The sequence below is a fragment of the Leopardus geoffroyi genome, chromosome E1, assembly GCF_018350155.1.
Source record: "Leopardus geoffroyi isolate Oge1 chromosome E1, O.geoffroyi_Oge1_pat1.0, whole genome shotgun sequence".
Taxonomy (NCBI): domain Eukaryota; kingdom Metazoa; phylum Chordata; class Mammalia; order Carnivora; family Felidae; genus Leopardus; species Leopardus geoffroyi.
The window spans coordinates 1474364-1732606 of NC_059330.1; the positions used below are offsets into that span (position 1 = coordinate 1474364).

The window sequence follows — 258243 nt, forward strand, 5'->3', positions numbered from 1 at the left end:
TTTTTTCCTTTTTTGCTTCCCCTTGCGCTGACTCTGAGAAGGGTCTCCAGGTCTCCTTGGAAATTTCAGCCCTGGGCTTCAAGGCTGCTCTGTGCCACCTAACAAAGCATAACCTCAAGTCTCAAGAAAAACTGTTTCCAAGTAAGTTCCCTGCATCCCAGTGCAAAGCTCAAAAATATTTAAAGGAATTTAGGGGCACCTGGGTGCCTGAAAGCCTCCGATTTCAGCTCAGCTCATGATCTTGAAGTTCGTGAGTTCAAGCTCCATGTCAGGCTCTGTGCTGACAGCTCAGAGCCTGGAGCCTGCTTCAGATTCTGTGTCTCCCTCTCCTTCTGACCCTCCCCTACTCGCACTCTGTCTCTCTCTCTCTCTCTCTCAAAAATAAATAAACGTTAAAATAAATAAAGGAATTAAAAAAAACAACAACACCCAACAACATAAAATTTACAATGTGTGGGGCACAATACAAAATTAAAGGCATACAAAGAAACAGGAAAGTATGACCCATAGTGATGGAAAAATCATCAATAGAAACATCCAGAAATGGTGCAGATGATACTATTAAACAGGACACTAAAAACAGTGTGCTCCATATGCCCCAAAAGGGAAAGGAAAACATGAGCCTGTACAGAGACACAGAAGACATTAGAAAGATGTAAATTGGGGGCGCCCGGCTGGCTCGGTGGAGCGTGCAACTCTTGATCTCAGGGTCATGAGTTCAAGTCTCACGTGTGGTGTAGAACTTACTGAAAAAAAAAAAAAAGATGTAAACTGAATTATAGAATTTATAATGTCTGAGATTAAAATATGCTGGATAGAAACTACCAAAATGAAACAGATAAAAACACTTAAAAAAAAAAAAAAAAAAAGATGAGCACATCTGTGAGCTGTGGGACTTCAAACAACCAAACCTGTGTGCTGTTAGAGCCCTGGGGAAAAAGAGGAAAGCAGAAGACTACTTGAAGCAGTTGGGGCTGAGAGTTTTCTAGAACTGATGGCAACTCTACATCCACGGATGCACGAAGCATAGACCAACATCAAGCAGAAGACACACAAAGAAAACTACACCAAGGCACAATCAAAATCAGATCGTTTGAAACCAGAAATAAATACGCAGACGGCATAATTGGCCAAGACGTGGAATTTCATTTTAGACACAAGGACTAAAGTTTTTAAGTAGAAAAAAGTATGGACTCTTTGGGGAAAATAACGATTCAGCACTTGGGGCGGCTGGGTGGCTCAGTTGGTTAAGCAGCTGACTTCGGCTGAGGTCATGATCTCATGCGTGGTTTGTGAATTCAAGCCCCACAGTTGAGTCCCGTGTTGGGCTCTGTGCTGACAGCTCTGAGCCTGGAGCCCGCTTGAGATTCTGTGTGTATCTCTCTCTGCCCCTCCCCAACTCGCGCTCTCTCCCAAAAATGAATAAACATTAAAAAAAATAAAGACTTAGCACTTGACAATGGATCCCAATTTGTAAGGGAAGAAGCCTTCCATGATAGACCTTCAAACACATTGCATTCCACAACTTCAATGTAAATCCACTGGTTAGACTTGACAAGGAAATGGTGTGCTAACAGCAGTTAGACCCCATGTCGACTCACAAGGGCTACTTAGCAGCTTCAAGGTGGATGGAATAATGTACATTTAAGATGAAACACAGCAAATAAAAATTAGTAGAGTGCAGAGGTTAAGGTGTAATTTGTATTCTCTTTGAACTCCAATGCCTGTGACAGAGCATCCTGGGGGGGGGGGGATCCAAAGACAAGGAAAATGGGTAAAGGAGAAGAAGAAACTGCATTTATTTGGCTCCTACAAGATACCACGCAATGGGTTTCCAGACATACGGTTATATATTCTCCTCCCACAACCTTACGAAGCAGATACTTTTCCCACTTTATGGATGAGGACACTGAAAATCAAGGGATAACAAGACAACCCAGCCCACGGGGAATTCTGAAGAGGCTGCCACGCGTGGTCAGGGTCTTCACAGACTGGCGGCATCGGCCATGGTGGCACTGAGGACAGATGGCTACTTTCTCGCCCACTCATTTGCACATCCTGTGGTGCTACACCCCGTCTTTGCCTGACTGGAGTTTATTTCTAGCTCACAAGTGGGTCCATGTGACAGAGAAAAAAGGACGAAAGACCTCCTGAGGAGCCTGAGCTAACATTGTAGGAAAAAGAGGGACAGAGAGCGGGAGCTGGAGCAAATGCCTGTATTCAAAGGACGGACGGGTACCGCTCTTGTCAGCGAGGCTCCCGGCACACGGTTTGTCTTCCGGTAGATTCTAGTCCTTTGAAGAACAAGCCATTTTGGAGCTCCTTTTCAGAACCGTCCCGAGCATGTGAATACATCTGAGGACAGCACAGGCCTGTGATGAGGATGGGTCCTGAGTCGCGGCAGATACACGTGAGAGAGCTCACAGGAAGGAATGATGGGTCCGAGGAGGTGGAAATGATGCGTAAGAAGACAAGAATGAGGTAAACACAGGCCATGATTAAAGACGCTGAGGATCGCACAGGTGGGATATCTGATTTGCTCTTTTTCCCCCAGTGTGAAAGGGCAGGGAAGAGGGGCATTTCAGGCAACCAATGACCGCCTTGCACTTGAGTAAACCGTAGAGTGGGTCAGTTCCGTCAGCCAAGGAGAGCTTTTGCTTCACATGCTTGACCTTTTACCTGTCCCCCTGTCACATAAAGAGACATGATGGGTGGAGCACCGGGGTGGCTCAGTTGGTTAAGCATCCGACTTCAGCTCTGGTCGTGATCTCACAGTCTGTGAGTTCCAGCCCTGCGTCAGGCTCTGTGCGGACGGCTCAGAGCCTGGAGCCTGCTTCGGATTCTGCGTCTCCCTCTCTCTCTGCCCCTCCCCTGCCCATGCTCTGTCTCTCTCTGTCTCAAAAATAAATAAAAATATTAAAAAAAAAAAAGACATGATGGGTGACATGGACCTTTAACGCCATCATCATCATTTGCGGGGGGTTTGGGGGGAAGGGTTTGCACAGAAAAATGAAGGGCAGCAAAGGCATCGTGACGCTGCCATCAGTTAACTGAAGTTGAGTGTCGAATTCATCTTCGCGGCCTCCTATTTGTGGAAACCATTCATTTATTAACTTCTGGGTGGAAGCCCTGGACTGAATGCCATACACTCTTCTACAAGCGTCAGCCCTGTCCGCAGGGAGCAAGACACAGGTAGCTGGCACAAAGGCTGTTTCGGTCTGCTGGCCCCGGCGAGGAAGAGCAAAGAGGCCCAGATGGCCGCCTACTGTGGCTGCTGCGATGTGGCGGGCAGTGGGGGCTCCAAGTGGAGGTTTCTCCACGCTCATATTCAAAGGGCCTCCCCAGGGTGCAGCTTCTGATGAGCTACGACGGGGGAGTCCCATGATAAGGTGAGATCCGTCCCATTAGTAGGGTTGTGGCCCACTGTGGACTTCTCTGATTGCACAGAATCTTCGAGCTCCAGTGGAGACCTCCCAGCTCTCTCTCATCCACTGTACCCCTGGGGCTCCCCGACTCGGGAGTGGGGGGAACTTGGATTACAGTCCCACTGCCTAAAGCCCCTTCCTGTGCAGCCCACAGTCCAGTTTAAAGAATGCCCAACACGGGACACCTGGGTGGCTCAGTCGGTTATGCATCTGACTCTTGGTTTCGGCTCAGGTCATGATCTCGTGGTTGTGAGATCGAGCCCCAAGTAGGGCTCTGCACGGAGCATGGAGCCTGCTTAAGATTCTCTCTCTCTGCCCCTCCCACATGCGTGCGTGCACATGTGTGCACTTTCTCTCTCCCTCTCAAAATAAATAAACATTAAATAAAAGAGAATGCCCCACGAAACCAGATCAGGGGCATAGAAGCATTTTGCTCCCTTCTTGGTGATTTTTGGGGCCATCTGCCAGGAGCTGTCCCAGCCCCTACCCACCCGGATGCATAGCCAACCTCCTTCTTAGCATAAGGCCTCACCTGGTCAGCTCCCCAGGCCTGGCCTCCACACCTCCACACTGGTCTCCCCACCCCGGCGGCAGCCTCAGAGGAGTGTCCTCTCTCTAAAGCCAACCCTGCCTTCCTGACCTGGGTCTATCCATTCCCACTGCAACTAAATTAAAATTTAATAATTATTAAACAACTATGTCAATGGGCCTGGATGTTGGTGGGAAAGAACTTGGGCCACGGCACGGCCTCCATAAATACCTGGGATGCGACAGAGACCCGAGTCTCTGGACAGGAGCCGACCAGTTTGCCTGGCACCCGACCCCACCGCTCCCCGGCAACAGGGCTCCCCCAGAGGTCCAGGTCTCCCCCAGGGGTCCGGGGCCTTGCTCGGTGGGGCTCCTACCTCATGGTCCTGGAGTCGAGGTGGCAGCTGAGCAAAGAAGGTGGCTTTTTGGAGACGTGGGGGTGCCGGCAAGTTGGGTCCACCCAGTTAAAACACTGCCTGCAAGGCGTGTTACAAACAAGGAAACATGTTCCCTTCCTCGGTGGCACAGGGGAAGCTAGAGTTGTGGCTAGGTCCTTGTGCTAAGCCCCAGGCTGGGGACAAGGACGCAGCTGGGGCAGCCAGGGCAGGAAGGGGGAGAGCCCACTCCGGGGTTCATGGAGGGCTTCGCCTGCCCATCAGCCATCGCCCTCAGCCCCTCGGAGCTCTGGTGCCAGCGCGCTGACCACCCCCAGATTGCTCCAGTCCCCACCAGTCGCCTAGCCCTTAACCCCTGCCCGGGATCCCCCCACTCTGGGGCAGTGCACAAGTCGCGGGCACTCAGCAAGAGGTGGGTGACTGTGCAACCACCAGCTTTGCTGCGGCTCCTTCCTGGGTTCCAGCTCCCTCTGCACTCGGCTGCCCTCAGGCTGCTCATTTAGACAATTTCACCCCAAAAGCGGAGGCCTGTGATGAGGGAGAGGTTATTGTGGGTTGCTGGGTTCACTTTTCCCTAAGGGGAGTCTACTTTCAGGGGGGAGGTGAAGTGCTACCGGGGTCCAAGGACGGGTTTCGGTGGGCCACGAACTCCCCGATGTCGCACGCACGTTTTCCGGAGTCTCAAAGTTCCCTGGCCTAACAACCTTAGGGCCCTGCCTTCGCTCTGGGGTCGCTCAGGAGAACACGCACAACATGAGGCTTAGACGATAGTAACAATCACAAACGCTAGCCTTGAAATCTCAGCAACAAGGTGATTTAAAAGAAAAAAAAAAAAAATGGACCATCCAGATGATCCAGAGTATTACATTAAGTTGTTAACCATGAAACACACACACGCACTTCATAAAGGACATATGAACAAAACCGGTACCGCCTGCCTGGTTATGAAAGTATAAAGGATCTCACTGAGCAAAGCAGAAGGTCAAGGACAGAGTGAAGTTTACACGAAACCACAAGCTAACGGAGCAGGGTGCCTGTGGCACTGGGGTAAAGACTGCCAGTTACAGGACGGGCTTGAAACAGGCACACAAGATCCTATGAGGACACAATGAGACCACGTACTCTGGGACCATAAACACTAGAAAGGTAGGGAGTAGAATTATAAAGAAACTGTTTACTTCCGCACCGTGCGAGCACGCCAGTGCGGCTGTTTAATTAGGGAAGGACGAAAGTCCACGGCCAGAACGGCAAACCTTCTGGAGGGTATTTCTGGGTATTCAGGTAGGGCTCCCAGACCATGAGGCCTGGTTTTAATTAGGTCTAGAAGAAAACCCGTGCCCTTTCTTCTCCTTGGTGGAGATCTGCTGGCACAGAAGTAGGAGTACCACTCACAAGTACGGTCAGACTGTGGCTCTCACGTACGGAGAGGGAGGGAGGCAGGCAAACAGAAGGAAAAGCCCCAAATGTCCCTGAGACGCCTGGGTGAGAGGTGGCCGAGGGCAGGCGATGACATCACGGGAGGCGTGGGGCGTGTGCATCAAGGTGGAGAAAATTTCATTCCCCAGAATTCTTGGGAAAGGTGGACTCCTCTTGGAATGAGGGATCTCCCCGATTCAGGACGACACTTGAGTACGACGCCGGTCACCGCGCTACCTTCTAATGTTCCGGGCGCTGGGCTCCCAGCGGAAGGGCCCTTTTTTCTGAGCAGTGGGTTTCAGAAACTACTGAGCTGGGGCCACAGCTCGGGTGGGGCTGGCAGGCAGGGACCGGTCGTCTGGCAAGGACAATGTTGTCAAGGTGGCCGAGCCCAGGGAGGGCAGGGGGAGTAGGCAGAGGAGGAGAAAGCAGCAGTGGTTGGCCAACAAGGGCCTTCTGAGAACACAAGGTCTAAGGATGTACAACATGAAGCCCCTTCTCCACCTGACACAGCTTTCAGCACAACCCCTGTCGCTCGTGGACGCGTCTGGGGGGAGTGGACTCCTGGTGGGGGGTTGGGGGGGTGGGCGGTTGACCAGATGCAGAGTTCATCGGCACCGGCAAGGGGCGGATGTGGAAATCACATACGCGAACACACAAATCAGAGTGAAAGGAGTGGGTGTGGGTGGCACCCAGGTTTCCTGTGAGAAAGGTGGAGTGTGGGTAGAGTTCACTTTGAACTTGAACAACAAATGAAGGAGAGCACACCGTGCTCGTGACCTCCGTAAGGAAAGGGGAAGAGTCCCTCCTGTGAAGGGGCAGATTGCCAGACAGAGGAGGGATGGGAGGATGTGGGAACCCGTCCTCAAGTGAAGGGGCTGACCCTGGGGGGCACGCCGGGGTACAGAACAGACCCACTCACGGGTTCTGGGTGGGAGCAGTTATATTTCCAAGGACAGGATTTAAATCTATTATGTCCAAGTTCACGTAGTAATAATAAAAAACGGGCCAAGGGTTTCGCATGGGGCGGGCAGGGCGGTCAGGAGCCCACACCAGCACTTACCGGCTGTGATCACAGGCAAGTCATTCGACGTCCCCCTGCCCCTACTCACCTTTTTTATTTTTATTTTTTTTTTTAAGTTTATTTATTTTGAGACAGAGGGAGAAAGCGCACACAAGCGGGGTCGCGGGGGGGGGGGGGAACGGCAGAGGGAGGGAGAGAGACAATCGCAAGCAGGCTCCGCACCGTCAGCGCAGAGTCTGACTCGGGGCTTGAACCCACGAACCATGAGATCTTGACCTAAGGCAAAATCAAGAGCTGGACACTCAGCCAACTGAGCCACCCAGGTGTCCCTTTCCTCAAGATGTTTTCAAGTGCGGCAGGAGTACCCACGCCGACCTCGCCAGCCGAGGGAGGGGCAACTCCGTAAACTAGAGATCACTGCACCAGACACTGAAACAGGTGGGTTTTACGGGGTGTAAATGGTGCTCCACTCGAGCAGCCGTGGAAATCAGCACGCCAGCCGTCCGGCACTGTGCCCGCACGCAGTAAACACTCGGTAAACACTAGTGATTAGTAATCGTGTAATAAAGGGATTAAAGAACAGAACGCTGCAGACGTGTAAAGTCAGATTTTTAAACCAGTCAAGAATTAAGGGGCTGGGTGAACCCTCGGCGTCACTTGGCTCATGTCCCCTCCTGTCACAGATAAGGCAAGTTAGGGGCCGGCGGGCCGAGTGGCTCATTCAAGGTCTGCCTCTCGAGACCAGCCCTGGGGCCTGCTGGACGCCCACGGGCGGGCTTCCCATCGCCACCCAGCCAGCGCCTGGCACACTGGGACGTGTGGAAAATGGACGGCGTGCATCTCTCAGGGAAGAAACGATAGGCAGGAGAGCATAGAAAAGTCATGGGGAGACTACCAAGGAGCTCCAGGGCTGGGGGCAAACTGTGGGGAGGCTCCCCCCCACCCCCACCCCCACCCCCACCCCGCGAGGCCCCCCGCACAGGGATCCAGGCCGTGAGGGCCTAGGCACCGGGCAAGGCGAGTTCCCGGTCAGTCAGGCCCGGCGGCACATCACCGAGGCCGGGGCCCAAGTGCACAGTCCCGTCTACTGCCGCCTGATCTGGGACGGCCCGGTGGCAGGAGCTGGGCCCACAGGGAACACGGCAGGGCTCCCGGGAGCAGTCTGTCCGAGAAGCCCCGGCGGGGGGTGTACAGCTGCGGAGCAGCCTGGCCTCGCGGTTCGGCTGGCCCCTGGCCTTCCACGCAGCTCCTCCGGACTCCGAGGGCCTTCCCTCACAGTCCTGTAACCGGCTGGGCCGGGCCGACTCCTCCGCAGACCAACGACGGGTTCCCGCTCTCCAGCAACGCTGCCATCTTCCCGGGAAACTTCATGGCACACGCGGAAGGGTCTGAAGCTAAGAGACGCTGGCTGCATTATGGCAGCGCTAAGCAGCGGGTGCCAGAACGGGTGCCCGCGGCGTCTTTCTGACGCTGCCGGGGGAACCTTCCGTACGGCCGCTGGGCCGCGTGGGGGCGGTGGCGGCACCGCGGGCCTCCGTCTTCCCTGGCAGGTAACACTCTGGACTCGATGGCCAGTCCGCACCTGAACGTCGTGGGATCTGCTGGGGGGCGCGGCGGGGAGGGCCAGAGGACACGGAAGGGCTGAACCGGCTCCGGCGGTCCCGGCCGGCGCTCCGCAGCTCCCCCGCGAACAGCCCGCAGAAGCGCGCCCTCCTCTCCAGCCGGCTCCGCAGCAGGGGCCGCGGGGGCGCGCCGGCCGGCGCGGGCTCACTGCGCGCAGTGCACGCTCTGGTGCCGCAGCAGGTGCGAGCTCCTGCTGAAGGTCCGGGAGCACTGCTGGCACTCGTACGGCCTCTCGCCCGTGTGCGTCCGCTGGTGGAGCGCCAGCTGCGACAGCTGGCCGAACGGCTTCCCGCAGCGGTCGCACTCGTACGGCTTCTCGCCGGTGTGCACCTTCCGGTGGAGCAGCAGCTCCGAGCCGTCCCAGAAGGTGCGCGCGCACTCGGCGCACTGGTGCGGCTTGTCGCCGCGGTGGATGCGCCGGTGCACCGTGAGGTGCGAGGTCCGCCGGAAGGCCTTCCCGCACTCGGGGCACTCGAACGGCTTCTCGCCCGTGTGGATGCGCTCGTGGCGCAGCAGCTCCGAGTTGCCGCGGAAGGCCTTCCCGCACTCGCCGCACACGTACGGCTTCTCGCCCGTGTGGATCCTCACGTGCCGGATGATCTCCGAGTTCTGGCCGAAGGTCTTCCCGCACTCGCTGCACTCGTACGGCTTGTCGCCCGTGTGGATGCGCTGGTGCCGGATGAGCTCGGAGCTCTGGCCGAAGCCCTTGCCGCACTCGCCGCACAGGTAGGGCTTCTCGCCGGTGTGGATCTTCTGGTGGCGGATGAGGCCCGAGCTGTGCTTGAAGGCCTTGCCGCACTCGCCGCACTCGTGGTAGCGCTCCTCCGTGTGGATGCGCTGGTGCTGGATGAGCTGCGAGCTCACGCGGAACGCCTTGCCGCACTCGTTGCACGCGTACGGCTTCTCGCCGGTGTGGATGCGCTGGTGCAGCAGCAGGGCCGAGTTCTGGCTGAACGCCTTGCCGCACTCGCCGCAGCGGTAGGGCCGCTCCCCGGTGTGGATGCGGTGATGGTGCACCAGGTGCGAGCTCTGGATGAACGCCTTGCCGCACTCGGTGCACGCGAACGGCTTCTCGCCCGCGTGGATGCGCAGGTGCCGCCGGAGGCTGGAGTTGGTCCCGAACGGCTTCCCGCACTCGCCGCACTGGAAGGGCTTCTCGCCGCTGTGCACGCGCAGGTGCTGCGTCAGGTGCGAGTTCTGGTTGAAGGCCTTCCCGCACTCCCGGCACGTGTGGGGCTTCTCCCGCACGGGGCTCCTCTGCGGCGCGGGGGCCCCCGGGCCGGGGCCGCGGCCGCCCTCGCTCGCCGGGTCCTCCTGCAGCCTCTCGCTGGACGGGGACCTCTTGACGGTCATCAGCCCCGACGCGACGCCACCGCCCCGGGAAGACCCGGGCGCCACGCTCGCGTCCACGGACTCTCCCAGGGGCCGCGCCCGCGCGTCCGCTCCGAACTGCCGGCCCTCGTCGGCCGCCCCGGGGGGCTCGGGCTCTTCGCAAACTTCCTCCTTGGGAATGACCTCCGTGTGCTCAGTCCCCATGTCACGATCTGAAATGACAGAGGGCAGGCACGTGAGGTGGCCGAAGCTGGTGCGGCCGGGAGCTCCAGCCCGAGGGTCTGGCGAGAGGACAGGGCGCCCCGACCCCGAAGACAGGGACTTGGGAGGCAGGTGGCCGCACTGAACGCACGCAGACACTGGCCGAACCGTCAGAGGAGGAGAGGGGAGGGCAGAAATCGGGTGTGGCCAGTAAAGGGATGCTTCAGGACAGCCGCCTGCAGAGGCTGCGGAGGTTGGGAAGAAAGGTACACGGGGAAGGCGGCCGCGTTTCTAGACGGGTCTATGGAAAAGGCTGGGGCAAGGGGCGGAAAGGACCAAGTGACACAAGTGAAGTGTGGGGTTGAGAAAGGAGCCCTCCTTAGTGCGGCGCGGCGGCCCTCACCAGGTCTACGCTACGGGGCACTGGAAACCGGGGCTGACCATCCAAAAGGGGACAGTGGCCGGGCCAGCCCCAGAAGCAAAGGAAGTCCTCCTGGCTCGCTTACATCGGGTGGAGTTGTGTCCAGCTTAATCCTCTCCAGACGGTCAGCGCGTTGCGTCCAGGCCGACCGTTCTCTTCCCTACTGATGCGAGATGCTGCCATGCCACAGCCCAGAGGTCGATGTTGGGGTCAACGTCTAGACGCCATATAGTTCCAGGACCTGCCTACTCCTTCCCTGGCACCAGAGCCTCTACCTACTGTAGATTTCTTTACTGGACTCTTCACTATGTTGGACAAAGTTCTGTCTCCGTCTTCTTTTCCAGATGCTTCCTGTCCATGCTCCTACTTCTCCAGATCAATTTTAGTACAATTCTGTAAAATTCCCAAACGTATCCTGACGTTTTTGTTTTTATATCCATCACATCTCTGTTGTACGTCTTCCCTCTTCGTGAGTTTTCTTACATTTCCTAACTGGTTGTTGTCTTTATATATAGCAACGTTCTTTGTTTTTACAGATTGGTTTATAAATGGCCTCTCTATAGGAGTTTCCTAATGCTTTTTTAGATCTTAAGGCCTATACTTTTTAAACTGCTAAAAGCCTGTCGCAAAAGTTTTAGTTATTACCCGGTATCTATTCTTACCCACCTCATCAGCAACATTTAGCATAGCAAGGAATCTAACTGAAGAAATACATTCTTCAGCTTTCTTTGCGGCTGGGTGTGGGCACGTGACCAAATTCTGGCAGGTGTGACAGTAAAATGCAGACAAAAGTACACGGGGCTCTGGGAAGTCTCCTTAGGGGTGAGGGATGCATTTCTTCGCGTTTCCATGCTGTGCGTGGGGCAGAGCGCCCTCTGGGACGCGAGCACACCAGCTTACCCTACGGCCAGACCAGAGCCAGAAGGATCTGGGTCCCTGCCGACTCCTCGGAGCTGACATGCCAGCCGTGGAATGCCTGCCTCTGGACTTATTTATCTAACAGGGAAACAAGCGTTCCCCTCCCTTAAGCCATTATGGCTTTTTGTTTTGGTTTTACGAAGCCAAACCTATCTCTGCCTAGTACAAAGGCCCTGGGGATTTAGCTGTCCCTGTCACAGGACTGAGCTCCAAACGCTAGGAGAACGGCCGAGCCTCCTTCCAGGTGTTCACCAGAGCTGATGCTGCACTGGTCCTTGGTCCAGGGCACCGAGCTAAGCCCCACAGCCAACCTGAGGAGCGCAGGCCTCCGTCAGTAAACGTGTTCACTGCGGAGGGTGATTCCCCAGGGGGAACGTGCAGCTATGGGACTTTCGCCTAAAGACAAGGCAGGGTCGTGGAACGGTTTCTAAGCCGAGCAGTGACACGGCCCGTGGTCAGATGAGCATCTCAGGCAGAGGCACGCTAACGGCCAATTAGTGGACCGACTAGAAGGCAGCGGGCCTGGGCACGGGGAGAGCAGGGAGAAGGTGGAGGCCGTCACCAAGGCGAGGGGCACGCGACCTCACCAGGGCAGCAACAGTAGAGGGAGTGAAGCGGAGGCCAGCTGGACAAGTGGTTTGGAGGTCCGATCCCGTAAGAGGTGACTGGAGTGGATACAGGTGGAGGGAAGAGGGAGGAGTCCAAGGTGACGCCCAGGTCTCCCTTTATATCAGAAACGGTGCCTCCGAGGCTGGGGAGACTGAAGGAGCAGCTAGTTTAGGAGAGAGGGGGACGGAGGAACTCTGTTTTGCACAAGAGAAGTTTCAAGACTCCCATACAGAGTATCATCCAGGAATCCGTTAAAAGGTCCTGGGCTAAAGCCTGGTCAACGCAGAGCCCTGGAGCTGACAGTGCCCGGCGCAGGGGGCGTGAGGAGGGTGCGAGCGGCCGCAGACGCACAGAAACCTGGCGAGCCCGGGCTGACTCTGAAGACCACCCGGTTATCTCGTCTTTCCCTCCAGAGCTTCCCCCCCGCCTCCACCCCACGAGGCTAAGCTCTGCGGCAAACGTCAGGGGGCCCCCTGCTTCCGGCTGTGCTCCGCCGATGGGGAGCCCCCACGGGAGACCAGAGCGGGGAGGAGTAAGGTCGGGGTGTCTGTTCCCCTGATCCCGCCCCATGAGGCCACCTGGGGCCAGCGTCCCTCAACCAGACGGCAGCGCTTCTCTGCCACCCAATCGTCTCACGGCCCAGGTTCAATGCCCTCTCCCGCCTCCGGTCTCCTGAGGCCTGGGCAGCGACCCCTCCGGGGCTGCCATCCCCAGGCTCCTTGACACCCTGCCCACACCTCCACCGTGTCATTAACCTCTTTGCAAGTAACCTTCCTCACTTATCCCAATCCGAGTGAGTGGCTTCCTGCCTGGACCCTAACGATAAAGGGGTGAGTAGAGGAAAGAGGGGCCCACCGACAAGAGAAAGAATGGTTAGTGAAGGAGGAAAGAACTGGAACCATGTCCTAGAAGTCAGCACAACATTGGCAGAGAGAATTAGAAAGGGCCGCCTGGAAAGTGTCTCCTGGGACAATTAGGTGGTCGCAGGTGACCCGTGACAACAGACTGTGGTAGGAGAAGCCACCAGGTGGTGAGCTGATCAATGAATCTGCTGCTTCTTTCAAAAAAAAAAAAAAAAAAAGTCTTAGGGGCGCCTGGGTGGCTCAGTCGGTTAAGCACCCGACTTCGGCTCAGGTCACGATCTCGTGGTCCGTGAGTTCGAGCCCCGCGTCAGGCTCTGGGCTGACGGCTCGGAGCCTGGAGCCTGTTTCCGATTCTGTGTCTCCCTCTCTCTCTGCCCCTCCCTCGTTCATGCTCTGTCTCTCTCTGTCTCAAAAATAAATAAACGTTAAAAAAGACAAAAACAAAAAAAAAACAACTCTCTCTCCAATACTCGGCCGAGAGCAAGTGCCACAAGCAGGTACTTGAGTCCCTGTCTACCCGCAGCCCCTCTCCGGTCTCCCCTTGTCACCCTCCTCTCTCCTACAGCCACCATCGCCCAACTCCTCGCAGTGTCAGAATCCACAGAACCCACAACTGTACCGCCCCACGTGGACAATCACTTGTTCAACTGTTCAAATGTACGATGAAATATTTTGGAAGCCGACTTACAAATAGATGGGGAACGCAAAGCTTTTCAAGTTATTTAAAGGAGCATTTGAGCAAAGAGGTTGACATTGCCCCCCAACACACACACACACACTCTGCAGATCTGACCTCAGCGAGGGGCTCCAGGACTGAGCCCCCACTGAGTTAACCCAGTCAAAGCAATAGCATCTCCCCTGCCAGTGACTGCTCACAACGGCAGGGACTGGTTCAGGAACGTCCATATGCCTTCATCTGGGTCAACGATATGCGGAGGAAGTTTGCTGGGGGCTCCTGGGAACAGTTCCGACCGTCGCGACACAGCCACAGAGAGACTTCTATACGTGGCCGCCTGGAGCTGCTGCTGTCATTTCCCTATCAGCTCCTGGATGAAGGCAGGGAGAGCTAAGGAAACTGAGGGCCAGTGGAGCGAGGGCCACTAGACTACCTCAATCCTGCAAGCGTCTTACTTCTCGACTTCCGATTATGAGAATTTGTGCACCCGCGTATTTTTAAGCCACTTTGGGTCGTTACTACAGACAAAAACATCTTAACGGACACACTTTCCCCCTAGAACTTCTGAAAGGCCAGGTCCTCGCAAGCATTCGTTATCTATCAACTAACTGCAAGGACCAACTCCTCCCCTCAGTCTTCACTAACACTTTCTGGAAGGAAGGTTCTCCCTTGGACCTCCGAATTGCGTTTCAGTCACCTCTTTCTCCGCACTCTAATTACCATGTGGCTTCCTGCTCACTGTTCCCCCATGACCTATATAATTAAAACTTCCCAACGTGGCCCCCAGGCCCGGCCCCTTCCCATTTCCTGGCCCACGCTCTCCAGTGACCCCTGGAAGCTGTAGTCCTGCCCAGGGCCCTGCAGCTCAAACACTTCCCATTCTTTAAGGCTTCTCTGCACTTGGAAAGTTATTCCCACTTCCTGGAATACAGCACAGACAGCCCATTTCCTTCCCTGCCCCTAAGCCTCCTTCATCTTGGAGCAGTGACCTCAGTTCGTTGTTTCTCTCGCCCCTGAGCAAGGCCGCTGTTCCATGCATCCTGGGACTCCCAGCGCCCAGCACGTTTCGGGGAGCTGGGAAACACCTCTGTTACACCAATTTGGACAGACGTTTCATCTACACAACGAACCTGTGACACCCTTGAGGACTAACCGGAGACTTCATTCATTTTTGTACCCCAAGAGCCTAGAACGGTGCCGACACACAGCCGACGCCCATCACTATTTGTAAATCCACGCCCCTTCTCCCGGTCCGGAGGATTTGGGATTTAAAGCACAGTCTCCCTACTCTCCCCGGTCCCCACCAACCCCCGGACGCCAGGGCCCGGTGAGCCGAGCCGGGGCGCAGGCGGCCGCGGGGCCCTTCGGGGTGACCTGCCGGCCCTCGCGTCCCCGCCGCTCACTCGGGGGGGGGGGGGGGGAGGGGGAGAGGGTGGGGGCGGCGGCCCCACCCGCGCCCGACTGGAACGCGACCCGCACGGGGACGGTCCTCCCTGAACAGGCGGGGAAATTCGTGGGGGGGGGGGGGGGGGAGGGCGGGGGAAGCAGACAGCCCAAGGTCACGCGTCCAGCTGGGATCGGGACCGGGCCTCGGTGTGGCGCGTGCGCTCGGCCCGCGGGCCGCAGTCCAGGGACCGGCCCCCCGCCCCGCCCCACCCCGCGCCGCCCCGTGCCGCCGTGGGGGGGGGGGGGGGTTAGGTGTCTCACCGCGGCCGCTCCCGCCCCGCCGCGCTCCGCTCGCCCCGCTCTCGCCGGGCTCCGAGCTCCCCGCCGCCGCGATCTCGGTCGGTCTCACGGGCGACCGCGGCGGCCGCCTCCACTTCCGGCGTGCTCGGCCAATCGGCGCGCGCCGCCCTCGGCGGAGGAACAGGTGGTCGGCCCGCCCGCCCCCCTCCCCGCCCCGGCTGCGCCTGCCCTGCCCTCCACCCGCGCGCGCGCCCCGCCCCGCCTCCCCGCCGCCGCCGGCTCGGCTGCCCGAAGACGTCCGGCGCGCGACGGCGCTCCCGTCTGGCGCGGGGTCACTGACGAGCCGGGTCCTCCGGCCGTCCTAGAGCGGCCCCCGGGACGCACTTCCGCCGCGGGGCCGGCCGCTCTGCGCGCCGCCGTCGCTCCCCCCGCGTGCACCTGCGCCCCGAGCGGGTGGCTGCGCCTCCCGCGCCCCTCGGCCCGCCGCCCTCTTCCCTGAGCGCCGGGGGCCCGGGAGCGGGCAGGCCGTCCGCCCGGCGGTCCGGGGGGCTTGCTCGCGGTAGGGACCCCGGGGGAGAGTGCGGGGCGAGCGGCTCGGGCCGCGGCTCCGCATCCGCCGCCGGCCTTCTCCCGTCCCGATCGAGGGTGCCCGGCTCGCCCCAGCCCTTGTGCTCACTGCCGGTTACTTCCCGTGCCCGCCCTTTGGGTTTCAGGTCTCGGTTCACAGGTGACGTCGCCGAGGGGCTCCGTCCTACCCAGGGTAGCCTCACACTGCCGCTCTCCTCCCAAACACCAGTTCGCAGGGCAGGGCTGTGATTGGGTCTGGCGCTCACATCGTGGAGTGGTAGGAGCAGCCGAGTCAGGGTCCCCGGTCCGCCCCAGCCGTGGGGGCCCCGCTTCTTTGTCCGCCCCACCGCCATCCTGCAGAATAAGGACGGGAGCGTCTGCCCTCAGAAAGGGATATTGTGTGTGTATCCAGCGCACACCCCATCACAAAGGAAAACTCTCTTGTGGTCACGGAATTCGGCCCAGCACTGCAGCCGTCCACGCCAATATCCTGAACTCCTCTGCCCTACCCACTTGCACCTGCCCGAGAAGGTTGTCAACCCTGGATCGGCAGAAATGTCCTTGGCTAGGCTGCCAACAGCTAGCGGGAAAAGTGTTTTTTGAGAAGAGCCCCAAGATAAATGTATCGTTTCTCCCTCCCGGAGGCCTTTCAACCGCTGCCCAGAAATGTTCTATTTCTCCCGTAGGCTTGTCTACCATTTTCCAAGAGTTCTACTTCAACCTTCTTCATTTTGCCCAAGCTTTTATCCAACCCATGATCCACCATCACAGTCCTTTCAGGCAATATTCCTCTCAAGGAAAGATGCCCAGACTGCAGACGCATCCTGCCTCAGCATGGAAGGTGGGAGGCATTTGGTTCCACTGATTTGGATCTAGGTTACCTGCATTCATGGGCATCTGCCTTGGGGTGCCTGGGTGGCTCAGTCGGTTCAGCGTCCACCTTCGGCTCAGGTCATGATCTCACGGGTTGTGAGTTCTGAGCTGACAGCTCAGAGCCTGGAGCCTGCTTGGGCTTCTCTCTCTCTCTCTCTCTCTCTCTCTCTCTCTGCCCCACCCCTACTTGTGCTGTCTTGCTCTGTCTCTCAAAAATGAATAAACGTTCATTTATCAAAAAATATCAAAAAATTTTTAATAAAATAAAATATATTTTGATTTCGAAAATCCAAAACTAAATCAAAAATATTTATCAAAAAATAAAACCTTTTTTTAATTTAAAAAACTGGGCATCTGCCTCAAGAACTGCCTCTGAGCCCCCTCATCACAAGGTGCTTTCCCATATGAGTAGAAGTTATTTGCCATCCCCAGGGCCCAGGCAGTCCTACATGGATATTTCTGAGGCTCGCTCTCTCTTTTTTTAAGTTTATTTTGAGAAAGAACACAAGCGGGGGACGGGCAGAGGGAAAGAGAATCCCGAGCAGGCTCCCAACAATCAGCACACAGCCCAAAGCGGGGCTCGAACCCACCAACCGTGAGATCATGACCCGAGCTGAGATCAAGACTTGGACGCTCAACCGACTGAGCCCCTCTGAGGCGGCTTTTTGAGAAAACAGCATGAGAGGGAAAATTCAGTCCCAGGATCTACCCGCGTTACAGGGTCATGTGAGTTCCCGACATGACCAGAGAAGCTTACACCTGCCACAGTGACGCCTAATTCTACCTTCATGGTGTCGTTCTCCCAGCTCAAGACGTGGCCCACCAGAAAAATCTTGGATGAACTATCCATTCCTCCGGAAACATCCCTTCTCTGTGATGCCACCTTCCTCCCGAGGCTAACGCAGCCCGTTTGCCAACGCGCATGCTGTTCACTCGCTCTTCATGCTGTGTCCTCCCTGACACCATACGCCTTACCACAATACCGTCCTCGTCCCCACCGCCACTGAAATCTGCTGTGATGACCCCTCAGGGTCCCTCTCAGACAAAAGGGTCCCTTTGTTTCTGAGGCTTGCTTTTGCTGCCGAGCCCTCAGATTCTCTTTCTAGACTCATCCCGGGCTCATTGCCTTCCCCTCTTGCTGAAACCCACTGAACCCAGCAGCGTGAGTCCCTCGCGTGATCCCTGACCTCACTGCTACACTGAAGCCACATAAGAAATCACGATGTGTTGGGGAGCCTGGATGGCTCGGGTGGTTAAGCGACTAACTCTTGATTTCTGTTCAGGTCATGATTCCACGGTTTGTGGGTTTGAGCCTCGCGTCGGGCTCTTCACTGACAGCAAGGAGCCTGCTTGGGATTCTCTTTCTCTCTCTGCCCTTCCCCCTCCCCTCAAAATAAATAAATAAAAACTTAAAAAAAGAAATCCCAATGTGTCGATCATATCCAAGTGGGCAAAATGCTTGGCTTTGAGGCTTGGTTTATTTTATTTTCATTTTTTTAATGTTTATTTATTTTTGAGAGAGTGAAACAGTGCAAGCAGGGGAGGGGCAGAAAGAGGGGGAGGCACAGAATCGGAAGCAGGCTCCAGGCTCCGAGCTGTCAGCACAGAGCCTGACGCGGGGCTCAAACTCACAAGCCATGAGATCATGACCTGAGCTGAAGTCAGACGCTTAACCAAATGAGCCACCAGGCGCCCCTTTTGAGGGTTGGTTTAAAAGAACCAAGGGGTTGGGGCGCCCGGGTGGCGCAGTCGGTTAAGCGTCCGACTTCAGCCAGGTCACGATCTCGCGGTCCGTGAGTTCGAGCCCCACATCAGGCTCTCGGCTGATGGCTCAGAGCCTGGAGCCTGCTTCCAGTTCTGTGTCTCCCTCTCTCTCTGCCCCTCCCCCGTTCATGCTCTGTCTCTCTCTGTCCCAAAAATAAATAAACGTTGAAAAAAAAATTTTTTTAAAGAACCAAGGGGCGGTGCGCCTGGGTGGCTCAGTCAGTTAAGACTCAGGTCATGATCTCCCTATTCCGGAGTTTGAGCCCCGCGTCAGGCTCTGTGCTGACAGCTCAGAGCCTGGAACATGCTTCATATTCTGTGTCTCCCTCTCTCTCTGCCCCTCCCCAGCCTGGCTTCTGTGTGCTCTCTCTCTCTCTCTCTCTCTTTCTCTCTCTCATAATAAATTAATAAACTTTGGGGCACCTGGGTGGCTCAGTTGGTTAAGCGTCCGATTTCGGCTCAGGTCATGATCTCACAGTTCGTGGGTTCCAGCCCCGCGTCCGACTTTGTGCTGACAGCGCAGAGCCAGAAGCCTGCTTTGGATTCTGTGTCTCCCTCTCTCTCTCTGCCCCTCCCCTGCTCATGCTCTGTCTCTGTCTCCTTCAAAAATAACTAAACATTAAAAAAATTTTTTTAGATAAATAAATGAATAAACTTTATTAAAAAAAAAAAAAAAACCAGGAGGGGGCCCAAAGGACTCGGTGACTTGTCCAGGTGTGATCAGATCAGAAGCAGGGAGACCAGGGTCAGCACCCACACCTTCAGACTCCTCTCCAGGTCCCTCTCACTCCAACCCGACTGCCCTCCTGAAGTCCCACTCAGGACACAATCAGCCTCCACCCCTTTAAGGGGCCCCGAAGCATGACCCGGGCCGGCTGTGCACCAGTCCTTTGACCATTAGCTCCAGAGAGGACACATCCAATCTGTCACTTACAAAATCCACATTTACCTTAACTGTGCAAAGCGTCTCCCATCCACCAAGATAAAACGCCAAAGGTGCAGGCGGGGCTGTTGACCCGGCTCCCCTCCTGTAACACCTGATTCAAGATAATCGCACGTGCAAAGCCCTCTCTGCTCCTTCCCTTCCCTTCTCGCTCTGACACTCACCCGCCGACCTTCCTGACCCTTGGCGCCTGGGCTCCCCTGACCTGTCGCGGCTTGTGTTCTCTCGTAAGACCATTTGCCACCTCCCCACCCGTAAGACCATTTGCCACCTCCCCACCCGGTGACGGGAGCCTGACCTGCCCTCTGTGACTGTGCCTGTAACACAGCCCTGACCGCAGACGCTCTGTGCGTGCTGAGACACGCTCGTGGGAAAGTCCTCCCTGGTTAACTTGAATTTCAACAACAGCCTTCAAGGAATAGTGCTTGAGTGACTATTAGTCGCTTGAGTGACTGACTTCAGCTCGGGTGATGACCTCGCGGTCTGTGAGTTCGAGCCCCATGTCAGGCTCTGTGCCTGCTTCAGATTCTGTGGCTCCCTCTCTCTGCCTCTCCCCCACTCGCACTCTGTCTCTCTTGCTCTCACAAATAAAAAAAAAATTTTTTTTTTAATTTTTTTAATAAAGAACTCCTCAGAGCCTGTCCATCCCATCAGATCAATAGTTATCACGCGGCTGAGAACTTTTTCATAGGCTTGGATGAGGAATGTTGGCTGACACCAGAATCCACAATTTCTATGTGACACCTAGGGGGTCAGTGAACCAAAATATAACCACCAAATGGCCGGCTGAGGAGACTGGCTGATCCTGGTGACTGGGGAAACTGGGAAAGCTCAGAAAGGGAAGGATTCTCGCGTGGAATTGGGATGAAGAATGTGAGCAACCAGCGTAAGTGGCTGGAGTTTGCAGACACTTCAAATACATCTTGGTTTTTGTTCCTCTTTTTTTTTTTTTTTTTTTTAAGCCCCAACGTGGGGCTTGAACTCACGACCCCGAGATCAAGAGTTGCAGGCTCCACCGACCGGGCCGGCCAGGCGCTCTCCTCCCTTCTTTTTTCTCGTCTCCCTGGACACACGTTTTACGCTCCACCCAGTATTTCTTCACCTTCGGACAGGGCCACCCCCAGACGCGCCGTAATCAATTCTGTAGGTCATACGTTCTAGACGGTGAAAACCAGACCCTTCCCTACTCACGACCGAGCGTGGGGTTTGACCTGTTGTGCTGGACCCAGGGGATGACACGCTGATCTAATCGGTGTCGTAGGTCAGACGTCTTACCAAGACGTTAGAAGGGTCTGGGGCCATTTCCAGCAGTCGTGCGTAATTGTTGACAGCCCCCAGGGCACCCCCCCCAAAAGCAAAACAGCATCACAGGAAACGGAGAAACGTCTTCAAATTGCACATGTAGGTCACAGCTCCCATCATCCTAACAAATACTGCTTAATATGAGACGTGGGTTGTTAGGGGGAGGGGAGATGGGCACTGAACCTGGAGGTGACCGGGCATCACGGAGAGGGATATAAATGATTATCAGGCTTGTCAAAACCAGGGGGACTCTCTTCTCTTAAGTGAAGCCCTAAGTGTTAAATGATGCAACACAGGGGCGCCTGGGGTGGCTCAGTCGGTTGAGCATCCGACTTGTGATTTTGGCTCAGGTCACGGTCTTGAGGTTCATCGGTTCAGACCCCAGATAGGGCTCTGGGCTAGCAGTGCAGAGCCTGCTGGGGGTTCTCTCTGTCTCTTCCCCTCCTTTTTAAAATTTTCTCTTGACGTTTATTCATTTTTGAAAGACAGAGAGACAGAGCACGAGTGGGGGAGGGGCAGAGAGAGAGGGAGACACAGAATCCGAAGCAGACTCCAGGCTCTGAGCTGTCAGCACAGAGCCCGACACGGGACTCGAACCCACAACCCGTGAGATCATGACCTGAGCCGAAGTCGGACGCTTAACCGACTGAGCCACCCAGGCGCCCCTGTAGGTAGGCAATCTTGAGGGGTACAGGAGCAGTAGACGCCTGTATGTGTCCCCGTGTCCTCTCCCTGCGCGGGGCTGAAGACACAGTGTCCTCAATGGGTGTCTGGTGGAGCCACGAGCCACGAACCAGAGTCCAGCTGTGGCCGGAAAGCAGAGGAGAAGAAAGGAGGACGTTGCGTGTCAGAGTGCTTCTCAACCTGGCACGGCCACCACTTTGTGTCATGGGGTGTCTTAAATCAGCTGTCCACACGTCCGTGAGCCCGTAAGAGTCCACGTACAGACCAATCCCCCTCGTCTAGATGCTTCCTGATTACTTCTGTATCCAGGGACGTGTTGACACATGCACACTGTATGTTATAGCGGTAAGAGTATTGCTTAGAATTTAAAATGTCATAACCGGGGCGCCTGCCACCTCCCGCCATTAAAGGAACCTGGTCTCTCCCGCCAGCCCGGTTGAAATTAGTCACGACAGCAGTGACTAGTGGGGCTTACTCAGGGTCATAATTTCCTGAGATGACAGTGTAACGAGGGGAGGGGAGTTGTAAGGTAGTGATTACTCCATACGTCATTGTGGACTCACCGTTGACGGGCACCTTTTCCGAGCAATGGTTCTCTTTCATATGTCCTCAGACTTCCTGGCGTGATAGGAAGTTTTAAATAATACGGTGTCCTTAGCACTGGCCTTTCCTTCCAGGACAAGGGATACTTTGAGAGTTAAGACCAGAGGCCCAGCAAATGGGAAAGAGAGACGGCTTCCTCCGGGACAGCCAACCACAGCCGGGCCCTTTGCCTTGTCTCTCGTCCAGAGACCGCGGTTCACATAAGCAACGTACGGACCAAGGAGGTGAGGACAAGGGGCAGTGAGCAGCTGCGCATCGCACGATAAATACGCGGGTACCTTCGAATCGCTTGACTTTTTTGTCATCTCTTTTTCCACAAGATGCAAGAGTCCGGCGGAAGGGATTTTCACTTCCGGTACACGCGTGGCAGTCTTCCCTGAAATACATTCTTTGACGCTGTAGAACTCGACTTAGGCCAGAGAGCGCCTTCACATTGATTGCTTGCAAGCAGTCTGTCTCTTGTATGAATCCTCCGGGGTCAGTTAAGGTGCGAGCGATGATCGAAGGCCTTCGGACACGACATTCACAGGCCTCCTCTGCAGAATGAATGCTTTGATGTTGGGTAAGACTCAGCTCTGATGGAAGGTTTCACCACCCTCAATAAATTACAGGGTGTCTCTCAGGAGTAGACTCAGCGATGTAGAGGTCGTGGCCTCCGAGGCAAGGCTTTCCCGCAGTCGTTACGTCCCAATCGGTTCTCTTGGAACGGGAAGCCTTTTCCTACATTTCTTGAATTCTTCAGTTTTCTCCCCCCACGATGAGTTCAATAATATCTAATGAGCACTAGCCTCCCTTTGAATTTTTTTTTTTTCAACGTTTATTTATTTTTGGGACAGAGAGAGACAGAGCATGAACGGGGGAGGGGCAGAGAGAGAGAGGGAGACACAGAATCGGAAACAGGCTCCAGATTCTGAGCCATCAGCCCAGAGCCTGACGCGGGGCTCGAACTCACGGACCGCGAGATCGTGACCTGGCTGAAGTCGGACGCTTAACCGACTGCACCACCCAGGTGCCCCAAGCCTCCCTTTGAAAACCGTCTGGCATTCATTATGTTTCCATGACTGTTCTCCAGTATGAATTATCCACAATGGAGTACGGTGTGAATTTTTTTGGTCACACATGGCATTTTTACCTACTTCACTGGTAAAGATTGTTTTTAATTTTTGATAAAACTCACTCACTCAGTCAGTGAAGCCTCCAGGTCTTGATTTCAGTTCAGTTTCAAGTCATGATCTCACAGTTCGTGTCGGGCTCTGTCCTGACAGCCCAGAGCCTGGAAACTGCTTCGGATTGTGTGTCTCCCCCTCTCTCTGCCCCTCCCCCACTCACACTCTGTCTCTCTCTCAAAAATACACGTTAAAAATTTTTTTCTTTAATAAAAAAAACAACAAAAAAAGAGTCGCACACTCTACCAATTACAGCAGCCAGCACCCCCCCCCCCTCCCCGGCCACCATCTCTCCAACCCAAAGTCCGTATTGCTGTGATCTCGACAGCACCCCTCATGGGGACCCCTATGAAACATGTGGTCCCCGAGAACCCCGCACGTCTTAGTCAGCTCAGGCTGCTCTCACAAAACTCTACACGCTGACTGGCTTCACAATTCGTGTTTGCTGCTCACAGTCTGGAGGCTGGGAAGTCCAAGAACAAGGTGCCGGCAGACTGGTTCCTGGTGAGGGTCTCTCCCATCACCTTCCCCAGAGCAGCTCTTTCTGCCCACACGTCCTGTCCCCGTGCTTTAATCAAATCACCTTCTTTCGCCAGTCACCTTCTCTCTGTGTCCCCACGGAACAGGGACAGAGCTCTGGTCCCCCTTTGTCTCCTCACAGGGGCACTAACCCCATCGTGAGGACTCCAGTCTCACGACTTCATCTAAACCTAATTCCCTCCCAAAGGCCCCACCTCCAAATGCCATCCCCTTGAGGGTCAGGGCTTTAACACGGGAACTGGGGGAGGCATGGGGGTGCGGGGGACAATTCAGTCCATGGTACCAGGGGAGCCAACAGGGAACACAGCCTGTGCCCTCGACAAGCTCAGAAACTCGTGTCGGGGGAAAGGCACCAGGTTTACGAGAGCAAGGCCGGGGGAGGACGGGAGGACTGGACACAGGACCAAGCGTGGACAGTCATCATGGACAGAGAGGCCGGTGCAGGCAGCACTGGGTGCTTCTGAGGGCCGCTGCTCTCCGGGTCACACGCACTCGCCGTTCCCCTTCGGCCATTTCTTCTCCCCTTGAGTCTCTTGTCGTCCCTCCACTCATCCCTCTTTCCCTTCCAACCTTTCCTCCTTCCCAGAGCTCTTGGGGTTCCCTAAAAAACAAAGGGATTACTGGCCTCCACTAGACAAGTTGTAACCTTAAACTAAGTCAAATCCACCTAGAAGAGCCTAATAAAATCCATCGAACATAGTTTAGAATCTCCGTTCATTTTTTTTTTATTTTTAATGTTTATTTGATAGAGAGACAGAGTGTGAGCAGGGGAGGGGCAGAGAGAGAGGGAGACACAGAACCCGAAGCAGGCTCCAGGCTCCGAGCCATCAGCACAGAGCCTGATGCAGGGCTCGAACTCATGAGCCGTGAGATCATGACCTGAGCCAAAGTGGGGCGCTGAACCGACTGAGCCACCCAGGCGCCCCAGATCTCTGTTTGTTTATTGAGCACACTGGAGTCACAAAGACTGACAGTGATGGGGAGGCAGATGGTGAAAACCAAACTTATCCCCAATAAAGGATCTCACATAGGGCTTGCAAGCCCGGTCAATGTTAGCTATTGATACAATTTCACATGCCCACATACGAAAGATAATTCTTTGGTATCTCGTGAGTGCTTTTTTTGTGGCTATTATGAATGGAAGTGCTTTTCCTATTTATTATCTGGTTCTGGTTTGTCATTGGAAAATATTCATTATCATGTCCACCTTTTTTGGTTGTTGTTCATTTTATTTCCATGCAGTTTTGAGGTAAAACTTAGCGCATATACAAAGGATAATTTTGTCTCCCTGTTGATAGTTATGACATTTTTTTAAGGTAGGTGTAATTAGGGTTTAAATTTTTTTTTTAATGTTTATTTATTTTGAGAGAGCATGCATGAGAAGGGGAGGGGCAGAGAGAGGGAGAGAGAGAGAATCCCAAGCAGGCTTCTTGCTGTCAGTGCCGAGCCAGACACGGGGCTCGATCCCACAAACCACGAGATCGTGACTTGAGCCGAAATCAAGAGTCGGACGCTTCCCCGAGCCACCTGGGCACCCCAACAGTTATGCAGGTTTTTGTTTCCAATATTTTTTGTTGTTCCCCACCCCCGCTTTATTGAGATAGAGTTGAAATATAACACTTAAGGTATACCACGTGTTAATTCACACACTTGTATATTATAACATGATCACCACATACCTCCAGCACGTCACGTAATTACCATTTCCTTTTTGTGGTGAGAATATTCAAGATTTACTGCTTGGCCGTTTTCAAGTACCTAACACACCATTATTAGCTATTATCACTATGCTGTACGTTAGCTCCCAGAAACTTAACCTCATAACTGGAAGTTTATACCCTGTAACCCCATTCCCCGCCCCCCCCCCCCCACCAGCCCTGGTAACCACCACTCTGTTTCTATATACGTCTTTTTTGTTTTATTTATTTATTTTTTCAACGTTTTTTTTTTTAATTTATTTTTGGGACAGAGAGAGACAGAGCATGAACGGGGGAGGGGCAGAGAGAGAGGGAGACACAGAATCCGAAACAGGCTCCAGGCTCTGAGCCATCAGCCCAGAGCCCGACGCGGGGCTCGAACTCACGGACCGCGAAATCGTGACCTGGCTGAAGTCGGATGCTTAATCGACTGCGCCACCCAGGCGCCCCTTATTTATTTATTTTGAGAGAGACTAAGACAGTGCAAGTGGGGGAGAGCGAGGAAGACAGAGAATCCCAAGCAACCTCCACACTGTTCGCAGCCTGACTCGGGGCTCGAACCCATGAAATCGTGAGATCACAACCTGAGCCGAAACCAAGAGTCAGATGCTTCATCGACTGAGCCAGTCAGGTGCCCCTCTACTCTCTGTTTCTATGAGTTCAGCATGTTCGTTTCCAATTTTTTTTTTTTTAAGTAGTCTCCATGCCCCACATCAGGCTTGAACTCATGACCCCGAGATCCAGAGTCATGTGCCCTACTGACTGAGCCAGCCAGGCGCCCTGTGAGTTCAACATGTTTAGATTTCACATATAAATGAGAGCACACAGCCTTTGTCTTTCTCCGTGTGACCTACTTCACTCAGCAGTGTCCTCCACGTCACAAAGGGCAGGATTTCTGTCCTTCTCACGGCTGGATAAGATTGTACAGGGGCGCCTCGGTGGCTCGGTGGGTTGCGCATCCGGCTTTCGGCTCAGGTCACGATCTCGCGGTTTGTGAGTTCAAGCCCCGCGTCAGGCTCTGCGCTGACCGCTCGGAGCCTGGAGCCTGCTTTGGAGTCTGTGTCTCCCTCTCTCTCTCTCTGCCCTTGCCCCGCTCGTGCTCTGTCTCTCTCTCTCTCAAAAATAAATAAACATTAAAAATTAAAAAAAAAAATTCTGCTGTATGTATAATACATGTCTTCATCCGTGCGTCCACTGATGGACCCTTGGGTTGTTTCCGTATCTTGGCTATTGCGAATCACGCTGCAATGACCACGGGTGTGCAGGTATCTCTTCCAGATGCTGTGACTCTGGAGTCACAAAGACTTACAGCGATGGGGAGGCAGATGGTGAAAACTCTGGATCTCCGTTTCCAGTCTTAATGCATTGGCCAGAACTTCAGAAAATTGGATTAAACGGCGATAGGACAGTGAGCCTATAGAGAGGCCGAGAGAAAGCCTAAACAAATACAAACCACCACGGGAATAACAGTGTCAAGTCAAATGGTGCCTTTCAAAGTGGGGGGTGGGGAGAAAATCGCCGAGGAGGAGCTACAAGGCATCGCTGCCCCGCAGAGCCCCACGCGGTGGGACGGGAGCTCTGTCCCCCCTGCCCCCCCCCCCGTGCACAAAGAGGCTCCCCCTCTTCAGTCGCCCCTTGGAGGCAGGGTGCAGGCACGCTGGGACACCCAGGACAGAGATGGGTCCCTTGTAGGTTTCTGCCTGGAAGAGGAGCTGGAAGAGCCTTGCGAGGCCTCTTAACCCCCAGAGGAGAGAGTCAGGCTGCGCGGGGTGGGATAATGGCCGCCCAGTGTAAGCCCATCCCGTGGGGTGGTGTTCTGGAGGCCTTAACCTCACTCATTCATTCTTTCACACGCAGCGAAGTTTCAGCCCCGTGGTCTCCTTGGGGCTCCCGGATGGTGCCAGACACACGCCCGGCTCAGGACATTTGCACATCCTCCGGCCTCTTCCTGGCGTGCTCCCCCTCCAGGGGTCTGATGACTAACTCTCTCACCCCCTTGTGTTTCACTCAAAGGTCTGGACGCCTCATCTAGGGCTTGCCCATCGCGCCTCCCTCCGCTTACACACGTTATGCCCCCCTCTCCTGCTCTTTTTCCCAACAGGTGCAATTATTCCACACGCGGTGTATCCTGTTTACTGGTCCTAATTATCGTTTTGTCCCTCCGCTGGGATATAAGAGCTTCATAAAGGTAGGAATTATCACCTGCTTTTCTCACTGCTGTGTCCCCAGAAGCGTCCCATCTAGGCACAGACAGACGTGGCCACAGGGCTGCAAGGTGGGCGGTGGGGAGACACCACACAGGTGTGAGTGACGAGCCAGAGGTACGGGCGCGGCCAAGGCGACCACACTCGGAGGCACACCCATGAAGCGAACGGCGCAGCCAAGGGCCGAGCTGGGTGCATCGAAGACCAGTGTGGGCTGAGTACATGGCAACTTAGTTTCTGCTGGATGAACACGCTCTCCCCGCTTGCTGGCTGCAGCCAGGACCAGAGAAAAGCAGCCAGGTGTGAAAAAGGCCACTCAAGTGGGGCGCCCGGGGTGGCTCAGTGGGTTAAGCATCCGGACTTCGGCTGAGGTCACGATCTCAAGGTCCGTGGGTTCAAGCCCTGTATCGAGCTCTGTGCTGACAGCTCGGAGCCTGGAGCCTGTTTTGGATTCTGTGTCTCCCTCTCTCTCTGCCCCTCGCCAGCTCACACTCTGTCTCTCTCTCTCTCTAAGATAAATAAACATTAAAAAAGGGACCTGCTACAGCCAGTCCAGACTGCTCTATGGCAGTGACTCCTCCTCGCGCTCCCCTGGCACAGGACATAACCCTTCTCCAGGGGTGTCTGTGAGTTTCAAGTTCCTCCATCACCTGTTTCCTGTGCTTTCATGTCTCACATTTTTAGGTGGTCTGGGTGTGTTTTTGCTTTTAAAAATTCATTCAACTTGTTATTATGGAAATTTTCCAACACACACCGAGGTGGAGACATTAACACCAGGAACCACCAAGTACTCACGACCTCCATCCAAACACCATCCCATCGACCGGCAGCTAATCTTGTTTCACTGGCACCCGAACCGCAGGGGGGGTGGCTTCCTCCACCGCAATGGCGCGAGTTGGAATCTGCTTCTCTCGGGGGATGGCAGGAGAGTTTAAAACCACTTCATTGAGATATAATTCACATATCATAAATTTCACCAGGGGGGCCTGGCTGGCTCAGCTGGAAGAGCCTGTGACTCTTAATCTCAAGGTCGTGAGTTTGAGCCCCATGTTGGGGGTGGATATTACTAAACGTAAATAAATAAAAACCTAAATAAATAAAAACTTTATTTATTTATTTACTTACTTATGGGATTTTCTAAATGAAATCCCCAGGTTGTTGTTTTTTGTGTTTTTTTTTTTTTTTTTAACGTTTATTTATTTTTGAGACGGAGAGAGACAGAGCATGAAGGGGGGAGGGGCAGAGAGAGAGGGAGACACAGAATCGGAAGCAGGCTCCAGGCTCCGAGCCATCAGCCCAGAGCCTGACGCGGGGCTCGAACTCACGGACCGCAAGATCATGACCTGAGCTGAAGTCGGACGCTTAACTGACTGCGCCACCCAGGCGCCCCTGTTTTGTTTTGTTTTTTTAATGTTTATTTAGTTTTTGAGTCGGGGAGGTGGGGTGCGGACAGAGGATCCAAAGTGGGCTCTGTGCAGACAGCAGTGAGCCCAATGTGAGGCTTGAACTCAGGAACCAGGAGATCATGACCTGAGCCGAAGTTGGGACGCCCAGCCAACTGAGCCACCCAGGCGCCCCAATAAAAACTTTAAAAAATATATACGCTGAGGGGCGCCTGGGTGTCTCAGTCGGTTGAGCCTCCCGCTCCTTCTTTCGGCTCACGTTGGGTTCCCAGGATCCTGGGATCGAGCCCTGAGTCCGGCTCTGTGCTGAGCACAGAGCCTGCTTGGGAGTTTCTCTCTCTTGCACCCCTCCCCACAGCTCCCGTACTCGCATGCACTTTCTCTAAAACACACACACACAAGGTACAATTCAGTGGCTTTACCACCATCCAAGTTTAGAACATTTTCCTCATTCCCAGAAACATTGTAGCCATGCGCCAAGTCACACACCCCCAGGCGCTGCAGCCCCAGGCAAGACACTCAACCACCTCGCGTCCCGCTCTGAACATTTCCTACAACCGTACGATATGTTGCCTTTGCTTCTTGAAGTCTTTCAAAAGCTCAGTGACGCCAGGATTTACTCCAAGGTCAAAAGCTCAAGCACAGTCTAACCTCGGCACCTCCTCCCGCTGGCCGTGTTCACACCCGGACTGAGCATCCCAAGAGTGGTCTCTGCTGGCTCCTCCGCTGCGGGTGTCCCCTGACTCCCGGTTCCCCCTGCCTCCCGGTTCCTCCGACTGTCCAGGCCTCCGCGGAAAACCTTATTGTTTGTCAAAACAGAAACAAAAGCAATGCCCTTAAAAGGAGACAAGCCGCGGCAGGGGGAGGCCCAGGAGGACGAGGCCTCCCAGGCAGCCTCCTCCTCCCCGGTCTGCACAGAACCCAGCACAAACTGGGAAGACTCCCAAGCCGGGGTGTCTGTGGTCTGTCCCCTCCTCGAAAGAAAGCAGGGCTGGGGAGACCGCGTTCCCTGCACGCCGCCCTCCGGCCCCGCGTGAGCTCCTCTGTTGACTACACCTCGCAGCTGGGGCCTCGCATTAGGAAAGCTTCTAAAAGAGAAACCATCTGCGAGGCGAGGCCAGTGGCATCCTGCTCCGCCAGGGTTAACCGCAGGAACCCGCATCAGGGGAGCCGCACCCCCATCCTCCACCGCTGACCTTCTGGTCCCCTTTCATGGGAATCCTTCTCAGCCAGCGGAAGGAAACACGTCTGCCGCAGGTGGAGGTGCCTGGGGAATGCGAAGCCGCGGGCTCCCCATGAGCCTGTGCTTTTCGGAGGGATGAGAAATGAGGCGAAGAAACTTACATACTGGAGGCGATAGGATAAAACTGAAATCTCTACTTACTCTGTATCTTGCGCTGTGAAAACTGGGTTTCTGTTGGTTTCTGTTTTCTGAAAGTGTCCGGGACCTCTTCATTAACATTGGAAGAGTTGTTTTCATAATTGTAAGACTTTTTTTTTTTTTAAGTCATCTCTAGGAGGGGTGCCTGGGTGGCTCAGTCGTTGAGCGTCCGACTTCGGCTCAGGTCATGATCTCACAGTTGCACAGTTCCTGAGTTCGAGCCCCACGTGGGGCTCTGTGCGGACCCCTCAGAGCCTGGAGCCTGCTTCGGATTCTGTGTCTCCCTCTCTCTCTCAAACATTAGAAGAAAAAAAACTCTTAAAAAAATTGTATTACGTTCCCTTCCTTCCCCTAACACGTAGGGTAACTTCGCCCATACGTTGTGGCAGCCGATTCACAGGTGGCAGCAAGGGCAGCTGCCCCTGGCCTGGGGGTGAAGGGGGACCCTAATCCAGCGCACAGACCATCACCACGGCCCCAGCGTCCTGGTCCCTCCACTGAGGAGCGCGGGCCACTCACTGGAGCTCGAGGCGCCTCCCTTCCTTCCGCTGCACGTCTCCGTGGGGATGTTAGGATTAAATTTCTGTACTTGATCAGCTTCACACAAAGCAATCCCTAGTGTGGGGGCACCGGTCCCCCTGAGGTCCGTCCGCTCCCCTTGCACAGACCCCTGTAGCTGAAGATGCCCCAGCAATGTCCCTTCTGTCCCCTTTGGGACTCAAGAGCGTCCTTGATGGGGAAGAAATGCCAGCTCCGAAGGGGGTCAGGTCGTCCCTTCTGCAAATCGAGGAGGCAAACGGGTCTGGCAGGAAGAAGAGGTCCCGCGGCCTCTCGCATCGGACCTGCGGAGCCCGAGCCTCAAACCACCAGCCCCGTCCACGCGAAAAGCGCCGCCTTCTGCGCCTGCGCGCCCCGCCCCTGGGGACCTCGTGGGCGCGCACGACCGCGGGGGCGCGCACGACCGCGCTCCCGAGGCTCTGTGAACGCGCAAGCGAGCGCGGCCCCAAAGGGAACCTGCGCCTTATCTCCCCCTGGCGGGAGGCAGCGGAACAACAAGGCTGGAGGGAGACGTTCTGAGGGGCGGGGGTGCCCGCCCTGCGGAGGGCTGAGCTGGAGAAGAGCTTTGACCTCACGCCAGACCTGACCTCGCTGTGCTTCCCAAGGCTTCATTTCCAGTTCAGAACAAGGGAAAAGGGAAGTCACCAACCTTGGGCTCCTCATAGGTGCCAGGCCGTTTGCATGCATGCAGTATCTCATTAAATGTTCCCAACAGCGCCATTGGGTTGTTAGTCCCGGGTCCAGAGAAGAAACTGAGGCCCCATGCAGCTAATTAGTGAGGTGGCCGTAATGCAGGTCTGGGCGCTCCCTGGGCGGAGGGCAGCCCCCCCAGCCCCCCCCCCCCCCCGTGGGGATCCAGACCTGCACTTGCAGAAGGCAGAGCTTCTTCTTCCAGCTGAGAAAACTCTGCAAACATGCGAACACTTTCCACGGTCATTTCTAAAGAAGCTTCGCTTGCTAAGCAGGAGAGCTCTCCAGGTTAGTCCATGTGCCTGGGGCATCGACTTGGAGCTATCGGAGCTCAGGGCAACACCTTCCCAGGTATGTGGAAACATGTTCCTTCTCCAGGGATTGGGGCGGGGGGGGGGTGGGGGGGGGAGGCGGGGCGGGGTAGACGAGGTGGAAACGCTCACGGATAAAGCTGTCAGGGATACAGTAGGTTAATGGGCCGCTCCCACCACTGCGCAATTGTTTAAAGCTGAGAGGAGCAGTTTCTACAGCACCCATCTGGTGGCCAGACCTTTAGAGAAGACATTGTCTCCACATGATGCCACAGTCTGCTGGTCTTTGACCTCGGCAGGGGGGCGGGGGGGGGCAGCTACTAAAGCCAACCTTAGCAGGCAGCTGGATGTGTTAAGGAAGCAGCACAGAGTGGTGGGGCTATGGGGAGAGACCGAGACCCGGGTGAGGTTAGGGGGGGATACTGAAAGCCAGCCTGCCTTGGGTAGGCAGCGTCCCCCCAAATTCTACTGGTACAGGACGCAGGAGCCCAGTGGCCCCCAGGGTTTCAGAGAGTTCACATGAAGGGATACATTGGCGGTGCGGGCAGAGTCAGTGGTTGGGCAGGAAAGGAGGGTCTCTCTGGATGGCGAGTGGAAGGTATTCAAGGTCTACCTGCACCGAAATGTCATCAAGTCCCCGCTGACCTTACATCTTCGAGCCAAATTAGAAGCTGGGAATATATAGAAAGGTATGAAGAAGGCTATCTTTTGAAGAAAGTTTTGGGATCTCCAAATGTATTTATTCAAGATCCCGAAACTCCAGGTGAAAAAGCAAAAAGTCCAAATGAGTACCTAACAAAAGGAAAAAGCCTCCCCCCCAGAAAGAAATGAAAAAAAGCGAATGAAGTTTCCAAGGAAACCAAGGGTGAAATTGAAGAAATGTCCAAGCTGAGCAGGCAAGAAAACTGGCAGTTTCTGCCCATGATTCCTGGGGGGGGGGGGGGGGGGGGGGGGGGGGATAGTGGCTCTCAGGTCTTCAGGGGCAAGAAACTGGAGGCAGACGCAGGAAATACTCGAGAATACCTAAGGCGAGAAGGGATGCTGGCTTCTAGAAGGAAAGCTGGGGGTGTGAGACACAGTATGGGGTCTGGGCTTCAGTCAAATCGCCTGGGTGGGAATCCTAACGTTTTCTCTTAGGAAGCGTATGACCTTGGGCAGCTCCCTAATCGTATTCAAACCTGTCTTCCCATCTGAAAAATGGAGACAAAACAGATCGACGTTACAGGGCCGTCTGGCATGGTTATGGAATGTTAGCACGTGTAGCAAATAAGATTGGTGGGCACTTCTCGAAGTAAAATATAAAGTTCATTTTAAAAGACTGATTTGGAAGGACGAGGTGGATACAGACAGTAGATAATACACATTTATATAAGGCAGCTTTAGGGAAAAATAACCCAACTGCATTTTATTATTTTTTTTTAATTAATGTCTATTTACTTTGAGAAAGAGAAAGCGAGAATATGGGTGGGGTAGAGGCAGCGAGACAGAGAGAGACAGAGAGAGACAGAGAGAGAGAGAGAGAGAGAGAATCCCAAGCAGGCTCTGGCCATCAGCACAGAGCCTGATGTTGGGGCTTGATCTCAGGAGCTGTGGGATCATGACCTGAGCCGAAATCAAGAGTTGGACGCTCGGGGCGCCTGGGTGGCGCAGTTGGTTAAGCGTCCGACTTCAGCCAGGTCACGATCTCGCGGTCCGTGAGTTCGAGCCCCGCGTCAGGCTCTGGGCTGACGGCTCAGAGCCTGGAGCCTGTTTCCGATTCTGTGTCTCCCTCTCTCTCTGCCCCTCCCCCGTTCATGCTCTGTCTCTCTCTGTCCCAAAAATAAACAAACGTTGAAAAAAAAAAAATTAAAAAAAAAAAGAGTTGGACGCTTACCCGACTGAGCCACCCAGGCAAACCGACCCAACCGCGTGTTCAAACAGTGAGCTGTCTCTCCCATCTCAGCCCCCACATGACTTGTCCCAACTGCTCAGCTTGCTCTGACCTGCGGGGAACTTTGTATTCTATCATTTTCTTGCTCACATTTAATCTCCTTGCCCAGATTATAAACTGCTCAAGTAAACACTGCCGCCAAGCTATCCATTACGTTCTGGATCTTGGGTCACTGTCAACAGGTCCCTGAAGACCTGGCAGTCAAAGCTGCCAACATGAAGGTAGCCAGCACCAGGGCGTGGAAACCCAGAGTAAACACAATCGTACCCTTGCCCAGGGCCGTGGTTTTGGCTGCAGTTGGGGATCGTGTCTATGGTTTTGGCCGCTAGTGCCTGGAGGCTGACATCAGGAAGCTGTGGGCAAACAGCTCACAGTTTCAAACGGGGGAGGTGTTTTCCTGAGAACAGGAAGATTCCGGAGTTTGGCAAGGTGCAGGCAGGGCAGGGATACGATTGAACCTCGTTCCTCCAGGCCAGGACGCGAGAGCGAGCAAACAGCATCCTCCTGCTACAGTCTCAAGACACAAGGCTTCTTGGGATGCGGGACGCGCCCTGCCCCAAGGCAGGGATCACAGACGGGAAGGAAATAATCAGGTGGGTGCAGTGGGCTTGATCAACCTTCCAAAGTCCAAGAGAACAGAACCCGGGGGGGAATTCTCCCTCTGCGGAAGACCCTTCAAATGGCGAGGGGCTGGGTGGAGCTGAACCCCGCCTTGCCCCCAAATCCTTCAAGTCCTGTTAGGAACGGACAGGTGGGTCTCCCTCTCCCTGCCCTCATCCCTCCCGCTCTCCTCTGTCGGTGACCACGCGCCCCGCGGGGGGCAGAAAGGGAGGCGCCAGGTGAACCAAAACGGAGGGAGGGAAGTCAGGACTGGGTTCGGCACCCTGAAAGGAGAGTCATGGGGCGGAACGTTCAAGAAACCAAGACGACCGCTCTTGTATCTTGATCTGGGTGATGATTCCCAGGATGCTCACCTAGGTAAAACTCCGCCGAGCCGCACGCTTAGGATCTGTGCATTTTCCCTGGATCATCTATCTACCCCTCTGTTTAAAGCCAGACCAAACCAGCACGGGCTCTGTTTGCTATCCTTTATTGAAGGGTCCCACATCCTCGTGGGACCCCAGCCAAACCAGAATCCAGACAGGGCCCCCAAATATAGCAGGAGGCCCGGAAGGGGAGGGGAATGACTTCCGGTCGGCCACACCTCACCTCCCTGGAAACAGAAGCCCACCACAGACAGACAGACAGACAGACAGACAGACAGTCGGGGCAGGGAAGAGAACTCGCCTCACCCTGGGTCCTCCCCTCCCCTCCCCCCCCCCCCCCCCGTGTCCCCACTTGAAAAGAAAGTCAAACACTGGCTACGCGGCACCCCTACCCCCCACCCCACCCCTAGCAGCATTTGTGGGACCCCCCCCCTCTGCAAGGGGCGCCCCGAGGCAGCCCCCACCCTCTCTTCCTTCACTTTGGTTTGCTCCTGGCAACTCCGTGCGCGCTTCCTTCCTGCGGCCTCCGGCCCAGCCTCTGCCACGCCGTCCATCACCTACTCGGACCTTCTCGCCCACCTGTCGCCTCCCTGCCCAGGGCTCCCGGGAAAGCGGCGGCTCCGGCATCTGCTCTGCTCCGGCCCCGGCCGTCGGGGCGCTCACACGGCCGCCCCGCTCTCCTTGAGGTCGGGGGCTGAGCGCTGCCGCCTCATCCGCGGGGGAGTGGTGTACGGGGGGTAGCGGGGCCCCGGGGGCCGCTGCGCGGGGTACGGCTGGGGCTGCTGGGGGTAATAGTTGTGCTTCTTAGGCTGGAAGTGCTGGGGTTCGGGCTGCGCGGAGCCCCCTCCCCGGGAGCGGCCGCCTCCGTCCAGGGAGTTCCTGCGGGGCCGGTGGGACCTCCGGGGACTGGGGGGCCGGCGCGCGGGGGCGGCCGGAGGGGGCGCCACCTCCTCGGGAGCTTGGGGTGCGGGGGGGGCCTCCCCGGCCCCCGGCCAGGACTCCCGGTGCTGCGGGTTGCTCTTGAAAGGGAAGCGCAGCTTGCAGTCGTGAGGGGGCACGAAGCGGGCGGGGGGCCTGCGCAGCCCCCCGCCCCGGCCGCCCGCGCCCTGCAGTCCCTGCAGCCGCAACTGCTCCTGCTTGAGCCAGCGAAGGCGGCCGCGGCGGAAGGCGGGGTCCTCCTCCATGAGCCGCGACACCCGCTCCCAGCTGGACAGGGGCGGCGAGGGGGGCCGCGCTGGGGCCGCGCGCTCGCTGGGGGCCTCCTCCTCCACCGCCTCTGACCCCGGCGGCGGCGCGGCCCAGGCGGCCTCCCCGGCCTCTTCGTTCTCATCCTCGTGGTCCTGGGAGGAAGAGAGGGGCAGAGGGTAAAAGGGCGGTGAGCACAGACTTCCGGAGGGCCCCAGAGGAGCGTGGAGACAAGGGGGCTGGGACAGTGGTTTAAGGGCACAGGCCTGTGTGGGGGTGGGGGGCGAGCGACCTAAGACCCTTCCTGGCCTGCCACTTCTGTCCCTGCCTCCGCACCCAGGCCCCTCCTGTGCAAGAGCCCTTCAGTAACGGCACCCACCGCGGGGGCGGCTGTAAGAGTTCAGTGAGTCCACCGCGGGGTGAATAGAGCCATGCCCCGCACCCGGTGGGCACTGGGTAAGTCCTGCCGATACCTTGTGTGCCCTGGGAATACAGGGTCAGTGATACCTGCCATCATCTAAGGGAGAGAGACAGCTGATCCATCCACGAGAAAAACCGTGGAATGGTACATAGATTATGCTTCAATAAGAAGTCAAATATAAGAGCATGTTTAGGGGCGCCTGGATGGCTCAGCTGAACATCTGACTCTTGATTTCCACTCAGGTCATGATCCCAGGGTTGTGGGCTCGAGCCCAGGTTCCACCACTGAGCACGGAACCTGCTTAGGCTTCTCTCTTCTCGCCCTATGCCCCTCCCCCGCTTGCTCGTGCTCTCTCCCTCAAGTTAACTTTTTAAAAGTAGAATATTTATATTGATATACATCGGGTGCATTACGTAAAAGCATATGTGATGTATTCAATGACGTGCTTTATCAAAACACATATACCGGGATAAAGAGCAGAGCCAGGCAGGGGATGGGGCCAGGGTGAAGGTGGCCACGCAGGGACCCATCCACCGGGAGGCTATGGCCGAAGTAAACGCCTGAAGGAGGTGAGCGGAAGGCGCTCCAGGCGCAACGGCCTCCAGACGGTAGGTGCACAGCAAGGTCAAGGAGCAGCTGCTGGGGCTGAAGTGCAGGGTGGGTGGGGGCGGTAAGCCGCCAACAACCCCCCGCCGGCCGAGGGCTGCCTGCCCGTCCTGCGCCCCCAGAGAGCAAGCAGGAAGACCACAGCGTGTCTGCGGCCAGTAACCCGGGTGCCCAGCGCGAAGGCTGGCCCACGGAAGACACAGATTAACTCGTTGGGCAAAAGCCAGCAGAAACGGGCTCGGTGATCCCACCGCCACTGGCGGGGCTGCGGTCAGGACCGAATGGGGGAGGGGGGTGCGGGGTGCTGCTGAAACATCCGGGGACTCATTACAAATGCGGAGTCACCCGCAAAGACAGGCTCTGGGGGGGGGGGGCAGGAATCTGCATTTTCCGTTAGCCTGGAATGTGCCAGGAGGGGCAGGAAGGGGGGCCCTCTAGTGGGGGGCTGGGGCTGCTGGGGCGAGGGGTGTTGGGAGGCCCCGAGCGGCCTCCCCTCCGCACCTGCGCCAGGGGAATGACCCTCTCCATGCGCAGCATGCGGTCCCTCAGGGCCTGCAGCTCCCGGTCTTTGCTGCTGTTCTGCAATTTCACCTCCTGCAGGATCCCCGTCAGCTTGTCGATGTGGGCGCGGAGGTCCTCCACCTCCGCCCCGCGGGCCCCCTCCTCGCCGCCGCCACCGCCGCCGCCTTCCTCCTCGCCCACCGTGTCCCAGACGTCGCGGGCCACGGCCCTCCAGGCGTCCCCGGGGCCCTCGGGCTTGCCGTACGTGCGGCACAGCTCCCGCATCTTCAGGGCGGCCAGGGCCTCGATCTCGGCGCGGCCGTGGCGGAAGTCGGCCAGGGCCACCTCGTAGCAGATCTCCTTCACCGCCTGCATCTTCAGATCGGCCATGGTGGCCCAGCGTGGGTCCTTGCCCTGCAGCCGCCGCCGCTGGGGGATCTGGTACACCCTCCGCGGGGCCCGGCGCTTGCCGCTGCTGGGCAGGCCGCAGCGCCTCACGATGGTCTGCACGGTGGTCGGGGGCAGCTGCTCTCGCAGGGACGAGATGAGCCGCCAGCTCTCCTCGCACGAGCGCTTGTCCGAGTCGTCCCCGCTGTCCGAGTCCGCGTACTGGGGCCACACACACAGAACGGGGAGGGGGCTCAGGACACCCCAGGGCCCGCCGGTCCCCGCGACCCCAGAGACGCCCCGTCTGGACCGCTGGCCCTAGCGTCTCCCTGCAAATCCGCGCGCCCACGGAACACTGACTGGCAGAGAGCCCCGCGAGCGGAGCTGCGGCGGTGCCGAGTGCGGGTGGTCCGCACACGGGGCCGCGCTAAGGGCAGGTCCGCTGAAAGAACAGTCTCAGAGCACAAACAGTACTTGGATGCGTGAAAATCACAAAGGTCGAGTCTAGGAAGCCCTGCTCACGTGGGAGGGACGCTAATTCCCTGCACCCAGCTTGCTCCCCGAGTCACATTTCGGTCCCATCTCCTCCTAAATGCCACAGCCACGCGCCGACCCCACGCCCACTGCCCACTCTGGCTCACACAGCATGAACCAAAGGCAGAGTTGGGTTGTTGCATCGCCAGTCCGTCTCCTGCCTCTGCACCCCAATGCACCCCACTGGCCCCCATTGCACACTCTGTACGCACACATGCTCCCTCCCCCCACCCCCGCGTGCCCCTCTGCATGCACCCTGCATGCCCCTCCACACACCTCACCACCTCCCTGCCCCCCCCCCCGTGCCCCTCTGTGCGTGCGCCCCCCATGCCTGGCCGGCCCTCACCACCTCTCTGCCCCCCATGCCCTGGCCAGCCCTCACCAGTCGCTGCTGCTCGAGCAGAAGGTCAGCCTCCTCCTTCTCTTTCCGGTACTGATTCTCCAGGTCCTGCAGCCTGGGGTTGGGGGGCGGGGGGGGAAGAGCATGAGGCTCTGAAGCCGCCGCAGTGGGGTCCCCGACAACGGGAGGGGGGCGGTCCAGAGAGCACTCCTCCCCGCACCTCTTCTCCATCTCCAGCTTGATGTCGATGCCCTGCTGCTCCAACAGCTCCTTCTGGGCGAAGTTCCAGTCGACGGGCTCGGAGGGCGGCCCGGGGGGCGGGGGCACCCCTCGCTCCCGCTCCAGCCGTGCCTGCTCCGGGTGATTGAAGCGGAACACGTGGTTCTTGCCCATCACAATCCTATTCCCTGGAGACGGGAGCAGAGAAGGGTGGGCTCGCTCCCCACGGCGGCGAACCCATCCCCGCGCCCACGGGGAGCCGGGCCTTGCCCACAAGCCCAGGAGCCCTGCCACCAGGTCTCCGGCCACCCAAGCCCGAGGGCAGTCTGAGCCCCTGCCCACCGGTCCCTGCCAGCCAGAGGGAGCCCGGGAGCACGCACGCTCTTCCCGTTTCCCCAGGGCCATGGGAGAAACCAAGGGCAGGGTCCCTTTTCTTCACTTCCCAGTCCCTTCCTCTTTCCGGGTGCTGCCCCGGCAACCTCTGCCCAGGACCCTCTTGGCCCAGCCTGCCCGGAGCGCTCGCAGCACACGGTCTCCTCTACCTGACTTCAGCACCAGGGGCTCGGTCACCAGCCTCCCGTTGACGTAGGTCTCGGCTCCTTCACAAGGCTCCAGGGTGACCACCACTGAGCAGAGGGAGAGAGGGGGGGGGGGCATTAGGCCCTTGGGGGAGGGGGTGATGCTCACAGACTCCCATCTTGCAGTCCCCCCAAAAGACATGCACGCGCCCCCAGGCCCGCCCTCCAGTACCTGTCAGGGGTGCCACGGCCCCTCTGGTGGCAGGCAGCACAGGAAAGGAAGAGCAGAAGGAGGGTTAGAGCCCCAGCTACAATTCCAGAAGCCTCTGTAGAAGCTCCCTAGTGCCCCCCCTCCAACCTCCCCGGCAGCGGCTCAGCAAGACAGTAATTCTCAGAGTGCTTTGTCCCTCGCGTCCAGGCAGGCTGTCACTTCTGCCTTCCCGATGCCCACTCCTTCCTTTCCAACGAACGCTATCCCGCGCCAAGCCTGGACCCCTCCCGCAGGCCCCCAGCCTGCTGCTGTCTGATGCGCTTCGCGAACTGCCGCCTGACTACTCTTCTCGGGCCACAGCCCGCAGAGCACGGTGTCCACATGACAAGACAGAGCCGGCTGGACTCCAACATGTGTCAGGGTGCTCCTCGGTCCTCTGTACAAGCCACGGAGCCCGCTGCTCGCTGGGACACCGAGCACGAGGCAGCTTCCCGCCCTCGAGGACTGGCGCCTTGCTGGCACCGAGGGACCCTGGTGTCCCAAAGGCTCTGCAACGCCTTCGCTGAGGGATACTGAGCAGATCGCCTGACTTCTGCGGCTTCCATAAACTGGGATGATCAAGTCCTCCCTTACGGAATGGTTGAGGGACAGAAAAACAAAGTGCTACATGGAGCTGAGTTCTCACACTAACAGTGACAAGGGAAGCAGAGCGAACAGTGACGTAAGGCAGAGGGGGCTCCCGACGCCGCGGGAGAAGAAAGCAGGCAGGGAACTCAGCTCCGGGGCGGCGGAGGTAGTGACAGCGGGAAAGAGAAGGATGTGGCAGAGAGGGTGGGGTGGCTGTAATGGGGACCAGTCTCTCCCTACCCTTTCCCACCATGCCCCAAATTCATTCATTCGTTCGTTTGTTCGTTCCGTGAGTGCTTTGCACCCCCACTATATGCCCGGCGCTATTTTAGGTCTTAGAAATACACTGGAGATAAAAACCCAAATCCCTAGGCGCCTGGTGGTTCAATCAGCTGAGCATCCAACCACTGATCTCGGCTCAGGTCATGATCTCGCGGTCTGTGAGACCAAACTCCGCTCAGCCTGCTTGGGATTATTCTCTCTCTCCCTCGCTCTGACCCTCATGAGCATGCGCGGTCTCTCTCAAAATAAGTAAATGAACCACCACGTCCCCGCTCTCCCAGAGCTCACTTCCAGCTGGTAAGTCAGACAAGTCAACGAGCAGATAATCTGAAGTTGGAGAGACGGGCACTGTGGAGGGAAGTGGGGCCGGGCGAGCAGACGACTTTGCTCCAGCCTTCTCCCGGACCCACAGCCACCCGTACCCAGGCGGAGCTCAGAGCACAGCCCTGGAGCCCGCCAAGCAGTGTTCCAATCCAGCTCCGCCAGCTTCTAGCTGCGTGGTCTTGGGCAAGTCCCCTGACCCCCGAGAGCCTCAGGTCCCTCATTTGTGAGCTGCGTGAGACAACGCAACAGCACAAGCTGGATGGTCAGTAATAAACGCTCTTCCACGCCCACGGCTCTGGCTGGGCTGCCCACCGCCCCTCCGCCTGTCTGCTCAAGTCTCAAATCCGCCATAAGAACAGAGACCGGATCGGACTGAACCTTCACAGACCCCACTCTTTGGGGCACAGGATCATCGGCTGCTTTCACTGCTATGTACCCAACCGTCCCCTGCCTGCCCGTCACCTTCCCAAACGTGCTCTGAGCTCCCAAGGCTGGGCTCGCTCCGCAGGCCTTGTACGGTTTGGTCGTGACCTAGCACGTGGCTTGAGGCGACCACAGAACAGGAACTCGGCCGTAAGTCACCGGGCTGAACTGATTCGACAGCTTGCGGCCCGCCAACGCCGGAAACACCTGCTGCCACTGAGGACTTGAATGAGACCAGAACCGCTGCATTAACCTGCAGACCCTGAACCAGAGTGCAGCCCGCCAGGCAGGTGTCCAGCCTGAGCTGTAAGCCACAGGGCAGCGTCTCTTCTTATTTAAAAAGCGTGCGCGCCCCAACTCCCTGCCCCTCCTTCAGAGCCCTGAGGCACAGCGCACCGCTCCAGGCTCCAGGCTCCGCGAGTGCTTGGGTGGACGGCACCCTGCCTCCTACCCTACCCGAGTCCCAGGGCCCGACTTCACTCAGGCCCACATAAACCCAAACTACTCCTTTTAAAAACATGACTGGACCAGAGACGGGGTGGTCCTGCCTAGGTGGCTCCGTCAGTTGAGCGTCCGACTTTGGCTCAGGTCATGATTTTGCGGTTCGTGGGTTCGAGCCCCGCGTCGGGCTCTGTGCTGACAGCTCAGAGCCTGGAGCCTGCTTCGGATTCTGTGTGTGTGTGTGTGTGTGTGTGTGTCTCTCTCTCTCTGCCCCTCCCTGCTCGTGCCCTGTCTCTCTCAAAAAATAATATAAAACATTAAAAAAAAATAAAGACTGGACCAGAACAAAATGGTGACCTCAAAACACACCCAGAAACGCACAAGTACCGTTCTGTTGCAATATCAGACAGACTGCTACCTTCACCCTCAGCTTTTGTGAGTCCTCAAAGCTTTTACTGCTACGGCTGAATCAGAGCTAAAAGTCTGGAAGTTTTGGAACCAGAGGGGCACGTGGGCCAGTGAACTCCCAGAAACCTCTACCGTCACAGCTGGGCAGAAGCAGGACATAAACTCAGAGACCCCACCGAGACCGACACAGCTTTCCGTAAGAAACAACCAGGGTGCTCTCTGAGGCTACAAGACCCAGGACGAGGGCAAGATGTCATCTTCAGCAGAACCTCACTGCCCCCACCCCCGGCACGCTTCAGTGTCAGGTGTCTGCCGTGGGGACCCCGCCGCTCCCGCCTGCTGCAGCAGACCTCGTTCCCAGGGCGGGTGCACACGGCCGGGCCCCGGACGCTCTCCCAGTGCTTAACCTGAGCTTGAAGCCGCTCTGAGGACGGACACGTCCCCTCTTACACGGCCACAGTCCCAGCATGGGGACCCGACCCAGGCCACTGAGCTCTCGCCCCTCAGCCGTTACCTTCTCCATCTGGCTGTGGGATGCTCCGGAACACACAGTGCTGCTCCCGGATGAACTGCCCGGTCAGCTTGATGTCCACGTCCACCTGGCCCACCCTGGGGAGGCAACGGCCAACGTCTTGTGAGCGCGTGCCAGACGTCCGCCACATCCCCTCCGAACACAAGCTCGCCCATCTCAGTGAGCCAAGCGGTCATTCCCGGTTCACGAAGAAGGAGGCCGAGGCTCAGAAAGATAAAGCCACCTGCCCAAGGTCACACAGCCTGCCCGGGGGGACGCAGGGATCGAGAAGGGACCTGCCTGATTCCAAAGCCTGGGTCCTACCCATGGGTCACGTGGCAAGGGGGAAGGGAGCCGGAAGTGTGGCGGGTACCCTCAGCACGGGCCTCCCACCCGTCCCCGGGGCTGGTCGCCCGAGGGCTCACTTCTTACCCACGATCATCAGCCGTAATGCTTATGTTGGGGGAGGGGACATCCTCACCCCTCTGACTGACTGCAGGAGGTGACCTCCGAGGCCCCGAGCCCCAGGGCTTGGTCGAGCCACCCGCGAACCCCCTGCCGCGTGGGCACTCTCGGCAACGTGAAGCCATGCTTCCCGTCTCCCCTTGCGAGGCAGGGTGCACCAGGGGAGGCCAAGGCAACAAACACCACCAGGGGCTGAGAAGGTGGCAATCGGAGCTTTCCGCCCCCCTTGTGCCCCAGTAAATCGGGATCTATCCCCACAAACGAGGCCCGTCCCCGTCCAGAAGTGGTGGGTGCAGGGCACGGCCGCTGAGCAACCAGGCTCACGCCTTCTCGGGAAGCCTGGAGGGCGACCTGGGCCGTGCAGGTAGCTGTCCTGAGACCTGGGGTGTCTCCAGGAAGGTCACCAGGGAAGGGAGTCATCAGCGTGGCCATCTGTCTGCAGCCACACCCCAAAAGGAGAGGCAGCCCCGGAGACTATGGGGCGAACGCTACCTGGTGATGCCGTCCTTGATGTGGTACAGCAGACATTCGGACATTAGAGGGTCTTCGTTCAGGTTCACCAGGTGGGGGGTCTGAGGGAGAAGGGGAGCGGTCAGGGGAGCGGGAGGGAGCTTCGGCAATGTCCCCCCAGGTTCCAGCACCGCAGGCCGCTCCCCCACTCGGGGAGCTCCCCCAGCCGCCCGACCCCCAGGTACAGGTCACCGCAGGACACCGCGAGCCACCTCTCCACACACACAAGGGGCCCAGGTGCCCACGCATGTACCCCTCCCACCTCCCACGGCCCACCCAACCGTCCCCCCCGGCAGAAACCTGGGGAATCACCTGCCCCGCCTCTGCCTTCCCTGCACGCCCCGTCCCCGCCTCATTTCTTCCTTCAAAACGTATCCTGCCCCTTCCGGAGAGCACAAGCGGGCACGGGGTGAGGGGTCGGGCTCCCCATGTGCCTTCCAGCTCGCGTGTCTTAGGAACACGGGCGACTCTTACAACCAAAGAACGGAAAGCGTCAGCTCGATTCAAAAGCGGGTGAAACCAACACAGCCGCTTCTCAGACAGACCCCCGCTTCACTGGGGCCGGGGTCCCCGCGGCAGGTGCCAGCCGGGGCCTCCCTCCCCGAAGTCCATCCCTCCGGCCCGGCTGGCTGCTTCTTACGCTGCTCTGCACGGAAAACCCAGGCCGGTCCCTTCCCCAGAAACACTTTTTCTGGGTGGCGTTTCTTTGCCGACACCGCCGCCCTCCCCAGGCTGTAACTGGGCAGCCAGGAGAGCCGGCCTGGGTCCCCCCACACCCCCTCATGGCCCTGTCCACCAGGCCTGGGTCCCCCCACACCCCCTCACGGCCCTGCCCCACACCCCCAGGGACGGCTCTCATCTGCTGCCCTCCTTTGGCCCTCCCTGCCCCAGGCCTGCCTTCTGCACAGGTCTCCAGCTTCCTGCCTTCACCACACAACTCAGGCCACTCTGGTGGGCAGCCCACGGCCACCTGACTTTATGCTGGTCCCCTGGCTCTCCTCATCAGTGCCCCAGCCTATTTATCCAAACACCCTTCCAGAAGCAGGTCCCCTGCACCTCTGGCCACCCTCCTGGGCCACTCCCAGGTCTCTTTGCCTGGAACAGCCTTGCTCCCGACCCCACCCCTACCTGTCAAAGTCATTCACTTCCTGCCCCTCAAGATCGGTCTCAAATTCCACTTCCTCCACGAAGCTTCCTTAAGCCTTCTGCCCCAACACAAGATGCTCTGCCCGAGTTCTACAAGGATCTACTGCGAGCTTTCTATGTGCAAGACCCTGGCAGAGTGCTGGGGACTCAGGGACAAGTCCCCACCAGCCGCTGCTATCATTAGTAGGGCCATCAGAGTCACTGGCAAGAAAACACCACAAGTGGGAAACAGATGTCCTACAGTGGTCTCTGACCTTTCCACGTCCTCCCTCAGGTCACTCATTCATTGGTCCCTCTGTCCCCAGGGAGCTGAGTGCCACCACCTCAGGGAGGGGCTCGCAAGAAGGGCCAAGGAAGAACTACAAGGATAGCACGGCAGCTCGTCCCTGAGCACGAGGAGGACGTGGACAGCGGAAGGAAGAGAGTTCCAGGTGAAAGCAGGGGTCAGGACAAAAGCCCTGAGTCAAGAAAGTGCAGGGTGGGGGTAACCGGCCATGGTTCTCCGGGAGCCCCCTGAACGGAGCGCCCCTGCGATGTCCACGGTGGGTACGTGTGTCCACGTGTGTGCCCCAACCTGGGCACCCAACCATCACAGCTGCAACCCTCCTCTGGTCCCCAGGGACGCTCTCGCCCTCCCTCGATGCAGCCTCAGCCCTGCTCCAGGAATGGCAAACGCCAATGGGCTCTGGAAGCAGAAAGCGATCCATCCCTCGGGAGAGCAGACACGATTTAGGGCAGTGCTTTTCAATCTTTGTTCAGCCCTGGAACCCTTTGTTCAAACGAAACCGTACCTGAAAGCCTAACACGTCCAGCAGATAAGCAGGGAGACGCTGGGGCCGAGGCTGGGGCGGAGGGCCCAGAGTCTGGTCCTGCCCACCCCCTCAGCCCCCGTGACGGAAGCTCCCAGCCAGGTTTGAAAATCACTGATGGCAGAGGTCCCCGGGCCTGACGATGGGAGCCCAGAAAAAGGGGGCCTTCCCTCAGGCTCTAAGCCCTCTTGGAGACAAACCAGCTTCTCCCGCAGGACCCGATCCGCACGGGGCACTCCCAGGTTGGAGCTGCCCCACCAAACCCGTTTTCCCCAGATCCAGCCACCCTTCCTGCTGAAATACGCACGCCCGTTCACATGAGGACTCTCCACTCAAAGCAAGTGCAACAGAAATGTACCCTAAGACACCTTTGTCTCCACTGAGACCAGCAAAGACCAAAAGCTGAAAAGGGTGAGGGGACTCGGCTCTCTTGCACTGCCCTGGGGAGTACAAAGTGACCCGGCTATAATCTTCGGAAGGCCACTCCAGAGAAACATGTGGAAATCCTACACAGCTACCATCTGACTCCAGATCTGCACTCCAAGAACTTGTTCTGGAAATGATAAACCTTTCCCGTAAGGCCACACACCGAAACACCGCTTGTGGTGTCGAAGAACAGGAAACAGCTTCAACGCCCACCAGCAGGAAGCTGGTTAAATAAATGACTCCGCGTCCACGCGAACATTTTGGCACCACGAGAAGGAACAGACAGAGCGCGCACACGCTATAACACGAGAAGCATCGGGCGTGGAACCACAGCTGTTCCAGAGACAGGCTGTGTGTGTGCACAGCACAAAACTGTGCCACACGCCTGTACGTGCACGGACCACTTCTGGATGACACGGAAGGAACGGAGGACGGGGCGGGCCTTGCGTGCGTGGTCCCCTTACGAGAACTGAAAACAAGACCCCGTCCGCTGGTCCCCGGACCTTAGTAGAAGGCATATCCACGCAGCCGGAAGCCCTCTAAGAAAGAAACGTGCACCCCTCTATCTTTCTAACGCTGCACCCGCAGTGGAAGAGTCCCAGGCCCCCAGCACCCCCGTGTGGCTGTAGACCACACAGAGAGCCACATGTGGTCCTGTGTCCCAGAGACAGGCTACAGAGGGACCCCTGAGTGCCCAGTCCCAGACAGGCCCCACGGCTCTCTCGCTCCCCAGCTGTGCCCCAGGCCGGGCAAACCCCTCCCCTCTTGTTGCACCTCTGCCTCCTTCCAGACTCCATCTCCCGGACGGCCGTGACCTCATCGATCGGGAGGAGCCTCCTTCCGATAACCCAGAACCGCTTCCAGGCAGCTCTGAGCACAGCACACCTGACCGGGGCCTGCGACGCCCTTCACCGTGCACTCCAGCACAGGCGTCCTGGCGGCCTCCAGCCTGCACCCGCCCTGACTGGCGGGCCCTGGGCCGTGCTGGCCGGAGACGACTGAAGGCCTCTCCTCCCTCCCTCCTCTCGAGCACCCGCCACACGGCAGGCATGCAACAGACACCAGCTGTGCCGCTCGGCCTGATGCTAGCCTGGCCCCTCGGCCACCCCCAACCTGCGGGTCCGCCTGCCAGACTGCCTTCCCCGGGACACCGCCTCCACATGTCTCCCGCTGCACCGATGCGTCCTTAAGCCTCCTGCCACGTTCGCAACCCCAGTCCTACGGTTCGTTGCCTGTTCCTGGCTCTTCCCCACAGGCTCGTCTTCCAGCGACCCTCTCGCGGTGCGTCTCTCAGTGCCTCTCTAAGCAGTAACATGCACGGGGCACAAAATTCGGCCGTGCAGAAGAATACGTAACGAGTACATCGCGACCCCAACCAGCCCCCAACCTCCCACCTCCTCCCCTGTTCCCGGGGTAACTACTGAGACCAATTTGCGAATCCAGAAACAAGCTCTGCGTGAACTCACGTACCAGTGCGCGTTTACGTTTGTTAACACGCAGGTTCCAAACAGCCCTTGAAAACTCCCCGGAGGGGCAGGGACCCTAGTATCCTCTAGGGACCCTGGAGCCCCGGCCACAGGCACCTAACAAGGGACCTCACCCCAGGCTGTCACACGGAGGCCTGACAACACACAGGAGGTGGCAGGTGTGGGGACAGAGACGACGCAGGGACATGCTCAGGGATCCGAGTTGGGGCTCGCCTCGTACCCCCCAAACCCCATGAGCTTCCACGGCCAGCAGAGCCTCCTCCGCAGACCCCTCGCTCACCTTCTTGGGAGAGAAGACACCCACAGTTCCGCCGTCCTCCCGGACGGCCACCCCCATCTCGGCCAGCAATGCTTCTCTGGAGGCAAAGAGACACGTGACCGTGACCGTGCACCCCTTCCCTGCAGGGCCTGACCTTCCCTCCCACCCCCAGCCCCCCGGGGCCCCGGCTGCCAGCCCGCCACTCGCACCTCTCCATCCTCAGAGCTTCTGTCTTACGTAGCTTCTCCTCCCAGGTCTCGTTCAGCTCAGCTATGATCTTCTCTGTCTCCTGGGGGCACGGGACAGGCACGGGTTGGGGAGGTCTGGGACGTGGACCCACCATGGGGCCACACTACTCCTGGGACTCCCTCTTCCTCAACTCCGGCTTTGGAGAACTAGACCCCCAGCAGCTGCTGCCCCTACCCCCCACCCCCGCCAACCTGGCCAGCTCCAGTTTCCCACCTGCAGCCTCTCCATGGCCTCCTCGGGCCCAATCTGGGGCTCAGCACTGGGGGAGAATGACGGTTCCAGTTCCCCATTGTGTGCCGGGGGGTGTGAGGCTGACACTGGGGCAGGGGGGGACGATACAGCTGGCAGAGCACCCCCGGAACTCCCCTCGTCCACCTTTAGACCTGGGAAGGAGACAGAGATCAAAGGAGGCTAAGAAAAGACAGATCAGAGACTCAGAGAAGGCCTCGCAGAGGACCAGCCCATAAGGATCGCAAGGGTCATCTGGTCAACCTTCGCCAAGCAGGGAGCTCTCCTACAGCAGCTGTGACAAATGGGTACTCAGTCCCTACTTGTGGCCCTCCAGGGGCACTACTGAACAAGGCAGCCAATTCCTCCCACCGCTGGGTGAGTTGCACCATCAGAAGGTCAGCCATGGCTGCGACCCGCCTCACGTCACGTGCGCCCTTGTGTCTAGGTCTGCCTTCCGGGAGAAGAGAGCCTGTGTAGCTCTTGCTTCTGCAACGCGACCATTCAGATGTGGGAAAGAAACATCATGTCTACCGGACTCTTGTCTTCCCAAGAACGGACACCCCGCTCTCCTCACTCTGCCCCCAGCCCCCTGCTGTCTGCAGCAGGAGAGCCCCGGGACTGGACGTGGAGCACAGATCACACAGCCTCCAACAAGGACACATCAGGTAATAGTACGGCTGAGCGTTACGCCGTAGAACCTGGGCCACGGCTCACGGCCAGCCGAGCCCCACGTTCTGTAAGGTTGATCAGGGCTGGTGCCCCCATGGCCCATCCTAACCGCTTTACCGCTTGAACCACAGACGCAGGCCTGGCCCTTTGCTCCTGCTCCCTCGCTTTAGCGGTCCCAGTGGCCTCTCCAGGCCCCTGCACATCCTGACGCCCCTGGGGAATCAGTCCCTCCCTGAAACGCCTGAAGGCACGTGACGTCCCCCTTCACATCTATATCCGTGCCACTGCGCGTGCAGAGAGCTTCGTGGCCAGTGGCCCCCCCCCCCCCGGCCTCGGGCCTGGGCGAAGGCCACCAAGAGATTTAGCGGGCCAAGGGGCGACCGTGAGCCACCCTCCTCTGGAGCCCTACCTCCCAGGGCGGAGGCGGACAGCCCCTGAGCCAGGAGCAGCTCCCGCAGCCGGGCCACCTCCTCCTGCAGCTCACGGATCAGCCGGGCATTGGGGTCCTCGTTGATGACGGCGTTGCAGCGGATCTGCTTGGTGCGGTCAGCGTACCTGCGGGGAGGGGAGCGGGGAGGGCTGGGTGCAGCCCAGACGGGGACGCCCCCCAGCCTGCTTCCCTCCCTCTCCCTGACCGTTAAATCCTGGTCAGCCTGTCTGGCGGGCAGGGTCCTAACCACCGGCCTGAGCTCCCTCGGAGCCCCACCTGAGGGTGCTGAGGGTCTCCTCGTAATTGATGTCTGCAGGGCTCAGGGCTGCGATCATGGCCGTGCGGGAGTTCCCACCTGCAAAGGGACAGGGCAGAGCTGTCGTTGGCCTAGGCCCTAAGAGAAGTCAGACCGGGTCTCGGGGTCAGGGCGGCCTCAGTGCCCTCAGGGGTCTGGCGGGGTCACTGTCCCAGGCAGGGTGAAGCTACGAGTTATAGACTAGCTGTGGTGGCGGTCAGAGATGGGTGGGAGGAGGATCGAGCCAGCGGACAGCAGGCAGTCAGGGAGGGGTCTCGGGGAGCCCCGCGGTGAGGCCCCCCTGGCTTGTGGGTCCTCAGCATCAGGAAACCTACCGAGGATGTTCCCCGGGCAGGGGGGATGGTCAGGGGACAACGGGGTGGGGGGGGATGTGAGATTCTAGGGGTGGCAAGGAGACTCGTCAGACGTGTCAAAGAGGTTGATGGGAGGGGCAGAGTCAGTGGAGAGAGAGAGGCGGCCTCACCCAAGTTCTCCTTGAGCAGCCAGGTGAGCACAGAGTCCCTGTAAGGGATAAAATCCGACTTCCGCTTCTTGGACTGCTGGAGGACGGAGGGGGAGGGGTCAGGATGGGCACCCCTGTCCCGCGTCCCAGACCCGCTTCTCTCCCAGCCCCAGCTCTTACCAGATCCGCCAGGGCCGAGATCACCTTCCCCAGCGTGGTCAGGGACTTATTGATGTTGGCCCCTTCCTGGAAAGGGACGAGGAGCGTGGGAATGAGGCCCTCGTCCCCAACACCATCCACATCCCCCTGCCCCTCCCCTGCCAGAGACCACCACCCGCAGCCCCCAGCACTGACCCCAACCTTCCCTCCTAAGCCCCCTCACCTTCAGGCGCATGCCCCGGGCCCCCGAGGAGTCGGCCCGCTCACTGCCGGCAAGGTCCACCAAACTGATCTTACTGACCTGGGGTCAGAGGAAAGGGCCGGAGGTAAGGGGGTCAGGGGGCCGAGGGGGCTGGGGGTGGGCAGATCTGGGTGCCGCCCGGCGAGGGAACGGGGCGGGCAGGAGCGAGGGAGGCAGGAAGCCCACCTTCTCGGAGTCTAGCCCGGTGAGCTGGTCGTGGCAGCGCTGCGTGAAGACGATGGTGAAGACAGCGTGCGAGCGGCTGCTGGTCTCATTCATGTTGGTGGCGGCCACGGTCCTGGGTGGGGAAGGGAGCGGTCACCGCATGCGGCCTCTCGCCTGCCTGACGCTGGCTCCCCCTCCCCGCGCTCGTCAGCCTGCCTCACCGAGCCTTATTTCCACAGTCCATGAGGTCGGCGATGTCCGCGTAGGAGGTCACGGCCAACTTAGACAGGTCCTGCACGTAGGGGCCCAGGATGGGGTGCTCCCGGACCCGCAGAGAGCCCCGACTCTTGGGGTTCAGGAGGTCTCGTACCCGCTCACAGTAGATCTCCATGTAGCTCACCTGAGCGACAGAAACACACAGGAGGTGAGAAAGGTAGCGAAAATACCGATAACAAGACACCCTTCGCTCCCCTGGACGTGACACGGGCGACTGCGGCTGGAGGACCCCGAGGGTTCGTGATGCCCAGACTCGGCGCTAAGCGCTCCGCACACGCGGGCTCACCGATCCAGCAGCCCTCGGAGGGGCCGGCCGGTCTTTATCACCGCAGGAGCGAACACACTCAGGGGCCGGGACACGAAATCACTTGCCCGAAGCCACTGCTAACGGCGGGGAGAGCCGAGAGTGGACCCTAGGCGGCCTGACTCCGGAGACGGCCCTTGATCTTATCCCAGCCCAGGGCCGCCGTGCCCTCCCCATGCCCCGCCGAGACCCAGGCTTACCTCCACAGAATAGGACAGCTGAGCACTCTGGTTCTTATTAACACGAGAGAAGAGGTCCTCGCAGAGCTGGAAGCGGACACAGAGAAGCTGCTGTTCACGGCGCGCCCCCCAGGCCCTGTCCCAAGCAGCTCTAACCCTCACCATAGCCCTGAGGGAGGGGGTGTCCCCATTTCACAGACAGGAAAACAACCTCAGAGAGGTTCATGCTTGCCCGGGGTCACAAAGTAGTATTCAGGGAGCCAGGAAGCCAACGCAGGTGTCCTAACGCCACACCCCCGAACAAGGCCCCCGTGCTGCACGGTCAGGAAGGATTACGGTCCGTTTCCAGTTACCCACAACCGGCTGTCTCTAAGGTCGACCCTTGGCCTACAGTCCGCACGTCTGCAGGGCAACTATGCTTGTAAGTGACGGCGAGACAAGATGAATTTGGAACCAGGGTTCAAACCCAGGCTTCTCTGACACCAAAGCTCGGCTCTTGTCACTAAGCTTTCTTGCTTCTGGTGGGGGCAAAGACCCCTCCTTAAAGGGCCCCAAAGTCTATGTAGCAGCCAACCGCTATCCCTGTCACGTTCCCTAACAGCCTCAGAGAGCCAGGTCTCTGCTCCCTAATCTTCAGGCCCCTGTCCTTCCTCCCCGCCTGGGGCAGCTGGAGACGCTCCCGGCCTGGCTGCCCTCCTGCCCCGTGCGCACCTGGGGCACGATGCCCTCCGTCCCCTCTGCCCCGCTGGGTCCCGTGCACACCTGGGGCACGATGCCCTGCTGGCCCGGTTCCTGCCGCCCCATCATGGTGTAGGACTTGCCGGCCCCGGTCTGCCCATAGGCAAAGATGCACACGTTGTAGCCCTCGAAGGCGTGAAGCAGCATCTCCTCACCGATGTCCCGATACACCTGTTGCTGAGACGCAAACTGGGGGTCCTCAGCCTAGGTGGAGCGGGGGCAGGAAAGACAGCAGGAGCTCTAAATGATTTTGTCTGTAGCGTCCGGGTCCCAAGAGTCTTGCTCCTATCTGATGACGGCCCACAGGCCCTATGTACCCCCGGCAAACCCCATCCGTGGGCCTAATCACCTCTGACAGGATCCCATGCAGGCTCCTACCTGACCCAGTTATCCCGAGAGACTCTCCCTCCCCCATCCAGGTCCCGGTCACAGCCTACGGGCCCTACGCGTCCCCACCCGGGATCCTGGTTCTCCCAATCCAGTCCCGACCCATGTCATGGAGGCCCTGTTTCCCAGCAGTGCCCCCTCCCCAGGACCTAAATCCCCTTCCCTCTTTGCTTAGCTCTTCCCCCACCCTGACAGCCTCACCGAAGTGTGTGACCAGTAGGAGTAGTCAAAAGTGAAGCTTTTGGGGGCATCCTTGCCCTGTTTGGGATTGATGATGGCTGAGGCGGCAGAAGGAAAGAGCGGAAGGCCAAGGTCAGGGACTCCCAACTTCTGCCCACTCCCCACCTCTGTCCTGCTTCATCTCTCCCCTTTAATACTCCCCACCCCCTCCAGCCACCAAGGCTAATTTTGGCTTCCCAGGACCCGCCCCCCACCGGCAGGCTCCCGATTGGGCAATGGAGGGCTCCAGGCCAACATTCCCCCTCCCAGGGACTGGGAGCATGGAAAGGCCAGCCTGCCCCCACCCTTTCGCCTAGCACCTGCTCCCCTGGTTGGGCCCAGCAGGACAGGCCCGCGTGGTGGGCCCGCCTGCCCTGCCTGTGCCCAGCCAGGCCCCGGGGGACGCACTCACAGGTGGTGTTGCCCTGCATGCTGACCACACACTTGGCATCCTGGCTGGTCTCACGGGCGTTGAAGGGCCGAACCCTCACTGCCACTTTCACCGAGGCGCCAGCCATGGCTCCAGATACTCTCACCCTCCTCAGCTGGAGGACAGAGAAGGAAAAGGTGGTCAGAGCCGCTGGGGGGGGGACCCAGGCATCTGTGACCCGTCTTCTCCTAGGAACCAGTCTCTCCACCCACTTCCCCAGCTCCCCAGCACCCCCGAGGACCTAGTTCCTAGTCTCTGGCTCTCCTCCCCAATGTCACTCTCCTCAGGGACTCCCGAAGGTGTTCCTGCCTCTCTCCCCTGCCATATCCCAGCTCGCAAGGACCTGGGCCGTTATCCAAGAGTTACCTGGTGTCCCGGCCCCAGACCAGGGGGGCTGTATCAGCTCTGGCTCCCACCGGCCCTCGTAGGGGAAGCCCCATCCTATACTTGGGGCCTGGCCACACCAGCTGGGGCTGTGGGGGAAACCCTGGTTGTGGGGGAAGAGTGGTTAGGAGCTATGTCTGTGGCTCCGGAGGTGTGTCAGGGGCTCCACGGCCGGAGGTCAGGGGCAGGGGGTCACGTTAGGAAAGGTAAGGACGATGTCCCGCCGCAGTGGCTGAATGCAATGTGAATCCAAGGGCAGGGACCGTGATATTTTTATTCCTCGTCAGTCACAAGTGTACTGAACGTCCAGACAGAGGAGAGAGAGAGAGAGAGAGGGGCTGGACAGAGGGTGGTTCAGAGAGAGGGACACATAGGCAGAGACACCGAAGGCGGCAGGAAGAGGGGCAGAGAAATGGCACAAAGTCACAGACACCAAGAAAAGGAGAGATAGGAGAGAGGAAACCAGATCCAGGTCATGCTACGAAAAAAATAATGGAAGGGGCCACAGAAGAAACACAGAAATGTGAGACAGGGAGGGGAGGTCTGGGGCAAAAGCACAAAGTGGGAGCCCAGAAGAGACAAGAAGGAAAACCCCAAATATAAAAGCTGCCCTAAAATTCCCCCGCAGGGTCAGCCAAGAAGTAGAAGCCAGCTCCCACCTAGAGCCCACAAGCTCCACATAGGCAGGAATTGCCACTGGGCAAAGTCCAAGGGCTGGGGGTAGAGCCCAGGACTGGGATCCACAGGACCAGCCAGGGGGCCCCAAACCCCTCGCCCAGCCCCCCAGCACTTCCTCCTCAGGATCCAGGACAATGGGCAGGGGAGGGTGGGGTCATCCTGTATCCATCACACTAACGCCCCGGGGCTCTTCTGTTGGGGGACCCCGGGGAAATACCTGCGTGTTTATTGGGGGAGGAAGAAGGGCTGGGGTCTCCCCCAAGAGGAAACAGGTATGTCCGGGCCCCAGCCTGGGGCTAGCGCTATGGCGTCCACCGCCCTGGGGAAGGTGCCAGGCTGGAGCCCAGGAATGTGGGTGACCTAGTGCTCACACCCTGGGAGGAGAGGCTGAGCAGCCCACGCCCACGGACAGGAGGGTGGAGGGTTGTGTAGCCGGGCCGGGATGCTGGGGCCCCGAACCCCTGTCCTGCTGGGCCTCACCTCCCGCAGCCCTTCCTGGGCAGGGCATGGGAAAGGGGGAGAGGGCCTGTCTGCCCCAGGACAGGAAGGGAGTAGCTCAAATCACAGAGGCTGTCTCAGGAAGCGCAACCCTGACCCCCTAGACCCTGAGCCGGGCAGGGAAGGGGCGACGACAGGGAACCGCCACGGCCGCGCCGTCGCGGCGGATGGGGCAAGGCTGCGGGTGGGCGCGGGCTCGGGGCCCCGCCGGGGCACCTGCGCCTCGCCCCGCCCGGCCATCCCCTCGCAGGGCCCCGTCCCGGCCTGTCGGCGCGGCCACGCGGACCCGGCGCTCCCGGCCCGCCGCCCGACGGCCGCCCCGGGCCTGGCACCTCTCTGCGCCTCCGCGGGACAAACAGCACATGACCGCGGCTCTCGCGGCCGGCCGGGGACCCCGGCTCCCCGCCCCCAGGCCGGCACATTCCACGGCGGGCGTCCCCTCCCTCCCTGCCCGCCCCCCCCTCCCCCCGGCTCTCACCTCGTCGCCGCGGGGCTCCCGGAGCGGCTCGGCGGGGAGCACGGGGGCGACCTTCCCGGGACGCGAGAGGCGGCGGCGGGCAGGTCCGGAGCGGGCTCCGGGCGGCCCCCGCCCCTCGCCGGGGGCCCGGGCGGCGGGCGACGGACTCGCGCCCCGGGGGCGGCGGCAGCAGGAGCGGCAGCGGCGGCGCCAGCGGCCGGCGCCCGCCCGGGCAGCGCGAGCTGGGGCGGGAGCGAGGGGCGGAGGACCGGCGGGCGCGCGCACGCGAGCGGGCGCGCGCGCCGTCCCGACACCGGCCCGGGAGCGCCCTGGACTGCGGTTAAAGGGGCGATGCCCTCCGGACTGTGGGGCCCACCGGGCGCGGACAGGGAACCGAGCTGCGGACGCAGAGAGGCACGCAGGACACCGGCCCTCGGGAGGGTTACGGCGCCGGAGGAGCCGGGCCGGGGACAGGAGGGGGGGTGGGGGCGGGTCCTGGAGGGGACCCAGGCCCCGGACCCGCGCACGTCGCCGCCGTCGGAGGCGCGCCCAGGGGCGGGGCCGTCCGTCGCGCCCCGCCCAGGGGTGGTCCCCGCCAAGGCTCCGCCCCCGGCCGCGCGCGGCGCGCAGGCTCCGCCCCTGACTCCAGTCAGCGACACCGTCTCTCTCTGCAGCGCGCCCTCCCCGGCGTTCTAGAAAGCCGCCGCGCCGCCGCCACCTCAGGTGCCGGGACCGAGCGCGGGGGCGGCGCTGTCCTGTCCCTGCCCGGCCGACCGCCGCCTCAGTCTGGGTGCCGTCTCGGGCCCGGCCCCCCGCCCCCAGGCCTCGGACTGCCCCCCAGGCCGGGCCTCCGCCTCACGCGGTGATGCCCTCAGGCCGGCGGCGCCTCCCCCGCTCCCCGAGCCCGGCGCTACCCCTCGGCCCACCTGCCAGGGTTCCCCCCACCCCCCAACGAGCCCGCCCCCTTCCGCCCTCTAAGGCCTGGGTGGCCCCCTGCGACCCGGCCCACCTGCCAGGGGACCCCGCCCGGGGGCCAGACCAGCCCCCTTACCCCCACCCCCCACCCCCGGGCTCCCCCTCGGCCCGCTGTTGAGTACCGTGTGGCTTCCTTGAGCTGCACCCCGCCCGGGAGAGCGATGGCCCCGCTTAGACCCCCCTGAGCGCGCCCCACCCCGTGTTGGCCCCGGACGCCCCGTTCGGACCCCTGCCGGCTCTCCTGCCTCATCACGCAGCCTTGCTCGCTCTGTCTGCGCGGCCCGAGCGGCCGGCAGGTCATCGGCGGCTGCCCCTGATCCTCGGCTCGCCTTCCTTCCCCGTGGACACCCCCAGCTGCGCCAAGCGACCGCTCCGTCCCCACGTGGCGTCCATGAACCCCCTCGTACCCGATTTCCCTGCCCGCCCCCGCCCAGACCCCCAGACGCCTGTGCCCCATCCGTGGTCTCCCCCTGCCCGCCCTCGTTCCACGTTGCCGTGTGTCCGTCCCACTTAGTCTGCACAGAAGGAATCTCCCCGGTCTTCGGCCGTGCCCGCCTTCCCCGCGCTCACCGCCTTTAGCCCGTACGCGCGTGCGTTCAGCTGCTAGAAACGTCTGGCTCTTAGGAAAAACCCCCGAAGCGCGCTCTCTCTTTCCTTTTCCCGGACCCACGCGGCCCCTTTGCGATCTCTGCATCTTCGGCTGGTCTCGTCCCTGTTGCATGAGTGAGTGATTCATCCTCCTTTTTCCTCCCAGCGCCAATGAGGAGACTCGGTCCAGCCGCCCAGCCCAGGCCAGTGGTGCAGGGAGAGGACGGTGCAGACGACCTCATCCCTTTCGCTAAGTGAGTCCTCCCCACCCGGCGGGGATGGGGTGGAGACGCCTGGCTTCTTCCCGGAGAGTCGATCGCAAAGGAGGAATGGGAGGCTCAATGGCCGGTCTCGGGGGATCAAGGATTTGTGAACTTGTTCCACAAACGGTTTTTTGTTTTTGTTTTTTGATTTTTAAATGTTTATTTTTCAGAGCAAGGGAGAGACAGACAGACAGACATCGTGAGTGGGGGAGGGGCAGAGAGAGGGAGACCCAGAATCCGAAGCAGGCTCCAGGCTCTGAGCTGTCAGCACAGAGCCCGACGCGGGGCTTGAACTCAGGAACCCTTGAGATCATGACCTGAGCCAAAGTCGGACACTTAACCGACTGAGCCACCCAGGCGCACCCCCCCCCTTTTTTTTTTTAATTTTTTAAGTTTTTTTTTTTTTCCTCTCTTTAAACTCAGCACTGTATTAAGCACCAGGGATTCAGCAGCTAGAAAGATCAGGGGTTTTGATCTGAGGTTCCCTAGCAAGGAGACAGAACGTCTGAACATGAACATAATTTCAATTAGCGATAAGTATCATAAAAAAAATAAAATAGGAAGAGGACATAACAGGAAATAGAGTGTCTTGGAGACACGAGTTTAGATAGGGTGATTGTGGGAAGGTGAGTTTGAATTGAAATCTGAAAAATGAGAAGCAACCAGTCTGATAATAGCCCGGGGGTGGGGGGACAGGGAGAAGAAGGAATAGTAGGGGTGAGGGGTTGGGGGGGAAGCCGCAAGAAAGAAAGAAGTTTGGTATCATCTGCAACCAGGAAGCAGGCCAGTGTCACGGAAACTTAGTGATCAAGGGAAGAGTAGACAGCCAAGTCAGACGGTCAGGCAGAGGCCAGCTCATATAGGACCTCATAGGCCATTGAAAAAGAGGCCTGAGGACAGTAGAAATCACTGGAAGGTTTTAAGCAGGGAAATGACAAGTAGACTTTTTCTAAGTTTATTTTTTATTTAAAATGTTTAATGTTTATTTTTGAGACAGAGTGTGAGCAGGGGAGGGGCAGAGAGAGAGGGAGACGCAGAATCCCACGCAGGCTCCAGACTCTGAGCTGTCAGCACAGAGCCCGACGTGGGGCTTGAACCTACAAACCATGAAATCATGACCTGAGCTGAAGTCGGATGCCCAACTGACTGAGCCACCCAGGCGCCCCTATTTATTTATTTCTGAGAGAGAAGAGAATGTGGGGAAGGGTCAGAGAGAGAGAGAGGGAGAGAGAGCATCCCGAGCAGACACCTGCTGTCAGCCCAGAGCCCAATGCGGGACTCAATCCCATGACCATGAGATCATGACCTCAGCAGAGATCAAGACTTGGATGCTTAACCAACTGAGCCACCCAGGCACCCCGTCCAACTTTTTAAAAATCCATTTACGTAAGCTCTACACCTAACATGGGGCTTGAACTCATGGCCCTGAGACCAAGAATCGCATGCTCCCCCACCTGAGCCAGCCAGGTGCCCCTCTTCGACTTTTTTATCATGGAAATTTTCAAATAAATACAGAGGTTACAAAAAACAATCATCATGAGGCCAGTGTACCCTTTTCAGTCTGGTCAGTAATTATAATTACATTGAATATAATTTTATCTATATAACCATCCAGCCTCCTCCTCCTCAGATTATTTTGAAGTAGATCTCAAAGTGTATATTATTTCAGAGGACCACTTTTAAAAGATTACTCACACTGCTCTGGGCAGAATAGATTACTAGGGGATTAGAATGGGGAAGCAGGGAGAGGAGGAGGAGTCCATTGAATAGGCCAGGCGGGGAAAGAGTGCTGGAATATGGTGGTGGAGGTGGAAATGGTGAGGAGTGGTCAAATAGGGTATATTAGATTTTTTATTTTTTCTAATTTAAGTGAAACTTTAAAAATTAAAAAGCAATTTTAATGTTATATCATTCATTTTTTGCAAGAGAGAGAGGGAGACACAGAATCTGAAGCTGGCTCCAGGCTCCGAGCTGTCAGCACACAGCCCGACTCAGGGGCTCGAACTCACAGATCGTGAGATCATGACCTGAGCCGAAGCCGGGCACCCAATCCACTGAGCCACCCTGGCGCCCCTAAATTTTTTTTAATATTTATTTTGAGAGAGAGAGAGAGAGAGAGAGAGAGCTTATGAGTGGGGTAAGGGCAGAGAGAGAGAAAGAGAGAGAATCCCAAGCAGGCTCCATGCTGTCAGCACAGAACCTGACATGGGGCTTGAACTCACAAACTGCAAGATGGTGAGCTGAGCTGAAATCAGGAGTCGACGCTTAACCAACTGAAGCACCCAGGCACCCTTTAAATTGTTTAGTTTTAAGTAAGTTCCACTACCAACCTGGGACTTGAACTCAGGACCCTGAGATCAAGAGCTCTACTGACTGAGACAGTTTTTATTTATTTATTTACTTATTTATTTATTTACTTACTTATTTATTTTGAGAGAGAGAGAGTGAGTGAACACAGTGGAGGAGCAGAGAGAAAGAATCCCAAGCAGGGCTCGAACTCACAAACCATGAGATCATGATCTGAGCTGAAATTGAGTCAGATGCTTAACCGATTGTTAAGTGATCTCTGCACCCAACGTGGGGCTCAAACTCACAACCCCAAGATCAAGAGTCACGTGCTCTTCCGACTGAGCCTGCCAGGCGCCCCAAATCTGGGTGTATTTGTGATGTAGAACTGACACGAATTCCTGATGGACTGGACATGAAAATTGAGGGAAACAGAGGCATACCAGCTTTTGGGCCTTAGCAACTGGGCATTGGGGGTGCCTTTCCGTGAGGTGGGGGGGGGGCTCTGGAGGAGAGGTTGAGGGGGTGGTTGACTTGCAAGTCTGGAGTCCAGGGGAAAAGCCGGGGCTGCAGATACGGATTTGGGAGTCTTTAGCACATTGGTGGTATTTACAGGCATGGGCTGGGCTGAGGTCAGGTAAGGAGGCATGGAGATGAGGAGATAAGGGCCCAGGCCAAGCCCCAGGACACTGAGAGGAGTCAGCATCCAGTCTGGGGACTCTGGAAGTGCTGAGCACTGGTCACCACCAGCTCTGCACACCCCTGCTTCCTAGAAGATTAGTCTCTCTGAGATACAGGGACACAAAGCAGGAATGAACGGAGGTTCAGCTCTGCTGGGTCCTTGTGGTGACCAAAGGGAACCTGGCTGTCACATCCCCTGAGTAGCTGGGGCCCTCCTCTTTAACAGCCCAGTGATGGGTTCTCTGGTCGTTTGAGATCTGGGGCTCAAGCAATTGGCAGTCTCTACCCTCGCCCCAGCTCCAGTCTCAAAGCCCTCACCATCTCTGCAGCTAAAATGGGTAAGAGAGCACATGGCCCGAGGGGGCCGGACAGCCGTGTGGTCTCATGGAAAGACGGGACCACTGAGTCCCAGGAGTGAGCAGGTGCTGTGAGGGATGAGCCAGACCTGAGCCTATCTTGTCCTCAGGTGCTCCAGGGTGGTCAGCCGACCTGCACCACCCCGCCTGCCTTCCCAGAGCCTCACGCTGATGCCCCAGCGGTATGGAGACCTCTTCTGGGAGAGCCTTAGCCAAAGGCCCAGGTGGGTAGAAACAGAGCAAAGGAGCAGGGAAGGGAAGGCCGGACAATTTTAAACTAAGCCCTGTGGCAGTGAGCCCTAGTCTGGGGACAGCTGGCCCACTGGCTGACGGACGCTGGGGCAACTACTGCCAGATAGACAGGTGGTTGGGACGGGCCGTCAGAGAAACAATACGGATGGGGGTGTCCTCTCTGCACATAGCTCCCCGTTTGTGCTTTACAGCCCCACCTGGACGGAAGAATGGCACATCCCTCCCTCGCCGGTAGGACAAACTCTGCCCTTTTAAGGCACTTTTGGGTTAAGATCGCACCCACCACCGTCTTATCCTCAGCCCTCCTTGTCACCTCTTCCCTGCTGCCCCCCAACCAGTGCACTGACCACGCACCCTCCTTTCTATGCATCTGTCACCATGTTTTCCAGATCACACCTGTGTTGTCACGATCTGGGCTCCCCAAGACCTCTGACTCCCTACTTCAGTCCAAGTTCTCCTGAGAGACCCAGTTCTGCCCTCTAGCCCCTGCCCCCACCCCATTCTCTGGCACAGAGAGCCACTGGTTGCTCCCAGCCTGGCCTGTACCCCCTTGAGAGGCTCCCACCCCCTGAGGTGCTTTGCAGAAGAAAGAGAAGGAGGCCACATTTGGCGGGAATGCAGCAGGGACCTGGGGGCATCCCAGCCCAGGTGAGGGCTGTCACTTATCACCTGGAGGATCTAAGGAGGCGACAGAGAATCATCAATGAGTAAGGAGGGACATCTGGGCAGAGTCTGGGGACAGGAGGGTCTGAACTAAGGAAGGGGGTGGGGGCTTTGAAGGAAGTGGTGGCTGTATGGGAAGAAGGCCCGGACTTGGTGCAGAATGTCCCCCCCCCCCCCCCCCCCCCCCCCCGTGTGGAGGGGAGGAGGGAGCTGAGCAGGCAGGCTGAGCCTCAGGAGCTGGACAAGGTGGAAACTGGGTCACCGAGGCAGGAAAGCAGTCCACAGAGCTGGAGGACAGTGGGCAGCCAGAGGCCACCTCTGAGTCCCTGGACTGAGGGTGCTTCCGCCCAGGGCAGCAGGGACTGGGGGTAGGGGGGGCGGTGCAGAGGGTTGCGAGCGAAGCCGTAACACCACTGGGTCCCAGCAGGAAGTATTTCGGGGCAGAAAGGTGAAGCCTGGAGGGGCAGAAAGCTTGGCCTTCAGGCGCCGCGTTCCTAAGCCTCTGGTCCCCACAGACTGAAGAAGGCTCAGTGGGACGTCTCGGGAGCCGCACCTGAGCCCCTGGCACCTGCCACTGCCGGCTACGGAGTCCCCAGCTCCACCGAGTACCCGGGTCTGGAAGAGGCGAGGGCTACCTATCCACAGGAGGAGGGCCACCCTGTCACCACTGGCAGGACCCAGGTCTGGCCGGAGGAGCTAGGCGGAGTGCTGGAGGGTGACGGGGATGGACGCCCAGGGCCCGTTTGGGTGGCTGGATTGGAGACGCACAAACGCGGGCAGGGAGAGGCGAAGGGAGCGGGGGGAGGGGGGGGCTAGAACACCTGGAGAGACCTCCTTTCCCGTTCTTCCGTTCCTTTCCTAACTTCCCTCATCCTTACAGCTGCTCTGGTCCCCCTGGAGCCCCCTGGGCCTGGGGGGGGTCTGGTGTCCCCAGACGACTGGGCTCTCTGGCTTCCTACAGCGCTGTCCCAGCGGGCAGGAACCGCCTCCGCTCCCCCTGGGACATGGAGGTGCAGTCTGCGGAGTAAGGAGGAACCCCCAGGCCCTAGGTGTCCGCGCGCTGCCTGGTGGGGGGAGGGGGCGGGCAGGCTCGCCGGCAGACCTGGAGCCTCCCCCTTGTGACGCCGAGGCCTTTCCCTTCCGCAGCCTCTCCCAGCGACCTCCCCGCGCTCGGCACTGGGCGCTAACAGCCCCCTTGGCCGCTAACAGCCCCCTTGGCCGCCCGTGTCAAGCCACCCCGCAGGGCTCCGCACGGCCTATCGCCCCCCCCCTCCAACCGCCCGCCCTCGCTGGCTGGCACTGTGTTCTTCGCTCTGCTCGAGTATTAAAAAGCAAGCGCGTTGAGCCCGAAGTGTCTTTCTGCTCGTGGAGCAGTGATGGCGAGGCTGGCGCGCACGGAGGGCTGCGTCACTTCGAGGACCCGGCTAAGATGAAGTCGGGCTGGACCCCCCGAACTCGAAGAGTCCCGCCGAGCCCCGCTCTTCCAGCCCCGGGGCGGCCCGCGCCCCGCTCTCTCGGCCCGGGCTCGGACCGCACTTCCGCCCCCCGGGGCCCCCGAAGTCTGCCCCCCAAGTCCGGCCGCCGGACCCCCGCCCCGCTCCCCGCGCTGCCAGGGCTTCCCCGCCTCCCCCCCCCCCCCCCCCGCCCACGTCCCCTTAACTGCGAGGCCCCGCCCCGTGCGCAGTGACGTCGGACGCCGCTGTCAGCGGGCGCCGGGGGGGGGTCGGTGTGGGGGAGAATGGCCGCTGCCGCCGTCACCCGCGGGACCCCGGGAGGTAAGAGCCGGGGCCTCGCGCCCGCCTCTCCGCCCCCGCGCCAGGGGGCGCCGCTCCCGGGCCCGCACGCCGCTCCGCCCGGCTCGCCCCCATGCCGGCCCCCGTCCTCCTCCCCGCGCCAGGGGGCGCCGCTCCGCGCAGGGCCCCGCGGCGGACCCCGCGCCCCGGCCCCCGCCCCGGCCCCCGCCGCCCCGCGCCCGCCGGGCTCTGTCCCGCGGCGTCCCCGGGGCACCCCTGCGTGAGGGCGGGAGGCGGACCCTCCCACGTCGGGGCTTCTCCAGGGACCCCCGTCCGGGGCCGCTCCGCACCCTGGCAGGCTGCCTGGCCCGGACTGCGCACCTGCGCCCTGGGGCGGAGTCCTTACCCAGACCCGGCTGCCCGGAGCTCTGCCGGCGCGGACCGACCTCCTCCCCTCTCCGCCCCGGACACCTGGCGGAGCCCGCAGCCCCGAGCCCGCGCTGAGAGCATCCTCCCGCTTCCATCTGTGCCCTCGGGAGGGTGGGGGCTCAGGCTGGAGCCCGAGTGGTAGATGGGGTACGGTGGGCCTGGAGGCCGGGGGCAGGCAGAGGCGTTTGGGGAGAGAGCTGGTGGGGGAGGGGTGGGGAGGGCCGTCGGCCTCAGAGTGGAGGATGGGTCCTCCCGAGGGAGGGAAGCTGGGGTCTGGGTATCTGGCCCGGATGGATCCTCCCAGGCCCTGACCAACCTGGAGGAGAGGGCGTATGTTAGGATCAGTCGTCAGATATGCCCTTCCCCTTGCAAATATCAAATCGAGAAGGAACTCAGGGTGTGTCTTGTAAGGCCTAGCTCTCCAGCGGACTTAGATCTCCCGCCCTGCCCCCAGCGTCCAGGCTCTTGTCTGCCAAACCATCCTCCAAGGACCAGGTGCCCGGAGTCCCACCCCCAGGCCCTGACCCCACTGTAGCCCCAGCCTCCACAAGACCCCCCCCTCACACACACACACACACACACACACACACACACACACACACACTCTGGGGCCTCTGAAGCGCCACCCCTCCAGCCTTCTCCCCTCCCCCACCCCATTTGTCTCTTCCTGATGATTCTGTCCGAGAGGGGGTGTCTCCCCACTCCTGCTGGTTCCTCGCACGAGGTCTGGAGTCTCCCTCTGCTCGGTTCCGCTCTACTCTCCCATCTCAGTCTAGCCCTTTCCCTTCGCCTCTTCATCTTTCCCGGGTACCGCGACCCAGCTCCGCAGCCCTCTCCCGCCTTATTCTCCTCATCCTGGGTCAATGTGGGCCTTCTGCCGTGACCTTGTTCTCTGCCTTCCCAGCACAGACTCCCCCTCCCCCCGGCCTCTCAGGCCGGGGGTGACCTTGCCCCCTGGAGCCCTCAACATGAATACCAAGGACACCACCGAGGTTGCTGGTGAGTACACAGTCTGTGGTGACCCTTGGTTCTTGGATCCCTGCTCTCCTTGTCCTGGTTCCAGATGCTCCCAGGGCTTTGGATCCGGCCCTTTTGCCCTGGGCTGTCACAGAGGTGTCAGAGGCCGCCCTGACAGAAGCCCTCTCTTCTGCTTCCCTCTAGAGAACAGCCACCACCTGAAGATCTTTCTCCCCAAGAAGCTGCTGGAGTGTCTTCCTCGCTGTCCGCTGCTGCCTCCAGAGCGGCTTCGCTGGAATACAAATGAGGTTCTCCAGGGAGCTTGGGGGGAGGAGGACCTCGCAAGGCCTGGTGGGTTGGAGGAAGGCCAGTGGGGGTCTTCCTGTGTCCATGCTCCTCATTGCACAGTATTGCTCTAAGCCCTTGGCGGGTCACGGAGGAGGTGTAAAGACCTGTATCTCGTAGGAGCTTGCTTCTGGGCACATCCACCTGGGTAAAAATAACAGTTACCACCTACAAAATTTTCCTTACAAACCTAGTACCGTGCTGACCTGTGTTATCTCATCCAGTCCTTGAATGACCCTGTGGGGCCGACACTGTCATCCCTGTGCTGTAGACGAGGAAACTGGTCTACCTTGTGGGGTCTATTTGACCATAGAGCCTCTGCTGTTAATGAAACCACCACCGGTCTTGGCTCTTTCTGGAGGCACGGCCCTCGTGTTACACCCCTTCTGTACTCCGCACACACAATACGTTGTGCTGTTTGATCATCACTGGCTTAATTCATTAAACAAGGATCATCGGCAAAAACGTACGTGGGTGGTGATGTTAAAAGTGTGGGGGGCGGGAGCCTGGGTGGCGCAGTCGGTTAAGCATCCGACTTCAGCCAGGTCACGATCTCGCGGTCCGTGAGTTCGAGCCCCGCGTCAGGCTCTGGGCTGATGGCTCGGAGCCTGGAGCCTGTTTCCGATTCTGTGTCTCCCTCTCTCTCTGCCCCTCCCCCGTCCATGCTCTGTCTCTCTCTGTCCCAAAAATAAATAAACGTTGGAAAAAAAAAAAAAAAAAGTGTGGGGAAGCTAAGGGCAGCGAGCAGGGCTTTTCGGAGAGGTGGGAAGGGATTTGGCCTATGGGGTGGCTAGGAGATCTAGGCACGTCCGGCCTATAGGATACTGACACGCGCGAGCTGACTGCTCAGGGCATGTTCAGAGGAGAGTCGATGGACCGGCCTGGTAGGAGTGGTAGATGGAATATAGGTAAACAGGGAGAGCAATGACTTGGTTCCTGGTCTGAGAGAACCTTGGAGCCGGGCTGAGGAATCCAGAATTCCTGGCCGTGTCGAGCCATTTAGGTTTCTTGAGCCAGGAGAAGACACGAAGATGGGTTTTAGAAAGAGCGAAGAGGGGCGCCTGGGTGGCGCAGTCGGTTAAGCGTCCGACTTCAGCCAGGTCACGATCTCGCAGTCCGTGAGCTCGAGCCCCGCGTCAGGCTCTGGGCTGATGGCTCAGAGCCTGGAGCCTGTTTCCGATTCTGTGTCTCCCTCTCTCTCTGCCCCTCCCCCGCTCATGCTCTGTCTCTCTCTGTCCCAAAAAAAAAAATAAATAAATGTTGAAAAAAAAAAAAATTTAAAATAGAAAGAGCGAAGTAACAGGGCAGCATGAAGAGTTGATGATGAAGAGATCAGACTTGACCCCAAGGTCAAGGCCCCCATCGAGAGGAGGGAAGGAGAGGTTAGATTCTCGTCTGAGATGAAGCCCGGGGTTCTCGGGAGGTGGTGGTCCTGGCTGGGAGCAGACGTGGGCGCCAGCCCGCCCTGGCCGCCGGAACTCAGGAGAGAGTGGGGCCGAGGTCCAGGAGTGGGAGGCCAGGCTGAGACTCTGCGAAGGGGACACCCACCTGAGCGCCCCCTGTCCTACAGGAGATTGCGTCCTATCTGATCACCTTTGAGAAGCATGACGAGTGGCTGTCCTGTGCCCCAAAGACAAGGTGAGGTTTGTGAGGTGGGGAGTGGCAGGGGGTCCCAGATCCTGTTTCCAGAACACAGGGCCAACCCTTCCCTTCCCAGGCCTCAGAACGGCTCCATTATCCTCTACAACCGCAAGAAGGTGAAGTACCGGAAGGATGGTTACCTCTGGAAGAAGCGCAAGGACGGGAAGACCACCCGCGAGGACCACATGAAGCTGAAAGTCCAGGGCATGGAGGTGAGCCGGGTGCCAGCCATCCGTCCTCGGCCCGGTCCCAGCCGTGCTGGGGCCCGGTGACCTGGGTCCCCCTCCCTCCTGCCGCCCGTCCCTTCTCACTCACGTGCCATGGCCCCCTCCCCGACCAGCTCTCTGGGATTAGGCTCCTGGGAGGGCATCAGCGCCCACGCCCCTCGCTTCTCCTGGATTCCGTCAGGGGCCTGTGTCCGGAAGCCCTGAGCACAAGTCACGGCGGCTCCTCTGCTGGGCTGTGCTCTCCCCCTGCCTCCCCGTCTCCAGACAGCCCCTCCCCCACCTCCAGTCTGGGCCTTGTCTGGGTGCTAGGACTGGGAAGGCGCATGGGGAGCCCCCCCCCCGCCCCGGGGCAGGGGGCGGTGGTGGGCTGGGGAAAGAGGAGCTGCTGGAAAGGTTGGGATTCCTGCAAAGGGACTGAACAGAGGAAGAGTCGGGGAGCAGACTAGCCCTCCCCCCACCCCAGCCTGTCTCCTGGCAGTGTCTCTATGGCTGCTACGTTCACTCTTCCATCGTCCCCACATTCCATCGGCGCTGTTACTGGCTGCTCCAGGTGAGGCCGTGGGGCTCAGGGAGCTGGGGGCTGGGAAGAAGGGGGGTAGGGGGTGGAGAAAGTCACACGTAGGGGGGCGGGCGGTGAGGCCGGGGGCACGCGGGAAGAAGGCCAGGACGAGGAAGCCGAGCCCCCCATGGACCCCATGGCGCTGTGTGTCTGCCTTGGGCTCCCAGAACCCTGACATCGTGCTTGTGCACTACCTGAACGTCCCAGCCCTGGAGGACTGCGGAAAGGGCTGCAGCCCCATGTTTTGCTCCATCAGCGGCGACCGTCGCGAGTGGCTGAAGTGGCCCCGGGAGGAGCTGCTGGGGCAGCTGAAGCCCATGTGTAAGGCCCGCGGGGGGCTAGGGCGGCACTGCTGGGGGCTGCTGGGGGCGTGCGGACGAGGGCCTCTACACCCAGAAGCCCCGGGAGCCCAGGAGGGTGCTTTTCCGAGGGGCCACCAGGACTCCTGCCGTGTCCTGAGGTCCGGGAACGCGGAGAGAGGGGGCTGAGGGACATTTGGGAGCTGCGCGTCCGAGCTGCTTTGAGGCAGCTGGCCAGAAGCCTCGGAGCGGGTCAGGTGCTTGGAGAAGCCGGCAGGGCGCTGTGGGGACGGTGTGCGAGCCCCATGGCACCCCCTCCCCGCGCCCCACCCCCACCCCCACAGTTCACGGCATCAAGTGGAGCTGTGGGAACGGCACGGAGGAGTTCTCCGTAGAGCAGCTGGTGCAGCAGATCCTGGACAGCCACCCGACCAAGCCCGCGCCCCGAACCCACGCCTGCCTCTGCAGTGGAGGCCTCGGTTAGTGACCCCTGGCCCCGGAGCTCCCCCCCACCAACCCGGCCATGCCGCGCCTCCTCTGGCTGAGGGCTCCCCCGGCCTGCCAGGATTTGCATGCGGATTTGCATGTCTTTTGCACGTCCCAGAAAGCTGGGCCGGAGGAGCAGAGGCCTTCCCGGCTGGCTGCACACGGGCTCCTTTCCCCAGAGTTCCAGCAGCCCTGGCTCCTTCTCTGTCTCCTACTCTTAGCAACTCTGGGCCACCCCAGCCCGGCGGTTGACACCTAGACGGTACCGCCTCGGTTCTGTTCTCTTGTCCTGTTTCTGTGCCTTTATGAGTCTCTCTCAGCTACTCTTCTGCGGGCTTCTGCAGTCCTGTTAATCTGGGGAGAAGGGGCACCGCTTCTGCCTCCCAGTGGCCACAGTCGGCATTACATCTCGTACACCCGCAAAGGGCCAGGAAACGCCTGGAGGCTGCCGGTAAGGGAAGGTGGAGAATGAAGTGTCCTTTCCCTTTTCTCCTCCCACCCTTTTCCGCTGCAGGTTCCGGGAGCCTCACCCACAAATGCAGCAGCACGAAACACCGCATCATCTCTCCCAAAGTGGAGCCCCGAGCTTTAACCCTGACCTCTGTCTCCCACCCCCACCCCCCTGAGCCTCCTCCGCTGATCGCCCCTCTTCCCCCAGAGCTCCCCAAGGCACATACTTCCCCTTCTTCTTCCTCCTCCTCTTCCTCCTCTTCCTCAGGCTTTGCGGAACCCCTAGAGATCAGACCTAGCCCACCCACCTCTCGAGGGGCGTCATCCAGAGGAGGCACGGCAATCCTCCTCCTGACGGGACTGGAGCAGCGCACTGGGGGCCTGACGCCCACCAGGCACTTGGCCCCCCAGGCTGACCCCAGGCCTTCCGTGAGCTTGGCTGTGGTTGTAGGATCCGAGCCCCCTGCCCCACCAGCTCCTCCCAGCCCTGCTTTCGACCCCGATCGTTTTCTCAACAGCCCCCAGAGGGGCCAGACATACGGAGGGGGCCAGGGGGTGAGCCCGGACTTCCCCGAGGCAGAGGCCGCCCACACCCCCTGCCCTGCCCTAGAACCCGCTGCTGCCCTGGAGCCCCAGGCGGCTGCTCGGGGTCCCCCTCCACCGCCAGGAGCAGGTGGGAGAAGAGGAAACCGTTTCTTTATTCAAGATGACGGTAGCGGGGAGGAGCTCAAGGCCCAGGGGGCTGCCCCACCCGCACCTTCACCCCCTCCTTCGCCCCCACCTTCACCTGCCCCCTTGGAGCCAGCAGGCAGGGGAGGCAGAGGGGAGGCCTTGTTCGGAGGAGCTGCTGGGGCCAGCGAACTGGAGCCCTTCGGTCTCTCGTCATTCCCTGACCTCATGGGAGAGCTCATCAGCGACGAGGCTCCAGGCGCCCCTGCCCCAGCCGCCCCGCTCTCTCCTGCTCTTAGCAGCATCACGGACTTCTCCCCAGAGTGGTCCTACCCGGAGGTGAGCCTCAGGCCTCGCTCCCCTATTTTTCCTACCCACGCCGCCACTTGGTTTCCCTTGGTTTGTGTGACCTCTCACTTGTCCCACCCTATTTTCGCTGTCTCCCTAGTTAGCCCTCCCTCCTGCCTTCCCCCCTCTGCGGGCCAGGTGGCGTGGTGTGGGTCCCCCAGGTGCCTGGGGAACTTTGTCCTCTCGGTGACTGTGTCACAGGCAGGGCACTAGGGCGGCCTAGCCTGGAGAGAACATGACGGGGTGTGATGGCAGAGTCTGCCTTCCGCAGTGGAGAAGTCCCGCTCGCTCTCAGCTGCCCCACAGAGGGGAAGGACCGTGGGAGCCTCAGGCAAGGGAAGCAGTGGGTCCCCCGATCTGGGCAAGAGCGTCGGGAGGAGGGACAGGCTAGCTGACCTCGCCCCGCTGCAGCCCGCCCAGTCCGTGTACCCGGAATCTAGCACAGGGCCCCGCCCTGCAGCACTAGTGCCCTCGATGAATGGGTGCACGAGTGAGCACCCCACAGGGTTCCGGTCACACGGTGCCCGGCCTTCTCTCTGCAGGGTGGGGTCAAGGTGCTCATCACAGGTCCCTGGACTGAGGCCGCCGAGCATTACTCCTGTGTCTTTGATCACATCGCGGTGCCAGGCTCACTCGTCCAGCCTGGCGTCTTGCGCTGCTACTGTCCTGGTATGGGGACCAGGGATGGCACGGGGACTGGGGACAGCAGGATAGCACCTGGGCGGTTAGCTTCCAGGAAGTGCTGGGAACGACCCTGTCGGATCTTGAGCCTGAGTCCTGTGTCCCCGCAACGGGCAGATGTTCCCCAGGCTTATGTGTCAGAAGGTCTAGGCTCTGGTCTGAGGAATCTAGTCCTCGGCTCACTGGTGGCCTCTGACAGGTCCGCTCCTTTCTTGGGTCCGTGGCCGCCCCTCCTTTGGGGGCAGGCATTTGCCCTGACGGGTCTCCAGTGTCCATCCAGGCCCTCTGGCTTGGTTAGAGTCAGTCTCTGGTTCCAATCCAGGGAGCATGAGAAGGGAGACGCGTTGGTCTCCTCCAACCTGTCCTGGACCGAAGGACATTGCCTTCTAGATCTGGGCTGTCCGGTATGGTAGCCATCAGCCACATGTGCCTGAGATTAATTAAAATGAAATAAAATATAAAATTCGGCTCCTGCCTCTCGCGAACCACATTTTGAGTGTTCAGTAGCCACACGTGGCTTAGCGCTCCCCCACTGGGCGGTGCAGACACAGAACCTCTCCACCGAGGTGGTCCGTCTGCCACCACCTTGCCTCCTTACCGTGCACCCAACAGTCAGCGTTACTGGGACCTCAAGGGCCACCAGAGTGACAGGATGACAGGTTTGCCGTCTGTGAGTGTGTTCCCCCACCCCGCAACAGCCTGGTTCAGCGTTGCATGGAAGGAAAAGAGAGATCAGAGAAGCTGGGATCAGGGATGGTTTTGGCCTCTAGTCTTGGGACCCCGGCCTGGTGGTGTCGTTCTCGAGGCCACAGATGCGGAGAGCCTGGGACACAGCTCTCACTAGACACTGCTGGTGAGCAGTTACATCTTTTCCGCCAGCCTCATCATGGGCTCACGACCTCTGGACTCTGACCTTGGGGGATCAAACTTCTTTGTAAGCGTAGGTGTCTCCTGACCCTCAGCTTCCAGGCCTTGGTGCTGAATAAGAAGCATCTTCACTGCAGAATCTGCAGTCCCAGGTGTCTCTGGCCCATAGGAGGTTTTAAGTTCCTGAATGAACGGAGTGGAGTCCCTTCCCCATCAGGACCAAGGCCACTTAAGCAAGGGTGGAGGGGAGCCGGCTATGAAATGATCATGTGTGGCCTTCACGTGGGGGCCAGAGAAGGAACCAGGGAGAGAGCCCATCTTGCTGATCCTGCCCTCCCCAGCCCATGAGGTGGGGCTGGTGTCTTTGCAGGTGGCGGGGCGGGAGGGGCCCCTTTCCGCCTCTGTGCTCTTTGAGTATCGAGCCCGCCGATTCCTGTCACTGCCTAGTACTCAGCTTGACTGGTTGTCTCTGGACGGTGAGTACTTAGCCCTCCGACCCCTTGGCAGGCCCCACAGCCTTTGAGGACATGCTCCAAACCCCTCAGGACTCCGGTGGCCACCGCCCAGCCCCCAGTTTACCCCCCTTTTCCCAACCCCTGCTTCATTGGTCATCTCTAAATGCAGCAGCCATTGCCCCTCCCCCCCCCCCCCCCCCCACATCTCCTCTTCTCCGGAAACCTCGGAGCCGTCTCTGTCCCAGCTCTTGGCCTGTCCTCTGTCCCAAAGATGGGCTCTAGGCAGGCGAGGCCAAGAGGCAGGAGCAGGGACAGGGTGTGGGGCAGTGCATGTGGGGTGTCCACAAACGTATGTATGTACCTATATGTGTATTTAATTTCCTTCCTTAATTTTCTCTCTAGTTATGAAGATAGGTGGTTGCTGTAAGAAAGTTAGGAATAACAGAAAAGCATGCGGTAGAAAATGAAAATTGCTTGTAATGCTACCACTTGGTGACGTTCGCCTTTAATGTACTTTCTTGCACGGACAGAGGCGCACATGCTCACGCATATGCGTATCAAGTCTAGACCCACGTGTGTTCCTTATGGGTTATCCCTCCTGTGGCTTCCAGCTGTTTCCCTGTGGCACCTGCTTCTCCTGGTCCTGCAGGTGCCCCTCCCCCCCCCACCCGGACTCCCTTCCCTCAGCGCCCTTGCCCCCCAACCCCCGTCTGCCTCACTCTTGGGGGCGGCCCCCCCACAGCCCGGCCTGCTCATGAGTTCCGCCGTGGCTGCTCCAGGCCTATGTGTTCCTGGCTCTCCTGTGGGGCTCCACCCTCCCCCTGCTCCTTGGACTAGTGTCCTGACTTGCCCCTCTTCTTCCCTTCCTCTTGCTTGCTCGGTGCACCCCTCCGCTCTCCCGCCCTTCCTCTCCTCTCCTTCACCCGGTTTACCCTCCTGCCCCCTCCCTTGTCTTTCTGTTCATTCTCCACTCCCCACCCCCGTCACCTCTTCCTTAGTCCCCCTTCTGTCCTGGCATCTCAAGTGGGACCTCCTCAACCTCCACCCTGTCTCTGTGCATGTTTTCCCACGGCCCCAATCCCCTCCCGCCTCCCCTCCTTGTCCTTGTGTGATCTCAGGAGGGGACAGATATAGCTTGGGGTGCGCGCGCGCGCGTGTGTGTGCTTTGTGCACCGGGTGGGGGAGGAAGAGGAGGAATGGACGTGGCCGTCCGTCTCTGTCACCTTCCAGCCCTGCCACCCTCTTTGTGGACAGCTGCCGGGGGACTGGGAGGAGGGGGTGGTGCTTTTTAAATCACAGCCCTTGAGCTCTCTGGGCAGTGGATAAGAGAGAAGAGGGGCCCGGTGTCCTTCAGCCCCACATGGGGGACAGAGGTAGCATCTGGGGCAAGGAGAGCTGACGGAATAGTGCGTCTAGAAAGCTGGGGGTGTGTGTGAGTGAGATCTGGGCCAGCTTGGGGCCACGGGCTGTTTGGGAGTTCCCACCATGTCTGTGTCTCAAAGGACACAGTTCTGGTCCCCGGTCAGTGGGTAGCGTTAAAAGCCCCAGTTTAAGGCCTGCGTCCTGACGGACCGTATTTGGGGCGGGGAGGGTGGGGCGGAGGGGCCGTTGTTCTGGGGGAGAGGAAAGAACGGGCGTCTGCCTCTTCACCCCCAGGGCCCGGGACAGGCCCAGCTGTGTTCGGGGCGTGACCCGGACCCTACCCACCGCTCAGCCTCCTCCCGTACCCCTTGCCCCTCAGACAACCAGTTCCGGATGTCCATCCTGGAGCGGCTGGAGCAGATGGAGAAACGGATGGCCGACCTGGCAGCAGCCGGGCAGGCTCCCTGCCGCAGTCCTGCCGCGCCTCCGATTCAGGTACCTGTGTGAGGAGGGAGCTCGGGAGGGTCTTCCCGGAGGAGATGGCTCTCGTGTGTGGCTCTCCCGTCCCCGGCTTCCTCCTCCCTGACGTCACCCCACTCCGGCTCCACCGCGGGGCGGGAGTGGCTATTCTGGGCACCCTCTTGGCACGACGGGCCTGAGACTATTTCTGATCCGAAGAGGGTGGGGGGAGGGGGCCAGGAGAGCAGGGGCCCAAGTCTCCGAGGAAGCAGACGGGGAGAGGACTCTGGGCTCCGAGAGGGAAAAAAGCCGTCTGCGGGGGAGGAAGCTAACTGGGGGTGGGGGACACCCGGGACCCCAAACCAGGGACACGGATGGCCCAGAGAGCTCTGGGTGGCAGGAAAGCTGGTGCGGGAGGTGTGGGGAGGGCAGGACAGGAAGCGGAGAGGACGGGTGGGGTGGCCAGGGCCATGCTGAGCCAGGGGACCAGACGCTTGGGTCCCTGCACAAGGGTATCTGTACTGCAGGACGAAAGCCAGGGACCCGGGTTCGAGGCCCGTGTGGTGGTCTTGGTAGAGAGCATGATCCCTCGCTCCACCTGGAGGGGTCCTGAACGTCTGGCCCACGGAAGCCCCTTCCGGGGCATGAGCCTCCTGCACCTGGCTGCCGCCCAGGGCTACGCCCGCCTCATCGAGACCCTGAGCCAGTGGCGGTGAGCAGGGCAGCGGGCAGGGGGACTGGGGCAGAAGTACCAGGGGACGGAGGAGGGACCAGAGGACCCGGAGCCCCACCAAGAGGGAAGGATCTGCACTCGTGACAGACTCTCAGCCCCTCACATTATGCGTCTCTGACCGTCTTGCTGCACCGACCTCGGTGCTTCTGGACAGCCTGCCCTCCTCCCCCGTTCCTTTGATCCTGATGCGCCTGCTTTGCCCGCTTTTACCGACTGGGCTCGTGTCCCTGTCCCAAACCCTCCAGGAGCGTGGGGACAGGGAGCCTGGACTTAGAGCAAGAGGCTGACCCGCTCAACGTGGACCACTTCTCTTGCACCCCTCTGGTGAGCGTGTGTGGGGCGGCGTGGGCCAGGCGCGCGGCCGTGGGAAAGTGTTGAGGGACGCAGGGAAGGAGCCGGTGGAGCTGGGAACTGAAGACCCGGCCTGGGGAGGAAGGGCCCCGGGCCTCACGTCCACGCTCTCCACCCTCAGATGTGGGCCTGTGCCCTGGGACACCTGGAAGCCGCCGTGCTCCTCTTCCGCTGGAACAGACAGGCGCTGAGCATTCCCGACTCACTGGGCCGGCTGCCCCTGTCCGTGGCACAGTCCCGGGGCCACGTGCGCCTCGCCCGCTGCCTGGAAGAGCTGCAGAGACAGGAAGCTTCGCTGGAGCCCCCACTTGCCCTGTCGCCCCCCTCCTCCAGCCCAGACACTGGTGAGGGTCGCCCCCGATCTAAGAGGCTGTGGGTGGGAGAGCGAGAGGAGGAGCAGGGAAGAGGAGAGGGGGTGGGAAGAACAATCTGGGAGGGGTCATGGAGCCCCTGCTGCCCTTGCCTCTCCCCTGTCCTTGCAGGGCTGAGCGGGGTCTCGTCGCCCTCGGAGCTGTCGGATGGCACATTCTCTGTCACATCAGCTTATTCGAGCGCCCCGGATGGTAGTCCTCCCCCCGCTCCTCTGCCGGCCTCAGAGATTCCGATGGAAGAGACTGTCCCAGGCCAACTCTCCGCTGGGGCCCCTGAGGCCCCCCTATTCCTCATGGACTGTGAAACCACCAACTCCCAGAGGCCAGCACCCTCACCGCCTCCTCTCCCACCAACCACCGAAGGGGGGACTGCTCCTGAGGAAGCAGACGGCCCACTGGCCGTGGACGTGATCCCGGTATACTGCTCGTGCTCGTGCTCACGGACGGTAAAGGCTAGAAATGGCACGGGGTGGGGGGTGGGGGGGGCGGCAAGACTGAGCAGACGCTGATCATCCCATGAAGCAGAACCTGAGTCTGGCTTCAGTTTGGGAGGAAAGGGCGTTTACCTTTATTTTGGGACGGGCAAGGCAACCCTTTGCTTAACTCCCGTCAGACCTTGTGACTCAGAAGTCATGAGGTGTCAGAGATCAAAAATTCTAGAGAACAGCCTCAGCTGGAGCTGGGCTGAGAGGTTACCTGCTGGTCCGTGCAGAGATAAGGTTTTGGGGGAAGCAGCCTGACGGAGGGAAGCGGGTGCTGTGTGGAGCAGAGGCTGACAAGCTGGCGGGTCTGGCAGAGATCTGGGGTGGGGACGAGGCTTGCACGGGACAAAAGTGAAGCAAGTCTTGAGACGGGAGTGAACAGAGGAATGAATCTTCGAACCTAGCAGCGCACTTCTCTGCTAAGACCTGGGGAGGTACCCATCTTGGAGAGGCCAACGGACCAACTGGGTGCCTAGTACTAGAAGCACAAAATGCTTAAAGTCGGCAGTGCACCGGCTTCACAGCTAGAGCCATCTGGCAGGGTGTCCGGTAGGTGGCAGGCACCGAGCTCAAGGGGCTGGGGGTTGCAGGCACGGCCGAGCCTGTGGGGAGCACATGTTGGTCAGCTGGCATGAGGCAGGGGGGCCAGCGGGCAGTTGGCCTGGAAGGGCAGGTCCTTCATTTGTTCCACTCCTGCAACCCTGTTCGGAGGAGGTCCATCCCGTCCCGTTTTCCACGCCGTCTCAACACAGGGCCATAAACTTAAGTGGGAGCCTGGCAGGCATACGTAAATAGTGGCCGAGAAGGACTGGGGAGCAGGGACAGCCATCCCCGAGGCCTGTCTGGTGGTGAGGGGAATGACAAGACAGCAAGTGGACGATGGTGACGGCCTTGGCGGGGCAGGAATGTCTGGCGGCTGGGACTGCTCCCGACTCACCCTCTCCTCTCCTCTGTGCAGGTGGACATGATCTCACTGGCCAAGCAGATCATTGAAGCCACACCAGAGCGGATTAAACGCGAGGACTTCACGGGGCTGCCCGAGGCTGGAGCGCCCATGAGGGAGCGGACAGGGGCCCTGGGGCTCAGCGAGACCATGTCCTGGCTGGCCAGCTACCTGGAGAACGTGGACCATTTCCCCAGCTCAGCCCCGCCCAGGTGACCAGCTCAGGACAGCAGGTCCAGATTCGTCAGGGCAAGCAGGGAGCGGGGAGGTCCTTCCCTGGAGCCAGTGCTCCGTTCTGGCCCGGGGCCCCAGCCCCTGAGGAAGAGACTGGTACCGGCTGAGGGGCTCTCAAGTCCCCCTCCGGGCTCTGTGGCTGGACACGCTTCACGGTGGGCCCCAGGACACCCCCTCTCCCTGTCCCTGCAGCGAACTGCCCTTCGAGCGTGGTCGCCTGGCCGTCCCTCCCGCCCCTTCCTGGGCAGAGTTTCTGTCCGCTTCTGCCAGCGGCAAGATGGAGAGCGACTTCGCCCTGCTAACGCTGTCAGATCACGAGCAGCGGGAGCTGTACGAGGCGGCTCGAGTCATCCAGACGGCCTTCCGGAAGTACAAGGTCAGAGGCCGGGGGTCCCGCGAGACGAATCACAGCAGCCCGAGGTCAGGGGACGCGGTGGGCTCCAGGCTGGAAGTCTGAGGCTTGGTTCTCGCAGGGCCGGAGGCTGAAGGAGCAGCAGGAGGTGGCGGCTGCAGTGATCCAGCGCTGCTACCGGAAGTACAAGCAGGTGAGCCCTTTCTCCCCTGAAAGCACGCCCCACCCCTGAGCGCCCAGAGCGCTGCGGGAGCCCTAACCCCCTTCTCTCTCCACAAGCTGACCTGGATCGCGCTCAAGGTATTAGGCATGAGGTCTGGGTGTGCGCTTGTCCCTGACGAGCCGGCCTCTCCACCAGCGTGTGGATTAGAGACCGGCACCCGCCGAACTTGGGGGCGAACCTCAGGGTGCTGGGGCTCTGTCCCTGCATTTCACCCCCTGTCCCCGCTCCCCATCCCTGCAGTTTGCGCTGTACAAGAAGATGACCCAGGCGGCCATCCTGATCCAGAGCAAGTTCCGGAGCTACTATGAGCAGAAGCGGTTTCAGCAGAGCCGCCGGGCGGCCGTGCTCATCCAGCAGCACTACCGCTCCTACCGCCGCCGGCCCGCAGGCAGCCTGCCCGCCCGCACCAGGTACGGCCCGCGGACCCCCTCCCCGCCTTCCCCTGCCTCCCCTGCCAGGGTCCAGGGGCTGGGGGCGGGGGCGCCCGCGGGCCACGTCTGCTCATCGCTCCTTTCTTCCAGCAGGGGCTCCTTTCTCACCAAGAAGCAGGACCAGGCAGCCCGGAAGATCATGAGATTCCTGCGGCGCTGCCGGCACAGGTACCCGCGTCCCGGGCCGCTCCCCGCGGCCACCTCCACCGCCCCCCCCCCCCCGCCCCGTTCCCATCGGCCGGCGTCCTGACCCACTCCCCATCTCCCCGCAGGATGAGGGAACTGAAGCAGAACCAGGAGCTGGAAGGGCTCCCCCAGCCCGGACTGGCCACCTGACCGCCGCGCCGCCTTCCTCACCGCCCCGGGGGCCGCTTCTGGCAGTCTTAACCGAGGCCGGGCCCTCGGCGGGAGGGGAGCCCCCGTCGGCCGCTGTCCCGCTAAGCGGCGGCCGGAACCCTCCCGGGGCCCCCGCCCCGCCCCGCTGGGGCGCGCCCCGTCTCTCGGCATCGCCCCCTCCCCCCCACCCCCGGGCCCGCGCCCCACCTCCCCGCATCTTCAGCCGCGACCTCCGGAGCCCCGCCTGCCCCTGCTCCACGTTTCCCCGCTGCCTGCACCCGCCCCGGCCCCCTCCCGACTTGCCTTATTTATTTGTTGGACGCGTCTCTGAATGTATCCGCCTCGGTCCCGCCCCCGCCGCGCGCCCCCGCCCGACTCCGCATGCCGGCGCGCGTCCCCGTCCCGGGCCGCCCCGCCCCCGAGGGGAGGGGCCTGTACATACTGTAACATACAGAGCAGAGTGAAGAGTCTATTTACGGCGCCGCGGGGAGGGCGGCGCGGCGGGGGCCCCCGGCCGGCTCCACGAGCACTTTCTACTTGTGCATGGGCTTGGTTTCTACGAGTTACCATTAAACATCGCTGCACCAGCCAGCCTCCCGCCTCTGTCTGCGCCGCGCGGGCGGGCGGGCGGAGCCTCGGCGGCGGGGGACAGCGGGCGGGGCGCGGCCGGCGCGGGGCTCTTCGCCTCCGACGTGTTTCCGGCCTTAAAGGCATTTCGCCCTTCCCTTTAAGACGCACCGCCCCTTCTCAGTCACTCCCAAGATGGCGGACCTACTGGGCTCCATCCTGAGCTCCATGGAGAAGCCACCCAGCCTCGGGGACCAGGAGTCTCGGCGCAAGGCCCGAGGTGAGGACCCCAAATCCGCAACCGCCTTTCTTCGCCCGGTTTTCAGGACCACACTCTCCCCCCTTCGGACGCTGCCGCCGCCTCAACCTTGAAAGACCCCCTCACAGGCCCCTACGGAGACCCCCAGAGTCCCTAAAAGGGCTGCCGGCCCGCCCGCTCTTGTTAGCGGGCGGTGATTGGCTACCTCAAGCCCAGCGCCGCCTCCCGCCTCTTCCCTACTGGCCTTCCGCAGTCCTTGTTTCCAATTCGCCGGCGAGCCCGCCCGTCCGCCGCTGTCGTGCTCTGATTGGCTGGCTGCCTCCAGCCCCTGGGCGTTCCTCGCCCGCCCGCCCGCCTCGCCCCGCCCGCGGTTCGGGGGGGGGGTGGGGGGGGTGGGGGCGTGTCCGGCCCGCGAGTCCTGGCAACCCCCAGCCGCATTCCGATTGGGTCCAGGGCACGCCCGTCCGCCACCCCTTCGCCTCTATTGGCCAGCTGCACTTAGAGCTCTGCCCACGAAGTCTTGTCCCACCTTCCTCGGGCCCACCCCGCCCCCAGCGCCTCCGATTGGCGGCCGGGTCCTTCGGGTGCCCTGCGCCCCCTCCCTGAGCACCTGCCCTGCCGCGTCCCCGCCGCCCCTCCCTCGAGGTCAGCCTCCCAGCCCCCGGCTGCCGGCGGATCGCGCTAGTGACTGGAGGGACTGGGACGCTCCTGCCCCCGAGCGGCTCCCTGCGGGCGGGCTCCTCCGCGCGGGGGCCGGGACCCTGGGGTACCGTCGCGGATCCCGCAGCCCCGAGCGCGCAGGAAATGATCACCCCGCAGTTTGGTAGCCACCTTGCAAAATAATTGTCACGAGGGCAATGACCCAGGGGCCCTGACCCGGTGAGCGGACAGAGCTCGGAGGAGATCGGGGACGTGTGCGAACTGGACACTGGAATTCGTGCTCTCCCTGACTGCCTAGGCGAGGCTCACCAGCGGCAGTTGGTGGACCAGGAAGCTGAAGTGCATAGTGTTAGGTACTCGCTTGAGGTCACAGGGTTACTAAGTGGTAGGGCTTTAAACCTGGCTTTAAACTGGAGTTAAACCTACTCGATTTTTTTTTTTTTGCCAACATTTTTTTGTTTTTTAACGTTTATTTTTGAGAGAGAGAGCATGAGCGGCAGAGGGGCAGAGAGAGAGGGAGACAGAATCTGAAGTAGGCTCCAGGCTCTGAGCTGTCAGCACAGAACCCAACTCAAGGCTCGAACCCACGAACCTTGAGATCATGACCTGAGCCGAAGTCGGGCACCTAACCGACTGACCCCTCAGGCGCCCCTTGGCCAACATTCTTAACCTTAATCTTACGCCACTTCCTCAGATGCAGAGGGACCCGTTAGAGAGCTGTCAGTGGTCAAGATAAGATGCACTGATGGCAAAGCCCCTGGGATGAGAGAAAGAACGCCTAGCCTGAGCTATCAGGCCCTGGGGCCACGGAGACAAACGGCAGGGGAGGTGAGCAGGGCGCCTGCCCTCCAGCAGCCCAGAGTCTGGCCCGGGAGACAAATACAAAGTTACATTATGTGGGTTCTCAGCACCTGCTCTAGTGGCTGTCTGAACCAAATGTGCTTTGGGCCCAGAGGAAGCGGCAACTGTGACTCATGGTGGGTCTCGGTGTGCAAGAGGAGGAGAAGCACTCCAAGCAGAAGGAGCCACAGGTGCAAAGGCCTGGGGTGGCCAGGCAAGCGGGAGGCGGCTCGGGACAGCTGCCGGGATTTGGTCCAAGGAAGTGGAATCAAGGGTGTGAGGGATTTGAGGTGGCCAGAAAGGGGCGGGGGCGCTGAGACCTGAGCTGGGGGAGCTCCTTCGCAGCTCACCTTGGACTTGGATGCCTGCGCTCCCAGAGGAGGAGGGGGCCTGTCCCTCCAGCGTCATCCTGTCCGTAGAAGTGAGAAGTGGGGGTGTCACAAAATATAGGAAGTTAAATAATTTCCCCTTTCTTGCGTAGACGCTGCGACAGGAAGCTCTTGAAGGCCAGGCCCAAATCCGCTCTCCTGACCTCCCCAGCTGTCTCCCGATTCCTCGTGTGTCGTGGGCATGAAATAAATGTTAATCGGATTCCCCAGCGGGGTTGGGAAACGGGACCTTGCTGTTCCCGCTGCACGGCGGGCTCTTGCAGGGCAAAGCTTGGTCTGTGTCTGTGCCACGGGACCTAGCACAGCGCCACGTACGGAAAACGTACGAACCGACGCTTGGCAGCAGTCCCCCCGCTCTCCCAGCGGGCCCGGGTCCCCTTGGCAGCCTGACGGACCCTCCCCGCCCGTGCCTCCGCCCCTGGCCTCACGCTGCCCTTTCTGCCCCCAGAGCAGGCTGCCCGCCTGAAGAAGCTTCAGGAACAAGAAAAACAACAGAAAGTGGAGTTTCGGAAAAGGGTGAGGACAGCGGGAGATGTCACAGGCAGCTTCAGGGAGGACCTTGGATAAGTTAGAGTTGGAAGGTGGAGGACTCGGGTTTCCCCAGATGTCTCCGGGGAGGAGCCTGGAAGCCAGTGGCGTGGAAGCTGGGAAAGGCGTGGGGAGGCGATGGCCCGATGGCCCGGCTAGGGCGAGGGATGCTGGGACAGAGCGGTCCTCCCATGCCATCCTTCTCCTTCTCCCAAGATGGAGAAAGAGGTGTCTGATTTCATCCAAGACAGCCGGCAGATCAAGAAAAAGTTTCAGCCGATGAACAAGATCGAGAGGAGCATCCTGTGAGTGTCCCCGGCCTGGGCGGCTGGGCAGGGAAGGGCCAGCAGGGACTCGTGAGAAGGGGGTGCCGCCCCTCCCCCCCCCCCAACCACCACCACGGTGCCGCACACTCTCCCCTCCGCCCTCCCTTCCCAGACACGATGTGGTGGAGGTGGCTGGCCTGACGTCCTTCTCCTTCGGGGAAGATGATGAGTGTCGCTACGTCATGATCTTCAAGAAGGTGAAAGGCCCGAGCTCTGCGCTCCCCTGTCTCGTCTTCGGCCTGTGCCCACCCCCCCCCTCCGGGGGAGAGGCCTGGGGTGCCTGTGGACCCTTGACCCCGGCATTCCCCTGTCCCCAGGAGTTCGCGCCCTCAGATGAAGAGCTGGAGTCCTACCGTCGCGGCGAGGAGTGGGACCCCCAGAAAGCCGAGGAGAAGCGCAAGCTGAAGGTGAGCCGCGAGGGGCAGGCCCTGGAGCCTGCGGCCCAGCACCCCGACTCAGGCCCCCTGAGCGCGGGCCTCCCTCTGCACCCCCAGGAGCTGGCCCAGCGGCAGGAGGAGGAGGCAGCCCAGCAGGGCCCCGTGGTGGTGAGCCCCGCCAGCGACTACAAAGACAAGTACAGCCACCTCATCGGCAAGGGGGCGGCCAAGGACGCGGCCCACATGCTACAGGCCAACAAGACCTATGGCTGTGGTGAGGCCCGGCGGGGCTGGGGAGGGCAGAAGGGAGGGGGGGAGCGCCGGACGGCAGGCAGGGGAGAGGCTGTGTTAACGGGGCTCCCACCCTCCTCGCCCCCCAGTGCCCGTGGCCAACAAGAGGGACACGCGCTCCATCGAAGAGGCCATGAACGAGATCCGGGCCAAGAAGCGGCTGCGGCAGAGCGGGGAAGAGCTGCCACCGACGTCCTAGGCGCCCCAGCAACCGGGGCGGGCCGGGGACAGGGGGACAGGCTGCTGCTATTAGGACCCATCCTGGAGCCCCACCTCCGCACCGCCTCCCGTCCGCGGGCACCGGGCCGGGGAGGCGGGTATGTGACTTGTCACTGTCCGAGCTCGGACCCTCGAGTGGTGTGTGTGCGCTTGCGCGTGAGTGTGCGAGTGTGAATGCACAGGTGGGTATTTAACGTGTATTATTCTCCTTTCTCCTCGGAATTTTCTTCCCCACGGGGGCTGGGATTACTTTACACTCAGTAAACACTGTTTGACCCAATGTCTTGGTTTGTCTGAACAGGGAAAGGGGGGTCCTGGGGAGGAAGGGAATTTTAGGTTGATTAGTGTGACTGCTGTTTGTGTAGACCAAGGATGGCCAGATACTGGCGCTCTCAGGGCAGGGGGGGATGGGGGAGGGGGTCCCGAAGAGGTACGATCTGTGGGGCTCGCTCCATGGAGAGTTTTCACACTCACTCCCACGCAGCTGCCCCTCGGGTGGGTCACACTCTCGGCCCCGCCCCCCCTCCCTTCCCGGAGCCGGTTCCACCCGCCTTCAGTGCCCCTCTGGCTGCGTCGGCGGCGCCCCCTTCCCCAGCCTCCTTCCAAAGTGTGACCCCACCCCCCTCTCCTGCCCTCTGGTCCCTGCGGGTGATGCGTCTTTCCTTCCCTTCCCGCCCCGCCTGTCCGCTCAGAGACCCGCACCTGCTCACTCGCCACAAGGACCACACCGTGTCTATGTTGGCACCGGCGTTTATTTCCCAGGGAGGGGCTTGTGGGCCCAGGTCTGTCCCATGGTGTCTTGTGGGGTCTCAGAGCCTCCAGCTTCTCACTTGGCCTTCGGGTTACGGAACTTGCGTCCGGCAAAGACGGCCTTGTTCCCAAGGGCCTCCTCGATCCTAGAAGGCAGGTGAAGTCAGGGCTGTGCCTTCCTACCCAACGGCCCTCGGCTCCCCCCGTCCAGGCCCCCTGCGCCCACTGCACCCCCATACCTCATGAGCTGGTTGTACTTGGCCAGGCGCTCTGAGCGGCAGGGGGCACCAGTCTTGATCTGAGGAAGAAAAGGGAATTTGGAGGACTGTGTGAGGCTAGAGAAGCCAGATCCGGCCTGGCCCGGAGGGAGCTTCCCATGGTGGCGGTCCAACCCAGGGATGGGAACCCAGGGCCCCCAGGAAACTTGGGTCAGACGTTTGGGAGTCGTGAGTACCTGTCCCGTGCAGAGCCCCACCACGAGGTCAGCGATGAACGTGTCCTCGGTCTCCCCGGAGCGGTGGCTCACCATCACCCCCCAGCCGTTGGACTGGGCCAGTTTGCAGCTGGGCAGAGAGCATGCTCGATAAGGCCAACTGACCGGGGCCCCAGAGGGAAAGCCAAGGGCCGGTGGGGCTTCTCCCTTCCATTTGGGGGAGGAGGCCCTTCGCAGGCAGGGGAATGACTAAGTTCTTGGGGAAGGAGCAGAGAAGGGGCGACTCTAGATTCTGAGTCTGGGCCCTGGACGTGCTGGTGGGAAGGAAGGCAGGATCTAGGAGGGAGGAGTGGCGGCAGGACACGGCGGGGTCACCTGGGCAACGCTCCGGGGTCAGGAGGGTGGGGACGGGGCGGGAACCAGGGAAGGCGGACGTGGCTGGCCAAGCAGAGCTGGGGCGGAGGAAGGCCGCGGCCCCCCCGGGGCCAGGAGGCACTCACGCCTGGATGGACTCAGTCACGGAGCCAATCTGGTTGACCTTCAGCAGCAGGCAGTTGCAGGCCTTCTTCTCAACAGCCTGGGCGATCCTCTTGGGGTTGGTGACCGTGAGGTCATCCCCCACGATCTGGATGTTAACCCCCGAGAGGAATGAGGTCCAGGTGGCCCAGTCATCCTGGTCAAAGGGGTCCTCAATGGAGACCACTGGAAGGGGATGGGAGAAGAACCGGGGTGAAGGTCAGAAGAGTTGGGATGGGGATTTCGACGGGGCTCAGGACAGCCAGGGGCTTGGGCAGGAGCCACAGGACGCGTGGGGGTCTCACCAGGATAGTTCTTGATGAAATTCTTGTACAGCTCCCCCAGCTTCTCCCCAGTGATGTGCCGCGCGGGATCATCGGGAGACTTGAAGTCGAGATCGTACTTCCCGTTGCGGTAGAACTCAGACGCCGCCACGTCCATGCCGATCACCACCTTGTCTGGGTAGCCAGCCGCCTGGATGGCCGTCTTCAGCAGCTCCAGGGCTGGGGGAGGGGCAAGAGGGCGCCTGAGGCTCCAGGGCGCCCTGTCTCTGCGGCCCCCTCCACTGTGGGGACGCGGGGTCCTGCCCCTCAGAGCTCACACTGACCTTCATTATTCTCCAGGATGTTGGGCGCGAAGCCGCCCTCGTCGCCCACGTTGGTGGCGTCCTTCCCGTACTTGGCCTTGATGACCCCCTTGAGGTGATGGTAGACCTCGGCGCCGATGCGCATGGCCTCCTTGAAGGAGCTGGCTCCCACGGGCAGGATCATGAACTCCTGCATGGCCAACTTGTTCCCGGCGTGGGAGCCCCCGTTGATCACATTGAAGGCCTGTGAGGGGGAGGGGGAGCTCAGACCCGGGCCAGGGGCTGGGAGGGATCTAGAAGGAATGGGGAGGGTCCGGGTGGAATCCTGGCTCTCCTGATCACCAGCTGAGTGCTCTAGGGGGGAGTGCTTTCGCTCCTCAAGGTCTCTTTCCTTGTCGCGGTAAGACAGGGATACCACCTGCTTACCTGCAGGACCTCGCACTGAAAATTACGGAAGCGGAACGCAGCGTTCTCAGCGTGCGGCCGCTTCGGGCCGGGTAGTGACGCCGACGTGGTGCTTACCACAGCCGGTGCTCCCCGTGTTCTGTGAGCTCAGTTCATGCTCACAGCAGCCCTATCAACTAGGCACTGTGATCATCCCCATTTCACAGACGGGGAGACCGAGGCAGAGAGCGGTGACACACTCTTGCCTGAGACCACACAGCTGGTGAACAGGCAGGAACCTAGCGGCTCGTCTCCAGAGCTGCCCCGTTAATTAACGATAAGTGGCAACGTTATTAGCGAGATAAAATTCAAAGGGTTGCCAGCAACAGGAAATTGGGTTTAATAAGGATCAGGGGAGACAGAAAGAAATGCCGAGATCCTCGCCACGAAGAAGCACTTGATCTGCTCCGGGGGCCTGGGCTGGGACTAGACGCTGGAGCTCTCACTGAGTCTGGCAGTGGAATGCGAAGGCACAGGGTTGTGCCAAGGGAAGGCAGCAGAGGCTTAAGGGAAGGCTTGGATTGTGGGAAAGAGGGAGGGGCTGGGCCGCGGCTGGAGACGTTCCACCGCAGGAAACCGTTTCTTTGGAGCTGGGTCTGGAAGGTAGCCTTTCCAGGGGCAGCTGGTGCCCCGCTCCCTGGGCGGGGCGGCTCAGCCACTGTGGCATCCGGCGAGGGCAGCTGCACTCACAGGCACGGGGAGGACCAAGTCCGGGTTGCCCGCGAGGTCTGCGATGTGCCGGTAGAGCGGGACCCCCTTCTCGGCCGCGCCGGCCTTGCACACAGCCAGCGATATGCCCAGGATGGCATTGGCCCCAAACTTGGCTAGAGGAGGCACGCACAAAGAGACAGTGAGAGCTTCTCCCCCAGCGTCTGGCGTCACCCCAGGAAGAATCCGGAACCCCACACCGCTGGGCATCAAGAGCTCGTTAACAGATCTCTCCCCAGCCGCCCAAGGTGCTCTGGGAGCCCCCACCCCAGGGCAATGTGTCAGCCTCGCAGCCGTGTCCACGGCCCGCCAGGCCCGGCAGAGGGCAGGCGTCAGGAAATGCCTGTGCGGTGAATAAAGATCCATCCAGCCACGATGTGCCCCGAAATGTGGGACACAGAGATCACCTAACCGGACCTCAGTTCTGGGGTCTCTCCCATCCCCCCACATCCCTTCCCTCCCCCTGGAGCTTGACTCACACTTATTTTCAGTCCCATCCAGCTCGATCATAAATTTGTCAACTTTTTCTTGATCCACAACGCTTAGTTTCTGGAAGGAGAGGTCAGAGAGGGGAGAACACAGGTCACATGCGGGAGGCAGTGCGGGCATTTAGGGTGGACAGGACAGGACGGCTGGCCAAGCAGGGCCCCTCACACCTCCCAAGCAGGGGTGGCTTAGGGAGAGGCAGCTGGGGGGGGGGGCTGCGGTGGGAAGCAGGCGCCCTCTTGCCTTTTCCAGCAGAGCGGGGCCTAGGGTCTTGTTGATGTGTTCCACGGCCTTCAGGACCCCTAGACAGGCCGGAGGAGGGGTTTCAGATCTCCGATACCAGCAGGCCTCTTCCTGAGGGTTCCAGTGCCCTAGCCCCCTCACCCCCACCCCCACCCCAAGGGCCTTGGGCGCCCAGTCCTGAAACCACCGCCCACAACAGGCGCCTCCAGCGATGGGCCGCCCTCACCTTTCCCCAGGTAGCGGGATTTGTCTCCGTCTCTCAGTTCCAGGGCTTCATAGATGCCCGTAGAAGCTCCGCTGGGCACAGCTGCTCGGAATCGACCTGGGCGGGTTGAATGGGAAGGTCACGCAGGGTCCCGGCCGCACCCAAGGGGCCGAGGCGTCCTCTCTGAGCCCAGGGGCAGGGGGCAGTGCAGGGGGAGGTTCCCGCTTCTCTGGGAGACAAGGCCTGGGAAGAAGTCCTGGGGGAGGGGATCCCACAGAAAGGAGAGGATGTGGAGCGGGACGGGGGAGGGGTGGGCCTGTGTTACCCTTGGCTGTGTGCAGGTCCACCTCTACGGTGGGGTTGCCCCTGGAGTCCAGGATTTCCCGGGCAAAGATTTTCTGCATGGCCATGGCTGCAGGACAGGAGGTGTAACTTAGTGTGGACAGTTGATCTCCCTTAAGGAGCCCGAAATCCCTTGCCCTTTAAGAGTCTTCCCCACCCCAAGAAGGCAGGTGCTGGAGCTAAAAATACCCCACAAAAAGGTCACAGAGAAAGAGGCTGGCAGCAGCCCCCTCCCCCACTCAGGGCAGCTCCTATTCCACCCCCAACCTGGGAATCCAGGGGCCCCTCCTAGAACTGCTTGCATTGTGGGCAGCCTGGACCCCCGTCCCGGAAAAGCTGCACTGAGGTCTGCTCCCTCAGCCTTCCGCTCGAGCACTGCCCTCTCCCTGGCCCCGCTGGCCCTCAGACCCTCTTCTGCTGTTCTGGTTCGCATCTTCCCGCACCTCCAAAATCCGCGGGGACCCCAAATTCCCCACCTGGCCCCAACTCCCCCTCCCCTTTGCAATCCACCTCCACCTGCCTCTCTTCACAGCCTTCAGGGTGTGGTCAGTCCCTGGTCCTGGGCACCCCCAACCTGCGTGCTCCAACCCTTCCAATCAAAGCTTTCTCCAGCGGGGGGGGGGGGGGTCCCAGGAGGAAGACACGCCTGACACAGCCCCCCCTTTCTCAAACCAGCACCCCCCTCCCCCTTCACTACCCCCCATCGTCTGGGACTGCAAGATTCGCCAGACCTGAGATGTCTCCGCTGGGGGTCTGGGGTGAGCTCCGAGTCTGGATGGCAGCTGGGACAGTGTCAGCTCACCCCCTCTCGGGCCGGGCATTTATCCCCGAGCCACCCTGTGCCCCGGCCAGCCCCGCCCCTCTCTCCCTCTTCGTCCCCCCCCCCCCCCCTCCGCACTGGGCTGCCAGCCAAGTGCCCACTACAGCCTAAATCAGAAGCCTTTGGCCCTGGGCACCTGCCCCCTTCCCAAAGGTCAATGACGACCCCTCCTTCCTCTGTATCCCTCAACACAAACCCCTACTTTTAATTCCAGCCCCGGGGAGGGGCTTGGGAGGGCCTTCAGATCGGGGGTCTCCCCCTCCCCGGGATTACCGTACCATTTTGCAAAGGTTAAAGAGGAACCAGTGCCCTTTAGCAAAGGCCAAGGGTAACCTGAGCCCTGCAGGGCTGGGGAGGGGGCCTGGAAGAGGGGCTGCAGGATTGACATCCACACATGCTCAGCTCACTTGGCAGGCGTCTGGTCGCCTCTGCCGTCGGTCGGAGAAGGGGCCGGGGGCGTGGGCAAGCTTTGAGGTGTAAACCCCCCCCACTCGGAAGGCGAGAGAGTCTCACCTCTCAGGGTCCTCATTGCGGCCTCTCTCGGCCGCACCCCACCCTCCCCGCTCCGGGCGGGCGAGGGGGGTGGGGGAGGGGGCGGGGAGACGAATTTAGACGGGCCCCCAAGAGTTGGCGCGGCTTCCCACTGATAGCGCTGGGACAGCACTTGTCGCCCAGCGTGGCGACTGGCAGACGGGGAGCCTCTCTCCCGGCCGACCTCGGGCGATTCGGGGCGCGGCCTCCGCCCGCCAGTGAATGATGTTAACCGGGAGTGCACAAAATGAATGGCGGGAGGACGGGTGGCCCCTGCGGGGAGGTGGGTGTCTGCCGGGGCGCGCACCCGCCCCTCCCCCCACCCCCGGCCGCGCCCTCCCGGGATTTTTCCGGCCCGGGGTCGGGGGTGCGGCGGGGCAGAGGTCGGGAGCCGGCGGGCGGGGAGCGCCGCCACGTGCCCGAGCGCCGGCCCCGCCCGAGCGTCCCGGTGACTCAGCCGCGCGGCTGTCGAGGAACGGGCTCGGGGGGCGTCGGTGCCGGGAGCTCGGGGCGGCCGCGCGGGGTCGCGCGCCCCAGGCCTGGGAGGACCAGCGGGACGCCCCTCCCCCAGCACCGGAAGCGGCCCAGCCCCTCGGCGCCCGGCGCGCGCGGGGCCGCCCCACCTGAGCCGCCGCGGGGCCCTGCCCACCGCTCCGCGCCGGGCGCCGGGTGCGCTCGCCGCGCTCAAGTTCTCAGCCGAAGTTTTACCGAAAAGAAGGAAAAAACCCAAGGGGCCCAAACGGGAAGGGACTTTCCCCTGACTGAAAAAGTTGCAAAGCGTGAGGCCTCTTGGTATTCTTCCGCTCTGAAAAGTAGTCCCGCCCCTCCGTCCCGCGCGCGATGACCTCGGCGGCGCCGGGTCGAGGGGCGCGGCCGGGGGCGCGAAGTGCTCGGCCGGGGGGGGAGGGGCGGGGAGCCCGGGGAGTGCGGGTGAGGCCTGGGACCGGAGCTGACCCTGCGGAGGGTCATCCCCGGGAGGTCGGCTTGTGCCACTCGGGCTGATGCTAGAGACACGGATGTCCCCGCGGGGATGCCTTGAGCTCCGAAGACGGCCTGGGTATTTGTCTCATCCCTCTTGGCTCCCGCGCGCCTTAGCTGCCTATGGCCGAGCGGAGCAGCGGCGCCGCCGCCCCCTCCGGTCGGCGGGAGACACGTCCCCGGCCCGCCCGCCCGCCTCCGCGGGGGGTCCCGCCGCCCGCTTCCCCGCGCGCCCGCGCAGCCGGCCGCTGGCTCCAACCGCCCCGCGCCCTCCCGCCCGGCCCGGCCCAGCCCCGCGCAGGCGCGGGCGCACGCGCCGCCGCCGCCGCTCCTGCCCTCCGGCGGAGGTGGGGGAAGGGGGAGCCGTTCCGTTTAACCCTGAACACCCCGCACCCTCTTCGTTGCGCCCAATTCGCAGCTCGCCAATTCCTCCTTTCACTTTCCTTCCTCCCTCGGGCTCACTCCCTTCCCCGACACCAAAGTCCGATTTATATTCCAGGCGAAGTGGAGCGAGCCCGGACCCTAACCTTCCCCTGCCACCGCCCACCCCCCCCCCCCCCCCCGCATCCTTTTACATAGCTTTCCACCCAACTCTGCAAATTTTGCAATAGGGGGAGGGATTTTTAAAATTGCATTTGCAAAGTTCGGTCTCTGGGCAGGCGAGGGGGGGAGGGAGGGAACGGGGAGCAGGCCCCGCCCCTGCCGCCCTTTGCAAATAAAAATCTGGGGGGGGGGGGGGGGAGGAGCAGGAAGTGGCGGTGCGAGGGCTGCTGCACAGCTAGCAGAGCCGCGGTCCGGACGGCAGCGCGTGCCCCGAGCTCTCCACCTCCCCCCGCCCGCCAGCCCGAGGCCCCCGAGCCCAGCCCGCGGCCCCAGCAGCAGCGCCCAGAGCAGCCCCAGCAGCAGCGCCATGGCCGGGTGGAACGCCTACATCGACAACCTCATGGCGGACGGGACCTGTCAGGACGCGGCCATCGTGGGCTACAAGGACTCGCCCTCCGTCTGGGCCGCCGTCCCCGGGAAAACCTTCGTCAACATCACGGTAGTGCGACGCCCGCGCGCCCCGGGGCACCGGCCGGCCCGGACCCGGAGGGAGGGACTGGGGTGGGGGCGGGCGCGGTCCGGGGAGGACGGCGCAGGGCCGGCACCGGGTCCTGGCCCCGGACACGGCGCGGATGGCGGTTGCACGTGAGCGGGCCCTCCGCTGCCCCCCGAGCCCTACGCCCCGGGGCGGCGGCGCCCGTGCCTCCCGCCGCCCCGCTCCCCGCGACGGGGCGTTACATCCGGGGCACAGGGCGGGGAGGGGCGCGCCGCCCGGTGCCGAGGCCCACTTCCGCCTCGTCTAGGGCGGGGCGGGCTCCGCCGGGGCCGGGGACCGGCCAGGCGCCTGGGGACCCCCGGCCCCGCTTCCGGCGGCCGGCTCTCGCCCCGCCACCTTTGTTCCTCCCGCCGCGGGAGGGAGCCCCGGGCGCGTGGCCTGGGTCGCACGCCGGTCCCCGGGGCTCCCCGCCCTCCCGGCTCCGTTAGAGAGGGCGAGGCCGCCACACGCCCCCCCCCCCCCACGGGTCGGCACGCTGTGCCCCGCATTCCTGGGAGGCCCGTCCCGGAAGTCCCCTCGCCCTCCCTTCCCGCCATCCGGCGGGGCCCGGAGCGGGGGAACTTTGTGGGAAGTTGTAGGGCAGCGTGAGCTGAGGAATGAGGGATGACTCCTGCTGTCCCCATCACCACCTCCCCTGTCCACACTGCCCGGAAGTGGGGAGGGGGAGCGGAAGTTCGGGAGGGGGGGAAGGGGATTTCCGGGCGGGAGGGGACCGGATGTGGGGGTTTGGGGGGTTAGGGGGAGGGGGGAGAAAGGTTCCCTGGGGTAGTGGACCCGAGGGCTGGGTTTGCGGGTGTACCCCTGGGCCCCCTTCAGAAGTTTTCCAACTTTCCCGGAAGGCCCCCAGGGCTCTGCTTCCTCATCTTGGGGCACAGATACCTGGACCTACCCTAAGTCACTTGGAGACCCAGGCGTCCGGGCCCCTAACAACTCCTGCAGAACCTTTGACCAAATAAGGGCAAAGTTGCTTCTCCTGCTTCGCCCGCCCCCTCCCTTCCCCTCTGAGCTTCTGCTTTTCCTGAAGGAGAGTTCTGTGCATCCAAAGGCTCCCCATTCCATTCCACTCCACTCCTTTCCCTGGATTTTGGCCCCCTTTATTTCCTGGATTTGCTTTCCCTATTAAATGAGATCGAAATTTCCAGAGGAATATGTAGTCCCTTCCTAGGACCATTTTCTGGGTTTGAGGACCATGATCTTTTTGTGCACGAACTTTCAACAGCCCTTTTAAGGGTTTTTCAAATTTCTTAGATGTGCACAAAGCAGGTAACCTGTCCTCCTCGCTCGGGGGTGGGGGAGGGGTTCTAGCTTCCCCCTAGAAGTCGGGGGCAGGTGGGTCCTTGGAGAAGAGGGTGGGAACCTCGGTGTACTAACTTTGATGGGCGCTTCGTTCCCCTTCCAGCCAGCTGAGGTTGGTGTCCTGGTTGGCAAAGACCGGTCAAGTTTTTTCGTGAACGGGCTGACACTTGGGGGCCAGAAATGCTCTGTTATCCGGGACTCGCTGCTGCAGGACGGGGAATTTACCATGGATCTCCGTACCAAGAGCACCGGCGGAGCTCCCACCTTCAACATCACTGTCACCATGACTGCCAAGAGTGAGTTTCTCTTAATCTCAGCTGCTCCAAGATCCCCAGTGTACCTCCTGGTAGTCTTTTGGGTTCTTTTTCTGTGTGGTTCCCCCCAGTACAAAGGGATCCTAACAGCCTGCTGGATGCTGGGACGCCGGATAGTTCCTCCGGTTGTGTCTCAGTTCCTCATCTTGTAATATAAAGAGTTGAACTGTGTTACCTCTTCAGTTCCTTCCTGCCCTGAGACTTTCAGAGGAAAAACTCCGTTTTCTTGGAAGAGGTAGACTGGTGGTCAGAATTTGGCACTTAAACTGGGTCTTTTGAATTCTTTTGTTAAAACCTGGAGGTGGCAGGCCCAACCCTGGTTATTTGTAGCCTGAACCAGAGTCCGCGGTATGCAGGCTTCTGGCCCCTAAATTTTAGCTTGTTCCTCTCCAGCTTTGAGCTTGATTTCCCCCTCCTGAAAAGCCCTATTGTTTCAGGGTGACTGACAGCCTGCCTGTGTGTGTGGGGGGGGGGGTGGGAAAGAGGAGGTTGGGTTACAGCCCCCAGGGCTGGACAGCTGCTGAACAGCTGGCCGGGGGTGGAATCGGGACACCTGGGTCCTAGCCTCCTTTCTCTTTCCTCCAGCGCTAGTCCTGCTGATGGGCAAAGAAGGTGTCCACGGCGGGATGATCAACAAGAAATGTTATGAAATGGCCTCCCACCTGCGGCGTTCCCAGTACTGACCTCGTCCACCCCTCCCCCCCACCACCCCACTGCTTTTGCACCCCTCTCCTTCCCATACACACACGTACACCATTTTTATTTTTTGGGCCATTACCCCACACCCCTTGTTGCTGCCAAAACCACATGGGCTGGGGGCTGGGGCTGGATGGACAGACACCTCCCCCTCCCTGTACCCCTCCTGTGTGTGGTTGGAAAACTTTTTTGTTTTTTGGGTTTTTTTTTTTTTCTGAATAAAAAAGATTCTACTAACAAGGTGCTGTGTGGTTTGGCCTGGGTGTCAGGATGGACTGTCCCCATGACCTGCCTCCTTTATTTTGGCTTTGGGTTAGAAGGGGGTTGAGGGCATTACAACCCCCTTTATCTTGGCTTTGGGTTAGAAGGGGGTTGAGTCTAGAAATTTGAGCTTCCTTGCGCCTGGGCCAGGCCTAAGCACCTGCCTCTAGCCTACCTGGTCAGGTGGCCCAGCCCTTCCACAGTGGCACTTCCTAGCTGAATTGGGAGATAATGGAAAAGAGCCAGTCCGTCCCAGAGAATGGGTCCAGGCCTGCGGGCAAGGCAGGGCCAGTTGAGTCATCCTAGTGTGGGTGGGGCTCCCCCTCTCTGAGTCACAGTAAATGCCTGCTGGGGCTGTCCCCATGGCTACAGGTTATTCTCCAGGCACTCCCCTGCCCCTTTATGGCAAAAAAAAAAAGGAGGGGGGCAATTACCCCCAAGGATAAGGAGTTCACCTATGTGAGAATGAGCTCACTCTTCCTCAGTTCACAAAAACTGTTTTATTAACCCCGAAAATGAAGACCCAGTCCCTCTACACCCTCAACCCCTTCAAAAGGATGGGGTTGGGCAAGGGAGAAACCTGGGGTGGAAATGTCCCCTGTCCCTCAATCCAGGAAACCGGAGGGAGGAAAAGGGGCTGTGCAAATAGGTCTGTGGGGGGGTGTGGGGGGGGGCCAAGGGGATTATTAGACCAGCTCGGCAGCTGAAGAGGAGGGAGCGGGCGGGGGATCTGCTGGAGATCCAGGGAAGGCCAGAGGGGTTGGAGCCAGGGAGCCGAAGGAGGTGGGAGGTGTGGGGCTGGAGCCCAGAAGCGGGGTCCGTTCTGAGACAAGTTGGTCCCCTGGCTCCCCTTCTTCATCACCCTCTGGCCCCTGAGTTTCGTCCTCCTGTTCCTCGTCCCCAGGACCCCGATGGACAGGCTGCTTGCAGATGGGGCAGGTCTTCCGGGTCTGGGTGAGCCAGGGGTCCACACAGCGGCTGTGGTAGGCTGCAAGAGGCATGGGGTGGGGTGGTGGGGGGAAGGGGTGAGGCACCGGCGCCTGCGGGGAGGCCTGGGGGCCCGGGCACAGGGAGTGGAGGCCTTACCATGAGCACAGGGGAGCACCCTCAGCCTGTCCCCGTCCTCATACTCGTCCAGGCAGATGGCACAGACGTCATACTGGTCTCCTGCGGGGAGGAAGGGAGTCCTCCCGCTGAGCCACCCTGAGCCCGAAGAAGAGCTGAGAAAGGGCAGGGTGAGGCCACAGGAGGGCACGAGGAATCAGGGGTTCGAAGGGAGGAGCAAAGAGAAGCAGAGGTAAGAAGGGAAGTGGGTTTCTTAGGGGGAGGAGCCGAGGGGGGGCAGGGCTCTGGCTACAACCTTATATGGGCACTGGAGGCTCCAGGACCCAGAGACCCAGCCCCCCTCACCTGTGTCTTCCTCCCCACTCCTGCCACGTCTCTGCTCTCTCCACCTCCCCTACAGGCAAGGTCAGTCCTCCATTCGTCCCCCAACTCTTCCGTTTGATCACCCGTGCTTTCCACCGCCTGCCCCATTCCCGTCCTGTCCTCACCGGCCGTGTGGGTAGAGCGAAGGAGGGGTCGCATCTCTGCCCCTGGTCTCCTGAGCTCAAACTCCTTTGGAACCATCTGGGAGAAAGGCCCCGTCTCCCCCTTGTGCCCCTCACCCTTCTGATAGTCATGCGTGGGAATCTGTTTCAGCTGCTCTTTGGTCAGTCGATTCCGCTGGAGCCGTTTCCGGTGCTGGACACAACGGACTATCTGGGGAGGCGGGGGGGGGGGGGGGGGGAGCGGACGGATCCACTTTAGGGAGCAAGACTGGGCCAACCCAGCACAAACCACCGCCACCTCCCGACCTAGATCCCGTCTGGCTTTAGAGGCCTCCAGCCCTCCCACCGCACTCCCCAGGCTACTCACCATCACTGCTCCCATGGCCAAAACCAGCAGCCCCACGATCCCTGTAAAAGGGATGAGGTAGTAGCCCAAAGGGAAGCTGTTGTCTGGGACCAGCAGCACCCGAGCCCTGAGAAAGGAAGACCCGTATCAGAGGAGCGGGAAAGACAAGGAAGAGGCACAGGGTGGTGCTGGGTGAGGCCCACAGACGGGGAAGGCGTGAGAAGAAAGTCCAGAGGCAGTGTATGAAGGGCCCCGGAGCCCGGCCTCCAGGGTGGCGTGGAAAGACGGGGGCAGCGGGAAGCAGGGCATGTCCTACCCCTTCTCGTAGACAAAGAGGGTGCGCAGGTACTCGGAGCTCCTCTCCCCGATAAACACAGACGGAATCCAGATCTGCTGCTGGATTTCCTCTGCAGGGATCAGTGCGTCACCCCGGGGACCCGGTCCTCCCCTCGCATCCCCGGCTAACACTGCTGACGCGGTGGCTCTTTCGCTCCATCCCGCCCGCCCAAAGGACTGACTCGTTTTCTCCAAGCTCTCAGCGCCCCCACCATCTCAGCCTCAGCCCGCCCATCCACACCCCCGACCTCACCGCTGTTCCACACCATGTTCAGAAGCTCGTTGGAGTTCACGTTGTGTACCACAGCTGCACCGTACCCAGCCTTCTGAGCATTGAGGACCTAGGGCGACGAGGCACGGGATGGGGTGTAAGGGACCGTCGCGGCCCTCGCCTCCCTCCACTCCCGGCGCCTTCTGTCACCCTCCGCTTCCCAGCCCCCCACTCCACATTCAGCAACCTTGAGGTCAAAGTTGCAGTCGAATCTTCGAAGCAGTGCAATAAAGACTGACCCGTTGACCGGGGCTGGGGGCGGTGGGGCAATGGGGCTGCAGGCATTGGCCGGGTGAGCCTCCACAAGGAAGCCCTGGGGAAGGGAAGCAAACAGCAGTTGGATTTCACCTGCTTGGGGTCCGCTCCCCACAAGGGCCGACCAAGCACACTGGCTCCCTCGTGCTGCACATACTCTGCCCCTCACTTTTCGTTTGTGGGGTGGGGGTGCCCCGCCCGAGTCAGGTACATCAAACAGCATCTCGTGACCAGACCTCCCACCACCTCTCTCCCTGCACCGGATGGGCTTACGCCCCACACTCTGCGCTGATTCAAACCCTGCCACCTTCCAGGCTCCCACATCATAAACCAATTCTCCACTCATCCACGTCCCTTTCTCTCAAGCTCCACTTCACATCTCCTTCTGCAGCACAAACTCCTACAGAACATACTCCCCTCTGTTAAAAAAAAAAAAAAAAAATCCCCAAATCGAATCACTTGTGCTAGGCCCCACATCGCCAAACTTGACACCTGACTGAATTACAATTTCAAGCCTCCCCACGAGAATGGAATCTTAACCGGTCGATCTGGAATCACTTGGTCAGGACGGCTGAGGTCCTCTGTGGGATGGACCCCTGCCCTCCCTTTAAGAAAAGTATCCTGCCACAATCACCTTTACTGCTAGCCGAACTTACTTGTTCCGCCTCTTCTTGCCTATAAAAAAGCCTTTTGTTTTTCTACACCTCTTCTAAGTCCCGTCTGCTAGGTAGGATGCCGTCCAATTTAGCCAAACTGTTATCTAAAGCAGTCAGACCCTTTAAAAGTCCCACACTTAGACTTTGTTTTCCTGCCTTCAATTATTCAACTACCCATCTTACAAACGACTGGCCCAAAGAAATTCTTGCCGAACGGCAGCCTTCGTGAAATACCCCAAAACTCCTTATCTAACTTCATTCTCACAATAACCCTGGGAAAACGTCTCTTACCCCATTTTACAGGGAAACAAACCAAAGGTGCAGAGACATACAACGACTTTGCCCAACCTCATAAAACCTACGAGTGGCTCCGAAGACGCTACTGATAAGCACCACTTCGCCCCGCCTCTTATCTATCTCCGTGTCCATCACAGGGCTCAGAGTTCCAGGAGCCGACTTGGTCTTCTCCCTCCAGATTCTGAATTCCACGCTACATGTGCTCCTGCACTGAGCTCCTAACCTGCCTCCTCTCCCACCTCCAGCTTCACGCAAGGGCAAGGCTCCTCCACCCCCACCCAGAAGAGAGGATGCAGGGAAACAGACAAAAGGGAAGGAAGTCACCTGAAGTCCCTCTTGGCTCAGGGCAGCCCCAAAGAGCGCTGGCAGGTCTGCAAAGTCCATGCTGGCATTGTGGTCCGAGGTCTGCGCACGAGAGAGTCCATGTTGCCCCTGAGCCTGCAGCCCCGCCCCCCCGTACCCTTCCCCCGCCAGCCCCCGGACTCACCGCTCGAATGAGCCCGCGGGTGGGGGTCGCTCCCCAGAGCACGGCAGCCACAACCACAGGAAGCGGGAAGGCCGCGGGGTGCATGGCAGCGGGAGGGGAGCGGCAGGAGAGGCCGCGTCCCGGTAGCAGGAGCAGCAGCGGAGGTGCGCGCGCTCTCCGCCTCTCCTTCAGGATCCCAGGGGTCCAACCGCCCCCAGGCCCCGCTTCCCAGCTACATGGGGGCGCGGGGAAGGAACCCCGGGTTCGGGAGTGGGGCAGCCAACCCGTTCGGTGAGGGCGGGGAAGGAGGCACTAAACGTATCCTACTCGGGTACAGGGACAAGCTCGGGAAGGGAGACCAAGGCAAACATAGGTGACAGAAAAACTTCTGGGTGGGGGCGCTCGAGGAGGCGGGACTTCCGGACAGGTGGGCTGTCTTCCCAGCTGCTGGAGCAGGGCTTCCGGGAAAGAAAGTCAGGCCGCCTCCAGCCCTGGGTGCCCGGGAGGAAGGACTTCCGGTCCTAAAAGGCCGTCGAAAGAAAGGTTAGAGGTAGAGGGAGTGCCTCTGCAGATGCAGGGAGCGTCGAAACCCCAGAAAACCTAATCGCTTCCCCTTCAATGCCCGGGATTTTGGAGCTGCCCGCTTTACAAACCTCTCCACTCCGGCCGCCGCGGCGGCTGCGGTGCCTTCAGGTCTCGCGAGAGTCCTCACCACACCTTCCCTTCCACGAGCTGTGTGCTTGCCGTGTCTATCGCGAGAGACACTTCCTCCCTCCCCCCCTCCCCCAAATCTGGCTTCCCGAGGTCACTTCGTCTCGCGAGATCTCCTGACTTTTCCCGCGAGTCCAATTCGGTGAAAACTGCGTCTAAGCGATGGCTTCCTAAACCAGCCACACCCCTTCCCGCACCCAGCCTCGAAGCCCCGCCTTCGGCCCCGCCCTCCTCCCGGTCTCCTTTGCGCCGCGCGCCTGCGCCTGCGCCGGCTTCCAGCTGGAGCTGGACCCGAGAGCCGGAGGGGCGTGCGCGCGCGCCCTCGGCCCTGTTGCGCGCGCGGTGTCACCTTGGGCGCGAGTGGGGCCGCGCGCGCGCAGGACCCGGCGCTGGGGGCCATTGAGTGGCGATGGCGGCGACGGCGAGTCCCGGGGCCGGCGGGATGGACGGAAAGCCCCGCACCTCCCCCAAGTCCGTCAAGTTCCTGTTTGGGGGCCTGGCCGGGTAAGCTCTGGCCCCAGGGATGGGACGGGAGGAGGAAGGGACGGGTGCAAGGAACCGGGCCCGGTTCATCTTTGGGTCTGTTGCGGCGAACGGAGCCGGCTCGGGGTCAGCGCGGCCCCCGGCGTATTGTGAGGTCCTTGATGGGCCGTCAGGACCTCTTCACCCACTGCAGGACCCCTGCTGGTCTGCGTACTGGGTCATTGCTCGGCTTTCCCGGGTTGTGTGGGGTTCCAGGTCATTGCATGGCTCCGGTCGCGCTACGTGAAGTCCCAGGTCATGAATGCCCACCTACTTTCCCCCGGGGTCGGACTGCTTCCAGTTCCAGGTCACCGCTTGACCCCCTTGGAACTGCTCGGAGCACTTTCATTGCACGGTCCTCGTTGGATCACTGGACTTTTCAGATCTCTTGTTCTTGGTCGGAGTAGAAGCTTATGCACATACCCACTAGTCTCCTGAACGCTTAGTTAATCACGTGAAAGGCTTTGCACTTTGTGATCCCTTGTTGCCAGGTTCCAGTGGGCATTGGTAGGTCCGAGACACGTGGCCCTTGACTCTGCTTCTGCCTTCCTCCAGGATGGGAGCCACAGTTTTTGTGCAACCGCTGGATCTGGTGAAGAACCGGATGCAGCTGAGCGGGGAAGGAGCCAAGACACGAGAGTACAAAACCAGCTTCCATGCCCTCACCAGCATCCTGAGGGCAGAAGGGCTGCGGGGCATTTACACTGGGTACTGAGGCCACAGGAGAGGGGGCAGGGTACGGGCTGGCAGCTCCTGGACCTTGGCCTGATGCACTGACTCCTTCGCTCCCCAGGCTGTCAGCTGGCCTGCTGCGCCAGGCCACCTACACCACCACCCGCCTTGGCATCTACACGGTGCTGTTTGAGCGCCTCACTGGGGCTGACGGTACACCCCCTGGCTTTCTGCTGAAGGCCCTGATTGGCATGACGGCCGGTGCAACTGGTGCCTTTGTGGGAACACCAGCTGAAGTGGCTCTCATCCGCATGACCGCCGACGGCCGGTGAGTTCCAGGTCAGGTGGCACCCTAGCTCCATTCCCTGGAATCTGAAGTCAGAGGACTGGGTTCTTATCGTTGGTCTGGAGCTGGGCATTGATGTGTTCTGGCCTCCCTTTCTTTGCTCCTGTGGGGCGGTGGGGGGGGGAGTCTATCCTGAGCTCGACCCCTTCCTGTCTTCCCACCAGGCTTCCGCCTGACCAGCGCCGGGGCTACAAAAACGTGTTTAATGCCCTGATTCGAATCGCCCGGGAGGAGGGAGTGCCCACACTGTGGAGGGTGAGTGAAGGGGCCGGAGGCTGGGGCGGGGGGGGGGGTCACGTCCCCACCGTTTCTGACACACACCGCCCCCTCCTCTCCACAGGGCTGCATCCCTACCATGGCTCGTGCTGTCGTGGTCAACGCGGCCCAGCTGGCCTCCTACTCCCAGTCCAAGCAGTTCTTACTGGACTCAGGTGAGACCCAGAGCTGGGCTCTTGGCCCCTGGCCTGGCCTGGGCCAACTCTGAGCTGACTGTCACCCCACTCTGCCTCCCCCAGGCTACTTCTCCGACAACATCCTGTGCCATTTCTGCGCCAGCATGATCAGTGGCTTGGTCACCACTGCCGCTTCCATGCCCGTGGACATCGCCAAGACCCGGTGAGCGTGCAGGCCCGGTCCCGGAGGGGGATAGGAGGGCCCGCTTTATGTCTCTCAAGCGCCTGCTTCCTCCTCTCCAGGATCCAGAACATGAGAATGATTGACGGGAAGCCAGAATACAAGAACGGGCTGGTGAGGAAGCTGGGCTGGGGCTCAGGCTGGAGGGTGGTGACGGTGGTGGGGAAGAGGGACACAGCCCTAGAAGCCAGGCCTTAACCCTGTCTGCCTGCCCGTTTAGGACGTGCTGGTGAAGGTTGTCCGCTACGAGGGCTTCTTCAGCCTGTGGAAGGGTTTCACGCCCTACTACGCCCGCCTGGGCCCCCACACCGTCCTCACCTTCATCTTCTTGGAGCAGATGAACAAGGCCTACAAGCGTCTCTTTCTCAGTGGCTGAGGCAGGCAAGGGGCCCAGAGCCGGTGTGCCAGGGCTCCCCTCACCCGCTGCCCCCACAGTCAGTGTGCCCCCGGGGGCCTGGACTCCGCTGCCCTGGGCCCCTGTATTTATTTTTCCTCCACGGTCTGGTTCTCTCCTTTGCGGTAAAGGACTTTGGCCTGTCCTACCCCTGCGTCACCTCGCCCTCCCTGTCCCGATCCTCGTGACATCTCTGCCCCTGGCTGTGCCTCAGAGGGAGCTGGGAAACTCCCTGAGGATTTCCGGTCTCCTCTTGGGTGTTAGTTTCAGGGCATGTAGGACAGCAGAGGACCCGCCTTCTCAGTGGGTAAACCAAGGCAGAGCTGAGGGGACAGGAGACGGCAGAAGCCGTTGGGATGGTCGCAAGGTCTGCAGTGGGAGGACGTGACCTTTCCTCCACCTCCCTGAGGACATGATCAATAAATCGGATTGATGACACCACCCCCAGATCTGGATAGTTGTGAGGGGGGTGGAGGGGAGGAAGCCGGACGGACGAGGGGAGGTCCCTGGGAAACCAAAACTGGAGTTTCTAAGCAAAGTTGTTAAAAGAAGAGGCAAACGCCGCCGTGTAAAACAGCGTTGTCGTCACAGCAGGTAAGGAAAACGAAAGCGCGGGTCCTGCCAGCCACCAGAGTCAGTCCGAGGATGTCAGAATCACCTCACGTGATTCCTAGGAAAAGCCTCCGGGCTCCCCTGGCTCTTACTGCGGCCCAAAGAGGGGGGAACAAGGAGTCAGTGGGGAAGGCTGACCCGTGGGAAGAGGGTGATTGAAAGAAATCAGCGTGGAGCTGGGGCCCCCAAAGCCTGGAGGCTGGAGGAGATGGGGTGTGTTAGCTAGAATCCTGATCTGAGCCCTACCCTGCGGAGAGTGACTACTTGCCCCGTTTTCTTTAGAAGAAAGATTCCCAGGCGGTGCCTCAAGGAGCCTAAAAACATCCTGGGGCATAAAAGGGCACTGGAAGGTCAACTGGAAGGAAGGCTGGGCAGCCTGAGGCCCCGAAGGCTCCTGAGCCAGGCCGGGGGACAGGCAGGCAGCAGGTGGGAACCATCTCCTTGGCAGAGCCTTGTCCGGAGAAGAGGTGGGGCTCGGCGGTCTGGCGCCCTCGCCGGGCCCTCCCAGTTCTGCCTCTCGCCTTACTCTCTCCGGGCACCTGCTGGCCTGGCCGTGGCGGCCACTCTGAGACACTGGGAGCCTGGAGCTTGTCCTTAGGAGGTTCCAAGTCCAGCAGGGAGGATGGCCTGGGAGCAGGCGGTAAAGGGAGGAGAGCAGCAGACCGTCGCAGGTACTCGGGCTGGATGGGGGCAGCGCTCCTGGCCGGCAGGAGAGCAGAGGCTCAGAGGGAGAATGCTGCAGAGCCGGTGATCTGGAAGTCTGCAACAGCTGGAACACAGGTGGTGAGGCGCCTGTTGTAAGAGGTTCGCTGGGTCCGCGCATAGAAGCCCTTGATGGCCAAGCTCGAGATTGATGTATCCAGGGAAGCATTCCAGGCAGGAGAGGAGCGCGGTCAGGTTTTCAAGCTGGTGCCATCTGGAGGAGGGGGTCTGGAGCCAGAAAGGCTCAGCTTGCACTCCCATTGTCCGGGCTGCAAGCCCTGGCTTGGGCTGGCGACCCCAGAGGAGAGAAAGCCCGGCTCGGTGCGCTGGGGAAAGGGCAGAGTCGAGAGAAGCAGGGGGGACGTGGGTTCCGTTTGCCTGTGTTCTAGCTTAGGAGTGGGAGGCTTCACTGAGACCACTCGGTACAACCCACTAAGGTGGGCACATCACCAGCCCCACTCCCATCCGTGCCTCGGACCTCAGCAGAGCAGGAGGCCCCGCCTTGGCTCCTCGGAGGCCCCAGGCACGGGGGCAGCTCCAGGGAAACTTAGGTTTTGAGCTGACACCGGTGCTCGCGGTGGTGAGGGGCTGCCCCCCTGGAGGAGGCAGGGGGCGTGGGTTGCCAGGCTGTTGGGTGAGGAGTGATCCAACTAGGGTGGGGGCAGTGGGGCCTCAGACAGGCCACTGTTTTCCTCTCCAAAGGAAAGGAACTTTTCTTCGTGAAGCTTTTTTTTTGTTGTTGTTGTTTTTTAAACACAAATACCTTACAGTGGTAGAAAACTTAGGAAATGCTAAGCGGAGGAAAAGAAAATAAAACCACCGTGTTTATGCTACCCAGGGGTCATCAGGGCCTGACGTTTGTTTTTTTTAATGTTTATATTTTGACAGACAGAGACAGAGCGTGAGCAGGGGAGGGGCAGAGAGAGAGGGAGATACAGAACCCGAGGCAGGCTCCAGGCTCCGAGCTGTCAGCACAGAGCCCAACGTGGGGCTCAAACTCACGAACCGCGGTATCAGTGAGCTGAGTGTTAACCAACTGAGCCACCCAGGCGCCCCGGGCTCCCATCTCGCTATGTCTCTTTCCAGCCCTTTTCAGTACACACGTGTGAGAGTGCTGATTGGTGCATCTCCTTTTTCCTGAAGCGTCCCCAAGGTGATGGCAATAGCCTAGCGGTCTGGGACCCTCCCCCGCCGCAGCATGGGGAGCCTTGTTCTATGAGCTCCTGGCTCCCGCATCTCCCCACCCCCGCGGCTTTGCCGAGGTTGTGCCCGTGCTATGGAGAAGAGGCTTCGGATAAAGGAAAAGTAATTACCCCCCCCCCCCCAAGCTAGATCCCGACAGGAAAGCCGTCGCATCACAGCCTCTCAAGGTCCCCACACCCCCCAGCCTCAGAGGCTGTGGCCAGAGTACCTAATGCCCACCGTGCCCAGCAGGTCCTGACCACGACCCAGACTCAGGGCTGAGGGCCGCCGTCCTGCCACCAGAGGCCCCACGCGGCCGTTAGCCCGCACCCACAGGAAGAGGCTGGAGCGGAAAGTGGGCAGTGAGCCTGCAAGGAAAAGGAGCCAGGCGCGGGGCACGGGCACTTGCTTCCCCCTCTGCAGCTCCAGATGCGTGGTGTATGTGGCTGTGGCCGGGGCCTGTGGCGTCACACGGCGGTCCCGGGCCAGTAGCAGGATAAGGACCGCGGAAGCAAACAGAAGCCAGAGGAGACCCAAAACGTAGAAGCCCAGGGGAAGGAGGCAGCACGTGTCCCGGCCGAGGGCAGGGTCATTTCTGGGGCTGCGTGCATTCTCTCGAGCCACCCCCTGAGCCTCTGGGAGGGTAGTTGTGGCACGTGGCCAGGTAGTAAGGAATGAGGTGGCTTTGGGGGTGGTTAAGAATGTGGTTGTTTCAGAGGTGGTTGGGGTGGTGGGGGGTATGGTGGGCTCCGGGGTGGGGGAGGTCGTGGTGGTGGGGGTCGTGGGGGGCTCCGGGTTGGGGGAGGTCGTGGTGGGGGGGGTCTTGGGGGGCATCGTGGTGGGGGTCGTGGGGGGCTCCGTGGTGGGGGTGGTGGTGGGGGGGGTTGTGGGGGGCTGCACGGTGGGGGGGGTCGTGGGGGGCTCCGCGGTGGTGGGGGGGGTCGTGGTGGGTTCCGGGGTGGTCACGGATGTATTCTGACTCTCAGTGGACTCTGGGGTAGAAGACAGATAGGGCGTCTGGCTGTGTGGATAACCAGCAGACGTTGGGTAGAGTGGGGGCCAGTGGGTTGTGCGGGCTTTGGCGTTGGTGGAGAGCATGACCCCAGCCACGGTGAAGGGGTCCTCGTCCTCATACTCGTCATAGCCTATGTCCGCATCCCCGAGGGTGGGGCAGCCCTTCCCCGGGTAGGTGTAGACCGGTGTGTTGGCCAGGTTGACGCATCGCACGCTTTCCACGTTGGGGGTCATGGCCTTGACGTCTACTCCCTCCTTCCACAAGTAGACGTTATTGGGGTTGTCCTGCAGCCAGCGAGTGAAGTAGAGGATCTCGCAGTCGCAGTACCAGGGGTTGCCGTGCAGGAAAGCGAAGGGCAGGAGGAGGTCCCCAAAGAAGTTCTTCGGGATGGTCCGCAGCCAGTTCCCCTGGAGGTACAGGGTGTCGAGCTCCTCCAGTCCGTCCAGGAGCCCGGGGGGCAGCTCGTTCAACTTGTTGTCGGCCAGGCTGAGCTTCCTCAGCCGGGCGGTGGGCGCCAGGAGCCCGGGCGGCAGCGTCTTCAGCTTGTTGCCGCGCAGGTAGAGCTCGTGGAGTTGGCTCAGGCCGTCCAGGGCACCGGGGGGCAGCGAGGTCAGCTCGTTGAAGGACGCGTCGAGGGTGTTGAGCGCCGGCAGGGCCCGTCCCAGCGGGGGCAGGCTTCGCAGCTCGTTGTGGGAGACGTCCAGGGTCTCCAGCGCGGGCAGCGTCCCGTCCATCTGCAGGTGGCTCAGCTGGCTTTGGCTCAGGTGCAGCTGGGCGAGCCGGGTCAGAGGCAGCAGGGAGGCCGTGGAGAAGGTGCCCAGGGGGTTCTCGCCCAGGCGGAGGATGGCCGTGTCGGCCGGCAGGTCGGGAGGCGGCGCCTTGAGCCCCCGGTTGTCACAGTTCACTTCCACCTGGCTGGTCACCTGGGAGACCTCGCAGACGGACTGGGGGCGGGAAGGGCTCGGCAGCAACAGCAGCAACAGGAGGAGAGGCATGGGGGCCTGGCCGGGAAGGGGGGGGGGGCTTAAGTGGGCACCTCTGGGCCCCGGGGCGCTAGGCCCCGCCCACACTCTAGCCCCCCCACCCCCACCCCCAGCCTCTGGGACCCCTGCCGACCGAGCTCCCACACGTCCTGTCCCCCCCCCCCCGCCGCCGCCCTCGCCCCCCAAAGCCTGGACAGCACCACGTCCTCGTCCTCACCCCTCCCTCGGGGCCCCCGTCCCCCAGCCCCCAAGTCCCGCTTACGGGCCAGTGCAAAGACCTCCGAAGGCACAGAGTTGCTGCCACAGTGACTCCGTCCTTCTCTCTTCCAGCTCCAGGGAGGGCCTGCTCAGGCAGGCGGCAGGAAGGGCTCAGGGATGGGAAGGAAACGCCAGCCCGATAGGGACTCCTGTGACCCGGGAGCTGTCTCCCTCCCGGACACAGGCCCTTATCATCTCCTTCCACGACTGTCCCCCGCGCTCCTTGTGGCTCCGTTCTCCCGCATGGCGGACTGGGACTGGACTCCAACCACCACCTTCCCCGGCTTTTAAGCCTCCGGCCGCCGCTCTCTGCCCCTCACTGTTGCCTTCTTGTGGTCGCCAGTGTTGACCCTCACCTCCCTCTGCCTTTTCCCCCTGTCTCTAGCATGGTCCCCCCCACCCCACCCCCAACCCACTGGCTCAGTTCTGGCCGAGGTCGCCAGTGCCAGCGCTCTACGCCCACTGGGCGCTTCTCCGTTATGATCTTAACGTGTTTTCTGCGACCCACGTCACCAGCGTCTCTTCCACTCGGGACTCATGACGTACACTCCTCTTCTCTGGCTGGACTTTCTTTGTAGATTCCTCTTTGGCCCTTCGTGAGAAGTTCACCCCTGGAGTTTGGCCTTTGGCCCTCTCCTTTTTTTTTCTTTCTTTCTTTCTTTCTTTCTTTCTTTCTTTCTTTCTTTCTTTCTTCCTTCCTTCCTTCCTTCCTTCCTTCCTTCCTTTCTTTGACATTTATTTTTGAGAGGGACAGAGCACAAGTGGGGAGGGGCAGAGAGAGAGAGAGGGAGACACAGAATCCAAAGCAGGCTCCAGGCTCCGAGCTGTCAGCACAGAGCCCGATGCGGGGCTCGAACCCACGAACCGTGAGATCATGATCTGAGCTGAAGTCAGACATTCAACCGACTGAGCCACCCAGGCGCCGCCCCCCCCCCCCCCCCCGTGCTACACAAACACCTGGGATCACCCTCGTTCTTTTCCTTGCTTTTCAACCACACCTACACCCCAGTGACTCAAACCTATGTCTAGCCCAGACCCCTCTCCTGAGACCCAAACCCCTAGGTCCCCCTGCCCTTTGGAATCCTTGGATGTCCCACAGGCATTGAAGCTGCGTGTTCAAAACTGAGATACTCCCCTGTTGTCCAACCCGGCGAATGGTACCACCGTCCACGCATTTGGCCACTTGTACCAACAGAATCCCTGATGGCCACCCTGAACCCTTCCCTTCGCATTCCCTGTCCAACCTGTCACCTGGTCACGCTCATTTCAGCTCCTAATCTCTCTGAAATCCACTTTTCCTGTTCCCACTGCCACCATCGCCAGTCCGAGATACCATTTTCTTTCTACACCCCACTGCAACAGCCTCCCGGCTGGTCTCCTGACTCTGGCCTCCCTTCTGCCCGACCCTCACTTATCTGGGAAGTTCCAGCCCAGAATCTCTTCCTTTGGAAAGCCTTTTAAGACCTCCAAGACTTGGGGTACCCGGCTGGCTCAGTTGGTGGAGCGTGTGCCTCTTGGTCTCAGGGTCATGAGTTCGAGGCCCACGCTGGGTGTAGAAATTACTTCAAGCAAACAAAACAACAACAAAAGCTTCCCAAGACCAAGTTAGGAAACTTAACCAAGTTAAGAAAGTCAGCTGCCATGTCTGTTGGTTCTCTTCCCCATGATTAACATGTCCCACCTACTGCCCCCACGAGGGACATCATGGGCCTGCTCCTGTCTGCTCAGCACCGGTGACACTTGAGCCAGATGTAGTGAATGTCCAGATCTGCCATTTATCTCATTAGCCTGCTGCAAAGAGTACCTGAAACCATGGAGAAAGCAAGGAGTCAAGCAGCAGGAAGTGAGGTGATAAGTTGCAGACAGAGACCACGGTGTGGAGTAGGGCCCCTGGGGCTGCTGAGCTTTGCTACATTTGTATGGGTCAGGGGTTTCGTGTAAGCCTCAGAGGACAGTCAGGCTGACTTAGAATGAAAGGGAATTTGTTAAAGATACATTGGCTCCTCCCCGGGCTGTACCCGGTATGGGGCTAGAGAACCAGACTTGGAATAGGGCCAGGCTGCGGTGAGGAAAACTCTGCTCCTGCCACAAGCCCGGGTCACTGGAGCCCGCACTGCTCCAGCTGCTGATACGGAAACTGAGCGCAGCCTCCCTGCCCTGACGTGGTACCTACCGCCTTGGGAAGCCAGGGCTGGGTGTGAGGGGGACAGGTCGTAAGCCGGTGACGCAGCTGCCAGGGATCCCAGGAAAGCCAGCGGCGTTTTCCCAGCTTCTGTAAGAGGAGGCCCCGTCGGCTTCTTTGAAGATGCCTACGTTGAAGGTTTTTGCAGACATAGAAACGAGGGATTCATGCACTTTGGCACCTGCTGAAATGTTCCAGTGTTTTAGTTTCTTCACGTGTTAATGTTCGGATTTTTTTTTCTTCTAATCTTGCATCTTTGAATGCCTGGGAGTAACGTTAGTTGACCATTATGAATTCTTCTTTTTTTTTTTTTTTTTTTTAACGTGTGTTTATTATTGAGAGACAGAGTGTGAGCTGGCAAGGGGCAGAGAGAGAGGGAGACACAGAATCCGAAGCAGGCTCCAGGCTCTGAGTTGTCAGCACAGAGCCCGACGCGGGGCTCGAACCCACGAGCTGTGAGATCGTGACCTGAGCCGAAGTTGGAAGCTTGACGGACTGAGCCACACAGGCGCCCCTCTTTTAATATAATTCTAGGTTGGCTTGCTCACATTTTATTTAGAATTTTACATCTAGGGATGCCTGGGTAGGGCTGAGTGGGTCAAGCGTCTGTCTCTCGATAGCAGCTCAGGTCTTTTTTTTTTTTTTTTCCATTTTTGAAAATCTTTTATTTATATTTTTTTATTAAAAATAATGTGTTGTCAAATTGGTTTTCTTTTCTTTTTTTTTTTTTTTAATTTAATGTTTATGTTTATTTTTGAGACAGAGAAAGACAGAGCATGAACGGGGGAGGGGCAGAGAGAGAGGGAGACACAGAATCTGAAACAGGCTCCAGGCTCTGAGCCATCAGCCCAGAGCCCGACGCGGGGCTCGAACTCACGGACCGCGAGATCGTGACCTGAGCCGAAGTCGGACGCTCAACCGACTGAGCCACCCGGGCGCCCCTCAAATTGGTTTCCATACAACACCCAGTGCTCATCCCAACAGGTGCCCTCCTCAATGCCCATCACCCACTTTCCCCTCTCCCCCACCCCCCCATCAGCCCTCAGTTTGTTCTCTGTATTTAAGAGTCTCTTATGTTTGCCTCCCTCCCTCTCTATCTGAAACTATTTTTCCCCCTTCCCTTCCCCCATGGTCTTCTGTTCAATTTCTCAGGATCCACATACAAATGGAAACATATGGTGTCTGTTCTTCTTTGCCTGACTTATTTCACTTAGCATAACACTCTCCAGTTCTATCCACGTTGTTGGAAATGGCATGATTTCATTCTTTCTCATTGCCAAGTAGTAGTCCATTATGTATATAAGCCACAATTTTTTTTATCTGTTCATTGGTTGGTGGACACTTGGGCTCTTTCCATAATTTGGCTGTTGTTGAAAGTGCTGCTATAAACATTGGGGTACAAGTGCCCCTATGCATCAGCACTCCTGGATCCCTTGGGTAAATTCCTAGCAGTGCTATTGCTGGGTCTTAGGGTAGCTCTATTTTTAATTTTCTGAGGAACCTCCACACTGCTTTCCAGAGCGGCTACACCAATTTGCATTCCCACCAACAGTGCAAGAGGGTTCCCGTTTCTCCACATCCTCTCCAGCATCTATAGTCTCCTGATTTGTTCATTTTAACCTTTCTGACTGGCATAAGGTGGTATCTCAGTGTGGCTTTGATTTGTATTTCCCTGATGAGTGACGTTGAGCATCTTTTCATGTGTCGGTTGGCCATCTGGATGTCTTCTTTGGAGAATTGTCTATTCATGTCTTCTGCCCATTTCTTCACTGGATTATTTGTTTTTCAGTGTGGAGTTTGGTGAGTTCTTTATAGATGATAGTAGCTCGGGTCTTGAGCTCAGGTTTGTGGGTTCAAGCCCTGCATTGGGCATGGAGCCTACTTATAAAATACAAACTTTTACCTCTAAGTTAGAAAATAAAAGTGGCCCATAGATTTTTTTTTTTAATTTGGTTTAACATTTGTTCATTTTTGAGAGAGAGAGAGAGAGCATGAACTGGGGAGGGTAGAGACAGAGGGAGACATAGAATCCAAAGCAGGCTCCAGGCTCCAAGCTGACAGCACAGAGCTGGACGTGGGGCTCGAACTCACAAACCGTGAGATCATGACCTGAGCTGAAGTTGGACGCGTAATCGACTGAGCCACCTTGAGTTCTGTTTGTTTTGTTTTGTTATCAGAGTTATGCTGCCCTTATAAATTAAGTTAGAAAATGTTATATTCTCTGGATAAGTTAGAGATTATAGGAATTTTCTGTTCAATGCAGGTTAGGTGGACCCATAAAACCATCTGGACCTGATGCCATTTGGGAGATAGCTTCCTGAATACCTTTCCAATTCCTACTATCATTTTTGGTCTGTTGAGGTTTCTTGAGTCAAATTTTTTGATCCTCCCCCCTTAAGTCAGTTCTGATGTTGAGTCAGTTTTGGTAACTGATATTTTCTTTCTTAATATTTTTTTTTAAAGATTTTATCTTTAGTCTCTGCATCCAGTGTGGGGCTCAAACACACAACCCCAAGACCAAGAGTCACATACTCCACTGACTGAGTCAGCCAGGTGTCCCAATTAATTGATATTTTCTAATTAAAATATCTATTTCATGTAGCTGTTCAAATGTAGTATGGCAAGTTTGAACACTTATGGTTTTACCGTTTGTTAAAATCTCCATATCTGTAGTCATGACCCCTAATGTTTTTTGTATTTTCTTTCTTTTTCTTTTCTCTCTTTCTTCCCACCCCCCCCCCCCCATTTTTTTTTTTTTCTTCATCGGACTTGCCAAAGATTAGTCTATTTTATTGGACTAGCCAAAGAACCAGATTTATTAGTTTTACTAGTCGATTTCTTTTTTTCCCCCTCTCCCTTTGACGATGAATGTCTACTCCCACCTTTAATAATTCCTCAGGCCTTGAGCTTACGTTCATGTTCCCTTTCTACCTTCTTGAGTTCTTGAAATCTTAGTTCACTTACTTTCAATCTTCCCTGCTTTTTAGGTAAATCCACTTAATTCATACCTTTCATCTGAGTATGGCATCGTGCCATCTAATTTTTTTTTTTTAATTTTTAAAAATGTTTGTTTATTTTTGAGATAGAGAGAGACAGAGCGTGAGCAGGGGAGGGGCAGAGGGAGAGGGAGACACAGAATCGGAAGCAGGCTCCAGGCTCTGAGCAGTCAGCACAGAGCCTGACGTGGGGCTGGAACCCACGAACTGCGAGATCGTGACCTGAGCCGAAGTCAAATGCTCAATCGGCTGAGCCGCCCAGGCGCCCCGGAGGTGCATTTTTAAAGAGCTTTGTGCAGGAAACATTAGTTGGAGGTCTACTCAAGATCCACTCAACTTTCCTTTTTTTCTTTTGAAAAATCACTTCTACTGCACCCTTAGGATTCTTGGTGGGAATGATTCTATTCGAGCTACGTGAGTGGGCCTCAGCCAGTCACAAGGACCCACACAAGTATCCTCACAGAAGCTGGTCAGAGTCTCCCACCGTGAGAGCGAGACTGGTTCAGGGTCAGAAAGAAAAGGTAAGTGGGTCCCTTCGTAACAAAGCCCAAGGCTTCTGTGCGGTGACTGAAGTAGGCATGCTTTCTCTGGATGTGGGCAGGAAATATGTGACCCTGGATGAGCGATTGAATCGGTTTATGATCACAGGGGATAAGGCCCTAGGATGACGCTTATGTCAGGAAAGCTACAACTAAAAAAGAAAAAAGAAAGAAAAGAAAAGAAAAGGAAAGAAAGAAAGAAAGAAAAGAAAAAGAAAGAAAAGAAAAGAAAGAGAAAGAAAGAAAGAAGAAAGAAAATGGCAGGATGCCGGGGGTGGGGCTCAGTCCTTTGAGCATCTAGCTTCAGTTCAGATCATGATCTCATGGTCTGTGAGTTCGAGCCCCGCGTCGGGCTCTGTGCTGACAGTTCAGAGCCTGGAGCCTGTTTCAGATTCTGTGTCTCCCTCTCTCTCTGCCCCTTCCCTGCTCACGCTCTGTCTTTCAAAAACAAATAAATATTGAAATAATTTTTTTTTTTAATGGAAAGAAACCATTGACATCACTGAGCGGGGGAAACCTAATTTTTTTTTTTTTAATTGGTGTTGGAATTGTTACTTGCAACATAATAAGCTTTAGGAGGTAAAGATTGCATTTTCCATTTTTCCTTTTTTTAAGTGTTTTTTTGTTTGTTGAGAGACAGAGCACAAAAATGCTAGCAGGAGAGGGACCGAGAGAGAAGAAAAGAGGGTCCCAAGTGCAGGGATCCTATGCGGGGCTCGAACTCACAAACTGTGAGATCATGGTCTGAGCTGAAATAGAGGGTTGGATGCTTAACCGACTGAGCCACACAGGCACCCCATTTTTTTTAAGTGGTGGTGTTTATTTATTTATTTTTTAAACATTTTTTTATTTTTTTTTTAACGTTTATTTATTTTTGAGACAGAGAGAGAGCGCATGAACAGGGGAGGGTCAGAGAGAGAGGGAGACACAGAATCTGAAACAGGCTCCAGGCTCTGAGCCGTCAGCACAGAGCCCGACGCGGGGCTCGAACTCACGGACCATGAGATCGTGACCTGAGCCGAAGTCGGACGCTCAACCGACTGAGCCACCCAGGCACCCCTAAGTGGTGTTGTTTAGAAAGGTATTTTAAAAACTTTTTTTTCTTTTTTAAAATATTTTTTATTATTTATTATTTTTTTTTGAGAGAGAGCGAGGGAGAGCAAGCAGGGGAGGGACAGAGAGAGGGAAACAGAGGATCCCAAGCAGGCTCTGAGCTGACAGCAGAGAGCCCGACTCAGGGCTCGAACTCACAAGCCATGAGATCATAACTGGAGCCGAAGTCAGACATTTAACCAACTGAGCCACCCAGGCACCCCCACAAAGGTATTTTTTAAATTTCAGGTAGATTTTTAAAAATGAAACTTTTTTTGAGATCATTATAGGTTCCCAGACAGTCGTAAGAAATAAGAGATCCCGCGTGCTCTTTCCCCAGTTCCAATATCACAACCCAGATGCTGACATTGTCCTCACCATAAGGATCCCTCTCGATGCCCCTGTATACCCCCACACGCTTCCTTCCTACCCCCTGACTCCCACCGCTCTGCTCTTCATTTCTGCCCTCTTGTCACATTAAGAATGTTGGGGCGCCTGGGGGGGCTCAGTTGGTTGAGCATCCGACTGTTTCTCAGGCCATGATCTCGCGGTCCGTGAGTTCGAGCCCCGCGTCAGGCTCTGTGCTGACAGCTCAGAGCCTGGAGCCTGCTTCGGGTTCTGGGTCTCCCTCTCTCTCTGTGCTCCCCTCTCCCCCTGCTTGAGCTCTGTCTCTCTCTGTCTCAAAAATAATAAACGTTAAAACAATTTTTTAAAAAAGGAACATTATATAAATGGGATCGTACAGCATATGCCCTCTGGGAGTCGACTCTGTCCGCTCGGCACACTCCCCTGGAGGTTCGCGGTTTGTAGCGTGCACTCGTATTTATTGCCAGGTAGTATTCCATTGCGGGGACGTACCACAGTGTAACCACTGCCCAACTGAAAGCCGACTGGGCAGATCCCAGTTGTTGGCTGTTACAAATAAATCTGCCATGAATATTCACATACAGATTTTTGTGGGAACGTAAAGTCTTCATTTTCCTGGGAAAAGGCCCCCGGAGTGCGGTTTCTGGGTCGGAGGGGAGTTTATCCTTGGGTGTGACCTGTTGGGGGTTTGCTTGCTTTCTTGCAACGTGTGAGTGTCTGTTTCTTGCCAGATTTGGGTGGTCTTCAGCCATCATTTGAGAACGTTTTTCAGCCTCGTCCTCTTCCTCCTGTTTCTGGGTCTCTGATGACACAACGTCAGATCTTTTGTTAGAGCCCCAGAGGTCCCCGAGACGTTTGTGCTTTTAAGTCTGTTTTCCCTCTGTCGTGCGGAATGGGTGATTTCTATTGTCGTATCTTCCGGATCACGGGTTCTTTTCTCTGTTCCCGCATTGTGTTGTGGGGCCCACTCCCTGAGCTGTAATCTCAGCTGTTATGTCTTTCAGCTCTGCAGTCTCCATTTAGTTCCTTAGACCCTCTGTGCCTTTGCTGAAGTTCCGTTTGATCTGTTTCAAGTGCATCCATAATTTCTTGTTAAAGCCTTTTTATCGTGGCTGCTTTAAAATATTTTCCAGGGGCGCCCGGGTGGCTCAGTCGGTTAAGCGTCCGACTTCGGCTCAGGTCATGATCTCACGGGTCGTGGGTTCAGGCCCCACGTCAGGCTCTGTGCTGACAGCTCGGAGCCTGGAGCCTGCTTCGGATTCTGGGTCTCCCTCTCTCTCTCTGCCCCTCCCCTGCTCACACTCTGTCTCTCTCTCTCTCTCTCTGTCAAAAATAAATAAACATCAAAAAAATAAAATATTCCCCAGAGAACCCTAACACCTCTGTCCTTTGGGAGCCACCTGGGTGAGGATGGCCTCCTGGCTGCAGAAATGAGTGACGGTCCTGACCCTCCTGGGACCCCCTGACGCCATCCCAGTGGGGATGGGAAGGGTGCCCCATGGTGGCCAATCTGGGATGGACATCCAGGCTCCCCTGTGGTTACCAGCTGGCTGGGGTGAAAGTCCCTGCTCCCCTACTCGGCCTTCCCAGAGAGTCTGCCAGCCCGGCAGGGATGTTGGGGCACCTGGTGACAAGCCTGGGGAGGGTGCAAATCTAGGCTCAACCTTTGGCTGCTGGTGTGGGGGTGGCCACAGTTTGTCTGTGGTAGAATGTCTGAAATAGAGTGGCCATTTCCCAAGTTCTGCCTTGTTAGGCTACCCCTTTCCTGGTCCTCTGGCTGGAGAGAGCAGGTTTATTATTATTACTACTATTAGGGCACCTGGGTGGCTCAGTCAGTGAAGCATCTGACTCTGGTCTCGGCTCAGGTCATGATCTCGCCATGCATGAGTTTGATCCCTGCATCAGGCTCTGCACTAGGGGTACAGCTAGGGATTCTCTCTCTCCCCCTCTATCTGCCCCTCCCCTGCTAGCTCTTTCTCTCTGTCTCTCTCTCTCGGAATAAGTAAATAAACTTAAAAAAAAATTATACACCAAACCGAAGAAACACAAAGGGCTCATCCCACCGGCAATAAACGTTTTTGTTTCTAGGTTGCGAATTCCTTCACTTCTTGTGTGTATATCGAATGTCCCGGATTTGGTTGGATTTAATGGGCGGAACAGCGAAGGACACACCCACCTTGCCGGAAGCGGAGATCTCCCTGGTGGGTATTGCCACCTTCTGCAGGCTTCTCGATTTCTCACACTTGGCATTAAACATACCGGGTGAGGGTTAATCTTACGGATCCGCTTGGCCCGGATTCCCCACTTGTTAACATTTGGTCTCGTTGGCTTTATTCCTGTGTCTCCTGTGTCTCCGAGGGTTTTCCCTGAACTAACTTGGAGACATCGCCACTAAATTTCAACGTGTGTTGCCTAAAAACAAAGACATTTTCTTACAGAACTGCGGCATGGTTATTAATGTGGAAATTCAATACTGGTGGGATAGTATGATCCAATCTGCAGTTCATATTCCCATTTTGTCAATTGTCCAAAAAATGTCCTTCGTAGCTCCCCCCGCCACCCTCCCGCCCACGTCTGGGAACCCATCCGGGACCATAGCTCTTTTGTTTCCCGTAGTTCCCCAAACTGTCTTGATTCTTTATGTCCTTGACATTTTTGAAAACTACAGTCCAGTAATTACGTAGAATGTCCCTCGACTGCGTAGAATTTCCCTCAACCCGTCTGATGCTTCTCACAATTGGATTTGCCGTATGTTTCTCTGGCGTGACTATTACATAAGGGATGTGGCTTTCTGGGGGCATCATATCGGGAAATACTTCATATCAATTTGACCTACTGCGGGGGTGCTGTTAACTTTGATACTTGGTCAAGGTGGAATCCACCGTGCTTTTCCACCGTCAAGATACCGTTTCCTCTTTTCTCACTAAGAAGCACTTTTGTGGGGAGATGTTCTGACACTATGTAAATATCCTGTTCCTAATTCAACTCTGGCCTGCAAAGTACAGCACCCGTTGGTGACTCTCGTCTGGGCCGATTATTGTAAAACCGTATTTTTAGGTGATTTCAGTTCATTCCGTTTCCTTGTAACCGAAAGAACCCAATGAAAACAGAACATTAGACTCAGAAGCAGGGTTTCGTGGAACTGATCCTGAGTGCTATCGGCTGGAAGGGAATGTTTCTACCCAGTGTTTTCACGGCAAAGCCACTAACTGAGCCTTCTCCTGAGGTCTCTCGGACTCTAAGCGTGGGCCTCGGTCGGTGGGGCGGAATGTGGACTGTGAGCTGTCTAGACTGGATTAGTTACCGTATTGTAAATTCCTATAGGCCTGACAAAACCGTTGTGACACTTTGTTTTAACATCTGTCCACCCCTCTAGCTGGCAAACTTTGGGACAGCAGGCCCTCAGAAACACCGCCCGTGCTCTAAAGGGGTAGACCCTGTCCCCTGGGCTGAAGGAGGTGTGGCCACATAAATAAGACACCTCTAGGGGCGCCCGGGTGGCTCAGTCGGTTGGGCATCCGACTCTTGTTTTCAGTTCAGGTCATGATCTCGCAGCTTCCTGGGTTCTAGCCCCGCATCGGGCCCCACACTGGCAGCGTGGAGCCTGCTTGAGATTCTCCTCCCTCCGCTCTCTCTGCCCCTCCCCTGCTTGCACCCTCTGTGTCGCTCTCGTAATAAATAAACTTAAAAAAAAGAAAGTCCCACCCCAAAGGTCACAAAAATACTCTCCCACATTTTCATCTGTTAACTTTCTAGTTTTTCACCTTTCGTTTTAGAGTCTTTAATCCACCCGGAGTTTACTTCCGCGTATGGTATGAAATAGGGATACGGCTTTATTTCTTTTTCTCTCTATAGAGGGAGGCAGCCACTTGTGTCTTCTAATCTTTTTTTTTTTTTTTTGTAACATTTATTCATTTTTGAGAGACAGAGACAGAGTGTGAGTGGGGGAGGGGCAGAGAGAGAGGGAGACACAGGATCGGAAACAGGCTCCGGGCTCCGAGCTGTCGGCACAGAGCTGACGGGGGGCTCGAACCCACAAACTCTGGGATCGTGACCTGAGCTGAAGTCAGATGCTTAACCGACTGAGCCACCCAGCGGCCCCCCGTGTCTGCTAACCTAACCGGTCCTCCCTGAGGTCACCCCCCTGAGGTCACCCAGCCCATATCACACTTCTGTGTGCACACGGGTGGCTCCATGGCTCCTATCCGGTTCCTTTCTTTAATTTTTAGCAACTAAGCAGAACCAGTTGGGTTTTTGTGTAATTGTTGTTGCTGTAACTTCTGTTGGATGTTTTAATATCTGCCGGGGTGACTCCCTCCTCTTTTTCAACACCGATGCGGCTATTCGCGGACCTTTGTACCGTCATGAACATTTTCTCTCTCTTTTTTTTTTTTTTTTACATTTATTTATTGAAGTAATCTCTACACCCAACGTGGGGCTCGAACTCCCAACTCCGAGCCCAGGAGTCGCTTGATCTATCGACTGAGCCCGCCAGGCGTCTCTAGATTGTCATAAACAGTTTAGAAGAAGTTCCTCAAGTTTGTAAAAATTTAACTCATAGGTTATTTGGGGGAGGACTGACATCTTTATAATCGGGAATCAGCTCATCCAAACAAAAAGTGTATCTCTCCATTTACACTCAACTTTCATGCCCATCAACAGTTTCACATTTTTATGGGGCGTCTGGGGGGCTCAGTTGGTCGAGCGTCCGACTCTCAATCTCAGCTCAGGTCTTGATCTCAGGGTCGTGGTGGCCGTGAAGACTACTTAAAGACACACACACACACACACACACACACACACACACACACACAGCAGTTTTGCATTTTTGCCGCAAAGATTTTACATACATTTAAAGACCATCCTTAATTACTTTGAGTTCTGAATACTTGAGAGACTTTGTTACTGTTGTGAGCGACCTTTTGTTGTCTGTGACTTCTTACCGCGGGGGTGAGGAGAGCTGTTGGTGTTGATGTTTCTTACATCCAGGGAAGTCCCTGACTCTCCTCTTGGTGGCTTATTGTTGCTCTGCAAGGCTTTCCACGTTGGTAATCATACCCTCACATAGTTAATCGTTTCCTTTCCTCTGCTTCTTTTATTTTCTTCTCTTAGCGCGTTGGCCAGGACCCCCAGTGTTGCCCTGAAGACAGCCCTGCCTTATTCCTGTTTTTATAGTGAGGGCGTCATGACCCGTGTGAACTGGAGGTTTTTAAAAGTCCTTTTCAAGTTAAGGAAGTTGTTTCCCGAAAAAAAATTTTTTAAGTTTATGTATTTATTTGGGGAGAGAGAGCGTGCGTGGGGGAGAGGCAGAGAGAGAGGAAGAGAGAGAGTCCCAAGCAGGCTCCACACTGTCAGCACAGAGCCCGACGCGGGGCTCGAACTCACGAACCGTGAGATCGTGACCTGAGCCGAAGTCAGATGCTCAGCCGACTGAGCCACCCGGGTGCCCCTGAGGGTGTTAACGTCCTAACCAGCGGTCTGGAGACGGGCCCTCTCAGGTGGGTCTAGCAGCAGGATGGCATCATCCAGTAGACCTGTCCTTCCCGTTTTCCATCCTTAGCATGCTGGCTTTCACGTCCCTGTCCTTGTCACCTCATGCTTGCAACATGGCGGGCACCCTTAAAGGCGTACATCTCCTGGTGACGGGGAAGGAGCAGGGGCACAGCAGTGCCTCACCGTAAGTGACTGTCCTTGTACCAGCAAAGGACAGACTTTCCCGGCAGCCCCGTCCCCTGGTCGACTTCTGGCGACATTGGTCAGAAATGGATCGCGGCGTGCTTCTGGCCGCCAGACAGGGCTGCGTTCTGAGAGTCTGGCAGACGAGACCGGGACACTGTGCGTCATCGTGACTCATCCCCGGGGCCGGGCACGCGCTCTGCGTCTCAACAAGACGGGGCTCTGTTGGGAAGAGAGAAATGCCTTTCGCCCTTGCACGTGTGGGACACACTTGACTTAAGTCACTTGACTTAATTGGCAGTTTCTAGCTCGGTCAACTTTTGGGTTTGGCTGGCCCATATTTTATGGAGGATTTTTCACATTTATGTTCAGAAGTGAATGAGGCCTGTGTTTTTATTTTCTCGTGTTCACCTTAGCTGAAGCGAGAACTTCGTAAAACGAGTTGGCTTGCCGCCTTCTTCTTCTATTTTCGGGAGAACTTGTGTGAAATCAGATGATCGTGCCTTGAAAGTTTGGGAGAACTAGGGGCTCCTGGGTGGCCTAGTCGGTGAAGCGTCGGACTTCGGCTCAGGTCATGGTCTCGCGGTCCGTGAGGTCAGGCCCCGCGTCGGGCTCTGTGCCAACGGCTTGGAGCCTGGAGCCTGTTTCAGATTCTGTGTCTTCCTCTCTCTCTTCCCCTCCCCCGCTCGTGCTCCGTCTCTCTCTGTCTCAAAAAAAAAAAAAAAAAAAAAGTAAGTTTGAGAGAACTCACCTATAAAGCCACCGGGGCGTTGGGCCGCTGTGGGGGCCAGGCTTTCGCGGCCTTCTCACTGCTGCCCTCCACCTCAGGGTACTGACATCCCTACTTTTACATACAAAGTGGCACTTATCTTTGATAATGAATGAATAAGAATGAATAAAAACAAAACCCAGGTTTGGGATAAAGTGAAGACAATTTCCTGTTTCAGATTCTTGCCCAATAGAGCCTCTCCCCATGTATAGGTGATGTGGTTAAAGAAATCACGATCAGATACAGGAATCTGTTTTCTCTACGTTTAGACCGCAGGGAGAAAATTAATTTCACTTTGATCATATGTGAATCAGTTTTACATATTATTAAATAGACAGGATCAAACGAGGGACATCCGTCTGGCTCAGTCTTATTTAAAAAGAAAATCTTTTTTTTTTTTTAATGTTTATTTTTGAGACAGGGAGACAGAGCGTGACCGGGGGAAGGTCAGAGAGAGGGAGACACAGAATCCGAAGCAGGCTCCAGGCTCTGAGCTGTCAGCACAGAGCCCGACACGGGACTCGAACCCACAGACTGTGACCTAGCTGAAGTCGGACGCCTAACTGACTGAACCCCCCAGGCGCCCCTCCGGCGGACTTTTTACAAAAAAAAACCCTTGAGCTCCACTTACTTTCAATATGACTCGTATAGATACTATGTGTTAATACCAGAAGAATCAAAAGTCAGTAAGAGCCTCGGAGTATGAATCCTTGGATGTAACTCGCAACATTTGGTAACTGTTTCTTGCAGCCTTTTTGTTTGAAGAGTGTGGCTTCAGCCGGCTGCTGAGGAGCCTGGAGTTCTTGGCTGTGGTTTTTTCCTCTGAGTCGGAATCATTTTCTCCCCGGGCTTCCAGAATCACCAGAGGAATCTTCATGGCAGAATCTACAAGCCGCGCCACCTTCTCTCTCTGAAGCCAAGCCCACGACGCCCTACAAACTTCCCTGGAACGTCCTGTCTGTGCCTGGCTGATGCGGAGACCTGCCGTCCCGGTTCACCTTCTTGTCGCCTCTGTTCTGAGAGGAGAAGGCGATTTGAGCTCTCCTATGACGAGGCGCCCAGAAACCACCACGGACTTCCTTCTTTCCTGCACCGGTAAGTCCCAAGGACTTTGGTTTTCTTCTGTAGCCAAGTGAGTAAAGAGGTCGCCTCCCGGGGAGGGGGCGTGGCACGCGGCCTCTTGGGCCTGGGGCAGCCACCCCCCACTTTCTTGCTCCCGCCCCCACCCCTGCCGTCTCTCTCTCTCTCTCTCATTTCATTTTTGTTTCTTTTTTTAATCTTTACCACCTACGTCTTTTTCTGCTCTGGTCCGCTCATGGCCTTGTCTCCCCGCCAAGAGTCCCTCCCCCGCCACCTGTCGGTGTTTTTACACCTGGGGAGGGACCCAGCAGCCCCAGGGGTTCAGCACCTCGCCAGCCTCTTAGGGCTTTCGGCCAGCTCTGTATGGACAGAGATGAGCCGCTCTTGGGCTGCGGGCATCTGCTCCCGGTTTGTCTTCGCTGGCCTGTGGTTTTCTATTTTCGACCCTACGGAAATTTTTCTTTTTCTTTATGGTCTCCGATTTGGGGCTCCAGGGAAGGGGAGAAAGGCCTCCCTCGCTCCAAGATGACAAATGCTGGCTTTACCGTAGGCCTTTCTTGGTGTCGTTTTACATGCAGGTGTCCGACCTCCCCCCGCCCCCAGCAGTCGACAGCTGAGGGTCTGCTGGCATTTTGATGATTGTTTCCAGTTGTCCCAACGGGACTTACTTGATTAAGCCTCGTTTTCTACATCAAATGTACGTACCACTTTACCTTCATCATATGGCAGATTCTCGTACACTGGAACAAAAAATCGACCTTCTTGATCAGCACACGTAAATCAAAATAATGAATAGCAGTTTTCACCTATTGGTTTGGCAAACAAATTTTTTCTTTTTTTTTTTTTTTTTTTTTAGTTTGAGGATATGCTGTCCTGGGGAAGGAGTAAGACAGCGTTCTTGTGCTCTGTCGGCCTGAGGGGTGTCAGTGGGCACGTGCTTTTGTGAACAATTTGGCAAAAGTCACCAACAGTTTTTGTTTTGTTTTTTAAATGCACGAACTTTATGTGTTTACCCTTTATTTTTGAGAGAGACAGAGACAGAGACCGAGTGTGAGCAGGGAAGGAGCAGGGAGAGAGGGAGACGCAGAATCGGAAGCAGGCTCCGGGCTCCGAGCTGTCAGCGCACAGCCCGATGTGGGGCTCTAGCCCGCGAACTGTGACGTCATGACCTGGACCCAAGTCAAAAGCCAGACGCTTCGCCCCCGGAGCCAGCAGGAGCCCTACTTGTTTTGTAAACACACATTACTCTTCTGGGTTCCCTGTTCCCTTCCATCCTTCCCGTTCCAACACAGGGACACGTAGGTTGTGGCGACTGGAAGAAAACCAGAATAATTCCAACTGCAGGATAGTGGTTACCGCTGAGAAGGGGGGGTGCAATCAGGGAGGGCACAGAGCGGCTTCCGAGGACAGTTACGTTCTATCTCTTGGCCTGGGTGGTGGGCACATGAGTGCTTACTATGCTTTTTCATCTGTACACGTTTTCTTTTTTCTTTTATTAAATTTTTTTTTTCAACATTTATTTTTGGGACAGAGAGAGACAGAGCATGAACGGGGGAGGGGCAGAGAGAGAGGGAGACACAGAATCGGAAACAGGCTCCAGGCTCTGAGCCATCAGCCCAGAGCCCGACGCGGGGCTCGAACTCCCGGACCGCGAGATCGTGACCTGGCTGAAGTCGGACGCCTAACCGACTGCGCCACCCAGGCGCCCCACCTGTACACGTTTTCTACCCACACGTGTAGGGAAGATCTACTTTATGATCTGAACAAAAGGTGCTTATTACGGGGCGGGCAGTACCTACCCTCAGAGTTTAGGTTGATTTGACTTGACCTCGATGCCGTTAATTTGCTCCTGTGCTTCAGACCTTCCGTTCCCACTCTGCAGGTTCCTGCTTTATGCTTTTCCGGTTTTCTGTATTCCACCATCTCCTGGACTCCTGACTACTTGGTTCTCAACACCACCGACCCGTGAACCTATCCCAATAATGTCCCCCCGGGACCCGGAGAGCAGGAAAATGCCTTCTTCTATGAGCAAAGAAATGGTTCGGACCTAGGCGAGAACGGAATTAGAGTCACCGAAGCTCGTTTTTATGAAGGACGCGCTGTGTGCCAAGCTGCCTGCAAGGTCTGGGGACAGCGGGGACCCTGCGTCGCTACAGTCCGGCCGGGGGCTTCCCTTCTTGTCGATGCTGGTCAGTGGATGGCGGGTGCTGGGGCTATTTGGGGACAGGTTTCCGTGTCTGCGGCGGGGAAGACGTAGGATCGGTGTAATAGATTTGAAAAGCACGGATTACGGTCTTGCTGTCAGAAGGGTTTTCTGGGTCCTGTGTCAGGGGGCATTTCTGTTTTCTTTCTACTAGTTGATTCCTTTTTTTAATGCCATTTTTAAGTCAAGAAACGGGGGGAATCTCGCCTCTACTTGACTCTGTATCCGAGGCGCAGTCTCTCTCCACGTGGAGACCGCGCTGCCCCCCTCCCCACCCCGCACCGAAGTGTCCTCTCCTGTGGCCCCCACGGCAGAGGGCGCGGGCTTCCCGACGTTCTCCGGAAAAGGGCTTCCTTTGGCCTGGCTTGGGCTGGGTGTCCTCCCCCGGACCCATCAACCCTGGCCGGAGGGCGGGCGTCTCTAAGCACCTGGCAGACCCCCTGGGGACACCGGGCCGCTCCCTCGGCCTCACCGCGCCAGGCAGGGGGCAGCGGGAACGAGGACTGAACGGGCTGCATCCGTAGAGTGCGGCCCAGAGGCGGGTCTGGGGTCTGGGGTTTCTCGTGGTGGAAGGACCCGCGAGAAAGCCACGACCGCACCACCGAGGGGCTCACGGAGAGAGCCGGCGGCGGCTCAGGAGCCAGAGGCGCACAGAGCAGAGCAGCGGCAGGAGACTTGGGTCATCCGAGCTGCAGGGGGGGCCGATGCTCGGAGTGCAGGGCAGCCGAGCGCACGGTGCCCGGCCCACGGCGCCCGTGACTCTTGCTTTTTACCCTGGGGCCCGTTCGGGGTCACCAGCTGCGGCTCTCCCGCCTTGAGGCCACGGTTTACTCACGCCTAGAATCGGGGCGGCCGGCCCAGAGCAGGGGACCTCGTGGTGCCCGTTAATGCCCGAAGACGTCTCTGCTTTATCAGCACCCTCGGCCCAGGCCCGAGCGGCAGCGCAGATCCGAGCCCACACGCCGCTCGGCCACCTGCAGGGGGGCGAGCGGGGGCCCGACGGGTCCCCCGGGGGGCTGGACACGCCGGACGGCAAGGAACGCGTCAGCGGCGCAAGCAGGCGGCTTGCAGGATGCGTGGGGAACGGCCCAGCTGCGCGGACCCTCACAGGTGGAGGGAGGGGACCCCCAAACGACAGCCGTGCACGTGTTCTGCGAACACAGGTGCTCGTGGTCAGGAAAGCCGATCGACGGGTCCCGTGTGTTACTGCCATTACACCTGTGTGACCGCGGACCCGACGGAGTCCTGTTTCGCACCTATGGGGACCGTTTTCCCGCACCGCTGTGAGGAAGCAGTAGGTAAGACACGGCACCCCCACTCCCTGAGGAAACACCAAGAGCTCCTCAAAAAGGTCTCTGGCACCCTCCTGAAGCAGGGTTCTTTGGGGGTGGGATCTGAGAACACGAATTGTGAGCGAGCACCTCAGGTGACAGGCCGGTCCAAGGAGACTTTAGGACAAACACTCTAAGAATCCGTAAAGTGTCTGGGGGGCGGGGCGGGGGGGCACCTGGGTGGCTCAGCGGGTTAAGTAACTGACTTCAGCCCAGGCTCAGGTCAGGATCTCCCCGTTCGTCAGTTCCGGCCCCGCGTCGGGCTGTGTTGACAGCTCGGAGCCCAGAGCCTGCATCGGATTCTGCGTCTCCTTCTCTCTGTCTCTCTCTCTCTCTCAAAAACTAAACATTAAAAAAAAGTCTGCCCCTCCCCCGCCCCAAGACCACATGTATGACCACCTGCGGCCACGAGGTGGCAGCAGGGAGAACCAGCGCCCAGAGAGGAGCTGCGGGTGGGGCCGGCCCACCTGGGACTGAGGTCTGTTACTGCTCAGTAATCCCCCGTGGCCGCCTGCCTCGTTACCCTATCTTTGTGCAGACTCTGCCAAACCGCAGGCAGAAACTGCATTGGCGTGACACTGGCTGGGCCGTGTAGGTGGTGACAAGGTGTGTGTTCCACGCTAGTGACAGGAGGCCACGCATGTCACCTGCACAGGCAACTTACTCCAGGGACACGTGCGGGGTATTACCCCACCCCCACCGCCGGGACTTGTGGTCCCAGGTGCTTCTAAAGGACCCCCACCTGCACCGGGCTTCTTGAGTCACGAGGATCGGGTACGTGGCCCTCGAGCTGGACGCTCACCAGGCAGAGGATGCTGGGATGGGGCAGCTGCCTCTGGAAACGGCCAAGTCCTCTCTGGCTGCAGGAGCAGCGGCGGCAGCGGGGGGTGGGGTGGGGAGGATTAGGTGACAGTCCCCTACCCAGCCCGGAACTAACACCTCCCCTTATTCCCTCTCCCAACCTCCACGCTCAGAATAACCCCGAGGACCGGACGGCGGGATGGCGGGAGCTCTGCTGGGTGCCCTGCTCCTCCTGGAGCTCCTCGGTAAGGACAGGGCTGGGACACACGCACGGGACAATGACACAGGGCACAGGACAAAGACAAGGAGCCGAGAAGGAGGCTGAGGCCCAAAACTTGGTCCCCAGGTTCAGTATGTGGTTCGGGAGGCGGGGAGATCACAGAGCCTCAGAGACAGACGCAGAGGCAAAGGAGGCCCCCAGCCCCGTCCCCGCGGTGAGCCCAGGTAACCCCATCCCCAGGTGGAGGTGACGGCAAGAACGAAGAGCTGCGTCTCTACCACCATCTTTTCGACAACTATGACCCAGAACGCCGGCCGGTGAAGGAGCCCGAAGACACTGTTACCATCAGCCTCAAGGTCACCCTGACCAACCTGATCTCACTAGTAAGATACTTCTGCCTGAAACCCCAAATTCTGTGTGTGACCCTGGGGCCCCACCCCGACCACCCCTATCCCCCACCTGCAGAACGAGAAAGAGGAGACCCTCACCACCAGCGTCTGGATTGGAATCGTGAGTCCGACGTGGGGAGCAGGGTGAGGTCTGGTGCGGGGCCCCTCTCCCCCAAGCCCCCGTGGGGCCCCGGGCGCACGTGTTTCCATCCCACCCCTCAGGACTGGCAGGATTATAGACTCAACTTCAGTAAGGACGACTTCGGGGGCATAGAAACCTTGCGGGTCCCTTCGGAGCTCGTGTGGCTGCCTGAGATCGTGCTGGAAAACAAGTGAGCGCTGGGCCAGGGCAGCGGAGGCCGGGAGGGTGAGGGGGTCGCGGCCGCGCGCAAACGCCGCGTTTCCCGGAGTCCACAGCATCGACGGCCAGTTCGGCGTGGCCTACGACGCCAACGTGCTGGTCTACGAGGGCGGCTACCTGAGCTGGCTGCCCCCGGCCATCTACCGCAGCAGCTGCCCCGTGGAGGTCACCTACTTCCCCTTCGACTGGCAGAACTGCTCGCTTGTCTTCCGGTGGGACCACATGCTCAGAGGCGGGGGCGGTTGCCGGGCGGCGAGACCGGGGTGGGGGTGGGGGTGGGGCTGGGGGCAGCCTGGGTCCCAGCAGCCCGGGTCTGTGCCGGCCCTGGCCCCGCAGCTCGCAGACGTACAACGCCCGAGAGGTGGAGTTCGTCTTCGCCGTGGATGATGAGGGCCAGACCATCAGCAACATCGACATCGACACCGAGGCCTACACTGGTGAGGCCCCCTTCTCTGAAAACCCGCCTCTAGACGGGGCCGACAGGGGACACTCACCGAGGGGGGCTGCCCCAGGCCACCGACACTGGGCCTTGGCTTTGGCAGCCGGGCTCGACCTTGACCCCCCTCCCGAAACCACCCTGACAGTGAGCCCGGCATGACTTCCTTGGCCTGCGTCTGTTGTGCACCTGCACCGGGCAGGCCCGTCTAGCCCGAACCGCCTTCGCCCGTCGCCCGCCGCCCGCCGCGCACCCAGACCACTAGGGGCGGGCCGGCCGCAACGGCTCCCTCTGCCCAGAAACCAGGGGCCCGCGGCCAGGCGTGGGGCCCACGAGGGCTGACCGCGCCTCCCACCCCGCAGAGAACGGCGAATGGGCCATCGATTTCTGCCCCGGACTGATCCATCACCACGGGGGCTCCGCGGACGACCCGGGGGGCATTGACGTCATCTACACGCTCATCATCCGCCGGAAGCCACTCTTCTACACAATCAACATCATCGTGCCCTGCGTGCTCATCTCGGGCCTGGTGCTGCTCGCCTACTTCCTGCCGGCGCAGGGTAAGGGGCCGCCGGGACCCCAACCCCGGGCTCGCCGCTGGGAGCAGGACCCGCTCTCACCGGCCGCTCCCTCCAGCCGGCGGCCAGAAGTGCACCGTGTCCATCAACGTCCTGCTGGCGCAGACCGTCTTCTTGTTCCTGATCGCCCAGAAAACCCCCGAGACGTCGCTGAGCGTGCCGATGCTGGGCAGGTGAAGGCAGAGGGCCGCGGAGGAGTCCACGCGTGCGCGGGGCCAGCGTGTGGGGGCGGGGGCGGGGGCGCGGCCGAGGGCACGCGAAACCCGGAGCTGCTCTGGGTCGGTCCCGTCCAGGCTTTATTGGAACGCGGGGCCGGGCTGCGGCGGCGGTGGGTTCTCTGGTCCCCCGTTCTCCGCGCTCTCTGATCCCCCGTTCTCCGCGCTCTCTGGTCCCCCGTTCTCCGCGCTGCCACTGGATGCCACCTGGAGGTCTCCAGAGTATCTCTGTCGGGGGCGGGTCGGCTCAGTGCCTCCCACCCCAGCCCCACCGCCTCCAGACCCCAACTCCCCCCCCCCCCCCCATCCAGAACTCACCTGTTCCCCGGGGGTCCCCAGGCCCAGCTGACGTCGCCACTGCTCCAGGAGGGAGGCGGACCCCTGCAGGCCCCGCCCGCACAGGCACAGCCACGCCCCCTGCAGTGCGAGCCGGGCGCTAGTGCCAGCCGCTGCCCCCGCGTGCCGCGCCCCCCGGACCGCGGCCCGGGCCATCCGGGCCAGCGCTCCGCCCGGATCCCCGGCGCTCCGGGCTGGGCCCGAGCTGCCGGCGCCGCCGTCCAGCCGCCGCACCTCCTGCTGCAGCCACAGGGCGGAGATCTGCCGTTGAGGGGGTAGGGGGGAAGGAGGGTGTAGGAGTTGGTGGGGACGCAGGGGTCCCTGTCCCCCTTTCCCGCCCTTCCGCAGCCCCCCCGCGCCCCACCTCGAACAAGGTGGCGCCGAAGCTCACGACGCTGGCCGCGGCTTCTCTCAGCACCAGCCCCAGGGTGGGCTTCGGGGCATGCGGCCGCTGCGACTCCAGGGACTCGAGCTCCCTGAACTTCTGCTCCAGAAATTCATGGGCCGCGGCCACAGCGAGTTCCAGGGAGGACAGGAGCGGGGGCTGCAGGGCCACCTGGAGGAGGAGCAGGGGCAGCGGGGCCGTCGGGTCACGGGGTGGGGGCACGGGAGACCTCCCAAGGCCTCGGGCTGCCAGCCTTGGGCGCAGTCTCACCTCCGTGGAGCTGTGGAAGTGGTAGACCCACAGCAGGGTCTCCAGGGAGCTGGGGGTCCCCTGCATGGCCGGCGGCGGCGGAAGGAGGGCCACCGGGGCACGCGTCCGGTCCCGCCGCCGGAGAGGGTCGTTTGTGAGGTCACAGGCCGGGCCGCGGGCCGCAGTGGGGTCACGCGCGGCGGGCTCCGCAGGTACCTCATCTTCGTCATGGTGGTCGCCACGATCATCGTCATGAATTGCGTCATCGTGCTCAACTTGTCACTGCGGACGCCCACCACGCACGCCGCGTCTCCGCGGCTGCGCCACGTAAGCGCGGGGCGGGGTGGGCGGCCCGGGTGGGCGGGGCGCGTGGCTCCGGCGGGGGGGCGGGGCCTCGAGCTCGCCCCGCCCCCCCCCCCGCCGCCGCCAGGTCCTGCTGGAGCTGCTGCCTCGCCTCCTGGGCTCCGGCGCGCCACCCGAGCCCCCCCGGGCCGCCTCGCCGCCCCGGCGCGCGTCGTCGGTGGGCCTGCTGCTCCGCGCCGAGGAGCTGATACTGAAGAAGCCGCGGAGTGAGCTCGTGTTTGAGGGGCAGAGGCACCGGCATGGGCCCTGGACCGGTGAGCGGGGAGGACTCCGGGCGGGTCGGCGCGGGCGCCCGCGGCGGGGCGGGCTTCCCTGTGACCACCACCCCCCTCCCCGTCCGGCCGTCCCCACCAGCCGCCCTCTGCCAGAGCCTGGGCGCCGCCGCCCCCGAGGTCCGCTGCTGCGTGGACGCCGTGAACTTCGTGGCCGAGAGCACGCGAGACCAGGAGGCCTCCGGCGAGGTGCGGCAGGCACGGGAGGGCGGGGCGGGTGCTGGCTCGGGGGAGGCCCCTTCCCGGCCCCAGCCGGTGCCTGCTCCCTCCCCAGGAGGTGTCCGACTGGGTGCGCATGGGGAAGGCCCTCGACAACATCTGCTTCTGGGCCGCCCTGGTGCTCTTCGGCGTGGGGTCCAGCCTCATCTTTCTGGGGGGCTACTTCAATCAAGTGCCCGAGCTGCCCTACCCGCCGTGTATGTAGACGGCTCTTCCACCGCCTCTGGAGGAAACCGGGCGTGAAAAAACCAAGTTGCGGTCGCTGCCGTAGTGGGATTCTTTCCCAATGCCGATAATAGACCCGGGCCTTTCCGTCTCAAGAGGAGTCGTGTGCGCACACGCGTGGGTCTGGCCACCGACCGGGCAGGGGGCAGAAGCGGAGGGCAGACGGTTCAGGCAGGCTCTTGGGTGCCAGTCTGGAAACGGCTCCCCGCCCCTCCGCTCAGCCTTGCTGACCTCCCAGCTCTTCTGAGGCCCTCGTCTCGTGTGACCCTCCAGCCCTGTGAGCTTCTGAGCCCTCTTTATCCCTTGATTAACCAAAGCGAAGACGCCCCTTGGCAGGACGTGACGGAAGCCCGGCCCTTCCCTGTTGGAGTGGGCAGGGGCCAGAGGCCCTCAGCAAAGGTTTCCACACACCCCCCCCCCCCCCGCCGCCACAGGGTAAGGCGGAGGGTGCCCTGGGGCACCCTCAGTCACTTCTGATTGACCCAGCATGGTCCCCCCCGACCGCTTCCACCAAAACCCACTCATGCAGCTTCTGCCCCGTCCCGTCTGCCCCCTCTCTCCCACCTCTGTTGGCTTATCCTGGCTGGTGTCCAGGACGGGGAGAGAAAACAGAAATAAAAGGGGGCCCGGGATGGTGGGAGCTGGTTGAATTGTCTTTATTAACAAACGGAATATCCAAGGCCACTACATTGAGGGGGGCGGGGCTACTTGCTCACACTATATACAGAGGCAAGCAAGGGGGTGCAGAGGGGGTGAGAGCTCCCTGCTCCCTCCCGCCACCAGGGAAGGACAGAGGCTAGAAAGAAATGGGGTCAGAAAGGGGGAAATGTCTTGGCTGGCGGGGTCCCCCCTCCATTCCCTGGGGTTTGGGGGGAGGGGAATCATTAAAGTGCTTTCAGAAAATGAGGAAATGGTCCCTGCCCCTGGAGTGGCTGGTGACCCCCCCAAAACCTAGGGCCCAGCCACCCCCCCGCCCCAGGGTCTGGTACATTCAAGGGGGGAGCCGGCTCCCCTGACGTGCAAATGAAGGGGCCCAGGGCCCTGCCCAGTCAGCAGCAGTGGGGGACCGGGCCTGAGCCCCCCCCCCGCCCCAGCACTCTCCTCTGAAATGGAGAAAAGGGGGGTGGGGCTAGGCCCACTCAATTCCTGGTGAGGGGAAGCTGTGCCTCTCCCCAGAAGCTGGGACAGGCACAGGTTTTGGGGGGAGAACCTATCGGGGAAAGAGGATGGTCACGTGATCACAAAAGCATCAGGGGTCAGAGGTCACGTTCCCAGCAGGCTCCAGTGAATCAAACCAGTAAAAAGCAAAAGCCCAGGGAGGGGAAAGAAGGGAGGCCTGGGGAGTCTGGCTGTAGTGGGGACAGCTGGGTCCACTGGGGCAGCCCCAGCCCGGGCCCCGTCACCAGTTCATGATGCAGTTCCGATTCAGGGTCATGAAGTAAACCTGGCTGCTGCCCCCGGAGCGGACAGAGGCAAAGAACACCTGGGTGGGGTAGGAAGGGGGGGGGGGGGGGGGCGCGTGTCTCAGCCAGGAGACAGAGCCAGAGAGAAGCTGCTGCGAGTAGCCTCTCAGAGAGCCCCGCGCCCTCCCCTCGAAAGGCAGAGGTGCTTGGTGATGGGGGCGGGGAGGGGGGGCAGGCGCAGGCCTCCTGGGTGTCCAGGGCGCTCTCAGGGACGGAGGGCGAGGAAGGGCGGGCTGTGACGCAGGCTATGGCCCCTGGACCTCGTCTCACGAAGACCCCCCAGCCCCCACCCCCGGCATCCCCCCTCTGGCTCCGGGGCCGGGGGGCAAAGGGCCTCCCACCTTGTCGTTCCGCTCACACAGGAACTTAAGCCTCTGGGCTCGTTTGTGCATGAAGACGCCGTCCAGGTGGCCTGTCTCCACGGAGCGGATCTCAATGGCTTTCTCGCCCCAGCCCATGATCTGGTTGGAGCAGATGTAGGCTGGGGGAGAAGGGGGTCGGGCGGCAGTGAGTGGGCCACGGCCCGCCGCCCACCCCGGGGCAGCCTGGGGGTGGGGCCCACTCACCCACAGAGGTGGGCATCTCTCCCCACTGCAGCACCACGTCCTTGATGATGCGCCCGTACGTGTTCACGTACACGCCCTCGTCCTCGTAGCACAGGAGCATCTCCATGCCGTCCGTGTTGGGGAGGAAGATGATGGCGTGGGGCGTGATCTGGCTCTGGATCTGGGGACGAGAGCATGCGTTGCACGCGTGTCCAGAGCCCGGGGTGACGGTCGCGCTCCTCCCGAAGCCCCGCCAAACTTACGTGCACGGGGATGTAGATGTCGTAGCTGTTCCCCGAGTCGACATCCACGGCGTGGAAACCGGCACTGGAGCCGTAGATGACCTTGAGCCGCTGACCCTCCTCCACGGTCAGGTCGACCAGCAGAGGGCGGTGAGGGAGGTCGGCGAAGGACTGTGGAGGAGAGAAGCGCTCAGGGATGCGGCCAGGGTGCTGGGCCGGCGGAGGGGCTGCAGTGGGGACTACCTTGAAGGCCATGAACTTGTGGTAGGGCTTGGGGGCCCAGGCATACACCTCCACGGAGCTCTTCAGGGCGATGACCAGGAACTTAATGCGCTCGTATTTCACTGGGGGCAGGGAAGAGGAGTCCCACGGGTCGGTCACCAGACCCCAAACCCAGTCGCCCAGCCTCTGGCTTCGAGGCTCAGCCACTAAGCTCGGGGCCCCCTTTCCGTCTCCTCGTAAAGCAACGCGCCCTGGCCACCGCGTTGAGCCCTCCTCACCCACGCGGTAGTGCCCGCAGCCCTCCATGTCGCCCACAGTGGTCCAGCCCTGCTTCTTCTCCACTTCCGGATCGTTGTGCAGAATCTTGTTCCGGAGCCAGGACAGGTAATACACCCGCAGTTTGTTCCTTTTCCCTGAAGGGAGGACACACGCACCCCGTCACCCGAGGTCCAGCATCCACCTCTGCGCCATCCTTCACCTGCCCCCCCCCCCCCCCCACCCAGGGGCTGAGCAACCGCGGCCCCGCCTCTGGGCCCTCCTCCCGGGCTGCAGGCGGCCAGGCCACCTGCAGCCCAGAGCAGAGCCCTCCCCCTGCTCCCCTCCCCACACCTGAGATGGTGATGAGCAGGTTGAGCCCCTCTAGCACGTCCATTTGCTGGAAGCGCCGCCGCCCGATGAGCCCGTACACCTTGCCCTGCCCGCTTCGGTCCAGCAGCATCAGACCGTTCTCGGTGCCCACCAGCAGGTTGACGCCTGCAACGGGAGCCCTTGGGCAGATGAGAGGCAGCCAGGCCCTCACCCGACCGGGAGCCCCGGGGTGCGCCGGACCCCTCTTTTCCTTCCCGGCCCTGGCTTACCCCAAAGGGCCGCACAGAGGATCTCGGAATTGAATCGCTTCTTGTATTTCCGGATCTCGGGGGTCTCGCTGTGGGCCCGGGTGTTGGTGGGGTTCACGTTGACCACGGAGCCTTTCCGCACGTCGTACTGGAGCTGATCGAGCCGACCGCCTTCTCCCCCGACCAGGGCTGCCGGGAAGAGGAGAAGGGGGAGAGGAGGAGGGCTGTAGCCCCCTCCCCTGTCCCTCCTGAACCCAGCCCTACGTCTGGTGGAGGCCCCTGCGAACGAACGAACGCTCAGCAGGAAAGGGGAGGGAGGAGAAGGAGCAAATGGCCTCCAACAATCCGTATCCAGTCAGGTGCCGGGGCCACTCTGAGCATTTTTCCTCGCGGCTCTAAGGGGCCTTAGGCGCCCTTGCTGCCTCTGTGCCAGGGTAGGGGCGTCGGGCCAAAGCGGAGGCCACCACTGCCTCCTAAAGCTGCGCCATCAGAGGCCCACCCGTGCCCTTCACCAGGCCTCGTGGCAAGTCTGTCCTCCTGTCCTCACCTGTGATGGGGATGGTATCCCCACTGCCTCCGGGCTGGTAGATCCCCAGGTCCACAAACATCGTGAACGAGCTCTTGCCGGGGGCCTTTACCAGCCCACGAGACTGGTACTGTGGGGGTGGGGCAGCAGTCAGGCAAACACGGACACCCGGCCCCTGGGCCCCCCAGCCCCGCCCCCACCCCCTGCAGTGGCCCCCAGCGCCCCTACCCACTGCCCGGTGGGTCTGCATGCGCCCACTTACGTCGCTGCCTCCCTCCTTGGATGGGGGGCTTTGACCTTTGCCGCTCTCGGTGGGCGAGTGGCTGGGCTGGACCACATCGGGCAGGTTTGTGTAGCCGTTGCTGTCCGCGTGCAGCAGGCTGCGCTCCTCTTCAGGGGTCTGCAGGGACAGAGGGAAGGGAGCCAGTGCCCGGCTGAGCACGGGGGAGAGCAGGTGCCGGGAAGAAGGGGGGCCCACTCACGCGCTGGACCACCATGGTGCCGCCCCCATAGGGGGTCTGGGTCCCCGCGATCTCCTCCACGTCATGGACCACCATGGTGCTGACGCTGTCTGTGTCTCCGTCGCTGCCACAGGAGAAAGAACGGCCATCAGTCCCCAGGTCCTGCCTGCCACGGGGTGGAGACAGAGGGGGACCGGCGGGTGCTTCGCACTGGCTCCTGGTGGACATGGCAGTGGGAGGCCGACGGGGACCCCGGAGCAGACCACCATTGTCTAGATCAGCAGTGACGGCCAGGGTCCCCTAGGAAAAGGAGAACCCTGCCCTCCCCCAGAGCGCCCCCATACCGGGCCCCAGGGGTATCTCTGCTCCCCTCTGATGGCTCGCCATTGCTTTCTTCCTCGTCCTCGCTGCTTTCCACCTCCTCGCTGGAAGACGAGTAGTCCATGGCCTTCTTGGGAGGCCGCGGGGCCTCGTCCAGGGCCCGCTCCTTCAGGAGCACGAAGTCCTGCAGAGGGTGCCGCGTGAGGAGGGGAGGGGTGGGGTACAGGGGGTGCCAGAGGGGAGGGGCTCCCGAGCAGGCCTTCTCACTAACCTCGCCGATGGCACGCTTATAGCTCTGGGAGGGGCGGCGGGGGGGAGAAGGACAGCCAGGAGGAAGCAGGAGAGAGGTGAAGAAAGGTCAGTAGCTGAGACGTGCAGCCCGCAGCCCCTTGGCACGAGGGTTAAGGAAGGCCCCACCCCAGCACCTGGCTCCTGGGGGCTCCCGAGGCTCCCAGCCCCCACCCAGGAGACGTCAGGGCCGCAGCTGCGGACTTACTGCGGGCCGGCCCGGCCGGGAGCGGTGGTCATCAGGCTTGGCTTTGTTCCCAGGGGAGAGCACTGGGGAGCTATCCAGCTTGGAGGAGGCTGCGTGGGGCAGAGCGGGAGAAGGAAGGTCACAGACACCTGGTCATTCGGGGCAGACCCCAGAGCTCAGCCAGGCTCCACATCCAGCCGGGCCCAGCCTGGCGCCCAAGGGTGTCCTGCCTAAAGTTGCCAAAGGCAGGATCCCTATGACAGAGACTGGGTCCCGGCCCCGGGAAGAGGCTGCCCAGGCTGGCGCCATACCTCCCACGCGGTTCCGCTCCAGCGAGCCAGCCTGGGGCAGGTGCCCGTGAGAGGGGAGGGCACCTTCCGAGCGTTCCCAGCCAGGGTCGCTCCTCCTGAGGTCGGGGTTACTGTGGGGAAGGCAGAGACAGGTCAGGAAGATAGGTGTCCCCCTGAGCGCTGAGCTGCACAGCAGAGGGAGCCACCACCAGGGGGGGAAAGCAGGTGGCAGGAGTGAGGGCAGGAGTGAGTTGGGGAGGGGACAGACAACTCCATTACCTACAGGCGTTGGGCGGACCAGGGGGCTGAGCGGGGGGCCCCGGAGGCTTGGGGGAGCCCCGCTCGGCCCGCCTTTGCAGATAGATTTGCCAGGCGGAGTTGCTGCGAGGTCTGTGGAGGGAGCACAGGGGTGCCGGGGGCGGGGCGGGGGCGCTGAGGTGACGGGGTGGGGGCCTGCCCGCCCCGAGGCAGGTAACCTGGTACACTCCCCTCTGCACAGCCCGCCCCACGCCCCGGGCCACCACGCGACTGCCCCCGGGTGCTACCTGGCACGGACGGCCTGAGCCGGCCGGGCCCCTCCGGCCCCACTGGTGTTAAGGGCAGTGGCGATGGACGAGGTCCTCTGAGGCACCTGAGGAGGGCGGGGCGGGGAGGGGGTCAGTGTGCTTGGTGCCAGCGCCGGGCCAGACGCTCCTCAAGCGTGCGGCCTCATTTAGGCCCCCGGTGGGTACACTCCCCGCTTCGCACGGACAGGCAAACTGAGGCTAGGGGAGCTGAGGACTTTGTCCACAGTCATGGAGTGGGGACTCCACCCCAGGAAACCAGCCCCTAGAGCTCCCCTGGCACCCTGGGCATTCTCCCCTCCTCTCAATCATCCCTGGGGGCAGGGACACAGCCCCGGGCGGGCCTCCCGCCCTCCCGCCAGCAGTGGCAGCCAGCCCTCCTCCTCCCTTCCAGCCCTGAGTGCCTCTCCATCTCGCCTGCTCCCCACCACTTGCCACCCTTTCCCTCCCAGGCTGTTTGTCTCCCGTTTCCCCGGCCCCGCGGCCCCACCCGTACCTTGGGTGGGGTCTCAGTGTCCGGCCGGACCCAGGATGGGGGGTTCGGGCTGGGGCCAGGCCCTTCCGAGGTGGGATCTGAATTCTGGCGGATGACCGCTCCTCGGGTGCCGGGCGCGGCAGTGGGTGTGGGGACGGCAGGGTCGGGCTCGTGGGAGGCCGGGAAGGCAGCCAGGTTTCGGGTGGGCTGGTCCTGCAGGGACTGGGATCGGGGTACGGGCGCTGCATATGGCTTCAGTGGGACCCGGTGTGCCACCAGGCTCTGCAGGGAAAGACCAGGGAGGGTGGGCTGCCCGCTCTGAGGCACGTCCCCACCTGGGAGGGGGGGGTGCCTGGGCCGGGAGGAAGGAGCAAGGAAAGCCTCGGGCTTCCCAGTGTCTGCTGAAGGAGACGTGCTCCTGAAGGCCAAGAACAGCCAGGACGGGGCCCGCAGCGCCCCCACGGTCCCTGGCTAAGGGTGCGTGCGCTCGCGTGCAGACACATACACGTGACACAGCTGTGCGGAGCGAGGCTCCTGCGTGTGTCATCGCGGGAACGGGGACAGACTCACCTTGTGCGGTCCCTCCTGGGGCTCCACCGGCCTCTGCATAGGAGGAGTTTGGGAAAGGGGGCCCGCGGGCCCGGGGGAGGCCTGGGGGACGGGGGTCTCAGGCCCTGCGCCGCCGGGCTTGGTTTTGGCCAGGGGAGAGTTCTGCTGCTTATTCATCCTCGTTCTCTCTTCCACCTGCGGTGGGAAAGGGCTTGCGTCCCCCCGCTTCTCAAACCACAGGTACCCCCCCCCCCCGCCCGCCCCCAGACCCCACCCGGGCCAGGCGCTCCATTCCCCTTTCCGGTGCCCGCCGCTGCAAGGTCTCGGTCTCGGGCGGTCGGGGGCCGCGGGTACCTCACGCGCCCAGGCGGGCTTGTCCGCGGGACCGACGCCCCGGCCGTAGTGATACAGAGGCTTCCGGTCTGTGGGCGGGGCCTGCTGCTGCTTCTGCAGCTGCTGCTGCTGCTGCTGCTGCTGCAGGGACTTGAGGTAGGCGTGCTCCTGCTGCAGCTGCCTCTGCAGGCGCTCGGACTGCCGCTGCTCCTCCAGCTGCTTCCGCTTGTACTCCTGGGCCCAAGGGTAGGGACGGCGGCTCAGCGCGGGGCGGCCCCACGAGGGCGCGGGCGAGCCCTTGCCCTCCTCCGGCCGCTCCGGGGGGGGAACGGGCGTCTTCCCCCCGGCGCCTGGCGGGGTCCCCTCCCCGGAAGCGCCGCCGCCCCCGCTCCGGCTCGGGAGCTCTGAGTCCGCATCTTCCCCGAGGAAGCCGGGGACCCCGTTACCAGCAGCAGGGCCTGTTCCTGGAGCAGCTGTTGCTGAAGGATCTCGAGCTGTCGCTGCTCCTCCTCTAGCCTGTGACGAATATATTCCTGGGGGGGGGGGGCGGGGTGGGAGGGCAAAGGGCAGGGGGAGAGGAGGAAAAGGCGGGGGGGGGGGGGGCGGCGGCGGCGGCGTGGGAAGGCGGGATCGGTGGGGTGAGAATGAAGAGGAAAGCGGGGAGAATCAGAGAGAGGACAGACGGGGTTGGGGGGAGGCAATGAGGAGGCGGCGGGCGTGCAGGGCCCCGCGAGTGGCGGTGCAGGGGTGAGGCGGCGAGGATGGGGCGAAGAGATGGGGAATGAAGGCACAGAGACAGGAAGAGGGCAGGGAGCCGGGGTGCGGGTCGAAGGGTGGGAGAAAACAGAGAGAGAGAGTGAAGCTGGAAAAGATAGGGGGAATCTGGGGGGTCGGGAAAGAAGCGGAGAGGTGTCGGGTGCAGGGAGGCAGGCGGCGGGCGCAGGGGGAGGCGAGGGAGGGCCGGGTGTTTGCGGCGGGCGCTGTACCTGCTCGCGCTCCGCCTGCCGCCGCTCCTCCTCCCGCCGCAGCGCCTGCATGTCCTCCAGCCGCCGCTCCTCCTTCTCCTGCAGCTTCCGCTGCTCCCGCTCCCGCCGCTGTTGCTGTGAGGGGGGAAGGGGTGGTCTGCGGGTCTGCCCCCGAATTCGGCAGGGCCCGAAGGGGGATTGGGTCCTCTGCCGGAGCGGAGACGCCCACTGGACAGCGCGGGCAGAACCTGCCCCTCGGGACACTGGTGGTGAAAGGCGGCGGCCCCCACCTGCTTCCACAAGCCCGCCGGCCCCAGAGCCCCGGGGGGGGGGGGCGGGTTCGGCTCAGGAAAAACCGCTGGGCGAGGCGGCCGCGCTGGGGACGTGCAGGCTGTGCGTGCCTGCTGCCGACGGTGGGCCACCTAGGAGGACACCTGTCCGCTCCTCCCGCAAGCAAGCGGGCGACGGCGCAGTGATGGCCGCTGGCCACAAGGGGGCGGCAGGCGCGCACAGGCGCGGCGGCGTCCAGGCCCTGCCGCCCCAACCTGAGCGGAGCGCGCGGCCCGAGCGGCTCCGGGGACACTCTGGCCCTCCGCTGCCGCCAGCAGCCTTTACCACTCCGGGAATCTGTGCGCGGCGCCAGGCTTTCCCACAGGGTGTCCTTGTTTCGGGGGAAGCAGGGGCCGCTTCGGGAAGTCGGACCCGGAGCGTGGGGATGCTTCCGTCTATACCATCACTTAGATGATTTTTGTGTGAAGTCTGGCTCTCCGTACACTTTACCACCATGGAACGGTTTCAGCCCAAATCCCATCATTTAGGCAATTTTTAAACCAACCTAGACCTCCTTCCTCACCATGACCCTCCTGCAGAGGAAATACATTTGAGCACAGGTGTATACAAATACATGCTTTTTAAATTGGTGAGAAGAAAACCCTGCATCTATCTAAAAGGAAGCTTATTGGGGCGCCTGGGTGGCTCAGTCGGTTAAGAGTCTGACTCTTAGTTTCAGCTCCGGTCATGATCTCCGGGTGTGTGAGTTCGAGCCCTGCATCGGGGCTCCGTGCTGACAGCTCAGAGCCTGCTTGGGATTCTCTCTCTCCCTCTCCTCCCCCACTCTCTGTCTCTAAAATAAATAAATAAAACTTAAAAAAAAACTAAAAGGAAGATTATTGATGAAAAGGTATCTCCCCTCCCCCCCCCCCCCCATCCACCTCCAATGAGTGGATGGGCTATTTTCCAGCAAATCTCAGCCCCAAAACCAAAAGTAAAAGGAGGGTCTCTACAAGGAGCTTCCTGCTCAGGGCGCACAGCTGCTTGTAGGCCAGATGCCCGGGCGCTGCAGTGCGCAGACAGTGGGGGGGACCTCGGGGCGGGGGGCGGGGGGGAACGGGCGGCAGCACAAGGACAGACATCCTGAGAGGCTGGCTCCTGGGGGCCGCTGACGCCACCCACACAGGGCCGGCCGGGCCTCTGACCCCGCACAGCGCCTTCCCGCAGGGACCTGCAGGCCAGGGGCTGGGCCGCGAGGGGAACCACTTCCGGGGCGGGGGTAGAAGGGCGAGCCCGGCGCGCAGCCCCACCTCCTCCACGCGCCGCCGCTCCTCCTTCTGCTCCTCGATGCGCCGCTGGCGCTGGTGCAGGAGATGCTTGATGTGCGCCTCGGGGTCCCGCTGTTGCTGCTGCTGCTGCTGCTGCTGCTGCTGCTTCAGAGCCTCCGAGTTGCTCTTATTCTCCTGCTGGAGCCGGAGAAACTCCCGGCGCAGGGTGGACTCCCCGGGCACGTTCATGATGGAGCTGGGGGGCAGGGCAGCCCGGCCGGCACTGGGGTCAGAGCCCGGCCACCGCTCTTGTCCCCGTGGGAGTCTCCGGCCACGGCCAGGGCATGGGACGCGTGCCCACCTGCCTGCCCACGGGGGGGGCCCTGCCGCCCGGATCCCCAGCTTGCGGCCCCCAGTTGCCCCCCCGCCGCAACCTCCCGCTCACTCCCTCCGCCCATTCCACACTCGGGTGTCCCACGGCCTCTGCCTCTCTGGCCCACCACCCCACACCAAGGGTCCCCACGCCGGGGGCACTGCTGCCCTCCGACGGGGGTGGGGGGGGTGGTGGCCCACCTCGGCTCCCCCTCCTCTCCATGGCTGTCGTCTTCCTCCTCGCTGCCACTGTACTCATACTCCGTCTCCTCTGCAGGGGGAGGTCACCGCTGTTTCTTTAGCCAGCGTCCCAGATCCCACCCAGGTCTAGGGAAACCTTCGATGGGGATGACCAACACCTGCCGTGTGGAGCTTGGGCCCAGACCCCGCCGGGGGCGGGACGCGGCAGACCGCACACGGGCACTTACGCACGCGCTTCTGCAAGGATGTAAAAGGGTGGCCCTCCCTGGGAAGGTTGCCTGGGATCAGCAGTCAAAGAAGAAAAACCCCACTGGGACTGGAAGTTTGGGAAGGCGGAGCCAGGTGGGGGTGCGTCCTGAGACCCGAGAGCCAACACTCGGTGCCTCTGTCGCTCGCCCACTGACCCTTCTCGCCTCGCTTCTTGCGGGAGCGGTCGATGTGGTCCTTGAGCTGGATGCGGACCTGGCGCTCTGTGGGCTGGTCACGGATGAAGGGGAACTTGAGCAGCTGTTCCGTGGGCGGGCGGCTCAGGTAGGTTTTGATGAGACACGTGTCGATGAAGTCGATGAACTTCTTAGACCTGGAAATGAAGGGTGCTCACACTGGGAGGGCCCTCTCGGCAGGGGGAGATCACAAGCAGAAGAGGGAAATCCCTCATCCAAAAGCCCCCTCGACTTCTCCTGTCTTATCCATGTCCCGACCCCGGGCCCTGGCCCTGCCCCTCTGTGGTGCAGACCCACACCTGGACACAGGGGATAAGGTGGCAGGGGACACTGGGGGTAGGGCTAGTGAGGGATGCGGGGGGTGAAAGCAGTGGAGGACACAGGGGATAAGGTGGCAGGGGACACTGGGGGTAGGGCTAGTGAGGGATGCGGGGGGTGAAAGCAGTGGAGGACACAGGGGATAAGGTGGCAGGGGACACTGGGGGTAAGGCTAGTGAGGGATGCGGGGGGTGAAAGCAGTGGAGGACACAGGGGATAAGGTGGTGGGGGCGCAGGGGGGTAGGGCTAGTGGAGGATGCAGGGGGCAAGGCTAGCAGAGGACACGGGGTAAGGCAGCAGGGGACGCAGGGGTAAGGCTAGCTGGGGATGCTGGGGGTAAGGAGGTGCTGGGTGGAGGTGGTGGTGGGGCTCTGTCCAGAGGCCCTCCTTCCCTGACACGCAAACCCCCAGAGACCTACCATTTCTTGGACTTGAGTCTGGGGGGTGGGTTCCGTGGGATGAGGAAGAGGGCTCGCATGGGGTGCATGTCACACAGAGCTGGCACACGGGAGGAACACCATCAGTCCCTCACGCAGCCATGCCAAGAGCTGGAAGGAGCCCTTCCTACCACCCCACCCTGCGCTCCCAGACGCCACACTTACGGGGGGCTCCCTCTGCCATCTCGATGGCTGTGATTCCTAGAGACCAGATGTCACTCTACAGAGGGACAGAAGAAGGGACAGGAGCATGTTCCAGACAAGCCTCTTCAGGGCCACGTCTGGGTCCCCACCCCTTCCCCAGGCCAGTCTCCAGCCTGCCCACCCCTCACCACCCACATACCATTACAGCTCGTGTTGTCGCCCTGACCGACTTTTGGTCTCCCTACCACCCCCTCTCGCTTCCTGCCCTTGGCAGTCTCCGTGCACCCCACTCTGCTCTGTACCCTGTAATCGTAGGTGGCATCAGGGTTCTCGTCACAGGCGATGACCTCTGGGGCCATCCAGTAGGGGGTCCCGATGAAAGTGTTCCGCCTGCCCACAGTACGGTCCAGCTGGGCACTCACCCCAAAATCCACTGGGAAGACGTGGAGGGCGGGGTCACGACAGAGAGCCATGCCTGCTCCCCTTGCCCTGGGCCATGTGCGCCCCAGGGCACCCAGACGTTCTCTGGCCCTTCCGCCCCATCAACGTCTCGTCTCGAAGAGCCTGACCTAATCTCCGTGTTGTGGCAAGACACCCACGTGAAAAGGCCAAGGGACAGGCAGGAGGGGCTGGGATGCCCCGTCTCCCCAGGGGACCTACACAGCACCTGTGACATATGGGTGGCGGGGCCTCTCGGGGGAGATGAGGAAGGGCAGGAGAGAGACTCCCAGCCTGCAGGTGGTTAGACCTGAGCCATCAGAGGAAATAGAGGGGCCTCCCCTTCTGTCCTGGAGGTCCCGGGGCCCCATTCGCCTCAGGAGGGAGCGACCTACCCAGCTTGACCTCGGCGTTCTCTGTCAGCAGCACGTTCTGCCCCTTGATGTCTCGATGGATCACCTTGTGGGCGTGGAGATGGGCTAGGCCCTGGGGTGGGACAGTGGGGAGGTGAGCCTCAGTGCTGGAGGCCGTGTACGAGAGCCAAGGAGCGGGGCAGGCACCAGCATGCACAGGGCCGGGTGGAAGGCGCAGCCCCCGCCACCCTGGAGCCCAAGCGCAGGCTGGGTTTTCACGGGGAGTGTCCTCAGAGTGGTGGCCCCCGAGAGTCCCCGGCAGCCGCGGGGCCACCGGCAAAGGGGCAGGCTTGTCCCCCCGGCCGCCTGAGATCACGCCAAAGCTGGGGCCCTGTCCATCCCTGCCCCCCTCGGCCACCGCTGCTTGGAAAGGATGCCACTGCGGGGCCTCCCGTGCAGGGAAGGCCCGGGTGTGGGCAGAAGTGCCAGCTGGGGCCTCACCCGGAGGATCTCCCTGCAGATGTAGGCGATACAGTCCTCCTTCAGGGCGTTCCCTTTTGTGTTCTTCACCAGGTCTGTCACGGAGCCAGCGCCGCAGAACTCCATCACCAGCTACGGCCCAGGAGCGCCGGAGGGAAAAGCATCGGTCAGGCAAGGCGTCCCCCTGCCGGCCTCCTGGGGGGAGGACCCCAGGGCCCCAGCCGATGTGAGCCGCAGAGCAGGGGTATGAGACTGCTCACAGAGACCACAGGCTCCCCGAGGTTAGGAGAGGAAAAGGCAACACCGGGGGAAAGACAGGCTGGGCAGGGCTGAGGGAGACAGGCTGGGTTCCAAGTAGGAGCCCAAGGAACCGGGGATGCGGCACACAAAATGACGCGCATGTGCGTGTTTTCCTTCAGGAGCGCCCGATGTTTGCACCAGGCCCCCGCTGGGACCCATAAGCCCCAAACTAGAACTCCCTGGAGTGGAGGTTGGCAACCTTGGCCATGGAGCTGATAATTTACATTTTTAAATGGTTAAAAAAAAAATCGAAAAAGGAAGCATACAAAATTCAAAGTTTAGCATCCTAAATAAAGGCTTCTGGGAATACAGCGACATTCCTGTTCCCATTCGTTTATGCACTGCCCGTGGCTGCTTTCCCGGTTCAGCGGCCAGGCTGAGTGGCTGGGACACAGACTATGATGCGCAGAGCCCCAAACATCTACTCTCCGGCCCTTCACAGAAAGTCGGCCACAGCCTGACCCAGAGACAAGCAAGGGGCTAAGGACCAGCGATTCTCCAGGTCCGCCAGAGACGAAGCAGTGCGGGGGGTCCGCCAGGGAGCTGCAGGGGGAAACCTGGTGAGACTCCAGCACAGAGGCAGGGGCCAAATCGGTCCCCTGGGGACTCGGACGCCTGTTCAAGTGCTTCCCTGCACGTTTTCCAAAAGCCACGTGCAGCGCAGAAGGAGGCTGGTCGGACATATACACTTCCAAGTGCGAGAAAGGTCACTCACGTGCCTAGCGCCCGGGCCTGGGCCTCGCCCTCTACCAAGCTCAGGGGAGCGGGCTGGGAGGGGGAAGGACGGCGTCCATCGCGCCCGGAAGGGAGCGCCCAGCCCAGCGCCCCCAGTCCTCCGTGACGTCACCCTCACGGCCGGCAGGTAAACACACAGAAGTGTTGCTCACCTCGCTCTGTGTGCACAGTCTGTGTGAGTGTCTCTAAAAAGACTAAGTGCCTCGGAAGCAGGGATCGTGACTCGCGTCTCTCCGTGCAGGGTACACAGAAGGTGCTCAATAAGTACTTGTCTGGCAACTGGTGGGAGGGGGGACCTAGCACCAGCTTTAAGCTCCCCACGGCCGCCACCAGGCTCCCTGGTGCTCTCCCCTAGGGGCCGGGCTGGGCAGCAGAAAGGGTGAGGCCGGGAAGAGGCCCGGGCTGGGGAGGGCAACGACTCTCAGGAATGTTCTGGGCCAGGAGGGAACACGGGGGAGGCCCAAAGGGGCCACAGCAAGCTCCGGGTGGATTAATCGCCCAGGAGGGCCTGTGCACTGCCAGGAGGGCCTGAACTGCTGAAAGCACAAGCGTCTGGGCTGCTGCTCTCGCGGGGGGCGGGGTACCAGGGCAGGACGGACGGGCGCAGCTGCTCTCCCAGCCCCTGCTTGTTGCCACCTAGTAAGCACGTGCCGCACACCGGGCGCGGTGCCGGTCAGGACAGAAGCGTGGGCGAACCCCAGGACGCTGCCCCCCAGACACGCAGTGGACGAGAGGCGGCAACAGGCGAGGCACCACGCGCCTCAAGGGGCCGCTCTGGACGCAGGGTCGCGTGGGGAGGGCGCCGCTCACCCAGAGCTGGTCGTCGTTTCCGGGGGGGCTTTTCTTTATGAAGGCCCCGTAGTAGGTGGCGATGTTGCGGTGGTGAGAGTACTTCTTTAGCATGTTGATCTCCTGCTTGATCTCCTCCTCCTCGTCCTGTAAGTGGGAGGGGGTCAGCCCACGAGCCCCCAGCCCTTCCCTGCGCCCCCACTCTCCCTGGGCCCCGACCGCCCCTACCTCCGTGACATCCATGACCTTGATGGCAGCCAGCTGCCCAGTCTTGACGTGCCGACCCTGCAGGACAGAGAGCCAGGAGTGGAGGGTGTGGGTCTACATCCGGGGAGGGCTGGATTCTGGGAGAGGCCACACCTGTTGGCTGTTTTCTGTCTTAGGCAGTGTCCCTATGGTACCGGACCCCTTCACTTATGGGTCGGCCACAGGGGCAGACAGGGCTCCAAGGACAAAAAGCGCTACGCTGGGTAGAGATCCAGGGTCTCCCGCCTACAACAGCTGAGGGAGGAGAGTGGGATTCACCTACGCTTTGCTGTGGCCTCCCCGGCGTGGATTTGCCACAATCTGAAGGATAGAGCAGTGAGTCAGAGATCCTCTCCTCCCTGGGAGGGGGCTGGAGGGGGCTGGAGGAGGCTGAACGGGGGCTCTGCCTCTCTGGCAACTTCTATGCAGGACAAAAGCACCTGGTTTCCCACCCCGCCCCCTCTGCCCAGGAAGCCTTCCCCAGAATCTCCCCTACTCTGTTTTTAGTAGTACTGACAGGGAAGAATAAAGACAGAGTTGAGAGTGGAGGGAATCTCGGGGAAACAGAGAAGACTGGCTAACGTGTGTCGAGGCCCCATCACCAGTGCGAGTGGGAAAGTAACTTCTAGAGCGCGTCCCTGCCATTCCCCCTTCCCCCAGCCTTCTGACGTTCCTAGCAGAAGCCTTGGACAGAAAGGTCCAAGCCCTCCCAGGGAAGGGCAGGGTGGGGGGAGGCAGCCCCTTGTGGGGACGGACATGGGTATGGCCAGCCCGTGGATTATCTTTATCCTCAGCAGTCATTTGAGACCCCAAGCCCAGAGAGGCAGTAGAGAACAGAGCTACTCTTGCCATGGCAACGACCAGGCAAGAGATGGGTGAACCGGGGATGCCTTTTCCCCAAAGCTTACAGGGTGGTCCCCGTGACCCCTGCGACACGGGGACGTGTGAACGGGCTCAGCTCCGTGGCGGGGCCTGTGCCCTCAGGGCCTCCAGCTCTGGGGCAGCACCCTCCCCGGATTCATCTGCCGGGCGGGCAGTCCCCCCCCTCCAAGGGTGCCGCCAGGCTAACGCTACAAGCAGCCGGTGGGGAGATGCTACTTTGTGTGGGGGAGAGGGGTGGCGGCTTCGGGAGCTCAGGCACACCACTTCCGCCCAGGAGGCCCCGGAGCTCCACCAACTGCAAGGCTGGGTCTCCCTGCGGCCTTGGGAGCAGCCAACCTACAGCCTCGCTCTCTGAGTCCCCAGGGGAGCGTCCCGGCCCGCACCCACCCGGTACCAGGCCTGCTCCTGCAGCACCCAGCACGTCTGCGCTCGCCACACAGGCCGGCGAAAACAGCCCCCCTCCTGGGCTTCCCTCCCCCATCATTGTTACCCTCTCTCCCCGCGCCCCCTCCCCCCCACCCAGATACCCAGACCTATGGTCCACTTCTGTCGCCGTCCCGACAGGGCCCCGCGGACGACGGGCACCCTCCCACACGTGAGTCTCACCTTGTACACCTGCCCGTAAGTTCCATTGCCCACAACCTCCACCAGTTCAAAGATTCCAGCGGGGTCCTGCAGGGAGGGGGACGAGAGGGGGAGAAGGAGGAAGCGTCAGGGCCTCAGAACAGGACTATGAGCCAGAGCGGGGAAGAGGGATCCAGCGGGAAGAGGGCACCCTGGTATTCTACGAAGGGCCTCAGGCGAACCCCGATGGCCAGCTGCGCTTTTCCTGGGCTGGTTCAGAGTTCACGTTCTAGAGGAAAAGTCAGAAGAAGGTGAGAGAAAATGGACGTTGGGGACCAGGTGGCTTTCCAGACGTGCTCCTGACTTCACGCTCAGTGACACACTGAGTCTGTGGCCTCACGTGCGAAGCAGGGGCGCCCGAGGACGCGCCCCCAGAGCTGGGGTCAATTTGAAGTGAGGCGACGCCCATAAAAAGCCTGAGCCCCTGCCTGGCACGGAGCACGTGTGCAATGGGAGTTAATCGGCACTGTTATTTCGTTTTGTAGGAGCAGGGACGGGGCAAGCCAGCGGGGGGCCGGATTCGAGAGCCTCCCTCCTGGGTCCCTGTCCCTCTTCTTCCCCGTCCCGAGACCCAGGGCTTCTGGGCCGGGGCGGGGGGCGCTCTCGGGGAGAGCAGGTGACAGCGAGAGGGCCTCTCCGGGAGGGGCGGTGGGGACGCGGCACTCTCAGTCCCCGCTTTCCGGAGCCAGCGGTGCCAGGAGAGGCACGGGGCTCAGACAAAGCCTCCACAGAGGCTCACGGCCCGCGGGACCGCAGCTGCCGGGCGGCCACCCGCACCCCTGCCGGCGGGACTCGATTCGGAGCGGGAGGCTGGGCGCGCCAGCCCGAGGGGCCCCACAGGCGGGGAGGACGTCACGAGAAGAGCCGGGCCGGGGCCTCTGTGCCGACAACCTGAAAAGGATACGACCCGAAACTCCTTTCGCCCCGACTCTGAAAACCAAGCTAGGATTTCTGGAAAACCAAACGCAAGAGCCCCTCGCCCTGGGTCCACTGCCATCAGCAGGGAGACACCAGCCCGAGGCCTCCGCCGAGCATCCACACCAGCCTCCCTGGTCCCAGCGTGCGCCACCGTGTCCCGGAGCCGGAAGAAAGGGAAGCAGCGAGACCAGCCCGGGGCCGCCGGCACATCCCGACCGCTCGGGTCATCCGCGGGGCAGGGCTGCCCCTCCTCTCGGGGCCGCGCGGACCGGCCCGGGCTGTCGTGGCTCTGTGTGGCCGAAACCAAAACCACACCAACGAGGCAACCTTGACCAGGCCTCAGACAAACAGCGGGCCCACAGGAGAGAGACAAGCTGTCACCGTGGGGGGACCAGCGCCAGGTCTGTCCGAACCGAGGCGTGCGAGGAGACCGGGCCCTGTTCTCTCGAGCGCCCGCAGCCCCACGCTCGGGGAGGGGGCCCCGCAGCCCCCAGGACGGGCTCACCCGCGCTGGCACCTCCGACCGCTGCCTGTGGGCAGGTCCCCGCTTCCGACACGGACGGAGACAGCAAGAGGGGTGCTCCTCAGCCAATGGGAAGCACGATGCCCCCGCGAGCCCGGCCACTGCACCGCGAGCGCCTCAAACCGGCACAGACGGATCTCATCTCGGACCCCGACCCGCCGCCGCCTCACGTGTGCGGGAGACACAGGGGTAGGAAAGGCATCCTTGAGGTCAGGCACAGTGTCCGGGTTTGCGGTTCCAAGCCCGTTTCCTGACCCACAAACCAGGACGGCCGCACCTGCTGGGAAGGGTCGTTCCGAGAATCAGGTCGAGACCAGGCATGTGACGCGCAGTCACGGTCCCCGACAGCTTGCACGGAACATGCTCGGGAGGCTGTCCCTTCTCCGCCTGTCAACAGCGGCACCGTTTTCCACGCCGGTCACCCTGTCCTTCCTCCCCTCCTCTCAGTCCCGCCCCGGCCCCGGGCTCCTGCCTCCCGGTCCCCTCCAGCTCCCGGAACAGAGTCCCGACACCTCCACGCCGGTTGCGTTGCCCCCATCGGTAGCCAGCCGGTGGATCATTTCCGAGGCTGGGTCTGTGCCCGCCCTGGGCCGGGCTGGGCCCTGAGCAGGGAGGTCTGCAAGGCCGCCGCCCCTTGCTTCTCTCCCCTGTTAAACGTTTACCGAGCACAGATAATCCAGGGTGGCGACCCCCCAGCGGACACAATGGGAGCCCAACACACGAGAAGCACGGAGGGTCCCCGAGGGACCCGCAGTCGACGGGCCGAGTGCCCCGAGGCAGCGGTGCGGGTTTTATGCCAGAAGAACACTGTGGGCTGCCCAGGCTTCGAGAAGCTTCCAGGGGAGTGGAGGCTCCTGCAGAGCAACCTTCCGGGAGGACGCGGGCACTGACCGGTTCGGGGCGTCGGACTGGGAAAAGGTCCCTCTCACAGCCTCAGGGACAGCCATCAGTCAGGCCTGGCATGTCCCACAGGCTCCTGGAGGAGACCACACTGGGTGGAGCGGACAGGAAGGAGGAACAGAGGAGCTGAGGCTGGCCTCTGAGGAGCAGCTGTGCATCCCCACGGGGACAGCAGGACAGCCTGGGGGAAGCGCGCCTGGGGGGGAGCACCGGGAACGTCCGTGTGGCCAGAGGGGCTGCGGGTGAGGGGCAGCAGAGCCCAGAGGCACAGCAGCCCCAGGGGAAGCCTGGCCAAGAGGAAAGGATCAGGTGACAGGCAGCAGGGCAGACAAATGGTTATGGAGACAGGAAGGCGTCTCATGCCCGTGGAGGAAGAAGACAGAGAGACAGGGGACCGATGAGGCGCGCTGGATGGATCTCTTGGGGCCCGTGAGGGCGTGTGTGTCCGTATACATCCCACCTTGTGTAGACGGCACGCCCCACGGGCTTACAGTGGTGACGCGGCACAAGGCTGGCTCCTCCCCGACGCACACACCCGAGGATTCAGAAGGCCCAGTTCAAATGGGATTCCTGCACTGATCTGGCCTCACACGCGGGCCCCTGGAATCTGCCTCGTCCCTGTGCTCAGTCACTCTCTTCGCTGGGGATCCGGAGGACCCTCCAGAGGAGGTGCTCTGCTCCTGGGGAGCACCAGCCAGTCCCGGCCCCTGCACGCAGGCCCAGCCCCATGACGACACCGGGCCTCCTCCGGCTCTTCCTCTCGGTGCTCACACTCAGGGTGGGGGCCCGGATAGGGAGGAGAAGCTGGGGAAGAGAGGCCTACACAGGATGTCCGGGGCGCGGGCTCTCAAAGCTCACGGTACAGGAGAATCACTCGGGAACAGACTCCTAGGATCTGGCTCCAGGGGCTCTGGTTTAGCACACAGGCCTGGGGGGAGGAGCAGAATCTATACATTTAATAGATGCCTGCCCCCCCCCCCCGCCCCTCCCGGCGGTTCTAACACACTCCGAGAAGCTGCACCTCAGGGAGGTACTGGCAGAGGACGGGGTGTGGGGTCCCCGGTAGCAGTAGGTCTGCGTGACCTCGGGCGGCAGCGCGGGCAGCATCTCTGTGCCACGAACTGACGAACGACTGCCCTCCCGTGATGGCCCCTCAGCCTCTCCGTCCTCACACCAGCCCTGCCTACAAATGACCTTTTCCTGTCAGCCAAGCCAAATCCCGCTGTTTTCAGGAAGTCCTCCCTGAAAGTCTTCCCAAGCTATCCCACCCATGAATTCCGACTTCCATGTCACGGTGGAGACGGTGAGATTTAAGCTTCTCAAGAACAGGACTAAGGGGACGTGCATTTTTAAAAAATAATCTGAGAGTAAGACGAGGTTGTCAACTCTTGCCATTTCTATTCAATGTTACACTGGTGGTTCTAGCCAGGGTGATTAGGAAAGAAGAAATAAAAGGCATCCAGGTTGGAAAAGAAGAACGAAAACTGTCTCTCTGTGCAGATGACATAATCAAGGGTGCAGAAAATTCTAAGGAATCTACTAAAAATCTATTAGAACTAATCAATGAATTCAGCAAGGTTGCAGGATGTAAGACTAATAAACAAAAACCAACTGTATTTCTACGTACTACAACGAATAACCCAAAAATGAAATTAAGAAATCAACTCCATTCATACTAGCATCCAGAAGAATACATTTAGCCAAAGTGTCAGACACGTGCACTGAAAACTATAAACATTGTTGGAATAAGTTAAAGACTTACGTAAACAGAAAGATTTCCCAAGTTCATGGATCAGAATGCTTAATATCGTTAGTATCTATAGATTCGATGCACTTCTATCAAAATCCCAGTGGGCACTTTTGCAGAAACTGACCAGCTTATCCTAAAAATCCTATGGAAATGCAAGGGATCCAGAAGACACAAACAATCTTGAAAAAGAACAAAGTTGGAAGACTCACACTTCCCGATTTCAAAACTGACTACATAGAACAGTGATAAAGACAGTGTGGTACTGGCATAACGATGGACATGCAGATCAATGGACTGGGACTAAAGAATCCAAAAATCACCTCTTGAGTTTGTGGTCAATTGATTTTCAACAAGAGTACCAAGTCATTCCACAGTCTTTTCAACAAATGATGCTGGGGCAACTGAGTGTCCACACGCAAAAGAATGACACTGGATCCCTACCTCATACCATAGACAAATATTAACGCGAAATGGATCACAAACCTAAAAATATAAGAGCTAAAATCATAGAAATCTTTTTTTCCCCTGCCCCCTAACACCACAGAAACCTTAAAAGAGAACACAGGAGTAAATTTTTATGACCTTGGATCAGGCAATGGTTTCTTACAAATGACACCAAAAGCATAAACAACAAAAACCATAAATTGGATTTCCTCAAAATTGAAAACTTTTGAGCTTCAAAGGACACCAACAAGAAAGTGAAAAGACAACCCACATAATGAGAGAAAACATTTTAAATTATGTATCAGATGGCCACCTGGGTGGCTCAGTTGGCGAAGCATCTGACTTCGGCTCAGGTCATGATCTCATGATTCATGAGTTTGAGCCCCAACTCAGAGCCTGGAGCCTCCTTCGGATTCTGTCTCCCCCTCTGTGCCCCTCCCCGACTTGTGCACGCACACACACGCCCACTCTCTCTCCCTCTCTCAGAAATAATACATGAATCAGCTTCAAATAAATGAATGAATAAATGAAAAAATAAATATCAGATAAGGGACTTGTATCCAGAATACAAAAAGGACTCCTTAAGAATAAAATAATAAAAAGACAACCCAATGAAAAAGTAGGCAAAGGAGGGCATCTGGGTGGCTCAAACGTCCGACTTGGCTCAGGTCACGATCTCACGGTTCGTGGGTTCGAGCCCCATGTCGGGCTCTGTGCTGACAGCTCAGAGCCTGGAGCCTGCTTCAGATTCTCCCTCTCTGTCCCTCCCCTGCTCACACACACACACACACACACACACACACACACACGCTCACACACTCTCTCTCTCTCTCAAAAATAAGTAAAAGATTAAAAGTTAAAAAAAAAAAAAAGCGGGCAAAGGATCTGAATAGACATTTCTCCAAGGATCTACAGTGTGGCCAATAAGCACCTGAACAGATGTTCACCATCATTAGCCACACACGGCCACTGACGGGCTAGCTCAGAAGGACGGACAACGACACACACTGGCGAGGATGTGGAGAACTTGGAGCGCTGGTGGGAACGTAAAATGGTGCAGCTACTTTGGGAAACAGTTTGGCAGTTCCGCAAAATGTAAGACAGAAAGTTCCCACATGACTCAGCAAGTAGACGTCCCAGAGAACGGAAAACATACGTACACACAGGAATCTGTACACGTAGCGTTCACATGAGCGTTATTCTCAGCAGCCGAGAAGCGGCAATAACCCAACGTCCATCAGCTGGTGAACGGATAAATACCCGTGCAACAGAATATTATTTGGCAACGAAAAGGTATGAAACAATGACCCACACCACAACGTGGACGACCCCTGAAAACACGCTAAGTGGAAGAAGCCGGTCGCAAGGCCCCGTGTTGAATGGCTCCATTTCTGTGCAATGTCAACGGCAGGCAAATCCGTAGGGGCAGAAAGTAGTGGCGGCTTCCGGGAGCAGGGGGATGGCGGTGACTCCCAGCGGGCACGGGATCTTACTTGGGGCTGATGACAACGCTCTGACATTGGGCTGTGGCGACAGCAAGTCTGTGAATCCACCATCGTCTACTTTACAGAACCCTGTGCTACGTGAGCTCTAGTATCGACAAAGCTGGGGTGCCCGGCTGGCTCAGGCAGAAGAACATGGGACTCTAGATCTCAGGGTCGTGAGTCTGAGCCCCACGTTGGGCACAGAGATTACTTCATAAAAACAAAACACAATTAAAAAAAAAAATCTGGGGGCGCCTGGGTGGCGCAGTCGGTTAAGCGTCCGACTTCAGCCAGGTCACGATCTCGTGGTCCGGGAGTTCGAGCCCCGCGTCGGGCTCTGGGCTGATGGCTCGGAGCCTGGAGCCTGTTTCCAATTCTGTGTCTCCCTCTCTCTCTGCCCCTCCCCCGTTCATGCTCTGTCTCTCTCTGTCCCAAAAATAAATAAACGTTGAAAAAAAAAAAAAATCTGATGAGCATGTCCCACGGCACTCAGTAGACTGTTTTGATCGGGGACGGTTTCCACACGAAGAAAGCAACCCTACAAACGTGGGAGGGGGCCCTCAAAGTGCTCTTGGTCTGGTAACACATACGAAGTCCTGAGCCAAGCACAGAAAATGATAAAATCTACGTGATTCAGAGTTAGGGAACTCGGTTCCCGTTTTTGGCTCTGCTGCTAAGAGGCTGTGTGTCTGGGGGTAAGTCACTTAAGCTCTCTGAGGTCACGGTCAACAAGAGAACATTCTGGCTCACTCTCTACGGTTCTAAATGCTCAAGTCCACTCCCCACAAAGCTGTCAACCTAATGGCTATGTCATCACTTCCTCCCCGTGCGCCAGGGTCCATGCTGGGCTCAGGAATGCAGCGGTGAATGAAATGAGGTGGTCTTTGCCACAAGGTTGCTGACAGTCTGAGGGGGGAGGCAAACACTTTAATTATAAGCGAGGGGCTTGTCTGTGCCACAGACACATCAGGGCACTAGGACAACACCCTTCCCAAGTCCAGGAATTCAGGGAGGGGCTCTAGTGAGGGCAGCAGGGTCTAAGAGCCCTCCGGTGCTCTCCTACGGGCAGGGGACCCTATCACCTGTCCCTTCCGTGTGGCCCTTACCCGTCCCGCCTACATGTCTGTCTCAGCCACCTGTCTCGCGGCCCACTCTTCCCACAGCCCTTTAACAATTAAGTAGCTGGCAACCTGGCATCTTCGTTCTTCCTGGCGCTGCTGAGGGCTCCGGAAGTACAGGGTCATGACAGACGTGGAGGAAGGTGCTGGTGGCTCGCTCGAGTCACAGGTGAAGGGGGTTTGGAGCAAGTGCGTTTCCTGCCCGGAGTCGAGTACAGCCAGAAAGTGGCAGAGCCGGGCTCTGCCCTAAAAACTTTTGACTCCGAGGCCTGCGTTGCCCTGCTCAAAGCCCCTTTGCCTCAGGGACCATGTTTCCAACCATTTGGTCTCATTTCTTTGCTCTTAAAGCTTTAAGTAATACCTACACCCAACGTGGGGTTCCAACTGACGACCCTGAGATCAAGAGTCACACGTTCCCCACCAGCTGGGCCGGCCAGGTACCCCCCGATTTGGTTCCTTCCTTCCCCGAGTCACAGCTCCTGGCCCTCAGCCGGGTTCCCGACCCAAGGTAGGCAGTCCAAGGCCACAGAGAAAAGACACGCTGGGGCGGACCTCCCGCGCCAGCCGTTCCCCGACTAGGACCCAGAGGGAAGACGCCAGACGGCACCGGAGTCAGGGCTGGAGAGGCCGTGAGCAGGTCAGACGCAGGAACGCGGAGGCTGTTAGTGGGAGGAGGGCCCCCGAGAACAGGGCAGAGTGGAGGGGGTGGAAGTGAGGACAGGACGCCCGACGGATTCCAGCTGTCCCCTGGTGTCACCAGGAACCCGGAACCGCCCCCGGAGCCAAAACAGCGGCTGTGCCGCATCAGACCGCAGTGAGATTCTGGGCTGAAAGTCGGTGAAAATTACTCCCGGTGGCCAGCCCTGCCCCACGAGCTTTACGCGCACCGAGTAACTGAACCCCACAGGACTGCAGGACACGGAAGCCGCTGTCGTTTCCGGCCGACAGGTGAGGAAACAGAGGCTCGGGGAAGGGAAGTGACTTGTCCAAAGGCAAGCAGCTGACGGGCTCCGGAGCCCGTGACGCAGCCTTCCCTCGATCTGACCTGGCCCCGAGCCAGGGGGACCCCATCGCTACTCGTCACAAGGTTACGTGTCTCATCTCCCGCCCGGGACAGAAGCTCTTTACGGGTGGAACACCGCTCGGGGGGTACGCGGGCGCCACGCCGGACGGGCCTGAGTGAAAAGGCATCCCACGCGGGACCACAGCGGACTCCGAACACGCGCGTATTTCTTCCGTGAACACAGGCCAGCACTGGAGATGCGTTTTCTCTCCCGTATGCTTTCTTTCTCGCAGCGCACAATCCCCTGACCGTGGGTCGCTAAGACTTGCAGTGGAAGCAGGCCACCGGTAGTTAAGTTTGCGGGGAGGCCGAGACCACGCAGATCTGGGGCTGCGGGCGTCCGTGCCCCGGGCACCCTGGCGGGCCAGGGTCGGCCGCACGTTGCTGCACGGTGAGGGCGCAGACTTACCGTCTGCGCTCTTTCCCTCGCAAGAGCTTCTGTGCTGAAGCCTTTCTCACCCTCCATGTTTTACAAACGTTACAACTTTGTAACGTGTGGCGCCTGGGGGGCTGGGTCAGTTAAGCCTCCAACTTCAGCTCAGGTCACCATCTGGCAGTTCGTGGGTTTGAGCCCCGCGTCAGGCTCTGCACTGACAGCCCGGAGCCTGCTTCGGATTCTGTGGTCTCCCTCTCTCTCTGCCCCTCCCCTGCTCACGCTCTGTCTCTATTCTGTCCCTCAAAAATAAACAAACATTAAAAAATTTAAAAAAAACCAACTTTGTAACGCCTCCAGGTGAGCCTCCAGGCCACGGGGGAGACACAGAGGGCGTCATAACAATGCCGGAAGCAACGACTGCCGACTGCCGGGCGGGGCTCGGGCACAAGTAGCAGGGCAGAGTGGCAGGGCCAGGTTACGGGCGCTGGCTTTCCTGCGTGACGCCACTCGCCATGTCTGATGACGCAGTTCAGATGCAAAGAGGCGGCCGCAGTGGTGGCCACACGTGCGCTGCAAGGGTGGTGTCCCCCCAGCTGGGTGGTGTGGTCCGTGCACAGGACCGCCCGGCCCCCAGGCCTGTCTCCTCTGGTTCCAGGCGCTCCTCCGATGCTGGGCGACTTGGCGCTTGTGGGCCCCACAAAGCAAGAGCAGCTGAGGGGAGTCGGCTGGGTGCACAGACACCGCGTGCGAGAACACACCAAGGGCGGGAGGAAGGGACTGTCCCTCTGGACCCTCCTCCTCAGTCCTAAATGGTGACCCCCAGGGCCAGCGCCTGGCTCTCTCTCACCTGCTTCCCCCTCTAAGACTCCCATCTGGAGGAAGAAAAGGGGAAACAGTGCTCACAACTCACAACTCTGACAAGCAGCAGGGCTGGGGCCCCAGCTGACACCTCCTTCCCCTTCCTGAAGGAGGGAGCCCTTGGGACTGAGGTCAGGGTGCAGAGGAAGGCCGCGTCCTCCTCCCAAGAGCAGTCGGGTTCGGGGGGCTGCGATGTGGAGGCAGTGGGGCTACTAACTGAAGTTCAGGGCTGAGGTCAAGGCCGTCGGGCAAGGGAAGGAGAGACCCCAGCTCCTCCCTCACAACTGGGGGGAATTCCCAGACAGGGACAGGAGGGCCTGGGCCCTGCGGGGTCCAGGAGGAAAGGGGCAGGTGACAGATGGGCCAAAGGAGGCAAGCACCTTAGGGCTGGGGGCACATTTCTCACAAGTGGCCCAGACCTGGCAGGGCTGAGCCCGGGTCTCCAGCCCGGTTGCACTAAGGTAGGCCTCCCCCCACACCTCCCACACTGTCTGCTCGGGTCCACGAAACCCCCTGAGGGGTGAAGGTTTTGTGAAGTACTTTAGCAAATGCAAATTGTTATCACCACATCTTTTTTAAGAGCCTGTCAAACAGTGCCTCCTTAAATACCCTGGCTGTGCCTTCTAGGAGCTTCTAAGTCAGACACCAACACAGAGGGAAGGAACACGCCGACAGGAGTCACATATGCCACAATGTGAGAGGTTAGCCGACTGCAGGGCAAGGAGGCAGGATGCGGAAACCAACCCCCTACTTTTCTGCTGACCTGGGGGCCTACACCCCACATGGGGCTCCGAACTCACAACCTTGAGATTAAGAGTCACGTGCTCTACTGACTGAGCCAGCCAGGCCCTCCCCTCCCCCCACCAGGGTCTTATAAATACAGAATTTCAGAGCTAGAAGGGTCTATCCACTCAGAACTCCCAGAGGATTCTAGGAGGCTCTGGGGTGGTAGAAAGAACTAGAACCACAAGGCCTGGGGAAGGGCCGGTCTGCCCTGTGCTGCAGGCCCAGCAGTGTCACTCACTGGGATGTGCCCTGGCAGGTCCTGCCGCTGTAACCGGGCCCAGAGGTGCCATGCTGCCCTGGACAGGAGGACCAGGGCTGGGGGAGGGGCCGCAGGCGCCCCGCCCCCCCCCCCCCCCCAGGGGAGGCAGGCTCACTCCTACCCGACGGACGGGGAAGGGGCTCCAGGGAAGAGAGTGGGGAGCCGTGTCCACAGCAGGACCCGAGGGCGCTGCCGCGGAATCCTGCGCCACATGCCTGTCCCGCGTGGAAGAGCCTGGATCGGCGGCTGCCAGGGCCCCGGAGCCTCCACTTATCTGGTGCGGAGACCGGGCTGCACACAGCAGCCCCACACAATTAGGCCTGTTTTCCTGAGCTCTTCCTGTGACCGAGGAGGCCCCCACAAAGGGGACGAGGGGCAGGGGCGACGTGGTACCAAGGCCCGGCCTGGGGGAAGGGCCCCAGCCTGCGCGAGCTTGAACGGGGCTGCCCTGCCCTGCAGAGCAGCTTCAAACCCCACCCCCGGGGCCAGAGGACCACGGCCAGCCTGGAGCACCGCAGCCAAGCCGGGCAGGGCAGGGGGCTGAGGGGCAGGGTAGACAGGTGCCCTAGCAGGCCGGTCCCCGGGACACGTGGAGGGGGCAGCACTCCGCACAGGGACGTACACAGTGACCCCCTTCACTTGGCCGCGAGCAGCCAGAGGACGCGTGTGCATGGACGCCCACAGTGCCACAGGTGGGGGCGTGTCTCTGAGGAAGAGTGTGCGGGTGAGGGGGGCTCATAGGGGCGGTGGCCGGGGCACCGGAGGGGCCGGGGTCTCATCAGAACACCTCCCCGCCTCCCCCACCTCCGCGGGAGACGGCCCTCCTGGGGGAGCCAGCGTCGTGCCCGGGACCCCCGTGCCTGCGACACGCGTGGGGGGCAGGGTGCCATCAGCACGTTTCTACCCCGAGGGCTTGCAGGGAAAGCAGGCTCGAAGCCAAGCCTGGCCCTCTGGCGAACCCCGTGCCCCAGGGACGAGGACAGAAGCCCACCCACCGCCCAGGGCCAGGAGGGCGCGAGCACCAGGAGGGTTAAGCCCCCACCGGCTCCCCGGAGACCAGCACGTCCAATAGCAAACAAAACCTGCAAAGACGCCTTTCCCCACGTCCCCTGCTCCCAAACCCGACCGTCCACCCCTCTCTGGCCAACCTGCCCCTCACACTGGGGCCGAATCGGACCCTCGGGTTCTGGCTCCACGCGGGGGAGTACGGCCCTCGGGTCGGTGGCCACCACCCGTGTCCTCACGTGCTCAGTGGGGGTGCCGCGCGGGACGGAGGGAGCAGAGGGGAAGGACAGAAACCGGGAGACGTTTATGTGCCGGGGGAGGGACAGTTCGAGTCTCTCCTCCCGGTCCCTGTGGCAGAAGGACACACACGCGCGCAGAGGCAGGAACAGGTTCAGACACGACGCATGCACAAGCACAAAGACTGCTCTAATGGGAAACCAGTCAGAGCAGAGGGCCCTGCCCACGCGAGGAGGGGGGGAGCGGTCCCCCGCGCGCCTCAATGCCCGGGCTGCCCCCAGACCCGGCTGCGCAGACCGGGACCCCCCCGGCGAGCTGGAGGGTGCCTGGGGAGCGGCGTGGGGAAAGGGCAGGGGAGTCAGCAGTGGGGAGGGAGGGAAGGAGAAGGGGGGCCGGCGGCCCCGGTGCTGGTTCTAAAATGGCCACAGGCAAGGCAGGGGACAGATGGTCTCTTTCTGAGGCTGAGCTGGAGAAAGTGGGGAAAGGGAAAGGAAAAAATAAATACCACCACAGTCAGAAACTTAAAAATAAACCCCGACACCTAAAAGATAAACAGCTTGCTTCTGAGGCTCGGCCTGCCCACAGGGTGTTCTGGGGGAAAGAGAGAAGGGGGGCACGCTCTGGCCTCGGGGTGAAGGCCGCACCCCGCATCGGCCTTTCCTCCACCTCCGGCGACTAAGGGACTTGGCTGTTAACGTGTCATATGGAGTCACGGCAGTCTGATCATGGCTCTGCCACGGAACCCGCTTCTGTCTCTGGCCAGCAGTCAGTTCTGTCACCTTGCGGCTGGGGGCCACCGCAGCCAACAGCCAAACGCCGCACGTCGCAGCCGGATGGCTCACGGCCACCATCTCATTTGCACCTCATACCTGCAAGGGAAGCAAGCCAAGCAGGAGTTATCGCCCCATTTCACAAAGGAGAAAACCAAGGCTCCAAGGAGTGACATGTTTGCCAAGGTGGAGCTGGAACCTGGGGCTCTGTGCCCGCCGTTCACTCCTCCAATCGCACCGCTCCCGGCCAGCCCGTCGCTCCAGAGCTCAGTGCAGACACGGCCTCCTCCAGGAGGCTTCCCGGACTGCCTACCTGCTCCCACGGGACCCTCTACTGCCCCTTTCGTGGCACCAGTTACATTCGCGTGAAAAATTTTGTAGTCGTCTGTCTCCTCCACCAGGCTAAGTTCCTGGGGGTCAGGGCCACGTTCAAAATCTGTCTGCTGAATGATAAATACAAAAGTAAAAGAAAGTTGAGGCACCTGGCTAGCTCAGGTGGAAGAGCATCCGACTCAATCTTAGCGTCATGAGTTTGAGCCACGTGATGGGTGTAGAAACTACTTAATAAAACTTAAAAAAAAAAAAGAAAGAAAGAAAGAAAAGAGAAAAGAAAGTTGGTGCTCTCTAGAAAAACCTTCCTTCCTCCCTGATGCAATCAATGGTTTCTAACGCTAGTTTTGGGTTTCTCTCCACTCTTCTAATAATCCACGAATATTGGGGCGCCTGGGTGGCGCAGTCGGTTAAGCGTCCGACTTCAGCCAGGTCACGATCTCGCGGTCCGTGAGTTCGAGCCCCGCGTCAGGCTCTGGGCTGATGGCTCAGAGCCTGGAGCCTGTTTCCGATTCTGTGTCTCCCTCTCTCTCTGCCCCTCCCCCGTTCATGCTCTGTCTCTCTCTGTCCCAAAAATAAATAAACGTTGAAAAAAAAAAAAAATAATAATCCACGAATATTCACTTAAAAGCAACGCACCGGGCAGCTGGTAAAAGTGAGTCCCTTTTTGTCACGTGAACCGGCGCTCCGTGATTCATACGCTTCAGAAATACTACGTATCAATGGAAAGGGCACTTTTTTAAAGCAGTGAACTCGTACATAGTTGGCAAAACCCAAACAAGAACATTAATAAAGATCCAAAGACTGGGACGCAACCGGGCAAGAAGAGATCAAGGGAAGGCGTCCCGGAGGAGCCAGGAGCGCGCTTTGGGAACGAAACGGAAGTGGGCAGAGGCTGGGTGGGCGGGAGGGAAGGGCAGAGGTCCCACCTCAGAAGACCGAGCCCAGGAAGGTTCGGAGGTGCGGGATGGTAAGTGCGCTGCGGCAGGGAACAGCCACTGAGAACCAAAGGCCTGGGCACCGTGTGATGGAGGCAAACCAGCACGTCTGGGAACGTCCGAGAGCCTCCCTCCCGTCTCCCCAGTCCCGGCACACAAGAATTCCTGGAAGTCGGAACACTCTGAAATCCACGAAGTGCTGCAGATTTGCAGAATCATTACAAACAGACTACCTGCCGGAGAGCAAGGGAAAATGCTGTCAAGAGGTCACTTATTAAGACCACTGGGGTCACGGGGACGTAGGGTGAAGAGTGGTGGTGCATGAAGACAGAAAGCAGACAGAAAGTAGAACCGAGTGGAGGACGGGTGAGGGCCGGAGGGGGTGGGGGGGGCACAGATCCGAGGCCCCGGAGACTGGGCTGGGGAGGGCTGTCTCTGGGAGGCGACACTGGTGAGAACAAGAAAGGGCAGAGTATGGGAAGAGAAAGGAAAAGGGAGGAGGAGGAGGAGGAGGAGGAGGGGGAGGAGGAGGAGGAGGAGGGGGAGGAGGAGGAGGAGGAGGAGGAGAGGGAGGAGGAGGAGGGAGAGGAGGAGGAGGGGGGGGAGGAGGAGAGGGAGGAGGAGGAGGGAGGAGGAGGAGGAGGGGGAGGAGGGGGGAGGAGGAGGAGGGAGGAGGAGGAGGAGGGGGAGGAGGGGGGAGGAGGTGGAGGGGGGAGGAGGAGGAGGGGAGGAGGAGGGGGGAGAGGGAGGAGGGAGAGGAGGAGGGGGGAGGAGGAGGAGGAGAGGGAGGAGGAGGAGGAGGGGGAGGAGGAGGGGGAGGAGGAGGAAGGGAGGAGGAGGAGGAGGGAGGAGGAGGAGGGAGGAGGAGAAGGAAGGAAGGGGAGGAGGAAGAGGAGGAGGGAGAGGGTGGAGGGAGGAGATGAGGAGGAAGGAGGGGGAGGAGAAGGGAAGAGGTGGAAAAGGAGGAGGGGGAGGAGAGTGGGAGAAGAGGAGGAGGGAGAGGGAGGAGGCAGTGGCAGGGGATGGGCCGAGCCCGTGCAGACTGGCACACACTGAGCCCGAGCTCACGGAGGACAACAGTAATCAGGGGCCGGATAATAATAAGCCTTCTCACTGCTGGTTTTCTGCTGCAGCACAAACAGATCATTACACCTCATTGCCAACCTCCTCCTGTGGGAGTCAGGTGTCCACAGATCCAAGGGAAGGGACCAGGGAAGCCTCATGACCAAGGAAGCCTATGAACGGCCTCTTCCCTCATTCCTTCTAAATTGGGGTGGGGGGGGGGCAACTGGCTGGCTCAATCGGAAGAGCTTGCGGCTCTTAAATCTTTGGGTTGTGAGTTCAAGCCCCACGTTGGGTGTAGAGACTACTTTTAAAAAATATAAAAGTAATTCTAGATGGGAGGCCAACCAGGTGTCGTGGGGTGGCAGGGGGAGCCACATGGAAGACAAGGGACGAGCGGGCGTGGAAAGAGCCAGCAGGAAGGGCAGGAGGGCAGAGGACGCAGAGCTGAGTCAGGCAGCACAGCAGGTGGAGGGTGAGGCCGGCAGGGAGGGGAAGGACGCGTGTCTGAATCACAGACTGAGAAAGGAAGAGCAGGGCTATTCTCCAAAGGGTGGAGACCAGATACTCCTTGGCCCCACCAAAGGCCAGCTCAGAATAAATGACAGCCCCAGGGATGGGGGGGGGGGGGCAGGATGAAGCCAACAGGCTCCCCCAACTTCTCAGCAGGCCCACCTCTCCCATTTGTCCTCAGAAACCGGCGCTGCGCCTGGGGGGCCAGTTCACACGTTCATTCAACAAACACCGAGTGCTTGCCAGAGACCAAACCACGGCCATGAATGCCGCCTCCCTCACGGGCCCACAGGAAGCAGCGCTTCTGGAAGGACTAAGGTGAGGTCACAGCAGGCCAGGGGGCCAAGGGCCTGCTGGGGAAGTGACATGTAAGCTGACACCAGAGGGCACGGAAGAATCACCCAGCAAGCGGAAGTCTGAGGCAGGAAAGGCTAAATCCCTGGGCCAGGGGCCCGGCAGCCCCCACCCCAGGCCGGAGTCAGTGAAGCACTTTGCACACTTCTGTGTCCAAGTCCCGGGTCTCATGTCCCAACAAAGGCACGCGTCCCCATCAGAGCATCCCAGGTGAGGCCCCGCTCCCCCCACCCCCCACCCCCCACACGGGTGCTTCCGCTGGGTGGGCCCAGAGCACCTGCACCCAGGCAGCAGGACAAACAGGACTCTCAAGTTGAGACACTGGATTCTGAACTTGGTCTCTGTCCCGGCCCCGGCAAGGCTAGAGGACTTTCTGGGGATTATAGGGGCTCTAGGGCAGGGAGAGGGGACCCTGAGGGCTCACACCTGGGGGCTCAGTGACTCACCCACCCACGGCCCAGACGGTCTTCTCTTTCCCAAACAAAACACTAGGGAGAACATGAATGTCCAGACCCCAGGAGATGCCCTTTCTAGGACTTTCTTTTTTAAATTTTTTTTTTTCAACGTTTATTTATTTTTGGGACAGAGAGAGACAGAGCATGAACGGGGAAGGGGCAGCGAGAGAGGGAGACACAGAATCGGAAACAGGCTCCAGGCTCTGAGCCATCAGCCCAGAGCCCGACGCGGGGCTCGAACTCACGGACCGCAAGATCGTGACCTGGCTGAAGTCGGACACTTAACCGACTGCGCCACCCAGGCGCCCCTCTGGGACTTTCTTTCATGAGAAATCAGGCAGCCCCCACCTACCCAACCAGACACCTTACCTACGCTCGTGTCCCATCCCCACAATGGCTCTGGGAGGCAGGCCTTGGCCTTGCCACCCTCATGTGACAGATGACAAAAATGGGCCCTCGCCAAAGGTCACCCAGGAAGTGACAGAACTGGGGCGTCAGTTGAACTCTGTGTCCAAGGCCTGTGCCCTTAGGGATGAGTGGTGATGGGAAGGCCCCACTACTCCAGGCCCCTCCCTGTCTTCAAAAGCCCAGTAAAAGGCCCGATCTCCCCAGGTCAGCCCTCCCCCGGTTTGGCCGCTCCCCTCCGCGGCACCAGTGGGCTCAGGGCTCAGTCCCCGCTGCGCTCGGACGGTGATGTCCCTGCTTCACAGGCCTGGAGGCCTTCTGAACCTTCCCCTATCCTGCGTCCTTCCCAGATGCCCAGCCCCCCACCCACACCCCGACTTGGCCCCCTGAGGTCGCTACAGTAGGGGCCGGTGTTCCCCAGACGAGCTCAGACCTCATCCCTGGCCGTCTGGCCCTGGCCTGTTTCTCTCAACTCCGTCACGCCCAGCTTCACACACAGTCACCGCCCCCGAAGCGCGCGGGACGTCGCAGATCGCACCCCTTCCCTGCTCGCACGTTTAAGGCAGCACTGAGAACAAACAGCACCCCACACAGTAGGTACTCGCGGATTTCCAAGAAGGGAGGGAGGGAGGGAGGGAAGAAGGGAGCAGGGGACTCCTGGATCTGGAGGGACCCTAGGGGTCATCCGGTCCCGTAGTTCTGGGGGCCGATCTGCATCAGATCACCTGGGAAATAATGTGTCACCGTTCCACCCTGGACCCACTGCATCGCCGCCGGGAGCAGTGCTCGGCACCTGAAGGCTGGAGAAGTGACCCAGGTGACTCTGACTGCGAGCCACTGGTCCCGCCCCTTCATTCTGCAAGCGAGGAAACCAAGTCCCAGCCACAGGACACGCATCCTGGAAACGAGAGATGGAACTGAAACCGGAACCGGGTCTCTGGGCTCTGAACGCCACACTCACCGCCCCGTGCATCGTGTTGCCGGAGCTCCACCGGCCCCCCGGGGTCAGCAGCCAGGGAGACGTCAAGTCTACCCAACGTGAGGAGGCTGCGACCCCGGGCCCGCCAAGCGTGCGCGAGCCCCCGACTTAGACGGGGCCGGGCAATGCAGCGCCGTGGTCAGCGAGCAGCGCCGGAGGTCCGAGCCAGCGAGCTCTGAGCCCCTGGCCTCCCACGGGCACCTGGAACGAGGTAAGACAACCCGCGGGGGCTCTGCTTTACACGCGAGCACTCAGGTGACTTCTCACTCTCATCAGCGAACGGTGCGGACGAGCACATCCAGGGAGAGCGCCATGCCGGACAGCAGGGTAAGACCCAAGGCGAGCGGCATCCCCAGGAGTGAGCGGCGGGAGCATTTCTTCACTCAAACTCTGAGCACCAGGGCTGGGCTCGACAGGCTGGGTTCAAGGAAGAGCACCAACCCCCACTCACACCCGGCTCGACGTAAGAAAACAGGGGGCTTTAGACAGGAGCACGAGGGCACTCTGGGCAGACCCTGAAAGGGGACGGAGTATGTGTGGCCTCGTCTAGGTCATGCACAGAAGACAGAGAAAACGTCCATCTGTCTTTGGGATCCGGCACAAAGACTGGTGATCTGGGGACAAAGCCCTGAGAGGTGGACCTAAGTCACCATGCCCACCGGCCGCCAGAGGCCTCTGCGACCTGGACGCTGACCCGCGAGGCAGGCCTCCGTGTGCCGAGGGGCTCTCCGCCCTCCCGTCCTCCAGGGTGACCGGACTGCCAAGCCCACCTCCGTCTCCCCTTGAAGGCCAATGACGCCGCCGCACGTGGCGTGGAAAAGGGACGGCCAGGGAGCGGGGCAGCCCTCCGTGCCGGCCACCTCTACTCTGAGAAACCCAACTCGACTCTGCGTCACGCTCCGAGTCAGGGACACGGCCTGCCCGGGCTCCAGGAGGCCCAGGAGGCTGTCATCAAAGGGGCCTCAAGGGCCGCTCAGGGTTTCCTACGGCCCATCCCCCCTCCGAAGAGACCTCGGAATACACCACCCGCCACTCGAATCGTCCCTCCGTCCACGTCCGAGCCTTGGGTACCCAGAAAGGTTGCTGGCGCTGTGTGAACACAGGTGTGTGGAACAGAGCCCCCGGGCAGAGAGGCACCCCCCGCGGGCCACCCCCCGCGAACGGCGAGGTGCAGGGCCCACGGGACCCTCACAGGGCGGGTTTCTTCCTCCCTTTTAACACGCGCAGAGATGCTGCCGCGTTTTGTTACCGTCGTCCCCCGAATGGCCTTCCCACCTTCCTCCGGCCCCTGCCCTGGGCCCCCAGGATGAGGAGTCGGAGCCGGTACGGGCGCCACGGTGGGTCCAGGCCGAGCCGGAAAGCGGGAGGCGGCCAGAAGCACTGACGACGGGAGACCCTTGGCTCCTCTTCCCGTTGCCTCGTCCGCCACGTCCGCCACTGATTCCTGCACCACTTGGCGCGTATCCGTGTCAGGCCTGGCGCCTCCTGGGAGGCGGGCGGGCGGGCGAGGGGTCGGCTCTCCCGACTCAACCAGCGAGGCACCTGCTGCGTCAGGCCAGCTCCACTCCGCACACGCACAGAGGGTGGAGGCGGGAATGGTGGGTCCCGGGCCGGGGTTCACGTTTCACGGGGACAGACGGGTGTGGACATGGGCACTGGGGACGGCTGCACGGCGCGCTTAACACGGCTAAAATGCTCCATTTTGTGCCTGTTTAGCTGTGATAAAAAACATTTTTAAGGCAGGAGTGAGAGTCCTCCTCTCTTCCTGCTGAAGGACAGGCCTCTCTGAGTCCGTCTCCTCTCCTCCGAACCCAATCTTCCGGATTCCCGTGAGTGTCCTTCCCTCCTGTCGTCACTGCTCCGCCCGGCAGCCCAGCACCCACGAATCTCCGCCAGTTCCGGGCACGGGCCCCGGGAAGCCAGCACTGCTGGCACGTGCCCGCCAACGCCAGCCCCCCGCAGCCCCCAGAGACTCGGGCTGGCGCCCCACTCCCGCTTCTCGAAACACGCCCCACGTTTAGGAACAGAGCCTGTCCTCTATCGAGACACAGATCTGGACCGCGTGCCCCTCAACGGCTGCAGGCCGTCCTCGCGCAGGCTGCCTCCGTCCATGACGCGGGCCACACTCCCCGAGCCTCCGAACAGCGTGAGCACAGACACAGGGACAGCGGTGTGTTCCCACGAGAGGTCGCGAGGCCTGCTCGCTGCACCCACGCGTTCACGATGAAAGTCAGGAGGAAACACCACTCTCCAAGCACACGGCCTAGGACGTGGGCCACACAGGGCCCTCTCTCCCCCACGCACCGCCAGGCCCTGCCTCCCGGAGCAGGCAGCCAACGGCACAGGAGCCAACACGCTCGGGCTCCGCAGTGAGTCAGACCCGAGTCCCACCCCAGGATCCGCCGTTTACTGGCTGTCCAGCCCCAGAGAGGTCCACGGACTCCCTTCCATGAGCCCTGGCATGTTCGCCCGGCGCGGGCGACGAGGAGAGAGTCGCCCACTCCCAAGGGCTCTGGGAGGGACGGCGAGATTACACGAGGAGAGAACCAACTGCTCTGCGAGGACTGCTTACCGGTCTCACCCACACCCCTTCTGCAGCGACCCCACGCCCAGGTATAAAGGACTCGTACTGGAGCAGCCTGAGCTCCGAACCGAAGTAAGAGAAAGGAGCATGTGGGGGTCTAGGGACAAGGGAACCGACAAGCCTCGGAGCCACATGCTGTCCCTTCCCCCAACCCAGGGCTGTGGGACACGTGGGCCCAGGGCGTTTCCGGTGTGAAGAACCCGTCGAGGCCAGAGGGTCTCCAAGCCATGGTGAGACCAGCCCAGCCCATCAAGCTGTGCTGTCCTAAGGTCCAGGGGCAGCGGGAAGCGGACGGCAGCCCTGTCCCTCGGCTTCCCCCACCTGTCCCCGTCACTGCTCTGTCCCCCGTCACTCACCCACCCCCAGGGGGCCGTTCTCCCCCAGAGCACACCCTAGGAAGGCTGCCTTCCTCCCTCTGCAATCTGAGAGGACGTTCGCACGCACCTCTGTCTTCGAGGCAACAACCGGAGAACAGAAAGACCAGAGAGGAGGGCGCCTGGGTGTCCCAGTCGGTTGAGGGACCGACTCTCGATTTTGGCTCCGGTCGTGATCTCAGGGTGTGGGATCGAGCCCCGTGTGGGGCTCCACGCTGAGCACGGAGCCTGCTTGAGATTCTCTCCCCCTCCCTCTGCCCCTCCCGTGCTCTGACACACACACACACATGCCCTCTGTAAGTAAAGCAATTTATTTTTTTTTCAACGTTTATTTATTTTTGGGACAGAGAGAGACAGAGCATGAATGGGGGAGGGGCAGAGAGAGAGGGAGACACAGAATCGGAAACAGGCTCCAGGCTCTGAGCCATCAGCCCAGAGCCTGACGCGGGGCTCGAACCCACGGACCGCGAGATCGTGACCTGGCTGAAGTCGGACGCTCAACCGACTGCGCCACCCAGGCGCCCCTGGAAGTAAAGCAATTTAAAACACTGGAAAAGAGAAAGACGGGAGAGGAAAGAGAAGTGCGCTAGCCTCCTCTCCCAGACACCGTGGGCACCTGCTCCTGCCGCCGATGCCTGGGCTCTGGAGCGCCCCTGCCTCTTTTCTCGAAGACGCTTTCCTGAGCCGCTCAGAATTAAGGACCGAGTACGACACACGCTTCAGCCACCTTCTCACAAATGCGCCTTGAGAGAAAGAGCGGGTGGGTGGGAAAGAGAGAACATGAGAATCTTCTTCCTCCCGGTCTGGCTTGGAGCCTGCCCACTTTACCTTCGGAGGTGTGCTGGCAGACAAATAAAAGCTGTCAGGGGAGGCGTGTGCCATGCAGAAGTCATTTACTGCCTACGTCCCTCTCTCCACCCAGAAGGCAGCGAAGGAGGGACTTCACGGCAGAAAGCTGTGCCTTCCCGAGCCCACGCCAGGTTCACGAGAGGCACTACGGGCAACCTGGGCGGAGGGACCAGTGTCCCCCGTGCTGCGGACACTGGCCCCACACGCTGATGCCGTTAGAGGTTCCCGGATACAGTGACAGTGATGCCCAAACACCCCTGGAAGGCAGGTCCTCCTGCCGTGGGGACACTTCCCGGGGAGTCCGAGGCCTTCCGGCCCCCTCCCCTGCCCACCACCTCCAGCTTTCCTGGGCACGGTCTCCTCGGTTCCGTCCTCGCCATCTCTCTCCAGAGGCCACAGCCCCTTCCGCAGCCCAGCCCGCCGCCCTCCCCGCACTGTGGCTGCCCCGGCCCTTTCCGTTGGTGACACGCGGAGTCGGGAACACTCCCCCTGCACACCCCACTCACCCTTCACTGGCACACAGTGGTCAGCTGAGAACCTCGTCTGTTTATACACGGGGTCTACTAACGGGGAGAACCCCACTTCCCACAGCCGGCCGGAGCGAGGCCCGGGGCTGGGCCTGTCCATGCCCATTTCTGGGGGACGCCCCCACCTTCCAGCCCCAGACACAGCTCAGCTCACTGCAACTGGGGACACCCTCCCCTCCCCTACAGGTGACTGCGCGAGAAGACGGAAACGCTAATTACCGGACGGTGGCGATCATTTCACCGAGAGTGCATACGTCGCGACATCACATTGTTCACCTCGAGTCTGTACCACTGTCACCAAGCTAAAATCACACATCTAGGGACAACCCTCACACGCCTGCTGTAGACAACAGGCATGCTCACTCGTAGTTCACACACACACACACACACACACACACACACACACACACAGCACGCAGAGATCCTCCCTCAAATAAACAAACACGAGGGTCCTAGGAATCACGGGCCCGTCCCATATACGTGCCCTAACCCTTCAAAACAAACTTCTTTCTTCCCCCCCGCACGGGAAGGCTCAGAAGAAATCCTTGTGGAGGGGCGCCTGGGTGGCGCAGTCGGTTAAGCGTCCGACTTCAGCCAGGTCACGATCTCGCGGTCCGTGAGTTCGAGCCCCGCGTCAGGCTCTGGGCTGATGGCTCAGAGCCTGGAGCCTGTTTCCGATTCTGTGTCTCCCTCTCTCTCTGCCCCTCCCCCGTTCATGCTCTGTCTCTCTCTGTCCCAAAAATAAATAAACGTTGGAAAAAAAAAATTAAAAAAAAAATAAATAAATAAAAAAAAAAAAAGAAATCCTTGTGGAAACGAAGCCTGGAGGCCCCGGGCCCTCGGCTGTCAACCGAACGCTCCACCCGAAGAACTGCCCCGTTCCAGGGTCTCCCAACTCCGGCCATCGCCAAACTCCTCCCGCTGGTGCCCCCTATTCCTTCTCGGTGCTGCCAGCTCGCGTTTCTGACCTGGGACCCGTCGGTCCCTCAATCAACCACCAAACACTTTCGTCTTACGAAAAGTAAGAAAGATTCTTGTCGTATGCTCTCGCGGCCCGCTAAAGTTCTCTGCCACGACGGCCTTTATCGTGGTTTGTGATGACGCACGTGCCTAACTACGTACATGGCCACTTTATTAATGCCTCTCCCCACTCCTAGACTGTAGCAAAGCCACGTCTACCTTGTGCCTCAATGTGACCTCTGTGCCTAGTTCTAGATCTTTCCTCAAACAAAGCAAGAAACCTCCCCCACAGTTAGCAAGTACATCCTCAGGCTGCCTGGCCACCAGACTAAATCTCCAGGGGCTCCCAGGGCCAGTATAATTCCAGACCTTCCTTTTCTCCTCCCTCCACATTCCCTACCCTTCTAAAGAACAAAAACCCTCAAGAACCCCCCTCAATTAGCCTCTGGAGGTGCTTCCTGTAGATGACAGAACCCCAGACTCAAGTCAAGGACCGGCTGGTGAGGAGACCAGCAGGAAGGACAGGATGGAAGAGAAGGGGACGTGGGCGTGGCCAGGGCTCACTGCTTTCACTAAGTAAAGTTTCTGATGTTCCTACATTCCGTGCGCATTCAGGAAACGGTCTGAAAGTCGACTTATTAACCTGGTTACTTTTCACTCTATTCCTTAAACGTAGGAAGAGACTGAGGGAGTCGGGGATGTAAAGCGGATGCTTGGGGAAGAGCAAGGACTTGAGATTCAAGATGACCGAACACGGGACAAGAGAAAATGAGTAGAATCCCCGGGAATCAGAATTGACAAAAACTTCCAGACCTTGAGGATTCCAAGATACTGAGGAAAGCAGTAACAGTGAAGAAAGGGGGAGCTTTGGGGCGCCTGGGTGGCTCAGTGCGTCGCACGTTCGACTTCGACTCTGGTCACGATCTCACGGCTCGTGAGCTCACGCCCCACGTCAGGCTCTCTGCTGCCAGTGTGGAATCTGCTTGGGATCCTCAGCCTCCCTCTCTCTCAAAATAAATAAATACACTTTAAAGGAAACAAAAAGAAAGGGGGAGCCTGAGCCTGTGGAAGCGTGTCTAGGCTGAATGCCCCCAGAGCTCTGAGTCAACAGCTGAGTGCAGCCCCGAGGCTGATGTCACACCCTTCCCGGAGCACCTGGAACCCGGTGCCCGCCAACGCTCGGTGACTGCGGCGGGAAGGTCCTGTACAACTTTGGAGACGGCACCGTTAGTCAGGCCGACTCTTGGACGGCTTCTGGAGATGCTCTCTGGCCCCAGAGCTGTTTGATGTTTCTGGGTTGAGAGATTACCACAGTCCTCATTCATAGACCGATGCCCGGGGACAAGCCTATAAAGGGCGTCCCACATACTTCCTGCCGTCTCGTCCCCCAAATGACGGGAGAACACTGTGCGCGTCAAGCTGTCCAAAGGTGAAAGGCACGGAGGCCGGGTGCGAAATCCGGATTCTGCACGGCACAGCGTTGACTGAGCTCCTGGGGCGAGTGTGAGGGGGGTGCTGCCGCCCCTCCCGCTGCCCACAACCTGTCCCGTCCTGTCCACGGCAGGAAGGGGGCAGTGGCCGAACACCTGGCTCCAGCCGAGCTCTCTGTGGCCTCCCCTCCGTGGGCTCAAGCGGCACCGTGGGCTCCCCAACGGCCCCGCCTCCCCCTGCAGTTTTCCAGGGAAAGAGTCACTCCTTAAGTTACTTGGGGCTGCAGGGGGTCGGTGTGCCTGGGGCACCCACCGCCAGCGTCTGGGCAGCTAGCACATCGGAACACGGGTGGGTCCCCCCGGGAACACGTGCCCGGAGCCGCCACTCTCCCAGGGCGCCGGCCCCACAGCCTCGCGCGGAGAGAAGGAAGGGGAAGAGAGACACGACGACACAAAATCATCCGAAAAAGAACACCTCTGGCAGCATTACCGCCCATCAACCAGTCCCCCTTCACTGGGCTCCGTGAGGTTATTTCAACCCAGCGACATGGAGGGCGGCTCCAGAGTTCCAAGGACCCTGCCGTCTGAAACTTCCAGCTGTCCGCACGGGAAAGAGAAGCTGTTTGATTTGGGAGGTGGGTCACCCACAAGGAGCAACACAGAAAGGAAAGAGGTCAGCCTGGGGGCTGCTCCCCCCTCATCCCATCCACTTTACTGATTTCTACCCTTTGCGAGAAGCCAAGAGCCACAAGTCAGAAGATTCTCCTGGAACATAATCAAGCTTGGACACGGAGAGGGTCTGAGGCAAGAGGCCCATATTTTCTCTTGGCAGATCCTAATTTTACTCCAAGGGCATCGCTCGGATGGAAGCTTCCAGAACTCTGTGCACCACCAGACAAAGCCTGATTCCAAAAACAACTCAGAAAAGATGTTCTTAATTGTGTGTCTCCAAGAGAGGGGCAAGAGGAACCCTAACAAGCGTGACATTTATTGAATGCTTTCTCTGAGCGAGCATTGTGCTAGGGGACTGTCACTTGTTGGAATACGCGTTTATTCAACAAACACTGAACCCCCCTTATGTGCAAAACAGGCCCCGGAAAGGCAAAGATGAGCAAAACAGTCAAAAATCCTAGCTCTCGCTGAACCTGTCGATAAAAATGCATGTCAGCTGATAACGATGAACGTGATGAAGGACGGTAAAAGCCGACTAAGGGAACGCTATATAAAACCTGCGCAAAAATAAAGCAGGCCAAGGAGCGTTAGTCCAGATACAGCTGTGCTGGGAGACTGCTGTGACTGCCGTCTGATGACAGCAACGACAGTAAGGGCCGCCACACGGGCCCCCTGTGCCGGGAGCTGGACCCGGGACTTAACGCGCAAACCTCTGGCAGCAACTCTCGACTTTGGCACCATTACTGTCCCCACGTAGAGCTGGGAGGAAAGGCTCTTTGCTGCCAGTTGGGGGCGAAGGTGACTCAGTGAGTGAGGAAGCCCCTAGGCTGGTAGGGAAATGGGGTGTCAGAGAGGTCCAGCGAGCCCGTGGAGCCCGAGGTCACCCCGGGGCGGGTCCACTGGCCTCTCCCCGCGGTGCTGGGAGTGCGGGCAGGCCCACCTTCCCCGACGCCAGACTGTTACTCTCAGCACCAGCTGCGAACCACGCCTTAGCTTGAAACCAGAGAGAGACAACCCGGGCCCTCCAGGCCCGCTCAAAAGGGCTGGACGTGGTCCTCTCCCAACCCCTCCCCGGGCCCCCAACACAAGATGGTGCAGGCCAGGGAGACCAGGTGTCGCCACTAATTCTCCGGGTCACCGTTTGTCACTGGAAAACAGGGACAAAACAAGAGATGAGCCACCCACAGCCGCTCGCTCTCCAGGAGGTGGGGCGGAGGGGGCAGACACTGAGAAAAGGTCAGCAGCGAGGAGAAGGCAGGCCCTCTCTAGCTCCATTTCAAAGAAAGCCCCCTCCCCCTCCTGCCCTGGAGTAGTGGGGTGGGAGGGGGAGGGGAGCACTTCCTTAAGCAGGAGGCAAGAAAGCACCTCGAGCAGGTGTGAGGCCTCTCTTGAGAGGAAGGAGAAGAGAATCAGGCAGGAGGCTAGCGTGGCTTCTAGCGGAGAAATCCAGAAGGGAAATGCCACGTCCAAGGTCAGATTTGCAGAGTGGCTGGAAATCCCAGGCTAGGGGTCCAGGCCAAACTACCAAGAGGCCAAAGGAAAAGAGAAGCCCAAGCAGAGTCCCACAGGGAAGAAACCAAAGGTCGCGGTTTGGACCCTCCCGGTGTTTCTTGCATGTCAGTCCCCGCAGCCACGGGAGCCTGTGGCCAGAGTTAATCAACAACCAAGGTGGGGAGGGAAGATGGGGGTTCATCCTAGGGCACGGCCCATTACGGGGGGCTTGCAACTGCACCTTGTCCTACTCCACCTGGGTATCAGCTGAGTATCCCAGTTCAAACTGACCCTCAGAAGTTCCCTCCTAAAGCCTTCAGACCCTCTGCCGGCCAACACACACACACACACACACACACACACACACACACACACACACACACGGAATGAAATCCAATGCTTAGTCTCCCTCCTGAGCAACTGTTCATCACCTTCTCTCCAGCAAGGCAGGAGAGAACACTGAACTGGCCCAACATTGCACCAAACAAATTATGACCTGAATGTCGAGAGAAACTGTGTCACCTAGAGAGACCCAATTAACGACATGACTCTGCTCTCCTCAATTCCCCTCTCCCCTCCGGGCGTATCCGGGGCACCCGTGTGGTTGACCGCCTTTTCCCACTACTGGCCACGTTCCCCGGCGAACTCCAAAGCCAGACACCAAACCCGGGCCTCCTGAGAAGCCCAACCCCGAGAGGGGAAATCCTGCGCTCCGCACACCTGGGCCTGTTGAGGAAGCCGGAAGGACACCGGACAGAAAGCGCACCTGGGTGGCGGTCTGGAGTGTTCACCTTGAGATCACTAAGTTGCTCCTTAAGCCAGCGCGGCGAGCAGAACAAACGCGGGCGGCCGACGAGCTCCCAAATGAGGGCGTGCACGTGCCCTTTTCTGGTTAGCCCCTCCCTGGAGACCCCATCACCTCCCCCTTCCCTCCAGCACACGCAGACATGCCCGCTGCCATCCCGACCTCCCCACCGACCACACGCATGTGTGTGTACATGCACAGAAACATCCTCTCCCCAGCCCGAGCCTGGGTTTCTTTAGGGAACCAGCGCGTCCCCCCTCCCCCCTGCACTTGTCTCGGCTCCAGCCCCACACCGCTGCAGAGTTGGTAATGTAATATGCGGGGACCCTGAGGCCGGAAATGCCTGGTTCTGGGCTGCTGCACTCGAAACGCGAGACCAGGCGTAGGGAGAGCCGCGCACGGGGACCACGGCGGCCGCGGGGGGCGCGGGGTGCAGACGGAAAGGCTGAAATTCCGGCCAGGGAGGACGTGCCATTCAGGGGCGGGAGAGGAGGAGGAAGGGCGAGGAGGGGGAGGCTGTCGAGGCAGTTGCAAAGTCAAAATCCGAGGCGCCGAGAAAGGGGAGGAGGAGGAAGGAGACGCGAGCAGGGGCAAGGCTGGAAAGAGGCCGAGAGCGGGGACGGGGCCAGGGAGGGGCACCGCCGGCACGACCGTGCAGGTGGCGGGGCGAGGTCTGGGGGAAGCGGGGTGGGGGAAGGGGTCCGGGGCCCGAGTGCGGGCCGAGGCGGCGGGGGAGCGTGGGGGCGGGGCAGCACAGGGCGGGGACCGACCTGGCTCCCGGAATCCGCAGCGCGTGCACGGACAGGGGGGAAGCCAAGGGCGGGGGCCCCGCGGCGGGGGGCGCCCCGGGGGGCACGTGAGGCGCGCGGCCGCGCCGCTCCCCGGCGGCGGGGGCAGGAACCGGGGCGAGACTGGGGGCGGCGCGCTCACCCGCAGGGCGGACAGGTCGATGTCGTCCAGGCTGCGGGCGGGGGCTGGGTCGCCCATGGCCTCCGCGGGCAGCCGGGCCCCGGGGCCCCTCACGCGCCGGCTCGGTTATTCCGCTGCCGCCGTCGCCGCTTCTCCCCCATCGGGGGGGATCCCGGGGGCGGACTCCGCCGCGCCTCCCCCGGAGGACGCGGAGGGGGAGGGCCGGCGGGAGGACCGACCCACCGACTGACAGGAGCTGGCGCCCGGTCCGCAACCCGAGCCTCCCGACTCTCCTGCGCAGGCGCGGAGCGGCCGCGCTCCGGGAGGGTGGACGAGGGAACGTGACGCGAGCGCGCCGGGTTCCCCTCCCCCTAGGCGCCGACACCTGCGCGCAGGCGCAGCAGAGAGAGGGAGCGCAAGGCGCGCGCGAGGACCGACCGACCGCGCGAGCCGGGCGAGAAGAAGTGGGCGGTGGCCGGGCGGCCGCGGAGCGCGCCCACCGGCCGGTGCGCGTGCGCACACGCGTTTCCTTCCCTTCCCCTGTGTTTTGCCCTCTCTCTCCCGCATTTCCTCCTTCGCTCTCCTTTGACGCTCTTCCTTCCCTTTTCCTTCTCTTTCGCGTGCCAGCTGCCAATCAAGCCACCCACCTCAATTTGCGGGGGAAGGGGGGCGGGACCTAGCCCCCCTATTACTAGGGGGGTTGTTATGGTAACTCCCCACGCGAGGGCTGGATGGCCTCTAGATAGGATGGGCTGTCCACCCACCTGATTGCCATGGCAACAGTGGAGCCGCCGAGGGAGGGGCCTCTGGGTGGGAATCTGGCTGGAGACACCACGTGGGAGTTGGGCGGGGGTGCCGGCTGCCTCCGGAGTGCCCTTTACCCCCTTCCCCGGCTGGGGGACCTCAGAGGGGACGGGGAATCCTACCGCACCCCTTTGTCTCTGCACCCCTCGTTCTGCGCAAAGGAGCTGTTTCAACAATTATTCATTGATCGCTGGAGCCGCGGGTGGGGGGGAGGGGTAGTAGGGAGAGGAGGAGGAACCCACGTCCGACCTCTTCAAATCATGCGCGGGTCACCTTGGCTCTGGTGTTGTTGGCACAGCACCCCCAGCCATTAGCCTCACGGGAGGCGGGGTGATGCTGTGAAAAGAAGGAGGAGTGGTGTTCCGCCACTGTCGTGCTGTGTGACCTTGAGTAAGTTGCTTCGCTTCTCTGGGCTTTTCTTTAACTGTGAAGTTGAGGAGGAAGGCAGTTTGATCCCCGAGATCACTTCCAGCAACAGTATTGTCTCTGAAAGACTCCGCCAGCGCCAGCGGTCTTCATGCAAACATCATTTAGGAGAGTTAGAATGAAAAGTCCTTGGATAGGGGTTAACATCCTCCTTTCCGGACACTTCTCTTTGGCCCATTCGTATGCACATCCAGTTTTGCTCCCCTCCCCTCCTATTTTCCTTGTCGTTGTCCTTGTCCAAGCCACAATCCCACTTACCCCCATTACTCTTTAAAGCCACCTGCTTGGTCTCCCTGCCTGGACCCTCTTAAGTCAATTTTCCATACCCACAGTGACTTTTCTGAAACTCACATCTGATGTCACTCATGTTTGAGACCCTTCGCTGCACCCCTCCCCTCTGTCTTTTGAATACAGTACCGCACCAAAGACATTCAAGATTCTGCCTGCTTCTCCTGCCTTGTTATTCACCACTCCACCATTCAGTCTCATATATTCTAGCCATGTTGAAATCTACTCACAGTGGCCAGAATGCAACAGACCCTCCTGCAGCTTGTGCACCTGCTGTTTCTTCTCCCTGGAATATTCGGGCCATGCCCACTCTCACTGCCTTTTGCTTTGTCCTACGTGTGTCTAAGTCACCTCCTCCAGGAAGCCTTCCCTGACCCACTAGGGCTGAGTTTAGCTCTTCTGTTTTAGCTGCCTGGCTTCAATGCATGCTCACGTTTGACACTTTTAAGTGTCTGTTGAATCTCCTTAAAGGCAGCAGTCATGTCAGCCTTGTTCAGTACATTTAAAGAAAAGGGGGGGGGGGAGCTACTGAATCAATGAATGAGCAAATGAAGACCACAAGCATAGGATAGCCCTCAAACCTCAAAAGGCAGTGCAATCTGGAAGGTGAGAAATGCAGAGAAACAGGACTGACCCCCTGTGCTCATAATTATTGAAGCTGGAGACATTCAATGTACAGTGACCCTAATCTCCCCCTCCACAGAATAGTAATAGTGACCCCTAGCCCCATACACACACGCACGAATTATAAAGGATCCCCAGGTTGGTTTATTCCGGTTGTGAATCAGACACATTCTGTGCAGATCTTCACATCTGATGGCTTCCAGAGAGGCTGACCTGCTGAACTTGTTTTCCTCGGGTTCCTTTAACAGTAACTGCTAGAACCTGAATACACTGCAGAATTGTCCCGGTCCTCAGAGTCACGCTCACTGTTTGCATGGCTCCTATGGAAGCATTCTGTCAATTAACCTAGAGTTTAGTGGTTTCTTGAGATATTAAAAAAAAAAGACACCCCCTCCTCCGAGGACAAACGAAATCAATAAAGAACTGCTTGGCCCCAAACATTAAAAAAAAAAAAAAAAAGGGGGGGGGGCATATGGATACGTGAGGGTTCGTATTGTCTTTTGTATAAGAGAGTGTCCGTAATAAAAACTTAGAGATGATGTGGTAGAGAATGCCCTGCATCGGGCTTCAAGGAAAGTTAAAATATTAAAAATAAGACAACTTCTAGGACCCCTCGGAGATGGATGAACATCTCATACAGGCCCAGGGGCCATCAGGACCTCCCGCCCACCTTGGGCGGCTGGATTCCTTCTCTTGGCGGGTCTAGGGCCACCTCTTCTGGTTCCAAGCCCGCTGCTTGCCCCCCGCACTATGGTGGCCTCCATTCGAGAAACTCCAGGACTAATGTGGGGTTCGGGGGTGGTGCTGAGGGGCCAGCAGTGTGGTGCAGAAACCCACCAGCCCCAGCCCACCTCCGGACAGCTGCCGCCCCCACCGCCCTCCTCCACAGTTAATGAGGTAGAAGTCCCCCAGGGAAGGAGGCACTTAGGCTGACAATGAGGCTAATTAGCAGAATGCCAATTAGTACCAGGGGACTGTTGGATGTGGGAGGGGGAGGATTTCTCCTGTGATGGGGGCTTCTTCAGAGGAAAGGAGGGCTGGATTCAAAGGCTGGGAGCCAGGCGGCGAGCCTCCCCTCCCTCCACGCTGCCATCCACCAGCATGCCCCCTCTTCCAGAAAGCCTTCCTAAACTGCTTGCCCTGCCCCACCCCCAGCTCGTTTCTCCCCGCTCCTGTGGTCAGTTCCCAGACCGAGGCTGAGGGACATCACAGGCGGAAAGCCAGGATCTGTGCTCAACTTTTTCTCTAATTGCAAAGTAGTTCGGATACAGAAAGAGATAGGAATATGTATATTACAACTTCATCGACCGACCACTCAGCTTAAGAAAGAAATTACACGGGGCGCCTGAGTGGTTCAGTCGGCTAAGCGTCAGACTCTCCATTTCAGCTCAGGTCACCATCTCCCGAGTCGAGCTCCGCACTGGCAGCACGGAGCCTGCTTGGGATTCTCTCTCCCTCTCTCTCAAAATAAACATTAAAAAAAAAAGAGAGATGGGGCGCCTGGGTGGCGCAGTCGGTTGAGCGTCCGACTTCAGCCAGGTCACGATCTCGCGGTCCGTGAGTTCGAGCCCCGCGTCGGGCTCTGGGCTGACGGCTCAGAGCCTGGAGCCTGTTTCCGATTCTGTGTCTCCCTCTCTCTCTGCCCCTCCCCCGTTCATGCTCTGTCTCTCTCTGTCCCTGAAAAAATAAATAAACGTTGAAAAAAAAAAAATGCTACCAATTCACGTGGAGAACTCTCTCTGTATACCCATTATCGCCTCCTCCCCACCTGCCCTGGGAGGTGACCTTCTTCAACCCAATGTGTGCCACACTCATACCATTTACAGGCAGGCCTAGTTTTAGCATATATTTTTTTAATTTTTTTAACATTTATTCATTTTTTGGTAGAGACAGAGCGTGGGTGGGGGAGGGGCAGAGAGAGAGGGAGACCCAGAATCCGAAGCAGGCTCCAGGCTCCGAAGCTGTCAGCACAGAGCCCGACGTGGGGCTTGAACTCACGAACCGCGAGATCATGACCTGAGCCGAAGTCGGACGCCCAACCGACTGAGCCACCCAGGCGCCCCAAGCATATTTTTTTTAAAAAATGGGAGGTTTGCGGCAACCTTGTGTCAAGCAAGTCTGTTGGTGCCATTTTCCCAACAACATTTGTTGTTCACTTTGGGTCACATTTTGGTAATTCTTGCGATATTTCAAATGCTTCATCCTTATATTTGCAGTGGTGATCAGTGATCGATTCTGACTCACCAAAGGCTCCAATAACGTGTAGCAATTTGTAGCAATATTTTTTATTTAAAAAAAAATAAAAAACCAATTTTTTTAAGTTCATTTAAGTAATCTCTATACCCAGCGTGGGGCTCGAACTCACAACTCTGAGATCAGGAGTCACATGTTTCTCCGACTGAGCCAGCCAAACGCCCTGGCAATATTTTTTTAATTAAGGTATGTACATTGATTTTTTTTGTGTGTCGGTAGACACAATACTATTGCACACTGAATAGATTACAGTGTAGTGTAAACATAACCTTTTTTTATGATGTTAGGATTTAATGGCACGTATGCCTGTGTTAATACAGAGCAATGAAACCCAGCGGCCGCAACAATGTTTAACCGGAAACAGCTTCTTGGTGCGTCAAAGTAAAAGAGACCAAGAATGTGGGCCTAACTGCTATGTGCCCCGGGAAGCCCAAACATTCATGTGAGTCACTTTACTGCAATGTTGGCTTTATGGCCACGGTCTGGAACGGGACCTTTCTACCGCTGAGTGTGCCTGTGTTGTCTCTCTTCCCTCTGCAGTGGCGCTGGCCTGTGGAACTTTGTGCGGTGATACAAACGGCCTGTAACTGATGTGCTGACCCCTGGCACGAGTGGCCACCGAGCGCTTGCTAGGGCGGCGTGTGGCAAACGGCGGATGCGCCCCAAATGTATAAATCACCGACTACGTCTCTGCAGCCGGCCATTTATGGAAGAATCATTCCCATTTCCCAGCTGGGACCACTGAGGCCCGGAGAAGTGATAAGACTTGAGAAGGTCGCCTAGGTGATGACAAGCCCAGGATGCGGGCCCAGTTCTTCTTGCCCTGAAGCCTGTACCCTTAACCGTTCCCACAGGGGCTCCCCTACGCTTCTTCCTGTGCTGTCACCCACGGAACGAGGGACGGCCCTTCTGAGCCCAGCCCTTCTCTCCTGTGCAGCTGAAGCAGCGGCTCCCAGGCCCTCCAGGCGTCCTGGTGTGGCCCTGCCCTTCCTTCTCCAACACCTCCCCTTCCCAGCAGCTGGGGGACGGAGCTCCGGAAACTACAGGCAGGTGCAGTAGGGATGAGGCCGCAGGAAGGAGCCGGGAGGCGGGTGGGGCAAAGGCGCGGGGCCCCAGTGCCACATGCGGGCGGGAAGGGGGAGGCGTGCGCTCGGGCCGAGGTTCGGCCCAGGAAGAGCCGGGGACCTTGTCTAGACTAGGCGTTTATTTATGAAATGCTCACTGAACGGATACAAAGCTAGTGTCTGTCCACAGGCAGGGGAGGGGGTAAGTGTGCACCCCAGCCCCCGCCCTGCCCACCGCGGGGGCGAAGCCGGGGGCGGGGGGGGGCTTCACTCTTCCCTCCACCTTGGCAGTAATGGCAGGGAGGGGGTTCGGGGGCAGGAGGAGGAAGGCCCAGGACAGGGCCTCCCCCAGGGAGGCATCCCGGGCGTGGGGGCAAGGGTTTGCCTCTGCCCTGGAACGGTGGTTTGAACCGGGCGGCAGGGGGGATGAACTCGGAATGCCCTCCTGCCCCCCCCCCAACCCCGCCCCGCCAGCCCAGAGGTGGAGTGACCTCTTCAGCTGCTTCTCAAGGAAGGGTCCCCGTGGCTTCTCTTCTCTAGTCCTCTTCCGGCATGCCTGCCCTCCCCCTGGTCTCAGAGGGCACTGCCCTCCAGCATGAGGGTTGGGGGCAGGGAGCCAGCCTCGGTGGAGCCCAGCGGCAGGTAAGCTGTCCCAGGCTGAAGCCGTAGCTATGTCCACACTTCGAGGGGCATCACGCCTTCCTTGCTCCCCAGGGGGGGCAGCAAAGACTCATCCTCCAGGAACTTGAGGGGAAAGTGGACCAGGTGGCCCTGGACCTGGGTGAGCTCAGACCGGGCCAAAGTTGGGCTGACTGTGGCCAGGGGCTCCACGGCCACGTACTCCCGGAGCGCCCTGAGAGAGCGTGTGGCGTTGGAAGGCAGGCAGCGGAAGATCTGTGGGTGGGGGGCACAGAAGCCAGCGGGGCTTGGAGACCCTCGGCCAAGAGTCCCAGATGCTGCCCCCGCTCCCCACACCATATCCCCCCACGCTGACCCTGAGCCACTGAATCCCACGATGTGCCTGCCCCCCGCACCCTCATCCCCCTTTTGGGAACGGCTTGGCGGTGGGGCCTCCATCCTACCCCGGACGGGATAACCCGTGGATTTCCCCACAGTCAGCCCCGCTCGGTGCCCACCTGCTCATAGATATTGGCATTGCGCTCGGCTGTGTCCTGCCACAGCCGAAAGAAGTCATCACAGACGGGGTCTCGGAGGTCCAGGTCTGGCCGGGCATGTGCCCCGAGAATCACACTACGGGGCAAAAGGGTCTCCGCAAGGTCAGATTGAGATCCTTGGAGGGGCGCCTGGGTGGCTCAGTCAGTTAAGCGACTGGCTTTGGCTCAGGTCATGATCTCACGGTTCGTGAGTTCAAGCCCTGCGTTGGGCTCTGTGCTGATGGCTCATAGTCTGGAGACTGCTTCGGATTCTACGTCTCCCTCTCTGTCTGCCCCTCCCCTGCTCACTCTCTGTCTCTGTCTCTCAATAATAAATAAACATTAAAAAAAATGAAAAATAAAAAAAAGATCCTTGGAGAAGGTGAATATCAGAAAAGTCAGATTATTCCTACGCAGGTAGTTCAAAATAAACCCGATGTTAAACAGTACCATAAGCACAAATGAATCCAACAGAATTTACTTTGTATCTTCTTTGGCCACTATTTTGATGTTTAAAAAAAAAAACAAAAAACTACCAAGTTACTTTTAAAGTATTTGTTTCTCAGGGCGCCTGGGTGGCTCAGTCTGTTAAGCGTCTGACCTGGGTTCAGGTCATGATCTCACGGTTCATGAGTCGGAGCCCCGCGTCAGGCTCCGTGCTGACAGCTCAGAGCCTGGAACCTGCTTCGGATTTTTTTAATATCTGTCTCTCATGGTCTTGATATCCCTACTTTCCCGGTACCCTATGCTAGATGGGGAAACCCTCGCACCCGCTCCAGAGGCAGAGTAACCCCCTCCCAACTTGTGCCTCCCCGCCACGCCGGTAGCTCCCCACCGGGCCTTACCTGAAGCAGTGCTTCCGCAGACTCAAAGCAAACCGGCCCGCCTGATACTCCCCACCGTCCATGAGGGATGGTTCCATCTCTGTGTCCTCGATCAGCACGGCCAGCTCACTGTCTCGCTTCCCCAGCAAGCTCCGGTCGTTGATGTTGGCGGAGCCTGGGATGGGCGCAGGACGCAAGGTGTCTGCCTGAGCCCGGGGGGGTAGGGGGTGGGAAGGGGGAATGGGGGGTGGGGGGAGTGGGGGGTAGGGGGTGGGAGGGGGGGGCCCTGCCCCATCAACTCTGCCCGAGGACCAGCCAGCTTCCATCACCTCCCGCTGGGCCCTGCTCCACCTCTCCCCACCCCCACCCCCACCCCCCGGCGCTGCCGGGGACCCAGCATCCAGGACTGACCGATGATGACCGTCCGGTCGTCTGCGATGAGCATCTTGCTGTGGATGTAGATGAGTTCAGAGACCGGGTGCCCGCCCAGCTCTCCGTGTGTGCGAAGCCCGCAGATGGATATGTAGTCCCGCCACGCTGTCCCCACTGTGAGAAAGGGGGTGGGGGTGTAGGGAGGGGTGCCCTCCTGTGCACATGGGGCCCTGTCCCAGCTGCCTCCCCACTTCAAGGTCTATACGCGTCTCCCTGCAGTAAAAACTGCCTGCCGTCTCAGAGCAGTAGCCCCAGAGACACGCAAGAAGGACCCGGGCTGCAACCCCCCAGCCCCCAGCACTCACTGGCTGCTTTGAGGCGATGTAGGATCGAATATTCCCCACGGCACAGGGTCCTGAGGGAAAAGAGCCGGTGAGGGAGGTGGAGGCTGGGGGAGCTGGTGGGGGATGTCAGGAGAGAGGCGGACCCCAGAAGTCCAGCAGGAAGGGATGGGGACAGAGTCAGGGCAGGGGCACGGGTGGATGGCCACGGAGAGGCAGAGTCTGGCTGGGGGGGGGGGGGGGTCACCTGTAAGTGAAGTGCAGGATGGCCTGGATGGAGTTGCCACCACCTGTCGTGATGTCACCTTCAAACCCCGGCAGCAGGGGCAGAAGCACGTAGACTCGGAAACGCTGCCCCTGTCTGGGAAGGGGGCGGAGTCAGGGGTCCCACCTGTCCCCCCCAAGCCCCGACCCTCCGCAGGGGCTAAACCACGCCCACAACCCCAACCCGCGGCCAGTCCCCCCCCCCCCCTTACTTGTGGGCCTTCAGGATTCTGTCCACAATCTCATCGCCCACCTTGTTCAGAACGGTCCGCCCGTCCGAGCAGCTAATAAAGAACTGATTCTGAGGCAGGGACCAAAGAGAGACATCAGCAGCCAGGCCCCTGCCCCCTGCCAACCCCAGGCCTAGGCTCCAGGCTGCGCATGTCTCCAGGCCTGGCTACGCTGGCCCTCAAGGACCGATCCCGCTGCTGTCAGGTCCCTCTCCTCCCCCGGGGTCCGCTCCATTCTCTGCCCCGCCCTCACCCCCGTCACACCTCGATGTACACGAAGCGCTGGCTCTCCCTGATGGTGTGCAGATAGGCATTGAGGACGGAGTTTTCCATCGTCCCTGCTGACCAACGGTCCACCGACCGCAAGACCTGGCGGAGCAGCGAATATGCTGTGGTTCCCGACCCCAGGAGAGGAGGAGTCGGGGCGGGGGGGGGGGGGGGGCTCTCGGGCCGGGGGCCCTGGGCTGGAGGGAGGGAGGGAGGAGTGAGGACGGGCTGAAGAGGGGGCCTCACCTGCACAGTGGCGCACTGCCCCCCCGGGATCGTGAAGGAGAGCTGGTCCGCGGTGCTGGTGGATTTGGGCAGCAGGTAGGGGTACACGGGGGTCTTGTACTTGGCCTTGGTCGTCTAAAGTGGAGTGATAGCAGTCAGCGGGAGGCAGACCCTTCCCGACCCGCCCCCCCCCCCAGCCCCCGCAGGAGCAGGTGGGCACCTTGGTGAAATTCCAGCGCTGGATGAAGTGGCGGGCCAGGTCCCGGGCGGGCAGACCGTGGACGGCCACCCCTACGTCCCGCCATGGCATCCGGGGCGTGGTCTCCCTGTCGATGAAATCTGGGGGGCCCCCGGGAGGATCAGGGGCGAGGGCGGGGACACCAGGGGCAGGGAGGAGGACGAGGGGACCAGAGGGAGAGCTACATTACCCTTGACCCAGCTCATCCTGTTCTCGGTTCCCGCCTCGATGTCTGCCCCTACTCTCAGCTTTTGGGGGCTTGGGAGGAAGGGACCCTCACCCTCAAAAGGCCGGTCCAGCTGCACCCAGTCCTTAGTGATAAGATTGCTGTAGTCCTTGCCCAGCCAGAAGAGTTGGTTTTGGGACAGGTCTGGGGTGGCCGGAGCGTCTGAGCCGGGGGTGGGAGGCTGTAGGGAACACACCCAAGCCAGGGGCAGGGAGAAGTCATGGAGGCCGCACAGAGCCAGGGCCACAGAGAAGAGAGGAGCACTGAAAGTGTGAGACACAGAGACACAGAGAGAGAGTAAGAATGAGACAGAGAGAGTCCCACCCTGGCCCTCCCCTTCGGCCACACTCGCTACCCCGGGGGAGTGGGACGGGGTCGTGGGCATGGGGAGAGGACTGGGCCTCCTTCAAGGCACCTTCCTGGGGTCCCAGAAAGAGGAATCCCCGGGGCGGGCAGCACGCGAGTGACCAGCGGGGGCGGGCTGGCGCTGGGGAGGGGTGCGCCTAGCGACGCTCAGGGAGGCCTGGGGGGACCACCTGTGGAGCGCCTGGTTCAGAGGGGTCCCCGAGGTCAGTCAGCCGGTACTGCAGGTCGTCCCAGCGGCCGTAGGCGAGGTCCAGCCCCCCCAAGAAGGCCACTACTTGGTCCACGACCAGGAGCTTCTCATGATGGGCCCACAGCGTCACCTGGTCCGGGTGGCGCATCACCTGCAGCAGGTGTGGGGGGAGGTCATGCGGGCGGGCTTAGGGGAGAGAAGATGGAGACTTTGGGAGGGAGGATGGGGGGGGGACAGGAAGATGGGGGGATGAGATGTTCAAGGAGAGGGAGGGTCGCGGGGCGCCTAGGTGGCTCAGGCGGTTGGGCGTCCGACTTCGGCTCAGGTCATGATCTCACAGTCCGTGAGTTCGAGCCCTGCATTGGGCTCTGTGCTGATGGCTCAGAGCCTGGAGCCTGCTTTGGCTTCTGTGTCTCCCTCTCTCTGCCCTTCCCCTGCTCACCCTCTGTCTTTCTCTGTCTCTCAAGAATAAATAAGCGTTTGAAAAAAAAATTAGAAAGGGAGGGTCAAGGGGGTGGGGAAGTGTGGCGAGGAGGGTCGTGGTTTTTGGGGGCGTCTCTGACGCCTGACAGTCACCTTTATGTTGGGGTGCAGCAGCATCAGAGCCCTCTTGCTGTAGCCGCTGTTAATGCCCAAGGCCAGCTCCACCTCCTTAAACAGCAGTACGGACACACGGACACCCTCCTCCTGGTGGTGAGCGGGGGAGGGGGGGTCAGAACGGCCCCCCCTCCAACCTCCCGAATCCTTCCCCATTCTTGGGGTTCTGTACGTCCGTGCACTCAGCCTGGGGATCCTCAGTGCTCACACCCTGCTCTGATGCTCTCAGCAAACTTAGCAGTGGGTCAGCACACTGTTCACCTGCCCATCCGTCCATCCATCCATCCATCCATCCATCCATCCATCCATCCGTCTTCCCAGCCATTTACTCACCCCCATATGTGCCACCTGTCATCCATCTGTCCCTCCCCCCCTCCCCCCTGCTACTGATGCACCTTTCCACCCTCCTATCCTTCCATCTATCCCCCCTTTCCATCATCCTTCCACCCACCGGCCCCTCCTCTCGATCATCTGTCTATCCACTAACGTCTATGGATGTCCCCAACATGGCGGACACCGGGCCTTATACTGAGGCTAGCGATGTCATTCCCGTGAGAAAGGCAGACACGTACACCCCCAGGTAACGCCACAAGGCGTAATGGGTACTTGGAGAGAAGTCTGCACCAGGTAGAGGAGGAGGATGAACGGGGAGGTGTAAGTTCCTCTTAAGGAAGAAAAGGAGGTGATGCTTGCCAGATAGCAGCCCACGATAGACATGTTTCCTCCCCTGAAGCTTCAGCTTCCTTTCCTTCTCCCTTCTCCTCCACGCACCTCCCCTCCCGCCTGCCACTCTCCTCACCGCCTTCTTCTTGAGCATAATGTCCAGTCTCCAGTCATCTGAATGGGCCGGACGCTTCAGGTAAATCTCAGGACTCAACCTGGGATGCAGGGCAGGGGGTGAAGGGCGAGCAGCCAGCCACTTCTTCCCTGCCCCTCCCTCCTCTGGCCTGTAAGCTGATCCGGGGCAGGCCCTATCCTGCCCCTTCCTGCCTGGGCTTTTCCCCTACTCACCACCAGTCTGTGATGAAAATCTCCTCTTGAGCTCCTACGATGGCGTCTGCCACAGCGGCAAAGTAACCCGCCCCGTTCACAAACCTGGAGGGAGGGGAAGGTCAAGCCAAGGAGGTCAGAATCAGAAGCCAGAAAGCTCTGGAGAGTGAAGGCTGGAGGACAGTCATGGATCAGAGGTGACGGCAGGGTCAAAGATCAGGAGTGATCAGAGAAATCAGACGGTGTCAGACGTATGAAAGGGGGACAAATTTGCCAGTTTGAGCTAAGTAAAATTAAAAATTACAGAAGGCACAATAGGCTAAAGAAGATGACTAAAGGCGGGGAACGTTAACGCATCATACATAAAGAGTTCCAGCGAATCAGTATGAAAAAGACACACAGGCCAACGGCGAAACGAACAAAGATTAAGAACTGACAGTTCACAGAGGAGATTAAAATGGTCAACCGTAGGAAAAGGTGTTTAATCTCAGTAGCAAAGAAGGAAATTGATATCAAAATGGAATAACATGTCTTTAATCCACTAACTTGGCAAAAATAAAGATCACTGGCAATGTTCAATATTAGCGTGCAGGAGAATGAGAATCCTCATAGACTATGGGAATATACTTCGGTTATAGCCTTTTTATTTTTTTAACTTTCATTTATGTTTGAGAGACAGAGTGTGAGTGGGGGAGGGGCAGAGAGCGAGGGAGACACAGAATTCGAAGCAGGCTCCAGGCTCTAGCTGTCAGCACAGAGCCCGACGCAGGGCTCGAACCCACGGTCCGTGAGATCATGACCTGAGCCGAAGTCGGACGCCTAACTGACTAAGCCACCCAGGCGCCCTGGTTATGGCTTATTTAGAAGACAGTTTGGCAGTATCCGAATATCAGACACACATACTGTTTAATACCATTAAATGCACATAGAAATTCTATTTCTAGGGATGCATCCTATTAAATGCTTTGCTTAGGCAAAGACTGTGTTCAGTGCAACATCGCTTAAAATGAGAATTTGGCTCCCCTGCTGATGTCCTCTCTCCCTCTCTCAAAATAAATAAACCTAAAAAAAAAAAAAAAAAAAGATTTGTAAAATGAGAATTTGGGGCACCTGGGTGGCTCAGTCGGTTCAGCGTCCAACTCTTAATCTCAGCTCAGGTCTTGATCTCAGGGTTGTGAGTTCAAGCCCCATGTTGCACTCTGCTCTGGGTGAGAAGCCTACTGAAGGAAAGGAAAGGAAAGAAAGGAAAGGAAGGAAAGGAAGGAAAGAAAGGAAAGAAAGGAAAGGAAAGGAAAGGAAAGGAAAGGAAAGGAAAGGGAAAAGAAAAAAAAAGAAAAGAAAAGAAAAGAAAAAAAGAAAGAAAAAGGAAGAAAAGAAAGAACCTGAGTGCCTAATCTCTAACACACACATGACGTGAAAAAGAAAAAAATAAGCCACAAAAGCAAGTTCGTGATCTCAGGGTTGTGAGTTCAAGTCCCATGTCGTGCTCTGCACTGGGTGTGAAACCTACTTATAAATAAAATAAAATAAAATAAAATAAAATAAAATATAATAAAATATAATAAAATAAAATAAAATAAAATAAGAATCTGAATGCCTAATCTCTAACACACACATTAAGTGGGGAAAAAAAATAAGCCACAAAAGTAAGTTCATGATCTCATTTACATTAAACCAAAAAGTAATGTATGCGCATAAGCCTATGAAAGTGTACAGGCCGAGAAAGGAGAAGATACACAGGACTCTGTTGTGAGGGTTATTTCTGGGGAGAGAGCTGGGCTGTTGGGTCTGGGGCAGACGTGAGGCCAGGGAGTAAAGGGCTGGGCAACGAAGGGGAACTTAAGTTTTTCACTTATTGTGCTTCTGCGTCGTATCGTTTTGGCTTTTGAATAACAAATAGTATGATGGTGAAGAGTGGGGTCTTGACCCAGACTGCCTGGGTTTGAATCCTGCTCCCACTGTCTACAAGGTGTCGGACCTTGGGCAAGTTCCTCAGCTTCTCCTTGCCTCAACGTTCTCATCTGTAAAATGGACACAGCACCTGTGCCTGCCTCGTCGGGTTCGCGAGAGGGTTTAATCATACTTAGCCCAGCTCCCAGCACGCAGTGAGAACTACGTAAGTATCAGCTATTAGTTCTTATGAAACAAATGAATGTCGACACCGCCTCCAAGAAAAAAATCCTTCCACCACTCCCTCCTGCCTATGATGAAGTCCAACCGCTTCAGCTTAGCACGCGGGGCACACCCAGGCGCTGTCAACCCCCAGACTGTTCTCTGGCCACTCCTCCTCTCCCCCGCCCCCCCGCTGCCAGGGTCACCAAACATGCCAGCCTACTTCTTCTAGCCTCCGCACAGGCTAGTCTCCGCTTTCGTCCTAAGGCCAACCTCAGGGTCACTGCCTTCTGCAAGGCAGTCCTGACATCCCCACCGGGGGGGGGGGGCAGATGTTCCCCCGCTGTGCCCGGTACCCTGTACCTACCACCGGAACGGCCGGAAGTTACCATTGTTCTGTGACTGAATCACCTACTGGGTTGTCTTATTCCTGCCACTGGGCCTGGCACGTAGTAGGTGCTTAGTAAAACGTGTATTGGACGAACGAGTGAATCAGAGAGATTTTAAGAGCTCATAAGGCACAGAGAGAGCCAGTGTGATAAAAGGCAGTTAAAAAGGTCACAGGAGGTCAGAGAGGCCAGGGTCGGAGGAGATGACTGGAAATGACTGGGTATGGGGGTCGGAGAGATCAGAGGGAAGGTAGATAATCAGTGTGGTTAGAGGTCAGATGGTCAGGAAGACTGGAGAAGTCAAAGGGGGAGGGTGTCGAAGCCAGAACGGGTCAGAGGAGATCAAAGAGGACCAAGGAAAGGACTCAGAAAACACAGAGCGGGTCACGAGGCCCACAGACAAGCTCCGAAGGGACGGCAGTGTCTCACCACCGGGCCAAGGTCCTGGGCCGGGGTGGGGCATAGCTGTCATGACGGTGCAGCTGTATGAAGTCTCTTCCCGGGCCCTGGGCCAGCTCCGTGATCTCCTGGCCCCACCACCGTGCCTGCCGGTAGCTGCCACACTTGAGGATCAGGGACCTGAGCAGGAACAACGAGATGGACCACAGGCTTCACCCTTCGCGCCCCGGCCTCGCCCGATACCTCCCTCTTTGGCTGCCCCTTCTTTCCCACTTCCTCCCTTCGTCCCTAATTCGCCACCCCACCCGGACAAGGCAGGCGTGTGCCTCGCACACAGTTAGGTCACCGGCACAGCACGGAGTTTTGCACCCGGCACTCGGGGGTTTGCTCCCAGGAACGAACGAATGAACGAATGAATGAACGGAGCGCCCTTTCTTTTATATCGGGAGTCCCTCCCCCAAGCTTGTACTTGACCCCCTCTCTCCGGGCCTAGGTTCTAAGAGCAGTCCCAGGCATGTGGCCAGACCAGTTCTCTGGTTCCAAACCAAGGCCGGCTCCGGGGGGGGGGGGGGGGGGGGGGGGTGTTGGATGGGGGTGGGGGATGGGGTGGAAATGCTTCCTTTCCTTCCACTCACTGCCCCCCCCCCCCCAGCGCTCTCGGCTCACCAGGTGTCCGTCTACACCGGCTGGAGGCCTTACCTGTGGGAGGTGTCGATCCTGACCCCGTACCGCGTCTCCGTGCTGCGTTTCCCCACCTGCACCTCGAAGCCAGGGTCAAAGAGCTGAACAAAGGAGATGGCGCCCGTCTCGAGGCACATGTACAGCAGGAAAGAGTCCTTCACCACCAGCCACCTGGAGCGGGAGGGCTCCGTCCGTTCCTCCCTGCCCACGGCATCTCCTTCCTCGCCCCCACCGCTGCCCTGCTGACCGCTCCGGGGCTCACCTCTTGGACCAGCGGTAACACACTTGGTCCCGGCCACAGCAGGTGAGGCCAGGAACTCGGTGGCCGCCCGAGCGCTTCCGGATCACTCCTTCCCTGTGGGCAGAGTCGGGGAGCGGGCGTGGGGTGGGGAGATGCCCGAAGAGGAATCCGGATGCCTGCCGCGCCCCCGCCCCTGCCCGCGCACCGGGCACTGCTTTCCCCATCCTCAGGCAGGGAGGGGTCCGCGGGTTTGCCCGTGGCCCGCGCGGCGATGTCGCACACTCACAGTCCTTTGGAGCCAAGGTCTGGGATGAAGGAGAGCTGGCTGACTTCCAGGAACTCCGTCTGCCGAGGAAGACGAAGGCTCAGGGGAGAGACTCTGGCTTCCAGCCCCTCAGACCCCACGGGCCGGGGTCCTCTGCCCCCCTGGGGGTCTGATGAAACTGCCCCCCCCCCCCAAAACCAGCCCCTGGGCCTTACCATGGCGTGGTAGTTGCGGTAGAAAGACATGGTCAGGAGGCGGTTGAGGTAATTCTCCAGGTATTTCTGAAGCAGGGACAAGAGAGACACAGATGGGAGCGGAGCCACGGGCGCACGAAACGCCTTCCCCGGGCGGTCCGGCGTCGGGTCGCACCTGTTTGCTGGACGCGTGTCTGGAGGAGCCCTCGGGTCCCGCGCGGGGCAGAGAGGGCATCTCGCGGTTGGCGGCTTCTCCGGCGGGGGGATGGGGGGCGGCAAAGCTGCGGAGGCGAGGCGGGAAGCTGAGCGCCTGGATCCCTGAAGCACCAGACCCGGAGGCTTGGGGGAGGCCCGGAGGCTGGCAAAGGCCCCCTATCCTGACAACGGAGACGAGGGAAGCTGCCAAGGGCATTTTGGGCGCCCCGCCCGGCTGAGATATTGGCACAGGACCACGGACAGGGAGAGCCGAGCTGGGAAGGTTTCCTGGTAACCGGGGTCAGGGAAGGGGGCCCCCCCCCCCCGCCCCCCACCACCAGGGGCCAGAGCTGGGGCAGGAAAGGAGCTGGGGCAGGGAAAGGGTGCCACAGGCAGAAAGCAGTGGTGGCCGCTGGGGCAGGCACAGGATGGGGCACCGCCTTCCCGACAGGAAGCAGACCGGTCCCCTTACCGGGCCAGAGGGAGCAGACTCATCAAGACTTTGTGCCTCAGGAGGTCTCGGTGCAGCTCCTGGAAATGACGGAACTTCTTCTTGGTTGTCCAGGTAAAGGCGCCGTGAGTCAAGCGGACGGAATACAGGGTGCAGGTTCCCACCTGGGGGCGGGAGGAACTCAGCGGTTGTCCCCCGGCCGGGTGGCAGCGCCCCCTCCCCCCCGACCTCCGGGCCGGCCCTGCCTTTCCCCACCTCCCCAGTGCCCGGCCAGCCACCTTGGATCCGCTGGTGTATCTTTCGGTTCCCACCACTTGGGCTGTGACGGGCACCCCAGGGGCGAACACCAAGGGGTGCATTTTCAGAGGCTGCAGGTCGTAGATGGCCAGGAAAGGGTGCATCCGGTCAGCTGGGAGGAGAGAAGGTGCAAGAATGCGAACCCCAGGAGGTCTCGCCGCCCCCCACCCCGTCCTCCCCCAGGGCCGTACCCCCCTGCCTACCTGGGTCCTCCCCCTCCCTCAGAGTGTCCAGCTCGTCGGGCTCCATCTGCAACTGGCTGGAGTCCAGCTCGCCCCCCGCGGGGAAGAGGCTCTGGGGGGTCGCCGCCATCCTGGGCGCAGGGGGAGGCCTCAGGGAGGTGCCGTGCCCTGCAGAACCCGGGCCCCCCACCCTCCCCACCTCCCTCGCGCGCCCTCCTTCCCCTTCGGTCTGCAGCGCCCCGCCGCCCCGCCTTGACCTCCACCCGGTCCCCGGGTCCCGCATCCAGGATCCCTCAGCCCCGCCTCCCGTCCCGGCCCCGGCGCGCCCTGGAGCTCCCGCCGGGCCCGCGGGGCCCGGAGCCGGGGCGGAGCGGAAGCCGGGGCGGGGCGGGGGGGGGGGGGTCGCCGGGGACCCCGGGGCTCCGGCCAGGCCAGGCCGGGAGCGGGGGGGGGGGGGGGCGTCCAGCGGGAATGAGGAAGTCCCGCGCGCCCCGCCCGGGAGGGACACCCTGAAATCTCGGCGCGCGGCTGAGCCCGCGCCCCTTCCCGCCCCCCCGCCCCCCTCCCCCGGGGCCCGGGCCCCGCCGCCGCCGCCGCCGCGCGCCCCCCGGGCCCCTCACCCCGCAGCCCCAGGCGGCGCCCGCGCCGATCCGCCAGCCGAGGGAGCGGCACAGGGAGCCGGGCCCACACCCGGGCGGCGGGGCGGGAAGGGGCGGGAAGGGCGGGAAAGGCCGGCCCCCGGGGGCGGGTCTCCCGGCCTCACCTCCGCGCCCGCCCCGCCGCAAGGCCGTCGAGCGAGCGCTGGCCCCGGGGGCTGCGGCGGGCGGCGGTAGAGGCAGGGGCGGTGCAAGGGCCCGGGGGCCGGCGGCCGGGGGCTGGGGAACGTGCGCTCCTACACCCCTCCTGCACCACGTCTCGCCACTTGCCCCGGGTCGGGCTCCGGGCGCACGACAGTGAGCGAGCTGGCCGCCGCCGAGCCCGCTCTCCGGGGACCTACAGTCCGGGAGCAGGCGGGAAACTCTCAGGTTCTAAAAGACAAAATATGCCCCCCCCCTTTTTTTTTTTTTTTTAATTTTTAAAACTATTTAATTTTCGGAGAAAAAGAGACAGAGCACGAGCAGGGGAGGGGCAGGGAGAGAGGGAGACACAGAATCCCAAGCAGACTCCAGGCTCCCAGCTGTCAGCACAGAGCCCGACGCGGGGCTCGATCCGGTGAACCGAGAGATCAGGACCTGAGCCAAAGCCGCAGACTCGACCGACTGAGCCACTGGGGCGCCCCATGCCCTCTTTTTTTTTCAAATGCGGATTTCCTTATCTCTTCCCATGGACATCTGGGTTGTTTCTAATCTATTGCGATAAAGCTCCTATAAACATTCCTGTAGGAGTCTTTGTGTGGATAAGCGTTTTCCTTTCTCTTGGGTAAATAGCTCGTAGAGGCGTTGCCAGGACCTGTAAAAAGTACATTTTACCTTTATGAGAAACTGCCAGACTGGCTCCCAAAGTGGTCGCTCCGTGTTGCATCTCCCAAACCAGTCTGTGTTACTTCTGGTGGTTCCACGGCGTGGCCAGCAGCTGACGTGGTCCGTCTTTTTTAGCATTAGCTGTTCTGAGGGTAAAGTAAGAAAATCGTCGTAGCTTAATTTGCCTTTCTCTGAGGAGTAATGATGCTGGTCGAGTTTCACGTGCTTACTGGCCATTTGCATAATCTTCTTTTGCAAAGTGTCTCTTCCAGCTTTTGGTAATTTTTTTAAGAACAATGTCATATCACTGAATTCGTTCTTTGTATGTTTTGAATACAAATCCACTAGCCGATATATGTATCACAAACACTTTGTCACAGAATGTGGCTTCTGTGTTTAAAATCCTAGTGCTTGGGGCGCCTGGGTGGCGCAGTCGGTTAAGCGTCCGACTTCGGCCAGGTCACGATCTCGCGGTCCGTGAGTTCGAGCCCCGCGTCAGGCTCTGGGCTGATGGCTCAGAGCCTGGAGCCTGTTTCCGATTCTGTGTCTCCCTCTCTCTCTGCCCCTCCCCCGTTCATGCTCTGTCTCTCTCTGTCCCAAAAATAAATAAACGTTGAAAAAAAAAATTTAAAATCCTAGTGCTCTTGGGGAGCCTGGGTGGCTCAGCCCGTGGAGTGTCCGACTTTGGCTCAGGTCATGATCTTGTGGTCCATGGGTTCGAGCCCCGCGTCGGGCTCTGGGCTGACAGCTCCGAGCCTGGAAGCTGCTTCCGATTCTGTGTCTCCCTCTCTCTCTGCCTCTTCCCCACTCATGCTCTGTCTCTCAAAAATGAATAAATGTAAAAAAAAAAATTAAAAAAAAAAAAGAAAATGAAAGCACTGATTCAAAAAGATATATGCATCACCATGTTCATAGCAGCATAATTTACAATAGCCAAGATATAGAGACAACCTAAATGTCCACTGATTGATTGAACGGAGAAAGAAAGAAGAGTGGTACACACACACACACACACACACACACACAGAAATATTGCTCAACCGTAACAAAAGAATGTTATCTTGCCATTTGCAACAACATCAATGGATTTAGAGAGTATGATGCTAAGTGAGATAAGTTCGCAAAAGACAAATACCATATGATCTCATTACATGTGAGAGGAAAAAAAACGACCAAACAAAGCACAAACAGATCCAGAAATACAGAGAACAAACCGGTGGTTACCAGAGGGGAGGGGGAGGGGCGAGGGCGGTCCAGGCTTCCAGTTAGGGAACCAATGAGTCGTGGGGATGAAAGGGTTATAGTCAGTGATGTTGTAACAGCGCCGCGTGTGGTGACGGGTTGGAGCTAGGCTTGCGGAGCGTGTAGCATAACGTATAGAGTTGTCCGATCGCTATGTTGTGTCGTACTCGCCCAGCACGGAGGTCACATTGTGTGTCAAACGCCCTTTAACTGAAAGAGAAAAACTCAATGGTAGAGCTACCCTATGGCAACCCAACAATTCCGCTCCTAGGTGAAGACCCAGAAGAATTGAAAGCACTCGGGCGCACAGAGACCTGCTCGCGGTAGTCCTCAACCAGCCAAATCGTGGGAACAACCCAACGTCCCTCAGCTGACGAATGGGCAGACAAAACATGGTGATCCCTCCAAGGTACGCCACTCGGCCACAAAAAGGAGTGGAGCGCTAGCACGCGTTCCCACAGGGGCGAGTCTTGAAAATATTACGCTAATTGGGGCGCCTGGGTGGCGCAGTCGGTTAAGCGTCCGACTTCAGCCAGGTCACGATCTCGCGGTCCGTGAGTTCGAGCCCCGCGTCGGGCTCTGGGCTGATGGCTCAGAGCCTGGAGCCTGTTTCCGATTCTGTGTCTCCCTCTCTCTCTGCCCCTCCCCCGTTCATGCTCTGTCTCTCTCTGTCCCAAAAATAAATAAACGTTGAAAAAAAATTAAAAAAAAAAGAAAAAGAAAATATTACGCTAAGGAAGGAGCACCTGGGTGGCTCAGTCGGTTAAGCATCCAACTCTTTTGTTATTATTTCTTTAATATTTCTTTATTTAAAACTTTTTTTTTACACTTATTTATTTTTGAGAGACAGAGACAGAGCACGAGTGGCAGAGGGAACGGAGAGAGGGGGAGACACAGAATCAGAAGCAGGCTCCAGGCTCGGAGCTGTCAGCAAAGAGCCCGACGCGGGGCTCGAACCCATGGACCACGAGATCATGACCTGAGCCGAAGTCGGCCGCTTAACTGACTGAGCCACCCAGGCGCCCCACTCTGTCTTAAAAAAAAAAGAAGAAGAAGAAGAAAAGAATATGCTGAATGAAAAAAAGTCAGACACAAAGGACCACATATTATGTGAGTCCATTTAGACGAAATGTCTAAAACCTGTAGAGACCGAAGGTAGGTTAGCCACTAGCTGGGGAGAAGAAGGACAGGGGAGTGACTGACAGGGGGAACAGGCTCTCTTTCAAGGGTGATGAAAATGTTATAAAATTAGTTGATGTTTCTCAACTGATGAATATAGTAAAAGCCACTGAATTGGATCCTATAAAAGGGTGAATTTCAGGGGTGCCTGGGTGGCTCAGCTGGTTGAGCGTCCGACTTCGGTTCTGGTCATGATCTCCCGGTTTGTGAGTTCAAGTCCCGCGTCGGGCTCTGTGCTGACAGCTCAGAGCCTGGCACCTGCTTCCGATTCTGTGTCTCGCTCTCTCTCCGCCCCTCCCCTGCTTGTGCTCTCTCTCAAAAATAAATACATTTAAAAATATATGTAAAAATAAAAGGATGAATTTTATGGTATGTCCATTCTATCTCAATAAAACTATTGTTACCAAAAAAAAAAAAAAAAAAAAAAAAAAAAACCTCAAGTAAGCTGCAAGCACATACAACTTGGGCGAAGTTAAACACCGTTATGCTGAAAGAAGTCAGACAGACGGAAGTAATACTCTAGGACTCCACTTAAATAAAGTCCGGAAACAGGCAAATCCAATCTGTTCGGACAGGAATGAGATCAGTAGCTGCCTGGGGTGGGAGGCGTAGAGAAGGAAGGGAAGTTGGTGATGGGAACGTCTTGTATCTCGACTGGGGTGATTATTTCACGAGTGTGTACCCTTGTTAATATTTACAGACCTGGACACAGATGCGTGTATTCAATTGCATGTAAATTTTCACTTCAATAAAGGTGACTTATTTATGTTTATTTGTTTACTTTTGAGAGAGAGAGAGAGAGAGACAGAGCACAAGCAGGGGAGGAGCAGAGAGAAAGGGAGACACAGAATCGGAAGCAGGCTCCAGACTCCCAGATGTTGGCACAGAGCCCAACTCGGGGCTGGGTCACGACTTGAGCCAAAGTCGGGCGCTTAACCGACGCAGCCGCCCAGGCGCCCCTTGAGACCGGTAATTTAGAAGTGCGAAACAGGGGCGCCTGGGCGGCTCTGTTGGTTAAGCGTCCGACTTCGGCTCAAGTCACGATCTCACAGTTTGTGAGTTCGAGCCCCACATTGGGCTCTCTGCTGTCAGCGCAGGGTCTGCTTCAGATCCCCTGTCCCCCTCTCTCTGCCCCTACCCTGCTGTTCTGTCTCTCAAAATCAAAACAAATAAACCTTAAATGTGAAAGAAAGAAAGAAAGAAAGAAAGAAAGAAAGAAAGAAAGAAAGAAAGAAAGAAGGAAAGAAAGAAAGAAAGAAGGAAAGAAAGGAAAGAAAGGAAGGAAAGAAAGAAAGAAAGGAAGGAAAGAAAGAAAAAAAGAAAGAAAGAAAGAAAGAAAGAAAGAAAGAAAGAAAGAAAGAAAGAAAGAAAGAAAGAAAGAAAGAAAGAAAGAAAGAAAGAAAGAAAGAAAGAAAGAAACAGATTTCTGAGTCTGCTAGTCCAATAGAGCCGGCAGCTTCCCAAGTTAAGAGCACACTTGCACGGCTGTGCTGGGGGGCGTTTAGAGTCCTTGACGAGGGTGCTCTGCTCCCCCCACCCCTGTCCCCTGCCCGGCTGAGGGCATCAGCACCTGATGCGGGGAAGCTCACTGCGGAGCACAGAGTGGGCTGGGATCAGGGGGTGGGGGTGGAGGGAGTCCCCGCTCCAACTGCCTCCGTGACCTTGCTTGTAAAATCAGGACAGTGATAACATGTACCTCCAGGCATCACTGACATGATCAAGCAAGATAACAAGTAAAAAGTCCCTTGAATCTACTTGGCACAGCGTAACTAATCCATTGTCAGTGTCCTATTAAAGGCGACAAGGGCTCCCGGACCGTTTAGTGAGAACCTAACGTTTCCTCAGCGAGCACAATTTCACCTTCCGTGAGAATAGACTATTTTTTTTTTTTCTTCATGATTTTACGTCGTGGGCATTCTGAATTCTCATTCCAGAATACCAGTGAGTCCCCAGCAGCATCCAGGCTGGCAGCAAGCTGTCGGCGGATTTTCACGGCTCCTGTCGGTGGTCCCAGCCCCTCTGTGTCTGTCTCTGCCACCTCCCCCCTCCCAGTGCCCTCCTGCTTCTCCCTGGAGATCAGAGAGGGCTCCCAAATTAAGGGGGCGCGACAGGATAGGTGTCTGAATGGGGTATCCGTCCACCTCTTCCCTCCTCCCTCTCCTCCCCCTTCCATCCCCTGGCGCCTATAATCACCAGGCGGTCTGAGGCTAAGTGGTAGTTTGGCCCACAGTGGGGGGGCTTGCCAGCCACACCCCTCCTCCTGGGGCCCTCCTGACCAGCCCCAGCACCCTGGTCTCCTCCACTGGTGAGATGGGTCTCAAGGGGGCATGGTGTTTCCCATGGTGTGGGTGCCGGAGGCAGCGGAGGACTGGAAGAGCAGGTATGGGGGCGGGGGGTGGCTGAGGAAAAAGGGGGGCTGGCAGGGAGGCAGAGAGACCGCACCGGGGACAAAGGTACATGGTCAAGCCAGTGGAGGGAAAAGAATGGTCTGTTTCACGGGTGGGAGGTGGGCTTCCCCACAGGGCCGCCTAAATACCTCGCAGGGCCGCTGCTGAATAAGCAAGTGAAGCCCCCGTTAAAAAAAAATAGCACCTTCGTGATGGTGACAGCAGCATCACAGCAAGCAGGGGCCCTTGTGCGTGGCAGGTCCCGAGTGACCGCCCAGGTCGCAGGCCGGTGAAAGCAGCCCTGCCCTCTCCACACCCCCTCTCCGGGCCCCAGGACCCCAGGTGGCCTCCCCGGCCTCCTGGGGCCTCGCCGTGGGGAAGGAAGGAAGAACACGGGCCGCAACACCCCTCTCCCTCCTCCCATCTCCCTTCCAGGCCTGGATCCGGCTGCCCCTCCAGACCCAAACCCCAGCCCGGCTGAAGCCCCCACCGTGGCTGAGGGAGGGATACCCTCCCTAGGGTCTGGCGCCTACTTCGGCAGGAAGGCCCGACTCTCCTTCCGCCACCAGCTGCACGACCCGGCGTCGGCCAATGACTCCACCATTTGATGGGGACGACCGGGGGCTGAACTTTGCAACCTTCCCTCCCCAGGCTTCTGGGTGATCCCTGTTTGGCTCCACAGCCCCCATGACCTTGTCGTTAAATATACTCAGAGCTGCCAGGAGCTGTGTGCGCGCGCGTGTCTGTCGGGGGGGGCGGGGTGGGGAGCGGTTGAGGGCCGAGGCCGCCTCCCCCCACCCCTTCCCCGGGGCTGGGGTGCGGGGCTCAGGGGGAGAAGCATAGCACCTATGGTAGGGGACGCGGGAGTGGTGAGTGACACAGCTGATCTAACTCGGGGCCCAGGCGGGGGTGGCAGAAGGGAGTGTGCCCCGAAATCTAGCTTCAGAGTTGAGGGTGAGGAGAGGCCGGAGGCCAGACAGGACCGCAGATGAGGCGAGGAAGCGTGTTCGTTCAGTAAACAGGTAGCGTCCCCTCCCTTCCAGGCACTGAGGATGCATCAGTGAACCAAGCAGAGACCCGTCTCTTCTTCCCCATCCTCCACCCCACCCCCACCCCCGCCCCGGGGGCTCAACTCCTCCTAGGGCACGTAGACACGGGAGCTAAGAGAGAGGGCGGTGAACGCTGTGGAGGGAGTTACGCGGTACCTTGAACGTTGGGCAGGAGGGGTGGGGGGGGGGGGGGCTTGGAAATTCCAGGTAGTCAGTTAGGGGCTTTCTGATAAGGTGGCATCTGAGACCTGAATGTAAGTAGCCAAGTGGAAACCGGGAAACCACGGGTCAGTGTAGAGTCATTGTAACAAACGTTTCTGACGCAGGATGTTGGTAGTGAGGGATGCTGTGCACCTGTGAGGGCAGGCAAGGGCAGACGGGAAATCTGCGCTCAGTTTTGTCACGAACCTAAAACTGCTCTACAAAAAGCGTATTTTAGGAGGCACCTAGGTAGCTCAGTGGGTTAAGCCTCTGACTCTTGATTTCGGCTCAGGTCATGATCTCACAGTTCATGAGATAGAGCCCCGCGTCAGGCTCTGGGCTGACGGTGCAGAGCCTGCTTGGGATTCTTCCTTTCTCTCTCTCTGCCCCTCCCCTGCTCACTCACTCTCTCTCAAGAATAAATTAAAAACACTTAAAAATAAATAATTAGAAAGTTTGTTTTTAGGGGGCACCTGACTGGCTCATTTGGAGGGGCACACAACTCTTGATCTCAGGGTCATGAATTTGAGCCCCACGTTGGGCATAGATTACTTAAAAAAAAAAAAGAATTTCTTTTTTTTAAATCAAGGAAGAGGAGATCTGTGGCAGATAAACAGCCAGTGTAAGTGCAAATGCCCTGAGGTCCAAGGGAAGAGAAAAAAACAAGTGACTAGAGCGTCAACATTGGGGGAACTGTTGGGTCATCGAGACCATGGTAAGGAGGTAAAACGTTATCGTAGACCCTCCTTACCATCCCAGGTCAAGCAGGGGAACATGTTCTCACTTACATTTAAAGATCACTCCAGTTGGGGCCCCTCGTGGCTCGGTTGTACGTCCGACTCTTGGTTTTGGCACAGGTCACGATCTCACAGTTCGTGGGTTTGAGCCCTGCATGAGGCTCTGTGCCGACTGCAGAGTCTGCTTGGGATTCTCTCTCTCCCTCTCGCTCTGCCCCTTCCTTCCTCGCACACTGCCTCTCTCTCTGAAAATAAATAAACTTAAAAAAAAATAATAATAAAATAAAACATTAAAAAAAAAAAAATCACTCCAGTTGCTCTATGGGAGATTATAGAAGGGGAGTGTAGAAACAGCAGGGCCACGGAGGGGGCTGTTGCCATCTGGCAGACAAGGCACAATGGTGGCTTGGATCAAGACGGGGCTGTGGAGTGAGCGTAGCAAACACACAGAGTTGTCGAATCGCTATGTGGTGCCCCTGAAACTCAGGTAACATTGCTTACGGAAGAGCAACGTGCCAGTGACAGGAAGCGGGTGGGGAGTGTTCAGGCTCAATGCAGAGTGTAAGGGGATGAGAGGAATCCAAGACGCCTTGAGGAAAGAGGACCGGGTAAACAGGTTTTGCAAAAAAAAATCAAGTCGTCTATGGGTTATTTTAAGTTTGAGGTATGTATATTTGGGATCAGAGGGCCTTCTCTGCTCTTTTCCACTTAATCCCGGACCTACCCACCTCCTCAGGAAGCCTCCCGTGTAACCTCCCAGAGTCTCCAGGGCAGGATCATATTCTAGAACAAAGTTTTCGAATGTGGTATTCAGTTCCCTTATCCACAGAGTGGAGGAAAATCGAGGCAAGGCTGAGAAAGCCAGGCACCGCTAACAAGCACCGTTGAACTCCTTTTGGCCCCTGGCCCGAGTGGGCACAGACTCGGGGGGCCAGAGTCTACTCTCAGCCTCCCATCCAGGCAGCTAAAGACTGATTTACCATCACACCTCCGTGGGGTTCACAGCGGGCCCACAGAACTCCCAGGGGCCGTCCTCTCCCACCCACCCGACATCCGTCTTAAACTCCATCTGCAAACAAGGCCCATCTTTCTCCCCAAAGCCACCGTAGCCACAGTGCTGCTCCTGGCAAGATGAGGTGACAGAGACAGGTGTGGAAAGAGGGGACCGTGAGCCTGAGCCGGAGGCAGGCTGAGGGGAGGTAACCCCAGGGACAGTCAGGATTCTGAATCCCACCCTGCGCCTGAACAGGGAAGGGGCTGGTCATCAGGTGGGAGCCTCCGTTTCAACCACACCTTGGTGCCCCAAGGACCTGGGTGTGGTGGGGGAAAGGAAGTGTGGTGGGATGGTCTGGAGAAAGAGGTTTGAAAACCACTCTCACCAAAGTTTGTCTCCAACTCCCCCCCAGCTCAGAGCAGTGGTCCGTACAGGCGGGCGTAGGCCGAACAAGTTGAGGCCTGAGGTCAGGAAAGGAACCTCAAAGCAGATTCTTTTTGACAAAGTGTTTATTGAATTTTATGTCGCTATGGGGTGTCTCTTATTGTATCCTAGAATTCTAGGAATCAGGGAGGCGGTAACGTGGCGATGGTGAATTTGGGAATCTGGTCCCCCAAAAGTACCCGCCGCTCCACCCCTGACTCCTCGATGGCTGCCAGGCGGATCACACCTCCGCTGGAGCCGTCCCGTTCCATGGCCAAAGCGAGGGCTGTGAACAAACGAAGAAAGCTGGGGTCAGGGTCAGGTGCTGGGATCACTACAAGGAATGGGGAGTGTTGGCCTGGCTTGGATAAGAGGGTTGACGTTCACAGGCCCAGAAACCCAAGTTCTCACCATTGGCCGTGAATTGTAGACACTCTTCCTTGGTCATGCCTTCCCGGTAGGTAGCGTCGACATAGCCATAGATATAGGAGCTCCCAGAGCCCCCAATGGCAAAGGACTGTCTTACCATCATGCCCCCCATGGGCACCGAGTACACCTGCCAGAGGGAAGGAGGAGAAAAGTCACCAGTTGGACCCTCTGCCATACACGTACATACACCCGCCCACGCGGGTGGTCTGAGATGAGTTGACAGTAAGGGAGGTAGAGACTGGGAAGACAAACAGAAAATGGCTGCGGTGGGGACAGGACCAAAGGCATGGCTCCAGGGCTCTGATGGGGGTTGGGGGTGTCTCACCTGCCCTCCTTCTTGGGGGTCCCAGCCCGCAATGATGATTCCTGCCATCAAGTCTTCCCGGTATCGGTAACACATCTCCTTAAAGAGGCTGGCGGCTGTGTGCACCAGCGGAGGCTCATTTAGCTCAATGCTAGAGGGGGAGGAGAGTGACAGGAGAGGCAGTGTCGGGATCTGGGAGTTAGACCATTTAGCATCCCAGGTCCCGACTCCCTTCAGATACTTGCTCCTCCCCTGCCCACAGGTACCTGTGGAAACCGAGCTGATACGTGACAGCATCAGCTACTGCCTGGGTATCTGCTGCTGAGCCAGAGCGGCAGCAGAAGATACGGTCATGAATAGGGGTCAGCTTGTCAGTCACTCGATTGGCAATGTAGGACCTGCAGGATGGCAGAGCAGTGAGGGGGCGATCCCGCTGGCCTCCCACCTCCATCCCATTACTACCCACTCCAAGGGCTCAGAACAGGCATTCCGGCATTTCCTATCAGTTCTCACCCAAACGGAAGCTAGCTGGAGACCAGACTTTTGCAAACATTTCAGCCAAGGGGGAGAAGGGAAACTGGGAAGGAGTGGGAGCTGGAACAGATCCTTATCTCCAAGAAGGGAAGAAACCTCCCTTCCCACGGTGGACTGTGGAGGGTAAGGACGGACTGTCAGGCAAGGAGAGAAGGGAGAGAGGGGATGACCTGCCACGCAGGTGTCCTGAGCTCACCCGGTGGTAGTTCTGGAGTCGGCTCCAAGAACCACGCCCCCTTCAAATTGCACGGCCATGATAGTGGTCTGCGAGAAACGAGAAAAGGGGGTGAATCTGGGCCGCTTCCCATTATCCAGCACACACAAACTTTCAATGATCCCTCAGTGCGGTCCCTGGAGTCCGAAAGTCGTGCGCCACCGACCCGTTATCAAAAATCTCGTGGGGGCCCCAACACGCCGCGGAGTACCAGAATCCCAATCCTCAAATCCTCAGAGGCCCATCCCGGCCTTAACTCCCCCCCGCCCCGCGTCCCGCAAAATGCCAGCGTTCCACTCTTCAGCCTCCCCTCCACCTCCCACCGCTCTCCAGCATCTTCAGGATACCTCTTTCCTGCTGAAACAGAGCACACCACCTCCCACCCCCGCCGCCAGTTCGCCGAGCCCCCTCAGCCCTCATCGTTCCATCGCATCAAGCCTCGTGCGCATCTCCCGAACCCCGGGTGTCTCCTCACCCCTGTGGAGACTTCCCGGCTTTCCCAGTCGGGGGCAATAGCCTCGGGACCCCAGGCTGGGACAGACCCCGCTCCTCCAGCGGATACTAAGGCGGCCGCCATCTTCCTCCTCAGCCACTGCCACAAAGCGACTGTCGTAAAGCGCTCTGTCACGCTCTCTCCAGTCGTGCTGTAAAGCCGTCTGCGGGCGCGGCGAAGTCACGGTTGACGGCGGAAGGGGAAAGAGTCGCGCAGGGACGGGTCTTTTGCGACAGTGAGCGCTTGATGGCAGCGTGGGAAGCCGACAGGGCGAAAAGCGCCCCGGCCGGCGTGCGAGGCCTCCGCTTCTGCGCGGGACCGACTTAACTGCGATGGGCGTCGCGGTTCAGAGTTTTGGAGACAGACGCGAGCGTGTCTCAGTTAGAGTGACAGCGCTGTTTTCATTTCTGTTAGGTATGGACGTCGGAGTATATACCAGGAGTAGCATTGCTGGCTGATGCAGAAACGATACTTAGCATTTCGAAGAACTGACAGTTTGCACAGCAGCTGCCCGGTTTGACATGCCCGCCAGCCCTGTGTGCATCGTGACATTCCAACTTCCCCACATCCTCACTGCCTCCGTGCACTTTTAATTTTAGTCTTCCGAGTGGGCGTGAAGTGGCACCTTCTGTGTTCCCCCCCCATTTCCTTAATGATTGGCGATGTTGCGCATATTTTCATGTGCTAACTGACCATTTGTATATATTCTTTGGAGAAATGTCTATTCAAATCCTTAGCCCGTTTTATTTTTATTTTTTTAAGTAATCTGTACACCCAACTGGGGCTCGCAGAACCCAGAGATCAAGCGCTGCATGCTCCAGCGCCTGAGCCAGCCAGGTATCCCCAAATTGTGTTACCTTTTATGATTATGATTATGATTATGATTATGATTATGATTATGATTATGAGAGAGAGAGAGCCGAGGAGGGAGGGAGGGAGAGAGAGAGAGAGATCTTAAGTGGACCCCAGGCTCAGCGCTGAGCCCAACGCAGGGCTCAATCCCACGACCCGGGGATCATGACCTGAGACAACATCAAGAGTTGGACGCTCAACAGACTGAGCTTCCCAGGCATCCCTCGGTTATCTTTTTATTGTTAAATTGTAGGGGTTCTTTTTTAATATTCTAGATACTATGCCTTTATCATAGTATATGATATGCCTTTATATATGATTTGCAAGTATTTTCTCCTATACTATAGGTTGTCTTTTCACTTCCTTCGTTGGTGTTCTTTGAAACACAAACATTTTAAATTTTGATCAAGTCTAGTTTCTCTATTTTTCCTTTGGTTACCTGTGCTTTTGTCGTTATATCCATGAGACCTTTGCCTAATCTGAGGCAACAGGGATTTCCATCTATGCTTTCTACTAAGAGTTTTGTAGTTTCAGTTCTTACATCTGTAGGTCTATGATCCATTTTGAGTTCATCTTTGTATATAATGTTAGGGAAGTAGGGGCCCAAAGTCATTCTTTAAAAAAAATTTTTTTAATGTTTGGACAGAGTGTGAGCAGGGGGAGGGGCAGAGAGACAGGGAGACACAGAATCGGAAGCAGGCTCCAGGCTCTGAGCCATCAGCACAGAGCCTGACGTGGGGCTCAGACTCATGAACCGTGAGACCATGACCTGAGCCGAAGTCAGAAGCTTAACCGACTGAGCCACCCAGGCGCCCCCCAAATTCCTTCTTTTGCAAGTGGATATCCAGTTGTTCAAGCACTGTTTGTTGAAAAGACTATTCTTTTCCCTTTGAGTGGTCTTGGCAGCTTTATCAAAAATCAAATTACCATAGGGGTGCCTGGGTGGCTCAATCGGTTGAGATTCTGACTCAGGCTCAGGTCATATCGCAGCTGATGAGTTCAAGCCCCACATGAGGCTCTGTGCTGACAATTCAGAGCCTGGAGCCTGCCTCCGATTCTGTGTCTCCCTCTCTCTCTGCCCCTCCCCCACTCACGCTCTGTCTCTCTCTGTCTCAAAACTAAATATAAACATTAAAAAAAAAAATCAAATGGCCATGGTATACAATCTGTTTTGTATGTGTTTTGCTAGTATTTTGTTAAAGATCTTTTTTACCTGTATTCATATAATGTATTGTTCTGTAGTTTCTTGTTTTTTCTTGTAGTATCTTTGGTATCAGGGTAATCCTCGCCTCATCTAGGGAAGTGTTCCCTCCTTTTCTATTTTTAAGAGTTTCTGAAGGACGGACATTAATTTTTCTTTATTTTTTTAATGTTTATTCACTTTTTGAGAGACAGAGACAGAGTGTGAGTGGGGGAGGGGCAGAGAGAGAGGGAGACACAGAATCCCAAGCAGGCTCCAGGCTCCCAGCTGTCAGCACAGAGCCCGATGCGGGGTTCGAACTCACAAAGTGTGAGATCATGACCTGAGCTAAAGTTGGCCACTTGACTGAGCCACCCAGGCACCCCATAATTTTTCTTTCTTTCTTTCTTTCTTTCTTTCTTTCTTTCTTTCTTTCTTTTTATTTATTTTTTTAACATTTTATTTTATTTTTGAGACAGGGAGAGATAGAGCATGAACAGGGGAGGGTCAGAGAGAGGGAGACACAGAATCTGAAACAGGCTCCAGGCTCTGAGCTGTCAGCACAGAGCCCGATGCGGGGTTTGAACTCACGGACCGCGAGATCATGACCTGAGCCGAAGTCGGCCGCTTAACCGACTGAGCCACCCAGGTGCCCCCCCATAATTTTTCTTTAAATGTTTGGTAGAATGCATCAGTGAAAACATCTGGTCCTGGGCTTTGTGGGAACTTTTTAAATTACTAATTTGATCTCTTTATTTATTATAGGTGTACTCATATTTTCTGTTTATTCTTGAGTCAGTTTTGGTAGTTTGTGTCTTCCTAGGAATCTTCCATTTCATCTATGTCATCTACGTTGGCCTACAATTGTTGATAGTATTCCCTTATACTCTTTTTTATTTCCGTAAGTTTGGTAGAAATGACCCCTCTATCATTCTTGATTTTCGTAATGGGAGTCTTCTTTCTGTCTTGGTCCAGCTATCGGTCGCCAATCCTGTTGATCTTTTGAAAGAACCGACTTCTGGTTTAATTGTTTCTCTGTATTGTTTGTCTTCTAGTTCCACTCTGATCTTTATTATTTCTTTCCTTCGGCCTTTTTTTTTTAAGTTTTAGCTTGCTCTTTTTATAGTGTCTTGAGGAAGATTCAACTAACGATTTGTGATCTTTCCTCATTTTTTTTAAAATTTTTTTTAATGTTTATTTATTTTTGAGACACAGAGAGACAGAGTACAAACAGGGGAGGGGCAGAGAGAGAGGGAGACACAGAATTGGAAGCAGGCTCCAGGCTCCGAGCCATCAGCCCAGAGCCCGATGCGGGGCTCAAACTCACGGACCGTGAGATCGTGACCTGGCTGAAGTCGGACGCTTAACCGACTGAGCCACCCAGGCGCCCCTGATCTTTCCTCATTTTTAACACAGACATTTAGAGCACATTTCCCATTGAGAACTGCTTATGCTGCGTCCTTAAGTTCTGGTATGTTTTCTTTTCATTTTCACTCATCTCAAAATGTCTGCCCTGTGATTTCTCCTTTGATCCGTTGGTCGTTTAGAAGTGTGTTGTTTCATTTCCACATTATTTGTGAATTTCTCAAATCCCTTGTTGGTATCGATTTCTAGCTTCATTTCATTTTAGAGGATCTTCCGTGACTTCAATCTTTTTAAATTTACTGAGACTTTTTCGTGTGACCTCACGTGTGGTCTCTCTTGGAGGATATGATACGTGCCCTTAAGAAGAATGTGTATTCTGCCGTTATTGTGTGGAGGGGTCTTCCCGTGAATCTGCCATACCTTCTACATACCACAGCCGGGGCTGGTTTCTGAATTGAAAGACTGATCTAAATAATCCCCTGCTTAAAACGAACTCTGGAGATAAAGTCCTATCTCTAGAAGATAGCTTGTAAGGACCTTCTTGAACTTGCTCCTGAACACCTTTCCAAAATCCCATCTCCTCTTTACTTTTTAATTTTTTTTAACGTTTATTTATTTTTGACAGAGAGACAGAGACATAGCATGAGCGGAGGAGGGGCAGAGAGAGGGGGAGACACAGGATCCGAAGCAGGCTCCAAGCTGTCAGCACAGAGCCCAATGCGGGGCTCGAACTCACGGACCGCGAGATCATGGCCTGAGCCAAAGGTGCATGCTCAACTGATTGAGCCACCCGGGTGCCCCTTAATTTTTATTGTAGTAAAATATAAGTAACATGACATAAAAGTTAACATTTGAACCATTCTTGTCGGACTCAGTAGTATTAAATACATTTACACTAGCGGGCAACCTCTCTTTTATTTTTGACTCTGGGCTCTAGCCATCTGAACCATTTCTAGTGCTGATACATTCATTTAACAAAAAGCTATTCAGTGTCTACTAGGTGATAGGCACTGTTTAAGGCACTGGAGGTACACCAGGGAACGAAACGGACAGAAATTCCTTGCCCCATGCAACTTACATTTCTCGATAGAGACAAAACACCACAAATGAGTACAATATACATCATATTAGGTAGTGAATCATATTAAGAAAAAAAAAAAAAAGCAGGGAAGGGAAACAGGAAGTGTGTGTGTGTGTGTGTTGAAGAGACATTTGAGTAAAGTCCAGAAGAAAGTAAGGAGGGAAGTCATTTCTCTATTTGGGGGGAAAGCATTCTGGACAGAGAGAATAAGTACAAAGATCTCGGGGCAGGATCATGCCCGAGATACTCAGTGAAAATGGAAGAGGTCAATTTGGCTAGCACACAGTCAGATCACGTAGGGCCTTTACAAAGCTCTTCATCATTCTCACCTGAAAATAGGATTCAGAAAATATCCTGCTCAAGTTAAAATTTATTTTTTCATCTGAGTGGAATAGGAAGCCATTGGAAGGTTTTGAGTGGGGAAGTGGCATGAGAATGGGATCTATGTTTAAGGGATCACGTTGGTTGCTCTATTGAAAACACACAATGGGGGGGGGGCTGGAAGGCTCAGTCCGTTAAGTGTCCAACTTTGGCTCAGGTCAGATCTTATGGTTTGTGAGTTCGAGCCCCACATGGGGCAACCTGCTATCAGCCCAGAGCTTGCTTTGGATCCTCTGTCCCCCTCTCTCTCTGCCCCTCCCTGCTTGCTCTCTCTCTCTCAAAAAGAAACATTAAAAATTAAAGAAAAAAAGAAAAAAAGAAAAAACACGCAATAGGGACACCGAATGTGGGACAGAGAGACAACTAGGAGGCTCTTAGGATAACCCAGGTCCTAGACAGAAAGTTGGACTTGACAAGGGTGAGTGTGGAATGGTCAGAATCTGACAGATTAGATGCGGGTATGATGAAAGGGAAACAGGAGAGTCAGGGCGACTACAAGTTTTTGGTTTTAGGACCTGGAAGAATGGAATGGTCATTCACTGAGCAAGGAAAGACTGTGAAGGGACTATTTGGGGGAGGGAAGGGTAGTAGAAGCTCCGTTTTGGACACGTTAGGTTTGTTATTTCTCATAGGGATGCAGCCAAAGATGGCTAACAAGTCGGTGTGTATAGACGATTCTGGGGTGCAGCGGGGAAAGTGGGCCGGGCTCACGACTGGAGACTTCCCAGTGTATGAAATCCGCCACGCTCACTATTGTTGCGGGAGTGACCGAGGAGTCTTTTAAAACCTACGTTATTGGGCGCCTGGGTGGCGCAGTCGGTTAAGCGTCCGACTTCAGCCAGGTCACGATCTCGCGGTCCGTGAGTTCGAGCCCCGCATCAGGCTCTGGGCTAATGGCTCGGAGCCTGGAGCCTGTTTCCGATTCTGTGTCTCCCTCTCTCTCTGTCCCTCCCCGGTTCATGCTCTGTCTCTCTCTGTCCCAAAAATAAATAAACGTTGAAAAAAAAAATTAAAAAAAAAAAAAAAAACCTACGTTATTCAGCTGAGCGCCCGCTCGGTTGTGAGGCCTGACGCACAGGTTTTAGGCTCTCGGTGGTGACAGGGGAGGGTGCCGTTTATTCCCAGCGACGGGGAACGCGGGGAGAGGCGCCGTCCCGGAGGAGGCGCCTGGATCCGTGTTGGACGTGTTGCATCTGCGGGGTCTGCGGGCGCGTCCAGGAAAGAGCTGGCTGCGCGGGGGCCGGAGCTCCGCGCACAGGTCTGGGCCGGAGGCTTGGCACGCCGTTGGCGACTGCGGCCTTGGGAGCGGTTGAGACGGGGCCCCGGGGGAGCGTGAGTCTCCCGGCTGCCGGGAACAGGGATGACACATCTTCCCACATCCATTGTTTTCGATTTCCCTTAAGCGCCTGCCGTCACCACACAAGACGCCCTACATCCACGGCGGCCAAAGAATGCTTTTATTCCCTACAGCTCCTCCCCGCCGCGTCCCGCGACCGCGGAGAGACAGAGGGGCTCGGCACCCACCCACCCCGCCGGGGGGCGGGCCTTCCAGACGTGGCGTCATACGTGGGCGTGGCCGCGGCGGCCCCGCCCCTGGCCGGGCCCGGGTGGGCGGCGGGCCGAACGCGGGGCGCCCTCTCCACGTGGCGGGTCCCGACCGCGGCGGGCGTCAGGCCAGCCCGAGCAGCCCGCGCTCGGCCAGCAGGCCCTGGGTGCGGTTGTAGACGGCCTCCAGGGTGGCCGCCGCCCGCGCCAGCGCGGCCCGCGCCTCCGTCTCCCCGGCCCCCGGGCACGCCAGCCCGAGCCAGCGGCCGCGACTCGGGAAGGCGAGGAAGGCGAGGCGGGCGGCCTGGCGCACGAGCCAGGGGTGGTGCGGGGCCAGGGCCGTGCGGTACGCGTCGCCGCACTGCACGCCGGCGTCCGGGCCTCCGGGCGTCGCGGCCGCCACCCGGTGGAGGCAGAGCTGGGACCAGCGCAGCGCTCGGTGCAGCAAGAGCAGGGTCCGTGAGCCCGAGGACCTGGCCGGGTCTCGGGGGGCGACCCCGGGCCGCTCCAGCAGTCCCGCCCGCCGCTCCCACGCCGCCATGGCCGCCAGCGACGAGTAGTGCGCCGCCTCCGGGCCGTGCACCCGAGCCTCTAGGGCTGTCACCTTGGCGGAGGCCTCGTCCGTGGCGAAGGCGAAGATGGAACCGAGGGGAGTTAGGAACCTGTGGCGGGGGGGAGAGCGCGGGCTGGAGGAGGGGCGGTGGAGCCGCTGGGGGGCGGGCCCCGGGGGGCGGGGCGGGAGGCCGCTTACCTGACCAGCGCCCTCCATCCGGCCAGGTACTGCGACAATGCCACGTCGCCTTCGGGGTTCAGACTGGCGCGAAACGGCTCCATCACGCGGCCCAGCACCCCCTGGGGGCCCTCACACGGAGGCTCTTTCCACTTGGGGGCCTCCAGGGGGCCCGATTGCCACCGGACCTGGGGATAGACACGGGCGGAAGGGGGCGGGAGCAGAACCCCTAGCCAGCTGGGCCTCCTTGGCCAAGCAGCCCAGTCGGGCCCTACAGAAGTTACTCCTAAGGTCTGGCTGGGATCTCTCCAGCCGCACTCGGCTGCTGACGCGAGAGGGGAGACGAGGAGCAGGACCCGTCCTTCCCCAGACCCCCAGCCTGGTCCGGCTTCCCGCCATCAGGGTCCCGCCCGGAGTTCTCGGTCTCAGCCCTGTCCCGAGCATACCTGGACAGGCGGCGGTCCTTCGGGATTGCAGGACTGTGCCCAGGACGTGCACCCTGAGACGACGCCTGGGGAGGGGCGAGGCCGAGCGGTGAAGGCTCGAGGAGGGGGCCTTAGGTCCCCAGCGCTTGGGTTCCTGGTGCCTCCCAGGGCAGATGAGGGAAGGGACCACTCACGGAAGCTCCGAGCACAGAGATAAAGCAGCAGCAGCGAGAGGACAGCAAGAGGAATCGCGTGGCGAAAGTAGCGCCGAGACACCTGTGTTAGCAGCGCGACCCCCATGGCTGGGGCGGGGACCACCGCCCCCTCGCTAGCCCCAAACCAGTACCTGTCCCTCGGCCTCCAGGAGAGAAGTCCGAGGTGCCCTGAGGTGCTAAGGGTTAATAATTAACCTACTAAGGCCCCTTCCCCTGTGCCCTTTGCCCCAGAGGACAGCATCTCTGCGGTGCAAAACCAGATGACTAGGATTTGGGGGATTCCCTAGCAAGTCTCTGCGTTTGCCTTCCATGTAGGCCAGGTTGTAGTGAGAGAGGCTGGGCTGGGAACGACCCCCCCCACACACACACACTGAGCAATGATGTGGGCCCTACATCAGCACTGGCCCGAATCCCCACCACTGCACATTCGAATCCGAGGATTAAATGATAATGTACGTGCAAACACTGTAAGTGGAAAAACTTACCACAATTGCTTCATAAATCATAACCTATGAAGGTCAAACGTAGGGCACCTGGGATCCCGGAAGCACCCACTTCTAAATTCTCTATCCTGTCTCCAGGGGACCTGTTTTCTGGGTGCTTTATACTTTAGGCTTTATTCGGTTGCATTTTTGTGGCTTATTATTTTCTTAACTCCAGGTTGGTTCTGGTTTCGCTGGTTATTCGTGTGTGTGTGTGAGAGAGAGAGAGAGAGAGAGAGAGTTTTTAAAAAGTAATCTCTATGTCCAACATGGGACTTGAACTCATGACCCCAAGATCAAGAGTCACACTCTACAGACTGAGCCAGCCAAGCACGCACCACATCACACCACACCCACCCCCTGCCCCTTATTCTTCAAAACAAACCTTGTGAACTATTTCCACATCCAGGCCCTGTAGTAGGCCTCAAAAAGACAAAAGTGCCTTCACAGAGCTCAAGATCCATTGGAAAATTTATCATCTGTTTCCTTGATTTTCTTGGCTGCTGTTCTATTTACAGCACTGAGAATATTGCCTGGGCCAAAACCACATTATTGGTATATAAATATATATTGAATAAACACAGGAAAGCGTGAAGGACAGGCACATTGGGTGGTGACCTCATGACAAATCAGAGTCATTTTTTTCCCCCCAAGTTAGGAGTCCGCCTAGTGGTCATGGCAGAGACAACATTCAGGGAAAGGACACAGGAAGCAAGGGAAGAAACAGTCTCCCCTGTTCTTAGGGGCTCTCGATCCCCTGTCCGTAAAAGTTCTTGGAATTGTTCCTGTCTGTGTATTTTCTTCTCAGGGGAAGGGGGACCCCAGATTCTCTGGGAGTCTGGGCCCCAATCACTAACAACATCCTTTCTAGCTACCACAGTTCATGGATTCTTGCCCTATCTCTCCCTCGAATGCTCCCCCAAATCCTGGAGGTCAGGAGAACCCCCACCCAGCATTTCAGAGTCATTGCTTCCAACCCTAGACATGGGCTCCCCGCTTCCCAGTGTTGGAATGTTCCCCAGCTTGCTGACTGTGACCTTAGGCAAGTTGCTTGTCATTTCCAAACCCCATTTTGCTCATCTGTGAATAGGAAGGGTCATTCGCACCTCCTTTAAAGGGTTGTAGGGATTAACACACGCCTGCAAAATGCTGACCACAATTCGTGGCCTATAGTAGATGCTCTGTAGGTGGTGGTTAACTCAGCTGGTCCGCTCTCTCTGCCCCTCCTCCTCCGGAGAGGGGAACCTCCGTCTCCCAGAGCAGAGAGTGGAGTCTGCAGGGTTCTGGGAGCAGATTAGTTTCGGGTGTCACTTAATCCGGGAGGCCCTTCCGTAACCGGAGACTTCACAGGGGCAGAGGTAGTATAAATCTGCATAAGGGGCCCAGCCCGGCTCTCACAGGCTGCAGGATGGACAAGGGTGCCTCAGCCAAGCTGCTGCTGCTGCTGTGGGCCGCCTGCTACGGACATGCAACCGCCGACCACCTGAGCGGCTACACGTCGGTCATCGAGGTGACCAACGGGGGACCCTGGGGCGACTGGGCCTGGCCTGAGATGTGTCCCGATGGATTCTTCGCCAGCGGGTTCTCGCTCAAGGTGGGGATTCAGGCTGAGATCTCTGAGGAGGGGGAAGATGCACATCCCCTCACCTCCCCACCCGCTGCTGGGGAACAGACGATGGCAGTCTTTTCACAGGTCCTTACCCTTCTTCTCCTCCCCACCCAGGTGGAGCCCCCCCAAGGCATTCCTGGCGACGACACTGCTTTGAACGGGATCCGACTGCACTGCTCACGCGGGAACGCGGAGCGCAACACGCAGGTGGTGGAGTCCCAGTCCGGCAGGTGCGGGACGCGGGCCAAGGGCCCCCGAGAATGCGGATACGCCCTTCCCCTGCGTGACACACACACACCCCCTCCGGGCTAGAATGTCCCCCCGGGGCTGTGGGGCAGTGTCGACCTGGGGACTGGGTGGAAGACCTCCCTGGTCAGGTGACCACACCCAACGCACCCCGGGGCGCGTAGCAACTGGCGACAAGCCCCCCCCCGTCCCCGGGGCTGGGCTGGGAAGGGGGCGGGGCGGGGCAACCGCGGAAGCAGCGCTTCTCCCCCGCCCTCGTAGGTGGGGCGCGTGGAGTGAGCCACAGTGGTGTCCCGGCGGTGGCTTCCTCGTGGCTTTCTCGCTTCGCGTGGAGGCACCCATGGCCCCCGGGGACAACACGGCGGCCAACAACGTGCGCTTCCGCTGCTCCGACGGCACGGAGCTGGAGGGGCCCGGCCTGGCCTGGGGCGACTTTGGAGAATGGAGTAAGGCCTGCCCCAAAGGCGTGTGCGGTTTGCAGACCAAGGTCGAGCGGCCGCGGGGCCTCCGAGACGACACCGCCCTGAACGACGTGCGCTTTTTCTGCTGCCGGAGTTGACCGGGTCGCCCGCCTCGAAGCTAGTCCCACCTCTCGCTATTAAAGCTTCTCTAGGGCGCCTGGGTGGCGCAGTCGGTTAAGCGTCCGACTTCAGCCAGGTCACGATCTCGCGGTCCGTGAGTTCGAGCCCCGCGTCGGGCTCTGGGCTGATGGCTCGGAGCCTGGAGCCTGTTTCCGATTCTGTGTCTCCCTCTCTCTCTGCCCCTCCCCCGTTCATGCTCTGTCTCTCTCTGTCCCAAAAATAAATAAACATTAAAAAAATAAATAAATAAATAAATAAAGCTTCTCTGTCTTGGCTTTGGTCTCCTTTGTTTCAGGGGTGGAGGAAACTGCGTCCTAGTCTTCCTCCCAGCCCACCACTGGGCCAGGCCCAAATTCGGGTTCGGTCTGGGGAGTCCAGGCAGGCCGCTGAAAGTCACGGACCCACACAACCCAGGAAAATGCCCTTAAACACAATTTTGCGTGCAATTAAGGAAGTCCCTGTCTTTCTGAGGGCGTCTGCAGACACATCGCCCTGGTTAAGCGCCCAGACTGTTTCCGTTCTGAAGCACCGGTGACCTCAGATTTAAGAAACTTCCGCCAAATTGGGTTCTACCAAACGCTAGGACACCTTGAGTTTTCATTTTCTAGGGCTTACTCTAGCTTGTCTTTTCCACATTCTCCTTCTTTTCCCTACAAAAGTCAAAGAGTGGCTTTTGATGTCGGGATTTCCAAGTTAGGGCCCTCACGCTTGCTTCTCTCTTGCCGGAACCCCCTGGCTATCCGGACGGTTAGGCCGTTCACCAAATTTCCGCTTCAAATTTCACTTTCTCGGACTTCATCTTATTTTAAAAAGTCCCTCCCTCAGCCACTACCTAGCCCATTACCGGCGTGTTTTTTAAAAAGGGAAGTCATCTATTGCCTTTGAAAAAACGTGCCCATCTCACTCCCCTGGAACGTGAAATTCTTTGAGCGCCTAGAACGTGCCTGTCTTGCTGACCACCGTACTCGGGGGCACGCCAACGGCTCAGTAACTACGTGTTAAGAAAACTTGCGGGGGCCCACAGAGGAGCGCCCCGAGGCCAGGCGTGTCTGGAGGCCTTGGGACATCCCCCGCCCCGACCCCCCAGCGCAGAGGGCGCAACCTGAGACGCGCACGCGCACGAGAGCTCAGAGGTTTATTCCAGGGCGGGGAGCGCCGGCGGCGTCCGGGAGCGAGCAGGGCGGCGGGTGGGGCCTCAGCGAGGGGCGCCCTGCGGGAAAGACGAGGTGAGGACGCGGCCGGGGAGCCAGGAGGTCCTCGCCCCGGCTCCCCCCCGCGCCGCCCCACCTCCTTCTTCCTGCAGTCGCCGCAGAAGACGCCGAGGCTGGCGTTCACCAGCTGCACCCCGCACAGCACCAGCTCCAGGCACGACGCGAACACCAGCAGCGAGAAGAGCGTCACGTTCCAGTACACCACGCGGGGCGGTTCCTCGCACGCGTCCCACAGCGTGCGGTTGCGCAAGTAGGAGCCTCTGCGGGCGGGGCAGGGTCACGTGAGAGAGCGAGGGCGCGTGGAGGGCCCCCCCCCCCCCAGCCCCGGCCCCGCGCAGGCGCCGAGCGGGGGTGGGGGGCGGCAGGCTCCTCGGTCCCCGCCGGGGTTCCCGATGCGGGTGGCAAAGGCAGGCGGCGAGGGGCGGCGGGGGCGCGCGAAGCCTTACGGGACGTCTTTGAAGTGGTAGTCCCACTGGCCGTTTATTAAGCATTTGGGTCCGGTTCGGAGCCCGACTCCCGACACCGAGAGGCAGTAGAGGGCGCCCAGCGTCCCGAAGGCCGAGGAGAAGACGGAGCGCAGCATCTGGATGCGGGGTGCGCGGCGCGGTGAGCGGGGCCGCGCCCGCCCCGCCGGTGCGCGCACCTTCCCTCGCCCGGCTCGAGGCTCGCGGAGAATCCGTCTCCCGGCGAGGCCCGGGGCTGGGCCTTAGCTGACCCCGCGGGCCCGCGGCCGCCGACGTCCCCGGGGCTCGCGGTCCCCACCGCCGGCCCACCGAGGCCGAAGTTGGCGGGGCGACGGAGGGGCGCGGTGGCGCCCGGGACTCCGCAGGGGAGCTCCTGTGGCTCCGGGGACCGTGGCCTCAGGTCACCAAGACCTGTGCAGAGACCGAACCCCGAATCCCACCCTGATTTGGATCTTACCCTGCAACGATTTCCGCAGCAGCCCGCGCCGCAGCAGCCCTTGCCCCCTGCGCGGACGGCGGCGATGCCGGGACACAGCACCTGTGGAGGAAGGACAGTGTGGCAGCCAGCCCCCGCCCGTTCTCAGCGCCTTCCTGCCTCGGCGCTCACCTCCTCCTGGGGGGGCTTAGGATGCCCTCAGCCCTTCGGACTGTAGGAAGACCTTCTCTCTACTGCCCCTGTAGTGCATTGGGGCTCTACCTCGATTTATCATTATTTACGTGTCTGCTTATCTGTGTTCACATGGCCTCCACGAGGTAAGGCCCCATATCAGGACGTCCTCTGCAAATCTTGACACACAGCAGGGGCCCTCCTGAACCGGAGTCAGGGGGCTTGGGGTTCATGCCAACACCCTTCATGAATTGATTCATCTCTCGGTCTTCCAGACCCACCTCACAGGGCTGTTCTCAGGGTTTATTTAAAAAAAAAAAAAAGTTTTTGGGTGGGAGGGAGGGGTGGGTGGGTGATGGGTATCGAGGAGGGTACCTGTTGGGATGAGCACTGGGTGTTGTATGGAAACTAATGTGACAATAAATTTCATAATAAAAAATATTAAAAAAATGTTTTTAATGTTTGTTTTTGAAAGAGAGAGAGTGCGAGCAGGGAGGGGGCAGAGAGAGAGACACAGAATCGGAAGCAGGCCCCAAGCTCTGAGCTGTCAGCGCAGAGCCCGACGTGGGGCTCGAACCACGGACCGCGAGATCATGACCTGAGCCAAAGTCTGCCGCTTAACTGGCTGAGCCACCCAGGCGTCCCGTCAGGATTTATTAATGAAATAACAGGTCCGCCTGATGTCAAGACTGGCTCAGAGTAAACGGTCACAATGACCAGAAGTCCCCTGAGCAGCAGGAAGGAATCGTGGTGTTGGAGGGTCTGGCGAGCTGGGATTATGGGGAAGGTGGAGGAGAGCGTTAGCAAATGCTCTGATAGGAAGTGTAGGGCTCCCCAACATACCGCCCTGGCCTTTTCTGTCTTCCTGTCTCCCTGTGGCCTTCGTCACAGAGCCCGTCCCCTCTCAGGGTGTCACCTGTCGCCTGGAACGGTACCCACCTCCAGCTTCAAATGTAACTGCTCAAGGATACGTTCATGTCGGTGTCTAGGTTTTAACTCACCCCAGCCAGCCTCCTACTGACCTCACGATTTCCCCCCCAGGTTCCCCCAGTTCGCCTCCCTGTGACTTTTTGTTCGTTTCCATCGGTGGAAATATTCTGTAGGTCACCCAGGCCGATCGACTTGAATCCTTCACACCCAGCCAGACCTCGAGTCTTCTCGCCCTGTCCTTTAATGGTTCTTGAATCTGTCTGTTCCTTGGTCTGCAGGGTCAGTCCCCGGCCCCCTCCCTCGAGGATGATGTTCTCAGCCCCTCTGCCAGGTTTCCATACCTCTCGTGCCTCCACGTTGCCGCGCACTCCGCTGTAATGTTGCTACCTCCAGAGTAAACGCCTCTCCATGGGTCTTGGCTCAGATCCCTCAGGGTCTCCTCAGAGAGTAGCCCATCAGGGCTGAGCTCTAGAAGGCATTCGAGGCTTCTCACTTTGGCTCTAGCATTATCTTGTTGTACCAGGCCAAGTTCTTTGCCCAGCGCCCATCTGTGGAATTTCACAGCTGTCTGGATCTGTGCCTTGCGTGAACCAGCGTTGCGTTCCTCTCTCGGGGAGGGGCTGAGAGTTCAAGTTCTGTTGTCTCATCCGTAGGGACCTCATAGAAACACTCGCAGAATTGGATGGGCTTCCTTGCCTAGACTCTTGGCAAGTCTAGGGCCAGCGCTGGCCTCTTGGCTTAGCCTCTCTGGGTAGGACGCTTGCTGGGAAGCTCGTAGATCCGAAGACATCTAGAATTGCCTTTGGGGTTTACCAGTTTCGAATGACCTACCTGCTGGAGATTTTTACTTTTTTAGTCAAAGTGTTTGTTTCTTTTTCTCGTCCAAGCTCCTCTGTCTTAACTCTGTGCCTACGTCTACTCTGCCAAGAGAAGGATCTTTGTAAGCCTAGAAGGAAACGCTGGGATTATAGCTCAAATCTGCTTACTTGGCCACCGGCCCATTCTCAGCCACTATCCACTCTCCTGGACAACTTCAGTGACCTCAGTCTGGTTCTGCTTCACCTACTGACTCCTTAATCCACAGGGGAGCCAGTGGTATCTTTTTTTTTTTTTTTTGGAGAGAGAGACCGAGCGCGAGTGGCAGAAGGGCAGAGAAAGAGGGAGACACAGAATCGGAAGCAGGCTCCAGGCTCTGAGCTGTCAGCACAAAGCACGACACAGGGCTCGAACTCATGAACTGCGAGGTCATGACCTGCGCCGATGCTGGACAGTTAACTGACTGAGCCACCCAGGCGCCCTGCCAGTGGGGTCTTCTCAAATCCAGCAGGGTATGGAGCTACTAATACTCTCATATTTTGCTGATGGGAATAAAATTGGTATACGAATTTCCGAAAACGCTTTGGCAAGATCTATTAGCACTGAATACTTGCATAACTTAAGAATCAGCAGTTTCGGGGTGCTCCGTCAGTGAAGTGTCTGACTTCAGCTCAGGTCATGATCTCACGGTTTGTGAGTCAAGCCCCACATCGGCCTCTGCTGTCAACGTAGAGCCCGCTTCAGATCCTCTGTCCCCACCCCTGCCCCTTCCCCCACTTGTGCACTCTCTCTCTCTCTTAAAAGTAAATAAACGTTTAAAAAAAAAAAAAGATCAGCAATCCCACCCTTAAATATCCATCCAGCAGCAGTGCAAACATAAGTTCACCTAACGACATTTACAGGAACATTTATAGCAGCGTTATTTGTAATAAACCCAAATTGGGAGCCTGTCCAAACATCCATCAACGGTAGGATGTTTAAATGAATTGTGGTATATTCACAGGCTGGAATGCACGAGAAATAACAGACTAGAACTCTGTATAATGATAGGAGGAGCCTCACAGACGCATATTGAGCTGGAGAAGCCAGACACAAAATTACTACACCGTATGATTCCGTTTGTGTAAAGTGCTGAATGGGCCAAACCAGCCTGCGGGGCAGAAGTCAGCGTAGTGGGGACTCTTGTCGGTGGGGGGTAGCGCCTGGTGAGGGAGGCACGTCTGGGATTCTGGTAATGACCTGTGTCTTGGTCTGAGTGCTGGGTACATGGGCGGGTTCGCTTTGTAAAAACGCATTGAGCTGCCTACTAAGGATCTGGCCATCTAGCTGTAGGACTTAAAAAAAAAAATTCAAAAAATTTTTCGAAGGCTCAAAACAAGGTAAAACGTCCTTTACTGGTTTCCTGTTGACTTCATAATAAAAATTCACGTTCCTCACAAGGGTGGACGTGCTCTGGCCGGTGTCCACGCCGGATCTCATCTCATTAAACCTCGGGTGCACTGGCCTCTCACGCAGTCAGAGGTGCAAGCTTGAGGCTGCGTACTTCCCAGTCCCCTGTCTGCAGGGCAGACTCCTCACTTTTGTCTTGTGGGTCGCAGCTCGGATGGCGTCTCATCGAGGCCTTCCTTGAAAATGCTATAAACAGGCACCCGGCTGACTCATTCGGTAGAGTTTTCGACTCTTGATCTCGGGGTTGTGAGTTGGAGCCCCACGTGTGGCATAGAGTTTACTTAAAGTAAAAAACGAATTTTTTTTTTTTATATAAAAGTAGGAGCGCCTGGGCTCAGTCGGTCGAACGCCCGGCTCTTAGTTTCGGCTCAGGTCATGTACTCACGGTTTGTGAGTTCGAGCCCCACATCGGGTTCTGTGCTGACGGGGTGGAACCTGCTTGGGATTCTCTCTCTCCCCCTCTCTCTGACCGTCCCCTGCTCTCTTTTTCTCTCGAAAATACATAAGCAGTAAAAGAAGATAAAAGTGCACTCTTGCCTACAGATGAAATTTAAAGGAGATAGTAGGTGATGATTAAAATGAAAAGAGAAGACGCTGTGAACAGTGGCATTCCGCCTGCCCTCGGAAGGAGCCCTTCGGGACAGCGTCCTGCTTTCTTTCCTCGGTGAGACCTCCGATCTGAAATCCTGCTCATTTGTTTGCTTTGTTCGCAGACTATTAATCAAGCCCCTGTCGAGTCCAAGGCCCCGGACTAGGCACTCGGCACACAACAGGTGCCACACGGCAGCCAGCAAAGCAGGCCGTCCGTGCTCTCACCGGGCTTCCTTCTCCCTTCCTCGATAGCGTGTGTCCCCCACCACGGGCCCAGCTTCAGGGAGAGCAGGGACTTGGCCTGTGTCGCTTAGGAGTGGCCCAGGGCCTGGAGGTGGGAAGAACGCATCTGGGAGTGAGCGTGGGTAGGGGGGCATCCTCGGTGGGGGGAGGGGGCTCCCCCAAAGCAGGCTGGTTGGATTGTGGGGAGGGGAGGGTGGTTGGGTCTGGAGGAGGGGTGGGTGTGACACCGGGCGAGGGAGGAGTGTCACTGTGGCCAGAGAAACAGGCAAAGGTGAGCCCTGTCCCTGGGAGTTTCGTCCATCGGAGACGTAGGGGGCTGTGCTGGGGAGACCTCTGGTCTTGGGGCCCGTGAGGATGTTAAACTACCCTGACCTTCCAGAACAGGGAGGGCTCGGAGGATGGGGTCTGGAGCCCCCCCTCCCCTCCCCCCACTTCTGACAGACACAGGGTGCCTTCTCCGCCACACTGGCCTGGGTTCTGAGTTTGTGGGGTGCAGGGTGGGCATCCGGGAGCACGGACTGGGCCACAGGTGGGATGACCCCCCTGCCACCGTGCTCCCGGCCCCAGTGTCCCCGCACCCACCCTCCGTGTCCCTCGTCATCCTGCCCAGACTTTTGACCTGGCACCGGGCCCTTGTAGGGAGGCGTCCTCAGCATCTGCTGCACCAGCAGGGACGGGGGAGGGGGGTGAGGGGGGCGCAAGGAGCACGTCCTCCCTCCCTCCCTCCTTCCTCCTCTTTTCCCTTGGACCTTCAGCTCAGGACCCCGGGGCTCCTCCAGGACTCGCGGGTGTGCTCCGTTTCAGGGGGCAGAGGGGAGGCTCCAGGGCCCCACCACGCCGCGGCCACCCCTCCCCGGGCCGCTGTCCGCTCCCCACCCCCCCCCCCCAACGATCCGAGCCCCGCAGAGCGGCCCCCGGGCCGGCCTCTCACCATCAGGCCCCCGCCGATGAAGCCGGCCATGAGCCACACTTGCAGGCTGAGGTGGCCGTCGGTCCAGGTGGTCTTGCCGCCCGGCACCAGCAGGAGGGCGTTGGCCAGGATGCAGAGCAGGGACAGGGGGATGAGGGTGAGGCCCACGCAGCGGGCACACTTCCCGGTGCACATGGTGGGGCGCTTTCGAGGAGAGCGGGTGAGTGAAAGTGAGCCACAGGGACTCCCGGCCGGCGGCCGGCTGAGGAAATCAATTCAGGAGCAAGGTACAAAGGTTGGGGCAGGGGTGTGGCAGGCACTGGCAGGGAGAGAGATAAGGGAGAGCGGCAGGGCAGGGGAGCCGGCAGAGAGCAGGCAGAGGCGGAGGGGCTGCTGCCGTGGGGTAGGGGGGAGGCGGTGGGAGGTTGGGGAGCCTGACACAGGAAGTGGCCTGAGGTCAGTGTGTGCTTCCTCCTCTGGGTGCACACCCCTCTGCATCCCCCCCTCCTGCTGCCGCGCGCGTGTGACAGCCCAGGCCCCGATGCCCTGATTCTGGGATGCCTCCCAGGCATAAGGGGTGTCGTGATACCCCCCGTCACTCGTGGTGGGTCGTGGGGATTCAACGGGACAGCGTGAGAAGTGTTTTGTAAGCAGGGATGCGCTAAGCAGACGTGCGGTGGCCCTGTCCTTCCCCGTGGTCCCCCGGGGAGGGGCCCTCCTGGAAAGAGACTAAGAGGATGGCGGGGGACCCTCGGTGTCCCCTCCACATCTCCTGCCGCTGTGTGGTTATCAAGCCCTCCTCCTCCTGGTGAGGCCACCGCCCGTCTCTCAGGGTGGGACCGATTGATTAGAACAGTCTATGCCTCCAGCCTCAGTGTTTGATTCAGTGATGGCCACAGGATCCAAGCTGCTCCCGTGAGAGTTCGTTTCTGCTTTGGGTCGTCGGCCTGGGGTCCTCGAAGTCCTGTTTCTGTCAGGGATGCTGAAGTTGCTGGTGGTGGCCGACACAAGGGAAGGCCTGCCTGCTGGGGAGCGGAGTCAGTCGAGGGGAAGGTGCAAACGCTGGAGACAAACAGTCCTGATGGCATTGTCTGAACTTGCAGATCAAGCCATGCCTGAAGCCTGATCGGTCCTTCAAGGTGTTGGCGAGCCAGTTTGAGAGGCGTTTCTGTCAACTGCACCATGGGGAATCTTTTTCCATACGGAGATGCATTCATGAGGCCCCTGCTGTGGGCAGGGCCCGGGGGGCGTGAGACCCAGCTGTGGGCATCATGGGGAGCAGAAAGGAAAGAGTAGGCCCAGGTAGGATGTGGAGTGTGGAGGCGGGGTGACAGGACATCAGAGGGACACCTGAGAACATCACGCACACGGCCACACGGCCGTGTCCAGCCAGTGGCCTCTCGTGTGGCTGTTCCAAGCAGCCCACTGAAGCCGCTAGAGAGACGTGGACAGTGCAGAAAGCTCACTGCTCAGATGAATGCCAGACTCTGGGAGGGACTCCTCCTATTTATAAGACAACCGGATGGAGAAAAAAACCTATGAAGAATTTGCCTCTTGAATCAGAGGGTACCTAGAGCAAGAAAATACTTTGAACTTCCCCCAACGCCCCGCCTCGGACTCACGGACACGTGACAACTCGTATTTGGTTTTGCTGAATGCTTTAAAAACATTTCCACGTTATTTCTGATGTGTCTCTTCATTAATTTTTCTGTCTCTTTTCATTAATTTTTTCTTTTTTTGCATTCTCCTGTGTTCCAGAAGGCATATTTGAAATCCTGGTAATAGTTGCTTGTAAGCATTGCAGAAGTATTCTTTTATTATTTTTCTATTTAAAATTTTTTTTAATGTTTATTTTTGAGAGAGAGAGACAGCATGAGTGGGGGAGGGGCAGAGAGAGAGAGAGAGAGAGACAGAATCTGAAGCAGGCTCCAGGCTTTGAGCTGTCAGCACTGAGCCCCACGCAGGGCTCGAACCCACGAACTGTGAGATCATGACCTGAGGTGAAGTTGGACGCTTAACCGACTGAGCCACCCAGGTGCCCCAAAAGTATTCTTTTTTTTTTTTAATTTTTTTTAACGTTTATTTATTTTTGAGACACAGAGAGACAGACCATGAACGGGGGAGGGTCAGAGAGAGGGAGACACAGAATCTGAAGCAGGCTCCAGGCTCTGAGCTGTCAGCACAGAGCCCGACGCGGGGCTCGAACTCACGGACCGTGAGACCATGACCTGAGCTGAAGTCGGCCGCTTAACCGACTGAGCCACCCAGGCTCCCCGCCCCAAAAGTATTCTTAAAAAAAAAAGTTTATTATTTTTGAGAGAGAGAGAGAGAGGGCATGAGCAGTGTAGGGGCAGAGAGAGGAGGACAGAGGATCCAAAGCAGGCTCTGAGCTGACAGCAGAGAGCCGGATGTGGGGCTTGAACTGACGAACCAGGAGATCGTGACCTGAGCAGAAGCTGGACGCTTAACCAACCGAACCACCCATCCCTGCATCCCTGCAGCCTCCTTTGACAGGTTCGGTACAGTTGGTTTCCGTGCTGGGCTTTATAGCTTATGGCCAGAAGTGACGTTCACTGTCAGAGCAATATCGTGTCCCCCAGTCGAGGGCCTTCCCACTGCCCGCCCTGAGAGGGACTCAGCCCTGCCCCCACAGGCAGAGTGGGATCCAGAGCAATCTACGTATCTGTCTACAGGTTCATCGGCACTGAGTCTGACAGGTGGGTCTGCTTTTCAGGTGAGTAAAGAGAAAAAGAAGCACGTGAGGGGTAGTCTACAGGTATTCCTGATGTTACGTTTATACAATTCCGTGTGTCGAAAATAGTGGCAAAAATATCATAGGGATGGGGCGCCTGGCTGGCTCAGCTGGAAGAGCGCAGACGTGACTCGATCTTGGGGCTGTCAGTTCAAGCCCCGAAATCAAATAAATTTTTTTTTTAATTTTTTTTTTCAACGTTTATTTATTTTTGGGACAGAGAAAGACAGAGCATGAACGGGGGGAGGGGCAGAGAGAGAGGGAGACACAGAATCAGAAACAGGCTCCAGGCTCTGAGCCATCAGCCCAGAGCCCGACGCGGGGCTCGAACTCACGGACCGCGAGATCGTGACCTGGCTGAAGTCGGACGCGTAACCGACTGCGCCACCCAGGCGCCCCTCAAATAAATTTTTAAAAAAAACCAAAGGGATTCTGGAAAAAGTTCTGCAAAACAAACGAAGGGGTCATCATCCTGGAGACTAAAAGGAGAACGCTGGAGAAATATTTACTTTAGGGTTTGGATGGGATTTTCAGGACGGTTTTCGCCAGGACTCTCTCTGGGAAGCGGGAGCAGAGAACCGAGAAAGAAAAGGCCGCGATGAGAGGGCGCCCCCGTGTATTTGGGGGAGAAGAGGGAGAATGGCACAGAACCGCCAAATGCGCCCAGAGAATCCAAGCCCAGACCCGCTGGAGAGCTGGACGGTAACTGGGCCCCTGCGGATGAGGCGTGCGGGGGACACGCTCCAGAAAACACTCCACTCGGACAGAGAGCGGCAGTTAAAGCAGCAGAAGGGACGCTGATGGGACGGAGACGCTGGGTGAGCAAACTGTTCCCGGAGACCCTGTGGAGCTGATGGCCGTGACCCACCGTTCACAGCCTGTGCCGGGAGGAGGCTGCCTTGGGCGCAGACCCACTTGAGTCAGCTTCTGGATAAGGCACATGGCGTCCTGGGGAAAATGTGGAAAGCAAACTGAGGGGGCGCCTGGGTGGCTCAGTCCCTTAAGCGCCCGACTCAGGTCATGACCTCACGGTTCGTGGGTTTGAGCCCCACGTCAGGTTCAGTGCTGACAGCGCAGAGCCTGCTCGGGATTCTGTCTCTCTGCCTCTCCCCCAATGGCGCGCGCTCTCTCTCTTTTAAACTTTTTTTAATGTTTTTATTTTATTTTTTGAGAGAGAGACAGAGAATGAGCAGGGGAGGGGCAGAGAGAGAAGGAGACACAGAATCTGAAGCAGGTTCCAGGCTCCGAGCTGTCAGCACAGAGCCTGACGTGGGGCTCGAACCCACGAACCACGAGATCGTGAGATCGTGACCTGAGCTGACGTCGGACACTTAACCAACTGAGCCACTCAGGCGCCCCCATCTCTCTCTCTCTTAAAAATAAAATAAACATTACATTTAAAAAAAAAAAAAAACTAGATTCATCTCGAAGAGCCATGTCATTGAAGGGTACGTGTAGGCAGAACTAAAGGTCACCTAGAAAGACACAAAAGTGGTCCGGCTAGAGATTTCTGTGCGGTACTAAATACTGGAAGACAGAGGAACAACACCTACAGTTCTGAGAGCGAAAAACAAAACAAAACAAAACAAAACAAAACAAAACAAAAACAAAAAAAACAAAACTATGGCTTAATTGTATAAATATCCAAGGTACTTTCTGTGTATGAAAGGGCAGTAGAATTGCATTTCTGAGAAGCCTTGGGTTTGAAATTCCACTGTGTCTCTTTCTTCTCCTTTTTTTTTTTTTTTTAAGAAAGCATTTTCAGTCACCAAGAGATGTAGTCAAAGAAAAACTCCAAAATGGGGAAGTCTTGACGTGACTGTAAATAATTTTCGTCAATGTAGTTATGAAACTGAATGTAAGTTTCAGAAAGGAAATCCTTTTAAAGCGAAAAAATATATATAAATTCCAAAAATTACATTAAACAGTAGTCAGGGGGGCGCCTGGGTGGCGCAGTCGGTTAAGCGTCCGACTTCAGCCAGGTCACGATCTCGCGGTCCGTGAGTTCGAGCCCCGCGTCAGGCTCTGGGCTGATGGCTCAGAGCCTGGAGCCTGTTTCCGATTCTGTGTCTCCCTCTCTCTCTGCCCCTCCCCCGTTCATGCTCTGTCTCTCTCTGTCCCAAAAATAAATAAACGTTGAAAAAAAATTTTTTTAAAACAAACAAACAAACAAAAAAAAACAGTAGTCAGGATGTCAACTGCTTATCGCCTGCTGTGCCCAGAGTCCGTTTTAAAGAAATGTACATGAAATAACAGAAAACCCACCTCTGCTGAAACAAAAGGGGAATTTATTGGTTCAGGTGATCCAAACGTTCAAAGGTAGAACTAAGTTTCAAGCATGATTCATAAAGGGATCATTGATAAGCTGGACTTCATCAATATTAACAACTTCTGCTCTGCAAGAGACACTGCCAAGGGAGGGAGAAGGAAGGTAAGCCACAGCCTCGGAGAAAATACTTGGAAAAGACACATCTGATAAAGGACTGTTCCCCCAAATATACAAAGATCCCTTAAAACTCGACAATAATAATAAAAAATAAATAAAAAGAATAAGGGGTTTAAAAAATTGGACAAAAGACCCAAACAGACACCTCAGCAAAGAGGATGTGCAAGTGGCAAATAGCGTATGAAAAGATATACCACAGGGGCGCCTGGCGGCTCAGGCGGTTGAGTGTTGGACTTCGGCTCAGGTCATGATCTCGTGGTCCGTGGGATCGAGCCCCGTGTCGGGCTGTGTGCTGACAGCTCGGAGCCTGGAGCCCGTTTGGGATTCTGTGTCTCCCTCCCTCTCTGCCCCTTCCCTGCTGGTGCTCGCAATCTCTCTCTCTCTCTGAAAAATAAATAAAAATTAAAAAAAAAAAAAAAAAAGATCGCAGGTGGTTCCTCGCTTTTGGGTCCCAGTAACCGAATGGACAGGCGTTTTGTTTCCTGCGGCGGGGGAGTCAAGGCCGTGGAGGCGGAAGGTGGGAAGGAAGACTCCTTAACCTCTTCCCCGTTACCCCCCAGGAGAGGACGCGCCTAAGCGTTGCAGTGAAGACTGCTTAACCCCTTATAAAGTCGCGAGCCGTTGGCCCTTCAACGGTGTTGGGGGGGGGAGTCGAAACCCACGTGTAACTTCTGATCTCCCCCACCCCCCACCCCGCCAGCTTGAGAGTGATGTACTACCATAGACCAGAAGCCTTTCCGAGAACACGAGCAGTCGACGAGTACATCTTTTGTATATTATAAACTGTATTCTTGCAATAAAACAACAGAAGGGGCGCCCGGGTGGCTCAGTGGGTCGAGCGCCCCACTCTCGATTTCGGCTCACGTCGTGATCTCCTGGTCGTGGGTTGGAGCCCCGCGTGGGGCTGTGCTGATGGTGCGGAGCCGGCTTGGGGGGGAGGGTCTCTGTCTCTCTGCCCCTCCCCCACTCGCGCAAGGGCACGCGTGCTCTCTCTCTCTAAAGTAAAAAGAGAAGAGTGTTAATAAGAAAGTCATAAGGAAGAGAAAATATGTTTACAGCACCGTACTGTATTTATTGCAAAAACCCGTGTATATGCGGACCCACGCAGTTCGAACCCACGTTGTTCAAGAGTCAACTGTACATTTATCTCAGGGTCACTCTCTGCTCAGTGCTACTGAGAGGTGTGGGTCACATCCTAATTAGGGACCGCTGAGCAGCAAGGAAGAGCCCCCAGCAGGGGGCAGCCTGGCTGGGACCACATGATGCTCTGTCCCCTCCATAGGTTCCCCTCTGGCTGGCCCTTCTGGGTGATGTATTCATCTGCTGGGGCTGAGGAACAAAGGACCACGGACTTGGGGGCTTAAACAGCAGAAATTTACTCTCACGGTTCTGGAAGCCCGAAGGCCAGCATCAGGAGGTTGGCAGGGCTGGTGGCTGCTGTTTCTTCTTCTTCTTCTTTTTTATTTTTTTAAAATTTATTAATTTTTGAAAGACAGAGCGTAAGCGGGGGAGGGGCAGAGAGAGAGGGCAACACAGAATCCAAAGCAGGCTGCAGGCTCTGAGCTGTCAGCACAGAGCCCGACACGGGGCTCGAACCCACGGACCGTGAGATCATGACCTGAGCCGAAGTCGGACGCCCAACCGAGCCACCCAGGCGCCCCTGGCCTGGCTGCTTCTGAGTGCGCTTTCTCTGGCTTCCTTTTCCCTGTGACTTCGCGTGATCTTCCCTCTGTACGTGTCTGTGCCCCAATTTCCTCTTTTTATAAGGACATCGGTCATTTTGGGTAAGGCCCCACTGTGGTGACCTCACTGTAACTTATTTAAAGACCCTACTTCTGGATACAGCCACATGTTGAAGTCCTGGAGCCTAGGACTTCAACATAGGACTTTACAGGAGCCACAGTGGGGCACGAACAGGTGCGGAAACCTCCCTTCCAACCTTGGGGCCAGATTGGAACAGATTGGAACCGCGGGGCCAGATTGTGTCTGTAATTCTATCACTATAATCTGGGGAGGGCAGGAAGGCGATGTGTTTAATTTCTTTTCTTTTTTTAACGTTTATTTATTTTTGAGACAGAGAGAGACAGAGCATGAACGGGGGAGGGTCAGAGAGAGGGAGACACAGAATCGGAAACAGTCTCCAGGCTCTGAGCTGTCAGCACAGAGCCCCACGCGGGGCTCGAACCCACGGACCGTGAGATCGTGACCTGAGCCGAAGTCGGACGCTTAACCGACCGAGCCACCCAGGCGCCCCAGTTTAATTTCTTGATTAATTGCCATGTTATTTTGCTCTCGACTTGCACCAAGAAATGCAAGTTAAAAATGCTTTTTTAGGGGCGCCTGGGTGGCTGAGTCGGTTAAGCGTCTGTTGATTTCAGCTCAGGTCATGTTCTCACTGTTCCTGAGTTCGAGCTCTGCTTCTGGCTCTGGACTGATGATGCAGAGCCTACTTGGGATTCTCTCTCTCTCTCTGTGCCTTTCCCCCGCTCACATGCACTCGCTCTGTCTCTAAAAAAAAAAAAAAAAAAAGTATTAGAAAATAAATAAAATCTTTTAAAAAATATGTAATGGGTTGGGATGGGAAGATGTGACATAACTCACCAGGCTTTGACAGATGGAGTAGGAAAAAAATATGCAAAGGTACAAAGGTATTGAGAATCTAAGTGATAATAAGGTTGCTTGATTAATTAGCCACTCATTCAACAAATATTTATTGAACCTGGATGATGTACATCAGGCCTGTTGCTGGATGCCAGGAATACAGCAGTGGTCAGTCATAAATTATCCATCCTGGGGCTTGTGTTCAAATACTTGACCTTTGTTTCTTATAAATGGAGAACACACCTTTTCACTGCCAATGAAACATTCACAAATCAACATTAGACCCTGAAAGAAATTCCAAGTTCCTCAACCCTGAAACTGACCTGGCCACATTCTCTGACCCCCAGTGCAATAAACTGGAAACTTCCAAGCGTTTGTAACAAAACCCAACCCCTTTAGGACCCCGAGGCAGTCCTAAATCAATTTTTTAAAGTGTATTTATTTATTTATTATTTTTTTTAGCAATCTCTACACCCAACGTGGTGCTAGAACCCACAACCCCGAGATCAAGAGTCTCAACGCTCCAGAGACTGAGTCAGCCGGGTGCGCTGGCCCTAAATAGTTTTTGACCAATGAGAAAATCCAGATTGTAAACACAGATGATTATAAATAGACTCTGAGACCGTATCATGATGAAACGTGAAGAATAAACGACACCGGATGATTGAGTACTTAATCATAATTAGCTGGGCTTGGTTCTAGAGACACGGCCTACGTTATCTTCTATAATGCATAGGACAGGCGTAGCAAGGTGACCCCGTTGTAAAGTAGGCACTCGGCACATGTTTGCAGAATGAGTCTACGTGGCTCAGAGAAGCTGAGTCACTTGCCTAAGACCACACAGCTGGGACCGCTCAAGCCGGGACTTGAACTCGGGCCTGTCAGACTCTAACTCCTGTGCTTGTGATTGGTCTGGTGCGTCATCCACTGGCCTGATGACGTAGGCAGAGGGGAAGTGCCGAGATGTAAAAAAAAAAAAATTTTTTTTAATGTTTGTTTATTTTTGAGACAGAGAGAAACAGAATGCAAGCAGGGGAGGGGCAGAGAGGGAGGGAGACGCAGAATCCGAAGCAGGTTCCAGGCTCTGAGCTGTCGGCACAGGGCCCACCGCGGGGCTCGAACTCACAAACTGTGAGATCGTGACTTGAGGGAAGTCGGACGCGTAACCAACTGAGCCACGCAGGCGCCCTGATACCAGGCACTGCTGAACATGCTGGGGGTTCAGTTGGGAGGGGCAAACAGTAAGCACGTAAGCCAATGAATGCACAGCCTTCGGTAGCAATGAATCGTGCAGAAAAATAGGAATTTAGGCACTGAAGTCACAGCTGTTGAGGACTGCTGTCATTCCGGGGGCCCGGGAAGGGCTTTCTGAGGCAGGGGCGACCAGGAAAGAAGGGAGGTTTGGCAGGGAGAGTGTGGGGTGCAGCCAACAGCATGTGCAAAGGCCCTGGGGACCAGCGTGGGCCGTGGCAGGCGCGGCAGAGGGGCGGAGCGGTCCGAGCTTGGCGAGCCAGGGGAGCGCAGGGGAGAGAGGTGAAGAGGGAGCTGACCCCAAGATCTGGAGTTGGTGATGGGATGGGGCTGCCATTATCAACGTGAGGAGGCGGGGGGGGGGGGGGGGGGGGGAGGGGGAGGCAGGAGTGGGGCAGGGCTGGGAGAGGGAGGGTGGGCGAGACAAGAGGGGAGAGAATAGGAGGCGGGCAAGAGGTGGAGGGGCCAGGAGAGGGTCGTCTGGCGAGGCCTGGGGAAGACCAGGGCAGTGTGAGTCCTGGAGGCCAAGGCTGAGTTCCGAGGGAGGGCAGCTTCGTGAAATGCGCCCCCCCCCCGGAGGGTGGGACCTGCCTATGGGGTCTGGCAAGACCGTCTCGACAAGGGCGCCTCCATCGGAGTGGCGGGGACGGGAACGGGGGGGACAGAGGTGACCAAGGCACCCAAGGGGCAAATTCAACACGAAAGACCAAGAAACAAACAGAGAGGAATTTGCAGGGAGCGGTCACGGTGAGAAGTCCCAGGGGAAAGATGAGCAGTGGCCTCTCTGGAAAGGGAAGAACCGGGATGGCTGGCCGAGGGTGGCGACCAAGTGCTGCCCTCTGGGGAGCGAGGTGGTGCGCGGTCGTCCATCCAGAGAACCCAGGAGGGCAGGGCTGAGAGCCTCCGGGTGCTTCACCGCTGGGGACTCACAGCGAGACTCGCCGCCCCCAGCCGTGCTGGGGAGCTCGGGCACAGTGTCCCCGTCGGTGGGGTTTGGTCCAGTCGCGCTTGGGGTTTTGCAAGTAAGGTGGCGGCGGGGGGGCGGGGGGGGGGCGAGAGACCTCAGAGCGGAAGCAGCAGCAGGGAGGCCGAAAGACACGTGCCTCATCTCAGGATGCGAGCCATGTGGGGGAGACCACCGTCCCTTCGAGGACTCAGTTCGGAGCAGAGCCAAGTTCCCATGAGAGCAAGAGGGCAGCTGAGAAACAGTCTGATGGTTTGAGGCACGATGTGGGGAGGTAGGAGGTCGTCACTCGAGGATAAGCCCTGGCCAACGTGGACTTGGGGGGGTGGCGGGTGGCCAACAGGGTTAGGAGGCGTCTCTGGGAAAGTGGAGGGTTCGTCTCAGTTGCGGATTCCGTCCTGGGCTTCGCCTCTCCGGCACTTTGCTGGGCTAGTAATGACAATGGGCAGCGTCTATGGAAGCCTCTGTGCCAAAGACCTCGTAAGCATCTAGGTTTAGTGATCTGCCTCGTGCTCGTGACAGTCCTATTGCTGTCCCCTTTCTGCAGGTGGGGAAACAGATGCAGAGAGGGTAACTTGTCCAAGATCGTGAAGCTAGTAAGTGGGGAGCCTGGATTCTAACTCAGGCATCTGACCCCTGAGGCTTGTCTTTTTTTTTTTTTTTAAGAAGGTATTTTATTTTATTTTCATTCATGTTTATTTATTTATTTTGAGAGAGAGGGAGCAAACGCAAGCAGGGAGGGGCAGAGAGAGACACACACACACACACACACACACACACACACACACACACACAGAATCCGAAGCAGGCTCCGGGCTCTGAGCTGTCGGCACAGGGCCTAACATAGGGCTCGAACTCACGAACTGCACGATCACGACCTGAGCCGACGTTGGACTCTCAACCAACTGAGCCACTCAGGTGCCCCCCTTTTTTTATTTTAACATTTATTTATTATTTTTGAGAGACAGAGTGCGATTGGGGGAGGGTCAGAGAGAGAGGGAGACACAGAATCCGAAGCAGGCTCCAGGCTCCGAGCTGTCAGCACAGAGCCCGACCCGGGGCTCGAACTTAACGGGCTGTGAGATCATGACCTGAGCTGAAGTCAGACGCTTAACCGACTGAGCCACCCAGACGCCAGTAAGGCGATATTTTAACTAACCTAATATATCTAAACTGTTGTTATTTAACCATGTAATCAATGTAAAATATTATTAACGAGATATTTACTTCTTTTCTCCATAGTAATAAGTCTTCAAAGACGAGTTTGCATTTTACACTTGAGGCACATGAAGTCAAGACTTGCCCGGGGCGCCTGGGTGGCTCAGTCGGTTAAGGGTCCGACTTCCGCCCAGGTCCTGATCTCACGGTTCATGAGTTCAAGCCCCGTGTCAGGCTCTGTGCTGACAGCTCAGAGCCTGGAGCCTGCTTCGAATTCTGTGTCTCCCTCTCTCTCTGCCCCTACCCTGCTCACACTCTGTCTTTCAAAAATAAATAAACATTAAAAACAAACAAACAAACAGTGATGAGGCGGGCGGTGTCAGGTAGAGTTTAGTCATCTTTCTAGAAGCTCGCTGATCCATTTCCAGGAGCCCCCCCCCCCCTTAAATCTCTCCGTGAATCTCACAGAAAACTCGGCAGACGTGTTTGTGATTCTGTTCATGGCCAATCATGAAGGGGAAATAAAAGCCTTTCAAAAGTAAGCCCTCCGTTATCTGTTCCGGGAAGTTATGTTGTTTTCCAAGAAGCAGTTTCCCAAGAGGTTACAAGCACATATTGTTTCCAGGCCCCCCTACTGACCTTGGTGACCTGACTTAACCTCCCCGTGCCTCAGTCTTCTCATCTGTAAAATGGGGGATACTAAGAACACCTGACCTCCAGGTTTGTTATGAGGATGAAACTTATTTACTCACACATGTAAATAAAGCGCTTAGAACACAGTCCGACTCGACTAAGCCCTGCGTGCACATTGCCTCTTTGTGTTTTCCGTGCCAGGCCAACAGAGCGTGGCTCTCAGGATTCTCCAGGGTTCCGGGTCTGAATCTGCCTGGGTTCGGACCGGGTTTGTCTAAGCCCAGGACCCATGACCTACCTCCAGCCACTGACTGAGCGACCAGGCAGAAGAAAATCAGGAGGCTAGAGAAGCCAACCACCATCGGCCGACAGCTGATACCTTTCACCCAACAACAGTAAGCTTGACGTTTTTGTCAAGCGCCCACGGGACATATACAAGACGGACCCTCTCCCGGGCCCCGAGACCAGGCTCTGGAATCACACAGGACGTGCTCTCTGACCACGAGGTACGCAAACTGGAAATCAATGAGAGAAAGACAGCAGGAGACTCTCCAAACACTTGGGAGACTAAAGCCATGACCTCCCGGGCAGGTGGGTACCCGCATCCGTGGTGCCTCCTGTCCCTCCTGGGCGATGCTCCCGGTGCAAAGTGACAGCTCCCAAACCCTCTGGTCGTCCGGCCGCCAGCGCCATTCTTCTGGGTTCTTTGGGGTTTTCAATGTCCTCCCCCCTCAGAGCCACACCGTGTCCCCTGAGAAGGGGGAGGAGCTCCCTCTGTGGGTGACTTTGTGTCCTGAGATCAGGCGCTGTCCTGGTTGGGACTAGTGCCCCACACAGATCCCTGTCGCCTTCCTTCCCCCTGATACGGACTTCCCTTCCTCGGTCCTCGGCCAGAGACTCCGCGCAAAGCAATCCCCCACCCACCAGGCAGGCTCAGGCTATTTTGTGTCCCGGGACACTCTCTACTTCCTCTTTCATTTATCCCAGAGAAAAATCAGGAATGTCCCAACTGTCCCCAACGTGGGCCTGGGTATGTCGCGTTCATAAAGTAGATCAGCTTGAGCCATCGATGAAGAGAGGGTGCATGAGGACGCGGACATCCGTTGGGTCACATGTTATATGAAAAAAAGCAGGCTGGTTGGCACCGTGTCCATCGGGGTCATTAAAGTTTTGTAAAAAGATGCGCGGAGGGGGTCGCCCGGGGGGCGCGGTCGGTTAAACATCTGCCTCGACGTTGGCTCAGGTCATGGTCTCGCGGTTCGGGAGCTCAAGACCCGCATCGGGCTCTGCGCTGACAGTGTGGAGCCTGCTTGGGATTCTCTCTCTCTCTCAAAATAAATAAATAAGCTTAAAAAAAAAAAAAAAAAAAGGATGTGCAGAGGCTGTGAACACACCGACACGGTGACAGTGGCTGTCCCCGGGTGCTGGGATTAAGGGTCCTTTGAATTTTCTTCTTAGGGTTGCCTCTAATTCGCACCCCCCCTTCCCTGCCCTTTCCAGTCTGCACCCGCCACTCTATCGAATGCTCCTGTGTCCCGGTCCGGCGTCCAGGGGACACTTCATCACCTTATCTTCCCTGACGCACCCTGTGTCAGCATCTGACACAGCTGACCACCCTCTCTCTGTTTACGGTCTCTCCCGGGTTTTCCGCCGCCCTCAGGACTTGTCATGCCCCTGCCGGCCCCTCTTCCTCCTTGTCCTGTCCTGCACCAGGTTTCTGCTGAGAAGGCACCTCGCTCTCTCCGGACGCTGTCCCCCACCCCTGGCTGTGTGACCCCTGCCCCCATCACTCTGTCAGCTGCCTCCGGAGTCACGAGGAGGCCCACAGAGGGCTCGCGTTTCACAGAGCCTCCTGAACTCCTCGCCCTTCTCTCCGACCCCCTTCTAGCTACTTAACTCCACTCCTCACGTCCATGGCCGTGCTGTCACGAGCAGGTGGCTCTTGTGTCTGTCTCGCTGCCCCAGCTGGGAGCCACCCGCACCCTTCATTTCTTGGCCCCAGTATCTGTTCGCTGATCCTACCCGGCTCCTCATTAGCCCTAACGTCCATCTGCTTGTCCCCAACATCGAAGGCACCATAAGCTCTCGTCCGCATTTTTACCAAAGCCTCCCAGTGGGTGGGTCTCCTCAAGTCTTAACCCTCCCAGGGTCCATTCGTCCCTCCAATCTAGCAGGGATATGTTCCTGAAACTCCTATAGTAAGTGCTGAGTGGCTGTTATAAGCAAAAGCCGTAGTTATAAACAAGGCAGGCGTCCCCTGACATGGAATTTACTTTTTCGAATGTGTCAGAGGAGGTGTAATAAACGTAAATGAATAAATGAGATGATCAAGTAACTGATAATTGCTCAATGAAAATGGAAGAGTAATGTGATGGAGAGTAAGGAAAGAAGTAGTTCAAAGAAGCCTCACCTCATTCTAAACTCCGAACCCCTTGTAGTTTCTCCCAAAGGCCTTACTTACTTTTGCCCCAGGACCTTTGCACATGCCGTGACCATCTTTTCTCTTCTTTACCTGGCTAACTCCTAGTTGTCCTTCACACTGCTTAGATGTCATTTCTTCCAAGAAGCCCTTGCTGATACCCCAAGGCTGTCTTAAGTGCCTCTTCTGTCTCTAAGTCTGTAGCTTTTTCACCCTCACAGCAATCACACCGTACCGTAACTTTCTGGTTACTTCTCTGTGTCTTCCAGGCCTCCTTCTAAGCCAGTGACTTTCAGATGTTTTGACCATGGTCTACAGTGAGGAATGCATTTCATATCATGATGCAACACACATATAAACATATATGGTGCGGGGCGCCTGGGGGGCTCAGTTGGTTAAGTATCTGACTTCGGCTCAGGTCATGGTCTCGTGGTTCGTGGGTTCGAGCCCTACACCGGTACTGTGCTGACAGCTCAGAGCCTGGAGCCTGCTTTGGATTCTGTGTTGTAAGGGTTAAATTGTAGTGTAGGGCGAATGCTTAGCTTGAAAAATAACAGCTTTGTGTTGGCACTGAAGGTTAAGAGATAACAGCCTTGCTTTGCTCTGGTAAACTACTGCCTCCTACTCTTGTAAATTAGGCTTCACCAATTAAGGAAACAAAAGTTCAAAGAAAAGAGCATCAGAGGCAGGGTCAAGGAGATCCACTGGTTGCAACTTGGAGGCAGAAAGTCTAAAGTAAACACCTCCTTAGGCAACTGTTTCTAACTCATCTGGAAACTGTTTCTTTGTTCTGTTCCCAGGTGATGATAAAACCATGTGATCGGTTATAAAAACTCTGTACCCCGGCTGTTCGGGGCCGCACTCTTATCAAGAGTGTTGGTCCCGATCGGTCGGCCTTGCCTCTCGTTGTAATAAACTTTGTTGTGACTGTCACTGGTGCCCGTAGCATTCTGTTTCAGGAGTCGTGTGGATGCAACAGTGTCTCCTTCTCTCTCTGCCCGTCCTCTACTTGCTCTCTCTCTCTCTCTCTCTCAAAAACAAACATTAAACAATTTTTAAAAATAGAACACTGTTTGAGGCCCACTAAATTGACTTAATAAACTCTCATAAATCTGCATTTTGAAAATCTTCCTTTTTAAGTTTATTTAAGTAATCTCTACATCAAACATGGGGAGCTCGAACTCACAACCCCGAGATCAAAGTTGGATGCTCTTCCGACTGAGCCAGCCAGGCACCCCTGCTTTTTGAAAATCCTGCCCTAGGGGCGCCTGGGTGGCGCAGTCGGTGAAGCGTCCGACTTCAGCCAGGTCACGATCTCGCGGTCCGTGAGTTCGAGCCCCGCGTCGGGCTCTGGGCTGATGGCTCAGAGCCTGGAGCCTGTTTCCGATTCTGTGTCTCCCTCTCTCTCTGCCCCTCCCCCGTTCATGCTCTGTCTCTCTCTGTCCCAAAAATAAATAAACGTTGAAAATCCTGCCCTAACCAGGGGTCGCTGTGCTTTTCCTATGAAGAGCCTGTTAGCAAATATTTTAGGCTTTGTGGGGCCGTATGGTTTGTCACAAGCACAAGTCTGTTTGAATCATTCAAGTAGCCACAGACAACACATAAATAGTTGTGGGTCTATTTCATCATAGATTTAGGGACACTGCAATTTGAAGTTCGTAACAATTTTCACATCACAAAACGTTCTTCTTTTGGCTTCGTAGCCTGCAGGTCGTACGAAAGGGCCAGATTTGGCCGGAGGCCACAGCCTGCTGGCCCCTGCCGTGGACTGAAAGCTTCACGGAGCCAGAAAGCATGTCTGTTCTCCCCGTCGCCTCTCTAAAGTACAGCACGAAGCCTCGTGCACATTCAATCAGTACTGAGGAAGTGAATTATTAAAGACAGCAACTCGTAAATTAAACATTTTTGTGCCACAGGTACCGTATGCTTATGGAAAAAAATGAGCCACACGGCTGAGTCAAATGAGCCAGCAAATCCTTAGTAATCCTACCAGTCGGAGATAACCATATCCTTTCACACTTTTATGCGGTAGACAGCAGGAATTTAGGGAAAGCTTATTTTCTGGCCAAGAGAGTGGTAAAAAGCTCCATTCCCCCTCAATTCGCCAGGGATCTAGGCTTCCCTTTTAGAGTTTTAGGGTGCTGAGGGCTCAGCAGGGGGGTGGGGTGGGCGGGTCTACCCTTATCTGGGAGTCAAGGAAGTTGTACTTTCCTAAGGAAGTGATGTTTAGGCTGAGAAGGAATCCGTTGAGCAAGAACACGGGGGGAAGTTCCACAATGTCTTTATTTGGAGGCTGCTGGCTGGAGGGTGGAGAGGGGGCGGAAGGTGGCATGAACCCTGCCTGGAGGTTGGCAGAGGCCACTTGAGAAGGGCCTTTCCCAGCTGGATCTATCTACCCCCTTACAGGCACTAAGACAGACAAATTAAAAAAAAAAAAAAAAAAAATCCCGAGTCAGCGGTCAGCCAGATCCAGGATGAGAAACTTTCTACAGGACAAATGATTCAGTTTCTCACAGTGGCATGAAAACAAAAAAGAAAGAAAAAAGACAGAGAATCCCCTTACAGAGTAAAAGAGACCAATGGGAAACAGCAGCCAAAGCCACGTGTGGACCTTGTTTCTTTCTTTCTTTCTTTCTTTCTTTCTTTCTTTCTTTCTTTCTTTCTTTCTTTTTTTAATGTGTATTTATTTTTAAGGGTGGGGGAGCAGAGAGAAGGAGACACAGAATCCGAAGCAGGCTCCAGGCTCGGAGCTGTCAGCACAGAGCCCGACGCCGGGGCCTGAACTCACAGACCATGAGATCATGACCTGAGCGGAAGCCGGTCGCTTAACCCACTGAGCCCCCCAGGCGCCCTGGACCTTGTTTATTTCTTCATTGCAACAAACCAGCTGTAAAAGCCATCTTTGAGATAATCGAAGAAATTTGAACGTGAATTGGGTATTACAAGATATTAAAGAATAAATGCTCACTTTTTCGGTGTGATAATGGCCCCGTGGTTACAATTTTTTCAAAGCCCTTATGAGTTAGTTATAGATGCATATGAGTAAGATGACTGATGTCTGGGCTGTGCCTTCAAACACTCTGGGGAAAAGCTGGGGGTGTGATATTGTGATATGATAATATATATTTTGTCTGTGTCCCAGTTCCTGGCACAGTGCTTCTTAAAATCTTGGAATTTCCCAAGTAATAGGGGAGAGAGGAGGGTCTTACGGTACTCATAATACGGCCTTTTGAACGGTACCTGAGTGTATGCTAATGCGGTGACTCTTGGCGGCTGATGGCTGGCTTCCGGATTATTCCCCGGGGAATGACTTCCTGCCTGTCTGGATCGTGTAAGGACACCTGTGGTTGTTCCATAGGGAGCTGTGGGTCCCACATTGCCCCAAACATGCTCTCCTACCCTGCAGCATTTAAAACCAAAGATAGGGGGCGCCTGGGTGGCTCAGTCGGTTAAGGGTGGGACTTCGGTTCAGGTCAGGATCTCAGGGTTAGGGAGTTCAAGCCCGTGTTGAGCTCTGTGCTGACAGCTCGGAGCCTGGAGCCTGCCTCGGATTCTGTGTCTCCCCCTCTCTCTCTGACCCTCCCCTGCTCACTCTCTGTCTCTTGAAAATAAAGAAATGTTAAAAAGTTTTTTCAGAACTCTTTTTAAAATTTCATTTTAGCTATTATAGATGCAAACCAGGGGATTGTGTATTTCACTTTCTTTTTCTTCTTAATTTGCATTTCCTTATGCAGCCAGTGAACCAGCTCCCTGGAGCCTACTCGGAGGGCCGTCTCCCTCTGTCTCTCCCTGCTGCCCCTCCCTTGTGCCTCTCTCTCTCTCAAAATACATAAATAAAACATTATAAAAAATGAAATAATTTTTAGATTTACAGGTGAGCTACAAAGCCAGAATGTTCCCGTACCCCTTCACCCATTTTCCTTTAACGTTATGTCTTCAACCACCACAGTGTGTTTATGGAAACTGAGACATTAGCACAGACACCATACCGTTAGCTAAATATAGATTTTATTTGGATTCCCCAGTTTTTTCCACCAAAGTCCTTTCTTTGCCCCAGGATCCGACCCAGGATACCATGTCATCTTTAGACATCACGTCCCCTCTGTCTCTTCCAGTCTGTCACAATTTCTTGGTCTTTCCTCGCCTCTCGTGACTTTGACACTTTGGCAGGAGTGGTCATGCGTTCTGTAGACTGTCCCACAGGTTGGATTCGTCCGATGTTTTCTCAGGATGAGACAGAGCTTAGGGATTCTTAGGAAGAACACTAAGGCGATGGGGCCTCATTGCAACAGGTTGGGGAGCACAGGACATCAACATGACTTACTCACTGGGGGAAAGTGGTGTGTGCCAAGCTTCTCTGTTACTTTTCCCTTTCTGTACTTAGCCACGGAGGCACTAAGCCCAGCCCACACTCACGGGGATTTTGAGAACGGAGGAAAGGGGATTTGAAGCAGGGGACTGATGCCGTAGAGGGAATTCTCTGCCTGGTGAACGAACAGGTGAACTTGAAAGCCTTTGGCAGGCTGACTCAGAAGTTGGCCCTTCACTGGATATGCGGAACGAGAGAAGGTGGAGACCGGACGAGGAGGGCCCAGGGTTGGGTGGCCTGGGGCCCTTCAAACCACGGGGTCTGTGCGCCCCTGGGAGCCTGTATGCTTTTGCCCTGCCTGCTAGTGAGAAGCCACTTTCCCCTTCTCGGGTCTTGCGTTGGGGCAGGTCCCCGAGGGTTACAGGGGCCTGGAAATGCCTTACCCCCCCCCCCCCCGGCACACACACCCCAGGAGTTTGGGATTGCCAAGGAGGGTGGGAACCGCGGGGAAGGGAGGCGACAGCCATGGCGGGGCCGAAAGAAGCTGGAGGAAAATGAGTCATCCCGAAATCCTTTCCTCTCCTCCGCGTTTAAGGACCGCGTCCAGGGCGTATAACCGGAAGGCGCGTGACTCAGTGGTTTCAAACGAGCACTTTTATTTACCTCCGCGCGATCCGCCAAACGCCTCCCCCCGGCCGTGCGCGGCTCCGATCTGCTTTCGGGGGCGTGTTGGGCGGGGGGCGCCGGGCGGCCACACCTGGGCCCTCACCTGCGCCGGCGGGCCCCCCGCCCAGGTTTCTTCTCCCCTCGGCGCCTGCGGGCGGGGGCGGGGGGCGCGGCGGGGGGCGGGGCCTGGGGCGCGGGCCCCGGCGCCGGGCGGGCCCCGCCCCCCTGCGGGGGCTTGTAGACCAGGTGGAAGATGAAGGCGTTGCAGTACCTGAGGGGGCGTGGCGCCGTCAGGGAGGGGCGGGGCGGCCCGAGCGGGGGGGCGGGGCGGCCCGAGCGGGACACGCCCCCGGGGCGGGGCGGCAGGTGCAGGCGGCGGAAGCCCGCGGGGGCGGGGCCGGGGGCCGGGGGCCGAGCAGGGGGTCCCAGGAGGAGGGCGGAGGACCCCGCGGGGGTCGCGGGCAGTTACCAGGGCATGCAGTTGTCGGCCGCTCGCAGGCGAAAAGGGGAGCGGAAGGGATTGGGCCTCGGGGGGCTGGTGCCCCCTCCCGTGGCCACCGCCATGGTCTGGTCGTCCATCACACAGCCGTACTCGCTGCTCTCGGTGAAGAAGGCCGGCACTCGGAGGGACTAGGGGTGGGGGCGGGGCGCGGGCCTCAGACTCTCCCAGCGGCGCCGCACCCCAATCCCCTCCCGGGCGCCAGCGGCAGACAGAGAGGGGGAGAGGCACGAGTCAGGCAGACACACAGACAGACAGACGGACAGACAGGGCCAGGAGGACCCTGGGCGCGCCCCGTGTCCGGAGCGGAGGGTGGGAAGAAGAGGCTTTCGGAAAAGGAGGAGGGGTCGGGGCAGGAGGAGAGAGCAGGTCTCTTTTGCCCCATCCCCCACCTGGAGCCGGGGCAGCGAGCTCAGCCAGGTGTCCTTGAGACCGAAGCCGGAGTTAAACCCTGCAGATAGAGGGAGAGCGGGCAGATGCTGTCGCCCGTGGCCTTCTCCCGCCTCCCCACACGCCTACCCCAGGCTCTTACCGATAACCAGGTCAGGTTTGGGCCCCTGCAGCAGGTGGTAGGGCCGTGCGGACACCTTGATCTGCAGGTCCCTGCGGCCCCCCTTCTCCTTGGTCCCGGAGCTGAGCCGCCCCGATACCCCGGAACCAGGACGGACAGACACTTCTGGGCCCTCCTGGGGAGCCGGGAGCGGAGTGGAGAAAGGGCTAGACGTTAGGGCGCTGGGAAGCTGCCTTAGGCAAGACAGGGGAGAGCGGGAGGGAGGCGGGAGAGCAGGCCCCACCCCCACCCGCCCACCAGCCCTCACCCTCTGCAGGGTAAAATGCTGCTGGTCACTCTCGGGGGGCAGGCCGTCGCCCACAAACTGCAGCTCTAGGGCCACGTGGGGGAGCAGGACCAAGAGCTCCTGAAGGGCAGAGAAGACAGATCAGGGGCTCACCTCGCGCGCGCCTCCACGTACCCAGTACCCAACCTTCTGTCCCGGAGGGACTTACCCAAAACACCATGACCAGGTCAAACTCCTTCCCGGCCTCCACCACGTGGATTTTCAGTGACTGCTTGTTCTGGATGTTGAGCTCAGGGACTGGGGGAGAAGCTGGCCACTTAAGAAGATGGTCTCCCTTCCCCTCGTCCCCCTCCAGCCCCCTGCCCCCCTGCCCCCTGCACTTCTGTCCCCCTGCTTGGCTCTCCTTACAGGACTGGGGCACCAGGTGAGTGATGACGTAGTACACAGTCAGCGGGTAGGTGAGAAGCACAGCCATGGGGGAGTCCAGGCCGAGGCCCCTCCACCGGTAGTAATCCTGCCATGAGCCTGGGGAGAGTGGGTGACTGAGGGACCTGCTCCAGGCCTGGACCCCAGCCCCTCCAGTCTAACAGCCCCCTTTTTCTCCGCCACCCAGACTGCGTCCTCCGGTCTCTGTCTCTATCTGTGGCTCCCTTAAGGCCCCCCCCAGCTCACCAAAGAGGCTCCTGGGTGGATCTGGGGGCACAGGAGGCATCAGGGCAGGACCATCCCCCTGGAGAAGCTGGTAGGGATCTCCTGAGAGGAAGGAAGGAAGATGATCCTGGTGTCAGAGAGACCCCCATCGAGCCCTTCCCCCTCTTCCTTCCAAAGGAGTTGTATTCCCCGGAGCTGCAAGCAAGAGCAGTGGACAGTGGCCTGTGGGTGAGGCTTCTGGAAGGGGTGGGCAGGGGTGACTTCTCTGAGGACTGGGGATACGTCTACGATAGCCCTGGGGGTGACGGTGGAGTTTGGTGCTTATGCAGAGGCGTTATCTGGGATCCGGACAACTTGTTTCTCTCCCGTCCTTCCCTCCAGGCTGAGGGGCCCGTGCCTGAAGAGAACCCCACAAACCACTGAGAAGAAGGCTGAGGGATGGCGTGCTGCCCCGGGGGTGCCTGGGCGTGCCAGGGCCTGGAATCAGCATGCTGAGCTGGGTCCAGTAGCCACGAGTGAGGCCCCGTGAGACCAGGAAGGCCTCCTTGTTGAAGGTTTCACTGGTCACCTCTGCAGAAGGAGGAGGGGAGGGGTTGAGGGCCTGGTGGCCAGGACCCCAGACTACAGCTCTGCTCAGTTTCTCCCAAGGACCCTGGGTCTGAATCTCGTTCTGAGTGTCTACAGCATAGCAGGTGTGAACACCACAGAATCCTTAGAACGATTTTCCAGGCTTGAGCATTTGTTAATATACTTATATCGCAGATGAGGAAACAGAGGGTCTAAAAAGTTAAGTCACCAGTTAGGGGTGGAGCTGGGCTGCCCGGATCCCCTGAGCTCTCTCAGGGGCCCAGGCACACACTCCTCAGCCCCAGACCCTGTGTTCAGCTCCAGGGGTCTAGTCCCCAGCCCTTGTTTCTGGGATCCAGCCCCCAGCACTACTAACCCGTCAGCCCCAGGACCCCGTAGCCGGGCACCCAGCCCCGGTTCCTCCCACCCCATCTTGATCTCCTGGTGGTACCTGTGGCGTAGGTAAAAGGCAGAGTTGCCAGTTCTCCGGCACGTTCCATGAAGGCCGCGAGCCTTGGGCACCAAAACCTGTGGCTCACGTCATCCGGACATCGCCGCCAGTCAGCCCGGAGACAAGACTCTCCGCAGTACAAGACCGCACTACACTGGGGGCTGGGGGCACGGGGGGTGGGGACACCCGGCGTTAATCTCTGGAGGCCCTCGGTGGTCTGCTGTCTGTCCGTCCTGCAGTTGCCCATGTATCACCTGGTCTGTTTTCCTGTATATTCTGCTGTCAACAGCTGCTATTTCCCTCCTTTTACTTCCCTGTCCCCCATTCTGTCTCCCGGGCCCCCCAGCGGCCAGCTTTGTCTTGTTTGCCTGACTGTTGGGGTCTTCCTCCCTGTCACCCCATCTTTCTGGCTGCTCACCAAGGTGTCAGCTTCACTTCAAAGCTATGTCTGTGACAAACGTGGCAGGTTCGAGCCCGAAGGGAGGCAAACGTGAAGCCTGGCCGGGGACCCCATGTCCGCATCGGCGTCTTGGCTAGCTTCACTCCCAGCCTCGGGACCAGACTCTCCAGCTCTCTGAGTGGGGGTGGAGACGGAGTCAGCCTCGGGGTTGCTCAGGAGTCCAGACCCCTAGCTCCCCCCCCCACCCCTCGATCTCAGATACTGGATTTCTGTACCGATGCAGCTGGGCATCTCCCACAGTCAGCTGTCGGGGCTTTCGAGGGTCTCCGGAGCCCATGGGGCAGGCCATGCTGTGGCAGAGGAGAGCATAGGCCCGAGGGGCCAGGTTCTCTGGCCCTGAGCCCTTGCCGGCACTGCCCTGGGCTCCATCCATTAGTAGGTCAATGCCCAAGATGGTGCCATGTTCATCTGTTACCAGTAAGAGGCAGGAAAGGTGCAGGGGGGCAGCCTCTGGGGAAGAAGGGGAAAGTCAGGGGTGTGAACATCAGGCCTAGGGGGGCTGGGCAAGTCAACAAAATGAACAGGAGGGACCAGGGAGAGAGGACGTGACTCATCTGCTGGGGCCAACTGCTGCACAGGCAGAAATGCAGGCCTGCTGTTGCAACTTTAAATGTTTCTTGAGTTTGTTTGGCTTTTAGTTTCAATGTATAAATGTGGAATCAAATTAAAAAAAAAAAAAAAAACAACAAACAAACCCAAAACCAAAAAAACATTGTGGGTCAATGAAAACAACTTTTCGGGTGACATCAGCCTGCAGGCCACTGTCAGTGACTCCTGGCCAGGCTCTGAGAGGTATAGGAGGTCTTCCAAAGCAGGGGGGTGGGGGGGGGGGGGGGTGGGGGGGTGGGGGGGGGCGCGTGCAGAGAGGAGTCAGGGCAGGGCCAGGCCCCCACCCCGGGGTCTTACCACTTCTCCGCCCCTTCCTCCTCTCAGGGACTGCTTCGCCCTCTGCCGTGTCTTCTCGGCAGCAATCCTGGCCACCTCCTCCACCTCCTGCCTCTTGCTCCGGCTCCTCTGGCCTCCCTGGAGGGTTTGCTTCCTGGGGGGAGTCCCTGCTGGTAGGGGCAGGGGCCCCATTTTTGTCTGGATCTACCTTCTCCAAGCCTGCACCCTCCTCCTCTCCATCCTCTTCCTCTTCCTCCTCCTCCTCCTCTGCTTCCTCCCCTTCCTCCAGGCTGACAAAACTGACATAGGGGCTTAGGTCTCGCAGGTGGAGTGGGGGCTCATCTCCCAGGAACTGGGCAGCCCCCAGGCCCGATCCAGGGCCTGGCTCTGCTCCTTGCCCCAGGCTGATGCCCACATTACGGTTGGGCAGAACATGCAGCACCCAAAGGGCGGGGTCCTGGGGCAGCCTTCTGATCTGCGTCTCCAGCTGGCGCCAGCGGCCCTCAAGGCTGGCCCCCACAGCCCCGCGCTCCGTCGCAAACTTTCGGAACCAGCCAAACAGGAGGGCAGCGAAATCAAGGAATTCATCCCGGTATCCAGATACAAACTCCATGTCTTCAGGGCCACAGGGGCCTGGGCCCAGACTGAGCAGAGGAACGGATGTATGGTGAGGGGAGTTTGGGGCCGGGTCACAAGATGGGGAGGGCGTGGGTCTGAGGGTCACGTACGAGGGGAACCTCTGGATTGGAGGAATGTTAGGAGCAGAGGCTAGTTTTCGGGGCTCAGGGTGGGAATGAGAAATAGACTTGGAAGGGGGCGAGGAGGCTTTAAGATGAGTAGTCCCGAGAGAGGCGGTATTGGGGGTTCAAACCCTCAGGACCTGGGTTCGAGCGGTGAGCAGGTTTGGAGGGCTAACCCGAGGGGAAGGGTTTGGGCAGGAGGCAAGACTCTGGGATCCGTCTGAGCCGGGGCATCCCTCCGCCTTGGATCGGTTCGGCGGGGAGCCCCAGGGGACCCAGCCCCTCCCGGCCGCTCCGCTCCTCCGGTACCTGCAGCCGCCACCACTTTTCGAAGGTAAATACCTCGGGGCTGGCTGGGGGGTGGGGTGGGGGGCGCGGGTGTGACGTCAGGGCCGCGCGAGCCCGCCCTCGGTGGCCACGCCCCGCGCGTCGGGAGCGCGCGCCGAGGGGGCCCGGCCGGTGTGCGGCCCCCGCCCGGACTTCCCCGGCCGGCATCACCGGCATGTGACCCGGGCGCGCCGGGAAGAGAAAGCGCGTCGGAGTCCTGGCGCTCGAGGCCTGACCTGGGCGGGCGGACGGCAGCCGGAGTCAGCCCGTCGGGCCTCCCGCCCCCCGCGCAGCCGGCTTTTCCTTTGCTTTCGGCGCGCGTTCCCGGCGGGCGCGGGGGCGCGGGGGCGCGGGGGCGCGGGGGCGCAGGGGCGCGGGGCCCCGCCTCCGGGGTTTTCCCCGCGGCGGGAGGCGCGGTCCGCACGGTCCCCGCAGTACCGACCGCGCTGTCGGTTCGGACGGTGCGTGCGCGGCAGGAGGGCGCCGCCAGCTCGCGCAGACCCCCGACCCGGGCTCGCGCCCACGGGACCGGGAGGAACTCTCTGGACGCCGCGCTCCGGTGCCGCCGGGTCCCCGACATGAGGCGGCCCTGGGGACTCCGGTCCCTCGTTCTCCTCCTCCTGCTGGAGCTGCTGCCTCGGCCAGGTTCGTCCGGAGCGGGGTGGCGCCCAGACCCCCGAGTCCGGGAACGGGATGGGAGGGGGGCGCCGAGGGCCGCAGGGTTGTGGTGGGTAAGTAAGTGCCGAGCCCGGGTCCCCAGGCCGCCGGGGCAGTGAGGGGGCCAGCTGCCTGAGGTTGGGGATAGGCTGGGGGACACCTGGGCTGGGGGACGATCAGGGACGCGTTTGGCGGTGTGATGGGTGGGTTGTGCCCGGTGGTGAGATCCCGGGATCTAGCGAAGAGGCTGCAACGGAGCAGTGGGTTGGAGCTTCGGTGGCAGCCGGGGGAGCCCCTCCGGCCGGGAACCTGTGCCGACGACCTCTGTCCTGTCCCGCTCAGGCGATGGCAACGAGGGCAGCGTCACTGGCAACTGTTACTGCGGGAGAACAATTTCTTCCGGCTCCCCTCCAAAGGATCAGTTACTGGCACATCTCCGAAAGCACCTGAAAGTCTATCATCGCTGTAACTCCTACGTCCGGTAATCTCACTGACCGCTGGGGAGGGCAGCGCCTCCGGGTGGCGCGAGGACCCCCTCTGGTCAAACTTGGAACCCCTGGGAGCCCCCTCTCTGGGTTATGTTTGCTCCACATTGTTCACAGCTTTGTTTCCCTGTCTTATATGCTGGGAATTTCCTGTTCTGGGAAAAAGGCCTCACTTGCTGTTGGTGATGACCTCACGTCTTTGGAATGAGGAAAGGGTTGGGAGAAGGGGTGCAGCTTGTGAGACCCCGCCTTTCCTCGGCAGGTTCCAGCTACCTGTCCGGAGTGTGTGTGGGGGCAGCAGAGACCAATGGGTTCAAGAACTGATGAACTGCTTTGATCTCAGAGGTACCAGCTTTCCCCCCTCCTCCCTGAGATCTGTTTCCAGGGCCGCGTCCTCCCCCTTACAGTCTTCTTTACCTGGCTCCTCTCCTGTGACACCACGCTTTCCTATGGTTTCTGGTGCCGGCCAAAGCCCCTTCCGTCCCAGTTCCCCCAACATCATTCACTGCGACTTTATTAAGGAAATTTCAAGATATACACAAAAGTTGAAAGAACTGTATAGTGAGCATCCAGATACCCATGGCCTGGGTTCTACGGTATGTGGCTTTTATATATTTATATTTTATGCATTTTGTGTAGTTTGTACGCATAAATATAGCTTATATTTTACAATATCAGGTTTCCAACATGGAAGCCATATTTGCCGTAGTGTGTGTCCATCTGTCTGTCCGTCCTTCCATCCACCATCGGCCCACCTTACTTTCCGATGCATTTCCAAGTCTGCTGCCGGCACGACCTCACATCATTTCAGCTTGTACGTTAGGCTCCAGAGACCTACATTATTGCGTTCAAGCCTCCTAGCTACCGTGGCTGTTGGTACTAACATTATCCCTCCTTTACGACTGAAAGAAAGGAGTCCCGGAGAGGCTGAGAGGCAAGGGACAGGTCACACAACTGCTCTGTAGCAGAGCCAGGGTCCCCCCAGCCCCACCCCCACCCCTGGGGTCGCTCTACCCCCCAGTGCAGAGCGCATGGCCGTTCCAGGGGTTCCCTGTTGAGGTCGGCTCACTTCCTTGCCCCCCACTTTCCCCTCTGCCTCTGCCTTCCTCTTCTGGCCTTCTGCTGTTACCTTGATGTTCTCCTTGATCTACCACGCTTCCCTCTGCGTCTTCACCTCGTCCCTCATCTCAGAGCCCTGATTCCTTACTTCTTGCCTCTCCAGAATGTGGACATGTGGACGCTGGGAGCGCGGCCTCCCGGCAGCACTCACCTCCCCCCAGCAGCCAGGTTCCTGAGCCCACAGAAACGGCACCTTCAGACCTGGGCTCCCCTGCCCAGACGCACCTGCCACCTGCCGTGGGGTCCACCCAGGCACCCACACTTCCAGCAGGAGCGCCGTCCTCGGCTGAAAAGCTCGCCCACATCAATGAAACTGCTACACCCACTGTGGGCCACGGGCTTGGGGCTGGGCCTGAGGCTGGGGAGAAGCAGAAGCAGTTGGAAGACAATGTGGGACCTACATCTGGGACATCAGCTACGGTCCCTGTGGTATCCCTCCTGGCCATCACCCTCGCTCTCACCGTTGTCCTCTTGTACATCCTGTGCCAGAGGAGGAGGAGGGAGCAGTGCTGGCAGCAGTCTCCAGGTAAGCTGGGTCTCTAGGCCCCTCTCCTGGGGACCCAGAGCCTCCTGGGCAGGGATCCTGCCCCTGGTAGCTCCTAGTTGGCTGGAAACCTGCCCCAGGCAGTCAGTTATGAAGGCTGTCCACACTGTGGATCATAGGCAATGAGAGAAGAGTCAGCTAGAGACTATAGACTAGAGAGGGAGATGAGGCAGGGTTGGGGCGCCTGGGTGGCTCAGCCGGTTAGGCATCCGACTTCGGCTCAGGTCATGATCTCCCAGTCTGTGAGTTCGAGCCCGCGTCGGGCTCTGTTGCAGACAGCTTAGAGCCTGGAGCTTGCTTTGGATTCTGTGTCTCCCTCTCTCTCTGCTCCTCTCTCACTCGTGCTGTCTCTTTCTCCTTCAAAAATAAATAAAAACATGAAAAAAAAAATTAAAACAAGACAAAAAACAGGCCGGGTTTGGAGCAAGATCAGGAAGATAGCAGAACGTGGGAGCCATTCATTTAATTCACAGATCTTTACTGAGCACCTGTTGTGTTACTAGGTCGTATGGCTAATGTTTTGGGATCTAATTCCCCAGGTCAAGCCATTCCCCTAAACTTCTCTTGATCTCAGAGCTCATCTCGAAATTTCCTGATCTTTTCCAGATCTACAGCTCCATTACAGACCTGTGGCATCAGACTCCAACGCTTGAGCTAAGAATGGAAATCTCCGAGGGCAGCCATTGTGATTTATTCAGCCCCCTATGCATTGAATTGATACATTAGAATGATCTCTGGCGCCTGGTAGGCACTCTGTTTTCTGGTTAATGTGCAAGTAACCAAGCGCTGCCCTCTTGTGGACCCTTCCTATTTTTTTCTACACAATCCTGTAAAATCCATCTTCTAATGTGATCTCTTGGATAAAGTCTTCATGTATGTTTTTAATTACTAAAGATTATTTTTATAATTATTGACTCTTCCTTCTGCAAACGTGGCCTTCAACCCCTTGCTCCCTTACCGCAGTTCTTGGCTTCAACCTCTCCGCTGAGGGTCTCCCCACTTGCCCCCGTCTCTCTTCACACACCAGCTGTTCCTCCCTCCTGCTTCCTCTCCCACAGTGCGGGCCTGGGCTTTCCCACCCCCGCTCCCCGGCGGGGCGCCACACAGTTTGGTTTCATTTCCCCCAATCCCTGTAACACCCACGTATGTTCCAGTGAGAGTCTGGGCTCCTTGCTTTGCTTGCTACTGTTTTTATTATTAAAACCCTTAGTTCTTGTTTTTGCTTCTTTCAATGAAGAACGTGTCTTCATTGGTCCCGTCTGCAGAGGCCTGCGACAGGGTCACACGGTGTTGGAGGAAGTGGGTTTGGTGTCTGAATCTCCGTCTGTCTGAGCTCGCCAGCACTTTCGTGGAGGGCAGGAGCAGGAACCAGGGCAGAGTTGTGGCAGGCTTGGTCTGCCAAGTTTCTCCACCCCCCACTTTCAGTCTCTTTGTCCCCATATCCTCCGGCCAGCAGGGCGTGTATGTGGCGGCCCACACTACCCATTGCACAGGTGTCTGGGTTCTGTCCCGGGTGCAGACAGGCCCTGTCCCGGGTCCTCCTCCGAGCTCTCACTCCACCTGCTTGGCCTAGTTTTCCAGCATCTGCTCACAGGTTCGGGCCACATCACTGAGCTTGAGGCGAGCGTAGTCCACTCGCTTCAGGGCCATCTGACAGTCCTTCCTCGAAGAGTAGCTGGAACCCTCATGGGGCTGCCCCGTGGCCACCTAGGGAACATTCACATTGATCGGTGAAGCACCCCTTCCCTTCCCCATCTCCCCACCCAAGCATCAGGTCTCCTGTATCATTTTCTTCCTTGAGTGTGAATCCATTATGGCACATGGGCGGCGGCTGGGTGACCTTGGGTAAGTCACTTAACTTCTCTTAACCTCATCTGTAAAATGTGGGTAACAACACTACTTCCTAGAGCTGTTGTAGGAATAGATAATGCAGCGTCTGGCATGCTGCAAAATCTTAGCAAATGGTTGTTGCTGTTGTAATGACTTCAGAACCCTCTCGACCTTGTCCCTTTTCTCCACGTAACCACTTCAAACCCACGAGGTCAGGTCAAGTTCCTAAGTGCAAAGTCCTGTGGGTATGGCATTGTTTACAAGTCCTTGGGAATTCCCTGTCCCAGTAGCTCACGTGATGCAGAGCAGTGAGGCAGGTGGGCCTGCCTTCAGGGCTTTCTTTTTAGAAGAAGCCAGCCCTGGAGAGGGGAGGTTCTGCCAAGGGTCATCCGGCTGGGTCGTGGGTGGTGCCAGTGTGGACGGCCAAGTCCCATCTGGCTCCAAAGGTCAACGATCCCCGAAGGCTAACGCTTAGGCGGAGGGCCGGGTGGGCGCGCAGGACCTCCCAGCACACACACCTGGGTGAGGTAGCGGATCTGAGCCGACAGCTCCGCTTCCACGTGTTGCACCGACGCCGTGAAGGCCGCCGCCTGCCGGTCCAAGAGCCGCTCGTTGCTTTTCTCCTTGGACAATTCCAGGATCACGGTACCTGCGGGGCGGAGAGAGGGCGGGGCTGGCCGGGTGCTGCCCCGCCCCGGGACCCGCCCCGGGACCCGCCCCGCAGCGCGAGCACTCGGCCTCCCTCCCGTCCCCACTGCCTGGCGCCGGGCGGCGCAAGTACCGCCGTCGCGTCCCGAACCTGCATTCTGGAGAATGGCGCCGATTTCCCGCTCGATGTCTTCCAGGGCGCGCAGCCTCTCGTTCGCCAGGCTGTAGGTCGCCATGGTCACTCCGGGACTCCTCCGCGGGGTTTTCTTCTTCGGCGAAACTCGACGCTCGAGCCCGGAAGTGGCTGTCAGCTTGCGCCTGCGCAGGTCGCTCTCTAGCTGAGACTACAATTCCCAGGATGCTCAGCGCAGCCTCGCCTTGCTGGGGCGGGGGTAGTCACCCGGTGAACTACAACTCCCAGGGTGCCGTGCGCACGCCCCGGTCTGCGCCGCCGCCGCCACCTCGCGACCACCTGTGGTAAGAGGCGGTGGTGAAACATTTCATTCCTTGGACTGAGGTCGTTCAGACCTGTCCGCTTTCGCGACACTGCCCTGGGGTATCTATTTGATTTCTTCTATGAGAATTTATCGCGCGTCTGCTGGTGCCGGGTGGCGATGGCGGCAGCTCTGGGGTGTCCCTCCGGACTGGACGGCCGTGGGCTCTGTCGGCGTCCGGCGAGGCCGGGGCAGAGCCTGACTTGGTGAGTGTTGCGTTGTTCGTCCTAGCGCTTCCTCCTGGGCTGCAGCCCCACTGAAGCACAGGCTTGGCAATCTCAGCCTTTCCCCTTTTCCGCTTCCCTATTACGCGGTGGGGTCTGGGGGTCCGGAGGTGAAGGGGATGGAGCCCCACGTGACAGTGAGGTCGAGGTTTGCCGAGAGGCACGCTCAGGGTGCACCTTCGGGAGACAGAGCGAGGATTTTGGGATGCAGCCTTGCCAGAATCGGGTCTTAGGGGTTAATTAACCCGGTGACTGGGAGGTTGGATGGAAAAGGGGATCAGCGCGGCAGGTGCATGGTGCTGAGAAGGGGCCTGCCCGGCCCAGCCCAAGTACAGCAAGGCGTTCGGCTCGGCCCCAGTGAGTGGAGTGTGGCAGCGGCCAGACTGAAGTGGGAGCCGGATCAGGAGAAGGCGGCTTGCAGGCTGAGTAATTTGGACTTTGTTCTGAAAGCACTTGAGAGCCCTTAAAGGATCTCCGAGAAGTGGGTTATGACCAGGTTTACCTTTTTTGGAGAGATCCACCTCGACGGCCTATGGAAGGTTGAGAATGAAGCTAGTTCACACGGGGTTAGCAAATGGAGACTTTCAGATCAACTCGGGGATCCGGCATTCAACTCCACTCCTTTTTAAAATCCTAAGGAAATAGCAAGGAGGATCGTATTAAGGGGTCAAAGAGAGAGGGGGAACTAATAGTAAAACTTTAGATAGAAGCTGGAAAACAGAGGATAAGTGGTAACTGATTTAGTAGTGAAGTGGTAATTAAGCCGGCAGTAAAGAAAACCCAAAAGCAACTTGATTCACTCTTTTTAGTAAATTTTTTTTTTAATTTTTTTTTTCAACGTTTATTTATTTTTGGGACAGAGAGAGACAGAGCATGAACGGGGGAGGGGCAGAGAGAGAGGGAGACACAGAATCGGAAATAGGCTCCAGGCTCTGAGCCATCAGCCCAGAGCCTGATGTGGGGCTCGAACTCACGGACCGCGAGATCGTGACCTGGCTGAAGTCGGACGCTTAACCGACTGCGCCACCCAGGCGCCCCTTTAGTAAATTTTTTAATGTTTGTTTATTTTTGAGAGACAGAGTGCGAGTTGGGGAGGGGCAGAGAGAGAGAGAGAGGGAGACACAGAATCTGAAGCAGGCTCCAGGCTCTGAGATGTCAGCGCGGAGCCCCACGCACAGGAACCTTGAGATCATGACTTGAGCAGAAGTCGGACGCTTAACCGACCGAGCCACCCAGGCACCCCAATGTTTATTTTTTTGAGAGGGAGAGAGAGAGAGAGCGAGCATGAGCAGGGGAGGGGCAGAGAGAGAGGGGGACAGAGGATCCAAAGTGGGCTCTGAGCTGTCAGCACAGGGCCTGACACGGGGCTGGAACTCATGAACCGCGAGATCATGACCTGAGCAGAAGTCAAGACGCTTTACCGACTGAGCTACCCAGGCGCCCTGCAACTTGATTCACTCTTAAATTAATGGTATCATCATGCACAACTGGGGTAGAGGTGATACTAAAGTGAAGTGGGTTATTTGAGGTAGTTAGGACCCCCACCCCCACCTCCTGCCCAGTCTTTTCCTTACTGCATACATCTTTGCAGATCCTCAACCCCATCCCGTTACGGGAGGTTTCTTTGTTGAAGATGGAAACAGAGGGTCTTTGGTTCTGGAAGGCGCCCAGGGCACAGTTGTATTGAAAAACAAGATCAGGGGCGCCTGCCTGGCTCATTTGGAAGAGTGCACGACCCTTGATCTCTGGGTAGAGAGTTTGAGCCCCATGTTGGGTGTAGAGATTACTTAAATGGAGAAGGGTAAAAAAAAAAATAAATAAAACTTAAAAAAAAATAAAACAAAACAAGGAAAGTGAGAATAAGTGAAGGTTTATGTACTGAGCCGTTCCGATCTGGGATTCTGTCCCCCAGCTGCGCTAGGATAGAGGCTAAGAATGCAATGACACAACAAAACAGAACTTCATTTTTCCCCAGAGAACGGTCCAGTGTGGGTAGTTCAGCACACTCCACGGATCATCCGAAGATCAAGGCCAGCCCTGCAACTCTGCCACTGTGTATCCCACAGTGTGGTCTGCAGGCCAGCAGTGCTGATGGCGTTGTTAGGAATGTAGATCTCAGGCCCAACCACAGAGTTTTGTTTTGTTTTGTTTTGAGAGTGCGAGCAGGGGAGGGGCAGAGAGAGAGGGAGCACAGAATCCGAAGCAGGCTCCAGGCTCCGAGCTGTCAGCACAGAGCCTGACGTGGGGCTTGAACTCATGGACTGTGAGATCATGACCTGAGCCAAAGTCAGATGCTCAACCGACTGAGCCACCCAGGCGCCCCCCCCCATTTTTTTTTTTTTTTTGTAAGTTTATTTACTTATTTTGAGAGGGAGACAGGGAGAGAGAGAGAATCCCAAGCAGGCTCTGCATCACCAGCACAGAGCCCGAGGTGGGGCTCGAACCCACAAACCGTGAAATCGTGACTTGAGTCAAAACCAAGAGTTGGACACTCAACTGACTGAGCCGCCCGGGCACCCTCCCCCCGCCCCTCCCCAACCACAGAACTTCAGAATCAGTATCTGTGTTTGTTTGTTTGTTTGTTTTTTTTAATTTTTTTTTCCCAACGTTTATTTATTTTTGGGACAGAGAGAGACAGAGCATGAACGGGGGAGGGGCAGAGAGAGGGGGAGACACAGAATCGGAAGCAGGCTCCAGGCTCTGAGCCATCATCAGCCCAGAGCCCGACGCGGGGCTCAAACTCACGGCCCGCGAGATCGTGACCTGGCTGAAGTCGGACGCTTCACCGACTGCGCCACCCAGGCGCCCCTCAGTATCTGTGTTTGAAAGTGCTCAGGGGATGTGTGTGCACAGTGACATCCGAGGAGCCCTACTGCTCTGGGGCATCGCCATCTGCCCTGTCACAACTGGGCTGCTGATGTCCCTGGGTCGTAGCCGGCAGCGAGGGGCAAGAAGGGGCTCAGAGGTCTGACTAGGAAGTAGCCCAGATCGTTTCTACTCACATTCCACTGAAGGAGACAGTCAGACGGCCTCACCCGGCTCCCGGATTCTAGGAAATCCAGTCCTTCCCCAGGTGGCCAGCTACCGTTCTCGAACATGTTAGGGGAGTCGTGGGCCTCACAACAGCCAGACTGAAGATGGAATAAAGACCTTAAGGTCTCAAAGTTCTCCACCCAGTTCCCTTTCTCAGGAGGTATTTAGAAGAAGACGTGGAAGAGGAAGAGACGGGACCCAGGTCGTGGGGAAGGCCTTCAACACCGGAGAGGCGCAAACAGGAACACCAGCTGACGGGAAGTCCAGGGTGGCGGGCATGGAGAATGGCCCGCTCAGCCCGGAGCAGGTGAAGGAGGCTTCTGGAAGGCTGTCTTCATGGAGGGGGAAGAGATAAGCGTCTGTTTTGTTTTGCACGTCCTGAGAGGATATATAGACTTTTGGGGGGAGAGTACAGGGCAGCCTTAGCGATGAATTCAGAGATAAAGCAGATTCTTGAAATGATAGTTATTCAGGGGAAACTAGAAGAGAGAGATCATCGATACCCCGCGCGTGACAACTGTAGATGACGGATGTGTGAGCATAACAATGGAAATATTGAGTATTGACACCCCCCCCCCCCCGCCCCAGTACGGGATGCCCGGGCAGGATGGCGAGGGTTCCCCGGCGGGGGGGGGGAGGGGCAGACGGGAGCTCAGTCTTCACCTCGTGTGCTGGGACGCCGGTAGGTGATGCTTACAAAGCAAGAAGTAGCAACAGAAGCACATTGTTTGGAGATCTGGAGGTGCATACCGAAAGAAACATCCGAAGGGGGCGCAAGCGGTTGCCCGTGAGGACAAAGGAGCCGGAGAGGGAAGGGGTATAGGCCTTGTTGCACCCGACTTCCTAAGCTGTGTGCACATACAACCTGGAAAATAACAGCGCAGTGAAAGTGGAATGGTAAGGAGGAAAGGAGTAGGGATTTGCTTCGTGTGGAAGAGTGTCTTTTGTCCGGTGTCCTTCCTTCCTTGAATAGAAGCGACGTGTGAGGGTTTACGGACCTTGGAGGAAGAACCAGTAGAGAGGGGCAACGGTTGAAGTTGGGGGGGGGGTGGTTTGATGAATCAGGGTCTCAGAGGACTTGGGAGGGGAGAGATCTGAGCACAGGGGGAGGGATGAGCTTGGGACGGGAGAAGGCAGCTTGACCCTGGCTGTACAGAGAATCGGGATCGATGTCCGTGTTCGTGGGGAGGAGGCGGGAAATTGAAATCATTCGTTCCCGTTAGCCTCATCTCCATGAACAACAGAAGGTCGTTCGCTATGAGCGTGAGGAAGGTTTGGAATGTAGTCAGTGGGACTCGAGCCCGAGAGGGAGGTGACCAGGAACACAGAGAGGGACGAAGGGTCATCAGGAATTGAGGGCCCAGCCGAGGTTAGAGACCATAAACTGGCAGTGGCCCCAAATGCGTACCCAGTGCCCCGCAGTGTTGGCACGTAGCAGGTGTTAAAAAGCATTTGTTGAATGAATGAGTGAATGAATGAATGCATGTGGTTGTGTGATTTTTCTCTGGCAGCGCTCCCTGGCCCTGTGTTGGAGCGGGGCGCTCAGGGTGGTGGGTGGACAGAGCCGGGGGCTGGGTGGGGGCGGGTGTTGAGAGCAGGTGTTTGTTAATTTTTTTTTTTTTAACGTTTATTTATTTTTGAGACAGAGAGAGACAGAGCATGAACGGGGGAGGGTCAGAGAGAGAGAGGGAGACACAGAATCTGAAACAGGCTCCAGGCTCTGCACTGTCAGCACAGAGCCCGACGCGGGGCTCGAACTCACGGACCGCGAGATCGTGACCTGAGCCGAAGTCGGCCGAGAGAGAGCAGGTGTTTGAAAGAGATTGAGGGTGCTGATGAGATCCGGCTGGTATCGTGGGCTCCAAGTTCAGTCTGGAAAGAAAAGCTGAAATTGCAAGGGAGCAGAAGGGCCAAGAGTTTTGCGACAAAAAAAACCCAAGAAACCATTAAGAAGTGAATTATTAAAAATGTCAGAAGCAGGAGTACCTGGGTGGCTCAGTTGGTTGAGCATCCGGCTCTTGATTTGGGCTCAAGTCACGATCCCAGGGTCCTGGGATTGAGCCCCGTGTCAGGCTCCGTGCTGAGTGTGGATTCTCTCTGCCTCTGCCCCTCTCCCCTGCTTGCTCACTCTCTCTCTCTCTCTCTCTCAAGTAAAAATAAAATATCAGAAACAAAATACTTTGAATGACTGCACAACATTGTGAGTGCACTAAATGCCACCGAACTGTATACTTTACAATGGTTAATTTTATGTTATATGAATTTTACCTTAGTAAAAAAAAAAAAAAAATCCCCCCCGCCACAAAACAAAACAAACAAACAAACAAACAAACAAAACAAAACAAACAAACAAAAAAACCTAGAAACAAATTCAAAAGATAATGACAACTCGGGAAAAATATTTACAAGATATATGACCAAGGCTCTATTTTTTTAGTATAGAAGAGCCCTGAGGATACATTAAAAATAAAGTGCCCCAATAAATCGGGTTTTATTCTCACTCATCATCAAACAAATGCAAATTAAAACTCAGATGATACCATGTCTCTCACCTGCTTGATTGGTAGAATCCAAAAGACGCTCACCTTCTTTGACCCAGCAAGTCTGCTTTTAAGAAGTTGTCCTGGGGCGCCTGGGTGGCTCAGTCAGTTGGGTGTCCAGCTTCGGCTCAGGTCATGGTGTCACGGTTCATGGGTTCGAGTCCTGCATCGGGCTCTGTGCTGACAGCTCGGAGCCTGGAGCCTGCTTTGGATTCTGTGTCTCCCTCTCTCTCTGCCCCTCCCCCACTCATGCTCTGTCTCCCTCTGTGTCTCGAAAATAAATAAACATTAAAAAAAAAAAGAAAGAATGAGGGAGATCTATATGTATCGCTGCAGAAAGGAATGCTCTCCCCGCCTCACCACCAGGGAAAAAGGCAGGTGTAGAGAAGGGCTCACGACGCTGCTGTCCGTTCAAAACAGTGCAAAATATGTATTCCACTCAGACAGGTGTGACTGAGTCTGAACGGCATCTTCGGAAGAATAACCAAGGAATGGGCGATAGTGATTCCTCTGGGAACGAGGAAGGGCTTGGCTGGGGATCAGGACGGGAGGGAGCCTTCTCTTCACTGTTTAGCGTCGCATACGGTTCCGATGTTTGTTTGTTTAAATCATGTGCCCCTTTTTCCTTTTTAAAAACATTAAAAAAACATAAAAAGCTTAAAAAAAAAAAAAGACACCGTTTCTCAAATTGTGTGTCAGTTCCCCAAATCCACACTGGTGGGTTCCTCCTGGGACCTGCCGAACCAGAGTCTGGGAAGGGAGAGCCTGGGGCTCCGAAGTTTTCATTGTGCCTCCCAGAGGGCCCTGATCCCCCTGAGAAGGTCGAGAGGTCGGTGGGCCAACGAGCGAGCGAGCTCCTGGGAACCAGAGGGATGCCAGCGCTTCCTCCTCTGTGACAAAAGGCCAGGGTGGGCGGGGCGGCGGCCTCTGCAGAGGGGCGCACGAGGTCACTGGCGTTTTGACAGGACTCAGCCCTGTGGGTAAACCATGGTCTGACGTGAGGCAGTGAGCCGTAGGCTAGAGGCCTGTGTGAGCTGCCCTGCCGGCCCCCCAGCCCCATCTGGAACTACTCTGCCCTTGGCCATCTCTGTCCCTCGGTCCCTCTGGCCTCTTTTAGTGCCTGGAACGCGCCCTGTCCCCGCGCTCGCACTCGGTGCCCGGGATGCTCCGGCCCCTCTTCGCCCGCGGGTTCCCTGCTCAAAGGTCACTTCCTCCGGGGAGTCTTCGCCAGACCCCAGCCTGGGTCAGAACTCCCTGTCGCGCGTTCTCGTGGCTCCTGTGCTGCTCCTTCGGAGCACACATGCTGTCATCAAATAACTAGGGAGTGGTTTCGTGTTTGCTTTGGTCCCTGCCACGCCCCTCTCCTAGGCCCGGCACCTAATAGGGACTTAACGCCGAGATCTCGTTCATGGAACGGATAATTGGGCCTTAAGAGAAAAAGGGGAGGACGGGTGGGTGACAGAGTGGGTGACGGAGGTGAGGCACGCCAGTGGGGTGGCGCTCAGTCCCCGCCGCCCAGCCTGGGACAGTGGCCAAGCCTCAGGGAGTGCCCGATGAGCTCCAGGGGGCTGCCTCTGGGACCTGCCCACAGCGGTGACCCCCGCTGGCCGCCCAAGCCTTGGCTTCTGGGTTAGAATGAGGGTGGCCAGGCAGGCCCCGCGGGATGTCTGGTGAGGCCGGGGGTGGGGGGGGCTCCCACCAAGCCCCAGGAACGGAGTGGGTGAGTAGCCACACAGCGGTGGAGGTGGACACACTGTCACAGCAGGTCACTGCACGGTCACATGTGTCAGCGGCGACAGGGAGGCGTCTGTCTGCCCAACTCCCAAGGGTGGCTGGTCTACAGGGAAGTGAGGTTTTTTTTTTTTTTTAATTTTATTTCATTAAAATTTTTTTAATGTTTATTTTAGAGAGAGAGAGAGAGAGAGAGAGAGAGAGAGAGAGAGCATGAGTGGGGGAAGGGCAGAGAGAGGGAAACAGAATCCAAAGCAGGCTCCAGGCTCTGTGCTGTCCGCACAGAGCCCGACGCAGGGCTTGAACCCATGAGCTGTGAGATCCCGACCTGAGCTGAAGTCAGACGCTAAACTGACTGAGCCACCCAGGCGCCCCAAATTTTATTTCATTTTAGAGAGAGCAAGTGAGCAGGGAAGAGGGGCAGAGCGAGAGAATCTTAAGCAGGCTCCCAGCCCAACATGGGGCTTGATCCCACGACCCTGTGATCATGACCTGAGCTGAAATCAAGAGTCACGCTCGACCGACTGAGCCACCCAGGCGTCCCAGGAAGTGAGTTTCTATTTCCCCTACAAATGACTAAGTGTATTTCGTGGCTTTACCAAACGGTA

General features: G+C 58.3%; 22 protein-coding genes and 6 long non-coding RNA genes across 89 annotated transcripts; 14 read left to right on the forward strand and 14 right to left on the reverse strand.

Annotated features, from left to right (window-relative positions):
• Positions 1-7334: 7334 nt before the first annotated feature.
• Positions 7335-16037, reverse strand: ZFP3 (ZFP3 zinc finger protein). Its single transcript, XM_045490019.1, has 3 exons — positions 15588-16037; positions 15139-15478; positions 7335-9955 (listed from the first exon to the last, which is right to left on the reverse strand). Exons 1-3 carry the CDS (start codon positions 16035-16037, stop codon positions 8556-8558), a joined length of 2190 nt encoding a protein of 729 aa, XP_045345975.1. The 3' UTR covers positions 7335-8555.
• An 18770-nt stretch (positions 16038-34807) lies between these two features.
• Positions 34808-55371, reverse strand: KIF1C (kinesin family member 1C). 3 transcript variants are annotated; one of them, XM_045490080.1, is made up of 23 exons: positions 55233-55346; positions 53561-53681; positions 53177-53309; positions 52747-52823; positions 52183-52362; positions 51442-51507; positions 50883-51061; positions 50683-50794; positions 50479-50556; positions 50277-50342; positions 50118-50193; positions 49615-49693; positions 49318-49463; positions 48222-48391; positions 47969-48048; positions 47781-47856; positions 43615-43694; positions 42661-42755; positions 39455-39538; positions 38914-39100; positions 38736-38808; positions 37433-38041; positions 34808-36059 (listed from the first exon to the last, which is right to left on the reverse strand). In XM_045490080.1, exons 3-23 carry the CDS (start codon positions 53280-53282, stop codon positions 35379-35381), a joined length of 3300 nt encoding a protein of 1099 aa, XP_045346036.1. In that variant the 5' UTR covers positions 53283-53309; positions 53561-53681; positions 55233-55346; the 3' UTR covers positions 34808-35378. The 3 variants fall into 3 exon arrangements, with proteins under 3 accessions (XP_045346036.1, XP_045346035.1, XP_045346034.1); XM_045490079.1 differs by lacking the exon at positions 53561-53681 and having other exon boundaries at positions 50118-50190; positions 55233-55371; XM_045490078.1 differs by lacking the exon at positions 53561-53681 and having other exon boundaries at positions 55233-55371.
• Positions 55372-56858: 1487 nt separating this feature from the next.
• On the forward strand, positions 56859-62619 carry INCA1 (inhibitor of CDK, cyclin A1 interacting protein 1). The gene is given in 8 exon segments (XM_045490085.1): positions 56859-57028; positions 60471-60584; positions 60804-60843; positions 61126-61319; positions 61791-61956; positions 62156-62185; positions 62187-62324; positions 62422-62619. Coding segments are annotated over 7 exon segments (744 nt in total). The 5' UTR covers positions 56859-56945; the 3' UTR covers positions 62304-62324; positions 62422-62619.
• Positions 62620-62930: 311 nt separating this feature from the next.
• On the forward strand, positions 62931-78285 carry CAMTA2 (calmodulin binding transcription activator 2). Of its 25 annotated transcripts, none has more exons than XM_045490068.1 (23): positions 62931-63050; positions 64342-64436; positions 64599-64702; positions 66310-66377; positions 66457-66592; positions 67071-67157; positions 67334-67487; positions 67810-67944; positions 68466-69409; positions 69961-70087; positions 71308-71442; positions 73163-73278; positions 73770-73954; positions 74221-74299; positions 74448-74670; positions 74809-75143; positions 76138-76334; positions 76549-76732; positions 76830-76901; positions 76988-77008; positions 77172-77341; positions 77453-77530; positions 77635-78285. In XM_045490068.1, exons 2-23 carry the CDS (start codon positions 64406-64408, stop codon positions 77696-77698), a joined length of 3645 nt encoding a protein of 1214 aa, XP_045346024.1. In that variant the 5' UTR covers positions 62931-63050; positions 64342-64405; the 3' UTR covers positions 77699-78285. The 25 variants fall into 25 exon arrangements, with proteins under 25 accessions (XP_045346024.1, XP_045346025.1, XP_045346029.1 ...); XM_045490069.1 differs by having other exon boundaries at positions 67086-67157; XM_045490051.1 differs by having other exon boundaries at positions 62963-63050; positions 64347-64436.
• LOC123604253 lies at positions 74307-78254 on the reverse strand. 2 transcript variants are annotated; one of them, XR_006715269.1, is made up of 3 exons: positions 78141-78254; positions 75394-76879; positions 74307-74600 (listed from the first exon to the last, which is right to left on the reverse strand). It is a non-coding gene; the product is annotated as an uncharacterized LOC123604253 (long non-coding RNA). The 2 variants fall into 2 exon arrangements; XR_006715270.1 differs by lacking the exon at positions 78141-78254 and adding an exon at positions 77906-78003.
• Positions 78286-78437: 152 nt separating the features above from the next.
• SPAG7 (sperm associated antigen 7) lies at positions 78438-82434 on the forward strand. 4 transcript variants are annotated; one of them, XM_045490083.1, is made up of 7 exons: positions 78438-78545; positions 80862-80929; positions 81158-81246; positions 81380-81464; positions 81585-81674; positions 81762-81918; positions 82025-82434. In XM_045490083.1, exons 1-7 carry the CDS (start codon positions 78461-78463, stop codon positions 82132-82134), a joined length of 684 nt encoding a protein of 227 aa, XP_045346039.1. In that variant the 5' UTR covers positions 78438-78460; the 3' UTR covers positions 82135-82434. The 4 variants fall into 4 exon arrangements, with proteins under 4 accessions (XP_045346039.1, XP_045346037.1, XP_045346038.1 ...); XM_045490081.1 differs by having other exon boundaries at positions 81380-81674; XM_045490082.1 differs by having other exon boundaries at positions 81585-81918.
• A 454-nt stretch (positions 82435-82888) lies between these two features.
• On the reverse strand, positions 82889-88626 carry ENO3 (enolase 3). Of its 2 annotated transcripts, none has more exons than XM_045490087.1 (12): positions 88201-88626; positions 86851-86937; positions 86547-86642; positions 86321-86379; positions 86071-86140; positions 85574-85707; positions 84461-84683; positions 84159-84356; positions 83838-84039; positions 83359-83467; positions 83144-83202; positions 82889-83050 (listed from the first exon to the last, which is right to left on the reverse strand). In XM_045490087.1, exons 1-12 carry the CDS (start codon positions 88214-88216, stop codon positions 82981-82983), a joined length of 1323 nt encoding a protein of 440 aa, XP_045346043.1. In that variant the 5' UTR covers positions 88217-88626; the 3' UTR covers positions 82889-82980. The 2 variants fall into 2 exon arrangements, with proteins under 2 accessions (XP_045346043.1, XP_045346044.1); XM_045490088.1 differs by lacking the exon at positions 88201-88626 and adding an exon at positions 87599-87730.
• Positions 88627-89516: 890 nt separating this feature from the next.
• On the forward strand, positions 89517-92841 carry PFN1 (profilin 1). The gene is made up of 3 exons (XM_045490092.1): positions 89517-90238; positions 91695-91887; positions 92491-92841. The coding sequence occupies exons 1-3, from the start codon at positions 90107-90109 to the stop codon at positions 92586-92588; spliced, it is 423 nt and encodes a 140-aa protein (XP_045346048.1). The 5' UTR covers positions 89517-90106; the 3' UTR covers positions 92589-92841.
• A 502-nt stretch (positions 92842-93343) lies between these two features.
• On the reverse strand, positions 93344-97173 carry RNF167 (ring finger protein 167). Of its 2 annotated transcripts, XM_045490089.1 has the most exons (9): positions 97061-97173; positions 96898-96978; positions 95553-95678; positions 95348-95435; positions 95075-95165; positions 94780-94885; positions 94530-94623; positions 93949-94029; positions 93344-93850 (listed from the first exon to the last, which is right to left on the reverse strand). In XM_045490089.1, the coding sequence occupies exons 1-9, from the start codon at positions 97142-97144 to the stop codon at positions 93549-93551; spliced, it is 1053 nt and encodes a 350-aa protein (XP_045346045.1). In that variant the 5' UTR covers positions 97145-97173; the 3' UTR covers positions 93344-93548. The 2 variants fall into 2 exon arrangements, with proteins under 2 accessions (XP_045346045.1, XP_045346046.1); XM_045490090.1 differs by lacking the exon at positions 95553-95678.
• A 783-nt stretch (positions 97174-97956) lies between these two features.
• On the forward strand, positions 97957-100758 carry SLC25A11 (solute carrier family 25 member 11). Its single transcript, XM_045490091.1, has 8 exons — positions 97957-98254; positions 98828-98980; positions 99066-99272; positions 99455-99545; positions 99631-99721; positions 99806-99905; positions 99986-100037; positions 100144-100758. Exons 1-8 carry the CDS (start codon positions 98160-98162, stop codon positions 100297-100299), a joined length of 945 nt encoding a protein of 314 aa, XP_045346047.1. The 5' UTR covers positions 97957-98159; the 3' UTR covers positions 100300-100758.
• A 2262-nt stretch (positions 100759-103020) lies between these two features.
• GP1BA (glycoprotein Ib platelet subunit alpha) lies at positions 103021-105179 on the reverse strand. Its single transcript, XM_045490020.1, has 2 exons — positions 105074-105179; positions 103021-104829 (listed from the first exon to the last, which is right to left on the reverse strand). The coding sequence occupies exon 2, from the start codon at positions 104821-104823 to the stop codon at positions 103021-103023; it is 1803 nt and encodes a 600-aa protein (XP_045345976.1). The 5' UTR covers positions 104824-104829; positions 105074-105179.
• Positions 105180-110487: 5308 nt separating this feature from the next.
• Positions 110488-120576, forward strand: LOC123604265. Of its 3 annotated transcripts, XR_006715275.1 has the most exons (4): positions 110488-110768; positions 114333-114445; positions 119440-119784; positions 120348-120576. It is a non-coding gene; the product is annotated as an uncharacterized LOC123604265 (long non-coding RNA). The 3 variants fall into 3 exon arrangements; XR_006715274.1 differs by lacking the exon at positions 110488-110768 and having other exon boundaries at positions 114197-114445; XR_006715273.1 differs by lacking the exons at positions 110488-110768; positions 114333-114445 and having other exon boundaries at positions 119295-119784.
• Positions 120577-123159: 2583 nt separating this feature from the next.
• On the forward strand, positions 123160-128447 carry CHRNE (cholinergic receptor nicotinic epsilon subunit). 2 transcript variants are annotated; one of them, XM_045490121.1, is made up of 13 exons: positions 123160-123270; positions 124278-124349; positions 124565-124707; positions 124790-124834; positions 124936-125045; positions 125131-125286; positions 125411-125511; positions 125873-126070; positions 126147-126261; positions 127486-127600; positions 127704-127890; positions 127991-128097; positions 128183-128447. In XM_045490121.1, exons 2-13 carry the CDS (start codon positions 124304-124306, stop codon positions 128330-128332), a joined length of 1473 nt encoding a protein of 490 aa, XP_045346077.1. In that variant the 5' UTR covers positions 123160-123270; positions 124278-124303; the 3' UTR covers positions 128333-128447. The 2 variants fall into 2 exon arrangements, with proteins under 2 accessions (XP_045346077.1, XP_045346076.1); XM_045490120.1 differs by having other exon boundaries at positions 127704-128097.
• CE1H17orf107 (chromosome E1 C17orf107 homolog) lies at positions 126362-127548 on the reverse strand. Its single transcript, XM_045490122.1, has 4 exons — positions 127295-127548; positions 127004-127195; positions 126622-126900; positions 126362-126531 (listed from the first exon to the last, which is right to left on the reverse strand). Exons 1-4 carry the CDS (start codon positions 127358-127360, stop codon positions 126385-126387), a joined length of 684 nt encoding a protein of 227 aa, XP_045346078.1. The 5' UTR covers positions 127361-127548; the 3' UTR covers positions 126362-126384.
• A 545-nt stretch (positions 128448-128992) lies between the features above and the next one.
• On the reverse strand, positions 128993-173493 carry MINK1 (misshapen like kinase 1). 23 transcript variants are annotated; one of them, XM_045490105.1, is made up of 34 exons: positions 173068-173335; positions 144901-144966; positions 143395-143451; positions 143188-143313; positions 141364-141474; positions 140905-140995; positions 140374-140504; positions 140093-140147; positions 139910-139988; positions 139134-139309; positions 138730-138799; positions 138199-138412; positions 136640-136753; positions 136100-136186; positions 135675-135887; positions 135342-135515; positions 134793-135053; positions 134279-134364; positions 134013-134123; positions 133755-133864; positions 133465-133553; positions 133240-133263; positions 132992-133152; positions 132669-132771; positions 132449-132586; positions 132208-132316; positions 131682-131849; positions 131434-131577; positions 131103-131237; positions 130846-130946; positions 130624-130773; positions 130382-130541; positions 130157-130296; positions 128993-129835 (listed from the first exon to the last, which is right to left on the reverse strand). In XM_045490105.1, the coding sequence occupies exons 1-34, from the start codon at positions 173122-173124 to the stop codon at positions 129752-129754; spliced, it is 4095 nt and encodes a 1364-aa protein (XP_045346061.1). In that variant the 5' UTR covers positions 173125-173335; the 3' UTR covers positions 128993-129751. The 23 variants fall into 23 exon arrangements, with proteins under 23 accessions (XP_045346061.1, XP_045346057.1, XP_045346054.1 ...); XM_045490101.1 differs by having other exon boundaries at positions 134013-134165; XM_045490098.1 differs by having other exon boundaries at positions 132669-132813; positions 134013-134165.
• Positions 173494-173613: 120 nt separating this feature from the next.
• LOC123604266 lies at positions 173614-178098 on the forward strand. The gene is made up of 3 exons (XR_006715276.1): positions 173614-174240; positions 177762-177883; positions 177982-178098. It is a non-coding gene; the product is annotated as an uncharacterized LOC123604266 (long non-coding RNA).
• Positions 178099-178627: 529 nt separating this feature from the next.
• PLD2 (phospholipase D2) lies at positions 178628-190936 on the reverse strand. Of its 2 annotated transcripts, none has more exons than XM_045490119.1 (25): positions 190816-190936; positions 190217-190326; positions 189995-190125; positions 189738-189880; positions 189246-189351; positions 189092-189157; positions 188898-188956; positions 188633-188725; positions 188389-188541; positions 187720-187869; positions 184811-184894; positions 184599-184677; positions 183779-183889; positions 183183-183353; positions 182701-182827; positions 182403-182521; positions 182204-182317; positions 181955-182059; positions 181673-181761; positions 181444-181557; positions 181221-181270; positions 180895-181029; positions 180505-180658; positions 179642-179756; positions 178628-179399 (listed from the first exon to the last, which is right to left on the reverse strand). In XM_045490119.1, the coding sequence occupies exons 2-25, from the start codon at positions 190323-190325 to the stop codon at positions 179175-179177; spliced, it is 2802 nt and encodes a 933-aa protein (XP_045346075.1). In that variant the 5' UTR covers position 190326; positions 190816-190936; the 3' UTR covers positions 178628-179174. The 2 variants fall into 2 exon arrangements, with proteins under 2 accessions (XP_045346075.1, XP_045346074.1); XM_045490118.1 differs by having other exon boundaries at positions 189246-189447.
• Positions 189723-197184, forward strand: CE1H17orf114 (chromosome E1 C17orf114 homolog). Of its 2 annotated transcripts, none has more exons than XR_006715272.1 (4): positions 189723-189830; positions 193169-193306; positions 196011-196205; positions 196899-197184. XR_006715272.1 is itself a non-coding variant. In XM_045490123.1 (4 exons), exons 3-4 carry the CDS (start codon positions 196387-196389, stop codon positions 197069-197071), a joined length of 243 nt encoding a protein of 80 aa, XP_045346079.1. In that variant the 5' UTR covers positions 189723-189830; positions 193169-193306; positions 196011-196386; the 3' UTR covers positions 197072-197184. The 2 variants fall into 2 exon arrangements, 1 of the variants encoding a protein (XP_045346079.1); XM_045490123.1 differs by having other exon boundaries at positions 196011-196456.
• Positions 197185-199935: 2751 nt separating this feature from the next.
• Positions 199936-201988, reverse strand: PSMB6 (proteasome 20S subunit beta 6). Its single transcript, XM_045490125.1, has 6 exons — positions 201824-201988; positions 201331-201398; positions 200867-200998; positions 200622-200751; positions 200279-200423; positions 199936-200153 (listed from the first exon to the last, which is right to left on the reverse strand). The coding sequence occupies exons 1-6, from the start codon at positions 201923-201925 to the stop codon at positions 200011-200013; spliced, it is 720 nt and encodes a 239-aa protein (XP_045346081.1). The 5' UTR covers positions 201926-201988; the 3' UTR covers positions 199936-200010.
• A 6156-nt stretch (positions 201989-208144) lies between these two features.
• GLTPD2 (glycolipid transfer protein domain containing 2) lies at positions 208145-210316 on the reverse strand. 2 transcript variants are annotated; one of them, XM_045490127.1, is made up of 4 exons: positions 209595-210314; positions 209422-209486; positions 208997-209163; positions 208145-208907 (listed from the first exon to the last, which is right to left on the reverse strand). In XM_045490127.1, exons 1-4 carry the CDS (start codon positions 209698-209700, stop codon positions 208370-208372), a joined length of 876 nt encoding a protein of 291 aa, XP_045346083.1. In that variant the 5' UTR covers positions 209701-210314; the 3' UTR covers positions 208145-208369. The 2 variants fall into 2 exon arrangements, with proteins under 2 accessions (XP_045346083.1, XP_045346082.1); XM_045490126.1 differs by having other exon boundaries at positions 209422-210316.
• Positions 210317-210373: 57 nt separating this feature from the next.
• On the forward strand, positions 210374-212557 carry VMO1 (vitelline membrane outer layer 1 homolog). The gene is made up of 3 exons (XM_045490128.1): positions 210374-211691; positions 211821-211936; positions 212214-212557. Exons 1-3 carry the CDS (start codon positions 211506-211508, stop codon positions 212509-212511), a joined length of 600 nt encoding a protein of 199 aa, XP_045346084.1. The 5' UTR covers positions 210374-211505; the 3' UTR covers positions 212512-212557.
• A 1094-nt stretch (positions 212558-213651) lies between these two features.
• TM4SF5 (transmembrane 4 L six family member 5) lies at positions 213652-220174 on the reverse strand. 2 transcript variants are annotated; one of them, XM_045490130.1, is made up of 5 exons: positions 219776-220174; positions 214666-214746; positions 214191-214327; positions 213890-214004; positions 213652-213743 (listed from the first exon to the last, which is right to left on the reverse strand). In XM_045490130.1, the coding sequence occupies exons 1-5, from the start codon at positions 219947-219949 to the stop codon at positions 213729-213731; spliced, it is 522 nt and encodes a 173-aa protein (XP_045346086.1). In that variant the 5' UTR covers positions 219950-220174; the 3' UTR covers positions 213652-213728. The 2 variants fall into 2 exon arrangements, with proteins under 2 accessions (XP_045346086.1, XP_045346085.1); XM_045490129.1 differs by having other exon boundaries at positions 213821-214004.
• LOC123604272 lies at positions 213882-215053 on the forward strand. Its single transcript, XR_006715277.1, has 2 exons — positions 213882-213994; positions 214685-215053. It is a non-coding gene; the product is annotated as an uncharacterized LOC123604272 (long non-coding RNA).
• An 18749-nt stretch (positions 220175-238923) lies between the features above and the next one.
• Positions 238924-244318, reverse strand: ZMYND15 (zinc finger MYND-type containing 15). Its single transcript, XM_045490134.1, has 13 exons — positions 243285-244318; positions 242594-242828; positions 242337-242492; positions 241919-242079; positions 241318-241470; positions 240922-241002; positions 240658-240774; positions 240458-240546; positions 240271-240369; positions 239985-240138; positions 239845-239903; positions 239423-239583; positions 238924-239224 (listed from the first exon to the last, which is right to left on the reverse strand). Exons 1-13 carry the CDS (start codon positions 243874-243876, stop codon positions 239053-239055), a joined length of 2229 nt encoding a protein of 742 aa, XP_045346090.1. The 5' UTR covers positions 243877-244318; the 3' UTR covers positions 238924-239052.
• On the forward strand, positions 240540-242040 carry LOC123604279. The gene is made up of 3 exons (XR_006715279.1): positions 240540-240673; positions 241078-241128; positions 241282-242040. It is a non-coding gene; the product is annotated as an uncharacterized LOC123604279 (long non-coding RNA).
• Positions 244319-244343: 25 nt separating the features above from the next.
• On the forward strand, positions 244344-248042 carry CXCL16 (C-X-C motif chemokine ligand 16). Its single transcript, XM_045490139.1, has 5 exons — positions 244344-244975; positions 245330-245468; positions 245735-245817; positions 246695-247117; positions 247742-248042. The coding sequence occupies exons 1-5, from the start codon at positions 244909-244911 to the stop codon at positions 247786-247788; spliced, it is 759 nt and encodes a 252-aa protein (XP_045346095.1). The 5' UTR covers positions 244344-244908; the 3' UTR covers positions 247789-248042.
• A 271-nt stretch (positions 248043-248313) lies between these two features.
• On the reverse strand, positions 248314-249937 carry MED11 (mediator complex subunit 11). The gene is made up of 3 exons (XM_045490140.1): positions 249765-249937; positions 249484-249614; positions 248314-248842 (listed from the first exon to the last, which is right to left on the reverse strand). The coding sequence occupies exons 1-3, from the start codon at positions 249847-249849 to the stop codon at positions 248705-248707; spliced, it is 354 nt and encodes a 117-aa protein (XP_045346096.1). The 5' UTR covers positions 249850-249937; the 3' UTR covers positions 248314-248704.
• Positions 249935-252119, forward strand: LOC123604280. Its single transcript, XR_006715280.1, has 2 exons — positions 249935-250313; positions 251923-252119. It is a non-coding gene; the product is annotated as an uncharacterized LOC123604280 (long non-coding RNA).
• The last annotated feature ends 6124 nt before the right edge of the window (positions 252120-258243 follow it).

Excerpts from the sequence above, each read along its gene's own strand:
- ZMYND15 (XM_045490134.1), bottom strand. The coding sequence starts at position 243,876 with ATGGAGTTTGTATCTGGATACCGGGATGAATTCCTTGATTTCGCTGCC. Across the intron at positions 242,829-243,284 it reads GAGGAAGGGGCGGAGAAGTG|AGGCTGCCCCCCTGCACCTT; the intron begins GTAAGACCCCGG and ends CTTCTTCCCCAG. Across the intron at positions 239,225-239,422 it reads GCCGACAACTGCATGCCCTG|GTACTGCAACGCCTTCATCT; the intron begins GTAACTGCCCGC and ends ACGCCCCCTCAG.
- KIF1C (XM_045490078.1), bottom strand. The coding sequence starts at position 53,282 with ATGGCTGGCGCCTCGGTGAAAGTGGCAGTGAGGGTTCGGCCCTTCAAC. Across the intron at positions 50,795-50,882 it reads GACTGTGGAAATAAGGCTCG|GACCGTGGCCGCCACCAACA; the intron begins GTGAGGCAGGCT and ends TTCCCCACCCAG. Across the intron at positions 48,049-48,221 it reads AGGCCATGGAGAGGCTGCAG|GAGACAGAGAAGATCATAGC; the intron begins GTGGGAAACTGG and ends CCGTGCCCCCAG.
- MINK1 (XM_045490093.1), bottom strand. The coding sequence starts at position 173,124 with ATGGGCGACCCAGCCCCCGCCCGCAGCCTGGACGACATCGACCTGTCC. Across the intron at positions 133,554-133,754 it reads GGAGCGGAACCGCGTGGGAG|CCTCCTCCAAGCTGGATAGC; the intron begins GTATGGCGCCAG and ends TGCCCCACGCAG. Across the intron at positions 131,578-131,681 it reads CCTCTGTGCGGCCCTTTGGG|GCGTCAACCTGCTGGTGGGC; the intron begins GTAAGCCAGGGC and ends CTCCCGTTGCAG.
- CAMTA2 (XM_045490051.1), top strand. The coding sequence starts at position 63,014 with ATGGCCGCTGCCGCCGTCACCCGCGGGACCCCGGGAG. Across the intron at positions 67,945-68,465 it reads CCTCTGCAGTGGAGGCCTCG|GTTCCGGGAGCCTCACCCAC; the intron begins GTTAGTGACCCC and ends TTTCCGCTGCAG. Across the intron at positions 77,342-77,452 it reads AGCCTGCCCGCCCGCACCAG|CAGGGGCTCCTTTCTCACCA; the intron begins GTACGGCCCGCG and ends CCTTTCTTCCAG.
- VMO1 (XM_045490128.1), top strand. The coding sequence starts at position 211,506 with ATGGACAAGGGTGCCTCAGCCAAGCTGCTGCTGCTGCTGTGGGCCGCC. Across the intron at positions 211,692-211,820 it reads CCAGCGGGTTCTCGCTCAAG|GTGGAGCCCCCCCAAGGCAT; the intron begins GTGGGGATTCAG and ends CTCCCCACCCAG. Across the intron at positions 211,937-212,213 it reads GTGGAGTCCCAGTCCGGCAG|GTGGGGCGCGTGGAGTGAGC; the intron begins GTGCGGGACGCG and ends CCGCCCTCGTAG.
- TM4SF5 (XM_045490129.1), bottom strand. The coding sequence starts at position 219,949 with ATGTGCACCGGGAAGTGTGCCCGCTGCGTGGGCCTCACCCTCATCCCC. Across the intron at positions 214,747-219,775 it reads TCATCGGCGGGGGCCTGATG|GTGCTGTGTCCCGGCATCGC; the intron begins GTGAGAGGCCGG and ends CTTCCTCCACAG. Across the intron at positions 214,005-214,190 it reads TACCACTTCAAAGACGTCCC|AGGCTCCTACTTGCGCAACC; the intron begins GTAAGGCTTCGC and ends CCCCGCCCGCAG.
- PFN1 (XM_045490092.1), top strand. The coding sequence starts at position 90,107 with ATGGCCGGGTGGAACGCCTACATCGACAACCTCATGGCGGACGGGACC. Across the intron at positions 90,239-91,694 it reads AAACCTTCGTCAACATCACG|CCAGCTGAGGTTGGTGTCCT; the intron begins GTAGTGCGACGC and ends TTCCCCTTCCAG. Across the intron at positions 91,888-92,490 it reads TGTCACCATGACTGCCAAGA|CGCTAGTCCTGCTGATGGGC; the intron begins GTGAGTTTCTCT and ends TCTTTCCTCCAG.
- CXCL16 (XM_045490139.1), top strand. The coding sequence starts at position 244,909 with ATGAGGCGGCCCTGGGGACTCCGGTCCCTCGTTCTCCTCCTCCTGCTG. Across the intron at positions 244,976-245,329 it reads GGAGCTGCTGCCTCGGCCAG|GCGATGGCAACGAGGGCAGC; the intron begins GTTCGTCCGGAG and ends TGTCCCGCTCAG. Across the intron at positions 247,118-247,741 it reads GTGCTGGCAGCAGTCTCCAG|ATCTACAGCTCCATTACAGA; the intron begins GTAAGCTGGGTC and ends GATCTTTTCCAG.
- ENO3 (XM_045490087.1), bottom strand. Across the intron at positions 86,643-86,850 it reads GGACCTGCACACAGCCAAGG|GTCGATTCCGAGCAGCTGTG; the intron begins GTAACACAGGCC and ends CAACCCGCCCAG. Across the intron at positions 83,468-83,837 it reads GTGACTGAGTCCATCCAGGC|CTGCAAACTGGCCCAGTCCA; the intron begins GTGAGTGCCTCC and ends CTCTCTGCCCAG.
- PSMB6 (XM_045490125.1), bottom strand. The coding sequence starts at position 201,925 with ATGGCGGCCGCCTTAGTATCCGCTGGAGGAGCGGGGTCTGTCCCAGCC. Across the intron at positions 200,752-200,866 it reads TATCAGCTCGGTTTCCACAG|CATTGAGCTAAATGAGCCTC; the intron begins GTACCTGTGGGC and ends CTCCCCCTCTAG. Across the intron at positions 200,424-200,621 it reads ACCCCCAAGAAGGAGGGCAG|GTGTACTCGGTGCCCATGGG; the intron begins GTGAGACACCCC and ends TCCCTCTGGCAG.
- ZFP3 (XM_045490019.1), bottom strand. The coding sequence starts at position 16,037 with ATGGCGGTGGGGCGGACAAAGAAGCGGGGCCCCCACGGCTGGGGCGGA. Across the intron at positions 15,479-15,587 it reads AGGGCGGCGGGCCGAGGGGC|GACGGCCGGAGGACCCGGCT; the intron begins GCGGGAGGCGCA and ends GGGCCGCTCTAG. Across the intron at positions 9,956-15,138 it reads GCGGGGCGGGAGCGGCCGCG|ATCGTGACATGGGGACTGAG; the intron begins GTGAGACACCTA and ends CTGTCATTTCAG.
- CHRNE (XM_045490120.1), top strand. The coding sequence starts at position 124,304 with ATGGCGGGAGCTCTGCTGGGTGCCCTGCTCCTCCTGGAGCTCCTCG. Across the intron at positions 124,835-124,935 it reads CCAGCGTCTGGATTGGAATC|GACTGGCAGGATTATAGACT; the intron begins GTGAGTCCGACG and ends CCCACCCCTCAG. Across the intron at positions 126,071-126,146 it reads CTACTTCCTGCCGGCGCAGG|CCGGCGGCCAGAAGTGCACC; the intron begins GTAAGGGGCCGC and ends CGCTCCCTCCAG.
- MED11 (XM_045490140.1), bottom strand. The coding sequence starts at position 249,849 with ATGGCGACCTACAGCCTGGCGAACGAGAGGCTGCGCGCCCTGGAAGAC. Across the intron at positions 249,615-249,764 it reads CGCCATTCTCCAGAATGCAG|GTACCGTGATCCTGGAATTG; the intron begins GTTCGGGACGCG and ends TCCGCCCCGCAG. Across the intron at positions 248,843-249,483 it reads AGATCCGCTACCTCACCCAG|GTGGCCACGGGGCAGCCCCA; the intron begins GTGTGTGTGCTG and ends AATGTTCCCTAG.
- GP1BA (XM_045490020.1), bottom strand. The coding sequence starts at position 104,823 with ATGCCTCTCCTCCTGTTGCTGCTGTTGCTGCCGAGCCCTTCCCGCCCC.
- PLD2 (XM_045490118.1), bottom strand. The coding sequence starts at position 190,325 with ATGGCGGCGACCCCCCAGAGCCTCTTCCCCGCGGGGGGCGAGCTGGAC. Across the intron at positions 183,890-184,598 it reads TTATGCTCAAGAAGAAGGCG|GAGGAGGGTGTCCGTGTGTC; the intron begins GTGAGGAGAGTG and ends GCTCACCACCAG. Across the intron at positions 183,354-183,778 it reads TGCTGCACCCCAACATAAAG|GTGATGCGCCACCCGGACCA; the intron begins GTGACTGTCAGG and ends CACCTGCTGCAG.
- SLC25A11 (XM_045490091.1), top strand. The coding sequence starts at position 98,160 with ATGGCGGCGACGGCGAGTCCCGGGGCCGGCGGGATGGACGGAAAGCCC. Across the intron at positions 99,722-99,805 it reads GCAGTTCTTACTGGACTCAG|GCTACTTCTCCGACAACATC; the intron begins GTGAGACCCAGA and ends TGCCTCCCCCAG. Across the intron at positions 99,906-99,985 it reads GTGGACATCGCCAAGACCCG|GATCCAGAACATGAGAATGA; the intron begins GTGAGCGTGCAG and ends CCTCCTCTCCAG.
- CE1H17orf107 (XM_045490122.1), bottom strand. The coding sequence starts at position 127,360 with ATGCAGGGGACCCCCAGCTCCCTGGAGACCCTGCTGTGGGTCTACCAC. Across the intron at positions 127,196-127,294 it reads ACTTCCACAGCTCCACGGAG|GTGGCCCTGCAGCCCCCGCT; the intron begins GTGAGACTGCGC and ends CTCCTCCTCCAG. Across the intron at positions 126,901-127,003 it reads TCGGCGCCACCTTGTTCGAG|ATCTCCGCCCTGTGGCTGCA; the intron begins GTGGGGCGCGGG and ends CCTCAACGGCAG.
- CE1H17orf114 (XM_045490123.1), top strand. The coding sequence starts at position 196,387 with ATGGGTCTCAAGGGGGCATGGTGTTTCCCATGGTGTGGGTGCCGGAGG. Across the intron at positions 196,457-196,898 it reads GCGGAGGACTGGAAGAGCAG|GCCTGGATCCGGCTGCCCCT; the intron begins GTATGGGGGCGG and ends TCTCCCTTCCAG.
- GLTPD2 (XM_045490126.1), bottom strand. The coding sequence starts at position 209,700 with ATGGGGGTCGCGCTGCTAACACAGGTGTCTCGGCGCTACTTTCGCCAC. Across the intron at positions 209,164-209,421 it reads AAGGACCGCCGCCTGTCCAG|GTCCGGTGGCAATCGGGCCC; the intron begins GTATGCTCGGGA and ends GTCTATCCCCAG. Across the intron at positions 208,908-208,996 it reads GGATGGAGGGCGCTGGTCAG|GTTCCTAACTCCCCTCGGTT; the intron begins GTAAGCGGCCTC and ends CCCCCGCCACAG.
- SPAG7 (XM_045490081.1), top strand. The coding sequence starts at position 78,461 with ATGGCGGACCTACTGGGCTCCATCCTGAGCTCCATGGAGAAGCCACCC. Across the intron at positions 81,247-81,379 it reads AAGATCGAGAGGAGCATCCT|ACACGATGTGGTGGAGGTGG; the intron begins GTGAGTGTCCCC and ends CTCCCTTCCCAG. Across the intron at positions 81,675-81,761 it reads AGGAGAAGCGCAAGCTGAAG|GAGCTGGCCCAGCGGCAGGA; the intron begins GTGAGCCGCGAG and ends CTGCACCCCCAG.
- RNF167 (XM_045490089.1), bottom strand. The coding sequence starts at position 97,144 with ATGCACCCCGCGGCCTTCCCGCTTCCTGTGGTTGTGGCTGCCGTGCTC. Across the intron at positions 95,679-96,897 it reads TGAGCCAAGAGGGACTTCAG|GGCTTCCTTGTGGAGGCTCA; the intron begins GTGACTTCCTTC and ends TCCCTTCCCCAG. Across the intron at positions 94,030-94,529 it reads CACGCATGACTATCAGAAGG|GAGACCAGTATGACGTCTGT; the intron begins GTGAGGGGCACA and ends TCCTCCCCGCAG.